The sequence below is a fragment of the Mirounga angustirostris genome, unplaced genomic scaffold, assembly GCF_029215605.1.
Source record: "Mirounga angustirostris isolate CCGP_5_RB_7025 unplaced genomic scaffold, mMirAng1.0.hap1 SCAF_9, whole genome shotgun sequence".
NCBI classification, from domain to species: domain Eukaryota; kingdom Metazoa; phylum Chordata; class Mammalia; order Carnivora; family Phocidae; genus Mirounga; species Mirounga angustirostris.
In genome coordinates, this window is record NW_026991717.1 from 31709099 (window position 1) to 31993168 (window position 284070).

Consider the following 284070-nt stretch of genomic DNA (forward strand, 5'->3'; position numbering starts at 1 on the left):
CCACTCCAGCTTAGTCCTAGAGCCATTTGCCTGCTCTGGGAGAAAAACTATATTTAAGTTATTATTAAAATTTGGGGGGAAAGGTTATAGATCCACATGCAAAATTTAAACACAGACACACTATGCCATTAGAAGCCAAAATAGTGGTTAGTCTTGAGGAGAGTAGGGACTAGGAGGGGACATAAGGGGGCCTTTGGCAAGTCGGGAATGTTCTCTTTCTTGATCTGTGTGCTGGTTACATGGGTGAAAAGTCATCATGTTGTATACTTACATTTTCTTCTTTCTGTATGTATATTTCAATAAAAAGTTAAAAAAAAAAAACCAAACAAACAATTTAAAATGTACAAAAGGGTGCCTGGGTGGCTCAGTTGGTTGAGCGACTGCCTTCTGCTCGGGCCATGATCCTGGAGTCCCGGGATTGAGTCCCGCATCGGGCTCCCTGCTTGGTGGGGAGTCTGCTTCTCCCTCTGACCCTCTCCCCTCTCATGCTCTCTCTCTCTCTCCCTCTCAGATGAATGAATAAAATCTTTGAAAAAAAAAAATGTACAAAAGACCATATAGGGAAAAGTCTCCCTCTCCCTTCTTTCCCCTCTTCAAAGACGCAGTGACCTTTCTTGTGTATCCTGCCAAACCTTTTCTATGTATAAATAAGTTTATATGTTCTTTTTTTTCCTTTGTACAAATGACATCATTATGTATACTATTTGAGTCTTGCTGTTTCCACTTTACAGTGTAACTCAAGGATCATTCCATATCCTTACATGTGGAAGAGACCATGTCTTCTTCATTGTAGTAACCCCGGTGGATATCCCAGTGCATGGCATAAAAATATACTTGTTTAATAAATAGACTGTCATCCAGAGGAGTATCTGGTTGCAATACTGAAACTGTAACTCTTGTATGGGGTGATGACCTACCTGAGATAGAAACAGATCCAAGTACCAGGGGTTACTTGTTTTATTCATAGCAAATTATGCTCAGAGACTGAGATAATCTTTGCCAATAATTTAACACAGGTTCACTGCAGGAATTATAACTTATAATAATATTTTACAAGCTAGTAGCATACAGGATAATGTCTCTTAATAAGTCAATAAAGAAATAACATACTCTAAACCAATGATAGATTAATTACACTATTGTTTCAGGCAAAGGGACAATGAAAGAAATAAAGTCCAAATTTAGATGATGTGTACATTTCTACCAGTTGGTTCTTGGTAGAGTTAGCCCTTCCAAATAAAAGCGAGCTATCAGCTGCCAGGTTTGGTCCCTCTCTGCTTGGGGCATGTGGCTAGCAGGCTACAGCACTAGTGTTGGCAGGCAGAGTGGGCTGCTCCGAAGGTTCTCACTCCAGGAATATTTACAAGTCTTGTGCCACTGTCTATAAGGAGTAGCCTGGCCACAGCTGGAACAGATATCCCTTCTCTTCCTCAGACTGCTGTACAGCTTAACACCACTGCTAACCATGAGTAGCCTGGCCACAGTAGGAACAAAGTGTCTCAAGATCTTTGGAGAGCCATTTAGGTCAGTGAATAGCCTTGCCCAAACTGAACACTCTAGAGTTACTGGTCAAACCTCCTGGTTTTTAAAGTTTAAAAGTCCATCACATGATGGACACCACTGCTGTTACTATGGTGTCAGTGACGTAATGGTCCTCTCCATTCAGGGTGCAAGAGTTCGATAAGAAAGTCCTAATACCCAACTTCAAAACAATTTCATCAAAACAAATTCAAACCACAAATAACTTTGTCCAAAACAAGCTTTCAAAACATAGATTTGAAATCGTGACAAGTCAGTGCACAATACAATACTTTTCTAACCAAGGGCAACCTGAAGTTCCTATTGCTATGATGCAGAAATGAGGTGAAGTCAGAGGTTGCTTCTGAAGTCCTAGAAGGAGCATCAGAAGCCAGAGCACCTTCCTCAGTTGTCTGCAGATCTTTCCTTTGGGTTTCTCCCCTAGCTCTCCAGGGCTTCAGCCCTTGGGACTACCTGTTGCTTGTTAGCTGGATCCCTTTTGGAATATTTCTTTTTGGTCTGAAATGATGCAACAACAACATAGCAGACCAGCCCTGGCCTTCCCTGTGCCTCTCAAACTGACTCCAAGACTGTATCCTGTAACACCCCCAAGCTCTTTGCTGCGATTGCCAGAGTGAAAATCCAAGGTTTGCAAAGGTTGCATGATTCCTGAATGAGGTTTGAAATCGGTTGCTGTTCTTGTGAGGTACTAAAATCAGCTGTACTGGCGAGGGATTACAGGATACGGCCAGCAAAGAGAACGAGAGCGCGCGCGCCTCGATGAGCAGGGTCTGTTCCCTCACCAGACATCCTGGACCTCGCAGGCAACATTTCCAGGGTCTTCCAGTCACATGTGACATGGAGCTAGACGAGGATTGTGGGCCCGTCACACGTCGGGGGTAGCAGCAAATAACCCCGGCGAGGTGCCCGTCAGCAGTTCGTTTGCAGACGAACGTATTCTCTTCCGCCTCCACGGAGCTGAACCGTAAAACCCACGCCCCTTTCTCGCTCGTTCTGCGTCCCCGCAGCCCGGAGACGCCGAAGCCCCTCCCCGCGCGGGTCCCTCCGGTCTCCCCTCCCCCGCCCCCTGCTTCCCCCGCCCGGGCTCCTCTCTGTCTCCCCCTCCCGGGCAGCGTCCGCGCGCGGCCGGCCCTCTCCGCCGCCTGTTTGTGAATGAGGCGCTCGGTTTCTCAATGGAGCCGCGGGGGGCTCGGGCGGACGCGGTGCGGCCGCAGCGCTGGCCCTGAGCCCGGAGGGGGGCGCCTCTTCCTCGCTCCCTCTCCCCTTCCCTCCCTCTCGCCGCCGCGGCTTTTGAGGAACGGGGCTGAGAGGCCGCTGCGCAGGTCGCCGGGGCCCGCATCCCCGAGGACGACTCCTCACGCTCTGGAGGAGCAGGAGCGCGGCGGGGGAAGGCAGGACGCCGAGGAGGCCGGCGGCCTTCGGGAAATTTCCGCCGCGACCCCCCGCTCCGGGCGTAGAAAGTTCTTGAGTTCCTATTTCCTTTTTAAATCCCGCTCGACTGTTAGCTCCTCGTCGGCACTTTAGTTTAGTTTTGTTTTTTTTCCGGGAGAGGAGGGGGAGTGCGGGGAAAGGAGCGAAGAAAATAAAGAAGGATTTCCGCTCCGAAGAGAGCGACAGTTGTGAGAGCTTTTCCTTCAGGAGACAGAAGCGGCGTTCGCGGCCGCCGCGGCCGCCCGGCCCCGCCGGCCCCACCATGCGCGAGCCGGCCTCGCGCTGCTGAGGCGCGGAGACGCGGAAGCGGCGGCCGGCGGCACCCGGCTCCCCGCGCTCCCAGGCGCGTTCGGTCGGCCGGGCGGGCGGTGGCGGTGGCGGCGGGATGGAGCCCGCGACCGCGCCCCAGCCCGACATGGCGCCGGAGCTGACCCCGGAGGAGGAGCAGGTAAGCGGGGCCCTGGCCGCGGCGGTGGGTGTGTCCGGACCCCCGAGGCCTAGGCCGGCCTCTGCTCACCGAGGCGGCGCGCTCCACGGCCCCCGGTGCCCCTTCCCCTGGCGACCGCGCCCCGGGCCGTGCGCCCCCGAGCCGGGGGACGCCGCTGGACGCGGCTCGCGGCCTCTTCTGCTCTTGAGGCTTGCGGGCCTCACATCGCCCCCTCCCCCCATTCCGGTGGTAATTAAAGTTCCTCGGACTGGGGAGCCTCCCTGTCCCTCTGACCACCTCCAACCCGCGATATTTGCTGAACACCTACTTGTCCTCTGGCCCCTCCACCCCTATAAACGTTCAGCTTCTTTACTTGAGGGTTTGTGGTTTTTTTAAGGACAGGCAAAGCCCCAGTTTGGGGGGAGGGCCCCAGCGGGTACCATCCCCCCTCCCGAGGAGAGTGGTGATAGGCACTGGGTACATAGATGCCCTAGATTCGGCTGTGGCAGGCCTGCTTAGGCAGATTCTGGAAGATCCAGGCCCTTTCATGTTCCCGAAGTCCCTGGCCTGGACCGCCCTATTCAGCTCTCTCAGACTGGGCGCATCCCTTCACCCCCACTTCCCTGCCTCCCATCTCATCTCGCTGTCTCCATCTTTCTGGAGCCTACATTGAGCTCCATTGTCCCTTAAAGCTTATGACCTTCAGTTCCCAGAAGGAAGTGGTTTGCGGTGTCATTCTGGGGGTTTGGGTAAGGGAAAAGCCCAGGGGCGTTGTAACTTTCCCTCCCCCACATTCCTTCTGGGGAGACACGGACCGCTCCTTCAGGGGAGGATCGGAAAGTCTGCAGGCTGAGATTGGGAACCCTACAGCCTTTTCACTGTCTCTTCCTTGGCACTGCCCATACCCGGCCTTAGCTATGCTCAAATATAGCCATAGTCTGATTTCATATTAAAACAACAACAACAACAACAAAAACCCTGAAATAAAAAAGATGAACCATACTGGTAACTCATTTCAAGCTCTTCAGCCCTTATTCCTAAGGACCACTTTTGGTAGCACAGTCTCTAGGGTGGAGACAGTCCGATTTTACAAACTAATTTTTAAAAAGCTCTTGACTTTTCTCCTCATTTGTGGAGATGACATTTTTCACATTTGGCCTCAGACCACTGTCTTGCCTTTCACGCCTTGAGATAAAATCAGCATGGGAGAAAAAAAAAGAATTCTGCTCTGTACAAGCAGTGGTAACATCCTGGTAATTGCAGTTGAGTGTTAATAAAATGCTTGTCAGGGCCTAGTGCAGGCAGGTGGCCAAGGAGCCCCTCTCGTTTCAGAATTAGGAAAATACTTCAGTACTATGGTGTGATGTTTTAGATTGATTTTAAAGAGGCAAAACTCGTTCAGTTCTTTTCCTTGGATTAGTTAGATTTAGAGTTTCTATGTTTCTAATACTTCAAGGCATTAGTATTCCACTATGCCTTGGGTGCACATTAAAAAAAATTAAAACTAAGGAAAGTAAATATTTAAGTATTGAAGTATTGATAAAGTCGGTGCTTTACTCTGCATAGAATATATACGTATACCAGTGTGTTTAGTAAAAATCTTTTACAGTGAATAACGTGATGGGCATTAACAAGAACTGGATGGGAACAGTAAAATACATATTAAGATCAACAAGGAATGTGGGGTTTTTAAAATCATACCTTTTCCTACAAAATGTCAAAATTTCTACAGGCATTTCAAAATGTTGAAACAAAAGTAGCATAATTCCAATAGTAATGCCTGATAAAGTGTCATATTTTAGTTTAATATCACATAAGAGCACTCTTCACTGTTAAGATTTATTTAAAATGTTTACCTTAAGCAGCAGCAAATTCGTGTTAGTCTTATCTAAGTAGTCATCATGGGAAATGACACATTCATTCCATAATGCTGCCCCATTGCTCAAACCAGTTTTAGAACTCATTTGGAGTTGATTTCAAAGCTTATGGCAGAATCTTTGAAATATCTTCAGTGTTGGAAACATTTTGCACTTTTGAGATCAATTTGATTTTCAGAAATAGCAAAAAGTCTTTTGGAACCCTGTATCATAAGTAAAGTAGCAGATCACACTGGGTTAACACAGGTTCAGGCAAAAGTAAAATGCATTTATGCTTTTTGGTCCTTTTGAGGGTAAGTAACTAACTACCTTAAAGATGTTTCTGGAGCAGATCTCTCCTGAATATAGGTATCCTTCTCTACAGTCATGTGAATCAGAAACCCAGACGTTTTCTTGGACAGTTTGCTCTCCCTCAGCCCCTGTACACAACACATCATCAGACTTTCCTGAATATCTCTTGAATTTATCTACTTCTTCCACTACCACCATCACCCTACTCCCCAAGCTATTGTCAAATCCTGACAGAACTTTTGTTTTCTACGTGAGCTATTTGCATTCCTTTGCTCTTATTCCAGAAGGCAAAGGCAAATTGCAAATCGAATTGCATCTTCCCTTTAGCCTCTCTGCCCCTAAAATAAGCATTTATAAAACCCTTCAGTGGCTTTTCACTTCTCTTGGAATGTTACAGCTCTTGAACATGCTCTACAATGCCTCAGGCCCTGTGTGGTCTAGAGCCCTAGCTAATTCTCACAACTCATTTTTCCTCCCAACACCCTGGCCCTTTGGTCCCTTATTCTTGCTGTTTTCTCCTGCTACCGGCTGTTTTCTCCTGCTACCGGCTCTTTGCACAAACTGCTTTCCCCTGTCTGGAAACACCCTCCACTATTAACTCCCTCTTCAGCCTTCAGCTCTTAGCTTTTGCTTCCTCAGGAAGGCCTTCCTTGATCTCCCCAATTAGTTTAGATCTGTGTTACTGGCTCTTAGAGTACCATGTACTGTCCTTTATATCACTTATCACAAGTTTACACTATTTGTGGGATTGCATGACTGGAATCTTCATGAGGATCGGAACTGTGTCTGCTTTTGCTCACTATCATATGTACATTGCCTAGCATAATGACTGGCAGTTAGTGTATGGACATTCTGGAAATACTTGTGGAACGAAGAGTGGTTCTGTACGTGAATTGTACACAGGCAGCAGCATCTCCTTTCAGAGGGGCTTATAAAAATAAGGGCATTGTTTATTTTGATATGCTAAGGATATTGTTCATTTTGATATATATGTCTAAAGGTCATCATTATTGCTTCATAGTCTCCTTTCCTATCTAGGCATGTGTTGAACTGATATTATACCAAATCCTCATTTTTAAAGATTTTATTTATTTGAGAGAGAGAGAGTGAGTGAGAGAAGAGAGAGCACAAGCTGGGGGAGGGAGGATCAGAGGGAGAAGGAGAAAGAGACTCCCCACTGAGCAGGGAGCCCGATGCAATGCAGTGCAATGCGGGGCTTCATCTCTGGACCCTGGGATCATGACCTGAGCTGAAGGCAGATGCTTAACTGACTGAGCCACCCAGGCGCCCCCCACATCCTTATTTGTAACTTTGATGTTCCTTGCCTTTATTTTCTCAGTTCTCAGTAATTACAGAGCCTACAATTGAGTTACAAGAAAAAGTGTGGTTTGCCTTTAAGGGGCTTACATGAATAACAACAGGATAATAACAGTAACTGTTTCCTGAGCTCCTGCTTCGAGTCCGGCTCTGTGCTGGGCATTTCACATACAATTAATCCTCACAAGATTGGAATTATTATCTCATTTTGCAAATAAAAAAACTCAGACTAAGAGAAGGAAGTTGCCCAAGGTCAGTCACATAGCTAGCAAGTGATGGAACCATGATTTCCACTCAGATCTGGGTTATTCTGCCTCCACTGCAAAGGTTCCCTCTATTATACTACGTAACCTTTCATGAAGCAGTTAGTCAACTTACTAAAATGTCTACATGGACATATACTAGCCAGTTTTGTTGGTTTTGGAATGGATATGTGTATATTTGGTTTTGATGATGCTTGTTAATATATGGTTTGAAAAATGCACAGAAGAGGGGTGCCTGGGTGGCTCAGTCAGTTAAGCATCTGTCTTCAATTCTGGTCATGATCTCGGTTGCCTGGGATAGAGCCTGGTGTCTGGCTCCCTGCTCAGCGGGAAGTCTGCTTCTCCCTCTCCCTCTGCCCCTGCTTGTGCTCTCCGTCTCTTGCTCACTCTCAAATAAATAAATAAATTTTTTTTTAAATGCACAGAAGAAAAATTTTGGAAATCTTTATTCAGACCTATGTATTGTCAACAGAGACATATCATCCAGTCTATGCAAGAAATTGTGATGAAAGTACTCCAGGGAAAAAATGTTTCTTTTTTTTTTTTTTAAGATTTTTATTTATTTCAGACAGAGTGAGAGAGCGCATGAGCAGTGGGAGCAGCAGAGGGAGAGGGAGAAGCAGGCTCCCTGCTTAGCAGGGAGCCTCATGCAGGGCTCTATCCCAGGACCCTGGGATCATGATCTGAGCTGAAGGCAGATGCTTAACTGACTGAGCCACCCAGGTGCCCCCCCCAAAATGTGTTCCTTAAGATAGAGTTGACAGCTCTCCATTTTGAGGTGGTCACAATAAAAATTTAATTTTTTGATATCTTCTTTATCTTTTGTACAAGAGAAATAACTATTCATGGGGCCAAATATGAAGAATATTATCTCTCTAAACTTTAAAAAGCCAAGTGTTTTGTGTCAGGAATGCATTTTTTGTGTTTATGTGTAAATATAAAAGCCTTTCTTAATGGGCTGGCAGAATTGTAAATCTGGCTGTATGAGGGTAATTTCTGCATATCAGTACTCATCTTCATTCTTAATTTTTTTTTTTTTTCTTTTCCATGGACCAATCTAAGTTATTTTTTTAAGCCATCTCCTGCCATAAGCAAAGGGATGGAAGATCAGTATACTGGTCGTCATTTGATCAAGTAAGGAAGGTGAGCTTAAGGTCCCATAGACTTTTCTTTTTTAAAAAAAAATTTATTTATTTATTTGACAGAGAGGGAACACAAGCAGTGGGAGTGGGAGACGGAAAAGCAGGCTCCCCGCTGAGCAGGGAGCCTGATGCGGGGCTTGGATCTCAGGACCCTGGGATCATGACCTGGACCTAAGGCACATGTTTAACGACTGAGCCACCCAGGCGCCCCGGTCCCACGGTCCCATAGACTTTTTTGGTCCGTGTACAGAGTCATGGTCCAAACCAGTGCTGTGGTCCCCACTGGGTGGTGGTCTAGGTTCTCTTTATTCATCTTCATAGCCGGTTGGAAGTGGATTCACGTGAGAGTTATGGAATAGAGCATGAGTACCATCTCCCCAGGGAAAGGGCTGGGCCCTGGTGCAGAGATGAGGGTGGGCGATTGTGCTCTCTGATGCGATTTGAGGAAGACATTCAGTATGCTCACTCCCACGCCGGGGAGCTCTACGAAGCACCTGCGAAGTAGATGAGGGCCTTGCACATGCGAGCTGAGCCCTCCTCACCGTGGGCGCCACTCGACATGGCTGTGCCCCAGACAGACCTAGCAGCGTGGACAGTGGGACACAGCTGCCGCCGCTGCCGCTATTTTCGACCTCCATTCTTATTATGTTACTGTCTTAATTTTACTTTCTCAGAGCATATACTTACATTTGTAAGTGGACCTGAAGTTGATAATTTTATTGAATTTTCTATGTAATTGTAATTAACTTGACCATCACGGATTATTAAGGATTTCCTCGTCTGTTCTAGGTCTAAAACCTTCAGAAAGTTAAGTGGGGCTCCCTGGGTTACATCTGTTTGGGCATAAGTTGTGAGGAGAACTCCCTCTTCATAATAAGCCATAAAATAAAGATTCAACTAGGATTCTAAGGATATTCGAATTCTGCAATAACTTTTTTTTTTTAAAGATTTTATTTATTTATTTGACAGAGAGAGACACAGTGAGACAGGGAACACAAGCAGGGGGAGTGGGAGAGGGAGAAGCAGGCCCCCCGCAGAGCAGGGAGCTGGATGCGGGGCTCCATCCCAGGACCCCGGGATCATGACCTGAGCCGAAGGCAGACGCTTAACGACTGAGCCACCCAGGCGCCCCTGCAATAGCTTTTTAGGGTCTTTTGATTTTGCATGGATTTCCCAGTAGTGATTGCTAGAATAATTAGTTTTCTAAAATACTTACGCATTTATACATATTTTCATTTTAGACCAAAGATGGTTTTAATAACTTGTATAGTGCTTCTCTCACATTAAAAATAATTCATGAATTTCTTTAAAGTTGCTGTAACAAATAATATTTATTTTCAAAACCTCTAAAGAAAATTCCTAATTTATTTTTTATTTTTATTTTTTTAAAGATTTTATTTATTTGACGGAGAGAGACACAGCGAGAGAGGGAACACAAGCAGGCAGAGTGGGAGAAGGAGAAGCAGGCTTTCCACGGAGCAGGGAGCCCGATGCGGGGCTTGATCCCAGGACCCTGGGATCATGACCTGAGCTGAAGACAGACGCTTAACGACTGAGCCACCCAGGCGCCCCAAGAAAATTCCTATTTTAGAGTTAATGTTGTTTAGAGCATTATTGTAAGGATAATAAGCTGGTGCACATAGAACACTTAAGGTAGTAAGCACTCTGTAAAGTTAGCCATTATCATGGTATTCTCCGTTTTTGAATAGTGAAAGATTTTAGAGCCAAGTTAGGTTAAACTAATCCCAAGGGGGAAAATATTTGTATTCACCCTGGGGACCATCACTTAGCATAGACTCATATGAATGTCAGAAAATAGTTATCTTGTGGGGCCCTGGATGGCTCAGTCTGTTGGGTGGCCCACTCTTGATTTCAGCTCAGGTCTTGATCTCAGCTCAGGGTCCTGAGGCCCAGCATGGAGCCTACTTAAAAAAAATAAGTGAATAGGGCTGCCTGGGTGGCTCAGTCGGTTAAGTGTCTGCCTTCAGCTCAGGTCACGATCCCGGGGTCCTGGGATCAAGTCCCACATTGGGCTCCCTGCTCTGAGGGGAGTCTGCTTCTCCCTCTCCCTCTGCCTGCCGCTCCTCCTGCTTGTGCTCTCTCTCTGTCAAATAAAATCTTAAAAAAAAAAAAGTTATCTTGCAACTTTATAATGTAGTTTCAAAAACCTAGTCTAATTCTGTGCTGTGGTTTGTGTTCTTATAACAGGGATCATCTAAAGTTAAAATTTTAACTGCCTTGCAGTGGACCTCAGAGATTTTTGGCATTTTTCCCAAGGGCAAGGGTTTTGTGCTGGTTCTTGTGGCCAAGAACTTCCCTTTTCCCACAGCCTCACATGTCCTGTGCTAAATGTCATCTGTCCCCCCAGAAGTAACCATACGTCAAGGACCAGATGATTCATAACGTTAAGTAGAGGCCTTCCAGAAACGGAAAGAAGATGAGGGAAAGGTGAAGAATTCTCATTATTTTTGTTATTGCCAGTAACTACTGATGTTGTAATTAACAATCAGGTAAAATCTCATCTGGATGTTAGAATTTTACTCTGTTAAAATTTCTGAGCATATCAAGGGTCTTTGACTTCACTTTTGTGAATGTTAAGCAACCTGGAGGTTTTCTCAAAGGAACGTGACCTTTAGTACTTATTAATGAATTGAAATGTAAGACAGACCATGCTTTGGAAAGGAGCTGAACTGTTTCACAGAGGTAATAGTTAAAACTCCTCGGGGGCGCCTGGGTGGCTCAGTTGGTTAAGTGACTGCCTTCGGCTCAGGTCATGATCCTGGAGTCCTGGGATCAAGTCCCACATCGGGCTCCCTGCTCGGCGGGGAGTCTTCTTCTCCCTCTGACCTTCCCCCCTCTCATGTGCTCTCTCTCATTCTCTCTCTCTCAAATAAATAAATAAAATCTTTAAAAAAAAAACAAAACTCCTCGTAGGTCAGTACATTTGAGTCTCATTCTCTGACTTATATACCTTTATTGTATTGGAAAAGACATAGTAATGTTGGGATACTCCAATTTTGTCTTCTAAATATTAAGCCTCATTTTATTTTATTTTAAATTTATTTTTATTTTTTTAAGTAAACTCTACTCCCAACGTGGGGCTTGAACTCACAACTTGGAGATCAAGAGTCACATGCTCTACTGACTGAGCCAGCCAGGTTCCTCATTTAAGCCTCATAGCAGAATGGCTTGTCCACAGCAGTGTCAAGATTAGACGCCATTACCCTAACTCTGATTATTTGTTCAGATACTAAAATCTGCAGTGCAATTTCAGCCATTTCATACTTGTCCTTCCATCCTGCCTTGATGTCTTACATAACTGGGGGTATTTTCTTTTTCCAAATCAGTCATTATCACATTTGCCCCCTATGCATACTTCTGTATAAGAGCTCCTTGGTTGCTCTTTCTGGCCACTGGAATAGTCACTGTTTTGTTTTGTTTTTTAAGATTTTATTTGCGAGGGGGGGTTATGAGTCCACACGACTGAGAAGGGGGAAGGGCAAAGGGAGAAAATCTCAAGCGACTCTACACTGAGTGGGAGGGCTTCATGCAGGGCTCCACATGGGGCTTGATCCCACGACCCTGAGATCATGACTCTGAAATCATGACCTGAGTGGAAACTAAGAGCTGGATGCTTAACGACCTGCGCCACCCAGGCGCCCCTGGCATAGTCACTGTTTTCTATTCCTCTTTTTCCGGAGTAGGGGCAGATGTTCCTTAAACCGGTCATTTAGCCTGCACTCTTCAGAGCTGGAGAGCTGGTACCTTCTGGAATGAGTACTTTCATATCTGACTTTGAAAAGATCTCCTGAGTACCTAACTGAGATGGCATGGAATAGGCAGTGGAATAGGGGTGAGAGTCTGAGAAGCTCTAGAGCCCATGGGAAGAGTTTTTGTTAAAGATTGGTTATCTCTTAGATCCACATTATAAAATAGACCAAAACAGTAGATTAGAAGTGACTTTTTTTTTAGTTTCTCCTTCTAAGAAAAGCATTCCATTTTTCTCTAGGAAAGACAGTTTCTGTTTTATGTATTGGTTTCCTCTGAAATACCAAACCCATTCAAAACACACATGCATAGTTCTTGCCTTTTTATCCAGCATGGGTGCCACAGATCTGACTAGGCTTATGGAATTATTATGAAACCAGAATTTATTCTCAGAATTGGTAGGCAGATTTTAAAGAGAGCCATCTATGACTTTAGTACTGAGGTTTCTAGGGACATTAATCTATGAATTACTTGTTCATTCCTTGAACAACTGGCTAGTCTCTACCTTTGCATTTGCTTTCATATACGTCATTATTACATGATATACATCATTATTAAAATAATCCTTTAAAAATAGTCTTTTTAGATTCTCTGCAATGACCATTTGTTTCTTTTTTTTTTTTTTTTAAGATTTTATTTATTTATTTGACAGAGAAAGACACAGCGAGAGAGGGAGCACAAGCAGGGGGAGTGGGAGAGGGAGAAGCAGACTCCCTGCTGAGCAGGCAGCCCGATGCGGGACTCGATCCAGGGACTCCAGGATCATGACCTGAGCCGAAGGCAGTCGCTTAACCAACTGAGCCACCCAGGCGCCCCCATTTGTTTCTTTTATAATTAAAATCAGTAACATCTTGTAAAAGGTGCTGCAGGCTCTATACAAGTTTGGGGTTATGTTATTAAGTGCTGAGATCCCAGTATCTAAAATTAATGCAAATCTGACCTTTTTTTTTTTAAAGATTTTTTAATTTATGTATTTGACAGAGAGAGAGACAGCGAGAGAGGGAACACAAGCAGGGGGAGTGGGAGAGGGAGAAGCAGGCTTCCTGCCGAACAGGGAGCCCGATGCGGGGCTTGATCCCAGGACCCTGGGAACACAACCTGAGCCGAAGGCAGACGCTTAACGACTGAGCCACCCAGGCGCCCCTGACCTTTTTCTAAACAGAACTATTTGCAAGTAAAACCTGGGCCTTTGGGGAGGTGATGCCTATGAGTCTTAAGTAAACATCAGGAATCCCCAGCTTCCTTTGTGGCTCAGGAGTTTTATTTTATATAAGTAAAATCCCTTAGAGTTACAAAATGCTCAATAAATAGTTGTGATAATGGTATTCTTGTTCCCTGTGCTACAGGAAACAAACATTTTTTTTTCAGCTAAGAATAGGAAGAAAAATTAAGAATCTGACTTTGTAGCAATGAGCTGGATGATTCCAAGATTGTCTGACTTCTGACAGTTACCATGCATGAGTAATGTATCTACAAGATGGTAGCAGGGCTGCCTGTAACTCATTTTATGCTGTTAACTCTTTCTGTACCATCCATTGGTTCACTGATTAATTTCTTCTTTCTAGGTTATAGATTACCTTTAGGTGCATTGGTCATCGTTGTCTTTTTTTTTTTTTTCCCAGATAAAACTTTAAAAGGTCGTCTGATCTAAAAATGACTCATACGTGGAGTACAAAGAATAACATCTTATCTTCCATATCTTTCTTAAACAGCCTTACAGCCTTTGTGAAAACGTCCTCATTCCATTGTTTATCTCAGTGGTTCTCAACCACCATGATTTCAAACACCCCCGACCCCCAAACAAATGTCTATGTCTAGAGATACATTTGATTGTCACATTTGGAGGGTACTACTGGCATCTAGGGGGTAGAGGCCAGGAATGCTGCTAAACATCCTATAATGTATACTACAGCCCACCACAACCAAGAATTACTGACCCAAACTGGCAATAGTGCCAAGGTTAAGAAATCCTAGTTTATATCTGAAGGACTTTGTAGTTCTTAGGAACAGAGATACAAGTGCCTACTTTTTAGTTAAAGATAGGTTTTTGGCTAACACATTTAGTATTTATTCAGATATGTATCCCCAGATAATGATTTCGGGCATTAACTTTACCTACTGAAAAAATGAAAAACTCTAGTCTATTATTTTATAGCATAACTATCCCACAGGATAAAATGAGCCATTTGCATGGGTTTTCAGAGATGGGGGGGCGGTTTATAGGACTAGCCGAACACTACTGAGCCCTGTCATGTAATGATTATAATGGGAAGTGTCATTTTTGCTTTCCCCTCTTAATGTTTCTGAGTTTCTGTTTCCCAGGTGAGTGAAGTGATTATTATGTATTGGTCTCCTCCTTTTCATGTTAATGTTCACTGAGAGGAAGATTATAAACAAAATACAATTTGTTCAACAATCATTTATTGTCCATTGTGTACCAAGTTCTTGAACACGGTTGAGGGGCTCTCTGTCTTTGAGGAATTGCCCTCTAGTTCTCTCTAAGCAGTTCTTGAATTGTGGGGTACCCACCAAGGAAGAGAACCTCTTTCTTATACATAGTGAGGGCGGGGTCTCAGTCTTCTCTGCATCCTTAGTGTACATTGTGAGAGTTCAAAATACATTTACCGAAGAATGAGTGAAACTATATTGAAATTCTTCACACAACCTATGAAGCTGGTATTGTTTTGCTCAGGATAATTGTCTTTGTGATAATAGAGATGATGTTCAAAAGCTTTCAGTAATTTACCAAGAAGGCAGCACTGGGACTCAAACTCTGACTAAATGCAGTGCTCTTTCTAGTAAACTTCATCTGTTTTACCTACGTGTTTCTGTGTTTGACATACCTATATACATATACACCAAAAATAGCTTTCTTGGCTTTTGGGGATTGAACCTTCTTGGTTTCTGCCATTTACAAGTTTTCCTACAGAGATGGGGCTACATTGTTACTGGCTGCTTATTGTACATTTATTTTTTTTAGATTTTATTTCTTTATTAGAGAGAGGTCACAAGTAGGCAGAGAGGCAGGGAGAGGGAGAAGCAGGCTCCCTGCTGAGCAGAGAGCCCAATGCTGGGCTCAATCCCAGGACCCTGAGATCACGACCTGAGCCGAAGGCAGACACCCAACCGACTGAGCCACCCAGGCACCCCTTATTGTACATTTATTTATGAAAGAAATTTTATGCTTTAATGGGGTTAGTGAACTTGGGGGTTCATGTAGGCCTCTGGCTGTACCTCTCACAATGTCATAAGTCTCCTCTTTGCCTTTATAAATCCAGTTTTTTTCTATATGTAAAGTTTAATCTTATATAAACATCAGCATAATGGGGAAGCATATATAGTATACTTGCTTACTAATAACTAGGATGAAACTACAGCTTTTTAGATTGTTTTCCCATGATACCTACACATTGCCCATTTTTTTGGGCTGTACTTAAGTTCCTACTAGAGTTTATTTCTCAATTCTTGCCAAGTGTAAAAAGTAGAGGAAAATTTTTCCAGAAAAAAAAAAAGGATTTGTTTCTCCTTGTTTTTACTCACTTTTTTTCTTTAAGATTTTATTTATTTATTTGAGAGAGAGAGAATGAGAGAGAGCACATGAGAGGGGGGAGGGTCAGAGGGAGAAGCAGACTCCCCGCCAAGCAGGGAGCCCGATGCGGGACTCGATCCTAGGACTCCAGGATCATGACCTGAGCCGAAGGCAGTCGCTTAACCAACTGAGCCACCCAGGCGCCCTTTACTCACTTTTTTTAAAAAAAGATTTTATTTATTTATTTGAGAGAGAGAGAGAGAGAACACAAGTGGGGTGAGGGGCAGAAGGAGAAGCCGACTCTGCTGAGCAGGTAGCCCAATGTGGGGCTCAATCCCAGAACTCCGGGATCATGACCTGAGCTGAAGCCAGACGCTTAATCGACTGAGCCAGACAGGTGCTCCTTGTTTTTACTTTCTGTACTCACAGATTTCTCCTTCTTAAATTCATAAAGGAAAAAGAAAGTTACTGAGAGGAAGTCCTGAAACCTTGAACATAATACATGAGCACAAGAAAACAGTTTTATTTGGGAAAAGTTGTTTCACTGAGAGTTTAGCTCTTCCATGCCAGGAAAACCCCAAAAGTGAAGAGAAAATGGTATTTCTGATGAGGTCAAGGACTTAAAAGTGATATAGCTAGCAAGATTAAAATATCCAGGATTTCCAGCATACTTTTGTTTTCAAAAACATAACCATCCATCTTTTTTTTCTTCAGCTACCCAAAGCATCATTTTCTTTTTTCCAAATTAAAAATTTTTTTTTAAATTTTTATTTATTTTTAAGATTTTATTTATTTATTTGAGAGAGAGCACAAGCAGGGGGAAGGGCAGGCAGAGGGAGAGGAGAAGCAGGCTCCCCACTGAGCAAGGAGCCTGATACGGGGTTCAATCCCAGGACCCTGGGATCATGACCTGAGCCGAAGGCAGACGCTTAATGACCGAGCCACCCAGGCTTCCCCCCAAAGCATCATTTTCTTTCTTGGTTGATGTCAAACTAAGGAAATGCCAGCTTTGGAGGTGATTTTTTAGAAAATTAGAAGCAACTGGAAATTTGTGTTTTGAATGAAAATGCTTGGAACGCTGGTCAGAACCTCTAATTGTTGTGGTGCTGTCCTTACAGTGCTTCAAATACTGGTAAAAGTGCACATCAAAACTTGTGATAATAACAGTGGCTAAGCATTACCTACTAGGATGGCTATAATTTTTTTTTTTTTTAAAGAAAATAACAAGAATTGGCACTCTTGGTGGGAATATAGAATGGTGCAGCACTGTGGAAAACAGTTTGGTGGTTTCTCAAAAGATTAAACATAACAACTACCATATGACCCAGCAATTTTACTGCTAGCTGTATGTCCATGTCATAGCAACATTATTCACAAAAACCCAAAGGTAGAAGCAACTTGAGACTCCATCGACAGATGGATAAACAAAATGGGGTGTGTACATACAATGGAATATTATTTAGCCTTAAAAAGGAATGAAATTTTGATATATGCTACGATGTAGATGAACCTCAGAAACACTATGCTTATTGGGGCACCTGGCTGGCTCAGCTGGTGGAGCATGTTGACTCTTGTCTCTGGGTTGTGAGTTCAAGCCCCACATTGGGTGTAGAGAATACTTAAGAATAAAATCTTGGGGATGCCTGGGTGGCTCAGACAGTTAAGTGTCTGCCTTGGGCTCAGGTCATGATCCCAGGTTCCTGGGATCAAGTCCCACATCCGGCTCCTTGCTTGGCAGGGAGCCTGCTTCTCCCTCTGCCTGCCATTCCCTCTGCTTGTGCTTGCTTTCTTTCTCTCTCTCTCTCTCTGGCAAATAAATAAAATATATTTTTTAAGATTTTATTTGTCAGAGCACAAGCAGGGGGAGCTGCAGGCAGAGGGAGAAGCAGGCTCCCTGCTGAGCAAGGAGCCCGATGAGGGACAATAAATAAAATCTTTAAAAAAAATAAAATAAAATCTTAAAAAGAAACAAACCCAAACCCACTATGCTTATTGAAATAACCTGGACACAGAAAGTATAATTCTATTTACATGAGGAAGCTAGAATTGGTAAATTTATAGAGAGAAAATAGAGCAGTAGGGGCTGGGGGGAGATGGGAAAGAGGATTATTGTTTAATGGGTACAGAGTTTTGGGGTTGATGAAAAAGTTTGGGCATATATAGTGGTGATGGTTACCCAACATTGTGACTGTATTTAATGCCATTGATTTGTATACTTATGAATAGCAAAAATAATAAATGTTACGTATATATTTTACCCAGTGAAATAATGGCTAAGCACTAGTCTAAGTATTTTACAGGTGTTAATTCATTTAATGAATAACATGAGGCATAGGAAGGAGAATAGGTGTTCATTCTGCTCCTGGTTTGACTGCTGATTTTGAATCTAGAATCACTTATGTAAGTGCCATTTCTTGGTTACAGAATGTATCTATGTTAATAATTTGTTAGGATGTAAATTGTAATGTTTTAAACTCCTGAATATTTCACCTGTGAGATCCAGTTGAGGTCTCCTGTGTAGCAGAAGAAGGAGTTTTCTTTGTAGGACAAAGCACTGAATATTATGATGCAAACGGACCTGATTTTATAGCATCTTCCTTTCCCCTGCCCCACTCCTAATATAGTTCTGGGAATGACATGGTTCTCAAAGAGTGGTCTCCAGACTAGCAACATGAGCATACCCTGGGAGCTTGTTAAAAATGCAGATATTCAAGTCTCACCCCATACCTACTGAATCAGTAAGGTACAACAATCTGCATTTTAACAGGCCTCACTCAAGTTTGAGAACTAGTGATCTAGAGAATAAGTAGAGTGCTGTTGCATTAGTGGGGGAACCATCTAAAAGTTTAGATACCTAGGCTCACTTCAGGAAGAGAAGACCTGGATTTACAAATTGAGTCTAGAACTGTAGGTATAGAACTAGTTTGAACTGGATGAAAGCTCCAAGAATTATCTGATTCTAAATTAGAACTGTACTGTTCCATGGTAAAGGAACAGTAAGACAAAGCTCTCAAAAGACTAGCATTTACCGTGGTTTCTCTCATCCATAGAAAGAGCAGAGCCTCTGTCTACTTGAGAAATAGAAATGGAACCACAATGTCTGCATGGTTAAAACAACAGGGCATTGAGACACCTGATGTCCATTGCAGATGGCATTCCCTAGAGAGATGCTTGGCTTCCAAGGGAGTACTGAATGAAAGGAGACACAGGCTGTTCTGATTCAGCCAGGAAAACCTGCCAACTTTGACAAGGCTATTCCACAGGGAAGCTCGTGTTACTGCAATGTCAGTTGCCCTGATAATCTGGACGTAGGAGTTACCAGATTTTATTTTCTGGGTCCTGCCAGGGAGCTGAGCCCAGTTCTAATTGGAATTGAAAATGGGGCGCTGCAGTGAGGACAACCAGATTGCAGTTAGCTTTTCCAGGCTTCCTTCTTTGTAGGTTTGCAAGTGGCCCCTTAGGTACAGTAAACTGTTCTACTTGTACTATTTTATGAGCATGCATAGGTTTGCCCCTGAGTTGATCTGACAGCTTCCTTAGGTTGGGAAGTATTGATCCAGTAAGTTTGAAATGGCTGAGGTCTGTGATGGCTGATGTTGCCTACTATAGTCTTCCCGCCAGCTGTACCCTTCAGGGGTAATGGAGCTGCAGGGTACAGAGACATGTAGGAAGAGCCCCAGTTTCTTGAGTATGTGATGAAGACTTAGCTTTCAGTTACCTAAGGCACAAGCTGTGGGGCTTATCTCAGGAAAAAAAGAGGGGCTAGTTAAATTTGGTGTAGATTAGCAGTAGCAGGTCTAATCTACAGGCCAGGGCCAGATTAGCAACAGGTCTGACATGCCAGGTCCTAGAGTTTTAAGCTAGAAGTCATCAGGTCACTCCTGTCAGATCCATGTGACATTGGCAAAATTGAATTTGAGGTGCATGTGGGGAGAGGTTAGAGGGGAAGGGGGAGAGAAAGATGGAGAAAAAGGAGATGAAGATGAAGGGAGAAATGTTTTAGTTATTGAGAAACAGAAGCAGTTGAAGGGTTATTTCAGTTGTGTGAAGTGGAGGAAATAGAGAACCAGCAAGGAAGAAACTAGTTGCTATGTTTTCTTTTTTCCCTAGTTACTATGTTTTCAAAGCTTCTCAACATTCTGATCTTTTCCTGAATTGATTGTAATTTGCCAGTGACCTTCTTAAAATTTAGCACTTTAGGATTGAAGACGGTCTTACAAGTAAAGTCTGATAGACCTCCTTGTTTTGGGCTTACTTGTTTTGGACACTGTGCTTCTGTAATGTGTTCCAAATTTGCAATAATTTTTGGCAGTCTTAGCAAACTGTTGACTCATAGGTTCAAGTCAACTGAGATCCCTAAGTCTTTTTTTTTTTTTTAAGATTTTATTTATTTATTTCACAGAGAGAGACACAGTGAGAGAGGGAACACAAGCAAGGGGGAGTGAGAGGGAGAAACAGGCTTCCCGCTGAGCAGGGAGCCCAATGTGGGGCTCAATCCCAAGACCCCCCAGGACCCTGGGATCATGACCTGAGCCGAAGGCAGACGCTTAATGACTGAGCCATCCAGGCGCCCCCTCTAAGTCTTTTCTTACGTGTTTCTGTTAAATTTCTTCTGGTGCTTCTAAAATTGATTTTCTTGCACTTATCCTATATAAATTTCATTTTGTTAGATTGAATGTTCACTGAACATTTTGTGAACATTTTTGTTAAGCGTTATGTGCCAAGAACTTTACAAATACTACTGTTTCTCCCATCTTCAACAATTCTGTGAGGTATAAGTCCACTTTTATAGAATAGAAATTAAGGCTTAAAGAAGTTAAGTAATTTGCTTGCATTCAAAACAATGAATTGATAGAATCTGGTATTCATACCCATCTGACTGACTCCAAAGTCTCTTGCTTTTGAATATCATCCTCAGCCATTGTTCGATCCTGTTTTGATCTTTGAGATCTGTGTTCTATTTTAAATATATTTGTTCTCTTAGCTAAAGGCCCTCTCATATGGTCAGCATGACCCACTGCTGTTACCTAAGTCATTTATAACAGTGGGACCAGGCCAGAGATGGATGCAGAGCAAATCAAGGAAAAGAGCATGGCTTTAGAGTCAGATTTGGTTTTGGAATCTTGGTTGTATCATCCCAAGTGCTGTGTGACATGGCAAGGTCCTTAACTTGTCTAGGCCTCTGTTTCCTTATATGTAAAATGCCTTAATACCTACAAATGGGCCTGTTGGAAAGGGTGAATAAAACATGGACGCATAGTGCTTTCGCATTTTCCCAGCTGCTACCCGCTCCAGTTGGTTAAGGAAGGGGCAAACTAAACAACCAGAAGAGGGGCGCCTGGTGGCTCAGTCTGCCTTCAGCTCAGGTTGTGATCTTGGGCTCCCTGCTCAGCAGGGAACCTGCTCCCACTCCCCCATCCCCCCTCACGTGCCCGTGTACCTGCTCTCTCTCAAATAAATAAATAAAATAAAAAACAACCAGAAGAAGCCTGAGAAGTCCTTCTAGGGAAAAAAAAAAATCTAAAAAATCTAAAGGACATGGACATCCTAGCATACAGTAGGCTTTCAATAAACATTAGTCTACTTATCTCCCTCCTTTCAGGGAATTACTTTAAAATCTTTTTATTGGGTGCCTGGGTGGCTCAGACGGTTAAGCGTCTGCCTTCGGCTCAGGTCATGATCCCAGGATCCTGGGATTGAGTCCCGCATCGGGCTCCCTGCTCCTTGGGAGCCTGCTTCTCCCTCTGCTTCTCTCTCTCTGTCTCTCTGTCTCTCTGTCTCTCATGAATAAATAAATAAAATCTTTAAAAAAATAAAAAAATAAAATCTTTTTATTTTGGGGATGCCTGGGTGGCTCAGTTGGTCAAGCGTCCAACTCTTGATTTGGGCTCAGGTCATGATCTCAGGGTCATTGGATCAAGCCCTGAGTTGGGCTCCAGGCTGGGGGTGGAGCCTGCTTAAGACTGTTTCTCTCCAGGGCGCCTGGGTGGCTCAGTCGTTAAGTGGCTACCTTCCGCTCAGGTCATGATCCCAGGGTCCTGGGATCGAGCCCTGCATCGGGCTCCCTGCTCATCGGGAAGCCTGCTTCTCCCTCTCCCACTCCCCCTTCTTGTGTTCCCTCTCTCACTGTCTCTCTCTCTGTCAAATACATAAATAAAATCTTTAAAAAAAAAAAAAAAGATTGTTTTTCTCCTTCTCCCTATGCCTCTCCCCCGCAGGATCTCTCTCTCCCTCTCCCTTTCTCTCTCAAAAAGAAAAAAAAAAAAAAAGAAAAAAATATATATATATAATCTTTTTTGTATCCTTTAAAAATCCATCCTCCCACTGCAATCCTATTGATCTTGGGATTTTTCTCTTTTCCTCTATTATCAATTTTGAGCTCTCATAATCAGCTTGGCAAGTGTTCAGGCAAACATGTTCTTCCTACTCCCTGTGAACAGCACTCTGAGAGCCCATAATCTTTTATACATTTACTCACCCGAATGGTGCCAAGCACTGTGCTTGGTGTTGAGCATGCAATTGTGAGCCTGGAAGATGTGGCCCCTGCACTTCTCTAAACTTATAGTCTAATGGGAGCTTAGATAGTAGCATAAGCTTTTATAATACTGTGTGCCTGGCTGGAAGGCAGTAAGGATTTAGGGGCGCCTGGGTGGCTCAGTTGGTTAAGCGTCATGATCCCAGGGTACTGGGATTGAGTCCCACATCGGGCTCCCTGCTCAGCGGGGAGCTTGCTTCTCCCTCTGCCTGCCGCTCTCCCTGCTTGTGCTCTCTCTGACAAATAAATAAAATCTTAAAAAAAAAAAAGACGTAGGATTTAGAACTGACACCTAAAGAGTGATAAGGAGTAAACCAGGTTTGGGTGTAGGGGAAGAAGAATGTTCTAGTATGATCTGGAAAGTCAACTCCAATTTATTGACAGACACTCACATGTCTCCTTTTTTTTCTAAGGTCTCAGCTATCCATTGGAAAAAGAGATAAATGTTGTTAGCAAAGGCCTCCCTAACCCAGCAGGTCCTCCATGTCCTTTAGATTTTTTAGATTTTTTTCCCCCTAGAACGACTTTTCAGGCTTTTTCTGATTGTTTATTTTAAAGATTTTATTTATTTATTTGAGAGAGAGCAGGCGCATGGGCACATGGGAGGGGCGAGGAGTGGGAGAAGCAGGCTCCCCACTGAGCAGGGAGCCTGAGATCACGACCTGAGCTGAAGGCAGACTGAGCCACCAGGCGCCCCTCTTCTGGTTATTTAGTTCACCCCTTCATTTACCAACTGGAGTGGGTAGCAGCTGGGAAAATGCCTTCAGATTTTTCTTTATGGAGAGTGACCAACTATCCCTCCCATCCCCCCCCACTCCCCACCCCATTCCCCTTGACTCCATCTGGGAACCTGGATGATTGTGCTCTTGCTGATGGTGAGGAGCTTTCTGTTTATTCTCCAGATTTCTGTTTTCTTCTTTTTCTCCTCTGTATTATAGTCTTCTACCCCCATCTCTCTCTCTTTTTTTTAAGATTATTTATTTATTTGACAGAGAAAGACGCAGCGAGAGAGGGAACACAAGGAGGGAGAGTAGGGGAGGGAGAAGTAGGCTTCCCACCGAGCAGGGAACCCAATGTGGGACTCGATCCTAGGACCCTGGGATCATGACCTGAGCTGAAGGCAGCCGCTTAACAACTGAGCCACCCAGGCACCCCTACCCCCATCCCTTGACATGAATTTTCTCTTACGACAATTTAGAAATGTTTACTTCCTTGCTTTCTTGTTGAATCATTTCCTCCATGGTCTCTGAGTGTTCTTCATCCTCTTTGATAAATTTTATCTGGAGAGTCAGGTTTTTAAGCCGGAGAGGAGAGATGCCAGCTTGTGTTTACTAAACAGGTTTTTCACAAATGCCTCCAGCAAGAAAGTGAATGTGGCACAATTTCTGCAGTGCCTTGGCGCATCCCCTGTTTAGGGCTAGGAGTTCCTTTTTTTTTTTTAATTATTTTTTTGACAGAGATAGAGACAGCGAGAGCAGGAACACAACCAGGGGGAGTGGGAGTGGGAGTGGGAGACGCAGGCTTCTCGCCAATCAGGGAGCCCGATGTGGGGCTTGATCCCAGGATGTTGGGATCATGACCTGAGCCAAAGACAGATGCTTAACCGCTGAGCCACCCAGGCGCCCCTAGGGCTAGGAGTTCCTAAAAGCAGCTATAATCGTTTGTCCCTTTGTAGAGCTCCCTAACTCATTCATTCCCTTTTGCCCTGATATGAAGACTGTCAACAATCATTTGGTGGCATAGTTTAAAATACTTTATAAAGCATTATGTTCAAATATTCCTATTATATATATTTTAGTTGAAAGCTATATAAAATTAATACATTTTATTTTTTTGAGTAAATGTAGCCACATGATTTAAACTTAAAAAGGTACAGGGGCACCTGGGTGGCTCAGTCGGTTAAGCGTCTGCCTTCGGCTCAGGTCATGATCCCAGGGTCCTGGGATCGAGCCCCGCATCGGGCTCCCTGCTCAGTGGGGAGCCTGCTTCTCCTTCTCCTCCCCGCTCAGTGTTCTCACTCGCTATCTCTGTCTCTGGCTCTCAAATAAATAAAATCTTTTAAAAAAAAAAAAGGTACAGAAGAGAAAATGGTAAATATTCCCTTCTCTTGCCATGTCTGTGAGCCACCTAGCTCTTCTCTGAGAGGTAGACTGCCCCAAGAGAGGCCACTTTGGCAAGAACATTATTTTGGGTTAAAAGTAATCAAAACCCAGCGGATGCAGGAGAAGTTATCTTCCTGGTCCTCAGCTGCCTAAATTTACATTGGAAAAGAGAGCCTATACAAGGAAGAGAGCTATTAACACAGGCTCCCCTTTACCTAAGAAACTTATCTGCATAATAGGGCAACCTTTGTTTTTCAGAATATCTCTTTTCACCTTCCTGCTGTTGGCTTTCTTCCCCTTTGTATCCTCAGACCTACCCCTCTCCTTAGCTCCTGTAAACTTCATGTTGTGTCATTGCCTTTGGAATTTCTTGTCTGTGTGGATTCCCCATATATACTCCGTTAAATTTTATTTTCTCCTATTAATCTGTCTGATGTCAATTTGATACTAAGTCCATCTAGAAGGACCTTGAAGGGCAGAGTAAGGTCTTTTTTTCCCCTGACAGAGACGACCAGTGTTACCAGTTCTTATATATTCTTCCAGAGTAATTTTGTGTTTAGGCAAACACATGACATATATATTATCTGACAAGATGAATGGTAAGTGTCTTGTATTTCTCAAGGCCACTTAGGGAGTGGAAAGACTATAGGATTTGAAAAGACTTAAATTCAAACCTAAAAACCTTAGCTCTGTCATTTATTAATTGAGTGACTTTGGGCAACTTGCTTATTAATAAGCTCTGTGTGCTTTCTTCATGTGGTTAATAATACTTAGCTTGCCAAGGCTGTTGAGTATGTTGTGGTACATATCCTTCTTTGGTGCATGTTAAATGCTTCACACCTGGGTGGTACCTTTGTTATTTCTTGCTGCACCATACTCATTGGCCTATGTGAATTGGGAGAAGCAAGAAGTGAATGGATTTAAATTGCTTTCTTTACTGTAATATGTGATAAATGCTCTCTTACATATGGATGGGAATCATGAGCCAGCAGAGACCGAAATAGCATTTTGAAAGGAATAGGCCGCCAAGAGGGTGGCGCGCCGTGATCATATAGTGGTTAGTACTATGCGTTGTGAAAGGAATAAGAACGTCTTTTGCTCCTCAACTGAAGACTGGCTATTCCTGATCTGGGGCCTTCACATTTGACTGTTGGAGTGCTTGATAAACCCTAGCTCTTCACTCCACTGGGTAGGAAGTTTTTAACACTGGGGAGATTTTCACGTTTAATAGCTCAATTAACTCTGGCCCTTCTGTATTGCCTGAAGCTTTGGACTCTTGTGGGAAGCTTAGAACTTGGTCAGCCCTACTTTGAGTTTCCTGCTGTCCAGTTCCTGGTGTGATGTTAATCCTTTTTTTTTTTTTTTGAAGATTTTATTTATTTATTTGACAGAGAGAGGGAACACAAGCAGGGGGATTGGGAGAGGGAGAAGCAGGCTTCCGCAGAGCAGGGAGCCCAATGTGGGACTGGATCCCAGGACCCCAGGATCACGACCTGAGGCGAAGGCAGATGCTTAACAACTGAGCCACCCAGGCGCCCCTGATGTTAACCCTTTTAATAGCAGTTAGCTCTTTTTTCTTTTTGGTTCTTACACAGTGCTCGATGTAATAGATGGAAGAGTCTGGGGTTTAGTACCATTCCCATTTTATTTCATCAGGAGGTTGGTGTTAGGTCTTTCTCCATGCTTATCTTGCTTTAGCATTTTTTAAAGTAAACTGTAATTTCATTTTATTTATTTGTTTGTTTTTAAGTAATCTCTCCATCCAGCGTGGAGCTTAAACTCGACCCTAAGATCCAGAGTCACATGCTCTACCTACTGAGCCAGCCAGGCATCCCTGGCCTTAGTATTTTTGATGGGATTTGTAGGGCTTTATGTTTGAAGTTCACTTGGTCTCTTCATGTGTAAAAGAGATTTTATATCTCGCAATACATGGATACCAGAGGGGTACCTGGGTGGCTCAGAAGGTTAAGCATCTGCCTTAGGCTCAGGTCATGACCCAGGGTCCTGAGATTAAGCCCCTGCTCAGCAGGGAGTCTGCTTCTCCCTCTCCCTCTGTCTGCCCTTCTGCCTACTTGTGATCTCTCTCTCTCTCTTAAATAAATAACATCTTAAAAAAAAGAAACACATGGATACCAGAATAAAGAGACTTGATAATGTGGGGTTATTTTTTAAAGTAAGAGAATTTTTGAATACCCACCGTGTAGTGTTCTATGCTAGATATTTTAAGCCGCTGGTTGTGAGTTCCCAAAGCCACTGGTTCTGAGTTATCCAGATTGCTGGGAGTAGTCTTACTAATGATTTATCTTTCATAAATAGATACATTTACTGTATCTTCTGAAGGGACTTGGTATTTGAAATATTGGTAAAGAGAACCTAATTGGGGAACCACTGGAAGATAGAAATGTTTACCCATTATAATATATGGGCCTAGGAATTGTATGTCATGTCTTATTTATTAGGAAGTGTGAGATACAGAATTTATTACAGCTAGGGCCTGCACAAAGAAGAAAAAATTTTGGGAACATTAAAATATCCTGTAGTTTCTCTAACTTTTTGAAGGATAGCATTAAAAAAAGAAAGAGGAGGGGCACGTGGGTCGCTCAGTTGTTAAGCATCTGCCTTCAGCTCAGGTCATGATCCCAACGTCCTGGGATCAAGCCCCGCATCAAGCTCCCTGCTCAGCAGGAAACCTGCTTCTCCCTCTCCCATTCCCCCTGCTTGTGTTCCCTCTCTCACTGTCTCTCTGTCAAATAAATAAAATCTTAAAAAAAAAAAAAAAAAAAAAGGAAAGAAAGAAAGAGGGGCTCCTGGGTGGCTCAGTCAGTTGAGCATCCAACTGTTGATTTTGACTCAGGTCATGATCTTGGGGTTGTGGGATCAAGCCCTGCAGTGGGCTCCTCACCCAGCAGGGAGTCTGCTTGGGATTCTCTCCCTCTGCCTCTCCCCCTGCTCGCTTGCATGCTTTCTCTCTCTCTCTCTCTCACACACACACAAACACACACAAATAAAATATTTTTTAAAAAAATGGGGGCACCTGGGTGGCTCAGGCGTTAAGCATCTGCCTTCGGCTCGGGTCATGATCCCAGGGTCCTGGGATTGAGCCCCACATCTGGCTCCCTGCTCGGCGGGAAGCCTGCATCTCCCTCTCCCACTCCCCCTGCTTGTGTTCCCTCTCTCGCTGTGTCTCTCTCTGTCAAATAAATAAAATCTCTAAAAAAATAAAATAAAAAAGAAAATGAAGATGAAAATAATTTTTAAAAAAGTTTTATCCATAGGAGGCATCTGGCTCAGTTGGTTAAGTGTCAGACTCTTGATTTCTGCTTGGGTTATGTTTTCCACGTTGTGAGTTTGAGCCCTGAGTCGGGCTCCATGCTGGGTGTGGAGCCTGCTTAAGATTCTTTCTCTCCCTCTCCCCCTCCCCACCTAAAAAAAACTTCTGTCCATGTTAAAAAAAAACAAAAAGTTTGGTCCTTGGAAATAGAGCAGTTAAATAGAGACAATGAAGGAAAAGTGAGTGAAAGAGGACTTCAGCTACCTCCATTCTGACCTCAAACTTTTTAATTGGCTAAATTCTTTCCAGCTTATCTCTTAACTCAGGCAAAAGACCCTGGAGGTAAAGCATCCTGTATTAGGAACCGAAAGGACTCCCTTAAGGAATAAGGACTCCCCTGAGCAGCAAGACAATGTGACTGACTTCAAGACAATTTTCAACTTGACGTTTACTTCCTACCTGTGTGTACCCACCCACCTTTGTCCCACACTTTGCTGATGTAAACCTGAAGTATTTTCGACACTTGGGAGACAGTCTTTGAGACTCTAGTCCACGGTCTTCCCGGGGTCAGCCTCGCTGCAATAACCTCCTTTTTTGTTTCATTACCACTTGTCTCTGTGCCTCTGGATTCTGTCAGTGGCTAGTGGCGGAACCTGGCCTGTTTAGGTCCCCTGGAGCAAGGTGTTCTTGCGCCCCTGCCCTCCCTTACATGAGTAGAATAGATTAAACTTGAGCACACTATAAATACTTTTTAAAAAAAAGTGATGTGAAGCAGGTCTGATTGAAAGCACTACCTGCCTTCCTGTATATATTTTTTGGCAGCTCCACGAAAGATCCAGGAACTGACCCTAGCTGGAGGTAGACTAGAAATGCACATGATAAACCACTGAAAGGTTAACAGTTTTTTAGTTGTTAATTGATCTATGGTATATTCATTTTTTTAATGAAAAAATTGTTTTTTCTTTTTAAGAAATAAATGAAAATTAGCCACCTGTCAGAGTGGCTAATATGAAAAACACAAGAAACAACAAGTGTTGGTGAGGATGTGGAGAACTAGCAACCCTCCTGCACTGTTGGTGGGAATGCAAACTGGTGCAGCCACTGTGGAAAATACTATTGGAGGCTCCTTAAAAAACTAAAAATAGAGCTACCCAGGCGCCTGGGTGGTTCAGTCTGTTAAGCGTCTGCCTTTGGCTCAGGTCATGATCCCAGAGTCCTGGGATCTAGCCCAGAGTTGAGCTGCCTGCTCAGCAGGGAGCCTGCTTCTCCATCTTCTTCTGTTCTCTGCCCCCCTGCTGTGCTTGCTTGCTTGCTCACTCAAATGAAGAAAATCTTTTCTTTTTTTTTTTTAAGATTTTATTTATTTATTTGACAGAGAGAGAAAGCCAGAGAGGGAACACAAGCAGGGGGAGTGGGAAAGGGAGAAGCAGGCACCCCACCGAGCAGGAAGCCTGAATGGGGCTGGATCCCAGGACCCTGGGATCATGACCTGAGCTGAAGGCAGATGCTTAACAACTGAGCCACCCAGGCGCCCCAAGAAAATCTTTAAAAAAAAATAAAATAGAACTACCCTGTGATCCAGTAATTCCACTACTGGGTATTTACCCAGAGAATATAAAAACACTAATTCAAAGGCATACATGCCACCCCTATGTTTATTGCAGCATTATTTACAATAGCCAGTATATGGAATCAGCCCAAAGTGTCCATCAGTTGATGAATGGATAAAGATGTGTGTGTGTAGACACACATACACACACACACACAGGAATATTATTCAGCCATAAAAAAAAGTGAAATCTTGGCATTTGCAACAACATGAATGGATCTAGAGAGTATTGTGCTAAGTGAAATAAGCCAGTCAGAGAAAGACAAATACCATATGATTTCACTCATATTTGGAATTTAAGAAAGAAATGAACAAAGGAAAAAAAAAAAGAGAGAGACAAGCCAAAAAAGCAGACTCAGAACTGTAGAGAACAAATAGATGGTTACCAGGGGGGTGGTGGCTGAGGGGATGGGTGAAATAGGTGATGGGGATTAAGAGTACACTTATCATCATGAGCACTAACTAAGATATGGAATTGTTAAATCACTATATGATACACCTGAAACTAATATAACTGTTAACTGGAATTAAATTTTTTTAAAAAGGAAAATAAATGAAAAAGTTATTGCCATTAAAATGAGGACCATTTACAGTTAGAAATGGCTGTACAGATTTGGTTTTAATTTCCAGCTTTTTTTAATTAGAAATTTGGAGGTCCAAATGTCCATGGAGGTTTTGATTTTTTTTTCATTTTTAGAAAGTTTTTAGTGGTAGTAGTAATTATAGTATAATTTAAGTATATATATATATATTTTTTTTAATTTTATTTATTTATTTGACAGAAAGATCACAAGTAGGCAGGCAGGCAGAGGGAGAGGGAGAAGCAGGCTCCCTGCTGAGCAGGGAGCCTGATGTGGGGCTCGATCCCAGGAACGCTGGGATCATGACCTGAGCCAAAGGCAGACGCTTAACTGACTGAGCCACCCAGGCGCCCCTAATTTAAGTATATTGATAGTAATTTAAGTAAGCAAATGGAACTAACTTGGATTTAATTTGAAATTCATGTATATTTTTCCATTTTATTTCTTCTAGAAGAAAATTAAAAAATGTGGAAGCAAAAGGTTTTGATTCAGTGTTTTACAGATTAATACCATATTTGGGGTGTCTTAGTGTTTTTAACAGAAAAATATAACGTGTTTTGGCTGGATAGTGGCCTATTATATGGACATTTTCTTATTTATTGTTGGACATTTAGGTTATTTCTAACATTTTGTCATTAGAAACAATGCTACAGAGGCCCCTGGGTTGCTCAGTCCATTGGGTGGCCGACTTTTTTTTTTTTAAGATTTTTATTTATTTATTTGACAAAGAGACACAGTGAGAGAGGGGAACACAAGCAGGGGGAGCGGGAGAGGGAGAAGGAGGCTTCCCGCTGAGCAGAGAGCCCAATGCGGGGCTCGATCCCAGGACCCTGGGATCATGACCTGAGCTGAAGGCAGCCGCTTAACAACTGAGCCACCCAGCACCCCTAGGGGGCCGATTCTTGATTTCTGTTCAGATCAGGCTCCGTGCTCATCAGGGTCTGCTTGAGGATTCTCTCTCTCTCCTTCCCCTCCACTCATGCTCTTTTGCTCTCTTATAAATAAATCTTAAAAAAAAAACTCTACAGTGAATATCCACATATCCAGTATTCACTGCAATATTGTTTCTAATGGCAAAATACTAGAAACAACATGAGCCCATATGTGTATATATATACGTATATATATATATATATATATATATATATATGTGTGTTTGTGTGCTTTGTACCTTCATGCTTATATTTCTGTACACTATATTCCTGGGAGGGGTGGTGTGGGTCATGGGGTTTGTACTTTTAAAACTGTGCTTGGTCAGTGCCAAATTGATAGAAAGAAGTAGCATGAATTATATATAGTTGCCACATTGTATGCACCTATTTCCCATATTATTGCCTATCCTGTATGGTTTCAGTCTTTTTAATTTTGTTAATTGGTAGACAAATGGCATCTTTTTAACATTTATCTTTTTAAATCTATACATTTTATTTAGCTTTTGACTTGGTTATGCAGGGACATGACTTAAAATTGAAAAGACATGAAAGTTTATATTTTCCTAGCCTGTTTCCCAATTCAGTTCCTCTCTCCAGTAGTGATCAATATTCTCTGGTTTTTGTGTATCCTTCTATAAGTATTTTATGCATATAAATGAACAAATTCATATAATGTACTTTTTAAAAATATGCTTTTTCAATTAATTGGCATATCACTTTATCATACATATACAAAGGAATGGATACAAAAATCCTGTATACATAGGATTATGTCTGGATTTTATTCTGTTTTTTGAAGTTCCTCTATTTATGCACCAGGTTTCTTTTTGTCTTAGTTGCAGTATATGACCTTCAGTACAATGTTGCATAGGAGGGGTAGTAAACGGCCTCCTGGCCTTTCAGTCTTTAACAGAAAAAAAAAAAAAAAAAAAAACTTGTAATGTTTCATTATTTAATGTGATTATTGCTTAGGTTTCTGTTAAATAACCCTTACCAAATTAAGGTAATTCCCTCTATTCCTAGTTTGCTACATTAAAAAAAAAAATCAGAAATAGGTGTTGAATTTTATCCCATCATTTTCATCATCTGTTGAGAAGGTTATATACTCTTTCTCCCTTAGTATCTGTTAATATAAAAATTGCTTTGATCTCTTGATGTTAAATTGCCTTTTCATTCCTGGGATAAGCCCTCTTTGGTTATGATGTGTATTTCCTCTGTTATACTGCAATTTATGTAACATGAGAGCTATTTGTCCCATGAAGGTTTAAGAGAACATTATATAAAACTAATCTGAGTCTGTTGGTATTTTTTTTTTAAATAAGGGATATTTGACAAATCTTGTTTTTTAATTTACATTTCTTTGATACTCAGTGGTCACTGGTATTTTTATTTTTTATTTTTTAAAATTTTTATTTAAATTCAATTAACATAATATATTGGTTTCAGAAGTAATCACTGGCATTTTTAAAAGTAAATCTTAAAAGTTTCTTGGCTCTTCCTCTTTCTTCTGTCTAAATGTTAATGTTCTTCAGAGTTCTATTGTTCATTCACTTGTCATATATATTTGTTAGGAGATATTATTAGAGATTTTTATTTGTGCCAGGCATAGTGCTAGGAACTAGTGAATAAAATACAGTGATCCCTGCCTTCACAGAACTTGCCTTCCTGCTGCTAAATTTTCCTTTTCCAGTTTGGCTTCCCTACTGTTAACAATAATTTTGGGGGCGGACAGGAGGACCAAAGTGATCATCTCAGCCCTTTGCTTAAAGATCTCTATTGACTCCTTCATGTCTATAGGATCATGCCTGGAATCTAGAGCACAGTATACAAGGGCCTTCCAATTGTGGCTTAATCTCCAAGTCAGATCATTCCCTCCATTCTCTGATACAAACTGGACACACCAGCTATACTGTGTCCCCAATAATTCCTGTTCTTTCCCTACTCTGTCTCTACACATTTTGTTTTCTCCATCTAGAATGCTTGTGTCTGCCTGGCAATTTCCTACGCACCCTTCAAGGCACTCCTCTAAAAAGGTTAAAAAAAAAATTGTCCTAGAGATAGTTTGACTTCCATAGCACTCTGTGTAGATATGTCCTAGAATGTATAAAATTATATGATAATGACTATATTTCTGTCTCCATATTTAAATGACTGTAAAGTGCTCAGAGTAGAGTCTTTATCTCTCTAAATTGTGTCTCCTGTACAGCTACTATACTGCTTAGCACAGAGTAGGCCCTCAGCAAATACTTATGAATGTTTGCCTGACTACATGACCACCTGCCTGAAAGAACTCTACTGTTTGGTCACCTTGAAGGGAAGACTACTGCTGCTAGTTATGGCAGGTTCCCAGAGAGGCCAGGATTCCCTCAACTAGAACAATATACACTTGAATAGTCCCTCTTTCTTCTTCACACCCCACAAGAGTTGTGGGGGGGAGGTTGTGGGATGTATATTTAGATAATTATATATTTATTGGTATTTTTCCGTTGACTTTAATTTTTAAATTATTAAAAATATGAAAACAACTATATAGGATGATTGGATCCTGGATAACATTTTCTTTTTTGCAGGGGGCGCCTGGGTGGCTCAGTCGTTGGGCGTCTGCCTTCGGCTCAGGTCATGGTCCCAGGGTCCTGGGATCGAGCCCCACATCGGGCTCCCTGCTCCGCGGGAGGCCTGCTTCTCCCTCTCCTACTCCCCCTGCTTGTGTTCCCTCTCTCACTGTGTCTCTCTCTGTCAAATAAATAAATAAAATCTTTAAAAAAAAAAAAAATTTCTTTTTTGCAGATTTCCTTTATTACTTTGTTTTAAAATATGATAAAATCAGAAATTTTTCTTAAAACTTTTTCCTTCCCAGATGCAATAAAATCCTAGTTAAGAAAGCATTGGCTCCGGGTGCCTGGGTGGCTCAGTCGGTTAAGCATTGGACTCTTGGTTTTGGCTCAGGTCATGATCTCATGGGTTGTGAGATTTAGCACCCTGTGTTGGTGTGGGCTCCGAGCTCAGCAGGGAGTCCGCTTGAAGATTCTCTCCTTCTGCCCCTCCCCCAACTTGGGCATGTTCTCTCTAAAATAAATAAATAATTTTTAAAAGAAAGCATTGGCTCAGAGTACACTTATCTTGATGAGCACTGAGTAATATATAGAAGTGTTGAATCACTCTACCTTACACTTGAAACTAACATAACACTATGTTAACTATACTGGAATTAAAATTTAGAAAAAAAGAAAGCATTGGCTCTTTTATTTTTTTTATTTATTTTTTTAAAGATTTTATTTATTTATTTGAGACAGAATGAGAGAGAGAGAGCACATGAGAGGGGGGAGGGTCAGAGGCAGAAGCAGGCTCCCTGCCGAGCAGGGAGCCCGATGCGGGACTGATCCAGGGACTCCAGGATCATGACCTGAGCCGAAGGCAGTCGCTTAACCAACGGAGCCACCCAGGCGCCCACATTGGCTCTTTTAAAATTACATTTTCTTGGGGCGCCTGGATGGCTCCGTTGGTTAAGCGTTTGCCTTCAGTTTGGGTCATGATCTCTGGGTCCTTGGATCCAACCCCACATCGGGCTTCCTGCTCATTGGGGAGTCTGCTTCTCTTTCTCTCTGTCCCTCCCCACTGCTTGTTTCTCTCTCAAATGAATAAATAAAATCTTAAAAAAGAAAATGTAATTTTCTCCCCCACACAAATGGGGAGGAGAGGGAGAAGCGGGTTCCCTACTCGACAGCCCCATATGGGGCTGGATCCCAGGACCCTGAGATCACTACCCAAGCCGAAAGCAGACCCCCCTTTTTTTAAAGATTTTATTTATGTATTTATTTATTTATTGAAAGAGAGAGAGTGATAGCAAGAGAGAGAGCACGAGCAGGGGAAGAGGGAGAAGCAGGCTCCCCGCCGAGCAAGGAGTCCGATGCAACCCCAGGATCATGACCTGAGCCAAAGGCAGACGCTTAACCAGCTAAGCCACCCAGGCACCCCCGAAGGCAGACACTTAACCAACTGGGCCAACTAGGTGCCCCAAAATTACATTTTAAAGAAAGGCAAATTTTTCCGGATAAAGTGAAGATATTTGAGATAAACAAGTAAATATTAATTCAAAGGAACTAGGTTTATTTCCGTATTTGGCACAATAACAAAGGGCTAATGGAAAGATGATAGTTTTCAGTTTAGAAATGGAACAAATATCACCTCGCTGCATGGTAGCAAGCTAGTGTGCCTTAGCTTAGATTCTGTTTCCTTGCAGATTGATATGAATTGAAGAGTTTAGGCTTAACAGTACAACAGTTCGTGGGGCACCTGGATGGCTCAGTCAGTTAAGCATGTGCCCTTTAGCTGGGGTCATGATCCAGAGTCCTGGAATTGAGCTCCACATCAGGCTCCCTGCTCAGTGGGGAGCCTGCTTCTCCCTCTACCTCCGCCTGCCACTCCCCCTGCTTGTGCTCTCTCTGTCAAATAAATAAATAAAATCTTTAAAGAAAAAACACAACTGTTCGCAATGAAGGAAAGATAGGAAAACAGGCATAAGAGAAAGATAGTTTACTAATGCGTCTGTCACTGAAACTGATGAGGAAAAAGCATATTTGATAAAATACAGGGGTAACATCAAAAACATGTTAGAGGTAACAGGCAGTCGCAGACTTCTATTGAATCACTTTCCTTATTTAGATATTCAGTGCAGAGTAACTGCATTTTTTTGCATGGTGTGTGTCCTGCACAAAGTTGTTCCTTTATTTTAATGAGAAATATTCTCTAGTCAGTTTAATGCTCAGGATGGCAGTGTTAATCCCCAGAGCTGCCAGTGTAGTCTGAAACTAGGGACAAAAGGATTTAGAGATGGGAGGGGGGGGTGGTATAAATACTTCCCAACCCAGCTTCTTCTGTAATGTACAGAGCCCTGAATGAGAAGTTGCTCCTTTAGAGACTTTGTCTTGCAGTTGAACACATATTGGAGGTTTCTAATTTAAATTTATGCTTTTGGGTAAAGTGGATTACAGAGATTGAATTGCTAAAGGCTAAAGAGAAACAGATCACTTGATTCTGAGGAACTCTATTGAAATAAGTTTTAATGTGAAATGACTGGAGTAAAGAAAAAGAATGAACATCCATTCAGAGACTCCCTCCTACTTGCCAGATACTGTGGTGCTTTTCTATCAGTTGTCTCATTCATGCCTTATCTTTAAAGAGGGCATTAAGGCTGAGAGAGGTTAAATGACTTGCCCAAATATCACACAGCAGAGAGTGAGAGGATGGGTTCTTTCTGACTCCCAAACCCACTAGACTAGTAGATTTGTTCTTTGGTGGTTCAGTGGCTGATATCCCAGGAGGCAGAAGTTTTCTGTTTCTTTCAAATGAGGTTTGTTATAGGCCTGGCTCTTCATTCTCTCCCATTTGTGTTGGAACACGGGATTTAAGATACTGTGGAACTGAGCATGCCAGCACCTTTTTTCTTGATCTTTTGGTTGGCTAGCCCTTTGCCTAGAGCTCATCTCAAAATCATAGCTGCTCTTGGGAATTTGAGGTAACATGAAGACTTTTGATTTTATTCTCTCCAGTAACATATTTAACACCAGTGGATAGTGTCTAGGGTGTAATCCACTTAATTGACAGATATCTCAGCCATCTTATAGCAGGTTCCTTAGTATCTTTATCCTCATGGCTGTAGTCCAGAAACTTGTTTTTATCTATTTAAACATAATTGTGGGAATAGTATATAATTACAGTAAGCTTTTGACAGTGCTGAAACCAATCTTACCTAAAAAGTGGGTTGAGGAAGGTTATAAGTGGTAATGTTAGTTTTTCTGTACTTCAGTTCAAACCTTTTTCCCAAAGGAAAACCAAAGCTGTTTGAACTGTGACCCATGCCTTAGTTGCCAGGTGTTAACAACTTACAGTTAACTCATAAACCTAGATAGATTCAAACCATTGACCTTGAGTTGAAGTATTTTATAAGCTGTGACTCATCTTTTGGCTCATTCTTCTGTTCACCAGGAAATAACACAATATTAATTTCAGGAATTTTGATTATCCCTTATGAAGAGTGTGTTGCTCATTAAAATTGCTGGGACTTGTTTCTCTAGTACCAATAGGACCACAAATTGGTCTATACTTAGTGGTTGTGCTGAATTCATGTGTAAACAGAGGAAGATAACTTATTAACTTTCTAGAGAAAAACTGTTGAAGCTGAGGCCATCTTTTCTGACTTCTTTAAGAGGTTTGTCTCTTCCACAAGAGGGATAGGGATGCAGGATGGTGAATCTGAGGCTGAACATAACAGATGGTGTGTGTGTATGTGTATTTGTATCTGTAAATATCACATCACTGTTTACAGTACACTGGACTCTGTTCATGCAAGGCCTAGTCAGGCCAAATCAGGAGGAATTGTTCCCGTGCTTAAAGCCAAGAATAACATCCTGACCAGCAGGGGACAGAGGTCAGCTCAAGGCAGTAGCTCTTGGGAGCTACAGGACATTAAGAACTTTGAAGGAACTGAGTTTAATAAGAAGGAAGACAATATGTACGAACTTAGAAGGAAGTGTGTGAAACCTGCATGTCTCTTATTAAGACGTGGCTTATTTATGAAAAATGAAAAACCATCTTAGTAATTGGATGTGTTAGGAGTTCATATCACCCTCTAGCTATATATTTCCCCCTCCTACCTGCATATTGATTTGTCTGTTTATTATTACTCTGGTGTTTCATTCTATAGGCAGCTTCAGCCAAGCCCAGGAGAGGGCTGGATTTAAAGATGATATGTTAATTAAAAAACAACCCTTTACAAAATCTCCTGGGGACCTTCCGGGCTGGCTGAGATTTTGTTTCTGGGATCTTTCTGTGCCCACTTCTCTTCTTTTCCCTTCCGTCTTTCCTCATTCTGATGCTGGCCACTCACCCCACAGAGGCAACTCAAACTGTTTTCTGGTGGAGCATTCTAAGTTTGTCCTGTTGTCTTCTCCGGGACTCATTTCTCTGGTCCCACTTAAACTGGTTCTGGGCCAAAGTGATCATCTGAAAGCTTTTCTTCATGGCCTTTATTTCTTGGCTCTTTTTATGTACTTTTCCTGATTAGTTTTGCTGGTTCTCTCCTTTTCCAGTGGTGTAAGTTATATTGCCTCCGTTGAAAGGTTCTAAAGCTCAGGTGCAGCCTTTGTCCTCTTAGATTTTACTCTGATTTATAAAGTGTCTTTTTACTTTCCTAGAAATTGGGCAATGAATCAGGTGCTCTCTTATGAGGTATTGCTGACTTTCCTGGGACTCTAATTTGCTAGTTGTTTAAATACTATGTAGCGGGGCACCTGAGTGGCTCAGTCGTTAAAGCGTCTGCCTTTGGCTTAGGTCATGATCCCAGAGTCCTGGGATCGAGCCCCGAGCGCGACCCCCGCCCCCCGCTCCCGCCCCCGCCTCCGCATCGGGCTTCCTGCTCAGCGGGAAGCCTGCTTCTCCCTCTCACACTCCCCCTGCTGTGTTCCCTCTCTCCCTGTCTCTCTCTGTCAAATAAACAAATAAAATCTTTTTAAAAATTAAAAAAAAAATACTATGTAGCAATTCAAATTGTATTTGCAAGGTAGGACTTACTGCCAAGATTCTGAAGTAGGTCAATTGCTTGTTACCCTTTCTCCCATTGTCTTTCTTTTTTCTTTCTTTCTTAAGATTTTTATTCATTTGAGAGAGAGAGAGAGAGAGAGCATGAGTGGTGGGGGAGTGGCAAAGGGAGAGGGAGAAGCACACTCCCCCTGAGCAGGGAGCGTGACTTGGGGCTCGATCCCAGGACCCTGAGATCATGACCTGAGCTGAAGGCAGATGCTTAACCAAGTAAGCCACCCCGGTGCCCCTCCCCTTGTTTTTCAACTGAAAAATTAGAGATGAAGAGAATATTACCTTGTCCATGGCCACATAGTAGGTTAGTATTACACCTTTTAAAGCAAACTTTATTTTGCATTCCTTGTATTTCTTAGCACAGATATTAATAAGTAGTTAATAAATATGTAATAGTTTAATAAATACATCTTAATTGGGGCGCCTGGGTGGCTCAGCCAGTTAAGTGGCTGCCTTCGGCCCAGGTCATGATCCCAGAGTCCTGGGATCAAGCCCCGCATTGGGCTCCTTGCTCTGCAGGAGGCTGCTGCTCCCTCTCTCTCTGCTTGCCGCACCCCCTGCTTGTTGTCTCTCTCTCTCTGTCAAATAAGTAAATAAAATCCTAAAAAAAAAAAATCAATACATCATAATGGGGCACCTGGGTGGCTCACCCAGTTAAACATCTGCCTTAGGCTCAGGTCATGATCCTGGGGTCCTGGAATCAAGCCCCTGCATCACATTGGGCTCCCTGCTTAGCAGGGAGCCTGCCACTCCCCCTGCTTGTGCTCGCGCTCTCTCTCTGTCAAATAAAAAAATAAAATCTTTAAATAAATAAATGCATCTTAACTGTGGGTTGATTGGATGATCAATTAAATTTCAGAATTCTCATCGATTTGGTCACATTTTGGACCAACATGTGAGAAAAGTTTCTGGGTGGAAGGGACCAGATAGCCATGCAGAAAGTGTTTAGCAATTGAGAACACGCATGCAAAAAATCCCAATGTAGGGTGCTTGGCTGGCTCAGTTGGTGGAGCTTGTGATTCTTGGTCTTGGGGTTGTGAGTTCGAGCCCCACATTGGGTGTAGAGATTACTTAAAAAAATAAAGTCTTAAAAATCCTGATGTAAATCCTATTAAAAAACTCAAGAAACAGAAGAGTAGTTTGGCTAGAGCAGAAACTGGGTTATAAATGTAGGGAGAAATAGGTTGAGAGAGGATAGAAGGACATGGGGTAGCACAATTCCAGAAACAGGCATCTTGCCAGCTTGGGATCAGACAGTGAAAATGAAAATTTCCTACTCCTCTTCCCCCAGTATGAGGCTTTCCACCCCTCTCCCAGCAACCCCTATCCAGAGGGGCTGTTAATGACTCTGGGCACTAGTGTCTGGTTTTTGGGATGCCATGTGAAGCATGAAGAGGTCCTGTGGGGTCAGTCAGGCAAAGAACAGTTGGCCTTTTGATTTGTTAAATTCTTCTTAATAGCTTTGCAGCTCTCAAATAGTGTTGCTAATTCCAAAGCTGAAACCATTTTCTGATGGTTTTGCTGTATATCCAGTTGGCTTTTTGGGACCAAAACAGCAGCTGAGACTGCTGTACCATGATGCACATTATGCAATAACCCTTCAAGGGGCTCATCCCCCTTCTTTTATCTTAAAAAAATAACAAAAACCCCAGACTGCTGTTTTTTTGCTTTGGGGCCAGTAATTTGCATCCCATTTGGGTGCCTTGGTCTCCCCCCTCAGTTTTTCTTCATGCATCCCTGTGCTAAGCCCTGCTCTCTGAACCTAGCTCTGGCTTCTGGCCTCATTGCGTAGTATGAATTTTAACTATTTCTGCTTTCAGACCTGTTTTCCAGCTTTTGTCTTTCCCTGCTCCCTGTAGGAAACTTTGGGTTCAGACTTGCTTGAGGAGAGGATGATCTTGCTTGTTTGTTGTTTCCATAAATATGTTCTCTACTAACTAAATTTTCTTTATTTTCTTTGTCAAACAGGCCACCAAGCAGTTTCTTGAAGAGATTAACAAGTGGACAGTTCAGTACAATGTTTCCCCCCTCTCTTGGAATGTGGCTGTCAAGTTCCTCATGGCCCGGAAGTTTGATGTGCTCCGTGCCATAGAGTTGTTCCACTCCTACAGAGTATGTAGCTTGGGGGGGCGGCGGGGCAGATCTGTGGCAGTTGGGCTCTCTATGTTGCTGTTTTCTGTGCCACACACTACACGAAGTGGTTCTCTGAGTGTTCTCCCCACTCTCATTTAAAAAAAGCAGGTCAGTATCTAGGAGCCCTACCTTGAAGTCAGAAAATCCTTCTGAAGACATGTAGAATCTCTCTAAATTAAAAAAGGAGGACAAGGCATGCCAGGATTAGTGCAAGACTAAAAAGCTCACTTATGCCTATCTTGTGGGTCATCTCCTACAATATTCATTCATTTTTTCAACAGATGTTTATTGCATATGTACTGTGTTCCAGGTGCAGAGATTACTATTTAGAAAGAGAAAGTAGACACACAATTATAGAAAGTTATGATAGGGCACTACTTGGTTCTGCGGAAGCACATTTATTTAGAAGGGTCAAGGAAGCCTTCTTGAAGGAAATGATTTCTAAATTAAGATCTGAAGAATGGAGTAGGAATTGGACAGATAGGGGAGTATGGCAGAGAGAATAGCAAGTTCAGATTCCTAGTGACAATAGAGAAATTGAGCTGAGCAGAAATGCTCATTGGGAGTGGCGGCATGTCAAGAGAGTGAGCAGCAAAAGTAAACAAGGCCAGATCATAGAGTATTTTTTTCTTAAGGGCAGAGAAACTCACTGAAGGTAAAAACAGCAGAATAACTTCCTGAGATTTGCATTCTGGAACGATTATCTCACTGTGCTTTAGAGAATGGATCAGGGGCGCCTGGGTGGCTCAGTTGGTTAGGTGACTGCCTTTGGCTCAGGTCATGATCCTGGAGTCCCAGGATCGAGTCCCTCATCGGGCTGCCTGCTCAGCGGGGAGTCTGCTTCTCCCTCTGACCCTCCCCCCTCTCATGTGCTCTCTCTCTCTCATTCTCTCTCTCAAATAAATAAATAAATAAAATCTTAAAAAAAAAAGAGAGAGAATGGATCAGAAGGGCTCTACTGGAGACAGACCAATTAGAAGGCCATTGTACTTATAGAGAGAGAGAAGATTGTGGTGTCATTAAGTGTAGTGTCAGGGGAGATAGAGAAAAAATGGGCAGATTCTAGAAGTGAAATTGGTAAAACAGTGTTGCTTAAACTGGTGTGTAAGGAAAGAAGAGTCAAGCGTTACAGGTCTGACTTGGGTGGCAGGGTAAATGGTAGTAGCATTCACTAATTTTAGGAAATAGGTCATGAGTTCAGTTTGGTCGTGTTAAGTCTGAAGTGTCATTGGGATATCCAAATAAATATGTTCTCTAAGAAATTGGAATGGGGTTCAGGAAAGAAATCTGGACCAGAAATAGAGATTTCAAGTGACCAAAGTAGAGCTGAATATTGGAGCCATGAGAAAGAGTGAGGTCATTCCAGGAGAATATGAGAAGATATGTAGGGCTGAATATCACCTCAGACTTTTTGCTATCTTTGGTTCAGTAATGTCTTAAGAGTTGAATTTGAATGCTTTAGGTAGGGCATGCACTCTCCTGTAATCCTAGCACAAATACTGTCTTCACTTGCTGCCTTGCCTCTGAAGGCATTTGAATTTGATTTTAAGGATGAATTGGGCGAGAATATAAACAAAGACCTAGTGTGTTTCATTCACCAATGTGTTCCTAGCACTTAGCTCAGTGCCTGGCATATAATAATTGCTCTACAAATATTTGCAGAATAAATGAATGAGCCAGTGAATTAATTGAGTGAGCAAATGATTGCAAGTAAACAAACAAAAAAAACCCCCACAAGGGCCACCTAGGTGGCTCAGTGGGTTAAGTGTCCAACTCAGGTCCTGATCTCAGGGTCGTGAGATCTAGCCCCGTGTCACTCTCCCTCTCACTTTGCCCCTCCTCTCCTCACTCTCTCTCTCAAAAAAAACACCAAAAAAAGGAGACTTAGAAGCAGTAGTTGAAGAAATAAGAAAACTGAGAGAGTATTCTCTATCTCTGATAGAGAATGTCTCAGGGGAAAGGGAAGGTGAGTGGTCAACCTTGTCCTATAAAGGGAGAGATGAAAATGCCCACTGGGTTCACTGACAGGTGAGCTACAGGCAGTAGTTAGATTGGGGGGAATGAGGATGCAGTAGACTGAGTATGAGGGAACTGAGGATGAGCTTAGAGAATCTTGCTGTGGAGATAAGAAAAATGAGGTCATGGTAGGTCTTGTTGGAGAACATATCGAGGGGATGGATGGCTCCTTTTTAAGATGCGGGAGGCCTCAGCCTCGGATGTGTGAGGATGTCTGCTTCCAGACATTTTTTTGTTGCATATTTAATACCTTGTTGCAGTATCACTGCTGATGTATGCTTAAGAACTTTGACCCTGCACTCTAACAATACGTATTAGTTGATCTTCAGGGTTAGGGTTCTCACTGATTTAAAAGGAAAGTATCATACCTAAGAGGCTGATAAGGTAGCATTGGGCAAAAATTCAGATAACACTCAGTTGGCCTGTAGGATGTTACAAAGGAATTCGTGATTCAATTCATTGACTTCTGAAGTCCCTTATCTCTGAGATTTGATGGTTACATAAAACTGTCCTGGCTATACAGTATTTCCATATTAATTTATCTTGCTGTGCTTTATTCTTAGGAAACACGAAGGAAGGAAGGCATTGTGAAGCTGAAACCTCATGAGGAACCTCTCCGTTCTGAGATCCTTAGTGGGAAATTCACCATCTTAGTGAGTCTTTATGAACCCTTCTTGTAGTGTCTCGTTACTTCCTTTTGTAGCTGTTGTCCTCTTTGGATTTTGTTCCCAGATACCTTATCCTGAACCTAGAGAGTCTCAACATTGCGGAGCAGACGTGAAGCAGCTGTGTAGTTTACACAAAATAATTCTAGTAACAAGTGAAATTATTAAGAATCAGTTATACCATAGGTCAAGCAGAGTTCTTCATTGGTCTATTAAGGTTAGTCAAGGTCTTTGGGTGGGTATACAATGGCTCAGAGGCCCATTCTTATTGGATTCAAGCTCTCTCCACCTAGAGATCACAGCCTTTTGAATAAGTGTACGATGGTACTTTTAAGGCAGAGCATGGAAACCATGGTTGTATTCTGTGGTTTTCCCCTGATGTGTGTTTCTTTTGCCATCCTATCTGGGAAATTAGCTAGGCAGCCAGTGTAGACCATCCTTTAATCTCTCTGCCATTGACAAGTTAAGGGAATGTAGTTTTTCCCTACCACACAAATATGATCCAGGGGCTGCTAAGAATCAGGCATGGGATGAAATAAACATTCTTCTCTTCCTGGAGTAACTGATGCAAGTCAGAAAAGTATTGCCAGCATCTCTTCTCTTGATATGAAATTTTTGTCTAGGATATAGAAGCCTAAGTGATTGTTGTGATTTTCTATTTAGTTTCTAAATCTTTCTTGTTTTATTTGCTTCTAGAATGTTCGGGACCCAACAGGAGCCTCCATTGCCCTCTTCACTGCCAGATTGCATCACCCCCACAAGTCAGTCCAACATGTGGTACTTCAGGCTCTGTTTTACTTGCTAGACAGAGCTGTGGATAGGTGAGCATAAAGATATCTTTTAGTTGGTCTACATCCAGATGGGGAAGTGATAGTCCTTGACTAAGTTGATTAACTCAGCAGTGCCTTCACCATGCTCCTAGAATGTGCCCTGGGAAGTGCTGTGAATAGAAAACATTCCATGTCTTTAAGGGCTTGGCAGGTTTCCAGGTACTATCAAGATAGAGGGTATTCTTTGTATCTTTACCTGCTTGGCTCTATTTTAGGATCACAGAAGCTGAGAAAGCCAATTAACTAATTATCCTCATTGTATTGAGAATCACTTATTGAGAGAATATGAAGGGGAAATGACTTGTGCTGACCTTTTGCTCATTTGCCCTGAATATTGATTTTCAAAGCACTCTGGGGCCTCACTTTCTTTGTAAAATAGGAATAATGCCATTTAGCTCAGGATTTTGAGAATCAACATTCAGGAGAGAAGAGTCCAAAAGTACAAAGTTAGGCAAAATCATCTTTATAAACAGGTGCATGAGCAAAAAGAATCCGCTTAGGTCATTTCTCCTTCTTTTTCCAAGGTAAATGGTATTATGACTATTTTAGGCAAAGAAACTGAAGCCCCAAGAAGTTACGTGACTCTTTTACAGTTATCACATACCAGTCCAGTTAGGCCTAGGATCCTAGTTTCTTTGCTCTTGGCCAGAGCTATTTGTACCCTATTATGTTGTCCTCTTGCCGTACTTCCTTAACCCTGGTGAATTTTTCCCTCATGAAAATTTACAGTTTAATATTGTGCTGGATGTCATTGGCTAATCCTCTGGCTTAGAAGTGATGTATCGAAGGCTAAAACCTAAGATAGTGAATGACATCTATGCACAACTTCAGTCATACCGTGGACTTAGAGGATGTGGATAGCCAAATGATTGTCTGAAGTGGGTCTCTCTGTCTAATTCACTTGTTACTGCCTTGTTAATGTTATTTCCATAGTATTTATCTTCTGCTTTTGATGCTCAATAGGGAGATATATCCACGCCACACATAGCATTATTCTGAAAAACAGAAGTTTACTAAGGTAAGGAGAGAGGACCAGTGGTCTCAGGGCCCCTGTACTGCCCAATCAGAAGTGTGAAATTTCTCAGTTCTTCTTTCCTGTGATTGGTCTTCAGGCATTATTTCCAGAATATAGGTTCCTTTGAAATGCTTTAGCTCAGGAGAAATAAATGAAAGACTCCTTTGTCAGAAAATTCACTGGCCTTCTGTTGTGGGCAGCTTACAGTCAGAGCATTCCTATAGGCATGGCAGTGGCCAAAGCTTTCTTGTATTGATTGGATCCCACAGAAGACCACACAGGTAAACATACTTAAAACTGTGTTCATGATGTCCACCCTTTTCTTAAAAACGTTTAGTGACTCCTCATTATTCAGAAGGTGCATATAAAATAAATAAATGTGAAACCTTTTCTCCAAGCAAAATATCCTCACTAGTGAGTAGAAATTCTTGTTTTCCTATGTTAACTTTCACTGAGAGCAGGAGTAGGGTGGGGAGGAGGAGAGGGAGAAGGAGAAGCAAATTCCCCGCTGAGCAGGGAGCCCGACACAGGGCTCCATCTCAGGACCCTGAGATCATGACCTGAGCCAAAGGCAGATGCTTAACTGACTGAACCACCTAGGTGCCCCAGCAGCAGTTATTGATAATACCAATTATTTTGTATTGAACTTTACACAGCCTTATGATGTAATTTATCTTATACTGTTGTTTTCTATATTTACCACTAGATTGTAAGCCCTGTGAGGGCGGGGAACCTTCTTTTTCACATTATATAATAGAAAATCCTCAGATCTCTACGGGTGGCATGGAAATGGTATCATAAACTTCCACACATCATCTGTTTTCAGACTGATCTATAACCAATCTTATTTCACTGATAGCCTCTCACCCATCCCCTATCCTCAATTATTTTGAAACAAATGTCAGGGACTGTGTTTTAAACATCTTGGTGTTCTCAGGTAGCATCCAGCTCAGGAATCAAACTCAGTAGGAAAACATTTATTCTTAGTAAGGAATTAGCTATCATTGTAAACCTCGTATTCTGTACACAGAAAAACAAAGATCCTACCACATTTATATTTATTTCATGTGCCTTTATAGGAAGAATAATTTTTAGGACTATAGAACCTGCATCATTATGAACCATAGCTTCTTTTTATTAAATTCTGTTTCCCCTGGCACTGACTTCTCTTTGTTTCAGTCCTCTGCAACAGGCTGGTGCTGTGAGGGGAAAACCTTTATAGTTCTTTGAATTTGGCCGTTGATGAGCTTGTGGAGAAATGGGAAGTCTCTAGACCTGGATAGTCTACTTAGTAATTGTGCTACTCTTGTAACGCCATCTTTGATCTTGGTGAATCATAGTCTCTCTGGAATCATGAAAAAAGGAGTCAAGATTTAGTATTAACTGTAACCTGTCGAGACCATTCAAAACTCAGAAACTGGTAAAACTTGGGTGTACTTGGGTGTACCTCAGAATTAGAGATTTTTGAACTGAGATTTTTGAAATGCTACTTCATGGGTGGGTACTTCCACCATGCCAAAAATTTAGGATACAAAATAACATTGAGATCTCTGATTTCAGGATTCTTTTGTGCCCCCAAATTTTCTTAATTTTAAGTAGGGAGGAAAGCTATTGCTATGCTATCATCTATGAGTAATCAAACAAAAAATTTATTCCTAATGATCTTTTAGGCATGCCAATTGAAATAGGTAAGGATCTGGCTTGGTGGAAGAATACAACTTTGAGAAGTCTTTAGGCAGTAAGGAGATTGAACTGAAGAATACTTTTCATATCTTCACATATTTTTTGTTTTTTGTTGTTGTTGTTTTTAGAGAGAGCCCAAGTGCATGCAGCCGGAGAGGGGCAGAGGGAGAGGGAGAGAGAATCTTAAGCAGGCTCCATACCCAGCAGGGAGCTCAACACAAGGCTCGATCTCATGACCCTGAGCCACCTAGGTGCCCCTCCTCACGTGTTCTTACTCAGTGTGGTAATAAGCTCGCTCTTTTCAAGATGCTTTCCTAAGACTATGTATGGGTTTGTTCTCTTCCTCCAAGTCCTAAGAGTTACATTTACCATCACTGAGCTTAGAGTTTTGTTTCACAGTTTCCCACAGGTCTGAAGTATTTTCTTAGCAGTAGGCTTCCAGTTCCACTGAATTCTAATTCAGTGACCATTTATCATGTACCTATTTGCAAGGACTGTGCTAGGGACTGTTGGGAGTAATGAGGTGAACAAAACATATTTTTGCTCCCAGGAGAGAATCAGATGGCTATACAAAGTTAAAGTGCTTTGGGGCACCTGGGTGGCTCAATTGGTTAAACATCTGACTTGGCTCAATCAGGATCCTGGGATCAAGCCCCCAGACGTCGAGCCCCCAGACGCTCAGTGTGGAGTCTGCTTCTCCTTCTCCCTCTGCCCCTCCCTCTGCTTGTGCTTTCTCTGTCTCTTTCTCAGATAAATAAATAAAATCTGTAAAACAACAACAACAGGGGCGCCTGGGTGGCTCAGTCATTAAGCGTCTGCCTTCGGCTCAGGTCATGATCCCAGGGTCCTGGGATCGAGTCCCACATTGGGCTCCCTGCTCTGTGGGAAGCCTGCTTCTCCCTCTCCCACTCCCCCTGCTTGTATTCCCTCTCTTGCTGTCTCTCTCGCTGTCAAATAAATAAGTAAAATCTTAAATAAATAAATAAATAAAACAAAAAACAAAACGAACTTGAAATGCTTTAAGAACCACAAGAAAATCCTACAGGAAGATTTATGGGGCTACAAGGGGGTGGAGGACAGTAGTGCATTTTGATCACAGTTATTAGGGAGGTCTTCACGGAAGAGGAAACTTTTGAGTTGAACATGGAATGTTATGAAATTTGGATAGGCAGATTCAGAAACCTGGGAGGAAACAGTTCAAATTTTGATAACCTAGATGTTCTGGGACATTCTCAACCTAGGAGTTTGGTACTTGATAAATATACATCAGTAAGCATAATTCCAGTTCCAACATGTGGGGGTTTTCTGCCATCCAAGCAGTTCTCTGACACCAACTCAGTGTTTTACAATTCAACTCAATTCTGACAGTCTGCCTGATAGATCAGATCCCACAGTTTAAAGGTTTTCAATCCTATAAGACTAATCCCCCAACCCCAACTCCCACACACAGATGCCAGTGGCAAGTTCAGGTTGTCACCTAAGCTTTTTATCAACAGGCTATATAGATTGAAGTTTCCAACAACCCCCTTCTTAGGTTCAGTGAATTTACTAGAGTGGCTCACAGAACTCAGAGAAACATTTTACTTACTAGGTTACCAATTTATTATAAAAGGACATAACTCAAAATAGCTAGATGGAAGGGATGCATAGGGAAAGGTATGGTGAAAGGGGCTTAGAGCTTCCATGCCCTCTCTGAGAGGGCCACTCTTTTCAGTACCTCCATCTGGAAGCTCCAAACCCTAAACCTTTTCGGTTTTTATGGAGGCTTCATTACATGAGCATGACTGATTAAATCATTGGCCATTTGAGATTGAACTCAATCTCTCATCCCCTTCTCTTCCCTGGAGGTGGGGGAGGCGGGGTGTGGGATGAAAGTACCAACCCTCTGTAATCACAAGATTGGTTCCCCTGGCAACCACCCCCATCCTTATGTGACCCAGGGGCTTTCCAGTTGTCTCATTAACATCACAAAAGATACCTTTAACTCTTCACTTACGAAATTCCAAGAGTTTTAAAGGAGCTCTGTGCCAGCAACCAAATATATATTTTTTATTATAAAATCATAATATCATAAGAAGTATAGCAGATACCAAAGATAAATCATCTTTTTGTAAGACCAGTTATATTTTGGTCCCACATGTGTCCCATAACTCAGTTTTTTGCCCTAGGCTTTCAACCCTCATCTATCTTATTACTTATAAATGTTTTTGCTCAATGGTTGGTTTACAGCTTTGAAACTCAGAGGAATGGACTGGTGTTTATCTATGACATGTGTGGTTCTAATTATACCAACTTTGAGCTGGATCTTGGCAAGAAAGTCCTAAACCTGCTGAAGGTAAGGCTATGAGAGGACCCCTCAATTCTTCACTGGTTGGGATACTTTTTTTTGTTCTTTGGGAGACTTAGGAATGATGTAAACTTCAGACATTATGTTCAGTGTAAAGGTCACCTGTAAATGATGACCAATATGTGCTTCCTCAGAATACAAAATGGTCTTAAAAGTGAAGTGGGAGGAATTAAAAAAGAAAATGCACAGGAACATTCTGAGTCATAAAGGAGCATTGCCCCTTTCCTGGAGTTGTGTAGAATAAGAATGAAGGCCTAGGTATGTCTAGTGTTTGAAAAATGTCACATAGCCAATGATTTTCAGACTTTTTGTCTCCATCTAGTCAGAAATAGGTTTTACATGTTGACTTCATACACAAAAGTATATGTACACTAACCTATACACATACGTGTGGAGTTCTATATATAGATAAGTTCTTACTCTCTTATCCCAAACTCGTAAGTCCAGAGGTATTTTGTAATCTTTCGAACTTTAAAAGATAATATGGTATATGTGCCACTTTATAATCAAACACATTAATATTTTTGCAGTGAAATGTATTATTCATAATGAGTGGAGAACAATAAAGGCTATAATAGCCTGTGGCATTTCAGGTCAGATTTTGTTGCTCCATGAATTCTTGCACCAGACTTCAAAAGAAAATTGAGGTTTTCAGAGCTGTTTAGATTTCAGAGTCCCAGGATGAGGAAGGTGTGTAGATCTTTGTGTACATATTTATACACAGAACAAAAAAGTTTCACAAAACAAACTTTACCCCTTACTATGTGCAGTCACTTTAATTATTCTATTTCATATTTTTAAAAAGTTAGTCGTGAGTTACTAAATTAATTTGAGGACCCATTGATTGACAACTTGCAGTTTGAAAATCATTGATCTAGGAGCCTATGCAGCCTTTGTTCTAGGATCTAACTTGGGATTACTGTGGAACTAGATTTTTTAGAAGTGCTGTTACAGGTTTATAACAGAGTATATAGAGTATTATTATTGCATGTTGTTTTCTGGTACTTCCATTGGTCACTCATCATCATATTACTAAAATCCCTATTATGGCATTTAGCTGTGATTCAGTTCTTTTTATTGATGAGGATGATATATGATTTTTTTTTCTTTACAAATATGGAGTAATACTATATCCAATGGTTATAACTTGCCATTTTTTACTTAACAGTTGTGTCTTCGTCATCCTTCTATGTCAGTACATATAGCTATTACTCATTTCTTTTCTCTCTCACTTTTTTTTTTTTTTAAGTAAGCTCTGCACCCCACGTGGAGCTTGAATTCACAACCCTGAGATCAAGGGCTGCGTGTTCTAGCAGCTAAGCGGGTCAGACACCCCTTTCCTCACTTTTTTTAATGGCAGTAGAGTATTCTTTTTATGGATATATCAAGCAGAAAAAATGAAGTTCATGCCATTTTTTGTGTGTTACTATAAAGGCTTCAGTAAGTATTGTTTTACATACATTTTTGTCTGTTTGACCAATCATTTCCTCAGGATAAATTGCTAGAAGCAGATTTGTAGGGTCAAAGAGTTCACACATTTAAATTTTGATTAATACTGCCAAATAGCCCTCTAAAAACTTAGCTCAGATTTACACTCCCATCAACATCCTTTTTCACCAGTTTTATCAACATTGATTTGTTATTTGGATTTTTTTTTTTTTTAATATTTTATTTATTTATTTGACAGAGAGAGAGACAGCGAAGAGAGGGAACACAAGCAGGGGGAGTGGGAGAGGGAGAAGCAGACTCCCGCAGAGCAGGGAGCCCGATGCGAGGCTCGATCCCAGGACCCTGGGACCATGACCTGAGCCGAAGGCAGACGCTTAACAACTGAGCCACCCAGGCGCCCCTGTTATTTGGATTTTAATCATATTCACGTTTTTGTGGTGTTTCTCTTATTACTGATGAGCTTCAGTGTATTTTCATGTTTATTGCCAAGAGCTATTTAAATATTTTTTCTTTTCATATACTTTACTCAATTTTTTAAAAATATTTATTTATTTTAGAGAGAGAAGAGGGTGCACAAGAGCGAGCACACACAAGTTGGGGGAAGGGCAGAGGTAGAGGGAGAGACAGAATCTCAGACTCCCCGCTAAGCGCAGAGCCTGGGGCACCACCCTGAGATCATGACCTGAACCAAAACCAAGAGTCAGTTGCTCAACCTACTGAGCCACCCAGGCCCCCCTCATATACTCTACCCAATTTTTTACAAAAGTGTTTATCTCTTATTAGTTTATAAGAGTTGTTACTAAAAATATTATTAAGTAAAAAAAATATATTACTAAGTATGTGTTACCAGCATTTTTTATAGTTTCTTACTCAATTTTATGGTGTCTTTTCTCATACTGCCATGTTTTCTTTATTTTTTCATTGTAATCTTCGTATACTCTATATACTTTATTTAATAATATATATCATATATGATACATAATATTATAGATAAAATAATTTGCTTTCAAATAGCTATCCAGGCAACATTTACTAACTAAAACATTTTTTTTTCTACTCATTTGAGATAATACCTTTATATTACACTAAATTCCCATGGTAGGCATGTCTATTCTGACACTCTTTTCTATTGATCTAGCCATCTAGACCAATATATGCACTGTTTTATTTATTATAGTCTTAAATAAAGTTTAATATCTCATAGGTCAAGCTTCCTGTCACACTCTTATTTCTAAAAGGTGTTTTGACTATATTTTTTGCATTTTTATTCTTTTTACATGTACTTTTGTTTGCTTTTATTTAAATTTGTTTTTAAGATTTTATTTATTTGAGAGAGAGCAAGCAAGAGAGAGAGAGCACAAGGTGGGGTGAGAGGCAAAGGGAGAGAGAGAAGCAGACTCCCCACTGAACAGAGAGCCCTTTGCGGGGCTGGATCCCAAGACCCTGGGATCATAACCTGAGTTGAAGGCAGACGCTTAGCCCACTGAGCTACCCGGGCTCCCCTTATTTTATTTTTAAGTAATCTCTACACCCAACATGGGGTTAGAACTCACAACCCTGAGATCAAGAGTCACATACTCATGGGTGCCTGGCTGGCTCAGTAGGTGGGGAATGTGATTCCGTATCTTAGGGTTGTGAGTTTGAGTCCCATGTAGAGTGTAGTGATTACTTAAAAAAAAAAAAAAAAAACCTGCATGCTCTACTGACTGAGCCAGCCAGACACCCCCTCGTTCTTTTTTTTATTATAAAAGCAATTAAAAAGCAATTCAAGGAAATGTCTCTTACCCCCTCCCTCAGACACCCCAGTGCCATTGCACAGAGGGTACCCACTTTTTCCAAATTTTAGATCTAAATTTGATGAGAAAAAAAATTCTTTTTAAAGATTTACTTATTTGAGAGAGAGGGAGAATGAGCTGGGGAGGGGCTGAGTGGCTCGATCCCAGGATCTTGGGATCATGACCTGAGCTGAAGGCCGATGCTTAACGACTGAACCACCCAGGCGCCTCTGAGAAAATTTTTTTAAAAAATCATCATCTTTTGATGAGATGAACTTTAGAGTCATTCAGTCAAGTTTGGGGAAATGAAAGACTCTGGATTTCATTTGGCTATAATGAATTAAATTAATTTAGGGAGAATTGACATCTTTATAATTTTTTATCTCCCATCCAAGAATAGCTATACTTTTTGGGGTGCGAGGGTGGCACAGTCAGTTAAGCGTCAGACTCTTGGTTTCAGCTCACGTCTTGAGATGGGGCCCACTTAGGGCTCTGTGCTCAATGCAGAGCCTGCTTGAGATTGTCTCTCTGGGTCCCTCTGCCCCTCGAGCTTATGTTCTCTCTCTAGTAATTAATTTTAAAAAAGAATGCTATACTTTTTAAAAAGTCTTTTGTTATGTCTTTTTTTTTTTAAGATTTTAAAAATTTATTTGGGGGGGGGGGTGGGAAGGGGCAGAGGGAGAGGGAGAGAGAGAATCCCTGGCAGACTTCGTGCTGAGCTTAGAGCCTATGGCCCTAAGATCATGACCTGAGCTAAAACCAAGAGTCTGACCCTCAACCTACTAAAGCCACCCAGGTGCTCCTTGTTAGGTCTTTCAACAAAGTTTTAAAATTACTTTATCTATGTTACATGTGTCTTATGTAGTTTATTCCTAGGCTAAAAAAATATATTCATGTATTTAAAAACACAGCAGACACCAAGGATAAATTATCTTTTTTGTAAGACCAGTAACTTACAGGGAGAAAAAGAGAGGGATAGAAATAGCCTATGTGTGCCTAAGAATTATTATAAATCAGATGTTTTTACCATTATAATTTTATGCTGATTATTATTTATAGGGTGGCTAATTTTTTTCATAATTTATCTTTTACTTAAAATACTGTTATAATCAGAAAAAAATTTTCATTGTAGAAAATTTTGGACAACTCAGACATTAAGATTTATATTATGCAGAAATAAACACTGTTGACATTTTGGTGTATGGCACTTTCTTCTAGATGTTTTTCAATATGATCTTAATTATGTTCATACAATTTCAATATACAATAAGCTCCAAAAAGTTTATTTTATGAATATTTGTAATTGCTGAATAATAGTCTATCCTGTATTTACTATAATTTATTTAACCATTTCTATGTTGTTGGATATTTTTTCCCATTTTTTATAATAAAATTCTTTCAACAAACACTTTTATATTCATATCTTCTTTTTTTTAAGATTTTATTTACTTATTTGAGAGAGAGAGAGATAGCGAGAGAGAGAGCACGAGCAGCGGAGAGAGAGAGAAGCAGGCTCCCCCTGAGCAGGGAGCCCGACATGGGGCTTGATCCCAGGACTCTGGGATCATGACCTGAGCAGAAGGCGACGCTTAATCAACTGAGCCACCCAGGTGCCCCAGGATATAAACATTTTAAATAAGGTTGTAAAAAATAAAAGTAATACAAAGAATTATAGAAAATACAATAGAAGAATAAAATTAAAACAACTCATAATCTGGGGCGCGTGGGTGACTCAGTTCGTTGAGCGTCTGCCTTCGGCTCAGGTCATGATCCCAGGGTCCTGGGTTTGAGCTCCACATCAGGCTCCCTGCTCAGTGGGGAGCCTGCTTCTCCCTCTCCCGCTCCCCTGCTTGTGTTCTGTCAAATAAATAAATAAAATCTTTAAAAAACAAAAACCAAAACCACTCATCTTTTCAGAGATAAACTATTGAACTTTTGATATAATTCTTATAATCTTTTTTCTCTGTGAAAGTATAAATGTGTGTGTCATTTTTTTTTTTTTAAAGATTTTATTTATTTATTTGAGACAGAGAGAATGAGAGAGAGAGAGCACATGAGAGGGGGGAGGGTCAGAGGCAGAAGCAGGCTCCCTGCCGAGCAGGGAGACCGATGCGGGACTCGATCCAGGGACTCCAGGATCATGACCTGAGCCGAAGGCAGTCGCTTAACCAACTGAGCCACCCAGGCGCCCAATGTGTGTGTCATTTTTAAAACAAAATTAAGGTTATAGTTTTGATCCTGTTTAGTTTAATTAAGATTATATTGTGAGCATTTTCCATAGTGGCAAAAAAATCTTTGAAATCTTCATTTTAAAGGTTATATAATCTTATTATAGGATAATACCATTTTTGTTAACCCCTACCCATTTTCAGACATATATATTCTTTCCAGTTTTAAAGTACTATTTTTAACTATCAAAAATAAAGATGCAATAAACATTTCTGTTCATAAATCTTTGTGTTTCTGGTTATTTCCTTAGGATAGTCTCAGAAATGGACCAGAGGATATGCACATTTTTTTTTAAAGATTTCATTCATTTATTTGACAGAGACAGCGAGAGAGGGAACACAAGCAGGGGGAGTGAGAGAGGGAGAAGCAGGCTTCCCGCTGAGCAGGGAGCCCGATGCGGGGCTCGATCCTAGGACCCTGGGATCATGACCTGAGCCGAAGGCAGCCACTTAACGATTGAGCCACCCAGGTGCCCCAAATATGCACGTTTTTAAGGATATATAATGCTAGGTGCCTTCTAGAAGATGTAACTACTATCCCATCAACAGTATATGTGGATGCTATACAGTCATTTAAATGGAACAGGCCTGAGTATGTAGTTCTTTGCTCTGAAGAAGTAGATATAATGGCTTCTGCTTTTTAGTTATCATTTTGTGGAAATATAGGTATTTTTCCAGACTGCTTTTTGACTTGGCAGGGGCCTTGGCTATTTAGATCCTGAAATAAATTGTTGCCGTTTGAAGAGTTTATTTATTTATTTATTTTAGAGAGAGAGAGAGTGCATGTGAGCACATGCATGCAAGCGGGGGGTTGGGCAGAGAGAGGTAGAGAGAGGAACTCAAGCCGACTCTGCATGACTCTGCATGGAGCACAGAGTCCAATGCGGGGCTGCATCTCACGACTCTGAGATCATGACCTGAGCTGAAATGAAGAGATGCTTAACCAACTGAGCCATCCAGTTTCCCTTAAATTGTTGTATCTCAGACTTTAGTGAGGAGGAATATGGAGCATTTTGTTTTAGATACTGTATATTCTCTATTGGGAATGTTTGTGGACCCCCAAAATCAGTGGAAGAGTAGCCAGAGAGTGACATGTCAAATTGAGAATCAGTCTTTTGAAAAAGAATAGGGAGAAAGTGGTAGAAGATACTTAACTACAATTTCCTCTTTTTTGTTGTCTTTTTTGTTTTTTTGATTCCTTCGGAATAATTTCTTCCCAGTTACTTGGTATCCCTGCCTGTGAGAAGGGCTGGGATATTAAACTAAATGAAACCTAGAGCTGTGAATTAGGAATGACTAATTTTTTATTTTTGTGCTTTGTGCAGATCAGGGTGTCTCCTTCCCTTTAGATTTCATTTGCCCTTGTGCCCACTAGATTATATTTATTGACTGAATAAATGAATACATAACTAGATGAAGAGATGGGTAAAAAAGAATTATAAACACACAGATGTCAGAATAAAAGGTTATGAGAGATGTTTCTTTCATGTTCTGTTTATTCATGATCTAATTTTTCCTAAAGTTTCTAAAAGATTTTATTTTATTGTTTTAAAGATTTATTTATTTATTTGAGAGAGAGAGAGAGTGCATAGGGTAGCACCTGGGAGAGGGAGAGAGGGTCTTAAGCAGACTCTGCTCTGAGAGCAGAGCCTGACACCAGGCTGGATCTCACAACCCTGAGATCCCAACATGAGCCAAAACCAAGAGTTGGACACTTCACCAACTGCACCACAGAGGTGCCCCAAGATTTTATTTTACTTTTAAGTAATCTCTACACCCAACATGGAGCTTGAACTCACCAACTCCAGATCAAGAGTTTGCAATGCTCCATGGACTGACAAGCCAGGCGCCCCTTTTTTAAAGTTTTAATAAGCAGAACTTAAAAGACGCACACATATATACTGACAAGAGTCAGTATCAATTTTTGATCCATAAAGCTTATGTTCACAAGAACATAACATTGGAACTTTTAAAAGTGCCTGGGTGGGCTCAGTTGGTTAAGCATCTACCTTTTGCTCAGGTCATGATCCCAGTGTCCTGGGTTCCAGCCCCGTGTCAGGCTCTGCTCATCGGGGAGTCTGCTTCTCCCTCTGATTCCTTCTCCCTCAGCCTGCTGCTCCCCCTGCTTGTGTTCTTTCTCTTTCTCTCTGTCAAATTTTTTTTAAAAAGTAAATCACCTTTTAATTTTTTTATTGAGCTTTTAATTTTAATTCCAATATAGTTAACATACAGTTTTATGTTAGTTTCAGGTGTATAATTTTAAAATTTTTAACCACTTCTGTAATTACTGAAATGAAACCTGAATTAGGCTTTAGACTCCCCCTGCTGGGTAAGGATGGGGAAAAGAGCAGAAAACCTACACTCTGGGTTTGAACAGTCACAGATTCCAGTGCCTTAATTGATATCTTTAAATTTTCATGTGTGTTCTCCACAGGGAGCATTTCCTGCTCGTTTGAAAAAAGTACTGATTGTGGGAGCACCAATATGGTTCCGAGTGCCCTATTCCATCATCAGCCTCCTCCTGAAGGACAAAGTCCGGGAGAGGGTAAGGCATGCTTTATTTTATTTGTAGGTGGAGGTGGTTATTTGAAGAAGGTGGTGAACTTCCCATTTCTACTGTTGAAACCTGCCAATTAATTTTTTACCTTCAATAAAATTCTTCCGGCCTGTCTCTTAAAGTGCTTTCTGCTTCTGTTAGTGTATCCACTTATATTCTCTGCTTTATTCTTTACTCAGGTCAGTACAGGCTTCCTCTCTCACTGTACTACAAGTTCTTTGAAGTTAGGAGCTAGACATAGTTTGTCTGGCACTCTCCCTCCATAGCACCTTACATAGAGATAGCACTGAAGGAGTGTGTCCCGTGGATAACTTAGGGATAGCTACTCCTTCCAAAAATTAGCCTAGTGCTCTTCATGCATATTTAACGATTTCTAATAGACTTAGTTGAACTGGTGTTTGAATTTGTTCAAGTATAAATATTAATCTGTCCTTTGACCACCAGCATGGTGGAGGAGAATTTCTCACTATATTTCTTTATATGTCTACTTCCATTACTGGCATTTTCTCTTAAAACACCCTGCTGCTTCCTAACTTCAAAAGTGTTGTCTAAAATTATCGTAATTCTGTTATTACCCCTGAGTATTCTAGGACTGAAAGATTATGGTTTTATTCATTCTTTCATTTCTCACCCTTGAAAGAAAGGGCACATGAAACATTGACACAATCTAATTATAGTTGTTGTGAAATATTATTAGAGATTTTTGTAGTATAGAATTACGAGGTTATATCAACAACAATGCAGATCTCTATAGCTGGGGAGACTTGTGTTGGAGAGGGGAAACTGAAGACGTTTGGCTCTGTGGAAGTACTTAGGGATCTATTGAAGGAGAGTAGGAGAAATCTTTTCCAAGGTACTCTTTGATAGAGGACTCCTTAGGCAAATTCTTGCACTTGTTATATAGAAGTATTAATGTGTGTATAAACTCAAAATATATGCGCACCTTTACAGTCCAGGCTCTGGGCCCTGGGAATTAAAAATGGAGTGAGATTTTCCTTACCCTTACGGAGCTCATGTTCCTGATAGGGAACACAGAGGTAGACATGTACAGAGAACTGTGGCCCTACAGGAGCACAAAGGAGAATATTGTATCGAGCAGTCAGGGAGGGCTTCACAGAAGAGGTGAGCTTTATAAGCTTGTCCATGAAGAGGCCGAGGAGGAAAAGAGGGCATTCCAAGAAGGGACAACAGCAAGAGTGACAAACATTCCCATTTCACACAGATTTCATGAAAAACTAACTAGGCCAATTTTGTCCAGTAAGGCTGTGTCTAAGCAGAGAGCAGAATTAGGATTACTTTTTTGGCAGTTTTCCTGGGCTACCCTGTATTGGGTGACTGGTCTAGTGTTATTTTCCTAGAAAGCTACCTTTGAGAACATCCATACTGAGCTGTGAGTAAAGCACCAGGCTTAGAGTTGGTTACCTTAGTATGGAGTTGACCAAAAAAAATCACTGCCTGTGCATTCTTAATAATCAAAATGGCAAATACCTGCATGAGATGTCACTGGGAAGCGTTGTTAATAGTATAAAGGCTTTGTTAAATGTACCTTCCTTTTGAGGTATATAACGAGGCTCCCGGGGCACTAACTGGCTCGGTCAGTAGAGTGCATGACTCTTGATCTCAGGGTCGTGAGTTTGAGCCCCATGTTGGGTGTAGAGATTACTTAAAAATAAAATCTTTAAAAAGGTAGGGACAAATTCTAGGAGTGAATTTGATATACATTCTAGGAAGTCAGACCTTTGGGGAAATTATAGGACTTTAATCCCAGGCAGATGAAATGCAGTCTACTCCTTTTACAAGTATACCAAGTATTTCAAGCAAATCTCATCCCATTCTTCAAACCTAATATAAACACATTTGTTCTTTATCTTCACTGTCTTTTTTTCCTGTCCATACTCACATGGTTCTTTCTGGCTTTCCAGATTCAGATATTAAAGACATCTGAGGTCACCCAGCACCTGCCCAGGGAGTGCCTTCCAGAAAACCTGGGTGGGTACGTCAAAATTGACCTCGCGACTTGGAATTTCCAGTTTCTTCCCCAGATGAATGGCCACCCAGACCCCTTCGATGAGATCATCCTGTTCTCCCTCCCTCCTGCCTTAGACTGGGACTCAGTACATGTTCCAGGCCCCCACGCCATGACCATCCAAGAATTGATGGACTATGTTAGCACCAGGCAAAAGCGGGGGATATATGAGGAGTATGAAGACATCCGCCGTGAGAACCCTGTTGGCACTTTCCACTGTTCTATGTAAGTAGGAAAAGTTTGGGCCGACAGTGGGTTACCAACATGCTTCTGGTGCATGCTGGCAACAGCTCCATCCACATCTCATTTCCTTTAACAGAGGCTCTTCCTTGTGTTAAGGAGCATCAGTCTCACTCAGATGATGGTTCTCTCATCCAGAAAGAGGCACCTCCTGCTTTGGTGCCTATTGCCAATATCCTATATTCTGAATTTCTGAAGGTCCTTTAGTACCAACAGGGGAACCATGTAATAATGGATGCATAAAAGATTTTCCTGAATGCAAATGTTTTGGGGAAGAAAATAGGTTCAAAATATAGGTTCAAAAAAGTGGGTTCAAAAATGTAGGCTCTCTATTCCTGTCTTCAGTGTGATCTCTGGACCTTACATTTGGGCAGTTTCTCCCTAGAGCATTTATAGTATAACATTACTTTCTTAGGAGGGGTGCTGGTGCATTTAAAATAATCCACAGTCAGTAAGAGAAAAGAGTTAACTCTTAGGAATTTGGCCTTGTAGGATTTTCTTTCTATCCAAATCTTACTACAGAACTACCTGGCTAGTTTATAACTGGTTCATAATTACTTTGTAACTATTGTTGGCCATAGGGCATAGATCATTTTTCTTACTGCTCTCGTTTTACCCTGTTTTCATTGGCTGCAGTAGAAATTTCTGTCTCTCTGTTGAAAACTAGAGTAACTGTCCCAGGCTCAAGTTCCAGCATAGCCCAAAATCCCTTCTGTGATTTATGCAGGTTATTTCCCTTGCCTGCACCCCAGTTTTCCTATGTGTAATACATGATGTTAGACTCTGATATCCACCTGCTTGTGTAGCTTAAATGTTTTAGGTATCCATGATTCCGTGAATACGTCTTGCCCCTTGTAATTCCTGTCCAGCTTAGTCAGTGTACTGTAAAGAAGATGCAGAGAGAGACTTAGCAAAAGGAAAGAGGGAAAAGAATGAGTTAGGAAACCAGTAAGAGAGAAGAAACACTTGAGAAGAAAGTCAATAGGCAGAGCAAGAATGCAAAGCAAAGAGGGGAAAAAAAAAAAAGCAAGCATATATCAAAGTGGAGAGAGTGTCCTTTTCTCCCACACAGCTGTTTCTTTCTTAGCAGTTCACAACCTCTATATGCATCCAGTCTTTCTCCCAACCAGTTTTTCCCCCGAACTTTTTTTTTTTTTAAGATTTTATTTATTTTTTGAGAGAGAAAGAGACAGCAAGAGAGGGTTCGAACACAAGCAGGGGGAGTGGGAGAGGGAGAAGCAGGCTTCCCGAGGAGCAGGGAGCCTGATGCGGGGCTCGATCCCAGAACTCCGAGATCATGACCTGAGCCAAAGGCAGACGCTTAATGACTAAGCCACCCAGACGCCCCTCCCCCTGTACTTTTGAATCAAGGAAGTATTATGGAACAGAGAGGAGTACTGGGCTGCTCTAAGAGGATGCATACTTGACTTGGGGATTCCTAACTTTGTTCTGACTAGATTCTGATTAGATTAGACCACTAATCTGGTCTCTGTTATTGTAGTTTTTCATTTCAAGAATGTTCTTATATAAATGGAATCATACCATAAGTAACCTTTTGGGATTGGCTTTTTTCCCTCAGTATAATTCCTTGGAGATTCACCCAAGTTGTTGTTACATGTATCGATAGTTCATTCCTTTTTATTGCTAAGTACTATTCCATGGTATGAATGGTTTAACTGTTCACCTAGGTTATTTAGAGTTTCTGGCATTTAAAGTAAAGCTGCTATGAATGTTTGTGTCTAGGTTTTGTATGAACACAAGTTTGCATTGCTCTCGGATAAATGTCCAAGAGTGTGATGGCTAGGTCATATGGTAATTAGATACTTAGTTTGATGAGACACTGCCCAGCTTTTTCCAGAGCGGCTGTACCATTTGACGTACCCTAGCAATGTCTGAATGATCCAGTTTCTTGGCATCCTCACCAGCAGTTGCTGTTGCCAACACCATTTTCTGTTTTAGTTGTCCTAATAGGTGTGCAATGAGGTCCCATTGTCAGTGTAATTTACATTTCTCTAGTAGTTAATGATATTGAACATCTTTTCATGTGCTTATTTACCATCTATATATCCTCTTTGTAAAATGTCATACCTTTTTCCCATTTTCCATTTGGACTTTTTTTTTAAACTATTGAGATTTGAGGTTTTTTTAAATATATTCTAGATGTATGTTCTTAGTTGGATACATGGCTTGCGGATATTTTCTTCTAGTCTGTAGCTTATCTTTTCATCCTCTTAACATGGTCCCTGGTGAAGCACAAGTTTTTATTCTGATAAAGTTCTTTAATCAAGTTTCCCTTGTATGGATCACACTCTTGATGTCAAATCTAAGAACATGTAACCCTAGATTCCAAAGATTTTCTCCTTTTTTTCTAAACATTTGATAGTGTTATGTTTCACATTTATTTAAGTCTGTGATCCATTTGAATTAATTTTTGTTTAAGAGGTAAGGTTTAGGTTGATGTTGAGTGTGTGTATGTGCACACACATTTGCGTGTGTCTGTGGATATCCAATTGCTCCATTTGCTGAAAAGTCCTTCCTCCATTGAATTGTTCTTGGGATTTTGTAAAATATCAGCTGGACTTATTTGTGTGGGAAGAGGGAATTTTTTAAAATATGGAAAAGTACAGAATATAACGTGATAAACAACTATGTTCCTGTCACCAGAATTAATACTGACAATTTTTAATATTTTGTCATATTTGCTCCATCTTTTTTTGTTATTAAAAGAAAGAATTCAGGGACGCCTGGGTGGCTCAGTCGGTTAAGCGGCTGCCTTCGGCCGGGGTCATGGTCCCAGGGCCCTGGGATCGAGTCCTGCATCGGGCTCCTCGCTCAGCAGGGAGCCTGCTTCTCCCTCTCTCTCCCTCTTCTTGTGCTGTTTCTGTCAAATAAATAAAATCTTTAAAAAAATAAAAAATAAAAGAAGGAATTCATTGTAAATCCCTTCTAATTCTCACCCTCAGTTCTCCCCTCTTCCCCAGAAGCAGCAACTAGTATGAATACGGTACATTTCCTTCCAGACTATTTTGCTTATTCCATTACATATTTGTTGGTAACTATGAACAATAGAATATTATTTTATATTAGAGTAATATTTATATTTTAGTAATTTTTTTTGCTTCTTGATCAATATATGTACAGCTTTTTTTTTAAAACAAAATAGTACCGAAGAATAGGAATGCTAAAATTAATGGCAATCCCTGGGCGCCTGGGTGGCTCAGTCGTTTAGCGTCTGCCTTTGGCTCGGGTCATGATCCCAGGGTTCTGGGATCGAGCCCGCATCGGGCTCCCTGCTCGGCGGGAAGCCTGCTTCTCTCTCTCCCACTCCCCCTGCTTGTGTTTCCTCTCTCACTATATCTCTCTCTGTCAAATAAATAAATAAAATCTTAAAAAAAAAAATTAATAGCAATCCCCTGCCTTACCCTTGGTTCCTCTAGGTATCCATTTTCAACTCTTTTTTTTTTTTTTTAAGATTTTATTTATTTACTTGACAGACACAGCGAGCGAGGGAACACAAGCAGGGGGAGTGGGAGAGGGAGAAGCAGGCTTCCCGCTGAGCAGGGAGCCCGATGCGGGGCTCGATCCCGGGACCCTGGGATCATGACCCGAGCTGAAGGCAGACGGCTTAAAGACTGAGCCACCCAGGCACCCCCATTTTCAACTCTTAATAGCTGTTTCTTCTGGTATTTCTTCTATGATTCTAAATAAAATACTTAAAATACTCTTCATTGATTTTTATGGTAGGTAAGCATTTGGTTCTTAACACCCTGTCTCCAGTTCACTTTTCACTGTTTTTCCAATATAATTATGTCATATTTTTTTTTATTAAATCAATAGTCATTGTTTAAATTATTATGGCTTTGTAAATTTTTCTAACGCAGAGATGGGCTTCTATGAAATCAAATATATTAAGTTTTATCAATTCAATTTCTTGTTTCTTCTGGAGTTAATTACCTAATTTAAAAAAAATTTTTTTAAAGATTTTACTTATTTATTTAAGAGAGAAAGGAAGTACAGAGGGAGAGGAGAAGCACTCCCCGCCAAGCAGGGAGCCCGATGCGGGGCTCGATCCCAAGACCCTGAGATCATGATCTGAGCTGAAGGCAGACACTTAACTGATTGAGTCACTCAGGCGCCCCAGTTACCTAATTTTTTCATCTGTTTTTACTTTTCCATGTTCCTATCTTTATTTTTTTCCCTATGCTTAATCAAATTTATTTTACACTATTATTAGTATTTTCCAAGTGGTCAAATATATCAGATAATGAATTGATTGTTTTGGTTTTTTTTCCCTTGGAGACTTCACTTCCAGAAGTTTTTGGGGTTTTGCTCCAGTCTAAACTGAGGTTGGTGTTGTCTGGACTTTTTCCTGATTTCCGCCCCCACTTTCCTTTATTGGCTCTTGTTTCCTGGTTCCCCCATCTTCTTTCTTTACTTAGTTTTGTTAGAGCATAGAATTCTAGGTTGGAAATAATTGTACCACAGAACTTTTAAAACAATCCCTTTTTAATTAGTAGCAATGCAACTAAACAGTCTGATGTTATTCTTATTCCTTCTCAAGACATTTTGGACATTTTTAGATAATCTCTGTCTTTCCATTTAAAAATTTCACAGTGATATTTCTTGCTTGGTGTGGGTCCTTTTTTTCATTCATTTTATTGGGTTCTTGATAGGTTCTTGCACTCTGAAGGCTTGTGTTTTTAGTTCTAGGACTTTTTTTTTTTTACATTAGTTGTTTTTCATTCTCTCTTTCCTTGTATTATGTCAGTGCTCTCTTTCTGGACTATTTCTCTCAGTCTGGTTGGATCTCCTAGATCAGAGATTGACAAACTTTCTCTTGAAGGGCAAAATAGTAAATATTTTAGGCTTGTGGGCCTTTACAATCTCTATTGCAAGTGTAATCAACTCTGCCATTATAGTGTGAAAAAAGTCATAGACAGTACTAAACTGACAGGCTTGGTTGTGTTCCAATAAAATTCTTATTTACGAAAACAGGTTGCTGACTCCTGCTCTGGAATGATTGTCTTGTTTTCTTAAATTTTTCTTATATTTTTCATCACTTTGACTTTTTGTTTTATTCTGGAAAATTTCTTCAACTTTCTTTTTCATCTCTTCTATTAAAGTTTTTACTTTGGATATCCTATTTATTTTCCAAGAGCTTTTCTTCTCTGTTCCTTTCTCATAGCATCCTATTTTTGTTTCATAGATATAGTACCTTTTTCTGTCTGAGGGTATTAATTATAGCCTTTTAGAACTTATTTTTTCTTACTGACACTCTTTTGTGCTTTTTCCCTGCCATGTGTTTGATTGGTTTCTTTTTTGTGTTGGAGCCTTCTGTAATTATCTGGAGATCTTTGGCTGTTAGTTTACACTGTTGAGGGGGAGGTCCTTAAAAGCTGCTTGGAAATGCTGTTTGTGTGAGTGATCTTCAAATTTAAATAATCAGCTAGCTTGTTGTTGGTGTACTCTAGGTGACAGAATTCTTTAATGTAGGGCTATTCACTTCCTCCATAGAGGAATTCTCCACTCTTTTGCTTGGGAGGGTCCAAGCTTGATGTAAGTATAGGATAGGAGAGAATAGGGAGAAGAGGGCTGGGAATTCTCACTGTCTGTCATTCAGATTTTCACTTATTCCTCTGTTTTTAACCCTGTGACTCGCCTTGCTTTCCAGGGTGTGGGATTGGTGAGAGTGAGTCATTGTGTCTCTCTGTAGATACCTCTGTGGGTCCTAGTTTTCTGCATTTGGCCAAGTCAGCCAAAATTCTTCCATCTGTTTTCTCTCTGCCAAAATGGATTTCACTCTTTATCTGCTGAAGTCTCTGCCATCACTTTTGGGGTTTGTACTGATTAGTGCCTTTATACTGAGGCTACAAGACAGAGTGGAGTCAGGGCACCTGGGTAGCTCAGTCGTTAAGTGTCTGCCTTCGGCTCAGGTCATGATCCCAGTGTCCTGGGATCGAGCCCCGCATCGGTCTCCCTACTCCGCGGGAAACCTGCTTTCCCTCTCCTACTCCCCCTGCTTGTGTTCCCTCTCTCGCTGTGTCTCTCTGTCAAATAAATAAAATCTTAAAAAAAAAAAAAAAAGATAGAGTGGAGTCAAACATATGTTGTCAACCTACCATGTTCAACTGGAACTTAGGTTTCTTAGCAGCCAGATTTTTTTGGTGCAATATCCCTATTTCCCTCTCATTTTCTCTTTTGAATGGAAATAATCTTTATTTTCACAGGAATACATACATATTAAAGATGTTAAATGATATGGAATATGGATAGACTAGACCATTGCTCCATGTCTCCAACACCAACAGTAACGGATACCCACCTTTGCACCGCTGGACTTTGTGTTTACACATACATGCTGCTTCCACCTTTTCTTTGTCTTTGTTTTAGTTTGTCTGTTTCATTTTCTTCAGGTCTCCAGGAAACCTAGAGAAGAACCGCTATGGGGATGTACCCTGCCTGGACCAAACTAGAGTGAAGTTGACCAAACGAAGTGGCCACACTCAGGTACACAGATAAATGCTATATTTTCAGGAGCACTTAGGGAAATTTTCCAAAGTGAAGCTTACTAGTATCATAGTAGAAAGAACATGGACTCTAAGCCAGAGAGATCAGATTGGCGTTTTAACTTTGCTATATACAAGTTAGTCTGTTACCATAAGCAAGTCCCTATAAGCCCATCTCACAGTACGAAGTGGAGATTAAATGGAAAAATTTATGTAAATGCTGATAGTGCAAGGTCTGGTATATCATAGATGCTTGATAAATGTCAATTATTTCTCCATTTACTCCTTAGTTGTAAAATTATAGTCCTATTGTCTATCATATTAATGAGTGTATATGTAGCAATACAAGGCAACTCTAATTATAAGTGACCTATGATTTTTTTCATCTAGAAGATCTTAAAATACCTTTGGACAACTAGTGTACACATAAATATCTAGGGATAGAGTTAAAATGTTCAAATGATTATATTATTTAATGTATTAATTTGATCATATCTTCATGTTAAAAAATCACACGTATATACACTATAGTGAAACTCTTCACATGCACCTTTAACATCAGTGTCTTTGCCCTCATTTGAGCCACTTCCTGAGTCAATCTAACAGTTTTCCAGAGCACACAATTTTTACTTCTTTTTTTTTTTTTCAATTTTTACTTCTTTTTAAGTATATGGTATTGTGACTGAAAAGCTTATCCTAAACCAGAAAGACCTATTAGCATAACATTAACACAGCTTATTCTTTCCTTTCATCCTGTATCTCATGCATTTTCTGTAGCATAATCATTCACTTATTCTTTTTTAAAGTCCTCTTTATCATCCAACACTTAGAATTTTGAGGTCAACAACTAAGTATGTGTTACATTTCTTCTTTTTCCTTTGGATATACCAGTTTTGTCTGGTGCCCTCCATATGCATCAAAAAAATAGCATTGGGGCACATGGGTGGCTCAGTCGGTTGAGCATCTGCCTTCAGCTCAGGTCATGATCCCAGGGTCCTGGGATCAAGCCCCGCATTGGGTTCCCTGCTCAGTGGGAAGTCTGCTTTTCTCTCTCTCCCTCTGCCCCGCCCCCTGCTTGTGCTCTCTCACTTTCTTTGTCAAATAAATAAAATCTTAAAAAAAAAACAGTATTGATTGAGGCTGTTGTTCAAAGTAAAGAAATTTAAATAGTGCCCCTTTAACATGACACACATTATAGGGACTTGTTACATCCCCTCTCTTTTTTCTGGGGGATAATTTTTTTTTTTAATTAATTTATTTATTTGACAGAGAGAGACACAGCGAGTGAGGGAACACAAGCAAGGGGAGTAGGAGAGGGAGAAGCAGGCTTCCTGCAGAGCAGGGAGCCGGATGTGGGACTCGATCCCAGGACCCTGGGATCATGACCTGAGCCGAAGGCAGCCGCTTAAGGACTGAGCCACGTAGGCGTCCCTCTGGGGGATAATTTTTGAGAAAATTGTTGCCTTGTATTTGGGTATATAGGATACGTGGATCGGGACCCTAGGATCATGGTTTTAATCTCTTTTGACCCTACCATTTCAAGTATATAAACTGAATTCAATCGATCCTCGGCCTTTTGGCTAAGATCATGTGTAAACTGCATTTATAGCCCTGTCCAGGACCCTTACAAAAGGGTCTTCCTGGGGCAGCTGGGTGGCTCAGTTGTTAAGCTTCTGCCTTCGGCTCAGGTCATGATCCAGGACTGCCTGCTCAGCGGGGAGCCTGCTTCTGCCTCTCCCACTCCTGCTTGTGTTCCCTCTCTCGCTGTCTCTCTCTCTCTGTCAAATAAATAAATAAAATCTTTAAAAAAAAAAAAGGGTCTTCCTGCAGGACCATTAACTCAGAGTCTGGCTGACTTAAGGTAAGTTGATCACTCTTACTGAGATCATCAAGTATATGCTCTCAAGGAGTGGTGTATAATGGTTAAGTTGGGGCTCAGGAGTCAGCTGTATTTATCTGTCTTCTTGACTGCTGTGTCTCCAGTACCTAGAACAGTACATATCACACCTTCAGTAAATTATTTGTGAAGGAATGAGTGAATCCCAGTGTACCAGCAGACTATTCTAGTCATCCTATAATTAAAGATCATCACTTGAATTAAATTCCTTTCATTACTGCAAACACTGGCAGAAGCTTTATTTCCACAATAAATGGTGGATTCAGGTTTATTAGTGAATTGTTCACCAGATTTGCTCCTGGAATTATAAAGCTATTAGTCACAGTTTCTGTTGAACTTGGCCCATAACATAGTGTACTTGGTTTGATTCTGCTATTTCAGTTTGCCCCCAAATCTATACTTTATCTCTGAGGTCATTTTCAGTTTTAATTTCTGATGATTCTTCTGAAATTGCTGATTTTAATTCCCAGTGCTCTCAGAGACAAGGATACCGAAAGCTGGTATCCTTATTTATAAAGAAATAGTATGTCTTCATTAAAGAAGTGTATTTCTTTTCAAAGCATGAAGGTAGTTCCAAGAGTAACAGCTTGTACATTACTTACAGAATAGTGTTGACTGGCATGTACCAGGGAAATCCTTTATATTTTTCTATGCCTTCTTGCCTGGGTCCTGCAGGTTTGAGTCACTCTGACCTCCCTAGAGTGGAGTCAAGTATGAGTTTTCTCTAGTCTGACATGGAAACTTTTTGTCTTTTGTCCTCCTATTCCCCTCCACACCCTCTGCTATTCATAGTACCTGCTAGGTACTCTCAACTAGTTATACTACGACTTGACGCTGTAGCTGCATCTGTGTTTCTCTTTTACCAGCTTGGATTATCAGCAAGGATGTTGGCAGAGATCTTGTGAGAAGGTATAATAAAAGTAATAAAAATTAAAATCCTATGTAATTTCCCTGATAGCTAATGATGTTGAAATAAGACTGAGGACACGAGGAGATAAGAGAAGGACCCCAGAAGAGAATGAGTCAAGAGCTGTTCATTGAGACCTTTCTGAATTTGTCTGGCTGTTGCTTTGTGTTAATTCAGGTAGTAAAGGAGCCTGGGTGTTTGGCCCATACTGTTGATGGTGCTAGATATGAGGTATAGCTTTCTTCCCTCTCCAGTCACACTTTGCCTTTTGTGTGTGGAAGCATGGACAGGATGTTCCTGCTCAGGGTGCTTGGCTTGCCTCCCATTTGGTTTTGAACCAGTGCTGCAAGTCTTAATGGGCTCCTTTTTTGGTAAATAACAGCTTTATTGAGATGTAATTCACATATCATACAATTTATCCATTTAAAGTGTATAGGGGTGCCTTGGGTGGCTTAGTTGGTTGAGTGTCTGACTCTTGATTTCAGCTCAGGTCATGATCTCAGCGTCCTTGGATTGAGCCCCATATCTGGGTTTGCACTTGGTGGGGGGGAGGAGGTGGTTCTGCTTGAGATTCTGTCTCTCCTCTCCCTCTGCCTTTCCCCCCATTCACACGCACATTTTCTCTCTCTCTCTCTCTAATAAATAAATAAAATCTTAAAAAAATAAAGCATATAATTCAGTGGTCTGGTTTTTGTCCTTTTTTTAAAAGATTGATTGATTTTGAGAGAGAGCACAGGCGCTTGCAAGTGGGAGGAGGGGCAGAGGGAGAGACTCTCCCACAGATTCCTTCCCGAGCATGGAGCCCAAAATGGGGTTCATCTCTTGACCTATGAGATCATGACCTGAGCTGAAAGCAAGAGTTGGACGCTTAGCTGACTGAGCCACCCAGGTGCCCCTAATTCAGTGTTTTTTAATATATTCACAGAGTTGGGCAACCACCACTACAATGAACTTTAGAACATTTTTATCACCTGAAAAGAAACTCCATAGACTTGGCAGTCACACCCCATTTTCTCCCAGTCTGTGTACTTTCTGTCTCTATGGATTTGCCTATTTTGGACATTTCATATAAATGGAATCATACAATATATAGCTTTTGTGTCTGGCTTCTTACATTAGCATGTTTGCAAGGTTCATCCATGTTGTAGCATGTGTCAGTACTTCACTCCATTTTATTGCTAAATAATATTCCATTGTATGGATATGCCACCTTTATTTACCCATTCATCAGGTGAATACCATTTGAGTTGTATCCATTTTTGGCTATTATAAAAAATGCTGTTATGAATATTTGTGTGTAAGTTTTTCTATGGACATATGTTTTCATTTCCCTCCGGAGTGGAATTGCTGGGTCATATGGTAACTTTGTGTTTAACCTTTTGAAGAACTGCCAGACTGTTTTCCAACATGAGTGCACCATTTTACATTCCCACTAGGGGTATATGAGGGTTCCAGTTTTTTCACATCTTTGCCAACATTTGTTATTATCCATCTTGTACCTGTAGCTATCCTAATGGGTATGAAGTTGTATCTCATCATGGTTTTGACTTTTCACTTTTTTTTTTTAAGTAGGCTCCATGACCAGAGCAGAGCTCAACATGGGGCTCGAACTCACGACAGTGAGAGCAAGACCTGAGCCAAGAACAAGAGTCGGATGCTCGACCCAGGCGCCCCTCATTATGGTTTTAATTTGCATTCCCTGGTGGCTAATGACGTTGAGCATGTTTTCATGAGTTTATTGGCCATTTGTATATCTTCTTTGGAGAAATATCTATTCTGATCCTTTGCCCATTTTATTTTTTGGGTTTTTTTTTTTGTTGTTTTTTTTTTAAGTAGGCTCCATGCCCAGCATGGAGCTCAATGTATGGCTTGAACTCATGACCCTGAGATCATGACCTGAGCTGAGATCAAGAGTCAGACGAGTAAATGACAGAGCCACCCAGGGGACCCCCTTTGCCCATTTTGAAATTGGGTTGTCTTTTTACTGTTGAATTGTGAGAGTTCTTTATATATTCTAGATACAAGTCCCTTATCAAATATGTGCATTCTGTAGATGGTTTTACTTTCTTGATGGTGTCCTTTGAAGCACAGAAGTTTTTAATTTTAATGTAGTTCAACGAACCTGTTTTTTCTTTTACTGCTTGTACTTTTGGTGTCATATCTAAAAAGGCTTTACCTAACCCAAGGTCACAAAGATTTAATCCTACATTTTCTTCTAGGAGTTTTATAATTTTAATTCTTAACATTAGGTCTGTGATCCATTTTGAGTCAGTTTTTGTGTTTAGTATGAAGAACATGCCGGCTTGATTTTTTTTTTCCTGCATGTGGATATCCAGTTGTTCCAGTAACATTTGTAGAAACAAAGTTTTGAACTGATGCTTTTGCTCCTCACTGTCTGTCTGACAGGAAAAGAATATCTACACCTTGGGTTTTATTTACCTAGTACATAATTTTCCCACCCAAATGGTGTATTCCACACAGCTGCAATGATATTTCCTTTTTATCATTAGACAGATTACATCAATGCCAGTTTCATGGATGGCTACAAGCAGAAGAATGCTTACATTGGTACACAAGGTAAGTTAGGGTGCTCCTTACAAGTTGGTTTTATGTCATCTACCTATGATCTCTTGCACCAAATGATTGCATAGTTTTTGAAGGTAACTTGAGGTGATGTTGTGGCCACTAAATCCTGGTGTTTCATAAAGCTTGGGTGTTATTGAGAAGGCAAAGGAGAGGTATAGAGTTTCTGTACCAGATATGCGTGGAAACTTGCTGTGTAGAGATAAACTGGAGATTTGAACATACAACACTACTACAAGTTTTTGGACTATGCATTGCCAACCCAGGGGAATGGGACATCAGAACTCATTGGCCAGTGAGATGCTCTTTATGTCCAGTAGGAGGCCAGAAGTGGCAGTGGAGCTTCTCAGAGATTGAGTCCAGTCTATGAAAGGGTGTTGCTGTCCTAAGAGACTTTTGCTGGTTCCTATACCATCAGAGAGTACCCAGCAGTCTTCTGATATGGATAGTCTATACTAGGTCTGACAGTGAAGATTTCAGATAAGAGTTTCTACGAATGCTCCTGTGGGCTCCAGTAGTCCTCCTAATCTGGCCTCGGCCATCTCAAGGAGAATACCAAGTTGCCTTCAAAAAGGGTGGGGAGAGATCAGAACACAGGAGGACATAAGAGGCCACCTTATGGGCTTTAGGCCCTTTGACCATTGCAGAGCATGGCCAGCAAGAGATCTGGCAAATACCTCTTTAGCAAGTGATCAAACTTAGTATCACCAATAATAGACAGATATCATGCCTCTGTTGTGATATAGTGAGAACTATATAACATAACCTTTATTGTTTGTTGCCAGTTTTTAAGTCTGAATCTAATCATGAAAAGTAAACCAGACAAATCCAGATGGTGGGACATACTATTAGAAAACTGGCTTAGACTCTTCAAAGTTAATGCCAAGAAAAACAAAAGCAGGGAACTATTGTAGATTAAAGGAGACTAAAGAGACATGGTAACCAAAGGCATGTGCCCATTATTGGAACTTCAGTTTAGAGAAGAAAACTGTTAATGACAAACTTGGGATAATTGGGGACTGTATATTAGATAATATTATTGTATCAGTGTTTAATTGTTTCAGTGTGATAATGGTATCGTTCTATAGGATAAAGTCCTTGTTCTTCTAAATATGTGCCCAAGTATTTAGGAATAGGTGTCATAATTTCTTTCTTTTTTTTTTTTAAGATTTTATTTATTTATTTATTTGACAGAGATCACAAGTAGGCATAGAGGTGGGCTAGGCAGAGAGGGGCGGGGGGAAGTAGGCTCCCCGCTGAGCTGAGAGCCCGATGTGGGGCTCCATCCCAGGACCCTGAGATCATCACCTGAGCTGAAGGCAGACACTTAACCAACTGAGCCACCCAGGAGCCCCGAAATGTCATAATTTCTGGAACTAACTTTTAAATAGTTACAAAATAAAAAGTGTGTGTATTTATAGATAGAAATAAATGTTGAAATAATAGCTAAAAATGATAGCTTTCGAGCTAAAGAATTTATGAGTATGTAGTAGTAGTCTTTCAACTTTTCGTTGGTTTCAAATTTTTCAAAATAAAGTGAGGGAGAAAAAAATGGATTCTTGATATATTGTTAATTGGTCTGATGGTCACAGGTTTATATTTTTCTCCTAGGAGGGACCACTCCCTCCTAGAAGAGTCCTTTTAAGACCCTAAGAAGAAATGAGAATTATCAGGAAAAATTTTTGGCATATACAATATGACATGATCTGCCTGAGAGTAGGGGCTTTGTTGGGAAGGATGGCGTTGGCAGATTGGGCTTATGGAGGGTAAGGATTGACTCGAGGGTACCCCAGAATGCTTCCTTCTCCAGGTTTAGAAGGCAAAGCTACTACTCAGAGTTGCGGGAATTTGATTCTTTAGGGTGGCTTTGAAGGCCCTATCCAGAAGAAACTCCCCTAAGAGAATGAGAGAGATATTTTGAGTCAAGCACAGATCACCTTTAGACAGCATCAGTACTCTCTTAGGACTGGAAGATGGGGGTCCTGTGATGTGGAGAAGGCTGATTTGATTTGCCTGGCTAACTTTCTTGGCTATATTCAGTATTTTGATTCTTACTAATAATACTATTTCTACTAATATCTGTTATCTATTGAGAATATCTATTATATATCAGGTATATAATCTTCATCTAATTATTACAGAAACTCTGCAAGGAAGGTTTATTAACCCATGAACAAACTGAAGCCCAAAGAGGTTAGGCGATGTTGGATCACACAGTAAGTGGCAGAGCCAGGATTTGAAAGTATGTCTGTTTGATTCAAAAGTCCTCACAAGCCAAGTCAGAGGATTGTTTCACCCATGTCAGCATAAACCACTGACTTGAGTTCTTCAGAAAAGTTCACTGTTAAAGAGTAATCTGGGAGGTGCAGCTTTCCCTTCTAAATCTCTCTTATGCCTTGGAAGATATTATGACCCCTCTTTGCGAAGCCTGAGTCTAAGTGGTACCTGGGTGGTCAGGTGCTCTGATTGGGAAAACCATTTTTGCCAGTGATTTGAGTGTGGAAAATAAAGCATATGATTGCTGCTGTGGTACAGGGTCGTAGGATGTGGACAAGGCTGGAGTCAGAGATGGGGAACGGGAGTTCTTACTATCTTCTTCACATACATACTATGGTAATGTAAGTGCATTGTAGGAGATTTAGAAGATGGAAATGAAATTCACTCCTAACCCTAAGACCCGGAGATAATGTTAACATTCTGTAGCATTTCCTTCCAAACTGTTTTCTGTGCAAACAAATAGATACAGACATATAAAATATCTAACAAGATGGGTTCTTTCTATATGTTACTCCTTTGTTCATTTGATGATATCTTGTGAATACCTTTCCAGAGCAAAAATAACAGATCTTACAACATCACCTTTATGGACTACTTAAATCGGGGATATGCCATAATTTAACAACTCTCTCGATAGACATTTAGCTTGCTTCCAAGACCTCACATGCTTTTGGCAGTGTCCACTTCTGCCAAGAGGGAATTCTAGTATCATAAAACATTAATGCTGCTAAAAGGCTTTAGCAAAAACGGTAGTAAAACCAGCAGACTTCCAGGACAAAATCAACCCTTGATACTGCCCTTCTTCCCTAAAAGCAGAGGAAAAAGGGCTGGGAAAATACATGGAATTATCCCAAGTTGTTACTTCCTTGCTTAAAAGGGAGTTGGTGGCCCACAGGTGTCTTCAGAGTTTCCCCTGAGTGCCCAGCCCTGTGAAGGTTCTAACTCTAAAAGGAGAACTTGACAGTGTGGCTCTTACCCTCAGCACCATGTTTGTTGAGACATGATTCATTCTCACAAAGTAAAATGACTGATGTAAGACCACATACATTAAATGGTTAAGCTGTTTTGATCCAGCTATGCCATCAAGAGCTGTCTATATTGTGATGAAGCAAGTTTTTATTTTTTAATTTAATTTAATTTAATTTAATTTAATTTAATTTAATTTATTTTTTTAGAGACCGAGAAAGTGCGAGCAGTGGAGGGGCAGAAGGAGAGGGAAAGAGAGACTCTTAAGCGGCTCCACACTCAGTGTGGAGCCCAATGAGTGTGGAGCCCAACAGGGCTTGATCTCACAACCCTGAGATCATGACCTGAGCCAAAATCAAGAGTCGATGCTTAACCATCTGAGCCACCCAGGTGCCCCTGTGATGAAGCAAGTTTCTAGAAAGATTCAGCTGGTAGAGGTGTCCAGAATAGACTGGAAGGGAAGGAGTCCTATTCAGAAAAATAAACCAGAATGGTATTACAGTAACTCAGACAAAAGATGATGTGGTCCTTGTGGCAGTGAAGTTGGGTCGGGAGGGCATGATAAAAACCAAAAACAATCCAAAGGCAAAAAAATTTCTAGGACTTGATGATTGCTTCTGGAAGATAAAGGAAATGGATAAGTCAGAGTTGACTCCAACTTTTTAAGAATGCCAATACTTTTTTGAGCAGAGATGGGAAAGTAGAGAGAGAAGGCTAATTTTGAAGGAAGAGATTAAATGGCAAGGATGTTGGGTCTGAGGAGACCCATGATGGGACATGGAATGAGAGTGGTTTAGTAGGCTACTGATGATTATAAGGCTTTAGGGAGATGAAAACAGCTAGAGACGTGTACACAGTTGACACTGTCTGGATGTGCCAGCTCAAGCCCTGATGGTAAGGCTCTTGAGAAGGTACGTAACAGTATTTCTCAAACTGGTAACTTACCTACAACTTCACCTGGGATCTTCTTAAAATGCAGATTGCACATTTCTAATACTCTCTCATACAATGCTAGAGCTGGTGGTTCAAGGACCACCCTGAATAGCAGGGATGCAGTGAGAAGAGCAGGGAACCAGCATCTATGCTTTGGAGTTATTGGCTAGGGACAAAACCGGAAATGCCTGAGGAGGAAAGAAGGGCTTCCCAGGGTAATGTTCCTTGTCTTATCCTTCCATTCCAGGCCCTTTGGAGAATACTTACCGTGATTTCTGGCTCATGGTATGGGAGCAAAAAGTCCTGGTGATTGTCATGACTACCCGGTGAGTTCTTCCCCTTTCCTCCCTCTGCACTCTGCCCCCACCCTGTTCCCAAGCATGGGGGGATTCAAGATGGGAGTTTAGCTCATAGAACAATGAGGATTAGGAAAGCCATGGCAAAGAGTTTGAGATGTTTTAGGTTTTTCTTAGTTGACCCAGAATTAACGTAGCCAGGATATGGTGGAGATTGATAGATCTAACTTGTCAAAGATTTAATCCTTGGCTCTGGTGACCCTGTGCCAGTTACAGGCTACTCTGAGGTCCTGGCCTTATCCACTAAAGGAAGTGTGGGAAACGTGGTGCAATTCACTTTTAATCTGCTCCCTACTTCCAAAGGGCAGCTGTCTTCTTGGCTTCTAAATTACCAGCTCCCCTTCCTTACCACTTTTGACAGTTTTTCTGCTCATTCATATTTCCACCTATAAGAGAACTACAAAAAGAGAGATGAAACATAGTTGGTCAGGCAGGAAGCTCTGGATGAAAGAAGTCCTTTTGAAATTTTGGTCTACATATCTGCCAAAACTTGAGGAATTACAAATTCATTAGTATCATCATTATCATTATGATAATTAGAACCTATTTCAGATGAGGAGAAAAACGTGTGGCTTTCCCACTCCTCTCAGCCGAGGGCCCTTACTGGGGAAGAGAATGAACAGTGGCTGAGATATAGGGCAGAGAGTTCAGTCTGGCCCACCAGAGTTTCTCTGCTGTCTTTTTTTGCCCACCCAGTGTTTATCCTGGATATGTGAGGAGTAGCAAGAGGTATCAGGATAGGTGCCAAATGGTGTAACAGGCACCCAATAAATGTCTGCTAAATGAGTACATGAAGAAACTTTAGCTGTTGTTACATCTGTTTAGAATGAAGGTTTCCCACCTTTTCTGCCAAGAAACAAAGGTATAAGTTAGAAGCAATGCAAGAGATGACATTGCTGCTAGGGGTACAGCAGGTCATAGTTTACTACTATGGAGAGGAAGGATGGAAGGCTTACCTTGCTCTCTGCTGTCTTCAGATTTGAGGAAGGTGGCAGGAGAAAGTGTGGCCAGTACTGGCCATTAGAAAGAGACTCTCGGATCAGATTTGGCTTCCTCACGGTGACCAATCTAGGCGTGGAGAACATGAACCATTATAAGAAAACAACGCTAGAAATTCACAACATAGAGGTAAATCCCGATTTTATTTTCTCACTGTTTTTATCCTGGGGGAGAACTTTTACTGTAAAGAAAATCTCCAAATGGAATAGGCAGGAATCCAGGCAGCTTATAAGTTACTTTCATTTTTCTGGGAACAGGATGTGGATATTCATCTCAGAGCCAATATAGCCATATTGTCTCAATGCAACAGTGGTATTACTTAGGAATAAAACTTACAAGAAATCTGGGTCCTGTGTAGGGAATTCTATGTTCTCCAGACATTTAACCTGTCCTTTGGGTTTGTAGAGAAGCAACTGTGGAGAAAGTTGAGGGTGGTAGGCAGGAACCTTGGTGAGGATACCAGGGGATTGAGAATCTAGAAAAGCCAAATGTAGTCAGGGGCAAGTAGAAATGACCTCATTAACTTTTGCTTCTTTTCTCATCCAAGGAGCGGCAGAAACGCCAGGTGACCCACTTTCAGTTCCTGAGCTGGCCAGATTATGGTGTCCCTTCCTCGGCAGCTTCTCTCATCGACTTCTTGAGAGTGGTCAGGAACCAGCAGAGGCTGGCTGTCAGCAGTATGGGAGCGCGCTCCAAAGGGCAGTGCCCTGAGCCACCCATTGTCGTCCACTGCAGTGCGGGCATTGGCAGGACAGGTAATGCACCTGATGGTGCGGCAGCCCTCAGAGCATCCAGAGGCAATAAGGATGGGGGAGAAATAACAAAGCTCTTAGTTGACAGTTTGGGAGAGTTTGATTCATTGGTAGCAAATTGCCATGAAAAATTCCTCTTTAATGTCCTTTTGGTATCCCTAGTGCCAGCTGCGCTGGCCAAAATATACACTTCAGGGGCCAGGGCCCTTGGGGGTTGATGCTTTATACATCCCATCAGCATGATTATCTTCTGACCCCATCACTGTCACCTGGATGTCCCAGAGAGCTCAGCTGGGCTGTTGCTTCCTTCTCATCCTCCTCCCTAAGGAGATCCCCACCCTGAGCTGTGCTCTCATTCTGGAGCTAGTTAGCAGCTTTTACCTTAAGGGATGTGCATCGCAGGGACTGCTGGTCTTTTTAGTTCAGAGTTCCCTTTGGGAGAAAATCAGGAAGAATAAGTTTCTGTTAGGTCTCTGTGGAAGAATTGTGGAGTCTCTGAAAATTAGGGCCCAGGTGTGGGAATGCTGTCATTCTGTCTTGTCTAAGACAGGCAGTTCTTCTATGTCACCTTCCCACCTTCTCTTCCTGTTACCTCCAGTACTGTCTTAGGAGACAAGAGGCCTTCTCATTTCTCTGGACTCCCAACACTCCAAAGTGACCTCCTCCTTGAATCCTTTCAGGCCTAAGGCCACCTGGCCATCTACCATAAGGCACCTTGCCTTTGAATTCATTCATCCAACCTGCCTGGGTCATTTGGTAGAGGGAGGGACAGAGGAGAGATAGACCAGGTATGACTACTTCTTTCCTTCCTTCAGGTACCTTCTGCTCACTGGACATCTGCCTGGCACAGCTGGAGGAGCTTGGCACCCTTAATGTGTTCCAGACGGTGTCCCGCATGAGGACCCAGAGGGCCTTCAGCATCCAGACCCCTGAGCAGTACTATTTTTGCTACAAGGCAATCCTGGAGTTCGCAGAGAGGGAGGGCATGGTGCCCTCCAGTCACAATCTCCTGGCCATGGAGGGTCAGTAACTGTCCCACGATCCTCCCACATGCTGGCAGCCTTCCTTAAACTACCCTGGACACCGCTGAGCCTATAGGTTGCCATCAGTTATGCTGAAGCAATGGACCAACCTCTTCCTCATGTCTCCTGGCGCACTCGTGCACGCAAGGCAGCCTTTCCCTTTGGCTAGATAGATGTGGTGAAATTGCCACTAGAAAGGGCCAGCAGCAATGTGTTCTTAATTCCTAGCACCTGCTATCGAACTGTGCCTTATTAAAACCAAATTGTGGCTATCGGTTTTTGCCAGGGGCCCCGAGGTAAGTGGGGAAGGAAACTCCCTCCCCCCTTTCCCAATACCATTCTCCTTCTCGAGGTCTCTTTTCCATTCCTTCCCTTTGCTAGGATTTGATGGGGAGGTTTGGTGAGCATCCACCTTCCTTCCCAGAGAGCTTGACCAAGTTACATACTCTAGAGAACGTCCCGAGTGCCAAGCACGTTTATACCTAGGGCGTGTATTCCAGTCTTTTCTGTCATTCTGTGTGTGTGTGTGTGTGCATGCGCGCATGTGCGCGCACACTTACATGTATGGGTCCATATGTACGTGTGTATATAATATATATTGTATGTGATAATATGGTCGTATTCTATAAATACATATACACAGAGATACTCCTTTGTAGACTTTCCTGGGGCTCCGTGTTGCAGTTCAGGACTCTGCTTCTTGGACCCAACTGTTTATCCTGGACTAGCTGGGGCTGGGGATCACTTCCCTTGTTATCAGACTGCAGAGTGGTGGAAGAGGACACACACACACATCCGCTCCTCATGCTCCTGCCACAGGCCCTCATTCTTACATAAGGACTTACCTCTTTCCAGAATACTGGAGCCAAGAATTCTGATTTGTGGTGACACTGGTTTAACTTAGCATGAATTGCCCTTATCTAATGATTTTACTCTGTTTACTTTGCCAATTTGGGGAATAGACCTCCACTGTGATTCCAGACCCTCTTTCCTCTCTCTGTCCCTTGGGGCTTGGGGTCTGGGAGTAAAGATGAGCAGTCAGAGCCAAGAACAATTGGTACGAAGTCTTAGAAGAAAAGAGAGGGAGCCCAGGTGTGAGAGAGAAAGGAAACTACTATGAGAATCCCTCTTTGGGAGAATGAACTGGGGCCCCTTTTTCTTTCGCTAGAAAGTTCCTTTCCTTATGCAACTTGGCCCTGTCCACTTAAATGTCCATCTCTTCCTTCCTAGCAGCCTGCCAGACCCTGGAGCTCAGGCTGGGTGGGCTCTGTGTCAATAAAAAGCTTAACCCCTGGCTGGGTAGGGCAGTTGCCTGCAATCACTGTTTGCCCCCTATTCACCCATCCTGTCCCTGTCTGCTCCCAGCCTGCCCAGCCTGATGTGCCAGGGATGGAATCAAAGAGTCCCCAGCACTCCACATTCGCAAGAAAATCCTAGGAACCCATAAACCTCCCATCCCAGATGAGGTTGGCAGCTGATCAGACCTCGATACTTTTATACTGTAATAAGCTCTTTGAATGTATATATTCTTATTTTTACAATCTTTTCATTTTGTATTTAACATCAATGGACTGAGTCAGATTCAGAAAATAATTGTAAATGTTCATATTCAATATCTTATAGCGATACAGTTTTGTATTTACGTATAAATATACCGACATGATCAAACCTTTTTAGCTTCATCAATTTAGTAGCAGTCTGGGCTGGGAAGGTGAGAAAGGGGTCCAAGAGCTGGTCTGGGAGGGATGGGGAGGCAGGGTGGGACCCAAGGCCTGGGTATCTGAGACTTTCAGTTCTCAGAGCCATCTACTTTATCCATAGGCCATAGCCCTAGCTGTGGGCAGGCAAAGGGAACCACCAGTCGAGTGCTTGCTGGGTGCCAATCTCTGTGCTGGGTTGCTTTCCTCCCCCATTACCTCATTCAAACCTAACAATAATCCAGTGAGGTTATTATGCTCACTCCCTTCTATTTCTATATAGATGAGGAAGGTAAGGTCCAGGAGATTATAGTGATTTGCTCTAGAACTGGAGCTCAGGTTGGTTTGCTCACAAAGCCATTGGCCTCTTCACTGTGTTGCTCTCTTTCAAAGATCAAGGTAGTGTTTTGTCCTTGGAAACCAGAGGGAATATTTTTTAGCTCTCCTTTCAGAGTATGAACAGTTTCTAGATTCCAGGTAGTTGATCCTGAGCCCATGCTGCATGTAGGGTGACAGAGTTGGTGACCGGGGCTCCCAGGTAGGACTTCCTGGTGTAGGGTCCTGAGGTCTGCAGAGTACCAAAGGGATCATTCTCCCAGGAAACACCATACATAGGGGTACACTGGTTTTTGTGGGAAGATCTCGAGTCATTCATTTGCATCTCTCTCTTAGAATGGAACCAGAAGCTTTGTCCATGTAGCACCATGCCCCGTGCCATGTAGCTACTCCCTGTTGACCAGTGACAGCCTGCCCAGTTGGGGCAGTTCTGGCCTGGAGAGTGTGCAAATATTGGGGTGTTTTTTAATAAAAGTAATAGCTAACATCTACTGGGTCCTTAATTCTGTTCCACAAACTGTTCAAAGTGCTTTCTAGATATTATTCACCACCCTCAAAACAATCTTTTGAGGTAGGTATTGATTAAAAAAAACCTGAGGCACAGGAAAATTTAATTAGCCAATCAAGAACCCAGATCATCTGACTTGAAAGCACCTGTTGTTAACTTTTTTTTTTAAGATTTATTTATTTATTTATTTATTTGAGAGAGAGAGAGAGAGAGAGAGAGAGAGAGAGAGAGAGCACATGAGAGGGGGGAGGGTCGGAGGGAGAAGCAGACTCCCTGCCGAACAGGGAGACCGATGCGGGACTCGATCCCGGGACTCCAGGATCATGACCTGAGCCGAAGGCAGGCGCTTAACCAACTGAGCCACCCAGGCGCCCCCACCTGTTGTTAACTCTTATACTAGACTTCCTCTAAGAATCCATCTCCTGATCTGCCAACAGATGTTTTGAGTTTCTTACTTCAATCAAGAGCTGAAGTGTAGAACAGAAGTTTAAGCCAACCCTTTCCCTGGATGAGTCTGTGTTCTGTTGGGGGCAAGCGAGCATAAGAGGTGAACAGGGAAATCAGAGGGGTTTGGTGAAATGTGGAGGAAACAGGATTAATGATAAGAGATCTGGAGGAGGTAGCCTTGAACTATCTTTTGTTTGAAGAGGCTGTAACCAAAGTGCTCTGCAAATTCAGAAGTTATACATGAGTTGCACATCTGAGGATTGGTGAGGTTATGACTTGTAAGAGCTCAAAAGCGCAGATTCCTGGGTCCTGCCTGGTAGGTGGTTAAGTGAGTGACAGGATGAGGCAGGTCAGAAGCACTGTCTTAATCTGTGTCCCTGACTCTGAGGAAGGTTAGCAAATTGATGTTTACTAAATCTGAGAGCAAGGGATCAATAGCTTTCCCCTACTGCCATAGTTTACTTGTAGCTTTTACATTGTGAAGAGAGTGACTTCCCAAAATGTGAGCCTACCTGTGCTAGCTGTTTGTTTTGTTTTGTTTTTTTAAAGATTTAATTTATTTCACAGAGAGAGACAGCGAGAGAGGGAACACAAGCAGGGGGAGTGGGAGAGGGAGAAGCAGGCACCCCGCTGAGCAGGGAGCCCAATGTGGGGCTCGATCCCAGGACCCTGGGATCATGACCTGAGCCGAAGGCAGACGCTTAATGACTGAGCCACTCAGGCGCCCCTGTGCTAGGTGTTTAAAGAGGGAAAGAAAGGGGAAGACCGAGAAGGAGCCTAGATCTGTTCAGGAAGTCAAGGCTCTCACACAGGAGGTTGGTGAATGAAGCAAGAGAATCCACTATCAAATGTTGGACTGTACAGTTGAGAACATAAGATAAAGTGTTCGGGGTGGAGGGAGAGCATTGTGGGCCAACTCAGGCTTCTTCCTATTTGAGTGCTATTTTTTCACCTAACTTACTGCCTCTAGCATTGGTCCTTTATCCTGACTGTCCCTGTCAGCTGGAATGGGACTCCTGAGGTAAAGTGTGCCCTGACACCCTCAGCTTAGGAGGCCTACCATTGCCAATCTCCATGTCACCACATGCAGGTAAATGACAGATTGGGACCAGTTCTTGGGAGACTGGACTATTTAGTATTGTAGATTGAGGGAGATGAGACTCCTCTTAAAAGCTTCCCAACTCTAGGGACAAGCAGACACGCATATGGAAACTCACAAATCAGAGACCTGGGGGGAAGTGGGCCAGGAAGAAAGCCTTCCTAGAGTGACTGAGCTCTTTGGTAGTTTTGAGGTCTCACCACTCAACTCAAGCCAACTCCTAGCTTCCTTTTGTGAAAGAAGGGGCTACATTAGATGATACGACCACAGGCCTTCCAACTCGTAAGGGGCTAGTTCTTTGATGGACAGTGTGAATTCTTGTAGAGGAACCATCAGGCCCTTCTCTGGTTGGGTCAGCTCCCACTCCCAATCCCTAGTTTTAAGCTTGTTTTCAAAGTCTCTTCTTTCAAGCTGCTGCCACTTCCCTATATTGTCTTAGGTCCCTTCCCACTTGGCCCACAACTTGGAGAGCAGGTCAAGTTTCCCCTGTAATCCCCAGGCCAAGGCCTAGGCTTTAAAGCTTCTGTGCTGCTCCATGTGGAGCTGACAGGGTGAGTCAGAGTCAAGGAATGAACCAACCAAGGTCCCAGAGTTCCCTGCTGAGGTTCTTAGATTTCTCTCAGGGCTTGGTCACTACCCACAGACCACCATTCTCTTACCAAGAGCAAGAGCTAAAGCTCCCACTAGGGGGGGAACCATATTTTCTCTTGGGGGGTATCTGCCCTATAGTTACCATCACAACAGTTGTGAATATTAAGTGTTGTGGATTGCTACTCTTAACTGACCACAGAGAAGACTGGGTCTTCACTACAAAAGAAGGATAGCACTCTCAGAAACCTGTTGAGGTGTTTAATCTCCCTCCACCATTTACCATCACTTTTATAAAAATCTATTTAAGCTAAATCTGGCGTGCTGCAGTCTTTTTTTTCTTTTCTTTTTTTTTTTGAGCATAGCAGACACATGATGTTGCATTAGTTTCAGGTGTACAACAGTGATTCAACTTCTCTGTAAGTTATGCTGGCATTCTGCAGTCTTAAATACCCATATTTTTTCCAGCTAAGGCCAAGATGGACATAGCTAGCCACACCAGAATCCTAGCTAGGAGTGTTGGATGGAGATTGGGAGCAGCGATCCCTTTTCAACTGTTCAGGGTTATATGTTCCTGATGGTTGTTAGGACTCAGATGGAGATGAAAGTAGGAAAGCAAGACAGTGAGATGTAAATAGAAGGGAGTCAAAAAAGGCACATTGCCCCTCCCAACTCCAGGCTCACTTCCTTCTACCACCACCCCTACCCCCCCATCAGAACCTGGCTACTTCTCTATGCTAATGTAGTTGTCTAAAGCCTCAAAACTGGCCAGATGCTCAGCTGAGCCTAGGTCAGCCATTTCATCCTATGGGGTCTCCTTTGCTTCCTTGACCTTGAATGAATACCTTATTCTATGGCCAGCAGCCAGTGGATATATGGAGTCTGATGTTCAGGACAGATATTAGGCTGGAGATGTCAACTTAGTTTAGATAAAAACTGGAGGCCTTGGAAGTGGGTGAGAACAGAAGGAGGAGAGCAAGAAGAGAGGAGAGATTTGGAGTTACCAATGTTAGGAAGAGGATAAAAAGCCTGTGAACAATTCTGATTAATAGACTGAAGTAACAGAGGACGTGGCCAGGCTGTATTCTCCCAGCCTGGTCAGTGGAAGGGAGCAGTTAGGATGAATGAACAGGATTCGGAAATGTAGGTTCACTGGTGGTCTCAGGGCAGGGGCTGACAGGGAGGTGGTGTGAATGGCAGGTGAAAGAGTAGACACTGCAGTGCTTGGGCTGTCTCCAAGCACAGCAAGGCCCACATTTATCTCTTCCACATTAGGGCTCTGAGTAAGATTGCAAATAGGACAAAGTAACCTGCTGCCTTGAAAAAAAAGTCACCAAATAACTGACATACAGAAGAAAACATTTTGAAAATGTAAAGCCAGGTAAACTGGGGAACATATTGTTATACTTATTTTTTATTAATGCTCAGTGAAGGGAAGACATTTCATGGCAGTGAGTAGCAATCTTAAAACCCACTAAAAAATTCCAAGCCTCCAAACTACCCAGAAATTAGGAATATGGAATATGTACAACCTAAGCCAGTTGGTTGCCAGAGAAATGGTTTCTTCATATAGTGGGATTGTTGGGTCTTTTAGGCCAGTCCTGGGCTCTTCTCTCAGACTGCAACACCAGGGACTGCATGTGAAAGGCCAGGCAGAGAGGGAATGGTGAGGAGTTAAGGGAGAAAAAAGTCCGTGAAGCCCTGAATAAATGCTAGGCATACTTTTTTTTTTTTTAAGTAATCTCTATGCCCAGTGTAGGGCTCGATCTCACAACCCCAAGAACAAGAGTCATATGCTCCACAGACTGAGCTAGCCAAGCGCCCCAGGCATACTTTATTTTTAATTTCACAACAGTCCACTGAAGTGGGTATTCTTTTTTTCTTTTTTCTTTTTTTAATTTTATTTATTTATTAGAGAGAATGAGAGATAGCACGAGAGGGAAGAGGGTCAGAGGGAGAAGCAGACTCCCTGCTCAGCAGGGAGCCCGATGTGGGACTCGATCCCGGGACTCCAGGATCATGACCTGAGCTGAAGGCAGTTGCTTAACCAACTGAGCCACCCAGGCGCCCGTCTTTTTTTTTTTTTTTTTAAAGATTTTATTTATTTATTTGACAGAGAGAGAGAGACAGCTAGAGAGGGAACACAAGCAGGGGGAGTGGGAGAGGGAGAAGCAGGCTTCCCGCTGAGCAGGGAGCCCGATGCGGGTCTCGATCCCAGGACCCCTGGATCATGACCTGAGCTAAAGGCAGACCCTTAACGACTGAGCCACCTAGGTGCCTCTGAAGTGGGTATTCTTATTCTTAGTTTATAGATAAATTGAGAAGATAAATAACTTGCAGAAGACCTCCAGCTAGGAGGTGACTAAATTGGGATTCTGACCAATAGTTTGAGCTTTGCCCCCCTGAACCTATAGGGCGGTTTGGATTGGGAGTGAACAAGCCTCAGATGCCCCTCACTTGCATATTCCTAAACTGGCAATGGTCTTCTATAGCTGGCAGAGGTTCTGTCAGCAGGGTACTGGCACTGACACCTTTTTGGCAGTCACTAAAGTGTAGGCCCTAAATGTCTCAGTCACCACCTACCATACACACCCTAAAGAACTAAATGAGTCCTTTTTGTGAATGACGGTGTGTGCATGCATGCACATGCATGATGCTTGTGAGACAGGGTGTCAGTGGGTGTGACAGTTTTGAGTGGTGTTGTGAGGTAAGGATGTATGTATGTATGTGGTTGGGAGAAATATCTTGCTTCTTTGAAGATCATTTTTTTGGAAAGGGCCAGAAACCATTTAGAACTATCTGGGGACAAACTGCTCTTGGAATTAGGGAGGTAAGAGGGATGGGGCAGGAGGGAGGCCGTTTTTCTCCACAAGTCCCAACAGGATCATGGGCCCTAGTGTGTATAGAGACAGCACAGGGGGGAGTGGACAAAGCTCAGGCTTTGGGTCCAGACAGACTTGACTTGGGCAAGTTATTCTACTGCTCAGGTTACTCAACTATAATTAGGATAATAATCCCTAACTCATTCAGAAGAGGCCTCCTGGGAATCAGAACCTGGCTTCCCATTGTGACTTCTCAAAGGAAGGCCCTCATCAGTATCCATTCACTGTTTTGTCCTGATAGAGTAGGGGAGGGGTAGGGTGGATGTTACCCATACAGCTGGAGGGTCAGTGTCACCAAAATAAATACTCACTTTCCCAAAGAGTCCGGGACTGGTTCTCCTATGTAGGCATCAATGTACTGAGTCAGAAACAATAATCCCTGGACCCCTTCCAAGGGGCTCCCATGCCTGATTGCTATGGGCACTGGGTGCTCAGAGTGAATTAGAGTGGCTATCCTCAAGGAGTGTCAGCAAAATCTGGTTCTCTGAATGGGAGTAACTACTCTGGTTGCAAATGTTCCATAACTTCATCCACAGTATACCACTTGCTGTTTAGGACAGTCAAATGCTTGGGCCTTTGGCCTCCACAGAAGCTCAGAACTTTACTAGGTATATTAAAGTACATTTAATCATCACATTTGATCTTCAAAACAGGGCAAGGATTGCTGTTACACTCTTGTATAGGACAGGATGCTGATCCATAGACAATAAGAAGAGACTAAGTGAGAACATAGGATTCAACTTTCAGACTAATGTGTTCTGGTCTACTACTATGCCTCATCTCATACTCACACAGTATCTTATGCCTTCATCTAGGGCAGAACCTCTTGGAAATAGAGTAGAAATCTGAGATGGGGCTCCAGACATCAGAGGATCTCTGTTCTGAATTAGAAAAACTCGGTTCTCACCCTAGGGACCCCCCAGTCTGAGAATGAACCTCAACCTCCATGGCCCTGCTAGGTGGTGGGCCTCCCACTGAATACACAGTCCCCACCTCCTGGCCTTTCCCACTCCACACCCTCTCCTTCAATGATTCCATCAACCAAGCTACCTCCCAAATTCTAGTCCCCACTTCACATGGGATGCCCACTGCCCTTCCCAAATAAGTATTTCTTCCCATCTGTCCTCTCTCCTTAATGGCAAGCTTCCCTCCCCATTAGAAAACCTCCTTTCCTATGGATCCTGAGTGAGGGAAGGGTCCTTAGAGCCTGTCTTTCTATTCCAATTTCCACCCCTGTTTCACAGGAGGGAAACAGGCCCAGGGGAAGAAGTACTTGCCTAAAAATATATCACCAGTCACTGGCCAGGTTAAGTCTAGAACCCAGATTACCCAGCCTTTAGCCTCAAACTCCACTACCTCTTCATATACCAGGCCACAGACTTCTTTCCCTCCATCACCCAAACTGAATTAATCACCCAGGCCCCTTGAGTCTTTCTCAAACACATCTCTCCTTTTTAATTTTTTTTTAAGATTTTATTTATTTATTTATTTTTTTAAAGATTTTATTTATTTATTCATGAGAGACAGAGAGAGAGAGAGAGAGGCAGAGGGAGAAGCAGGCTCCCAAGGAGCAGAGAGCCCGATGCGGGACTCGATCCCAGGACCCTGAGATCATGACCTGAGCCGAAGGCAGACGCTTAACCATCTGAGCCACCCAGGCGCCCAAGATTTTATTTATTTGACAGAGCGAGAGAGCACAAGCAGGGGGAACAGTAGAGGGAGAGGGAGAAGCAGGCTCACCACCAAGCAGGGAGCCCAATGCGGGGCTTGATCCCAGGATCCTGGGATCATCACCTGAGCCAAAGGCAGACGCTTAACCATCTGAGCCACCCAGGCGCCCCTCTCCTTTTTAGTTCTTTTTGTTTCCCATTGCCATTGCTCTGGTCAAGTCCTCATTACATCTCACCTGAATTGTTGGGACAGCCTAACTAGCATCAGGTCCCACTCTGCCCACAGGACTCTTCACATTCTGCACACCCCACATCCACCACATGAACTTCCTTTCCTGGATGCCTCAATCAACAGGTCTTTCTTGCTCACTCCGTGTGTTCTGGCCCTAGGCTCAGTTCTGTTGAACACAGAGAGGTAGGGTAGCCTCTTTCAACTTCTGGTTGGAAGTTAGGACAAACAGCAAATGATTCAGGGAAGGATCTGAGTCAGAGTTTTTGACTTGAGGGCTACTGAAGACTTTCTGGATTGGGTGGCTGGGAGAGAGAAAATAAAATTTCCCTTGGCTCCACCATGTACCCCTCCCACTAGAAGATGTATCTCTGTTGTCTCCAAACCCAGTATTACAATAGCCTTTGTGCCTCACCTTGCTGCCTATAGGCACCCCTCACTTAACCACTCTCAGAACCAACCCAGCTACTGGGATATTGAGCATCTTAAACCATAGTTCTGAGCCTGTAGCCTGTGACTATGCTGCTAGCACATTATGTTGTGTGAGTCTAAGAATTTTAACCAGGTATCAAAGTCTTCTGCTATTTGGTTCCACCTTTCCAACCCTGATTTCCAACCCTTCTAGCCACACTAGAAGGTCCTTAACAATGTTTTCCATTTACCCCTTTGTGCCCTTTGTTAAAAATGACTTGCCCCCTTCATTTCTGCCTGATGAAAGCATTAAGACCCTACTTGAGTGCCAGCCATCTCCTCCATGAAGACTTTCCCAGTTTTCCTCAGCTAGGAAGAATCTCCCTGCTCTGAGCTCCTAGGTCTATTTATATACACATTTCTGCCTTGCCTTACTTAGCTCTTGCTGTAGCATCAACTCGGGTAGGTCTGGAGCCCTCGAAGGGTATAGAGAGAGCATCTCATCCAGCCTCTGTAATCGCACTCAGAAGCAGGTGCAGGATGAATGTCTGCCTCACCCACGGTAGGTGCTTAGATAGCGCCTGTTGCCTGAACACAGGACTCGCCGCTTACACCACTCATGTTTAGGTAGCCACCTAACAGAATGGGCTGGACACGGTTAGGTTACACAGCCTGGGGAATTGGGCCATTCCAGCCAGTCGTTAGGATGTCCCTACCAGCCTCCGCTACCCAGCTCCAAATGGGGTGTGAGTGCGAAGGAAGTGGGGCCGGGTAGCCCCGCTGGCTCCTCCTCCGAGTCCACCCTGCGGATCTCTGAGTCTCAGGTATCCTTCCAGTCCAAGGGTCTCAAGAAACTCGAAGGGGCGGTACCGGAGAGATAGGGGCCTTTACCACGGATGCGCTTCCCACTCGCGGCTAGTTTAATTTATTTATTTTATGTTTTTTGGAGGGAGGGAGCATTCAATGAAGGGGAAGAGGTGGAGCGAGGGAAGGAGGCGGGCCCAGGCTGACTGACGCTAGCGCCGGGGAGCCAATGGCCGGTGGGGGGCGTTCCTCCCCATTCAGGACTCCTCGCCTGGCTCGGAAGGTATGTTAAACAGCTGCTTTTAATTTGGTCTCCCCAATCTCGGGCGTTTGGGGGGCTAGCTCGCTGGCCAGTGGCTCAGGCCGGTCCGCCACGGTGCGGGCGCCGCGGGCCCCAGGACGGAGCTAGGGGAGTCTCGGAGTCCGGCGGCCGAGGGAGGCACGGGGCAGGCCAGGAAGGAGAGCTCTTGGCGCCGCCCGCTCGCCAGTGTGTGTGTTTTCCAAGCCGGGCCGGATTCGTGGGGAGGGGGTCGGCCCGGCCCGGGGTCGTCAGTGCGCCGGCCGTGCTGCCTAGTTTATTTCACCGAGCAATCGGTTTCGGTAGGTTTCGGCGGCGGACTGGGTAAGGGGAGGGCGGGGGGAGATTCCCTCCCCCCTCGCTCCTGGAATGCCTTTTAAAAAATTATTGTAAAGAAGAAAATAGGGGATATTCCGTACGCCGACTGGAACCGAGCCTGGGCTGCGGCGCGCGGGCTCGGCAGGGGGCGGCGGCCTGAGCCCGGCAGGCCAGGCCCACTGAGCCCGCGGCTCCGGGAGTTGGTTGAGAGCTGGAGTTAGCGAGCGACCCGGAGCCGGCGGCTTTCCCCGCTAACCATGCTGTGCGAGGGCGGCAGCCACCCGGAGGGTTTTGTTTCGGCCCGCAAACTTGACGGAGGGGGCGGTGGGCGCGATCCGGTGAGGCGCGGGCGCCGTGGGCCGCGGTTGTTACGGACTCTGGGGGCGGGGGCAACGCCGGACTTGCGGGAGGGGCGGCCGGGGGCGGGGGAGGCCACCGGAAAGAGCCCCCAGCGCCTGGCCACTAGCTCCGCGCGCCGGTCTGTGTTCTCCGAAGTCCCGGGCCGTGGCAGTAGAGCCAGCATTCGGCGCCGGAACCCGCCAGGCCGCGAGCCCGCGCGGAACTCGGCCCGGGGTTGTGGAAAACCTCCAGGAACTCGGTGGCGGCTTCGACCCGCGGCCCCAGCTGATCCCCTTGCAAACATGGAGCTGCCTCCTTCCCCGCCCACCCCAAGCCGGCCGCAGCGGCGGCGGCGGCTCCCTTCTCCTCCCCCGGCCGTGCGGCTCGCCCGCTGATGGGGCGGGGGCGCGGGCGTGTGAGCGCGCCCACGAGGGGGTGGCCTGAAAGGGGCAGTGAAGGTCGGAAACTGGGAAAACAGTCTCCACGCTAGGAATCGGGAAAAGGAAATGCATCAGCGGGCGGGGAGGGGCGCGGGGGGCGCGCCTGTCAGCCGGGATGGCGGCCGCGGGCTGGAAGGCGGGGCGCCGGCGCTAACCGCCGGGGTCGGGTGGGGCGATGCCGGGAGAGGAGGCGCCGGGGCCCCGGCCCACGGAGCGCCGAGTTGCCCCTGCCTCCACTCCTTGGCCTAGCCTGTTTACTATCTACTCCAGCAGCCGCCGCTTGTGCAACCCGCCCGGAGGGGAGCTGAGGGGCGGGGCCTTTCCCTCTCTCTTCCACCCACCTCGGGCTCCTCCACAGGGCCCGCCTTCTCTTGTCTTCCACTGGCTGGGCGAGACTCCCTTTTTTCCTTCTCGGTTCTCGACTGGATGACATTCTCTCGAGCTCCGCCTATCGGAGGCCGGGCTGGAGTTTAAGTTGCTAGGATTTTTTTCCGTGAAGGGCGGAGGGAGGATTCCTACGACTTACGTGCGGCGCAAGGTCCCGCCCCCACTCCTGATTGGTGAGATAGTAGTCTCCGCCCCCTCCGCCGGAGCGAGCTAGGATGGGGGGGGAAGTTCACCCCCTGTTCTCCGCCCCTTCCCCTAGCCTGTGTGCGCGCTCTGCACATGTGTGAGTCCCGCCTTGCTCCTTCGAACTGTCCTCCCGCCCGGAAGTCCCGGGTTTGGAGTCCTTGGCGCGGGGAGTGCGGGGGGAGGGGGCGAAGAGAGCTGAGAAGGCACACAATGATTCCTCTAAGGCTGGAGATTCTGGTAGCTTTGCGATGAAGTTAGGGGTTAACGGCATGAGTGGATTTCGGGGCCCTCGGCTCCAGGGGTTCTGCAGGGGTGGGGAGGAGGGGTGGGATCTGCAGAGCCTTCCGGGCCAACTACTAAAGTTCTGACCCTGCGGCCTGGCTATTCTCGCGCCTCTTGACTTCCCGGAGATCACCCTGAATTTAAGCTTGAGAACGCCGCGGACGCCGGCAGCTTGGCCTTAGGTGGCTTTAACTAAAACTCTGAGCAACCTAAGATTGGGCTGGGTGCCTTAGGCAAGGTACAGGGTGGTTCATCCCCTATTGACAGAGAAGTCGGGGGCGGCCCAACCCTGCTTGGATTCGAAGTGGTTTTTGAGGTCCAGGTGGAGCGTCGTGTGGCACCCAGTCCAGGGAGACGGGGACGGCCCAGAGTGAAAGGTACCGTCGATAAGTTCTGCAAAAGTGCCGCTTCTTCCTAACCTCGAAGAGATTTGACTCGAGCGTCGCTTTCGTTGGTGTGACCTTTTTTTTAGAGCTCCGTCTTTGGGCAGGGCTTGGCTCTCATCTTAAGTTACTCATGGAGTTCACGGTTCACTGCCTTGTCCTTACGGCTCGAAGCCATCCTTGGAGTCAGGCCCACCTGTTGCCAGCGCTGGTTTCCTTGCCGTCTCCCCTGGATTGCAGAGGGAGGAGAAGATAGGATCTGGGAGCGGGTTCCCTGGGGCCTGCCACTTGGGGACTGACACGGCTCTCGGGGGAGTAGGCTTTTGCTGGAGAGCGGGAAAACTCTAGTCCCGCCCCCTCCTTTCCTGGCGCTCCTTGAGCGCCCCCCAAAGCAGGGCCAGCGTCCGTTCTCCGCCCCATTTGGTGAATAAATAAAAGCAACCTAGGCATTGCAAGCACTTTGTCTCTGTGTGTTTGAAGCACTATAACCTACACAGAGAAGGCCTAGGGACTGCCATTAACACTTGTTGGCCAAAGGAGTAGGTGAACAGCCATTCTTATCTTTTGTCACCAACTGTGGAATTTTTATTCTTTGTATGAAGTGTGGGGTGAAGGTTCATTTATGCTATGGCCTTTTTGGTCTCCTTATTCAGTTCGAGTCCGAATATGCCTCCAGATATACCCTGGAGATCGCAAACGCTTTACACCTCACGCTCCGCCTTCCGGAGGCTTGCCAGGGCGGTGGCTGTTAGGGCCCTGCCTTCATTTTGGTTATCTCCGCCCTCTTAGGACTGCATACTCAAGTTTAGGGATTGTCGGTGTTAGAAGTGTGCAGCCAAACCTAGCTGCGGGCTGGCAACCACTAGGACGATTTTTCGGCTTGGGTCTCCAGCTCTTAATTCTGACGTACTGAAAGGAGCTGTACGGATCCGGTTGCTCCGGATATTTGTGTTTACAAGGAGGCAGCGTGCGGAAATGTAAATTGTAGAGAGAACTGGATAGGATGAGGTTCTTTTTCTTTCTTTCTTTCTTTTATTTTTTCTTGTAAGGGGCCCTCCACGGTGGTGTGTTGCTGCCTCTCCCTTTCAAATCCCAAGGCTTCGGATCTCAGCTGCTGAGCTCCGCGCCCCCTCCTGTTTCGGGCCCTGGAACTCTCTGCACTTCAGTCTCTAGTGTAAACATTCCACAAAAGGACTGCTAAGGTTCAGCCTCCTCGCGCGGGGCGGAGTCAGCTCCTTTCTAGACGGGCGTCCTGGCCAATGGAGGCTGCTACCGGCGCCGAGATATCCAATCGGGTGGTTGGGGGCGGGGCCTGCCTCACTTACGGACATTTTACCCCACATCGGTTACTTACCTTCCTGGGGCAGCGAGAGAGCCCGGGGTAGCCTTCCAATGCGATGACCGGCGAGGGCGGGAGCCGACTTGTTGGGCCTGTGGCTGAGACTGCACGGGGCGGGATATGTGGAGTCCTCCAATGAGACGTGAAGAGCTCCCCTGCTTCCTCCAATAGTGTTGAGGCGTGGGGGTGGGATTCAGCAATTCGCCTCCAATAGGCGGGGTTGAGTTAGGGAAGCTCCCCGCCAATAGGGGCGTGGAGAAGGTGAGCGGCTCCCCCTCCCATCCCAGCCGAGGGGGAAGGGGCGGGCAGCCGGCAGGCAGGGCACAGCGATTGGTTAAACCTTTGACGGGCGGATAATGCGGCCTGTGGTGGAGCGAAGTTGAGTCTTCCCTCTGCGGGGCGGGCCGGGGGAGTGGGCGGGATTTCCCGGGTAACAGAGAAGCGGCCGCGGCGGTAGAGGCGGCGGAGACGGTTTCTCCATCTTTCCCCCCCTCCCCTTCCCCCCTCGGAGTTTCCCTCCCTCCCTCCCTCCCTCCTTCCCAGTCTGGGCACTGGGGCCTGTGACCGTTTCGTTAGCGGAGAGGAGGCTGCCAGTCCGCTTCGGCGGGCCTGTGCCTTCGCCGTTCTCGGGGCCTCCCTGCTGAGCCCGAGGCTCACGCCGAGAGGGACACGCAGTGAGGAGCGGCCGAAGCAGCTTTGCGGTGAGAGCACGCCGGGCCAGGGTCGGGGCGGGGAGCCTGGTGGCGGGTAACGCTGGACTCGAGGGTGTGTATTTTTAGGGGGGCTGACCTCCTCGGCTTCCCGTAGAGCAGGCGGGCGGGAGGTGTGTGGATGTGTGAGGGGGGTGGGGGGCGGAGCGGGGTAGCTCTTCGTGCGGGAGGGGGAGGAGAGCGTAGTCCCGGTGCGCGCGGAGGGGGCGGGCTCTCGCGCCGCCGCTCAGGGGCGGGGCCGGCGCGCGCGTGCGATTGTGGAGAAAGGGGCGGGGCCGGTCCTGGCTAAGTGCTGTTTGCGGTCGACCACCCCTCCTATCTTCCCGAGGTGGGCGGGGCCTCAGCTGGGCAGCCGCGCACTGGCATGCTGGGGTTGGGGGACGGGCAAGGGGTCTCCCGCGTGTGGTTTCGGGGCGCGGCAGGGAGGGGGCGTGAAGTCTGCTTTCCTCCGCCTTCTCGGGATCCGGTTGGCCGGAGGGGCCGTACGGAGCGGCGATGCCACTCCCCCAGGCCGTCCTCCCCCCTCCCCCCGGTTTCCGCCTCCTTGGCAAGTGAGGCGGGGTTCGGGAAAGCCCGCTGTCCGGTCTGGCTTGGAGTCGCGGCGCCCAGATCTGCCCCGCCCTACGTCTCCGTGGGGTGGGAGGGGCTCCCGCCGACTCTGAGCTGCGGAGGTGTCAGGACTTACTCTTGTGGCTCGGCCATGCCTTTTGCCTGGGGCAAGAGGGCTGTGTGCCAGAGCTGTTGTCTGTCTTAGCTGCACGCAGCGTAGATGGCACCGTTCAGCCTTGGAGAGTGGGAGCATGGTCACCGCCGCTTGTAATTTTTGGAGCGAGGTGCTCAAGGTCCTTTCGTTGGGAGTCTTGCAGTGGAGTGGCTGCTCGTGCTGTGACCATGCTTCCGCAGCGGTGATTGTGGGGGGAGGGGCGGAGAGTCATCAGAGACTAGAAATGTGGCCGGGGACAACCTTTCTTGGAGTTCCCTTAGGTTCAGTTACTGTGGCTGTACGGGGCGGGGTTTCCTTTGAGCCAATAGGGTGGTGGGTAGTTAGACTTGGCCACTGTTAGGTGCCTTAGGACTTCAAACCCAGTTAGCCAGAAAAAGTCTTTAAGCTGAGATTTAGAAAAGGAAGGGTTGGATTTACATTTTACTATTTAAAACTATATGTTTATAAAAGATGGTGATTTAAAAAAAAACTCAGACTGAATAAAATACTCTGATTTCTTCCGCTCTCGCTTTTTTGAATGCTTTCATTGTACATACAGGTGGTTCTGCTATGTAAGCTTAATTTCACAAAGAAATAAGTTGCAATTTAGGTAATTAGAGGTGTTCTTGAAGAGTCTTCTCTTCTGGTTTTATGTAATTCTGTTAGAACATCTAGACCATTTCTATTTATATTCTATAAAACATAGTGTTCTTGCCCTGTTTTGTTACAGAGAGGGTGAAGTCGAGGACTAATGTAGTTTTGTGTATGTGACTTTCGTAGCATTGCCCTCTGACCTTTATTGGGGAGTTGCCTTAGGACATTTCATGTTTAATGAACTATTTAATTTTTTTAAGTTTTTTTTTTTTTAAAGATTTTATTTATTTATTTGACAGAGAGATAGAGAGACAGCACAAGTAGGCAGAGTGGCAGGCAGAGGGAGAAGGAGAAGCAGGTTTCCTGCCGAGCAGGGAGCCCGATGTGGGGCTCGATCCCAGGACCCTGGGATCGTGACCTGAGCTGAAGGCAGCCGCTTAGCTGACTGAGCCACCCAGGCGCCCCTAAGTTTTTTTTTTTTAATTTAAGTAATCTCTATACCCAACATGGGGTTCAAGCTTAAGAGATCAAGAGTCACATGGTCTTCTGGCTGAGCCAGCCAGGCGCCCCATAATGAATTATTTTAAATGAGGTTTTTGCTCTGACTTGATACGTTCTCTTTTCTTAAGAGAAATTACATGTTTTTGATATTTTTTCATGAGAATATAAACACGGAGGAATGTATTGGAGGAATGTATTTATAGACTAATATCTGAGCAAGCCATCTGGCTGATACCTGAAGTTAAATTCTAGATTTGTGCTTTGTTCAGGTGGGACTGAGAGCTTGATGTCCTGCCCTATATTCATGTGAAGAGAGTAAGTCCCATCTCAGTTAAGGAAGTAGCAATGGCAAAGGTAGCTTTTTCATTTGAGTGCTAGTGACTGTGTTAGAATTGGTGTGGATACAGAAAGCCTGGGTGTTTTTTCTGATGTTATAAACTGCCAAAGATAGTGGAGATAGTGGAGAGGAAGGTTTGGTCAACACAAAGTTGTTCCTACCATTTGCAGTGCTGTCTGCTGGGAAACACGGAAGACCTAAATCATGCACTTAATATGTTGTCTCTTAGGGCACCAGGGTCAGAAGTCCCATATATGCTTTAAGGATTCAAGTAAGAACCTGGATGTACTATATTAGGAAAGTTTTTATAAATGCTTCTTACCTTTCCAAATAGCAGTATGGTATATACTATAGTTTTGTCAGAGTTAAGACCCTAGATAGATTGGCATTTTGTAATTAAGAAGGTTTTACCCTAAGAGTAAGGGTTTTTTTTGTTTTTTGTGTTTTTTTGAGGAAAGAGGTATGTAGTAATTTGATAAGATTCTTGGCAAAGCATAGTCCTGTTTACATCTTATGTACAGACAAGATAACTGGAGATCTTTTCAAGGCAGATGTTAATGGCTGCAAATTTTAGTCAGAATTAAAAGATTATGTCCATGTCATTCAGTAATCTAGTGAAGTGCTTTAAAAGGCTTTCTCGGGACGCCTGGGTGGCTCAGCTGGTTGGGCGTCCGTCTTTGGCTCAGGTCATGATCCCAGCGTCCTGGGATCAAGTCCCGCATTGGGCTCCTTGCTGGACAGGGAACCTGCTTCTCCCTCTGCCTGCTGCTCGCTCTCTCTCTCTCTTGCTCACTCTCTCTGACAAAATCTTAAAAAAATAAAATAAAAGGCTTTCTCCTTCTTCTAATACTACTAAGAGTTGTTAAGCTTTACTTTCTGTAGATTTTTCTAGAAATGATAAATGATAGTTAACATGCTTTTTATTTTTTAAAAAAAGATTTATTTGAGAGAGCGTGTGCATGCAAGGTGGGGTGGGGGGACGCACAGTGGGGGGAGGCGCAGAGGGAGAGAAAGAAAGAATCCTCAAGCAGACTCCCTGCTGAGCACGGAACCCAATGTGGGGGCTCCATCCCAGGACCCTGAGATCATGACCTGAGTCGCAGTCAAGAGCCAGCCGCTTAACCAGCTGAGCCACCCAGGCACCCCATTAACATGCTTTTTAAAACTATACCCTCTGTCTACATGAAAAATAAGAACTTTCATTTTTTTCTAAAGATTTATTTTTTAAAAAATTAAAAAAATAAAGATTTATTTATCCTAGAAAGAGAGAGAAAGCGGGGGAAATCGGAGGGGTAGACGAACCATGAGAGACGATGGACTCTGAAAAACAAACTGAGGGTTCTAGAGGGGAGGGGGGTGGGAGGATGGGTTAGCCTGGTGGTGGGTATTGAGGAGGGCACATTCTGCATGGAGCACTGGGTGTTATGCACAAACAATGAATCATGGAACACTTCATCTAAAACTAATGATGTAATGTATGGGGATTAACATAAGAATAAAAAAAAAGAATTGAAAAAAAAAAGAGCACACGCACACATATGAGCTGGAGGGGCAGAGGGTGAGGGAGAGAGAATCTCAAGCAGACTGTGTGCCAGCTCAGGTTGAGATTACGACCTGAGCCAAAACCAAGAGTGGAAGGCTTAACCGACTGCACCACCCACATACCCCAGTAAGAACTTTCATTTATTGAGCCCTTATTATGTCCCAGGCACTGAGTTAGGCACTGTACATTTATTAATCCACGTAATCTTCATGATAACCCTGTCTAGTGGGTACTATGAAGTCCTTGTTTTAAAATCTTTTTTTTTTTTTATTTTTTTATTTATTCATCTGAGAGAGAATGAGATAGAGAGAGGATGAGAGGGGGGAGGGTCAGAGGGAGAAGCAGACTCCCTGCCGAGCAGGGAGCCCGATGCGGGACTCGATCCCGGGACTCCAGGATCATGACCTGAGCCGAAGGCAGTCGCTTAACCAACTGAGCCACCCAGGCGCCCTGAAGTCCTTGTTTTAAAGATGAGGAAACAGTGACAGAGATTAGAACTGTGGTAAGTGGCATGACAGATGTGAACCCTGGTGTTCTGGTTCCAGAGTCCCTGCTTTTAACTCTACACTTCATTTATGTCTGGTCTAAGGATAGTGAACAGAGAAGGAGCAGTGTGCTATTAAAAACAATTGAGGTAAAACATATATAACAAAATTTACCATTTTAACTATTTTTAAGTGTACAATTCAGTGGCATTAAGTACAGTCACTTTGTTGTGCAACTGTTTCAACCATCCATCTCCAGAACTTTTTTTTTTAAGATTTTATTTATTTATTTGAGAGAGAGAATGAGATAGAGAGAGCATGAGAGTGGGGAGGGTCAGAGGGAGAAGCAGACTCCCCGCTGAGCAGGGAGCCCCATGCAGGACTCGATCCCGGCACTCCGGGATCATGACCTGAGCCGAAGGCAGTCGCTCAACCAGCTGAGCCACCCAGGCGCCCCTTTCTCCCGAACTTTTTCATCTTCCCCCAACTGAAACTGTACACATTAAACAACAGCTCCTTTATCTGTCTATCTCTCTGTCTCTCTCTCTGTCTTTAAACATTTTTGGGGGGCTCCTGCGTGGCTCAGTCGTTAAGCGTCTGCCTTCAGCTCAGGTCATGATCTCAGGGTCCTGGGATTGAACCCCACATTGGGATTCCTGTTCAGCAGGAAGCCTGCTTCTCCCTCTCCCACTCCCCCTGCTTGTGTTCTGCTCTCGCTCTCTCTCTCTGTCAAATAAATAAATAAAATCTTAAGAAAAAAATTTTTTATTTTAGAGCATGAGTGTGTGCACAGGGGTGGGGGCAGAGGGAGAGGGAGGCAAAGGGAGAGAGAGAAGCAGACTCCCCGCTGAGTGCAGAGACCCTCGTGGGGCTCGATCTCAGAACCTTGAGATCATGACCTGAGCCAAAATCAAGAGTCGGCCGCTTAATCAACTGAACCACCGAGACTCTCCAACAAACAGCCCCTTTAAATCTCTCCTCAGCCCCTAGCAACAACCATTCTACTTTATGTCTGTGTGAGTTTGACTACTCTAGGTATCTTATATAAGTGGAATCATACAGTATTTGCCCTTTTGTGTCTGGCTTATTTCACTTAGGGTTCTCAGGGTTCATCCATGTCGTAGCACATATCAGAATTATCTTCCTTTTTTTTTTTTTAAAGATTTTATTTATTTATTTGAGAGAGAGAATGAGAGAGAAAGCACATGAGAGGGGGGAGGGTCAGAGGGAGAAGCAGACTCCCTGTCAAGCAGGGAGCCCGATGTGGGACTCGATCCAGGGACTCCGGGATCATGACCTGAGCCGAAGGCAGTTGCTTAACCAACTGAGCCACCCAGACGCCCCAGAATTACCTTCCTTTTTAATGGTAATTAATATTGCATTATATGTATATATCACCTTTTGTTGATTCATGTATCAGTAGACATTTGGGTTGTTTCCACCTCTTGGCTATTGTGAATAACGCCATAAAGAACATGGATATATAAATATCTCTTCAAGTACCTGCTTTGAATCCTTTTGGGTATATACCCAGAGGTGGAATCGCTGGATCAAATAGTAAATCTGTGTTTAATTTTTTGAGGACCTAGCAGTGTGCTTTTGAAAGCAGCTTTGAGGGAAAAAATTGGGACTCAGATTCTAAAGGGGAATTGAGTCAACACCCATTTCTTGACCACCTTCTTAAGTAGCCCTGGGCTGACACAGGAAGAGTCTTTGTCCCGGAAAAGTTTACATTCTTACAAGGAAAGGCAAATATTCACATGATGATTTTACTACACATGAGTGGAGATTGAGTGCTGTAAGAGTGAATTACAGAGAGCTGAAAGGAATTCAGAGGAGGGAGAGCCTACCTTGGGTGGAGGAGGAGAGGACACTGAATGAGCAACAGGAGGGTGAAGCCTGAAATCATAGATCCAGTTGAAGCAGATTGTTAAATGAATGACCTTAGACATCTGAAAGTACCCCCAGAGAGTGCTTTGGGGTGTTAGAAGGAATGGCATTATGTTGAAATTCGCACATGAATTGTAGTCTCTTCCAGAGTTTGTGAATCCTGTTCTCTTCAGTTTACAGACCTGATTGCTTCTACTGCTTTGGAAGGTGTTTAAGAATCATAGTGAAGAAATAATGGACTTGGCACGTATGTCACTGTTACCCTGTCAAGCTCAAGATATATTAATATGGCCAACTATTGTTTACTAATACTTCCTTTCCTTCACATGTCTTCCTATTTCTACTTCAGTAAGTGAGTAGAAGAAGTAATATCTTGGGACTTTTATCTTTTTCTGGTTACAGCTTAAGTAAATAATTCCGGATACTCTTTTGTTAAGGTTAAGGTTATCCAGCAGCATACCCAGCAGGGTAGTCTGTATTTTGCCATTATTGCATTATATTCTTTACAAATATTTCAAAGAATTTTGGTTTTGTGCCACTTTTTTTTTTTTAAAGTAGGCTTCCTCCAACGTGGGGCCTGAACTCATGACCCAGAGATCAAGACCTGAGCTGAGATCAAGAGTTGGATGTTTAACCGACTGAACCATCCAGGCACCCCCTGCCACTTTTTTTTTTTTTTTTTAAGATTTTATTTATTTGAGAGAGAGAGGGCAAGGGGCGGGGAGGGGAGGAGCAGAGGGAGAGGGACAAGCAGACTCTGCTTAGCACAGAGCCCAGTGTGGGGCTTGATCCCATGACCCTGAGATCATGACCTGAGCCAGAATCAAGAGTCGGATGTGTAACCAACTGAGCCACCCAGGTGCCCCTAAATATAAATTCTAATTGTATTTAGACAATTATCTGTCTTAATTGTCTTTTAACAACATATTAAAAATACCGAAAAACCTTGGCTTCCTTTAATTATGTAACTTTCTTTTTGGGTCTCTTTCTTCAAAAGACATGCCTAGTGAGATTTGTTCTCATATATAATCAAACGTATAGAGGTTTTTGTCCCTGTGCGTTTGTGGGGCAACTGGTTTTCTTCAGCAAGAGCTGCACCAATGACTTAGTCCATCTAGACTGGGACTTAACTTTTGTGATAGCCTCAGTGCCTAGGATAATATTGGCACATAATAGGTGATAAAAAGTATACAAACTGAACTCAAATTGCAATTTAAAGTTTGTTAACTAGAGGCTACATCTGTTTGGTTGCAATTAGCTTCAAAGTTAGGCATTTATTAGTAGCAGTTTCGAAGGCATACATCTCTTTTTTGACCTTCCCTTCTCTTGCTTTTTTTTTTTTTTTTTAAAGATTTATTTATTTATTTATTTGAGAGAGAGAGAGAGAATGAGAGAGAGCACATGAGAGGGGGGAGGGCCAGAGGGAGAAGCAGACTCCCTGCCAAGCAGGGAGCCCGATGCGGGACTGATCCAGGAACTCCAGGATCATGACCTGAGCCGAAGGCAGTCGCTTAACCAACTGAGCCACCCAGGCGCCCCCTTCTCTTGCTTTTGTACTACTTACCATCTTTCTGTCTTGTGTGTCTGCATTTTATTTGTACTTAGAGAATCATGGCTGCGGGTGCTTCCTCAGTCCTGCTGATATGATATCTTTGCTGATTTCTGGGTTAATGAAGGATATACAGGTCTATAGTCCCTAATCTGCAGCTCTAAAACACAAGAATTTTTGTTTGTTTGTTTTTTGGTAAGTTTGGTTCCACAACTAATTAAGGGCCACCAGCCTGGTCTAGGCTGTCTCACTTGATGCAGAAATGTGAATGTGCTTAATTAAGGAGAGTTACCTTGTATACTCTATCACCTTTCTAAAATCCAAACTGCTGATAACTTCCAAATTTCTCTAACCGGGGGCCTCTCCCCTGTACTATAGACAAACATAACCCGTGGCCCACTTCATATTTTCTCTTGGATATTTATTAGGCATTTGACTTCTTTTTTTCTTTTTTTTTTTTTAAAGATTTTATTTATTTATTTGAGAGAGAGAGTGAGAGAGAGAGAGCACAAGAGGGAGGAGCGGGAGAGGGAGAAGCAGACTCCCCGCCGAGCAGGGAGCCCGATGCGGGACTGATCCAGGAACTCCAGGATCATGACCTGAGCCGAAGGCAGTCGCTTAACCAACTGAGCCACCCAGGCGCCCTTTTTCTGTCTTTTTTATATTTGATCTTCAGCAAATCCTATTTGCTCTATATTCAAAATATTACCCGGAATTTGATCACTTAATACCACCACCACCACCCTACTCCCAACTATAGCAGTGATCACAAGTACATCTCTAGCTTGGATTATCAGTTACCTTAACTGTTCCCTCTGCTTTGTTATTCAGCATCTCTTTAGGCTGTTCTTAGCACAGCAGCCAGGTGAGTCTTAAAACTTAACTCAGATCATGTCACTTTTCTGCTTAAAACCCACCAGTGGCTTCCCATTTCAGTCTGATTATTAAGCTTGGGTCCTTATTATGACCTCTGAGAAGAAACACAATATGCTCTCTACCTACTAACCCCAACCCCATTACTTCTCTGATTTCATTTTCTACCAGTCTGTCTTTCCTCCATTCTGTTCCAGTTATACAGCCTTTTTGCTGTTCTTGGAAAATATTAAGCACATATATGCATCAGGGTCTTTGCATTTCCTGTTCCTTCTGCTTGTAATGCTTCCTCACTGATTTCCACATGGTTAGCTCTCTACTATTTTACCCAAAAGTTACCTTATCAGTGAGGTATTCTTTGGTCACTTGTATCTAAAATTTCAAAAACCCTTCTTTTTCTTCTTAGCACTTGTCACTGTCTAGTGTTCTGAACACTTTGTGTACTGTCTTTTTCTCCCTCTTCATGTAAACTTCATGAAGGAGGAAATTTTTGTTTGGTTTGCTGCTATATCCCCAGCTCCTAGAAGAATGCCTGGCACATAGTATGTGCTCAATATATATTAGAGGGTGCGTGCATGAGTGAGTGAATGATTTGAATTCTACCATAGACAAGACTGTATGCTGTGCACAGTGGTGGATACAAAGCTGGTTAAAGGTGTACATGCCCAGGCCTGTGTGGGGGCAGACATATAGCTAATAGGATAAAGACAGGATGAGGTTAAGTGACACATCTACCTATCCCGTTAACTGTCTCAAGTCCTATTCTTTTTTGAGAGAGAGGAAGAGAGTGCGAGGCAGGGAGGGACAGAGAGAGAGGGCAAGAGAGAGAATTGTAAGCAGGCTCCACACTGAGCACGGAGCCCAAAGGGGGGCTTAATCTCACGGCCCTGCGATCATGACCTGAGCCAAAATTAAGAGTTGGAGGCTTAACTGACTGAGCCACCTAGGCACCCCTCAAGTCCTATTTACAATGCTTTCTTGATAGCTGTAGCTAGCTTATCTTCTGTTATTTATGCTCAGTCTGTTTTATACCATTCTCAGTTAATTTAGAGAAACCTTGTTACGGGGCGCCTGGGTGGCTCAGTCGGTTGGGCATCTGCCTTCAGCTCAGGTGATAATCCTGGGGCCCTGTGTCGGGCTTCCTGCTCAGTGGGGAGTCTGCTTCTCCCTCTGCCTCTCCACCTCCCCCCTGCTCGTGCTCTTTCTCGCTCACTCTCTCTTAAATAAATAAATAAAATCTTAAAAAAAAGAAACCTTGTCACATAAACTAAATGTTCATATCCTTTAGAATAGGACTACAGAATGATTTCCTTCTTTCCTATTCTCATACTATTAATACTTAAATTTTTTTTAACTTTTCACTTTGAAATAATTTTAGACTTCAAAAGAAGTCGCAAAAATACTGTAAAGAATTGTTGTATAACCTTCACCTAGATTTCCCAAATGTGTTTTACAAAACTGTAGTACAGTGATCTAGATCAAAAAGTTAACATTGATACAATTTTTAATACCTTTTGAATTGAACTAAAGTTTCCTGTTCATTTTCTGCCACAGAATCAGTATCATTAGGACCCAATTTTAGTTTTTGAGTTTCTTTTTGAGCAGTACTAACTACCTGTAAAGATTTATATTTCATGACTTTATTCTTTATTGTAGGTCTTTAAAAGAACAAAGAGGGCCACCTGGGTGGCTCAGTCTTTTAAGTAGCTCCCCCCCTCCCCGCACTCTCTTGCTCTCTCCCCCACCCCAAAAAAAAGGAACAAAGAGAGAATTTACTTATTTTCTTTTTAATGAGATAAACTCATTTTAGCTATTACCATTTATACATCTGAACTATATTCTGGGATCTTAGTGATCTTAGTTTTCCTATAGCTTGAAACATTTTGGTATTTCATCATCCTAGGAATTATTTCATCATTGCTCATCAGTTATTCCCTATTATGCTAAAAAAAAACTAAAATAATAAGGGAAGAATGATGGCATTGCCTAGAAGGATAATGCAGTGGTAAAATAAATCATCATTGTTACACTTCAGTTTTTTTACTGCTTTGCCCGAAGCATTACAGCATCTTCCAAGACAGTGTACAAGTTGGGAGATACCATCTTAAACAATCAATAAGACATTAGCATCTGGGGAATCTGAGTGAAAGTTATATGACCATTTTTTATACTATTTTTACAACCTTTTTAAGCTTTCAGGAAACATATTTGGTAATCCTTGATTTTTTTTTTTTGCTTCCTGTAATGGCAAAAGGAAGAAAACGAACAGAGGAAGACCCCTCACAGCAGAGGAGCTAGCAGACAAATGCAGTCCAGCAGACAGAAGCAGGCTAGACGGGGGTGATGATGGTAAAATTGACTGTGAGCCAGTTCACAGGCTGTGTAGTCTTTAGATGACAATATGATGAATTTTCTCAGAATGAAGAACTTAACACGTGCACCATGTATTTTTGGGGGGCGGGTAAGAAATAATGATATCCTCATCCAGGTAGTCATTCAGCAGGAAGGACTTCAGAATGAAGTATTTCACCATGAATTAAAACCATTTCAATTTGCTAAAAGGGTATACGATTGTATCCTTTCATCTTCTAGGATGTTTATGCACCAAAACTGACTTGTGAGTGGACATTTGCTAAAGGCAGGTGTACAGAGGTGATTGGAAGGAAACAGGACATAGAAATGAAAAAACAACATTGGATCGATTGTTCTAATTGGTGTTTATTAGCCTAAAACTGAGAGTGCTTGCAGTTATGGAGCAAAGAAGATGATTGTCCTTGCCAATAAAATTAAGAATTAAGTTCTCAAAGTACTGTGTGTGGTGATGCAAAAAAAGGAAAAAAAATCCCAAAGTGATGATAAGCTAGAACTTTACTAGAGATGTATCTGAAATCAAAATTTACCAAATGCTATGTTTCAACTTCATGTTGTGATAGTTGGTGACTACTCAGTTGCATTTTAAAGGATATTGCCTATTTTGGGTATTTATATCTTCAAAAGCAGGAAAATAGGAAATAAAAATTAGGATTTGCTATTCAAATTCTTTTTTAGAAAATTTATTTTTATTTTGGAGAGGGAGAGAGAGAATCTCACGCAGACTCCCTGCTGAGTGTGGAGCCCAACCCGGGACTTGATCCCACAACCCTTCAGAACCCCAGTTGAAATCAAGAGTCAGATACTTAACTGACTGAGCCACCCAGGCGCCCTTTTTTTTCCTTAAGATTTATTTATTTAACTTAGAGTGTGTGTGCACAGGTGCTTGTGGGAGTGGGGGAAGGGATTAGGCAGAAGGGGCAGAGGGAGAGATACCTAAGCAGACTCCACGGGTGGGGAGCCCAAAGCGAGGCTTGATCCCACCACCAGGTGATCACGACCTGAGTGAAAATCCAACGCCCAACCAACTGAGCCACCTGGGTGCCCCTAGGCGCTCCTTCTATTTAAGTTCTTAAAGTTTCTGATAAAGTTGTTTTTCACCCAAATGGTAAATGATAAGTTTTTCTGATACACCAAGAGTTCAAGGTAAATCACATGAGAGATATTTTGAACCAAGATGACTGTTCTGAGCTACCTTGCTAAAAATTGTTGTCATACCACAGTATGACATAATCCCACCAAAGCTCACAAAAGGTATGTACCAGATGGGGTTAGCATTATATTAGATCCAGGTTTCTCAACCTGGCACTATTATATTTTGGCCAAGTAATTCTTTGTTGTGGGGGGTTATCCTGTGCATTTTAGGATGTTTGGGAATTCATGAGATGCCAGTTGCACTCCTGTCCCCTAACTGTGGCAACCAGAAAATGGCTTCTGACATTGACAAATGTGCCCGGGAGGGTGGCAAACTATTCTGGTTGAGGCCCTCCTCATTAGAAGACTGACTATAAAACTGATTCAGGGAGGCTTGGGTATTAGATCTTGTGTTTTAAGAAGAATGGGTTGTTAATTTTGTTGAGCTATTAGTCTCTGTAAAATGGAAAATCTAAATAGATTGCCTTTTTCATTTATTCTGGGATACTTTTCCTTTTCTAGCAGATCTAAATCCAGAAGTGGATTTTTTTTTTTAAGATTCATTTTTATTTATTTGAGAGAGAGTGTATGCACACAGGGGGAGGGGCAGAGGGAGAGGGAGAGAGAGTCTTAAGCAGACTCTGTGCTGAGCTTGGAACCCACGCAGGGCTTAATCTCATAACCCTGAGATCAGGACCTGAGCTAAAACCAAGAATTGGATGCTTAACTGACTGTGCCATCCAGGTGCCCCTCCAAAAGTGGATTTTTGGACAGGTTTTGAGGTTGACTATGGTGGGCAATTGCACTGGATTGAAGTACCTAATTACATTTCACTATATGCTTTGATAAAAATCTATTTGCTTTTAAGAGAAACTTTCCATTTTTCCACAATATTTATTGATGTAAACTGACCAGGGCACATTTTAATATGATTTTATGTGATGCTGACTGCCTATAAGAGAATAATTTCAGAGGATTTTTTTAATTACATAAATAAAGGAATTTAAAAATGTGGCTAATTCAGGGTAACAGTACAAAATTAAGAGGCACTATAAAGGGTCAACCATAAATTAAGTGCATATCCAAAAGAAAGTTGTATACTTAAAAGCCTCCAGATAGAGCAGTTTAGTTTGTTCCATGCACTCTCTTACTTTGAGCTTATCTTGACTTAAATTAATTCTGTTACCTGTATTTAAGCCAATTTATGAATTTGTTTGTTATTTATTATTGATTTTTATAAATAAATAAAGCAGGGCTCGATCTCACAACCCTGAGATCAGGACCTGAACTGAGATCAAGAGTTGGATGCTTAACTGCTGAGCCACCCAGGTGCCCCTGATTTGTAAAATATGATCTAAATGAAAAGATAGATTTTTTAAAGTTGGATTTTCCATTTGGATTTTAATAAGCATGAAGAACTGTCTGAATTTCTAAGAGGCCAACTTTTCACTCTAATGAAAGACATTTTGGGTTGTAGAACTAGAAAATTGGCTTTTATATTTATCGTTCTGAAAGGGTTAGCTTTTACTTCAGCCCTTCTAAAATTTGTCTGAAATGTGACACAGTGACTTGTCAGTTGTTCTACCCTATTCCAGAAGACTGCCCTGCAATATCAGAATTATCCTGCTCTGCTTGCTTTATTTGGGAATTATGATTTCTTCGCATGATGATTTGGAGCTATCCCCACTTTTTATTATAACACATGGCCAGGTGACTTTTTAATGTTCTGCTGCCATTGTTTGTTCACATTAGTCCTTCTTCACTAGTTTCTGTCCTTCAAAGTGCTTTTTTCCTTGTTGAAATTCTATCTTCATAGACTAGAGTTCTGGTAACAGGGTAAGCTCCAAATCTGAAACAGTTGGAGACCATAGTAGCAGATGAAAATCATGTCAGCTGAAGCAGGGCTTGAAAGTAGCTCTGTGTCTGACTCTTGTGGCTCCATTATTTGGCATTCGAATACTTCATAGTCTGGAATTTCACTGTGCCTCTCTGCAAGCAGGATACTATGGTCTGTCCAGTATTTCTACTCCAGATTGGTCATGCATTCCAAGGAGAAAGAGTCTAGCTCCTTGCCATGTGACCTTGAACAGGTCACTTAATTTCTTTTGAGTATCACTTTCCCTCTAAATAGTGTTCTGGGTGTGCCCATCTGACAAGACTCTTGGGAGGAGCACATTGACTTATAGCAGTCATGTTTGGAAGATTCGTTGTGGGGCAGGAAATCTGTCCTATTCAGTGCTGGTCCCCCACATAAAGCACAGGGTCTGGCATGTGTAGATTCTTGGGAATTATTTGTGGAGTAAATGAATTGGCAAAGACTGTAAATGGCTCGTTATCACCTGTAAGTCCAAAGTTACTGTAATATTTCAATCTCATCCTGTGTACCCCCTATGCCCTCATTCCTAATTTTCAAGATAAAACCAAACATTTACCTTCTCTGTAGAGTTTTTTCCAGTACACACATTTCTACTCCTTACCAAATTTTAGTACTTATTATAGTATTGTACCACTCATGAACTGATTTGTTTTGTTAGCCTTTCCTCCCAACATTTTATTAAGAACAATTTCAAATACACAGCAAAGTTGATAGAATTTTATAGTTGAATACCCATATACACACTAGATTTTATATTACCATTTTTATAGTACTTGCTTTGTCATATATGCATTCCTCCATCTATTAATCCAAACTATTTTCTCGATGTGTTTCAAAGTAAATTTCAAACATTAGTACACTTTCACCTAAGTACTTGAGCATGCTATCCTTATCTAGAGTTCAGTATTTGTTTATAGCTTTTTCCTTCTGATGCAAAATTTACAATGAGATGCACAAACCTTAAGAATACATTGTGTGTGGGTGTTAAAATCACACTGTATATATTCTGTAGCTTGTTCTTTTAATAGTATGTTTTGGAGGACTTTCTTTATATAGGAACCCCAATCTTTCTAATTGCTACGTAGTTTTCCCAATATGGATGTATCAAGTTCAGTTATTGATAGACATTTGGATTTTTCTTACTTTGCTGCAGTAAATATACTTGGCAGATGTATAGGATAGACACCTGCAAGTGAATTGCTAGGTAGAAGGGTATGACCATTTTAAATTTAAAAATTTAATGAATACCACAAGTTGCCAACCACATAGTCCATGCCAATTAAAACTTCTGCCAGTAGTATTTCCCTATACCCTCACCCACACTCGATATCATCATTTTCTTTTAATTTTTGCCTGTTGCTTTGGGGGTAAGTATCATTTTACTTTATATTTCTTTGATTACTAGTGAGGCTGTATATGGCCTTCCCAAGTAGTTTTTAAGCTTTTATAGGACACCTACCACCTTCTTATCTGCTCCCTGAATATTTGCTAATTGAAAGAGTGAATGCTGCCAAAGCCTTCCCACTTTGTTGGGTTGAGGGTGAAAGGATGAATGAGCTAAGTGTGGGAGAGGTTAAAGAAAGCTGAAGTTGCTCAGTGCATGTGTGTCTTAAATAAGTAAAGGGACTCTTCTCCCTTTATTTCTTATTCTGTGAGAGGTAGGAGATACTGAGGTGGTTAGGAATTTAGGCTCTGGAGGTAGATTTGGTGGATTGATATTCCAGCTTTGCCTATTAGCTGTGCAGCCTTGGGCAGTTTACTTAATCCTTATATTTCAGTTTCCTCATTTATAAAATAAAGAGTAACAGCACCTTCTAGGGTTGTTGTGGGGATTATAATAATATTTATAAATTGTGTAGAATGGTGCTTGGGATTCATTATATACTAAATATTATATTAACTCTTTATTTTTTCCCTCTGCATGGTCAGTATTTGAGTGTGTGACGTGGTAGGACTGTGGGGAATGCAGATAAAGTTGTAAAGGTAGGGACCTTGAAGAAGCTTTGGATGTTGGAAAAGCCCTGAAAAGACCAGACTGGATTCCTAGCCAGAATATTACTAGACTTTTTATGTCCTGCAGGAAAGAAAGTGCCCCTCTACAGAGGAATATTATTAATAAGGGATTCTGGAATCTTCTTAGTGTTAAGGAATGTTAGAATCAGAAATAACCTAGAAATGATCTTTTCCAACCATGTCATTTTAGTCTTTTTTTTTTTTTTTTTAAGATTTTATTTATTTGACAGAGACAAGCGAGAGAGGGAACACAAACAGGGGGAGTGGAAGAGGGAGAAGCAGGCTTCCCTCTGAGCAGGGAGCCTGATGCGGGGCTCCATCCCAGGACCCTGGGATCATGACCTGAGCTGAAGGCAGACACTTAACGACTGAGCCACCCAGGCGCCCCCAATCATGTCATTTTATAGTTGGAAAAACAAACTCACACGGAATGAGGAAGTTGTTGAAATGTACATAGCTCCTTAAGTTGGCAAGTCTAGAACCATCGTCCTCTTACTCCAGGCCTACTGCTCTTTCATGATAGCATTTAATTGTTGAAACAATTGATATTTTAAAAATTAGACCACAATTGGGGCGCCTGGGTGGCTCAGTCGTTGGGCGTCTGCCTTCGGCTCAGGTCATGATTCCAGGTCCTGGGATCGAGCCCCGCATCGGGCTCCCTGCTCAGCGGGAAGCCTGCTTCTCCCTCTCCCACTCCCCCTGCTTGTATTCCCTCTCTCGCTGTGTCTCTCTCTGTCAAATAAATAAATAAAATCTTAAAAAAAAAAAAAATTAGACCACAATTATAGTACTAGGTTTTGAGAGGAGTTAGAAGCACTTGAATGTTTTTGTAGCATGTGAATGTGTCATTGATGTTAGGAATGATGGCATTTGAGAAGAAAACTCGAGAGTAAAGAAGGGAAAGGTGTATTTTCATGTTTTTAAATTGGAGGTTATTTTTCAACTCTGTAGTCCCAGGTTAATTCAGACTATGTTATTATTTAAACTTATGTCTTTTGAGTTATGATACACTGTCCACTGTGGGGCCTGTGTGTGCAAGCATGCACTTAAACTAGCCAGTGATCATCTTCAGGATGAAGTAAATAGTTGGTTTTGGGAGTTGAGCTTATAGTAAATTTGGGTGACTGGTCCTAAGTTGTACACATCACATTGGAGTGTGAACTGGTTTGCATATCGATGCTTTTGGTTTCTGCAGGTTTTGTGGTGCATCCCTGAGCATGAGTGCAGAATGAAGCGACGTTTGGATGACCAGGAGTCACCGGTGTATGCGGCCCAGCAGCGTCGGATCCCTGGTAGCACAGAGGCTTTTCCTCACCAGCACCGGGTGCTTGCCCCTGCCCCTCCTGTGTATGAAACAGTGTCCGAGACCATGCAGTCAGCCACGGGAATTCAGTACTCCGTGACACCCAGCTATCAGGTAAGCTGGAACCCAGCAAGGGACTCAGTGTAAGGGAGGGGCATTGGTGATTATGTCCAATGAAAAAAAAATTGTATTAAGCATCCAGTTAGATACAAAATTATATTTATGGGGTATCTGTAAGTAAGATATAACAAATAACAGAAACAATGTATATTTGGGTACTCACCACACAGGTTTTTAATTTTTTATTATTTTTAAATTATTCTATTTTTTAAATGTTTTTAAGTAATCTCTACACCCAGTGTGGGACTCAGACTCACAACCCCGAGATCAAGAGTTGCACGTTCCACTGCCTGAGCCACCAAGGAGCCCCTTAAAGATTTTATTTTTAAGTAATCTTCACACCCAACTTGGGGCTTAAACTTATAAGCTTGAGATAAGAGTAACATGCTCTACCCACTGAGCCATCAGGCACCCTTATATTTTTTTCTTTAACTCACTTTTTTTCACTCGGTGCGGTTCCCGAGACTTACCCTATTTTTGTGTGTAAATAATTGAGTCATTTTCACTCTTTTATGAATTATATGAATATATCCCATCTACTTATCCATTTTTCTTTTGCTGTACTCTCTCTCAGGCTGTTACCAGATTTTTACTGGTAAAGGTGCTGTGTGACTTTCTCCTGGTGCAGTGGGGCTCACAGTGGCAATCCATGACAAGATAAGCTTGCACCAGAATTTAAATCAATGTGCTACTTTTTTTTAATCAAAAAAAAAAAAGTGTTGCCATGGGGAAACAAAGGCAGCTGAATTAAATAGTGTGCTGATTAGTGAAGCAGTTGGTTTACATTGTGGTGCAAACTCCTTATCTTCTTGCAGCCCGCTCAGCAGGTTTGAGGGCACATGAAGAAGAGTTTTTCGGGTATCTAGGAGAGGGATTGCTGGGTCATAGGGTGTGCGCGACTTCTCCTTTAGCAGGTAACGTCAAATTGTTTTTCAGAATTGTACCAATTTATATTTCCACCAGCATTGTATATTCCTATCATTCCATGCCCTGACCAGTGCTGATCTTTCATCTCTTATCTCTTTACTCTGTTTTGTAGAAATGGAAGAAATTTGTTTTTTGCCTTTTTTAATTATGAAAGTAAATATCACCATGGTTTGGTTTTTTTTTGAAAAATGATCCAAGATGACTTCTTTCTCTGACCCTTCAGACTTTAAGCTATTCGTGATTTCTTGGGTATCTATAGTCACCTGCCTACCTATCTAGATACACTTCTCTTTTTATGTAATTTGAATGATACAGTATACACTGTTCTGCTATTTGCTCTTTTTACTTAATATATACTGGACAACTTTCCACTTAAATACGTATGTATAGATCTAAGTAGTTTTTAAGCAATCACTGCATTTATAATACTCCATTCTAGGTCAGTCTGAATCATAATTTATGTAACTGGTCTGGAGAGGCCTTCTTCAACCTAACATGTTAGTGACTTTTAAAAAGTTATGACTGCTACTGGGAACATAAATTAGTGTAACCTTTCTTGAAAGCAATTTGACAGTTGTGGCAGATTCTTTACTTTTTGACCTAGCAATTCCATAACTCCATAAATTTCTCAGAATTTATTATAAGAAAACAAGGAAGAGGGGAATCCAGGTGAAGTAGGAGATGGTGATTCCTTAGGTGTCATTCTTTCTCAGGAGTCCCCCTTGCAGTAGTACCATGCCCTCCTATGGGACTGAGGGCCACAGTCAGAGGACTGTTGCAAATCGAATCTTTAAGTTAGATCTTAGAAGAAAGAAAGGCTGCTTGTTTTTCTTGGGTGATTACTTTTATCTGAACAGATTGATGACTGTTTCCCATACTTGGGATAGTTGCATCTATTCGTATATTAGAAACTATAATGTGCTCATATAAAACTAGTCATCTCAAGTATTTATAAGCTCCAATTAAGCCTTTTAAAAAACTGTTCAAAACATGTATGTTGGAATATAGAAGCTCAGAATAATAACCCTTCTTGCTAGAGATAGTAGAGCTTTCAGAATTGTCCAAATAGTTTCTTTTTACTCCTAATGTGTAACTATTGTTTGTGGGGATTTGTAAGTAGTTGTCTATTTCCCACCCTCCCCTCTGTCCAGGGGAATCTTTTAAATTTGTGGGGACTTCAAAAAAAAAAATTAATCCTCTCTTACATTGTAGTATACAATTTCCATTGTTTAGATTAAGTCTCATGTTGTTTAGTCTTCTTATTTTGGAGACGTGCAAATCAAGGATATTGTCCTTCCTTAGTTGTCTTCTGTGGTGATTAACAGTTCTGAAACAGGAAAATAAAAAAAGTTTTGGAAATTTTGTGTAGCATTTTTCGCAATAGAAATGGAAGGAAAGGAGCTTGTGCTTTATTTCACTCTAAGCTTGTAAGAGGATGAGAGAAAGAATAGAAAATAATTGTTTGAGGCCAAACCACTAACAATTTGGAAGAAAGTTTTGTTCAGCAAATAAGGATAGGCAAAATAAGTAGGGATAGAAGTAGAAAATAAGGATAAGCAAAATAAAGCAAAATAAAAGTCTTCTCTAATTCCATCACCACAAGATAAAATGCTAACATTTTGCTATATATTTGTCACCTAAGGTTTAAAATCTTTTTATTGATTTATAGATACTGTTTTCTAAAAAAATATTTAGAAGTTTAAAACCATATGCAGCACATGAATACATTCAACTCAGAGATTATGAACATTTTATAATGTGAAAATATATGTATTTATATCAGTGCTATTCAAAGTGTGGTCCACAGATGGCTGATGTACATACTTTCTTATTAGTCTGTAATGACATGTATATAGAAATTGAGAGTATTTAGGAACTTACAGCAATTTGGACATAGTAATTTTGTAATATATCTGTAAAATGTGGGAATGGAAATTATGGGCTTACCTATTTTTCATTTCACTTCTCTAGTAATTCATTTTTATTGTATTTTATAAAAGTAGTGGCCCATGATGGATTGGAATTGAAGAAAAAAACAAACAAAACGGGTCCTTTGCCATAGATAGTTTGAGAAGTATTGAGCCATATAATTTTTAATAGTGGCAGAGAATTCTGTTGTAATATGGGTGATTTCATTTCACCAGTTCCCTTTTGTGGGAAATTTGGGTTTCTAATTACTGATAGTCCCCGACTTAGGGTAGTTTGACTTCCAATTTTTTTCTTTTCTTTTTAAGATTTTATTTATTTATTTGACAGAGAGAGAGATAGCGAGAGAGGGAACCCAAGCAGGGGGAGTGGGAGAGGGAGAAGCAGGCTTCCCGCTGAGCAGGGAGCCCGATGCGGGGCTCGATCCCAGGACCCTGGGATCAGGACCTGAGCCGAAGGCAGACGCCCCTCCAATTTTTCAACTTTATGATAATGTGGAAGTGATTTATAGTAGAACCCATACTTGGAATTTTGACTCTGGGTCTTTTCTCAGGCTAGCACTATGAAGTACTGTACTCTCATCTGATGCTGGGCAGTGGCAGCCTCCGCTCCTGGTCAGCCACGCGATCACGAGGGTCAACAACTGATACCCTCAGGCCATTCCAGTTTTTCTCTCTTAGCATAGTAGTCAACGTATTACCTGAGATATTCAACACTTGCTTATAAAATGGGCTTTGTGTGAGATGATTTTGCCCAACTGTGGCTACTGTAAGTGTTCTAAGCACATTTAAGGTAGGCTAGGCTGAGCTGTGATGTTCGATAGGGTAGCTGTATGAAATGCATTTTCGACTTAGGATATTTTTAGCCTAAAATGGATTTATCGGGACGTAACCCCATTGTAAGTCAAGGAAGAGCTGTAATTCTGTGTGTGTGTGCAAAGGTACGCATGCATGTCTTCTAGATGCATCTGGGGAAGAATGTAGAAGCCTTGACGTTTCTTGTCTGCCTTTTGTCGCCCCAGGTTTCAGCAGTGCCCCCGAGCTCTGGCGGTCACGGGCCCAGCATCACAGCGGTTCACAGTGGCCACCATCACCCGGCCGCTGTGCAGCCCCATGGAGGCCAGGGGGTCCAGAGTCACGCTCATCCCGCCCCGCCAGTCACACCAGTGCAGGGACAGCAGCAATTTCAGAGGCTTAAGGTGATATTCAGCTCCTCTTCTTCCATTAAAAAGTTCTCTCTCTCAGCAGGAAGCATTGGCTTCGGTCTATTAGTAGTGGCATTATAACTTTTAACATGCCAGACTAGGGGTTGAATCACAAGGAGTTTTACTTTGTTTTTGTTTTGAAACCTACTTAGATTTCCCATTTTACCCTCAGTGCCTGATCCAGAGAATTACATTCAAGAAATGTTTTTGGAATGTATGAATGCATGGTACTCAGACGTGTCAGGATAGAGGGACTGTTTTCGTACGCAATAAACAAGGTCCATTTTTTTGGATACCTCCTTTTGAACTCTTAGTTCTTAGTACGGCAGAAGGTTTTATTGAGCGTACACATGGTTGGCTATGGTCCTGTACAGTTACTGGGTCCAGTATTACCTTACGATTTAATCTTTTTATCCCTGCTTATAAATAGCTGAATGGGCTGGCATCTTCCAGTCCATCCTTAGTAAAACACATGCTCCTTTTTTGGGAACATTTATAAAGATTGGGGAAGACTATAATTGTGAATGAAGTGTCAGTGTTTTCATCTGTTCTGCTGAGTATGTGCTGTAGGTTTTCAGTGCTTTTGAAATTCATGAGGCATCTGTGGAGAAGTGAGGCTTGTGTTCCCAGCTAAGCCTCTCTCTGCTTACTGGAATGTTACTTTTCAAAATAAGTGATTGTTGGAGTAAGTGTTCCAGATTTCAGTTTTTCTAATTTTACATTTATATAAAATTTCAAATCAAGTTGCAAGAAATACAAATTAAAGAACTATAAAGAAATGGGATGTTGGGTCTTCATTTGGTCCTATCAGCCTAATTAAATAGTTTCCACATAGGAATGAAGAGGATACTCTTGAAGGACACTTCCATGCGTAGCAAACATTTCGGCCCTCTCTTTTCCTTGATACTTAATCTAGTTCTCCCTGATCCCTGCCCACATTGGTTTGAGTTCTCAGGGACTTGTTTAATTTTGGCCTAAGGAAACTAAGTGCTACATAAATATAAAGCATACCAAAACTGAACTATATAGAGGGATTTTGTAAAATTTATTTTGTCTAAAGTAATTAAGAGTTGACTATACTTAAAAAAAAAAAAAAGAGTTGACTATACTTAGGCATAGTCTTTAAAGAGAATACAAATTATTTGGGCCTGAAACTTCACTCTGGGCTCTATCTTTGGGAAAATTTGTGTAAGCTATATTGATGTTTTTCTTAAAACATTTTGCCTGTCTGCTTGTAGAGTGATGGCTGTGTACCAAACTGTATTATTGCCATGAACTTAGCATTTCACAAAGTCCTGAAAATATTTTTTAAAGTTGGTTTGGTATGATTTAATTCCATATTAATACGGTATTCAGCAATTAGTTAATACCTTAATGATGCCAAAGAGCTTCTAAACTTGCTGTTAAACTAACAAAACTGTATATTTCTATAGTCTTTTTCAGCCAGTCCTGTCAAAGCACAGCACTATTTTACTCGTCTCCCTCACTTGGGTATAAGTATACAGATGTGCTTTGTCTGTTTTACAGAAACTGTCAAGGAAGCAAGAAAGGGTTTTGGAGTTGGGGTTATAGAGTGAGTCATGGGCGGAGTCAGTTGTCTGTTCCTTCTCTTCTCACCCTTGTATATGATTCCTGGATACAATAATGTGTTGAATTCCCGTTCTGATGAGGAGGGGTAAAATGCTTTTTTGTGCCTCCATTGTAGCTTCATTCAATGTATTCCCACATTGCCTGCCATTTTTGGATCAGTCTTAAAATGCTTTACAAGCATTTGAATCAACTTCAATAAACCATTTATATTCTATAATGAGGAGTGTTCAGTGAAAATACTTAGGTTATTTCAAGCATCAGCATTGTCTATACCTTCTTTTTTGTCTTTGGCAGATTGATGACAAGAAAGATTTGAATAATTTCAGGCATGTTTGATGTGATTTAGCTACTTGTTGAATGCTAGCAGCATAGATATTTGGCACATCTTTAGCAAGTTCTCTTTACAGTTGTTTGTGTTTGTTTCCCCTACAAGATTGGGAACTTTAAGAGGTTAGGGACCTCAGTAATAAATGCCTGTTGAAGTGAGCCAAGAAAATACATCAGCAGACTCGGGGCCTCCCCAAGTGCTTCCCTAGGACTGTAGCTTCAGAAGGACCAGCTCCAAGTTGTTTTCTTCTAAGTTGTGGTTCCTAGAGCCGCATACACTCTTTTATAAAGAGTTGAACTATACTTTAGATAATGAGAGAATTTCCTCACTGTGTTTACATACAGATAGTATATTTGTTTGTTTATTGGGGTGGAGGGGCAGAGGGAGAGAGAAAATCTTAAGCAGGCTCCTAGCCCAGCACGGAATCCGACATGGGGCTCGATCTCACAATCCTGAGATCATGGCCTGAGACGAAATCAAGAGTCGGACTAAGCCACCCAGGCCCCCAGATATTTCATTTATAATGTGGTTGTCATTCTGGGTATTTTTTAAGCATAGTGTTGGTTTATAACTAATTTAAATAGTAGTTCACTGTGACCAGTACCTTTTTTTTCTCTAGACAAAACACATCACATAATTTCTTTGATTCAGGCATCTGCACTTTTTCTCTCTGTAGTAATTATTATTATACCATAGCATGCTTACTTTTTTATTCACAATTTTGTGTTTATTTTTGACAGTTCCTCCTTTGTCATGTGTTTGTGAATGCTATTCTTTTTTTTTTTTTTAAGATTTTATTTATTTATTTTGACAGAGAGAGAGAGGGAACACAAGCAGGGGGGTTGGGGGAGGGAGAAGCAGGCTTCCCACTGAACAGAGAGCCCGATGTGGGGCTCCATCCCAGGACCCTGGGATCATGACCTGAGCTGAAGGCAGGCACTTAATGACTAAGCCACCCAGGTGCCCCATGAATGCTATTCTTAAATATCTTCCAAAGTCTTTGTTTCTTCTGCAAACTTAGTGAGTTTTATGTTCCATCAGCTTGGTCATTAATGAAACATTTCAGTATGGAAAGTTCTGAATATGAAGGGGGAGGGGCAAAGGGAGAGGGAGAGAGAGAATCTTAAGAAGGCTCCTCTCCCAGCCCAGGGCCCAATGCAGGGCTTGATCTCACCACCCTGAGATCATGACTTGAGCCAAGATCAAGAGTTGGACGCTTAACCTACTGAGCCACCTAGGTACCCCAAACTGTTTTTTTTTTGGTCTTTGTTTTGTTTTTAAAGATTTTATTTTTTTGAGAGAGAGTGGGAGCACGAGTGAGGGGAGGGGCAGGGGGACAAGCAGACTCCCCGCTGAGTGTCAAGCCAGACTAGAGGCTCGATCCCAGGACCTTGAGATCATGACCTAAGCCAGAGTCAGATGCTTAACCGACTGAACCACCTATGCACCCCACCCCTAAACTGCTTCTTAGTAAGATTTACAAGGCCTTTTGGGATCTAGATCCTGCTTGCTCTCCTGTCTCTTCTCTTGTCATTCTTCCTACCACGTTCCTCCTTTTCACCACAGATCCTTCAGCCAAACTAAACTGTTTTCAGTTTTCCCAGTGTACCAGATGGTGTCCTGTCTGGGATTTTGCTCATGATGCTTCCTCTGACTTTCTTTGTAGGTCTGTCTTCGTTTGTGCTAACTTGTACTCATCCTTAGGACTCAGTTTAGATTTAGACGTCACTTCTTGGGGAAGCCCTCCTTCATGTGCCCATGGGTTTTTTTTAGTGCAGAAGTGCCCTTCCCATGTGCTCTCTGGGCATTCAGTGATCCCGCATTTACCCCACTGTATTAGAATTCCCAGCTAGATGTGAATGAACTTCTGTAGAGCAGGGGCTGTGGCTTGTTTGTCATTGACTCCTTAGTACCTCATGTTGGGCCTGGTGTAGTATGTTGTAGCTTAGTAGATATTTGTGAAACGAATAAATGAATGAATAAGTGAAATATTAATGTGATAATTTTTTCACTAATGATTCTCCCCAAAATTTTCCAAGGCAAGGCTACAAATTTTATGAGTTGATTTTTATTTTAAGCTTGAGTCTTATTATTGGCATCCATACTAATTTTTTAATACTCTCATTTATATTTACTATATTTTTTATTTCATTTAGTACGTTAATTTTATTTAGGTATAAATCATTTGTTTTTTAATAATTCTTGGCTTACTTTCTTTTTATAACCTTGAGATTTATCCCTACCTCAGGTGGAAGATGCGCTGTCCTATCTTGACCAGGTGAAGCTGCAATTTGGTAGTCAGCCTCAGGTCTACAATGATTTCCTTGACATCATGAAGGAATTTAAATCTCAGAGGTAAAAGATCTATGTGGTTGTATTCAAGCTTTGTGCTTGAAATGTTGATTTTGGAGGGAGGATATGGCTCATTCTCATGCGCTGAAAGATAAAGGGTGCCGTCTTTTGGGGGGTTTAATTTTTAGGGTCTTGCTTTTATTTTATGTATTGCTTTATTGATGACAGTTACGGGTCCTAGACCTTTATATTCTCGCTATTGGTTAATTTTTCTTAACTAAAATTTTTCTTAGTACTTCACCTCAATCAGGGAAGTAGACTGGTAATGATGAGGCTACCGGCTCTTTGAGTTGATTTAAGATACACTAATATTCTGGCATGGTTCACTGTTAGAATAATTCGTGAAAAATGTAGACACATAATGATTTATACTGGTGTGTCAGAGGGTGGATCTTGCATGGGAATTGCTCCTTTAGATTAACTCTTGAGTATCTGCTTGTTAGGACTGTTATCATGAATGTAGATTCTGTTCAAAATTGTGACCAAACCTCTTTGAATATGGGGCTAAAATTGCTTTGCAATGTCAGAGTTCTTTATGTTTTGTTGATTTTGTAATAATGCAGGTTGATTTTTACTTGTTTTCCTGTTCAGAGAACCTAGTGGAATGTGTATTTTTTTCTTAATAGGGTGTTGTCAAGCTTGCCACTTTAATTTTTGTGTGTGTGTGTGTGTGTGTGTATGTGTTTTGTTTTTTGTTTTAATCAGCATTGACACTCCAGGAGTGATTAGTCGTGTGTCCCAGCTGTTCAAAGGCCACCCTGACCTGATTATGGGCTTCAATACCTTCTTGCCCCCTGGCTACAAGATTGAGGTGCAAACCAATGACATGGTGAACGTGACAACTCCTGGCCAGGTTCATCAGATCCCCACCCATGGCATCCAGCCCCAGCCTCAGCCACCACCCCAACATCCTTCCCAGCCTTCAGCCCAGTCAGCCCCAGCTCCTGCCCAGCCAGCTCCTCAGCCCCCACCTGCCAAAGTCAGCAAGGTGAGCACTTGGAATACTTTGCATCATGTAAAATGCATCCCTAGAGAGCACCCTCCTTTGACATTTCCCCTTTATATAAGACTTAGAGACATCAGTTGTAGTGATTTCATCAGAGAAGATGCCATAGTCACATCCCTATAAGATGGTGTACATTTACCTTCCACATATTTATCTGTTTGAATCAACACATCAGTAACCTATAAGGACTTTTGTCTCCACCTCCTGCCTAGTGAACCCATGAGCACCCCAACAGATGGCCACTTTACTTGTGTACTAGTACTTTGACAGCACAGGTGGAAATGGTCTTCTGATGATCAGATTATGCTACTGCCCACAGGGCCATCATTTTATAAAAGTCACTTCCATTTACCAGATTAGTTCATATCAAGCCAAGCAGAAGACCCTATTGATGGTGGTGATGATGGTGGTGGAATGTTCTTATTCTAGAACTGCACTATCTGATACTGTCGCCACTAGCCACATATGGCTGTGTTTAAATTTAAACTAATTAAAATAAATTCAGTTTTTCAGTTGTAATGGCTACATTTCAAGTGCTCAGTAGCCCCGGGTGGCTTAGTGGATGTATTCTATAGGACCGTGCAGTGTGAAAGAACATTGCCATCACCTCAGTTCTATTGGACAGAGGTAGTTTAGAAGATTTTTATGTGGATTTCGGCAACAAGTGTCTTTTGACATTACAGATCTATGGAGAGTGAGGGTTGGTTGTTTTTTTTTCCCCCCTCTTCTGTTTGCACCTGTTGATTGAGCTTAAAAATTGCATTAGAAAAATTCTTCCCTGTAATTGGAGATGCAGCCACTTTTCAGGTTGTATTTAGAAAATTTGAGACTAAAATATCTGTATTAGAATGTGTGAGCCCTTTGCACCCCCTACCCCTGCCCAGTATGATTTGAGTTGGGCTAAAATGGCCTGGCCAGAGTGAATTAAGGATGTTTGTTGATCAGACATCTTGTTTCTCTTTAGCTTGACCTTTTTTCCTATGTCAGACCATCTCTGTTCTTGAAGAGAATAATGACTTTTTTCTTTTTAGCCTTCCCAACTACAAGCACATACTCCAGCCAGTCAGCAGACTCCCCCTCTCCCACCGTATGCATCCCCGCGCTCTCCACCTGTTCAGCCTCATACACCAGTGACAATCTCGTTGGGAACGGCCCCATCCTTGCAGAACAATCAGCCTGTGGAGTTTAATCATGCCATCAACTATGTTAATAAAATCAAGAACAGGTTCCAGGGCCAACCAGACATCTACAAAGCGTTCCTGGAGATTTTGCACACATATCAGGTAAGAGAGTTGCCCTTTCAGTCTGTCTTAACCAGGTCACACGCTGAGGGCATCTGGTCGGAGAAGAACTTGAATAACCATTATTATGTTCTCTAATTGTTACTGGAAGTCAACAGGTTAAAAACTGTGATGTGTGTTTATAAAGCTAGTTTGATTTGCCTGACTTTAATTGCTTTATAACAATTAGACAGGATTTTTAAGTTACTGCCCTGTGAAGCAGATGCTTATTTTCTGGGGGGCTTAGAGGATGGTTTGTGTAGTGTAGTTCATCTACAGTTGAAGGAGGAGACATTTCTCTAATGTCTTGTGTTTTAGTGTTTTTGGTAATGGTCCCCTGGGCATTCACATATACTGTCCTACTTTTATTTATTCTTTTATTTTTTAAAGGCTGTTTATTTATTTAACCTCTGTACCCAGCGTGGGGCTCGAACTCATGACCCCGAGATCAAGAGTTGCATGCTCTTCCAACTGAGTCAGCCAGGCACCCGTGTCCTAGTTTTAAAAAAATTGTCAGCCACCATCTTCCACTCATTTCTCACCTTAAAAGCTTGCAGTTAAAACAAGTGCTAAGAACAGAGACTTTTCTTCTTAGGTACAGCCCGAGTAGATAACATCCCAGAAAGTGTGCAAAAGGGAGTCATTCAGAACAGTGGCCCTCTAATATGATACCTTCCCATTTGCAATTTCCTGTCAGAAAGAGCAACGAAATGCCAAGGAAGCTGGAGGAAACTACACTCCAGCATTGACTGAGCAGGAGGTCTATGCCCAGGTGGCTCGTCTTTTTAAAAATCAGGAAGACCTGTTGTCAGAGTTTGGACAGTTCCTACCAGATGCCAACAGCTCTGTGGTAAGTTTTACTTAGAAAGAACTACACTATTTAGAATTATTATCTTAAATAAGTTAGGAAGCTGAAAACAGAAGCTGACTTTTTTAAAATGATATAATTTCTTTCATGTGTCTTACTTAGCTTTTAAGCAAAACAACGGCTGAGAAGGTTGATTCCGTGAGAAATGACCATGGAGGCACTGTGAAGAAGCCGCAGCTGAACAACAAGCCACAGAGGCCCAACCAGAATGGCTGCCAGATCCGTCGGCACTCAGGATCGGGAACCACCCCTCCGGTAAAGGTGAGAGTGGGCGGCGGCTGCAGGTTGTTCACGGGTTCTTATCCAAGCGTGTTGAAAGTTGGATCATGGGTACTCAGAGTGAATTGGTGTATGTCACAGAAACTCAATGCAAAGCTTCTTATCTGGCTTTGCAAAAGAATGTTAGAATATCACTGATTACACAAATTACTGAACTTTTTGAGTTTTTATTGTTTTCTCTATATTTTCTCTCTTCTCTGCTATTAGCCATCATGTCTTTTTTTGTTTGATGCTAAAGGTTTCTGAGACTAATTTTTCCCTTCCTCTGACTTGGTGCCTTCAACCTGCCTTGTGATAATAAGAAGGAAGATTATTAAGCTAATTGTTTCAGAAATAAGTCAAGTGGTCTCTAAAGTCCTCCTGTGAGTAAAGTGTGTATACTTTGTGAGATCTCTTTGGTGTAGAGGCCCATCCTGCCCAGGTTTCTTTGTTGGGTTGTAAGATCTTATCTGTATCATTTTAATCTCCAAGGCAGGACCTTTGGGCTGTAGCAGGAGGGGATCTTAAATTTCTGTTAGTGACGTATCACATAATGCTTCTCGTTATAGTAAACATTGGTAGTCTGCCTGTGGAAAGCTAGGCTTGTGCTCTTCCACTTTGATGTGGTGCAGCTGTGTTAGGGACAGAGCTAGGTGTATGTACTGAATGTTGCTTCAGTGAATTCTAAAGCAGTATGTAATGTGGAAGAGATGGACGTGTCTGCAGAATCTAATGAATGAATAATAAAAGTTAGTGGAATTTCTAACAGTAGGAGGTGAACAAGCAGAGGACTACAAAGACTGACATGTTAGGTGTTGCTCACACTTTTGAAATCAGGCTATTTTTTTAGTGTTTGTAATGGCTTTTCCTTTTGAAAGCAGATTGAACGTAGAAATAGTTTATATTTCGTCACTTTAGTAAAGAGTATTATATGGGTAGCAAAAATGAGGTTGGCAGTTAAGCTCCACTCTTGCATTGGTCCCCGCCCACACTTGATTACCCTCAGGTGGAAACACTAGAAAGGGGGGGATTAGAATTCCCTACCTACTTTTCTCCTTAGGCAGCCTGAGCAGCAGAGGCTTTGGCTCTTGAGAGAGTGTACTCTGAGGTGGTCAAGGTAAATGTGCTGCTTCTCCCAAAGTTTGTGCATTTCTTTGCAGGTAGTTGAGAGATGGCTTTTTAAAAGTGAATTCTTGCTTGACAGTTATGTCATGGCCTGCTCACTCCCTTTGAAAACGTAATCTTAAATTGGTCCAAGTAGATCTTGCTGACGAGAGTCATTCCTTCTCTTAGGAAAACAAACTGTGCCTTTTTTCATGAATTTTTAAATTGGATTATGGTTACAGGTTAAAGATTGATTTCTATCCACTTCTGCCAATGTGCTCCACCTCTTTGCCTCCACCTCTAAGAAGCTGAGATAGTGGCACTAGGTTCCAAATAGTTACTTTTGGCTAATGGAAAAAGTAAGGATGTTCTGTTATCACAGTAATGAGGTGACCATTTGTAGAGAGAATATTTGGGTAATAGAATGATCTGTGAACCTCAGGGTGAGATGGAGAAGATGGGTAGAAATCTTTTAGGGGGTAAAGTGAGTGAGTGATTTGAATTCTCTCATTTGTTGCAAATTATTGACAGCAGTGGTCAGTGATGGACCCATTGAACACAGATGAAAATAAAACTCCAAGAACACTACTTGGCTCTTATATGTTTGTATTTTTCCTTTTTTGCAGAAGAAACCTAAACTGCTCAGCTTAAAGGATTCTTCCATGGCAGATGCCAGCAAGCATGGTGTAGGAACAGAATCATTATTTTTTGATAAGGTGAGTAATGATTGAATTAGATTTAATATAGGCTATTAATGCCAAAAGAAAATCACCCTATCCCCAAGAAGATTTTGTTAAAGAGACTTGAAGCTGATAGGACTTTCTGCCTGTTAACATAGTTTCTAAGTTGTAGGTCCTTTCAGGCTACCGGAACCATTAGCACAGGTAGGGAAATATAGCATTGTCTGTTTTGGTTTTGTGAAGTAGTTTACAGCGTTTCCCATGGTGGAAGACTGCTTTTAAAAAATGCGTGATGTTACTCTTGAAAGATGTTTGGAGGTACCCACTGTATATCCAGGTCTGTACCAGTTGTTGAGAATTTCAGATGACTTGTGATCTTCTAATTGCTTGTGGTACTTATATGTGGTATCGCATACAGGGTTTGTGAGATTTCTGATATAACTGTATGTTTTCAAAGTTCCCTAGGTGATCCTGATAAGTAGCCAGCGTTGTGATTACTGGTATAAACAGTGTTGTGTGGTGTATTGGTTTAATTCTCCCCCTATGTCTGACATCCTCCTTGGAGTCAACTTGATGACTACCAGCCTGCTTTCATCAGGGTAATTGGTAACTGTCAGACTTCTCACTGACAGGAACCAGCCTGGAATGACCTGGTGCAGATTTACCCTGTCTTGCAACTTTGGGTTTTTTGCAAAAGGGCAGGTGTTTTAGCATCTCCATGATTGGTGCCTCCTGATCTCTCTCTAGCCTGCTGCGCCTGTGTGAGCTATCCTGCCTAACAGTTGAGTCTTTGGCTCTGATTTGAACCATTCCTGAGGGCTTCCTGGGCATTTAGTGCTTTTAACGGCAATGTGGAAGCCCAGCTCACAACCAACAAATGACAATGAAAGAGTGGAGGGGTGGGGTGTGAATAAGTTAATTTTTTAAAGAGTGATGGTATTTTTTTGTTTGTCTTTGGAGTACTTATTTCTTAGAGACACGTACTGATATATAGTTGACCCTTGAACAATGCGAGTTGAAAATCTGAATATAACTTGTGACTCCCCAAAAACTTACTGTAGACCAGAAGCTTTACCGATAATACTTAACAGTTGAGTAACACATATTTTGTATGTTATATATACAGTATACTGTATAATAAGCTAGAGAAAAGAAAATTTTTAAAATCATAAGGAAGAGAAAATACATTTACAGTGCTGTATGTATCAAAATTCACGTGTAAGTGGGACACAGTTCAAACCTATTTTGTTCAAAGGTCAGCTGTAGAGATGAAATGTCTGAAATTTGCTTTAAAATTCAGTGGTGGAGGAAATGGTTATAGATGAAGTAAAATTTACTATATATTGATCATTGAGGCTGGGCAAATACATGGGGTTCATTAGACTATTCAGTCTACTTTTGTGCATGTTTAAAGGCTGATAAAAAATTAAGTCAGTCAATATTATGTATACAAAAAGGACAGTTCTCTTTCATCTTTGGCTTTGTGAAAAGGCATATTCCATGTAATGTCTACTGACTGATAGTTATAAAAGTATACAGGAGCCTGGAGAAGGGGTTGTTGCTAAACTGCTTGGTTTGGTGAGGATCTGTCTACAGTCCTCACTAAAGGACCACAATACTAAATATTTACTTTCATTTTTTTTTTTTACTTTTTAAACTTTTTTTTTTACAGTTTTTTTTAAGATTTTATTATTCGTCAGGTAGAGAGAGTGAGCACAAGGAGGGAGAGCTGCAGGCAGAGGCCGAGGGAGAAGCAGGCTCCCTGCTGAGCAAGGAGCCTGATGTGGGACTCGATCACAGGACCCTGGGATCATGACCTGAGCTGAAGGCAGACACTTAACGACTGAGCCACCCACTGAGCCACCCAGGCGCCCCTAAATATTTACTTTTGAAATTGAAACTCCACATTGGTCATCTAGTCAGGCTAGTTTTACCTTGTGTATGACATTGAACATTTTTAGGTTTTTGGATGTTAAAGTGCTCAGTATTATAAGTGGAGGAAGGAAAAGGATCAGTTCAGAGGACAGAAGTGTCTTATTTAAAAAATTATTCAAGATTACCAGAGTTTAAAAACAGTGTTGACAAAGATTATTGCTGTAACCATCTGTTAGGAGAAGCAACAAAAACTAGGGTAACTCTGATATGGTTGGAAAATCAAGCATATAAGAACGTAAATGTAATACTCTAGGATCTCATTTATATATTTTTTTTATCGTGGAACATTTTAAACATGTGAAATGAAGGAGCCGAGTGGAATGACTCCTCATGTACCCATCATCCAGCCTCCACAGTTCCCTCCTGCTAGCCAGTGTACTTGTTTCATATGTACTCTCACCCACCCTAGCTTACTTGGAGACAAATCCTAGATAGTATGTTATTTCATCCATAAGTATTTAGTAAGTTTCCTTTTAAAGTGATACTTTTCTCAAACATAATCATTATCACATCTAAAAAAACTAATATCAGCTCCTTTAGTATCATCAAATAACTATTTAAATTTCCCAATCTTTTAAAAGCAATCTGGGATCTCTTGATTTCCCATCTAACTGTTTCTCTTCTGGTTGTCTCCATAAGGTCCGAAAGGCTCTGCGGAGTGCAGAGGCCTATGAGAATTTCCTGCGCTGTCTTGTTATCTTTAACCAGGAGGTGATCTCTCGGGCTGAGCTTGTACAGCTAGTCTCTCCTTTCCTGGGGTAAGTGGAGTGAAGGGCTCAGCCTTGACAGGTGCTATGGAGGTGAGGGTATGTGATGGGCAAACATGATTTGATCATGGTGGGTCAGTTAGTTGACTCATAAAATGTCAGTGTCACAGGAGTCCTCCAGGAATTCTTCTAGTTTAACTCTACAGATGGAAAAATAGGCAGAGAGGGCATCAGCCAAGACTAGTGGTTTCTCGATGCACTGAGCAGTGTTGGATGTTTATAGAGACCAATCTCTTCTGGGGTTCTAGAATCTTGACTGTATTTGACAACCTAAGAATGATCTGAGCATTAAAGCGGTCTTCTTGATTAGAAGAACAGCTGGTTATTGCTTAGTTTCGGTGCAACTCTTCCATCAGTACCCTAACTGGTCTTGGAGCGCTCTACAAGAAAAGGGGAAGCCAGATGCTCAGAAGCAGGACTTCTTAGGCAGGAAATAATAATTGTCATTGGAATTTGTCCCTGGTAGCAGAGTTCTGACCCAACACCAAATAGTAGTAGCCATACCTCAGGATAACTGCATCGTGCTTCTAATTGCTCACCAGTTTTTGGTTTGATTCTTTAGGAAATTCCCTGAATTGTTTAATTGGTTTAAAAACTTTCTGGGCTATAAGGAGTCTGTACATCTGGAAACCTTTCCAAAGGAACGAGCCACAGAGGGCATTGCCATGGAGATAGATTATGCCTCTTGTAAACGGTTGGGCTCTAGCTATCGAGCCCTACCAAAGAGTTACCAGCAGCCCAAGTGTACAGGACGGACTCCTCTCTGTAAAGAGGTAAGGCCTTCCCTAGAAAGGATCAGCCCTCAATCTTCTCCTTTCTCCAGAAGGGAGTGACACCAGCGATTGAGAATTTATGTGAATGAGGAAGTCAAGTCCCTTCTTTGTCTTTTCTCAGAAGAAAATGTTTTATACTACTATCCAGAACCTTTCCCATCTTTGCAAACTTGCTAAAGGTGAAAGCTGTAATGTTAGTCATTTCTCCCATCCCCTAGAGTTATGTCTGTCTTTTTACTGAGAATGCTTAATTACCAGAAAGCTTTGTTTTGTTACACTTTAGCTTCAGTTTCTCTTCTTTTACCCAAAGGTTTTAAATGATACTTGGGTTTCCTTCCCTTCCTGGTCTGAGGACTCCACCTTTGTTAGTTCCAAGAAAACCCAGTATGAAGAACACATCTATCGTTGTGAAGATGAACGCTTTGAGGTACAAGCTCCTGTATCATTTGGAGGTTGTGGAAATGGGAGGCACTACATGCTAAGACATCTTAAATATCTGTCTGTGAGGCTTGGCTTTTTAAGACCAAAGAGCCAAAGTCTCATGTTCTTCACTAGTAAATGCTTATTGTCCTATTTACAATGCTTTCCGAGTTCATCAAATATATCAGTAATATTTTAGGGCAAGGGTGACCTATCTAGGCCACCTTAACCCTTTTGAAGTTATCCATTGATGGCTGAATAATAATCCCTTGAATTTTTAACAACATTTTAAAGTTTATTGTGTTTTACAGGGTATACAAAACATATATATATCTTATATCTTAAGGCTGACTGGGCTCTCTCAAAGAGGTTTAATTATTTAAAGTGTGTATTGTCATTCTTAGCAGGTATCTTGACATGGTTAGCAAACCAGCTCTCCTGTGAGAACTGGAATTCTTCTCTCCTATATCTGTTATTTATTTGGCTCCTTGTGAAAGAAAGCGAAATTAGGGCTTTATTTTAAAGTAGTTGGGAAGGGAAGAGCTGGAGTAAATAAGTGAGCTGGGAGAGCCTCTGTACCAGGAGTAGGAGCACTGATAGTGGGCTCAGAATCCCCAGTGTGTTAGAACATCTAGCTCACTGATATCATCAACAAAAAGGGAATGTTCAATGTGTCTGAAGAGGTAAAATGATGTGTATCCTATTTAATGTATTTATTGTATAAAAGTGACCGGCCCTGCTTATTCATATAGATGGGAGAGATCTTGCTCTTTTTTAAATCCATGCTGATTTAGCTCTGCCAGCCATTCCCCCTTCACACTTGATTCAGCTGTTTCTGACATGTCTTGAATGAAGAGCCACATGTTGTGGCAGTCACTGGCAGGTGACTGGCCCCAGTGTTCATGAGGAGTTTCAACCAGTTGCACAAAATGAAGTCATGACAGATGCTAACTTCCATGGAAAGTTTTATCAGGCTGAAGAAAGCATTTCCTTGTTACCTATGTTTAGTAAGGTTAGATGAGTTAGAAAGCAGAGATTGGCATCTTTTTCTGACAGGATGTTCCTATTCTCAATTGGTATGCCTATAAAAGGCAACATCCGCATTTCTCATCTGTGATTACAGGCATGAGGATGAAGGTGTGTGTGCATGTGCTTAGGATTGAGTGGGATGGGCTAGTTTGAAGGAGCATTCCTTTATACCTCAGGATAGGTTAGTGATCCTGCAGTGTGGACAACCCCCAAATTTCAGTGGCTTGAAAAAACAGATTTATTTCTTGATCATGCTATATGTGCATTGATGTTTAGTGGGGGATCCTGCTCATCAGAATTACTTTAGGACACTTTTTTTTTTTTTTTAAGATTTATTTGCTTGAGAGAGTACGCGTGCACACACATGTGCCGAAGCAGGGGAGGGGCAGAGAGAGCCGGTGGGGGGCGGATCTCAAGCAGACTCCACGCTGAGCACTGAGCCCCCATGAGGGGCTCAGTCTCAGGACCCTGAGATCCTGACCCGAGCCGAAACCATGAGTTGAAAGCTCAGCCGACTGTGCCACACTGGGAACACTTCCATAGACATTTGGTCACGGGACCCTGAGACTTCTTGTTTACTTCGTTTTCTGTTTCTCATATGGAGAATCTTGTGTGAAGCCTAGGACAAGAGTTACTCAAAGGTTGCTAGTTATATCCTTAACCAGATCTGGGTAGGCCCTTGCCAGAAAGAAAGTGCCAGGAGTTCTGTTAGAATTTAAATGATTACTCACAGACACGACATTGAAGTCCTTAAGGAATGATAGTCGCTGCTCTTACTATTACTGGATGTAGAACAAGGCTATTAAACATTTAAATATTTCAAGTTACCCTGAAAAACCTTACACATAAGACTGATTTATCATCATTTATCATCTTTTGGGGATTGTTGTGTGTTTTGTTTCATTTTGTTTTGTTTCATTTTATCATTTGTAACAGGTTTTAGCAATCCAGGAAAGTTCAGGGAAAAGTGTCAGTAAGGTTGCCTCCTGTGAGGTCCCTGTGGTCTGGGGTCAGTAGTTCTAAGCAAAGCACACTGGTGTTGTTAGAAGTAACAACTACCACTTACCTATCTTTTATTGGATGTTATGTGCCGGGCCTTGCACTAAACCCTTTATTTGGATTATATCGTCTAATCTAGAAAACAGCCTATGAGAGTAGGTGATGTTATCCCTATTTTATTGATAAGGAAATAGAATTTTGTATGGCTACTATGGCAGAGCTAGGATTCAAATCCAAGGAATTTGGCTCCCTACTTCATACTTTTGACCACTCTTCTATTCTGGTTTGGGTTCTAAGCACACTTTGTCTTTTGAATTAGCTTGATGTAGTTTTAGAGACCAATCTGGCAACGATCCGGGTTCTGGAAGCAATACAGAAGAAGCTTTCTCGCTTGTCTGCTGAGGAACAAGCCAAATTTCGCTTGGACAACACCCTTGGGGGCACGTCGGAAGTTATTCATCGAAAAGCACTCCAGAGGATATATGCTGATAAAGCAGCTGACATCATTGATGGTCTGAGGAAGAACCCTTCCATTGCCGTCCCAATTGTCCTTAAAAGGTAACTGACTGAATGTGCCCTTCGTGCTTTAGTGTGCTTCATGACAGATTCAGTGTCCCATTAACTAAGTCCCTCATTTTCAACGTGGTTACTATCCCACGAGACCTCCATTTTGCCCCAACACTGGTTGTTGGAAATTAGGTGCAGCATGGGATAATGGAGCTTCTTGATGGGGTTCTGTGTAATCAGCAGTAGAGAACAAACCTTGAAAGTCCACAGTGGAATGCTCTGTGTGTTTAAGGGAATATTTTAAAATATAGAAGAGAACAAAGTAGAACACAACCACCCACATTCCTGCCACTCAATACTAACCATTGTTAACATCTTTGTTTTTTAATAAGGAAAACACTCTTTTTTGTCTTTGTAAAATTGATGTTTATTTTAAAAGGCTAGCTTGCCATTTTTACCAAGAACGTCTTTCTTTTTCCTCCTGACAAGCCTTCAGCCTGAGGTGTAGAGGGGCTGTTGTACCCACCCAAGACCAGGCATCAAGGAGACCAGAGCTACAGCTGAGCCCCAGGCTCCTTCAAGTCCATGGCACTTTGCTGTGAATCCCAGCTAACAGCTGGGTCCTCTCTCAGTATCCTCTGCAGTGGTGGTGTGAAGGAACTCTTGTCTGCTGCACAGCTCACGGATGCCCGGCTTTTCTTGTTCCTCCCTAGTCATTCGCTCAAGAGCTGGCACAGGCTGTCCCTCTTCTTGCCATGCTGGCAGCATTTAACTTTTGGCTTTGAGATGTAGGATACTCTTCAGTTCTAGTGCTTGATTTTACTCTCCTCGATCGGCTGTGCCACCAGAAATTCCCAAACTGTGTGTGCAAAGGAGCATTACTGTGCGAGTTCTCTGCTCTCAGACTTCTGCATTTACATTAGCGTAGTGAATGTTCTTAGAAGTCCTGTAGCAAAGAGATGTGCTTTTTTTAGCTGGTCAAGGAAGTGAGCCCCCTTTTCAGGGGTATTCTGTGGAATGCTGTTGAGAAATAACTATTCTAGGTAAGATTTCTGACTTTGGGACAAATTACCTCCCCAAAATAAGTCCTGGATGAGTAATTTCCTCATGTAACAAGAGTTCAAGCCTGGATTGAATAACAGTATAACAATTTGAATAACAGTATCCCAAGTTGCCAATAATTTTGACCTATTGTATCTTTTGACATGTGAAATAAAGTAAGTCTGACATATTTCTCACTTCTAAACCCTGAGAGAGGGGCGCCTGGGTGGCTCAGTTGGTTAAGCATCTGCCTTCGGCTCAGGTCATGATCCCAAGACATGGGTCCTGGGTTCGAGCCCCACGTTGTGCTCCCTGTTCAGTGGAGAGTCTGCTTCTCCCTCTGCCTCTGCCCCTCCCCGTCTCCCTGCTGGTGCTTTGTCTCTCACTCACTCTCTCTCGGATAGATAGATAGATAGATAGATCTATCTTATTATTACTGGATGTGGAATTAGGCTATTAAACATTCAAATATTTCTTTCTTTCTATCTATCTATCTATCTATCTATCTATCTATCTATCTATCTATCTATCATCTTTTAAAAAATAAAATAAAAAACCCTTAGAGAGTAGGTGCTGTTATCCCTATTTTCCCGATAAGGAAACTGTCTCATATGGCAGAGCCAGGATTCAAACCCAAGGAGTTTAACTCCCTCCCTTAAAATTCCCACATCTGAATTCCCATGTCTTGTTGTTTCTACTCCCCCCCCCCCCCCCCCAGGTTGAAGATGAAAGAGGAAGAATGGCGAGAAGCTCAGAGAGGCTTTAACAAGGTGTGGAGAGAGCAAAATGAAAAATACTACCTGAAGTCTCTGGACCACCAGGGCATCAACTTTAAACAGAATGACACCAAGGTCCTGAGGTCAAAGAGCTTACTCAACGAGATTGAGAGTATCTATGATGAGGTGAGCTGGAGGTTTTTATATTTGTGAGAGGACCACAGGCTTTATGTTCAGCGCTGCTTTAATTCCTGGAAATCATCTTTGGTATATGAAAGCAAGACCTTCTGAGACATGTTGATTCTTGCTTCAAAACTGCCATAGACTTCTATTCCTGATTCTGCCATTTTAAATCTAAGCCTCACCTTTATTCCTGAGCTGCTTTACTGGTTTCCCAGTTTACCATCCTGGCTTTGTCTGTGCCTGCTGCCTCCCTCTTCCACTTGTCTTTCCGTCTGTTTCCCTCAAAACGGTACCTTGTCTTCATTCACGTAGCCCCTCTCAACTTCCCACAACTGAAACACTTATCATTAATCCCCAGACACTTTCTAATCCATGTTTATTCAGCATACTTACCAGGAGTGTATATAGTACTGGAAGGCAGGATACAGTGATGATTAAGAAATTGATCCTGTTCTCTTGGGGCTCACAGTCATGGGGAGTGGATAGAGACATAAATACAGTATGATTGAGAATTCCTAAAAGTTATATGATCTTGAATTTTTAAAAGCGTTTTTATCATGAAAATGTCAAACATAGACGGAAGGGGTGAGAGTGGTAAAATGAGCTCTTACATAAACTTAAATAAGCATCCCTGTTTTGCCAGTTTTATTAGATCTGTCACCTTCCACACACACCCCCCCCTCAGATTGGAGACCTCAAGTCCTAGACCTCATGTGGTATCCTCCATATCCATAAATACTAATACAGAATTTTGAAAGATGGTCCCAGTTTTGTCCCATTGTCCCCAGTAGGTCTTCACAGTCTAGAAGATACCAGTATGTTGGTGTCAGACCATACCTCCTGCATTATCTATTTCTGTTTCTGCAAGTTGTGGGTTGGAAGACAGTATTGCTAGCGCGGTCTCGTAGGTCTTTTTGTTGTTGCTGGACACATGTCACATAATACTTTGCGTCTCTCTCCTGTTAGAGGCAAGAGCAGGCTACAGAAGACAATGCCGGTGTACCTGTTGGCCCACACCTCTCACTTGCCTACGAAGACAAACAGATCCTGGAAGATGCCGCTGCTTTGATTATCCACCACGTGAAAAGGCAGACTGGCATTCAGAAGGAGGACAAGTATAAAATCAAGCAAATCATGCATCATTTCATTCCAGATCTGCTCTTTGCTCAGAGAGGTGATCTCTCAGATGTGGAGGAAGAGGAAGAAGAAGAGATGGATGTAGATGAAGCCACAGGGGCAGCTAAGAAGCACAATGGTGTTGGGGGCAGTCCCCCTAAGTCCAAGCTACTGTTTAGTAACACAGCAGCTCAGAAGTTAAGAGGGATGGATGAAGTATACAACCTCTTCTATGTTAATAACAACTGGTATATCTTTATGCGACTGCACCAGATTCTCTGCTTGCGGCTGCTGCGGATTTGTTCCCAAGCTGAACGGCAAATTGAAGAAGAAAACCGAGAGAGAGAGTGGGAACGGGAAGTCCTGGGCATAAAACGAGACAAGAGCGACAGCCCTGCCATCCAGCTACGTCTCAAAGAACCTAGTGAGTGCTTAGACTGTTGGTGTCTGGACGATGTGAGGGGTTGGGGGGCCTCAGAGCCGAGTTAGACTCAAGACTGCTTTCTTTTATGCATAGAGCACAGGCAGGCAGGCCTTAGAGCCTGACCAGGGTTCAGATCCTAGCTCTGGAATTGACTGGTTGTGTGACCTTACTTCAGCTCCCAAACCTGTGTACCTATGAAATGGAGGTGCTCCTTAATTCTTTGTGGGGTTGTTGGGACGATTGGGGAAAGTATGCAAAGCACCCTGTGCGGTGCTAGGATCATGGACATTCAGTGGCTGCTGCTGTGGACACCTGGGTAGTGGCTATCAGTTGCCATCAGTTTCCCAAATGGCAGATCTCTGAGGTATTACAGAGCATGTTAAAGGACAGGGTGGGACTAAAATGTCACAGTCCATTCTGCTCCATGACGGAACACAAATTCCTAGTTGTTCATGCCTAAGACAGATGCGAATTTTCTCAGATATGTTTGGGCAGGACTTCTTAGCCAGTGAGGTTCATGGTTCATTCCTTAATAAATAGAAATAGTTTATGGAAAGGAGATTGGAAGTCGAGAGATGGTGTGAGACAGCAGACCTCAGAACAGAAATGAAGATAGAGAACACAGGAAAACGAAAATAAATGTGGGCTGAGGAAGCCACCATGTGCTTTAAGTAATTCTCTGTTACCGGCTTCTAGAGAACTATTCCGTTCATAAGTTAGGTTTTTGAGCTGTGAACAAAAACTTTTTCATGGAGCCTTTCTTCTGTGCCCTTGAAGAAATAGCCGATCTGTGGAGTGAATTATCTTTAAAAAAAAATTTCTAAACTGTTGCTGATGTAAGAAGCCCATGTGTGACCCTAACTCTCTATCTGTTGAAGAGCTAATGACACTGGATATTAATGTTAAAAGCCTTTATCTCGATAATCCTAGCTTGAGAGGGACAACTTTTGGATCTCAGAGCGGTGATTCCATCTGCTTGGGTAGAAATGAGAGAGCAAATGGTCTAATCCTGGCTTGATCACTGACTTAACCTGGTTTGAGGCTTACGTTGTTGGGTCTTGAGCGGTAACGCCAAGTCTCGCACTGATCATAACTCGTGGGCACAAGTCTGACTTGGGCTCCTAGCATTATTCTGGCATGAGACCATCTGCCTAGCAGTAACACAGCCCATGCCTGTGCTGTGGGTCTGAACAAGGAGATATTCTGTGGTGAAAGTTAAGCCAGTTTCTTTTAAACTGTATTCTCTGTTTTGCATGTCTTTGATGAGCCCATCACACTTCAGATAAACGGAGATGGACTTAGCTTTTGCTCCTCAGTCTGTTTTCTCTTGTATAGACTTTACAAACGGTAACCAGATGTCAGGGACAAAAGAGTTCTTGTAATTTTTTGTTTTTTTTCAGTTTAGTGAACTTTTTATCAAGGTGCAACATACGTATAGAAAAATATACAAATCCAAATTGTGTAGCTCAGTGAATTTTTATGAAGTGAGCACACCTGTGTAACCAGCACCTGGATCAAGGAACAGTATAACCTCTAGTTCCATCCACGTCGGTATTATGCTAAGTGAAATAAGTCAATCAAAGAAAGACAGTTACCATATGATCTCACTGATATGTGGAATTCGAGAAACAAGGCAGAGGATCATAGGGAAAGGGAGGGAAAAATGAAACAAGATGAAACCAGAGAGGGAGACAAACCATAAGAGACTCTTAATCTCAGGAAACAAACAGGGTTGCTGGAATGGAGACGGGTGGGAGGGATGAGGTGGCTGGGTAATGGACATTGGGGAGGGTATGTGCTATGGTGAGCGCTGTGAATTGTGTAAGACTGATGAATCACAGACCTGTACCCCTGAAACAAATATGTTAATTTAAAAAAGAAAAGAAACAGTATAACCAATACCCCAGTGACCCCCTCATGCCACCGTCTTGATTGCCAGCACTGGATATCAGTAAATAGGTCTTACGTAAGTTAAAGGCAGAGTCCTTTCATGCTTCCTTTTGCACTCTGCTAGTTGCCAAATGAATGTCTCTGTAACAACTGAAAAGATTCTAGCTGCTGGTTGAAGTGATTCATGTGCAGGAAGTACAGATCATTTAATGCAATTTGTGAAGTACAACGTTGGGAATCCATTTTTAAACAGAAGGACTTTGACAAATGCAGATTACTTCATTATTCATAGGGGATTTAATTTGCACTCCTATTTTTCTGTTCCTGAGAGGTTTCCCAGGGCTCGAGTGTGGTGCTGTCTGCCTTTTCTCATCTGCACTTTATGCTTCATTGAAATAGCTTTATGAGCAAGTGACCCATGTGAGGAATGCTCTCTGCAGGCTGGGAGGGCAGGTTCCTCTCAGCAGGAGAACCAACAACTTTTTGAAGAAACTTCTTCCCTGGGATATTCTGCTCTCCTGTCAGGCAGCTCTAGTGTAATGGAAGTGTCTTTCTGGCATGGACAGAGTGTTAGAGCCCCCGTTAAAGTTGCAGGGTCACTGTCCCCTGATAGCACTGGCCATTGTAGCCACCTGTCAGATGTCATCTCTGGCTACGGCTGATTGAGTGCATATGTTTGAATACCTAGGGTTCTTTCATCAGAGGCTCTTTAGGCCAACTGTGGGGTTTCGCCCTGCCCTCTCTCCTGACCTTTTCGTAGCAAGGTAAGGCCTCACCTCTTCCATCTCTCCCACAGTGGATGTTGATGTAGAAGATTATTACCCAGCTTTCCTGGATATGGTGCGGAGCCTGCTGGATGGCAACATAGACTCGTCGCAGTACGAAGATTCACTAAGAGAGATGTTCACCATTCACGCCTACATTGCCTTCACCATGGACAAACTAATCCAGAGCATTGTCAGACAGGTGAGGGCACAGTGGAGGCTAGGTTTGGTGAGGGAAGAAGTCCTTACCTAAAGATGGATGAGGCAAAGAGAAAAGGCAAGATTTCTGTTGGAGAAAAAAAGGCAGTTTGCTCATAGAACGATGTTTATGGACGTATGGCTGTCTAGAGGAAAGGGGGGAGGTTAACATGATGTCGGATCTTTCATGTTAACAAAGTGGGAGTACTTCAGCCGCTAAATGGACTCCTTTGCTCTGCTCGGTATGCCCTCACAGTTGAGTGAGCCTACTGCCGACCCAATGTCTTGCCCCTTTCTCATTGCCTACCTATAGAGCGAGCATTGGTACTGGCCCCGCTCTTATCTAATGGCCCAGTGGGGAGCTTTCAGTGGGTAACGCTTCCACTTCTGTGTTGGTGATTCTGTGTATTGTCCTCATTTAATATTTGAAGTTCCTTTTGCGGGAATGGTTTCATACAACATCTTCTATAATACTATGTCTACCTCCCTATCTGAGGTTCTGCTTGACTTAGATTTGTAGTTGGTTTTGTGATTTGTTCCTGTGGCACCTCAGGAGTTTGTAGTATGTTCTTTACAGCAATGATAATTTATAGCAAAAAGGTTTCTGCTTTTGCCTTGAGTTCTGAATTTCTGAAGGGATCAGAATGTCTTGTTGGTCGTCACTTTCTTTAAAGTGAAAACTTGGGGCCCCTGGGTGGCTCAGTTGGTTAGGTGACTGCCTTCAGCTCAGGTCATGATCCTGGAGTCCCGGGATCGAGTCCCGCATCGGGCTCCCTGCTCGGCAGGGAGTCTGCTTCTCCCTCTGATCCTCCTCCCTCTCATGCTCTCTCTCTCTCTCATGCTCTCTCTCTCTCTCAAATAAATAAAAACCTTTAAAAAAATCATAAAGTGAAAACTTGACAAAGAAAATTCTAGAGTCTTCACTGCCACTATGGGGAATAAAAGCTTGTTGCTCAGTGTTTTCTTGGGGTAAAATATGGAATTCTTTGCAAAGTACCCAGGCTTTTGCCTTGATTTCGGAAGGATGCATGGCTCTGCGCCCTTTTACAGGATCTCCTCAGAGTCAGGGAAGAACACTTCACATAACTGAATCTTGGCATCTTCATGAAGGTTGTCAGGTATTCAGTTTTTTCCTGGAAATCGAAGAAGTTGAGAGGCCTTCCTAATTGAAATCGTTACATGGGTACCAACATAAACATATGTGAAATTAAATACATGTGAACTAGAAGCTCCAGTTACCATTTGCTCCTGCCTCTAAGTGTGCTGCTGCGACGGCTAGAAGTAAAGTCTTAACACGCCAGCCCAGCGCCCTTAAACACCCAGTGGGATTAACCTGTATAAACCCGAGGTTGGTTTTCGAAGCTATGTGTAGTTGTCCACTTATTAGAAGCACCTGGTTATGACTGAGTCAGTAATACGTAATGTCTAATCTTCTTAAGAAACAGGTTTTGTCCAGAAACCCAAATGCAGTGGGTTTTTTTTTTTAAGATTTCGTTTGAGAGACACACACACACACACGAGAGACAGAGGGAGAGAATCTCAAGCAGACTCCATACTGAGCACAGAGCGCAGAGCCTGACGTGGGGCTCAGTCCCTCAACTGTGCAATCACAATCTGAGCCAAAATCAAGAGTCAGATGCTTAACTGACTGAGCCACCCAGGCGCCCCCAAATCCAGTGTTTTTAAAACCTATGTTCATGCTTCTCATCTTACTCCTCAATTGGAGGCATATCTTCTCTCATTCTCATCCTGTTTGATATTCTCCCAGAGTTCATTGCTGACTGGAGGTAGAACATATATTTCAAGGTCAAGCCATACATTTACCTTTTTCAGAGTACAGTTGATGCTTGAACAACAGGGCTTTGAACTGTGCTGGTCCACTTACACATGGATTCTTTACAATAAATACAGCATAGCACTGTAAATGCATTTTCTCTTCCTTATGATTTTCTTAATATTTTCTAGGTTTATTGTAAAAATATGGTATATAATACATATAACATACAAAATATTTGTTCATTGACTGTTTATGTTATCAGTAAGGCTTATCGGTCACTAGTAGACTATGAATAGTTAGGTTTTGGGGGAGTCAAAAGTTACATGCACATTTTCGGCTTTGTGGAGGGTTATTGCCCCTACCCCTCACATTGTTCAAGGATCAGATGTAATTTAATAGGGATTTGTCTTAAGAACACAATAGGCGGTCTCACAGATATCTAGTACAGAACTCAGAAAATGGCCAATGTAGGGATTGGACTGGGAAGTTTTGTTTTTTTTTTTTTCCTCTCTCCTGCATGCCTTCTTTCTGGAAATCTGCTTCATTCTCATGCTCCTCTCTGCAGATGGACATTTGGCCACGTACTCAAGCCTTCTCCAGCCCCCTGGGACTTTGGCTTGCCATGGCAGTGCCTCTGGCCCCAGCATTGCTTGACCTTTCCATCTAGATGCTCGTCTGTCTACCAAACACATTCATTATGTCATTTTAAATTAGCAGGAGAGAGAATCTGAGCAGCCTAGCTTGGGAGTGTGAGCTGTCCAGTTGTCCCTGATTTTTTTTTTTTTTTAAGATTTTATTTATTTATTTGACAGAGAGATAGAGAGCACAAGTAGGCAGGGAGGCAGGCAGAGGGAGAGGAAGAAGCAGGCTCCCCGCTGAGCAGGGAGCCTGACGTGGGGCTCAGTCCCAGGACCCTGGGATCATGACCTGAGCCGAAGACAGCCGCTTAACCAACTGAGCCACCTAGGCGCCTCAAGTTGTCCCTGATTTTATAGGGCTGCCCTTTTCAAAGACTCTAGGAGGGACCAGATATCCAAGAAGAGGGTGTGGATGGGGAGTCAGTGACATGGTCTGTTTCATCAAGACTGTTTTAACCAGAAGTGTCCACGTGATAGAGACCATGCTTTAGGTACACTTTTTTTACACTGCCTTTTTTTCCCCCTCTCTTGAACACTGTATCTTAAGCTTCTCCCTATGTTACCAGGTTATCGTAGGCATTATTTTAATGGCCACGTTAGAACCCATTGTCTGGACTAATTATAATTTAGCCATCTCCATTTGCTGGCCTTTCTACCACTGTCAGATCAGTCACCCTTCTGACCTTGCACTGTGTCCATTTATCTACAAATACACATACTTGTCATTTAAGACTTTTTTAAGTTAAAAATAAGTAGTTGTCATAGTTACTAGCACTTCAAAAAGGATGTATCTTCCTAAAAATAGAATGGCTTAGTGGTTTTTGAGAATTTTAAAGTAAAATAGACAAATTGATACTGCAGTTAACATTTTGCTTTTTTCTTGTGTATGTTTTTCACATTCTCTGGCATTTTTTATGAGTAAAGTTTCATTTGAGGGAATTTTTATTCCTCCATAGAAATATAGTCATAACTATGAGAATGGAAACTCTAAAAGGTTCAACTTCCCAGTCATCAGATAGTTTAAGAACAGAGTCTTGGGACACCTGGGTGACTCCATTGGTTAACCATCTACCTTCGGCTCAGGTCGTGATCCCAAGGTCCTAGGATCGAGTCCCACATCAGGCTCCTTGTTCAGCAGGGAGCCTGCTTCTCCTTCTGCCTACCACTCCCCCTGCTTGTGCTCTCTCTCTCTGACAAATAAAATCTCAAAAAAAGAACATAGTCTCAATAATTACCAACAGTCAATAGTGATTGACCTGTGTTGAAATTGAGTCAATTAACATTTACAATTTAAGTACTATATTTTTTATCTGATGTAGAAAAATAAGTAATGTATTAGAAAGAATATCCGCCTAGGCATCAGGAAGCTTGAATATTAGTCCTAACTCTATTCCTTCAGCTGGGAACTCCTGGGTAAGTGATTCAGCAACCAATTCTTGAACACCTAGTAAGTTTCAGACTTTGTACTCAGGCTGGGAATATAGACAGGGATCTAGCTTTCATGGTTCTCCACAGCCCCTGTCCTCACCTTGGCACACAGTGAGTGTTCTTATCTAAAATGGAAATTTGTCTCCTGTGTAACAGCACCCCCTCTTCAGCCTCCTGCCTGGGGTAGTTGTGTAGATCAAATGAGAAAAGGAGTGTGAAAGCAAGTTATAAATGGTAAAGAAGCACCATAAAAACAGGAAGCCATGAGAAATTTCTTTCATGTAAAATTTTTTTACAGTTCCTTAGAACTTTAAGCAGCACATTAACATGAGCTGCCTATGCTTTTGTTTGTTTGTTTAAGATTTTATTTATTTGACAGAGCACAAGCAAGGGGAGCTGCAGAGGGAGAGGGAAAAGCAGGCTCCCCACTGAGCAGGGAGCCCCATGTGGGGCTTGATCCTAGGATCCTGAGATCATCACCTGAGCCTGAGACAGACACTTAACTGACTGAGCCACCCAGGCGCCCTAGTTTTGCTTTTAAATAAATAGGAAAGATGGGGCGCCTGGGTGGCTCAGTTGGTTAAATGACTGCCTTCGGCTCAGGTCATGATCCTGGAGTCCCGGGATGAAGCCCCGCATTGGGCTCCCTGCTCAGCAGGGAGTCTGCTTCTCCCTCTGACCCTTCCCCCTCTCATGCTCTCTCTATCTCATTCTCTCTCTCAAATAAATAAATAAAATCTTTAAAAAAAAAATTATAATAGGAAAGCTTTAGTCATGGACAAGTGATACTGTTGAAGATTTAGGCTTAGTTATTCTCCAAGAATATGAAATACTGGTTTTGTGTGATTAATTTTCTAAAGTAACCAACCAAAAAAACTTTTTGAGCTGAGTCACTGGAACTATCAAAGGAAGGTTGACTATATGAAAGGGAGAGATATTTTCTTGGTTCACTGATGACTTGCCTTTGCTTAATTCCAGCTGCAGCACATCGTGAGTGATGAAATCTGTGTGCAGGTGACTGACCTTTACCTGGCAGAAAACAATAATGGAGCCACAGGAGGCCAGTTGAACACGCAGACTTCCAGGAGTCTCCTGGAGTCAACATATCAACGGAAGGCTGAGCAACTCATGTCAGATGAGAATTGCTTTAAGGTGAGAGTTTCTCATGTAGTCAAGGACCATGCTGGTGTGACAGTATAAGTTGTTGGAACTATGTCCATCAGAAATCAAAGCCAGGGCGCCTGGGTGGCTCAGTCGGTTAAGCGACTGCCTTCGGCTCAGGTCATGATCCTGGAGTCCCAGGATCGAGTCCCGCATCGGCCTCCCTGCTCGGCAGGGAGTCTGCTTCTCCCTCTGGCCCTCCCCCCTCTCATGTGCTCTCTCTCTCATTCTCTCTCTCAAATAAATAAATAAAATCTTAAAAAAAAAAAAAAAAAAAAAAGAAATCAAAGCCATACCAGGATACTTTGATCCAGTGATTCCACTCCTGGAACTCTTTAGAGTTCCTATGAGCTCACTGGAGGGAATAAAAAACATGGAAATGTGGAAGTAAAAGATCGTCTCCCATGGACAGTCTGTTACTTTCTTGCCTTTCAAAAAAGTTAGTTGTCAAATATGATTTTTACAATTTTGTATTCTGCCTTTTTCTCTCTGGATGTTTTTTCATAGTATAATGCTTTATAAATATTATAATGCTTTGTTTAAAAATGTTAATGCAGAGGGGCACCTGGCTGGCGTATTTGGAAGAGCATAAAACTCTTGATCTTGGGGTCATGAGTTCAAGCCCCATCACTAAAATAAATAAATAAATAAATATGCTAATACACATAATCCATGATTGTTGTAGAAAAGCTAAAAATTGTCACCTGTAGTGCTTCCCAGAAATAATTACTGATGACATTTCTAGACTTCTCTGTGCTTTTATAGGATTTGAAAGAGGGTATACTGGGGAAAATGGTCTGTAACTTATTTTGCTCAATTAGCAATACCTGGGTCTTCATCTTTTCATGACTGTTTGATATTTTATAGAGAATTATGACTGTCTTGTCATTTAGGTGTTTTCCATTTTCCACCATTACTCCACTGTTGTTGCTAGTTAATAAAACAAGTAGTTGGGAACAACCTAGATGTCCAATCCACTGTGGGAATGGTTAATAGCAGCCTATTGTGTGAATTCCAGGTGGCATATTTTGGAGCCTGTAATAGTGAATCATAAATTACAAAAATACTGAATCAAATAAAAGGATACAAAGCTGTGTGTACTATGATTGCAGCTATGTAACCAACAAAACGTGTATGTATTTACATAAGAAGGGCAGGTTCCTGTGGCCCAGAATAAGGTTTGTAGTTGGCCAAGCAGAGAGAGCTAACATATCCTTGTTAGATATGTTCCATGTACTTGAATGATCTGACCCCAGATCGTCCACTTAGTTGTCTGCTTCTACTTTCAGTTATTTCTTTAGTTTCTTTTCTTTTTTTTTTTTTTAAAGATTTTATTTATTTATTTGACAGAGACAGAGCGAGAGAGGGAACACAAGCAGGGGGAGTGGGAGAGAGAGAAGCAGGCTTCCCACGGAGCAGGGAGCCTGATGTGGGGCTCGATCCCAGGACCCTGGGATCATGACCTGAGCCGAAGGCAGACGCTTAACGACTGAGCCACTCAGCTGCCCCTATTTCTTTAGTTTCTAATCCATCACCTGTACTCTTTGCAGGACAGAAGACATTTCCTAAGCTTTTCGGGGTTGTTGATTTTTTTCTTCAGGGTTTTAAACCTATAAATGTTTATTAGAAGTTTACTGTGTGTTTTGTTTTTTTTTTTTTTAAAGATTTTATTTATTTATTTGAGAGAGAATGAGAGAGACAGAGAGCACATGAGAGGGGGGAGGGTCAGAGGGAGAAGCAGGCTCCCCGCCGAGCAGGGAGCCCGATGCGGGACTCGATCCCGGGACTCCAGGATCACGACCTGAGCCGAAGGCAATTGCTTAACCAACTGAGCCACCCAGGCGCCCCTACTGTGTGTTTTTCATAGTGAGTGGAATTACCGTCCTCACCCACAATGACTTAACAATGGATTACATTGTGTAGTGAGGGCCTATGAAGGAATGGGTAGACTTACCCTATGGATAAGAATAGTTTTCAGAGTGGCAGACGGAATAGCAGAAACAAAGGCTTAGTAACCAAAAAAAATTATGTCAGTGATCCTTTAAAATGTTCATTTGGAGAACAAAATTTGATACTATTAACATTAAGCATAAGCAGCCCTTCAGATCCCCTGCCCACCCCTGAGCCCCAGCCTCCTCTCCATTTTGTTTCTGTGTACATCGTACACTGCTTTTTAAAAACTCAGCCACGTTTAGCTCTCTGTGTATCCATTCAGACCCTCTTCTGTGCCTTTACGTACATACATGTGTGTATATGGAAATAAATGACATTAGGCTGCACATTCTGCATCATGGTTTTTTTCATTTAGTATGGCTTAGAATTTCTCTGTTTTGATTTATATAGATCCAGCTCATTTTTTCACCTGCTTTGTCATGCTTAAGAGTAAAAATGGGGCGCCTGGGTGGCTCAGTTGGTTGAGCGACTGCCTTCGGCTCAGGTCATGATCCTGGAGTCCCTGGATCGAGTCCCACATCGGGCTCCCTGCTCGGCAGGGAGTCTGCTTCTCCCTCTGCCCCTCTCCCCTCTCATGTGCTCTCTCTCATTCTCTCTGAAATAAATAAATAAAACCTTTAAAAAAAAAAAAAAGAGTAAAAATGTACCATAGTTTAAAAATGTACCATAGTTTTAAAAAAAAATCATTCCTGGAAAAAAAAAAAAGTCTTGAAAAAAAGGGGGGCGGCCCCTGGGTGGCTCAGTCGTTCAGGCATTAAGCACCTGCCTTCGGCTCAGGTCATGATCCCAGGGTCCTGGGATCCAAGCCCCGCATCAGGCTCGCTGCTCGGCGGGAAGCCTCCTTCTCCTTCTCCCACTCTCCCTCCCTTGTGTTCCCTCTCTGTGTCAAAAAAAAAAAAAAAAAAAGCTTTAAAAATTTTTCAGAAAATCATTCCTGGGACACCCGGGTGGCTCAGGACACTCTAAGCATCCGACTCTTCATTTCTGCTCCGGTCATGATCTTGGGGTCGTGAGATTGAGTCCCACGTCCGGCTCACACTCAGTGCGGAGTCTGCTTGAGATTCTCGCCCTCTGCCCCTCCCCGCCGCTCGCCCTTTTTCTGTCTCTCTCAAATAAATAGAATCTTAAAAAAAATCATTCCCTTCGTGGTGAACATTTAAACAATTTCCATTTTTTACTTTCTCAAATAGTGCTACATCCTAGTGCTTGTATCCTAGTGCACATATGTTAGAATTTGAAGTGGAGACCAAGAAATGAAATCACTGGGTCAAAGAGTGTGTGTGTTTTACATTTTAAATAAATAAATACATATATATACGTATATATATTCTTTTAATTTTTGTTTTAAGTAGGCTCCACACCCAACATGTGAACTCAGGACCCTGAGATCACAAGCCGCACGCTCCACCAACTGAGCTGGCCAAGTGTCCCTGAATGTTGCATTTTAATGGAGAATGCCATCTCACTCTCTACAGCCACAGGCTGTATATACTAGAGTACTCTTTTTCTTTTCTTTTTTCTTTTAAGATTTTATTTTTTTATTTTTTTGAGAGAGCACGTGAGCGGGGGCAAGGGCAGGGGGAGAGAGGGATTCTTCAGCAGGCTCCATGCTCAGCCTGAGCCCAGTGCAGGGCTTAATCTCACGACCCTGAGATCATGACCCTGAGTAAAATCCAGAATCCGATACTCAACTGACTGAGCCACCAGGCTCCCCTAGGGTGCACTTCTATAGGAGCATTTATTTCCCCATCCTTAGTTAACACTGGGTATTATCAAACTTCTTTATTTTGGCCGTTTGGGTGGCTAGAAAATTACATTATTCTGATTCATATTTCCCCATTCTCTATCATTGCCCATTTCTGTTTCCTTTTCTGTGTATTGCTTATTCATATCTTTCACCCTGTGTTTGGGAGGAATGTATAGTTCTTTTTATGTACTTTTAAAAATAGGGTTTTCTCTGGTGTAGTTTCTCTGAAATTGATTGGACTTCCCCTGTATCCTTCAGTGGCCACCTGAGTGTCACTTCAGTGACATGAAATCATTCTCAGCTCACCGAGGAGCAATTGTTTATTCCCATAGTATACCGCCCATGTCTCTAGAATGTACCTTGGTAGTTACCTTAGTTGTAATGTAAATATAGCTGTTTATATTTCTGTTTCCTTTACTGAATTGGGCTCCTCCGAGCTAGAAACTGTGTTGTCTTCTAAAGGTACCTGATAAATAATAGACATTCAGTGACCATATGTTGAATGAATGAAGTATAGGATATTGGTGAAGGAGATATGTAGAAAGAGGGTCCAAATAGTAGAGGATCCTCAGCCATACTAAGTAAAAGCTTGAACTTTCCGAATGTGGTTGGTAAGTGGTGAAGCATTTTTAAGGACTATCCCACTGGATTTGAGCTTTCAGGAAGATCAGTTTGGTAGCACTGAGTAAGGAGGAGTGGAGGAACCAGAGGTGTGTTTACAACTGGAGGCAGTTACCATTTGGGTGATGGATGTGGGCAGTCAAATAATGAGACTAGTCAAGACTTGGGGAGTGGTTGCAGAGATGCGATAACCAGGGTAAACGCATGGTTAAGGGCCTAACAAGACAGGTGACAGGTGAGATTAAGTTCAGTTTTAAGTAGAAAGGAGACGGTCTTCTCAGTATCACCTTAAAGACTGATTTCCTTAAGCAGTAGGATAAATCTTGACACTCTAGGTCACCCTGGTCGGGTGGGGAGGAGCAAACTCCTAGGGACAGTTTTTTAAAATCTATTTTGGAAGTAACTGTGTTTGTATTTATGTTGTATGTATTATGTTCTTGTCATGTTTTAAATTTTACTAGCAGGTAGGAATTTTTAAAGCTTCTCTGAAAGAACACTTGGAATCAGAACTGGCTTCTGGTCCTGTTTACTTACTGACTCAGTAGACTTGAGAAGTGAGAACTCTGATTTTTAGGTTTTTCCCTGTGTAAAATGAAGAAGGTTGAAATAGATGATTCTCAAGCTTCCTTGTAAAATGATCTTCTCCATGTGATTTGGACAGTGATCTTATCTGCAGTAAGCCATTAGGATAAGGACATTGAAAATCTTGGGATTCTGACAGGGGAGGTCCCATGTGCCACCACCATTTGATAGTTTTTTATGCAAAGCATGACTTGTTTTTTGCCTCTAATCAGTGTATTGCTTTTAAATAGGAATTTTTTAAAAAATCATAACAAATGTTAGAAATCAGAATTTTGAGAACTTCAAATATGATTGATACCATTACAGCAGATCACTTTGTTAATACGTGGATGCTTTGTGTTCTTTACACCACAGTGTGTATGATGGCTTGGGTAGTCTTTTTATTTTATTTTAAGATTTTATTTTTAAGTAATCTCTACACCTAATATGGGGCTCAAACTTGCAATCCAGAGATCGACTATCACATGCTCTATGACTGAGCCAGCCAGGTGCCCCCTTGGGTGGTCATCCTTCTGGCGGTAGAATTGATTGCTGCTCTCTGTTGGGTTTGATGTTTTCTGCTTCACCTTAGTATAAGAAGTTCTTTTTCCTTTTCCTTCTTTATTTCCTTTTCTTCTCTTTTTTCTTTCATGCTTAACGTTTTTGTATTAAGTTCCAAAAATGGGATTATTGGGTAAAATGGCATTGACATTTTATGGTTCTGGCTTTATGCTATATTTCTTTCCAATGAACAAAATAAGTTTAAAACACTCTTACATTGATTATTGCTTCAGCTAATACAAGAGGTATGAAACATGAAATGGTACTTTTTGCTCTAACCTTTCATTGTGCTGGTAGCAAGATTGGACTTTTGCCTTTTTTATCACCTGTCTCCTAAACTTTGGAGTACCTGCCTCATCTCTTCAATTAGAGTGAAGTTTTATAACTTTATTGCCTCCCTACCTCCCAACCCTTGAGTAGCTAGGTTATAGGTTTGGAGGAGATGGTCTTTTGTTTACATCCTGGTTTCTTATTTGCAGCTTATGTTTATTCAGAGCCAGGGCCAGGTTCAGCTGACCATTGAGCTCCTGGACACGGAAGAGGAGAACTCCGATGACCCTGTAGAAGCAGAGGTATGGACAAGTATATTGCAGAAACTGTGTGCTTAGAGAGCGGTCCTATCCTGAGAATCTGCCTCGTGATAGTCTTCTAGAAGGCCAAGACAGCCTCAGCCATGTTAAGGGTCAGAACCTGATGCTTAAAGTATAGGCCATTCCAGCCATGTGTTCAGCGGAAGGGAAGGGCTGTCTAGTGGTAGATATTTAGGGTTGATGGCAATCTCATTTAGCCGTCAGTAAAGCCATCTCTCAGGACATTTTATGGTTGGCAACTTTCCTGTTTTTCTTCTAAAGTATAAGAAACAACACATGAGGTACCATCTGCCCGGTATCATCTTGATTTTGTGTCATGTTTACTTTTTATTGGGATAGATGAAGCCAGGAGTTGTCAACCCCACAGAGTGGATAGAGTGAGTTGGTTATCATAGCTAGGCGTAGCAGGTAATGTTAATGAGAGACACAAGCCATGTGTATGATGTTGAGGGGCTATGGAAGGGAGATTGTTGTTCTGTGGGAATATTGGCTCCTCGTTGCCAAATCTTGGGGAAAAAATTTTCTGAGATTCCAGAAATCCAGATTTTAATGTGAAAGATACTGATTTTCAGACATTTGCCACTGTATGTTTTCTTCTTTAACAACACCCTCTGTGGGGAAATAAAACTTGTCAGTGAGCCAGTCTCTACCCATTTATGACTTCTGATAACCTTTAAAGTATCTCAGACAAACTTAGGGTTTTGTCACCTAAGAGGAATTTATAGCTGTGTGTCAATACCAAGTAACAGCGTGTCATTATGGAAAGATATTTTTGATGTTAAAATTTAAGGGTTTCTGAAGTTTAGTCCTTGAATTTGCTAGACTACCTGAGAAGGATGGAGTCCAGTTTTTGTACTCTCTCTCCACCCCCGTTTTGTATTTATAATCCTAGCGTTGGTCAGACTATGTGGAACGATACATGAATTCTGATACTACCTCTCCTGAGCTTCGTGAGCACCTGGCACGGAAACCAGTATTTCTCCCAAGGTGAGTGATCTGAGTCACGTATTGGCAGTATATGCTTGCACAGGGTTGAGGAACAGAAAGTTAAATGACTTTCAGATCCTTGGTTTTCGCTTACTCAGTTCGTTGTTCTGTCTGCTGAACAGCAAGGACACTGAGGACACTAATTCAAGGTTTCTATGGCTGTTCTACCATGAGCTTACCTGGAACATGTGCCCCAAAGCATCAGAGAAGTGAGAGCTTTAGAGAATCAACGGTAACTTTCCTGTGTTGGAGAGGAGTGTGTGGCGGAGTCTCCAAACCTTGATGATTCATGAGGAAGACTCACAGGACTCAGCATGTAGTCATACTCACAGTGATGATTTACAGTGAAAGAATACAGAGCTAAATCAATATGGGGAGAAGGCATCTGTGACGAAGTCAGAGGAAACCAGGTGCAAGCTTCCAAGAGTCCTCTTCTATTGCAGCCACATGGGACGCTCTTAATTCCTCCAAGCAACAAATGATGACAGTATGTTTGAAACACTGTCTACCAGGGAAGCTCTTTAGGAGACTCAGTGCCAGGGTTTTTTATTGGGTGATAGTCATGTAGGCACTGTCTGCCTAGCATGTAACAAAATTCCAGACTCCCAGAAAGAAAGCAGGTTTTCAGATGAAACCACATATTTGTGTGAACAGTTTAGGTACAGTGAGCCACTTTTATTGCTTAGGGAATGGTGGAAACCCTCCCCAAATCCAAGATTCCAGAACCCAGCCAAGTGACAACCTTGAAAGCAGACCTTTCAAAAGATAGCAGTCTTACCAAAAATAATAAGATACCTAGGAATAAATGTAACCAAAGAGGTGAAAGACCTATACTCTGAAAACTGTAAAACATTGATGATGGAAATTGAAGAAGACAACGAAGTAGGAACACATTCCATGCTCATGGATTGTAAGAAGAAATATAATGTCTACACTACCTGATGCAATCTACACATTTAATGCAATCCCTATCAAAATACCACCAGCATTTTTCACAGACCTAGAACAAATAATCCTAAAATTAGTATGGAACCACAAAAGACCCTGATAGCCAAACAACCTTGAAAAAGAAAAGAAAAGCTGGAGGTATCACAACTCCAGACTCCAGTTATATTACAAAGCTGTAGTAATCAAAACAGTATGGTACTGGCACAAAAACAGACACGTAGATCAATAGAACAGAATAGAAAACCCAGCAATAAACCCATGATTTTATGGTCAAATAATTAAGCAGGAAAGAATATCCAATGGGAAAAAGACAGTCTCTTCAATAAATGGTGTTGGGAAAACTGGTCAGCTACATGCAAAAGAATGAAACTGGACCGCTTTTACACTACATACAAAAGTAAATTCAAAATGGATTTTAAAAGACCTACATGTGAGACCTGAAACCATAAAAATCCTAGAAGAGAACTCAAGCAGTAATTTCTGTGAGTCTGCTGTAGCAACATTTTTCTAGATAAGTTTCCTGAGGCAAGGGAAACAAAAACTCTTGGGACTACATCAAAATAAAAAGCTCTGCACAGCAAAGGAAATAATCAAAACTAAAAGGCAACCTACAGAATGGGAGAAGATATTTGCAAATGACATATCTGATAAAGGGTTAGTATCCAAAATATATAAAGTACTTAACACAACTCAACACCCCCCAAAAACAAATAATCCAATTAAAAACAGGCAGGGGGCGCCTGGGTGACTCAGTCAGTAAAGTGTCTGGCTCTACACTCAGCAGGGAGTCTGCTTGAGATTTTCTCTCTCCTTCTGCCCTCATGCGCACGCCCCCCCCCCCCCGCATGGGTGCACTCGCTTGCTTGCTCATTCGCTCTTCCTCTCTCTCTCAAATAAATCTTTAAAAAGAAAAAAAAAAAAACGGGCAGAAGACATGAACACACATTGCTCCAAAGAAGATTTATAGGTTGCTGACAGGTAATATGAAAAGATGCTTAACATCACTGATCATCAGGGAAATGCAAATCAAAACTACAATGAAACATTGCCTTACACCTGTCAGAATGGCTAACATCAAAAAACACAAGAAACAATGCTGGCAAGGATGTGGGAAAAAAGGCACCCTCTTGCACTGTTGGTGGGAATGCAAACTGGTGCAGCTACTGTGGAAAACAGTATGGAGGTTCCTCAAAAAATTAAAAATAGAACTGCCCTGTGATCCAGGAATTGCTCTACTGGGTATTTACCCAAAAAATACAAAAACACTAGGTCAAAGGGATACATGCACCCTTATGTTTAGAGCAGCATTATCTACAATAGCCAAGATATGGAAGCAGCCTAAGTGTCCATCGATAGATAAATGGATAAAGAAGATGTGGTATATATATACAATGGAATATTATTCAGCCATAAGAAGGAATGAAATCTTGCCATTTGCAACAACATGGGTGGAGCTAGAGGGTATTATAGAGTATAAGCTAAGTGAAATAAGTCAGAGAAAGACAAATACCATATGAATTCACTCATATGTGGAATTTAAGAAATAAACCAGCCACAGGGGAGAAAGAAGAGAGAGACAAACCAAGAAACAGACTCATTTAACTAGAGAGCAAACTGATGGTCCACCAGAGGAGGTGGGTGGGGGAGTGGGTGACATAGGTGATGGGGATTAAGGAGGACCCTTGTCGAGATGAGCACTGGCTGATGTATGGAAGTGTTGAATCACTATATTGTACATCTGCAGCTAATACAACACTGTGTGTTAACTGTATTAGAATTACATTTCTAAAAAATAATAAAGTAGAGCTCTCTTTTGAAGATAATAGGAAAAACTCACAAAAGATAGTCTTAGGTCTGCTATATTCACTTCACAGAATTTTGAAAATTTCCTCCCTATTTATGGGCAGTGTGTTGTTGGTCCTCTATCTGAGGATGAAAATGGAGTTTCAAAAGTAGAAAAGAGGTTTTGCTGTAGTAGAGTCGCTTTCTTCCTTCCCAGAAGCTCATACGTGAAATCCCACGTCTTACATTTCCAGAAAGGTATTATCCCAATAAAGATGGTCCCCCACTTAGGATAGTTTGACTATTGATTTTTGGACTTTACAGTGATACAAAAGTGAGACACACTCACTAGAAACCATTTTGAATTTGGAATTGGGTCTTTTCCCAGGCTAGTGATCTGTGGTATGACCCTCTTGCGATGCTGGGCAGGGGCCCCAACTCCTGGTCAGCCTTACGAGCACAAGGGTCAAGAACTGACACACTTAGCACCGTTCTGTACCCATACGGCCACTTCGTTTTCATTTTCCAGACAGTAGTCAATAAATTACATGACATATGCAACACTTTATTACAAAATAGACTTTGTGTTAGATGATCTTGCCCGGTTGTAGGCTAAAGTGTGTTCTGAGCACTTTAAAGTGGGCTAGACTAAGCTGTGATGTTCATTCAGTAGGTTAGGTTTATAAAATGCACTTTTGACTTACAATATTTTTAACTTCTTATCAGGATGTAACCCCTAAGTCAAGGAAGATCTGTGTTGTTGTTACTATTAGACTGAGTTCTAGTCAGAACATGAAAAGGGGGTGTGTGAGCAGAAGGGTCCTGCCAGCCTCCTCATTCCTTGGTTCATTTGGCAGACTTCGAGCAGCTGCTCTGTGCCAGGCCTCTCTTCAACAAAACAGACTTCATCTCCAGGTTTATGAACTAGTACAGTAAACGTATCCTGTATTTCTCCCCAGGTTGGCCAAGTTTTTGAAAGATTTATAACCTGTGTTGTAGAGGGTGTGGGCTAGGAAAGCACTTTCATATTCTGTGGGGAAAATATAAATTGATACAATCATTCTGGGGCCAGGGCAATTAAAATATATGGGAACTTTACCCTACAGCTTTGGTTTCTAATAATTTGCCTTACAGCTATTATACCTGAGATTCTCAGTCTTTTTGGCCTTGAGATCCCTTATATTCTTAGAGACTGAGTATTTCAAAAAGCTTTTGTTTATGTGGATTATATCAGGTAGCATTTTTTTAAAGATTATTTGGGGGGGCATGAGTAGGGGAGGGGCAGAGGGAGAGGAAGAGAATCTCAAGCAGACTCCCCGCTGAGCGCAGAGCCCCGGGCCTGGCCTCCCGGGCTCAATCTCATGACCCTGAGATCATGACCCTGAGATCATGACCTGAGCCAAAACCAAGAGTCCGACACTCAGCCAGCTGAGCTATCCAGGCGCCCCTTCATTGTTTTTGTTTTTGTTTTTTTAAAATTTTATTTATTTATTTGACAGAGACACAGAGAGGGAACACAAGCAGGGGGGAGTGGGAGAGGGAGAAGCAGGCTTCCTGCTGAGCAGGGAGCCCGATGTGGGACTCGATCCCAGGACCCTGGGATCATGACCTGAGCCAAAGGCAGACACTTAACAACTGAGCCACCCAGGTGCCCCATTGTTCATTTTTTGAGAAAATAGCTGCCAGCACATACTCCAGGATGGCTAGTCCATTGTTCTTTCAGGTAAAAAAAAGTGATCCATTTGCCACTCAGGCAGTGCTCGAGTGCTTCCCTTTAAGAATCCCATAGTGTTTTGGCACACGAGGGTGCTGTATGTGTAGTTCACATTTTCCCACATAGCATTTTAAAAGGATGTGAACTAAGGGGCTGGGATTTGAAAAATATGTTACTGCTTCATCAAGGATGTGTGGTTTTTGGGGTTTTTTTTTTTTAAAGATTTTATTTATTTATTTGACAGAGATAGAGAACAAGTAGGCAGAGAGGCAGGGAGAGGGAGAAGCAGGCTCCCTGCCGAGCAGTGAGCCTGATGCGGGGCTGGATCCCAGAACTCTGGGATCATGACCTGAGCCAAAGGCAGCTGCTTAACCGACTGAGCCACCCAGGCGCCCCTCAAGGATGTGTGTTTTTGTTGTTGTTGTTTTCAAGTTTTATTTTTTTAGGGATGCTTGGGTGGCTCAGTCAGTTAAGCATCTGCCTTCAGCCCAGGTTCCTGGGATCGAGTCCCGCATCGGGCTCCCTGCTCAGCGGGGGACCTGCTTCTCCCTCTGCCTGCCACTCCCCCTGCTTGTGTTCTCTCTCTCTGGCAAATAAATAAAATCTTAAAAAAAAAAAAAAAAAGATTTTTTAGAGAGCATGGGGAGGGGGTGGAAGGAGAGGGAGAGAGAAACTTAGACTCTACGTTGATCACGGAGCCCATCATAGGGCTCAGTCTCACAACTCTGAGATCATGACTTGAGCTGAAACCAAGAGTTGGACACTTAACCGACTGCACCACCCAGGCGTCCCCATCATGGACATTCTTAAGTGAAACCAGCTTACCTCTTTTTTTTTTTTTTTAAGATTTTATTTATTTATTTGAGAGAGAGAGCATGAGCAGGGGGAGGGGCAGAGGGAGAAGCAGACTCCCCACTGAGCTTGAACGCAGGACCCCGGGATCATGACATGAGCCAAAGGCAGACACTTAACTGACTGAGGTACACAGGCGTCCCCCAGCTTTCCTCTTTTAATTGCCAGAGCATGGCCAGAGAAGAATATAAAGGTTTCTAAGGACAGTTTGGTGCCACCAGCATTTTTATTCACCATTACTTTTGCACTGCCAGTGTAAATGTTAACATAGGAAAATAAGTTTTCTATATATGTTTCAGTATTACTGTGTTTGAGTATTATTATGAAAATAGTTTTGGGGCGCCTGGGTGGCACAGTTGCCTCACACATAGGCACTGCCCTCGGCTCAGGTCATGATCCTGGAGTCCCGGGATCGAGTCCCACATCGGGCTCCCTGCTCAGCAGGGAGTCTGCTTCTCCCTCTGACCCTCCTCCCTCTCGTGCTCTGTCTCTCATTCTCTCTCTCACAAATAAATAAATAAAATCTTTAAAAAAAAAAAATAGTTTTGATCTCACAGATCTCCTGAAGAGAGTCTTGGGGGCCCCCAAGGGTCCTTGGACCAAAGAACTGCTGTCCTACAGAAATACATGTATACAAAGATATTCACTGAAGCAATCTTTTTTCATAGCAAAGTATTAGAAACAATATAATTGTCTGGCTGACAAGCTTTCTTCTAATTGCTTTTGGAGAGAATTCAGCTCTAAATACCTGCCAGGGCATCCATTGATGTGAATTGTCTTCTTAACTGTGTAGGTAGAATACAGAGGAGTTATGTACCATCTTTGCGGGGGGATTGAAAAAATAGGCAAGGGCGCCTGGGTGGCTCAGTTGGTTAAGCGACTGCCTTTGGCTCAGGTTATGATCCTGGAGTCCTTGGATCCAGTCCCGCATCGGGCTCCCTGCTTGGCAGGGAGTCTGCTTCTCCCTCTGACCCTCCCCCCTCTCATGTGCTCTTTCTCATTCTCTCTCTCACAAATAAATAAATAAAATCTTCAAAAAAAAAGAAAAAATAGGCAAATAATCATCTTTGCTCCGTGGTTCAGGTGAGGAGCCCTGATTGATTCCTATTAAGGAATGGTTCAATTAAGGCATGTTACTCTGCAGCAATTCAAGAGAATGTGACAAGTCTTTGGTGAAATGAAAGAAACCTTCACATTAAGTGAAAAGTGGAGAATAATAAAATCTTTATAGTATGATCCTGTTTTGTCTTTAAAAGCATCCCAAAGCAGAACTATAGTGAGTGATTACGTATGTGAATTCAGAGAGGCTTAGAAGGTTTAAAATCAAAACTATCAGTGGCTACCTCTGCCAAGGCACATGGGATTCGGAGAATCTGGGGTAAGAGATGGTTAATTTCTACTTTATATTCTATGTATTTCTGCATTTGAAACTTTTTTTTTTTTTAACAAACCATTGGAGATATATGTAACTGAAATTGTGATAACTGCTATAAAGGCATACGAGAAGGAGAACCCCTTTGAGGGGACTCATAGGAATCCGCATCTGGAGGAGCTCTGATCCTGCAGGGCTTCTCTGCTTTGTAGGAATCTGAGGCGGATCCGGAAATGTCAGCGTGGTCGAGAACAGCAGGAAAAGGAAGGGAAGGAAGGAAACAGCAAGAAGACCATGGAGAATGTGGATAGCCTGGATAAACTGGAGTGTAGATTCAAGTTGAATTCCTACAAGATGGTGTATGTGATCAAGTCAGAGGACTACATGTATCGGAGAACTGCCTTGCTCCGGGCTCATCAGGTAAGAACCGGTCACTGGAATTTCTCCATACCTCTCCCTCCCCTGCCAGGCCCAGGCCTACTGCAGAGGTTCCTGACTGTTTCTCTCCCTTTATGAGAACCACCTCTTGGATTTGAGAATTGTTGAGTAAACAGGTGTATTCTTTTAAAGACGTCAGAACAAAGGTCCACAGACTGTGTGCCTTAAACAACAGAAATTTATTGTCCTACAATTCTGGAGGCTAAAAGTCAAAAATTGAATTGTGGCAGAGTTGGTTTGAACCAGGGCTGTGAGGGAGAATCTTTTCCATGCCTCTCCTCGCACCTGGTGTTTTGCTGGCTGTCTTTGGCCTTCCTTGGCATGCAGGTCTCCGCCTTCATCTTCTTCACGTTGCGTTTTCCCTGTGTGCCTGTGTCCAGTGTCCCCCTTTTAAAGGGGGCCGGTCATACCGGACTCTAGGTCCACCGTGCTACAGTCTGACTGCATCTTAACTGATTACATCTGCCACAACTTTATTTCTAAGTTAGGTCACATTCTGAGGTACTGGGGGGAGGACTTCAGCACAATGATTTCCAGGGGACACAGTTCAATCCACAAAAGCCAGTGACACCTCAGCGAAGCTCCTCCCAGCTTTTGCATTTCAAGTGGTATTGCTTATGAATTCTCTTTGTTCTCACATGCTGTCTCAACTGTGAAAGCTTCCTGGGGCAGTTTTATAGCAGGATTGTACCAGGCCTTGGGGACAACCAGGAAGGAGAGAAACTAGGTGAAGTGATTGTGGGGAGCTGGCATTCAGGCTCTGTTTGTGTGGTGGGGGAGATCTTCCTTAGGAGGTGACGCTTGAGGTTGGAACAGTGACCATGATCCATCCTGGTGAGGAGTTGAGGGTTGGTGCTTTCTAGATGAAGGAAATCAGCAAATGCAATGCCGGAAGGGAGGAAAGGACTCGGCATGTTTGAGAAACTAGAAGCATCAGTGTGGCTTGAGCCAGAGGGAGAGTGGCGTACTTGAAGGGTGGGCAGAGACATCATCACTAGTCTCATAGACCGTGGTTTGGATTTTGTTTGCAGTACATGGGGACATTGTTGACAGGATGGCTTGGACTGCTGTCCATCCCAGTGGGGACGATTTGGGGCATGAAGTTGGAAAGGCAGAGAATGCTCAAAAGATGCTCTTGTCCAAGTGAGATGTGACTGTGGCCCAGGCTACCAGGGTGGCGGTGAAATTGTAAGAATTAGATCAAAGGTACAATTTGGAGATAACAATTGTCAGGATGTGGAAATGATCGGATGTGAGTAGGTAAGAGAAAGTAGAACATCAAGGATGATGCCTGGTCTTTTTGTTTTGTTTTTGTTGGCTTCTGCTTGAATAAATGGGCAGTTTAGAGGTATAATCTGTTGATAGGAAGGGGGTGGGGGCACATCAAGCCTGTGTTTTGAACTGGTGTAGTTTGAAAGGACTAGAGATCATTCAAATAGGAGATGATGGGTGGGTGGTTTAATAGACTTCTCTCATGATGATGTGTGTTGTATGTCTGATGCATATTATTTGAGGAGCTGGGTAACACCTAATTCATCTTTGCATCTCCTGCTCTGCCTCACACATAGGCACTGATAAACATTTACTGGATGGGTAGGTGGGAGCATAAACCTCCCCTGAAGTTCAGCCATGTCCCACGCCCTGCTATGCAGGGTCGGGTAATACCCTGAAGGGAAGGTGGGTTTTAAGCCCTTTGCCTTGCTCTGTCTTACTAGGAGTGGATTTCCATGCTGACAGAATGACCTAATAGCTGCAACTCATTGTGTCTCATTCGGGTACATTAGAAGCAGCTGGGCTGCTAGTTTAAAAATGCAGATTGATGAAAACGAGGAAATCTGTATTTTTATCAGTTTCCCTAGTTGATACTAATGAATGCTAAAAATGAGAACTACTAGGCTCGTTCTGCTCAGACCCCATGTTGGCATTTCTTAAGGGGCTTTACGGGTTCCAACTCTACACGCTCTGTGTTCTTAGTCTCTTTCAATTTTCTTCTTTAAACAGAGACTCCTAACTAACCAGTAGTATCAAAGGCTTGACCCCACATCTTTTCCTCTGCTACTTTAGGAGAAAATTAGGCTTTGTATTTGAAGAGGTGTTTTTTGGCTTGTTTTGTTTTGTTCATGGTTGGTTTTTTTTTTTCTTGTTCTGTTTTGCAGTCCCATGAACGTGTAAGCAAGCGGCTACATCAGAGGTTCCAGGCCTGGGTAGATAAATGGACCAAGGAGCATGTGCCCCGTGAAATGGCAGCAGAGACCAGCAAGTGGCTCATGGGTGAGGGGCTGGAGGGCCTGGTGCCCTGTACCACCACCTGTGACACAGAGACCCTGCACTTTGTGAGCATTAACAAGTACCGTGTCAAATATGGCACAGTGTTCAAAGCCCCGTAACTGCAAAGCGAGAGCAGATAACTTGAGGGGGGTGTGTGTGGGGAGCGCGTGCACTCACGCACACTGAAGAAACAAGGAAGATGCCTTTCAAGCCTCACTGGGCCTCTCTGGGACATGGCCACCTGATCAGTGTGTGGCTGGTGCAACCTGGCACCAAGTGGGCTACATATAGGGAACGTGGATACCTTACAAAGCCAGAGCTGGAACTTTTCCTAAGGGGTCTGGGGTATTAGCCTGCCCCAGAGGGGAAGGAAATCCATGCAAGCACAGAGACATGCAGCTTGCTTGCACACACCAGCAGAGCCAAGACTGGAGTTTCCTGGGGCCTGACCTTCGATGAAGGAGCCAGATGCTGTTCACACCTTGACTGGATGGGCGTGCACTGACAGACTGGGGAAGGACTCACCGCTCAGATGGATTGTAACTCTGATGGTCACTGCTCCTCTCCTCTCCCCCCAAAAGGAAAAAAAAACTGGATTTGATTTTTTTTTTTTTTTTTTTTTCCCCTCCTGGTCACTCGAGCACATCTAGATCACCCATTAGATTTTATCTGGGACCTGCAGTTTGGCTTTGGGATTGATCATCTTGTGGGTTTTTCCTGATGAATCCCTCGCGGCCCACCCTTTACACTCTCCTCTGGTTCTCAGCCTCAGCAAGTTCAAATCCGTCGTCCTTTTTAGCTCCCGTGGAACTGTTTTGTACCTGCTTCTTTACTAGTCTACCCTAGTGCCATCCACCAGCTTTACTCTCTGACACACACACACACACGCACACAATTTTAACTTGGTTTTTCTTTTTCTTTTTTTTTGTAAATAATGTACATACTGTCGATTTTTTATTAAAAGAAATATGCTTTGATGTGCTAGCATAACTGCTCTAGCTTCTTGTGTACCATAGTTCTATGTGGCTTCAGATTTAGTACCTATGAAGAGATGTCCAAGACATTTATTACACTTTTTACCAAAGGGAGTTACCGTTGTAGTACTTTTGTGTAAAACTTGTCTTCCCCCTTGCCCCAACTTTTTTCTTTTTCTCCTTTCTTTTTTTCTTTCTCTTTTTCTTCCTTCCTTCTGTCTTTCCTTCTTTCTTCCTTTCTTTCTCTCTCTTTTTTTGTAAATAAATAAAGCTTGGTTCTTACTTAAGGAATGAACTCTCAACCCAAGTCCCTTGTCCTCACCAGAGAACTATTGGGGAGCAGGGATTTGGGCCACAGTTCCTTACCCTCGGCACAAACAAGAATTTGCTTTAAATAGTTAGCAGTTCATTGCACTTGTCCAAATCAAAATACTCCAAATTTTTAAAAAAGAATACTTGATTCTTTCAGTACATGTTTTTCCCCTTATTTCAACTGTTTGGAAATATTTTCTCTTTGGGTAGTTGTCTGGCTCTTTGGTTTGCATTTCTCTGTGTTGTTTTTCTTATCCTTAATTGGAAATGGGGGTGAACAACTTAAGTACCAAACCAGTATTTGAAAGAAATGTGTACAAGGTGTGTAGTATAAATGGGGTTGGGAGAGAGAAGATTTGCTACATTATTAGCAACTGCAAATGGAATATATATTTTTTTAATTACGTAAATTTAGACCGGCAGACTAGACATTTAAACTGAGTGATTAGGAGTTTTGTATGTCTTCACCCTGGAGTTTCTGAACAAAGACCAACAACCCCTCCCAGTACTCTGGTAGATTTATTCTCCATCAACCATTGCCCTAGTCTCCGTTGTAAAGTAACCAACAGTGTTTGTGTGGTTTTGTTCGCTTAAAAACCCCCAACACTGCCACCAAAGACTACAAATTTGGGGGCTTCTGAACTTTAAAAACACATGGTATAGACTTCTCCAATTTTAGACCTTTTTGTTGCAGGGGGAAAGGAGACTCTGAGCCCCAAAGTATAGGGGGTGGTAAAAGGGCCTTGTGGGAGGAGATTGTAGGGTGGAAGGTAGGGCAGTGCCTGACTTGGAGGTACAGTGATACATATTGATTGAGGGGAAAGATCTTCGGGTTTTCCCAGTAATAGCTCACCTATCCCCCTCTGCTCACTCAAGAAAGGTCATGTTGATTTGGAATTATGGGAGAAATTGATGGGGTCTGGCCAGGGGCAGCCGCAGCTGTTGGCTGTCCTTGCACGGTTACGTCCAGACCTACCTGCCTGCAGGTCAGGATCTGGTTTCAGGGCCAAGTTCAGGAGAAAATGCAACCCATCAGGGCAACCAAAAGAAGAGGGAGCTTCACCTACTGCCAGGGTTTTCACAAGCACCATCTTGATGCCTCTTGCCATCTGAAAACTGAACTCCCAACTCTAAACTCAACCTGTGTTATAGCAGCGAGTTATCTTTAGTTTAAATCACGTTTGGTATTCTGTACTTAGTCACCTTTCCCTGTGATTTGCACTTGAAATGTGAACTTGGTCAGTATTTCCGTTAAAATACCAGGGCTAATGTGTATATACTTTTCTTAGTAATGATTTTATAGACAAGCACTGCTTGGCAATCCTAGAAGGGGGAAGAAGAAACTGCCAATGGACAGGGTAAGGATGAAATTGGAGGTGTTTTCTGGCATTGTGGCTTTTCTGAACTCTCCAGTCCTGTGTGGTGAAATGTTATTCAAGTGGGATCTTGAATGCTATGACTGTGATTGCCATCACATCAAAATATTCTCAGGGTTTCTGGTGATGACAGCTATATACACAAAATATGTAGGAGGAAGCTCCGGTTATTGGGGTGCAAAGCCCTCCCTATTTAACACATGTCTGCCGATCAGCTTCAAAGCACAGGTCCTGGCTCCTAGCTCTTCCCACGTTAAGCAGGTTTTCGAGATAGCTAGCACCAGAGGTCTGGCTGGATCTGGAGAACTAGCCGGTTCCCGCACGTGGCTTCTGAGCCCTGGTGACCTGCGTCTGCAACAGCTGGGGCTCCCGCCCGTCCTGCCTAAAGTCCCCGGTCTCTGTCAGGACTTTCGGAGAATCTAAGCGTCAAACTTGCCGTTCTACTTAGGGATTTGCCCGGTGGCCCGCCGGTTCGGAAGAGCTAGAGGAGAGCCTCGGAAGCCGCATTCTTGGCTCTCAGCTGCCCGCTCAAAGTTCAGCGCGGCGGGGCTTCCGAGAGCCGCCAGTGTTCCAAGAAAAGCCGCCCGGGGCTGAAAGGCGCCCTTCGGACGCCGGAACCTTTGGTTCCCGGCCGTGGGCCGCGCCGGCAGCGGCAGGGGCCTTCCGGGGAGAAGAGCGGGCGCGCGGCGATGGCGGCGGCGCCGGCCCTGAAGCACTGGCGCACTACGCTGGAGCGGGTGGAGAAATTCGTGTCGCCGCTCTACTTTACGGACTGTAACCTCCGCGGCAGGTGGGGGCCCCCTCGCCCAGGGCGCCGGCCCGCCGCGTCCGCGAGCCCCAGCCTTCCCTTCCGGGGGGAAACCCAAGCCGCGGCGACCCGGGCCGAGGGACGAAGTGCCCGCCGCGGACAGGGCACAGGGCAGGGGCCCGGGAGGAGGGGTGGGGAGAGGCTGTGCTGGGGGGCAGCCTTCTCGGCGGTGGATCGAGGGAACGCGCATCCCCATTGCCGACTGGCCCGCGGGCGGAACGGGGGCGGCCTCGAGCGCGCGCCTACCGGCTTCTTCCGCCCAGGCTCTTCGGGGACAGCTGCCCGGTGGCCGCGCTCTCCAGCTTCCAGACGCCCGAGAGGCTTCCCTACCAGGAGGCGGTGCAGCAGGAGTTCCGCCCCGCGCAGATCGGCGACAGCTTCGGCCCCACGTGGGTAACGCCCGGAGGGAAGGCGGGGCCCGCGGGCAGCCCTCTCCCTCGCTCACTGGCTCGAAGGGCCACACCTCCACGGTCGCCCACGGTCCTAGACAGCCACTCGGGACAGAGCAGCACCCTCTGCTGGAAGCAGCTCCCTGGTCCCTCAGTTTTCATGGAAGAGTTTTCATCCCCCCGCCCCTGCCTTCTCCCAGCACCTAGACACCCCTCAGGAAGACACTCTAGGACGGATCACAGACCCCTGACTTGTCTGCCTTTTCCCCTCACCTTGCTGCACACCTTGTTGCTCCTTTCTTGTGGAACCAAGATGAATACCTTGTGATGCTGTGGATGCTTGGAGAAAGTCTCAAGTCCCCACTGACCCTTAATCCAAGGAAGTCTGGCAAAAGGAAAAGGGCTTCGACCCCTAGGCCCATCCCATTGGCTGTCTTGCAGGTGGTGGACCTGCTGGTTTCGGGTAGAGCTGACCATCCCGGAGGCATGGGTGGGTCAGGAAGTTCACCTTCGCTGGGAAAGTGATGGAGAAGGCCTGGTGTGGCGAGATGGAGAACCGGTCCAGGTGAGTAGCTCTAGGGATAGGTTTGGCCCCCTTTCAACCCAGGTCTGTGAAGAAGGCACAGCTTAGTGGCCCTGCCTGCAGGGTATCAGAATTTCAGGACTGGGGAAGTTGCCAGTTGGGCCCTCCTGTGATAGGTCCCTATCATATTGGAAAGTTGGATGGCTTATGGGTCTTAACATAATCATAGTGCTAAACCAACCCTGCCACTGACTGGCCACTTTCCCATTCTGTCCTGAAAATAGTTGCTAACCGAGTACAATAATAATAGATGCAGCATATCCATTTATTAACCCTCTACTAGGTGCCAGGTGCCAGACTAGTGGCTTTGCAGACTTTTTAGTTGGTTTTTGTTGTTGTTGTTGTTTTGTTTTTTAGAGGGGGGAGGGGTAGAGGGAGAGAGAACCTTAAGCAGGCTCCACACCCAGCACAGAGCCCAACGCAGGGCTCGATCTCACAACCCTGAGATCATGACCTGAGCTGAAATCAAGAGTCAGACGCTTAACTGACTGAACCACCCAGGCGCCCCTATTTTTAGTTTTTAATAAACCAGTCTTTATTATATATAGCATATACTTATGGGGGGAAACTTTCAAACAGTTCTGGATGGTATAAAGTAAAAATTCAAGTCCTCTTCCCCTGAAGTAATGGATCTCCCTATCACAGCATCCCCAGTTCCCCAGATATAACAATTAAGTGTCTTGTTTATGAATCCACCAATATTAGGTTTAATCTTTATAATCATAGGTGGGGGGTCTTTAGGCCCATTTACAGATAAAGAAACTAAAATATACAGAGGTCAGTTCATTTGCTCAGCTTCCATTCCAGTTAGACTAACTTCCCTCTCAGGGTAGGACTGTTGTTCTTTTGGTATGGAAAGATGGTAAACCCCTCCTTCCCCCTCTCTCCTGTTATTGGCTCAGCAGATGTCTCCTGAGTGCCCTCTCTGGGCCAGGCCCTATGGTAAGCACTTGGGATATAGCAAGGAATGAGGCAACCCTGCATCTGACTTCATAGAGTTCCCCTTCAGATACTTACTCAGTGGTACAGGGGCCACCAGAAGCCAAACCCATGCTTCGTGGTACCTGCCGAGACCCTTCCCATAAGATCAGGGGCTTTTGTGAAAGCTGGCAAACAGGTGCCATTTGGGATCATGGCACTCGGGCTGCTGTGGGGGTTGGGCACGGGCTACCAGGGGTCCCTGATTTGCCAATCTTGGCCTTGAGTAGGAGAGAGGAGCCAGGCTGGGGACTAGGCGGAGAGACCTGGCCTCTCTCGGCTTATATATTTCACCTGAACTGTCCAAAAGCCTCAGGCCCTATCTCTTTCATTCCACTCCCCACCAGGGTTTGACCACAGAGGGGGAGAAAACCAGCTACATCCTGACTGACAGGCTGGAGGAAGGAGACCCCCGGAGGTGAGGGAGTCCCCGTGCCCTGGTTGACCATGCTGGGGGGCAGGGGCCCCAGTGGGTAAGGAGGAACTGAGGCCCAGAGTGACCCAAAACGCCCACCTCCAGCACAGGCATCCTCAAATCTCACAGTTTGTTTTTAAAGAGTAGGGTGGTTGTTTTTTTTTCCCTGACTAGAAAGATACTGTCTGCCTTCTTGTGGTAAATACAAGAAAGCACAAAGAAGTAAATGACTCCCATTAACCCACCACCTAGAGGTGAGCATTAACATTTCAGCACTCACCGTAGTTCTTACCAGTTAAGGTTGTATTTCTTTGATAATTTGCATCCTGATTTTTTCGTCCCATATTATAACATGGGCATTTTATGACACCATTCAGAACTCAGACATAGTATTACTGTATTTCTAATATTTATTGAACACTGTAGCTGGTGCTTCCAGATACTAGCGCTGTGGTAGTGAGTAATGTGGTCCTTGACAGCAAGGGGGACTCACAGAACTTACATAATTACAAAACCAATGAGGACTCTGAAAGCAGACACCAGGAGCTCAGTATGGGCGGCTGTCCCTGACTTAGGAGAGGGCTGGCAGGAGGGTCAGGGAAGGCTTCTCCCAGGAAGTCCCGTTTGCTCTCCGAAGACTGAGGAGAACAACAACACAGGCTACTGTGCGGCTCCAGAGAATGGCCCGCCCCGTGCTGGCTGCTGGATCTTTGCGCTCTCGAAAGACTGGACCTGGGGGATCCAAACGTGTTTTTTGTATGTGAAGAGGGTTCTGAGACCAAGGCAGTGCTTCGTAAAGACAGTTGTGGAAATGGAAATAAAAGGCTGGGCAGCAGCATAATTCACACAGTTCCCAACTTGGCTACTTATTGCCCCTGCCCAAGGCAGAACGCTCATCAGCAGAACAGGACCCTCTTGCACACACCCTGACATACTGTGGGATCTTCTGGGGTGTGGACCCTGCAGGCGAACTGGGACGGGTCAGTGGATGCCTCCTTGGTCCTCCCTCCCCAAGCCCTCCCTGCCAATCTCTTGGCCTGAGGCTGCCTCCCCACATTTGTAGCCTGACCGTCTATGTGGAAGTAGCCTGCAATGGGCTCCTGGGGGCCGGGAAGGGAACCATGATCGCAGCCCCTGACCCAGAGAAGATGTTCCAAGTGAGCCGGGCTGAGCTGGCTGTGTTCTGCCGGGATGTCCACAGACTCCTGGTGGATCTGGAGCTGCTGCTGGGCATAGCCAAGGTAATCGACACCCCTTCCCCACCCGCTCACTCTAGAGCCCTTCCCAGCGCCCACCCCCCCCACCCCCACCCCCCATCCCCAGGGGAGGGGTTGTATCTTGGGTTGGAGAGTTGGGAGTCTGGGAATCCAGAAGAGGGAGAGTATTTCTGCCTGCTTGAGTATTGAAAGGACTTCCCTCTGTAAAGGGGAGGAGGAAGACAGTACTAAGCAGGGGGAACCAGAAGGAGCAAAGGGTCGGAGGTAGGGAAGAGCTCTGCTGAGGACCATTGAGATGTCAGCTGGGGCCGAGTTCTGGAGACTCCCCTTGCTCCAGATGGAGATTAAGGGGCAGAACCCTGCTGCAGGGCCTTGGGGAAGACAACCAGCGCAGCTTCCAGGCCCTGTACACAGCCAACCAGATGGTGAACGTGTGTGACCCTGCCCAGCCCGAGACCTTCCCAGTGGCCCAGGCCCTGGCCTCCAGGTTCTTTGGCCAACGTGGAGGAGAAAGTCAACATACCATCCATGCCATGGGGCACTGCCACATTGATACAGGTAGGGCGGTGGCTGGCCGGGTTGGCTGAGCAAGCAGGAGTGCCCTTGAAGCCCTGGCTATTGCCCTGGAAGCACTGCGTTGTCCCCAGCAAGCTCTTGCCCCTCCGGGACCTCAGTTTTCCCCATTTATAAAATGGGCTTCACTAGGTGTGGCTTCATTTATTCTTTCAACAAAATCTGAGGTCCCACGTGGCCCTTGCTAGATACTGGGAGGTAGGACTATAGAGACTGATGGCTGTAAAATAGGTAGACAGGGTTGGGGCCATGATGGAGGCACTTAACCCTAATGGGTCAGGAGGACTCAGAGAGGCTTCATGGAGGAGGTGACCTTTGAACCGAGTGAGAATGAGTAAGAGTTTGACAGGGGTGTCCCAGTCCTCAGAGAGGAGTAATGTAGAAGTAATGGAGATGGGGCTCATGTGCAGGGGCAGGTTTCCTGGGCATGGGGGTGGGAGGGTCATGAGTTCAGCTTTGAACTTGATGAGTTTGCAGCATCTGTGAGGCTTATGGGAAATCTGCATTTTTTTTTTTTAAGATTTCTTATTTTATTTGAGAGAGAGAGAGCACGAGCGGGAGAAGGGGCAGAGGGAGAGGGAGAAGCAGACTCCCCACTGAGCAGGGAGCCCCACAAGGGCTCGATCCCAGGACCCTGGGATCCTGACCCAAGTTAAAGGCAGGCACTTCACCGACTGAGCCACCCAGGCGCCCCGGGAAATCTGCATTTTTAACAAGCTCCCCAAGGTACTGATTCTGATGCAGCTAACATCTCTGAACCACAGAACAAGGCATTCTGTGCTGTGCCATGGTTTGCAGTGGAGTGTGGGAGTTCTGGGCTGGTGAGGAAGGAACCGGGGCCTAGCGGCCAGGAGGGGCTGTAGGGCCTCACACAGGATGGCCGGCCCAGGCAGATCCATCTCGAGATGCCATGCCCCCCTTCTGCAGTATCCACCCATGTGATAGCTCCTGCCACCTTTTATAGGATCCTTTCAGGGGTGGGGGGCCTCTCAGGGGTGGGGGGGCCTCAGTCTCAGAGTGAGGCTATTCAGGGGCATGGGGCCTCCATTTCCCGACTTGTAAAACTGACAGCCTCCTTTCCCCAGCCCCTACTCCCACCTTGCAAGAGTGTCTTGAAGTGAAAGCTCAGGAGGGACGCCAAAGGGCCTTGCAGGGAAAGGGGCCTGGGAGGAGGACAGCCCTCTGGAGGCCCGGGCTGGGCGGGCAGGGCGCTGGGAGGGGCAGGGGTGAGGCTGGAGATCTGTGGGGAGCTGGGGACCTTGCTGTTCTCCCTCCATCTCCGACCCCCTCCCGTCCAGCCTGGCTTTGGCCCTTCAAGGAGACTGTGCGAAAATGTGCCCGGAGCTGGGCATCAGCCGTGCAGCTCATGGAGCAGAATCCGGACTTCATCTTTGCCTGCTCCCAGGTCAGAGAGACAGCCATTGTGGGGCAGTCCGAGGCTGAGGTCCTGGGGGCTTCTCACGCCTGAGGAGGAGGGCTCTTCCCCACCCTCAGCCGCCCACTGGCCCCACATGCTCAGGCCTGGGTGCGGTCCTTGTCACTCCTGCCCCAGCATGGGCCCCATCTGCCCCACAGGCACAGCAGCTCGAGTGGGTAAAGAGCCACTACCCTGGCCTACATGCCCGGCTCCAGGAGTTCGCCTGCCGAGGGCAGTTTGTGCCTGTGGGGGGCACCTGGGTGGAGATGGTAAGTGCCATCTGCAACCCCTCAGCCTCAGGCCACGCTGTTCTGGCCTCCCCTCCTTGGCTTTGCTGGTAGGTGACTTTCTGCAGGCCCTTCATTCCCCTTCTGTGGGGGGTGGGGGGGCCTGGAATGCCAAGGCCCGGGACCCCCAAGGGGAGGAGGGGCTCAAGCACGGTGGCAGGGTGCCCGACCCCCGCCCTGGGAAACCTCCCCTCCAGCAGGTAGAGCCCTGGGCCCGAAGCGAAGAGATGGAGAGCCCTGGGCACTGGCTGCGAGCCTCTGTCAGGGCCCTGGCTCCTCCTGCGTGGGCTGGGGGTGGCCCGAGCTCCTGCCTGGTCCCCATCGGCGCTGATGCCGCCTGCCTCCGTCTTCACGCACTGGCAGGACGGGAACCTTCCCAGCGGAGAGGCCATGGTGAGGCAGTTCCTGCAGGGCCAGAGCTTCTTCCTGCAGGAGTTTGGGAAAATGTGCTCCGAGGTAGGCTGCAAGCTGCTGGGGGCAGGTGGGCTGGAGCTTGACCTTGAGCCGGGAGAGGCTGAGAGGCTGGGGCTGCTTCACCAAGAGCCCCAGCTCCTGCGTCCCAGAGCCCCTTTTTCCCCGCAGTTCTGGCTCCCAGACACGTTTGGCTACTCAGCACAGCTCCCCCAGATCATGCGCAGCTGCGGCATCAGGCACTTCCTGACCCAAAAACTGAGCTGGAACTTGGTGAACTCCTTCCCGGTGAGCAGACCTCAGGGGGCCAGGGTCCCCGCCTGGCCCATTCATCTCCTGCCCAGCTTACTAAGGGGTCCTGGACCGGCCACCCAACCCCCACCCAGAGAGGCTGTGCCCCCCCTCGCCCACCAGGGTTACACAACAGGCCTCAGCCCTGACTGGTGCCTCTCCTGTCTCCCTACCCATAGCACCATACTTTTTTCTGGGAGGGGCTGGATGGCTCCCGTGTGCTGGCCCACTTCCCACCTGGCGACTCATATGGGATGCAGGGCAGTGTGGAGGAGGTGAGGGGGCACCGGTGGCTGAGGTGGGGCGGGGGGGGAGCACGCTGGAGAGGGCTTGGTGTCCTGTCCTAGGCTGACCCGGGTTGCCCTGCCCCGCCTGTCCAGGTGCTGAAGACCGTGGTCAAAAACCGGGATAAGGGGCGGAGCAACCACAGTGCCTTCCTCTTCGGCTTTGGGGACGGGGGCGGGGGCCCCACCCAGACCATGGTGGACCGCCTGAAGCGGCTGCACGATACGGACGGGCTGCCCAGGTCCGCCCTGGCCCTCCAGCAGCCCTCGGACCTCACTGTGCCCTGGCCTGCAGCCCTGCTCTCCGCTCAAACATTCGGTCCAGCTCTCCCGCCAGACCTTGCCCCACTCCAGTCCGGCACCATCGGCTCTTCCCAGCTTCCACCCTGGGGGTGGGGCGGGGGGGAAAGCTGCCTGTGGGAAGGGGCTTAAATCTACTGGAGACAGAACTCTCCCAGTGTGTCCGGAACTGGCTTTGCGTGGACAGGGAGCATTCTGGAGGGGGGGCGGGGTGCTCCTTTCTGTCGGGGCTGGATCTCTCGTCCACTCTGGCATGGAGGAAGGGTGGGCCACACGGTACCCCCAAGGCTGGGCGACCCAGGCTGTGGTCTCCCTCAGGGTGCAGCTGTCTTCTCCGGGGCGACTCTTCTCCGCACTGGAGAGTGGCTCAGAGCAGCTGTGCACGTGGGTTGGGGAGCTCTTCCTGGAGCTACACAACGGCACCTACACCACGCATGCCCAGGTCAGGAGCTGCTCCCTGAGCCCAGCAGGGAGCGTGTGCCCTGGCTCTGCAGGGGCCAGAGTTCAGTCCAGACCTGGGGGGGAGAGGCTTGTGTTCCGGGGCGGCACCAGGAGGAGAGAAGTACCAGAGCCAGGTGGCCTGGGGGCCTGGAGGAGGCAGGGCTGAGTGTCCCCTAAGAAGGCGGGCCACGGGCTGACGGGGGAGCAGGTCAGCCACCAGAGGCTTTATCTGGGAGGCCCTGGGGAGCCTCAGGGGTTCTGAGCATGGTAGGGCTTTGGAAGGTGGCCTGGGACTGATCCCACCAACCCCCCAACCCTGCTCAGATCAAGAAGGGGAACCGGGAGTGTGAGCGGATCCTGCACGACGTGGAGCTGCTCAGCAGCCTGGCCGTGGCCCGCAGCGCCCAGTTCCTGTACCCGGCAGCCCAGCTGCAGCACCTCTGGAGGTCAGGCCGGCTTCTGCCCGCACCCCCCCACCCCAAACCCGCCCCGAGCTCACCTCGGACAGCTTCCCCATCCCCACCCTTGGCTCCCGCAGGCTCCTGCTCCTGAACCAGTTCCATGACGTGGTGACCGGAAGCTGCATCCAGCTGGTAGCAGAGGAGGCCATGTGCCACTTCGAAGGTGAGGTTGATGACCTGTGTGCCGCTGTCGCCGACGCCTGGGGCGGAGCCCAGAGTGTGTCCTGTGGGATACTCGGGGCCCAGCCCAAACCCACCGCCCACCCATGAGCAGCCGGTCTCCCCGCAGATATCCGTTTGCACGGCAACACGCTGCTCAGTGCCGCAGCTGCAGCCCTGTGCGCCGGGGAGCCGGGGCCCGAGGGCCTCCTCATCGTCAACACACTGCCTTGGAAGCGCACTGAAGTGTTGGCCCTGCCCAGGCCTGGTGGGGCCCATAGCCTAGGTAGGAGCTGGGGGGAAAGGCTGCTGCTGCAGTAGGAGGGACCGAGGCCAGACCCGGGGTGGGGACACTGCCTCGGGGCTCACTGCCCTGGGACGCCCCAGGCTGGAGGGGAGGAGGAGGAGGATCCACCCACCCCTCAAGCAAGGCTCTTGGAGGGTCAGGGAGGCTGCACTGATGCCCAGGCTTCATCCCCAGCCCTGGTGACAGTACCCAGCATGGGCTATGCTCCTGCTGCTGCCCCCACCTCACTGCAGCCCCTGCAGACCCAGCAACCTGTGTTCGTGGTGCAGGAGGTGAGTGTGGGCACGTGCTGCTGGGTGGGGCCCCTCCTGGGCCATCCCTGACAACGTGGGGATTCTGAGCTCCCGAGCTGGAGCAAGTGGTGAGGTGGGGCTGGGCTGGGGGTGCTGTTGGTGGTGGGAAGTCCCCACAGACTCAGCTTCAAGGACCCCTCCCGTCAAGACCGATGGTTCTGTGACTCTGGACAACGGCATCATCCGGGTGAGGCTGGACCCAACCGGCTGCCTGACGTCCCTGGTGCTGGTTGCCTCTGGCAGGTGCCAACTCCTCATTGCCCTCTTCCAGTACCTGGCAGGTGGATCCCAGACCCCCTTCCCTCTGTCCCCTGGCCCCAGTACTGCCCATGGCAGCCCACCTGTGGCTCTGGACCCACACAGGGCAGGGCAGGCTGGGCTAGGAAGGAGTCCCCTTGTCCCCTGGGCCTACTCTCCCTGCCCCCACCCCAACTCAGGGTCATAAAGTTCTAAAGCACCAATCTCTGCATCCTTCCAGGGAGGCCATTGCTGAGGGCACCGTGGGGAACCAGTTTGTGCTGTTCGATGATGTCCCTCTGTACTGGGACGCATGGGACGTCATGGACTACCATTTAGAGACACGGTTTGGTGTGGGCAGGACCGGGGTAGTGGTGGGCCCCCTCCATCAGCTTGCCCTGGCTCAGCTCCACCACCCGATCCCACAGGAAGCCAGTGCTGGGCCAGGCAGGGACCTTGGCAGTGGGCACTGAGGGTGGCCTGCGGGGCAGCGCCTGGTTCCTGCTGCAGATCAGTCCCAACAGTCGGCTCAGCCAGGAGGTCGTGCTGGACGTTGGCTGCCCCTATGTCCGCTTCCACACCGAGGTAGCAGAAAGCAGGGTGGTGGGCATCTATCCCCGGGTGTGGCTGGGGAGGAGGGAGCGGCCCAGGCCTGTGTGTGTCTGTCCTTCCACCTCAGGTGCACTGGCATGAGGCCCACAAGTTCCTGAAGGTGGAGTTCCCCGCCCGCGTGCGGAGCCCCCAGGCCACCTATGAGGTCCAGTTCGGGCATCTGCAGCGGCCCACACACCACAACACCTCTTGGGACTGGGCTCGATTTGAGGTCTGACATGGGGTGGGGTGGGGTTTGGATCCTGCCTGGCTGGGAAGAGACTGGTGTGGGGTGGGGTCAGGAGGAGGATGCTGATCAGTATTTGCTGGCTCCTGTGTGCTAGGCCTTGTGCTAAATGCTGTCTTTGGGTTTTGACACTCATGCCCATTTGGTGGGGGTGAATTCTATTATCCCCATTTCACAGATGAGGAACTGAGGCCTAGACGGGTTGGATGGTGTGCCCAGCGCCTCCTGTGGTGAGAGCTGGAGCTCCATCTGCAGTCCCAGAGCTGGCCCTCACTGTGGCGACGGGAGCTTGGGAGCCCAGGGAGGGGGCGGGGCCACCAAGCGGCTCTGGGATCTGCCCCCCAGGTGTGGGCCCACCGCTGGATGGACCTGTCAGAGCACGGCTTTGGGCTGGCTCTGCTCAACGACTGCAAGTACGGCGCGTCGGTCCGAGGCAACGTCCTCAGCCTCTCGCTGTGAGTGGAGGGCCCGCCAGGCCCCGGGGGAGGGGGGGCTGGCATGGGGGCGCAGGTACTCCGGGGCCGGAGCCTCCGCAGTTCCAGCCCGGCCCATCCCCACCCTCCCCACCCCAGCTTGCGGGCACCAAAGGCCCCCGACGCCACTGCCGACATGGGACGCCACGAGTTCACCTACGCGCTGATGCCGCACAAAGGTGGGTGCTGCGGCCCAGACCGCCTCTCTGCCCTGCTCTGAGCCTCAGTTTCTCCCAGCGGCCCGTGGGCAAAACGCCAGCACGCCCACGGCCCCCCCCCACCCCGCATTTCCAGGCTCCTTCCAGGACGCTGGCGTTATCCGCGCTGCCTACAGCCTCAACTTCCCCCTGTTGGCACTGCCTGCCCCGGGCCCGGCGCCCGCCGCCTCCTGGAGCGCCTTCTCCGTGTCCTCGCCCGCGGTCGTGCTGGAGACTGTCAAGCAGGCACGGGGCGGGGCGGCAGGGGCGGGGCGGCAGGGCGGGGGCGGGGCGGCAGGGGCGGGGTCCCATCTGGGTCCGCCCAGCCCCGCCCACCCCCCACCCCCACCCCGCCTCTCTCCGCAGGCGGAGACTAGCCCGCAGGGCCGCACGCTGGTCCTCAGGCTGTACGAGGCCCACGGCAGCCACGTCGACTGCTGGCTGCACACGTCGCTGCCGGTTCAGGAGGCCGTCCTGTGAGTGGGGGCGCGGGGTAGGGGTGGGCGTCCTGCCCTCGCGGGGCCCTCATGACCCCCACTCCTGTTCTCCAGCTGTGACCTCCTGGAGCAGCGCGACCCTGCCGGCCACCTGCCCCTTCGGGACTCCCGCCTGAAGCTCACTTTTTCTCCCTTCCAAGTGCGGTCCTTGTTGCTGCTGCTGCAGCCCCCTCCAAACTGAGCCCCTGACGGTGGGGTTTTACGTGTGGAAGGCTTTGGGGGCTCCTCACTTCTGCCTCCCCAGCCTGAAGCAAGGATCAGTCATCTCTTGAACAATAAACCCTTGACTCAGGAACCCTGCTAGCAGTAGTCCCTGCTCACTCCCCTCGGGGCCTGTCCTCAGGGAGGAAGGCTTTTCCCCAGGCGTTTGGGGGCAGGGGCAAGATCCGAACTGACCGGTGTGTGCAGGGTCTGGGTTGCAGCACCTCCCCGCCACCCCCCCCCCCCCCGCCCCCGCCCCGAGATGTGGGATATCAGTGACCACAAGCTGGCAAAGAGACCGGGAGGGGAGGAAGCCAAGAGGGTGGATTCCGGCTGGCTGCCCACTAGGAGAGGAGCACTGGCCAGCGGCAGTGCTGGGAATTCTGGACTGGAGGAGCTGTGGGCGGCCCCCACCCCCCTCCCCCCCTCCCCCGCTGCCCGGGCGGGGGTCTCTACACCACCTCTGAGAGGCTGTACTTGCAGAGGCAGGCCATCCTCTGAGAGCCAGGGCCTGGAGGACTGCGATGGGGCTCAGTCAGCCTTGCCCAGGTGGCTCTCCAGTCTCCAAGGTCAGGCAGCAGGTTTTCCCAGGTTGGCCTTCCCAGACCTTCTGCAGCCAGCCCAAGAAGTGCCAAGAAATTCAAGTGTATTAGTTTATTAAAAATGACAGCATTTTTCATGTGGGCTTAAAAAGGGGGAAGGTGGGGTACAATTAAAAACATCAGAGGTGTGCAGGGAACAGCCACAGGGCCAGGGGCACCTGGCCCCCAGCAGCTCCAGCCTGCTTCTGGTGAGCCGCCCAGGCCCCGATGGGCTCAGCAGAGAAAGCCGGTGGACGCGAGCAAGGACGCCCTCAGGCTAGGAGGCTGCCGTCCCCTCATTCTCCAAGGATGGGGTGTCAGCTTTGATCCTTCGGGGTCTGCGGTGGCCTGGGAGGAGGGCAGGTGAGGCGGCAGCTCAGACCCCAGGCTGAGGGCTGCCCCAGCGGCCTGCCCAACCCCTCCGTCCACAGTCCTCCCGCCTGCGCTGCCATCCCTTCCCCCTGCAGAGCCTTCTCTCCCCAGAGCAGCATGCTGAGCAAGGCGCACCTGAGCTTCTCAGGAACTCGGGGGGCCTCTGGGTCCTGCTGGAGGCTGGTGCCCTCAGGCTGCTCTACTCTACTTTGCTCAGGAGGACCTCTGTGTGCCCCACGTGTCCTGGGAGGGGCCGTGCTTGGAAGGAGAGGGTCCTGAGGAGATACAGGTCCCCAAGGGGCTCCGTGAGCAGTTCAGAGGTTGGTGAGGACCCACCGTTGCCCCCCATTGTCGAGGGAGGGCACCTGGGAGGTGCGGCTGGCTGGCGGGGCAGGGGAGAATGCAGGGAGGAGCCATACCTCCGTTCTGTGCTCAGGCCCCTGCTGTGCTCCCTTGGATTTCTTCTTGTGGGACTTGCCTCCTGCAGGACACTGACACTGGGGCGGGAGAGTCCTATGCCCTCAGCCCCCTTTCTGCAGACTCCTGCTCTGGGGTGACTCCCAGGGTTGGAGTGGGGACTGGGATGGAGAAGGGTGATGTAACTCTTGCAAGCAACTAGTCCTTCCTGCTCTCCCAGCTTATTACATTAAGAGTAGCTTACCTTTGGGTGCCAGGGGTCCAGGATCCCCCTAAAATAGAATGAGGAGAATTCAGGAATCAACCTGGCTGGGGCAGGGGGAGTCTTCCTTGGAGAGGCAGAGCTCACAGCTATCCTTCCAAATCAGTGGAGCTACTCCCCTAAGAAGCCCCTCTGACTGCCCCGTCCTCCGCAGGTGGGAGCCCACATCAAGGAGGCCACCCGCCTTGGGCCACTCTACTGGCTGGGACCCTGGGGCTGAGGAGAGGAGGGGTAAAGCATGGGGAACAGTGTGACCCCTGGGGGCAACGGCAGGCCCTGGACATCTGCTCCTGGGAGACCCCAGCTCCTGCCCTGCTGTGACCCCAGGTCTGTCCACCCCACTAGCTTCCTCGGGATCTCCATTTGCCTATGTGAGATTAGGGCCCAAACCTGGAACCAGATGGTCCGGCCACGCCGGTCCCGCAGGGAGCTCATGCCGGGCATGCCATAACACTGAAGCCATGCTCGAAAGGCGGCAAAGTCGTCCTCCCCGCTCTCTGGCCCGTAACCTTTGCCCCCTGTGGGACAGAGGAACCAGGCCGAAGTCAGGGCAGACTCAGGCCGGGAGTAGGGGGAGCCTGGTCGGCCTGGCCCAGACCTCAGCTACTAGCTGGCGGACTGAGTCAGGGGGCCGAGGCTCTCCATCCTCCAGCTGTGTGCCCTCAGGCTGGTGGCTTCCCCACTCTGGGCCATAGCTTTCCCACCCTGGGGTGGGGTGAATAATCCTTGTCCGGCCTGCCTTCTGGGCTGCTCAGAGGACATACATACCTAACAAGTGAGGAGGCATGTTGCTTGTAGCAACAACTAGATCTACAGACATCCATACCCAGGTAGGGCAGGAACTCCCCTGGGGTTACACAGTTTACTGAAGCAGAAATAGAGCCATCTTTGGCTCCCAGGCCTCACCCAGCTGGACCACTTCCTTGGGCACGGAGTGACACAGTTCCAGCAGGTCTGGGTTCTGCAGCTTAGCCCTGATCTTCTGGCTCAGAGTCAGCTCCGGGCTCTGGAGAAGGGGCAGAGGCAGGAACTGGCTGTCAGCATGAGGCAGGGCCACTCAGAAGGCAGCTGAGCAATGGGGAGCAGAACCCCAGGAGCTTGGCAGGACTCAGAGACCATCCATCTGCCCCTGACCCCTGACACTGCAGAGAAAGGGAAATGGGCCCAAAGCTGGAGACCTAACCCAGCCTATACACTTGCTGGCCTGCTCTGATGGGTCTGTCCGCTTTCCTCCCCGCACCCTCACCGGCCTGCGCTGCTGCAGCGCCTCCAGAACCTCGCGGGCCTTCTCGAAGGGGGGTATCCTCAGCCTGCAGTGGGGTGGAGAGAGGGAGCCATGCTAAGCAGTGGAGAATGTGGGTGCACCCAGCCCTCCCTAGTCCTCATGGCCATCCTGCTGACCGGTACAGGATCTCTGCCCGAAGATAGTTGCCAATGCCATTGAAGAACCTCTGGTCCAAGAGGGCCTCGCAGATGGGCTGGTCAAAGACCTTGTCCGCTAGGTTTCGTAACACGTTCTCCCTGGAGGAACACAGCCAGCCCAGGCACATGAGACCCCATCTCTGCCCCCATCCCTGAGGCCTTGCCACAGGATAGAGAGGGGCTAAGGGTACCTGGGTGCAAGGGGAAGGAACATGGGAGTCCCAGTTACCGCTTTCCCAGCCTCAGTGCTATTTTGGCAGCGGGAACCTCCATTTTCCTTTTTTAAAGATTTTGTTTATTCATTTGAGAGAGAGGCAGAGAGGCAGAGGAAGAAGCAGACTCCCTGCTGAGCTGGTGCCCTCCATTTTCCTATTTATTGGAAATAATTTCCTATTTATTGGAAACACCAGTATGAGATTTGAATTCATTATGAAAAGTGAAAAAAAAAAAATCAAAAGCAATGTGTCTGGGGCGCCTGCGTGGCTCGGTTAAGCGTCTTCCTTCGGCTCGGGTCATGATCGTGGGGTCCTGGGATCCAGCCCCGCGTGGTCGGGCTCCCTGCTCAGCGGGGAGCCTGCTTCTCCCTCTCCCGCTGCACCTCCCACTGCTTGTGCTCACTCTCAAATAAATAAAGTCTTTTTTTAAATAAAGATTTGATTTATTTGACAGAAAGAGACACAGCGAGAGAGGGGACACAAGCAGGGGGAGTGGGAGAGGGAGATGCAGGCTTCCTGCCGAGCAGGGCTCGATCCCAGGACCCTGCGGGGCACCTGGGTGGCTCAGTCATTAAGCATCTGCCTTTGGCTCAGGTCACGGTCCCGGGGTCCTGGGATCGAGCCCCGCATCGGGCTCCCTGCTCGGCAGGAAGCCTGCATCTCCCTCTCCCACTCCCCCTGCTTGTGTCCCCTCTCTCGCTGTGTCTCTGTCAAATAAATCAAATCTTAACAACAACAACAAAAAAGAAACGTGTTCCAGGAAACACATGAGTCTGTAGATGTTGTGTGTCTATCACCAAAGAGCCTCAGGTTCAAGGGTCTTGGGTGGAGAACAAGGTGACCCCAGGAGCTCAGGTGCGCCTGCAGTCTGGAGCTCCCGGTCTTCAAGGAAGCTGGTGCTGGCTCTGTGTAGCAGGTGTGTGGTGACAAGTCCTGGCTAGCGAGTGTCCCAGCAGCCCCCACCCCACCTCCAGGGGTCCCCGATCCCTCCTCACCCCCACAAAGAGGAAATGCACCTTGTTTCTTTGTGGGAAAGGTTCCTGGCGAGACTGACTCAAGTAACGGGCACGAGGAACATATGAAGTAGGCGCCAGAAGACAGAGTTTGGGGTAAAGGGAAGTGTGGAGCATTAGCCTAGGTGGTCAGAGCACTAAGGGGAGCAGACCCCTGCAAGCTCCCCAGCTGTGAGACCAAGAAAACAGCCGAAATTCGCAGGTGAGAGAAACTTGAGAGCCAGGTGGCAGAGTGAACTTGTGCCATGACTTCCCAGGAAAGTTGGATGGGAGGACTCCAGGACGGTGACAGACGCTTCCCTGGGGTGCACTCAGGGTCGAGCCTGGGAAGGCCAGGAGTCAAGTGCTCAAGACGCCCTGACCCACCCAGGACAACCAAGTCTCAGGCCCAACGGAAAGCACGCCAGCCCCAAGGAAGGGAGGACTGGCTAAGTCCACTGCAGGCCTTGAGTCTGTGATTCTGTCCCTTACAGTGCTTTTCCTCTAGGGCTTTGCAAAGACTGGCTCCTTTTCATCGGGCAGGCCTTGGCTCAAATGTCACCTAGAGTGGTCTTTTCCTAATCCTCCCCCCACCCCACCCCCGCCCAAGAGTCATTCTCCACTTCTTGGATTTTTCTTCAGGCATGTGTCTATTTAACTTCATCCTCTTTGTTCCTTGTTCCCCCTGCCTTATCTGAACTGTAGCTCTGTGGGAGAGGGACCACATCCATCTTGCTCACTGCGGTACCCCCGACACCTGGCGGAGGGCTTGGCACGAAATAGAAACCCATTCATGTTTCACCTTTAGAGGAAGGGAAGTGGCTGGCAGCGTGCCATCCTCTGTGACACGCATCACATCCCAGGTGGGGTGGTGACCCCTCTGGCAGAGACCATGGGACGGTCACAGACCAGTGGGCAGGCAGAATGTGGGAGACCGCAAGCCCGATTCAGAAACCGTGTCATGAGGCAGTCCCCCGGCAGTTCCTTCCTGCTCAGCCGCCTTTCTTACCAGGTTGTTAAAGCCCCTTCACCTTTCTCCTTAGCCTCCGAGAAGCAGAGTGGGATGCTGAGCCCCAGCTCTGACACGAACTGGCCATGTGTCCTCAGGGCAGGCCTGCCCATCCTCCTCTTGCCCCCCCCAACATCAGTTGCGGGGTTCCACATCCATTAGCTCAGAGAGCTGTCCCCGGGAAAGGACACTGTCCTGGTCGACACAAAGGGACTGAGGACCAGAGGGGACTAGATTTGTCCCTCACTGGCCAGCGAGGCACTCACAGAGCAAGGCCCAGAGCCCAAGACTCTGTTCCTCACGCCTGGTGCTGGGCCTACCTGAACTGCTCATACTCCAGCAAGACACAAGGCCCACGGCCGGGCTGCCACTCGCCCCCGAGGTCCCAGTGGCCAAAGCGGCGGATGTCCACGAAGCAGAGGGCAAGTGGGGGGCCGGGGGGAGCTGTGTAAAAGCGCAGGTGGGCGTGGGCTGGCAGCGCATCCCGGGACGCCAGCTGGAAGGAGCCAGACATGCCGAATCGGAAGACCAGGGCCAGTGGCCCCCGTGGGGGCTCGGCCCCAGGCAGGGGGCTCAGGGTCAGGCGCAGCTCCTTGCCACGGGCCGAGGATGAGATGCAGTACGCACTGCTCTCAAAGGGCACCTCAGGGTTGCGGCTGACGGGTGACTTCTCCACACACCCGCCAAACACCAACCCCCTGCACGCCTCGTTCACGAAGCGGCTGGCCAGATGCAGCTCGGGGCCCTCAGGCATTCTGTGCGCAGGTGGCCGGGCCCTGTGGGGGGAGGATGACAGCAGGTGGGGCTAAGTGGCACCTTGTGAGGTAGAAATTATCCCCCCATTTTATCAAGGAGAACCCTGAGGGCCACAGGGGGCCACTACCAGCTGGGATCGGCGGACAAGTCAACTGGCCTAGTCACAGGACCTGGTCCCCACCTGAAAGTGCTGAGAAAGCCCAGGCACTATGGAGCTCAGGCTGGGGAAGCGAGACTCTGCCTTATTTAACACCTTCCATGGGGCTTTCATGAGCCCCCACTGCTTTTAGAATCAAGTCCAGATCCTTCCTGGGCCCACACAGTCCTCTCATTCCTCCCACACTCCCCCTCACTCACTGGCTCCAAGCACCGTCCTCCCAGCCCCACGTCTTTGCCCCTGCTGTCCCTTCAGTCTGGGACACTTTAGAGAGGCCCTCCCCGACCACCCTCTCGAGGCAGCATCCCCCCGCCAACGAGTCTTCTTTTCATGGCACCCCCAGAATCGGAAATGATCTTGTTTGTTGTCTGCCTCTACCTCCACTCCCAGCCCAGAGTACAAGCTCTGCTTGCTCACGACTCCGCTTCGTGGGACCCGGCCTGCACCTGCTCCACAACAACTGAGGGAGGGAACCCGATCCCGCCAGGGGGACGAGAACTGGGAGAACGCTGCTGGAGACTCCGCCCGCGGCGGGGACCGGCCTGCCACGACGCACTGCTCGGGACCAGAGCGAGGACGAGGAGGAGCGAAGGCAGGTGCGCTGGAACCAGGTGCCCACGGCTCTGAGGGAGGAGGACAGGGGTCACAGGAAGGGCTCCGGAGCTCCGGGTCAAGGTCCGGGGGGGGGGGGCACAGGAAACGCCCACATCAGCGTCGGGGCTGAGGGAAGCGAACTCCATCCCGCCCGCCGCCCCCCACGCCTGGCTGCGGGAGGGGAGTTTCCACCCTCCTTTTTCCGGGACCTGCCCAGATCGAGGCCAGGTTTTGTGTGGGGCAGAGAGGGGCATTTAGCCAGGGAGGGCAGACTGCCTTACCCCTGTCCCCCTCCTCAGCGCCGTCCGGGGTCTGGCACCCGAAAGGCTTCGTTTTTCGGGAAAAGGTGAACGTCCAGATTCCTAACTTCCGCAGGGCGGGCACCCTAGTGCTCACCTCCCCTTCACCACCCCGCCCCGCTGCCCGTCCTCGGCTAACCCCAGCTCCCCAAGGTCCCCGAACCCCATCCCCTCCTCAGCTCTGCAGCACCGCCGCCCCCGGGTAACCTGCTCCCCGCGCGGCTCCCCGCCAGCCTGCAGCCACTGAGGGCTTAACGCGGGGGGGGGGGGGGGGGGGGGGGGGGGAGTCGGGCCGCGCCCAAGAGCACGCTGGGAGCTGAGGTCGCCGCTCCGGCGCCTGCTGGGAAGTGTAGTTTCTCGGGCAGGTGGCAGAGGCTGGCCGGGATGGGCTGGGGGGCCCGAGTGTGGGAAAGGCTTTGGGGCTGTCACCTGGCCGGGAGGTGGCGGAGGAACCTGGCTTCCCGCTGCTCCGCGCCGGCGGGGATCGGGTCAGGTCTGAGGTCCCGGATTGCAGCTGTTTCCGTGGCTGGGGGCAAGTCACCCGGCTAGTCCCGACAGGGTCGGCCCTCCCAGCAGGAAACAGCAAGCAGCAAGGTCCCGAGGCCGAGGCGCCTGCAGCTGTGCGCAGGGCGCGCAGGTGCTTGATAAACGCAGGCCCTGGGGACCCGATGGTGGCCCCTAAGAATCCAGGCACAGTCAGACGTAACACATAAACAGAAGCACCATCACCACCTGCCGGGTGGCAAGTGCAGCCAAGCAACAAAAAAAACGGGCGGAGAAGCAGAACCCACTTCAGATGGTCAGGTCTGGTCTAAAGAGGCCTCTGTAAGGAGCTTGCATTCCATCTTAAGTGTGGTCGGCACAGGTGCCTGGTCCATAGCCGGGATCTGCCCCTTCATATTACTTCTGCTTCCTCCTCATTTGGGCGGAAGGATTCTGAAATGAACTATGCGAACTGCGACATTGCATCCCTAATACTTCAACATACATCTCTAAAAAGCAATATCCTACAAAGCCACATTTATCATACGTAATAAAATCAATACCATCTAATACCTAGTCCACATTCAAATTTCCCTAATTGTCCCCAAAATGTCTTTTATAGCTGGTCTGTTCAAAGCAGAGTCCAATCAAGGGTTATAGGTCTCTTTAATCATTTTTTATTTAGATGGAACCACCCTCTCCATCTCCCACTCACCCCACCTTTTTTTTTTTTTCTTGGTTTTCATGATACTGACCTTTCTGGAGTCCAAGCCAGTTGTTTTTTGAGCTGCCCCATCACATTCTGGATTTGTCTGAATGTTTCCTTAGATACATCTCTCTCTTTCCTGGGTGCTCTGTACTCCAAGTTGCATCACATTAGGAGACACCTAACATCTGGTTGTCCAACATCAGTGAGGCTGAAATTGATCATGGGTGAGGTTGTGACAGCCAGTCACTGCTTTGTAAAGATACCTTTCACACCTTGTGACCACTAAGTAATCGATGGAGTGATTTCTTTGTAGGTTGGTCTCTTTTTGTTTTGTTTAAAGTATAATTTATATATGGTAATATACACCATTTGTAGAGTCTGAGTTTTGTTTTGTTTTTTTAGAGTGTGAGTTTTGACAAATATATACACTCATATTGACTATGGCCACAATCAAAGAATACGTTCCCGCCCACCCCTGCAATTTGCCTACCCCCCTGTAGTCAACACATCCCCCCTCCCCTGCTGGCAAGCACTGATCTGCTTCCTGTCCCTATCCTTCTGGTCTTCTCCATAATATCTCATGAATGGAACCTTCAGTATTGAAGCCTTGTGAGTCTGGCTTCTTAGCATAATGCGTTGAGATCCATCCATGTTGTTATGCTTATTAGAGGTTTTCTTTTGATTGCTGAGTAGTATTCCACTGTGTAGCGAGCCACTGTGTTTATCCAGTTACCAGCTGGGAGGCGCTGGACTGTTTGTGTGAGGGGATTCTTTAGCAAGTATCATTTCACATCATGTAAACTTTTCACCTAATGGCTCTATCATCCTCGATGATCCTTGCCTCAATCAAGTATTTAACTGGGAATTACAAAGTGGTGGTGTTCTCTCATTCCATGAGAGAAAGGCCATTAGTTGTCCTGAAATGTTAAAAAGATAGGATAAATTCTGAATTCTTTCCCTCTAATGATCAATTTTCAGACTAAGAATTTGGTGCAGTAACTTCCAATGGTGACAAATTAGGGGTCACTTGGGGCCATTTAGTTGTCCTGAAATGTTAAAAAGATAGGATAAATTCTGAATTCCTTCCCTCTAATGATCAATTTTCAGACTAAGAATTTGGTGCAGTAACTTCCAATGATGACAAATTAGGGGTCACTTGGGGTTTTTTGGGGGGGAGGGACTTTGTCTTTTATAGACTCTTTTCTATTACCAATTCATGGATTTTTTTTTTACATTCAACACCAGGAAACCCATTGCCACCCCTCTCTGACCCCCCACTGCTGAAGGAGTACCTATCAGGCACTGGGACTACACACACAGGAACACAATTCCCATCCTTAAGAGATTCAGAAGGGTAAAAGGCAAATGAGTAAACACAAAATGCCAATGCCATATTACAACCTGTGGGAGTCTGTGACAGCACAGAAGAGGGAATGCAACCTGGGAAATCAAGCTCATGTGAAACGTTTGAAGAGACTTAGAATTTTCTGTGATCTTTTGTCTGCCACTTTATTTTTGTTTATTCCACTTCTCTTTTGTTTTCTTCTTGCCCTCCTGTGGGCTACCTGAATTTTTAGAACTCCAGTTTGACTTATCAGTTTTGGTTTTGAGTGTAGTACATTGCACAGCCTTTGAGGTAGTTGTTCTAGATACTCTACACACGTACTCGTCACAGTCCGCTGGTGTTGACATTCTAAGTGTAGAAACCTTGCCCCCTTTACTCTTTCCTATTTATAATAACCTTACATATTTCCTCTACATACTTTAAGAACCACATCCAACAATGTTTTATGTTTTGCTCCAACTGTTGAACATAATTTAAAATGCTCAAGGAAAGTCTAACTGTATCCAAAACTTCACTCCTTCCATTGTTCTTCCTCCCTGACGTTCCAAGATTCCTTATCATTTCCTTTCTGTTCAGAGGTCCTCCTTTCGCCTTTTTTAGGTTAGGTCAGCTGGTGACAAACTATATTAGTTATCCTTCATCTGAGAATATCTTGAGTTCCCCCTTTACTCTTGAGGTAATTTTCGCTGAATACAGAATTCTCAGTTGACGTTTTTCTTTCAGACCTGAAAAATGTGCTTCTTCCTTTGGGCCTCTATGGTTTCTGACAAGAAATCCACTCATTTGCTTTCCCCCCATAAGGTAAAGTGTCATTTCGCTCTTGCTGCTTTCAAGATTTTTTTCTTTTCTTTAGTTTTCAGAAGTTTGTTGCATGATGTACCTTGGCATGGATTTCTTTGGGTTTAACCCAAATGGGATTCATTCAGCTTCTTGACTCTGCAGGCTTAGGTCTTTGGCCATACGGGGGAAATTTGTAGCCATGATTTCTTTGCATGTTTTTTCTGTTCCACCCTCTTTCTCCTCAACTTCCTGGACTCTGATGACATGAATATTAGATCTTATGTTACAGTCCTGCAGGTTCCGAGGCTCTGTTTGTTTTCTGTTTATTTTCCAAACTATTTTCTGTTGGTCAGATTGGGTAATTTCTATGATTATCTTCAAATTTATGGATTCTTTCTTCTGTTGTTCAGTCCAGTTCATTTTTACTTTATTACAGATTTCAGTTCTAAAACTTCTATCTCGGGGCACCTGGGTGGCTCAGTCATTAAGCGTTTGCCTTTGGCTCAGGTCATGATCCCAGGGTCCTGGGATTGAGCCCCACATCGGGCTCCCTGCTCCGCGGAAAGCCTGCTTCTCCCTCTCCCACTCCCCTTGCTTGTGTTCCCTGTGTCTGTCAAAAAATAAATAAAATCTTTAAAAAATAGAAAAAAAATAAAACTTCTATCTCATTCTTTGTATCTTCTATTTCTTTGTTAAGACTTGAGGCATTTTTGGGGCGCCTGGGTGGCTCAGTTGGTTAAGCGACTGCCTTCGGCTCAGGTCATGATCCTTCAGTCCCGGGATCGAGTCCCGCATCGGGCTCCCTGCTCGGCGAGGAGCCTGCTTCTCCCTCTGACCCTCCCCCCTCTCATGCTCTGTCTCTCATTCTCTCTCTCTCAAATAAATATATAAAATCTTTAAAAAATTTTTTTTAAAAAGTAGCCATCATAAAAATGCCTCAAGTCTTTTTTTTTTTTTTTTTGACTCCAGGATCATGACCTGAGCCGAAGGCAGTCGCTTAACCAACTGAGCCACCCAGGCGCCCTATGATGGCTACTTTAAAATCCTTGCCATACAAGTCAGAGTTATCTTAGTGTTGGCATCTGTTGTGTTTTCTCATTCAAGTTGAGATTTTCTTAACTCTCGGTTTGTTAGTTTGAATCCTGGACATTTGGGGTTTTGAGACACTGGATCTTATTTAAATCTTCTTGGAGCACTTGGGGGGCTCAATTGGTTAAACACCCGAGTCTCCATTTCGACCCAGGTCATGATCTCAGGGTCGTGAGATCGAGCCCCATGTCAGACTCTGTGCTGAGCGTGGAGCCTGCTTAAGATTCTGTCCCTCCCTTTCCCCCTCCCCTACTCACACACTCTCTTAAAAATATATATATATATCTACATATATATACACATACACACATATATATATTTATGTATGTGCCGGGGGTGGGGTGGGGTGGAAGAGGGGCTGCAGTTTCTTTGTGGTGTGACCGGAGGAGAGCAGTTATCATCAGTAAGTCTCCTGTCTTGCCGGATGGCCCCTTTCCTGATCCCCTGGCTCAAGAGAGCATGCTTTGGTCGAGCTTCCAGTCTGTGTGCTGGTGTTTCTCAGGTTGCCAGTCTCCAGCACCCAGCCCAGGACACAGGGAGCAAAAAGGAAACCTAAGGACTGCTCTGCTGGGTTCTTCAGTTCCTCAGGATCTCAGCGAATCTGCCTTCTCTTCACCTTTCAGAGTCTCCTGTTTGTTTTATATGTAATGTCCAAGGTTTTCAGCTGTACTTGGTGAGAGGAATGGGGGAAGCGCATCTGTTCCATTTTTCCAGAAGCAGAGGTCAGGACGAGTCAGTCCTTAACTTTTTGATGCTTAAAACTGTCGCATCTTTGGCCAGTGGGACAAGCTGGCTCCTCCTGACAGCACTCGTTATTGTCTGGTAGCTTCCCTGCACCCCAAGATGTTCTAGGCCACTTGTCTTAGTCAGTTCAGGGTGCTGTCCCAAAATACCAGAGACTGGGTGGCTTCGACGACATTTATTTCTCAGAGTTCCAGAGGCTGGGAAGTCCAAGATCAAGGAGCTGGCAGATTTGGTTCTTAGTGAGGCCCTTCTCCTGCTTTGCTGTTCTCATGTGGCCTTTTCTCAGTACATGTTCTGGACAGAGTCTGTCTTTCTCTTCTTATAAGGACCTAACCCCTTCATGAAGGTCCCACTCTCATGACCTCATCTAAACGTAATTAGTATCCAAAGCCCCATCTCCTAAGACCATCTCATTGAGGGGTCAGGGCTTCCGCACAGGAATTTGGGAGTGGACACAAACATTCAGTCCCTAACCCCGCTCCTCTTGCCAATGAGCAGTTCAGGCAGGGACCCTCCTCTCTCTATCAAACGAAGACGGCAGGAAGACCAGGGCTCTCTCCTTTCTCTACTCGGGGCATCTGGCACTGGGGCCGCGTGCTTACTGCCCGCCTGCAGACAAGGCCAGCACAGGACTGCGAGTTAGAACCCCAATTCTCCTCTCCCCACACAAGCTGTGTCACTGTGGTCCTCGTTCTGCCTCAACCAGTAGTTGAAAAGGGAGAATGAGTAATGGGTCAGGGAAGTCTGTATGTCACTTGGTTACTCTCACAAAAACCTTTCATCTGAACCCAAAAAGAAACCTGTGCACACACTCCTTCACACTTCTGTTTATTCTTCCTGCTCATGAAAACCGTTGACAAGTGACTTTCACGGGGGAGGGAAGGCAATGCTGGAAAAGTCCTCAGAATCCTGATGCTGAATTCTCAAGTGGGAACCTAGCAAGCCAGAGATCTGGGAGGCCAGGCCTCCAGGGTTCTGGAGCTGGGGCTACCCACGAAGAGGAGTTCGGAGGGCAGCGACTCAACATGGGCCCCAAACACCCTTCTCCTCAGCCCAGGGAGCTCATCAGGGCCTGAGCCTGCTTCAGTTCTGCAAAGGGAAGAGGTGAGCAGGTGGGTGGCAGTCAGGTGGGATCTGGGAGGGCCCCTCCCCCCTCCAGGTACAGCAGAGTCTCACCTGCCAGGAGGACCTGGAACTTGTCTGCTGAGAGAGACATAGCCACAGGCCGGGCTGGGGCACCCGAGGCAGCTGCCACCTCCAGCCTCAGGTGCACCATCGGCTCTTCCACGGACCGAAGCAGGCTGGAGCTCAGGGTGTAGTCCACCCGCCAGCCCACACCTGCCAGCCTATTCACTGTGAAATGGGGGGGCTCTCAGGATCATAGGCTGGCAAGCCACACTGCCCTCAGCCCTCACCTGGCTCCACTCTCAACAAGGCTGTGGGACCTTTGAGAACCTCTCATCCCTCTGACCCAGGGAAGGTGTTCAATAATCAGTAGCGAGATTATCCACAGCAGATCTCAGAGGAAAGAAATCTGGGCTGGAGTCAGGAGTCCTGGCTCCGTGACTGCTTGACATGTGACCAGGGTTAAGTCTTCTTTCTGAGAACAAGCACCTCCCATGAAGCATGTACCTTCTAGAATGGAGCCCAAACCCCACCCCGGCCCCCTCCCACACTCACCACGCAGGCTGCAGGCCCGCAGGTGCTCCTGTAGGGGGCTTTGCTTCTCCTCATAACAGCGACACAGGCTGGCCGCGTGCTCTGGGGACAGAATGGAGGCCCCCTGATGTAGCAGGTGGGGGCTCAGACTGCTCACAGGGCAGGTCTCAGGCTCTTGGCCCAGAGGGCAGGGCACATCTCAAAGCCACTTGGCGTGGCCTGCTGCCCAGCAGCCCCTGGCACACATGCCTGCCTGCATACCCGTACCTTTGGGGAGCCCCAGCTGCTGCAATTCACTGGCCAAGGACTCGCCATCCACACTATGCTTGGCCGCACTGGAGAGGATGAAACTCAGCACTGCCACCGTGGCCTTGACATCGCCCGACTCTGGGGGTGGAGGGGGAGCCCGTGGGTGGGGGAGGGGGTGTCACTGTGGCCTCAGCCACCTTCTTGTTGCCCCACTATCTTCAGCTCACAGCACAGCAGTGAGCACTGCTACTGCCCCCCACCCCCGGAACTGGCAGAGGGCGGGACTGGCGACCCCGTTCTTCCCCCTCTGCTGAGGCAAGTGCGGCAGGACAGGCTGCTGGGAGGAGGGGCCTCTGTGCTAAGCCCCAGGCCAAGTACCTGCAGGGGCCCAAAGGTCTGCGGACTCAGTGGGGTACTCACCAAACCTGGCATCAGCGGTGAGCTTCAGGATCTTCTCGTACTATGGGGAGAGGAGGCCCTCAGGGGGTGCCAGGCCCCTGCTCACCAGCCACTTGCACCCCAGCCTGCATCCTGATCGCCCACCTCCCTGGGTCTGGTGCACTTTCAGGGCAGTAGGGATCACAGGGTCATGGGGCAGTGGGGTGCTGGGCCCCGCACTCACATCAATCCCCTGTCCCAGAAGTTCCTTCAGCACTTGGCTACACAGCAGCCTCAGCTTCACGGAGGACTGGAGGGGAAGGCCTTGCATGAGCCCAACTGGCCCACCCCACCCCTCCATGCGGGGGGGCTGGCCACAGGACTAGAATCACACAGCAGGCCAGGACAAGCTGAGGGCACTGAGGCCCCAACCTCAGAGTGACCTCACCACCCTCCATCCCCAAAGCCCTCATCCCCAATCCCTGCCTCCTCCCACCCTAGAAGACCCGTGCACTCAACAATCTTGGCCAGCGTGCTGATCTCCGCCAGGACCCAGTCAGGACAGTCCAGATCACCACAGAACCGGAACCTCTGCACAGGAGTGAGGCAGCCGGTCAGGATGGAGGGCTGAGGTGTGGCCAGGTGTCTCCCCCATTATTGCTCTTCGGGGATCCCTGCTCCCTGTCCAACATGGATGCCCTCTGGCCACTTGTTCTCTCCTATCACCAGGCTGTTTAGAGAACCCTCTCACGGACCCACCTGCCACCGAACCTTGCCTGCTGCCTATCCTAGGCATTCATGTGTTTGGCAAACATTGACTGTGGCAAACTTCTCTGTGGCAGACCCCAATCTAAGTGTTGGGGGTACAGCACAGAACAGAACAATGTCCTTGTCATGACGTCAGTGACCTCTCACTTCCTCCTCCTCCTCCTCCCTAGCTCCAGCCACACTGGCCTCCTGCTACTCCTGTTACACCAGGCACTCTCCCACCTTGTCCTTGCTGCCCCTCTGCACACCCTGTTCTCACGCCTCATTCTGGCCTCTGCCCAAATGGGTCTTCTCTGATCATGCTTCCTTCCTCCCTCCCTCTTTCCTTCCTTCTTCCCTCCCTCAATCCCCCCTTTTTTTTTTTTAAAGATTTTATTTATTTATTTGAGACAGAGAGAATGAGAGACAGAGAGCATGAGAGGGAGGAGGGTCAGAGGGAGAAGCAGACTCCTTGCCGAGCAGGGAGCCCGATGCGGGACTCGATCCCGGGACTCCAGGATCATGACCTGAGCCGAAGGCAGTCGCTTAACCAACTGAGCCACCCAGGCGCCCCCCCCCCTTTTTTTTTTAAGATTTACTTATTTGAGAGAGAGCACGAGAAAACGAGAAGGAGGGGCAGAGGGAGAGAGAATCTCAAGCAGACTCTGCACCGCGCGCAGAGCCTGACCCAGGGCTCCGTCCCAGGACCTTGAAGATCACGACCTCAGCTGAAACCAAGAGTCAGACACTTAACCAACTGAGCCACCAGGTGCCCCTGACCATACTTTCTAAAACAGCCCCTTGCACAAGGAAATTTCAGAGGCCAGTGGGTATGTTCATTATCTTGATCGTGGGAACATATACATTTCAGAACTTACTGAACTGTACATTTATATGTTATTGTTGATTTTATCTCAGTAAAACTGTTAAAAAATAAAATAGCTCTTCTCCATCATGCTCTAGCCCCTATCCTTCTTTCTTGATCTCCACAGCAGACATCACATTTATTATTTATTCAAGGTCTGTCTCCTGTTGGAATGCAAACCCACCCTGTCGGCCACATCTTGTCAATATCCTCCATTCCCTGGATCAATTGTCCTTTGTCCTGTATGCCTGAGAAAGCTCTAGGGCACAGCAATATACATGTCCAGCTTTCCACACCTCTTACATGTGGGCTGCTTACAGATGCTGGGAACAAAACCCCGCAAACTAGGACACCTCACACCCACGTTCTCCTGATTCTGCTGGGCCCTCGGTGCAGCCTGGCAACACCATGTCCTCTACATGGCCCTACCAGTCATCTTCTCAGCCACTTCAGACCTGCTTCACAATCCTTCAACCACCAACCCTCTTGCTCTTTTTCACCTGACCCCACGGCACTGGTGCTTCTATGTGGGCCTCCCATGAAGTCCTCTAGCTGTGGTCACAAATGACTGTCACTAAATCTGGCCTTCCTCTTACCCAACTCCTGCACAGGAGTGAGAAAGCCGGTCAGGATGGAGGGCAGCATCCCACATGAACCCGTCCTCCCTGGTGAAGCAGCATATTCTCCTGGATTTCTCCCTGTCCTGACCTCAGTCTCATTTGCTGGATCACCCTCCTTCCCCCAATCCCCAAAAGGTGATCTCTGCACACTGCCTGCATCATTACTCTGGGGCAGGGGCCTGGGACAACTGGTGAGGAGATCGGGTTTTAAGGACAGTCTTGCACTTCTGTCTCTATTTCAGGAGTTTTTAACCTTTTTCTGCCATAGCCTCATCTGGCATCTGGTGAAGCCTATAGGCCTTTCTCAAAACCATGTTTTTAAATGCATAAAATACATAGGATTGCAAAGGAAACTAAGTTATCAAAATAGTCAAACAAATTGGTGATGTAATGTTGCAAGTCTAATACCCATCATAACTTAAAAATGATCTGCATAAATATGTGAACAATGTCACCAGCTGTAGTATGATACGAAAATATCTCTAATTTCTTTTGGTGACGAAGTCAGAGGTGCTGTTGATACTGGGGTTGGTTGCCAACATTCACAATTGAAGGAAATGCTAAATTTCAGTTTGAAGTTAGTGAAAATTAAGATGTGAGATTTTTCCTAAGTTCACGGGCCCCTGACTTCAACCCACAGAAGTCTTTTACCATCTCTGTATTCTTTACATTTTTTACAAGAATGTGTTCCTTGTGTAATTTCTTAAAATGCTGGCATTTCTCTAGGTTCTGCCCTAGGTCCTCTCTTCCCAACTCACATCACTGAGATGTTACATGTTTTTAGACTTACAATGACCACCTCTGTGCTGATGACTCCCCAATTTATAAATGCATTGTAGCTTCTCTTCTGAGCCTCAGACCCTTAAATCTAGACCGTCTTCTAGCCAGCTGCACCTGGTGGCTCGCAGAAACCTCACACAGCGCCACCTATCAAAGTTAACGTTTGCTCTTTGCCCGGAAACCTGCTCCACGTCCTGTGTTTCCCACCCCACTGAGCACCACCACCTGGGAGCCAAGCCGACACCCCGCTCTCCCTTTTCCCTCATGCATTTCCCCACTTCTAGCTCCACTCTCTCCGCCCTAACTCAGGTCACCACCATCCCCTGGGGGTCTGCTGCCCCAGCTTGGGCTCTCCGCTCCCCTCCTGCTCCCTCCGCAAGTCAGCCGAAAGGATTTTCCTAGCTTCCTAGTGCCCTCTTCTTAAAGTCTAAACTCCTTAACGTGCTCTCAAGACACAGCAGGATTTGGTCTTTGTTACCTGTTGAGCCTCGTATCTCACTAACCTTCAGCTGATACCCTTCCAGCTAGGTGAAGTGCATCCACTCCTAGCGAGCCATGCTCTCTCTCACCTGAAGCCTTTGAACATGCTGTTCTGTCTGAAGACAGAGCCCCCCTCCCCAAGCCTCCTCACCCCTGGGACACCAACTGCACTGCAGCCAGCCAGTTTTCTTCCCTGCCCCCAGCCCTCCGGTGGCTGTCACCCTCAGGAAGCCTTCCTAACGCTACTCACAAGGCACAGTTAGGTCCCTTCCCCTCAAGTCTTAACTATGACTGCCAAGTCAAGCCTCTTGCAGTTTAAGCCCCAATGCCTGGCACACCGCATGGTGTAGAGTAGGCACGCAAAGCCTGCTGAAGGAATGAATGGACGGAGGAGTTGAGAAGCCCCAGCCCCACGTCTACTCCTTTCTGGCTCTGGGAAGGGTGAAAGGACTTCCGAATAGGGCGGAGACTGAGGCTCATTCTACGCAAGTTCTTCTCCAGGTCGCACAGGAGGGCCGGGCAGAGGGCACCTCTGGGAGGTCGTCCGGGGGCCGAGGAAGGCCTGGAAGCGCTCCCGCCCCGGGCAAGCTCCACTTCCTGCCCTGGGGGATGCGGGCCCTTCCTTCCCGCCGAGGAAGCACCGCGACTCCAAGCCCGCGGCCCGCCCGCCCTGCCAGCCGGACGCTCGGCCCTCACGACCGCACCCAGGTGTCTGCCGAGGGGCCGGGGCTGCCTCCACCTCCCCGCCCCGGCGCCCACCCGCCCGCGGCCGCATAGGCGAGGGCCGGGGGCCTCTCTGCCCGCCCCGGCGCCCCGGCTCCGGTCACCCCGGCTCCCGTCACCCCGCGGCCCTCACCATCGCGCCTGGAAGCCGGCCCTCCTCCTCCGGGTGCGCCCGGTCAGCTGACGCGGCGGTCACGTGGTGTGGGCGGTGCCTCCACGGGCGGGGCGGGGCGGGGCGGGGCCCGGGCGAGCGCCGATGGCCGCTCTGGGAGCTCCCGGGGGAGAGTGATGAGCTCGCAGTCGGCCTCCCCAGAACCCCTTCCCGGAAGTGACCGGCGCCACCCCCGCCTCACGACGCGGTTTAGCCAGAAAGAGGGCGTGGGAGCCATAGAATGTGTTCGACTTAAGGAAGCAGGAAACCGGAGCCCTTTCTGGATCTTGGAATGATGCCCTTGCGAAGGAGGGTTCAGGTCGTTCCCTGTTGCCCGCCAGTTAGCCGTGCCCTTATAGATAGCTATGGGCTGTGCTGTGGCTAAAGGCATTTAAAAATTTTACTGAAATATGATACACGTAGAGAAAAATGTACATGTTGTAAGTATAAAGCTTAAATGAATTTTCATAAACTGTACAGCCTACGTCCCCAGCACCCATATAAGGAAACATGACCAGTGACCCGCAGAGCTCCTTCGAGTGCCTGAGTATTTCATTTCATTTTGATGAATTCCTCTTAGTTGCCTTATTACAATTGGCTGTAACAATTGACATGCTCGGAACTCTCCCTGTGGCTTCACCAACATTAGATGTTTATTTTAGTTTTTCTCAATCGAATGGGAGAAAAATAGGTTGTTTTAAGTCGCATTAGTCTGCTTACTGGTGAGTTTGAGCAAAGGATGGACTAGGAAAACTAAGTTTTCAGTATTCTCTTAAAGAGGTAAAAACAAAACAAAACAAAAAACAGCAACAGCACCAAAAATATCCTAGAGAATAGACTGATAACCAGAGAAGAAATTGAACAATTTGAGATCTCTTTTCGATTACATATCCCACCCCCCATAAACCAGGCCCAGCTGGTTTTATTGTTGCAGCCTTTCAAGCTTTCAAAGGACAGAACCCATCGCAATTAAACTGCTCCATAAATAGAAAAAGAAAGATTCCCAATTCATGCTAAAATCGATCTCATTTATAAAGACCTTTTTAAAAATCATAAACATCAGCATGTTGAAGTCAACAGTGTGTTAACATACTACACTATGTCAAAGAAAAACTTCATCTTAAGAATTACAAGACTGGTTCAACTTCTGTTTCATCATGTTAATAGGTTAAAGAAGAAAACATTGTTGATAGACTTGGAAAACCATTTTTTATTCAAAAGGAGAAAAAAGAAAAATTGGGAATAGGTGGAAACTGCCTTAAATTGATAGAGTATCTGAAAAAGGAAAGAGCAAACATGAGACTTAACATCAGACAAAGTATTTAAATCTGGAAACAAGGCCAAAAGGTGGGTGGTGTGTCCTTTTAATGTCATACTGGAGCATTGTCTCGCAGATTTGTTTCATAAATAGAGATTATTTGACTATTTAGAGCAGTGGTTCCCAGACTTTACAGTGCATCTGTGTCACCCACAATGTGTGGGGAGACAGAGGTGCTTCCCACCCTCAAAGTCTCTAATTAAATAGATCTGGGATAGGAAAGGAAAATGTGCAATTCCCTTAAGTTCCCAGGTGATGCTGATGCTTCCGCTTTGAGGACTACACTTTGAAAACAATTAATGTAGGAAAATGTACCTGATAAGTTATATGTTAGCTTATAGATTTCTGTCTAGTAGAAAAGATAACCCCAAAGATTACAGTTTTATCGCCCTGTAAGACATCAACAGGCTTTCTCTCTAATTCAACACACACTAGAAATGCTTCTTCTCAAAATGTTACTTGAACTTGCTTTGCCATCTTACTGATTCCCTCATTGATTAAATATTTGACACGCATTCTTTCATTTTTTGTATGACAGTCATGTTTTTTACTTTTGGCAAATTAAACTTTGATACAGTACATTAGCCCTGAGCAGGAGCTACTCAGATACTTCAATCCTAGATGACTCCCATTAAAGTCAGTAGCAGTCATATGCCAACATTACTATGATCCAACATTATTCTAGATGCTTAGGCCAGTGGTTCTCAGCTGGGGGTGATTTTGCCTCTCAGGGGTATTTGGTAATGTCTGGAGATATTTTTAGTTGTTACAACTAGGGAGTGCTGCTGGCATCCAGAAGACAGAGGCCAGAGATGCTGCTAAACATCCTACAAGGCACAGGACAGTCCCCCATAACAAAGAATTATCTAGCCAAAAATGCCAATCGTGCTGGTGTTGAGAAACTCTAATTCTAGATAAATAAAACATGGGAAAACCATAAGCATAAATGTTGGAAAAGAAAAAACTCATATTTGCAGATGACAGTCTATCTTGAAAATTCAAGAGAAGCACCTGAAGAAAAACTAGAAGTCATGGAATGCCAGCGGGTGGTGAAGGGTGGGGGGTTGGGGGGGTGGTAGAGTATTGTGTGAGGCTCTCCTGGCCTACCTGGGGCAGAGGAGTCAGAACCCCACAGGTGGAGAGCTGGAGGCAAGCAGGGGAGCCCAGGCCACATCTCCTGTCAGCCTGAGAGAAAGCCAGAGGTCCCAACTGGAAGGTCTTGAAAGCCCTGGCCTGGCCTGGGGGCAAGGCTGGGGGAGGGGCAGGGTGAGCCCAAGCCACTGAGCCCATAAGGGGAGGACCCCAACCAGAACCCAGGAACACTGGGACTTGCTGTAGACCCTATTCATTTGCTTCACAGACGGCAGTGGAGAACCAGTCCAGCCTCTGGCCAGGATGTGTTTTTGGCTTCTAACACCAAGGTCCACCTTACCTTTCCCTCTCATCTGCAGCTGGCTGCCACAGTTGAACAGCCCCACATCAAAGGTGAGTGTCTCCCTTAGGAGGTCCGAGGGACTGGGGACACAGGCACCAGGGTCAGCTCCTTGGGCTGGACCAGGTGGCCAGTCACAGACAAGCCCCAGTGGACCTTCACCATCAGCTGGGCCCTCCTGGACCACATAGCTGTGACTGGGGCAAGGGCGCTCTAGGGCCCTGGGGGATCCTAGAGGGATTTCAGGAATGAGCTCTTCCTAAGACTGACCCTCCTTGCAGCACCTGCAGCAGCCTGATCACCCCCAGACACACTGCAAGCCCGTGTGAAAACACTGAGCTTTGTACCCACCCCACCTCTTACACTTGGGTCCCTGCCCAGGGGGCTGCTAAAAGGGGAAATGGTTCCACCTGTTGGGGAAAGGTCTTAGGAAGTCACCTTTTTCAGGATTGGCCCTTCCTCCCTTCCTTCCTTCCTTCCTTCCTTCCTTCCTTCCTTCCTTCCTTCCTTCCTTCCTTCCTTCGTCCTTCCTTCACTCACTCACCACATACCCACTGTCCACTTCTCTAAGACAGGCTCTGGGATGATAGATCAAGCAGAGTGTCTGTCCTGAGGAGTTCCCCTCTCTGAGACCATGATGTCCTCCGGTGGGCACCCAGGGCTGGGGGAAAGGGGAGGCCTCACTCACAGGAGGTGATGGTGGGTGTGAATGTGGAGGGGGCAGTGGGAGCAAACTTAGGGTGAGGGTGTCCAGGCAGAGGGCTTGTGCATGGAGGGCTTCCTGATTCTGCCAACTATAGTCAGCCCTGGCTAGATCACAAGGAAAGTCTTCATGTTTCTTAAAAATGATATTTAATACATTAAAATTATATAACTAGGGGTGCCTGGCTGGCTCAGTCAGTAGAGCATGTGACTCTTGATCCCAGATTTGTGAGTTCAAGCCCCACATTGGGTGTAGAGATTATTTAAAAATAAAATCTTAAAAAAAATACAGTTATATAACTAAAAATGATTATCATAATAAAAATCACAAAATACAACTAAAAGTCAACCTACAGTATGGGAGAAGATATTTGCAAATGACATAACTAGTAAAGGGTTAGTATCCAAAATATGTAAAGAACTCATACAACTCAACACCAAAAAACAAATAATCCAATTAAAAATGGGCAGAAGACATAAACAGACATTTCTCCAATGAAGATATACAGATGGCCAACAGATGCATGAAGAGATGTTCATCATCACTCATCATCAGGGAAATGAAAATAAAATACACAGTGGGATATCACCTTACATCTGTCAGAATGGCTAAAATCAAAAACACCAGAAACAACAAGTGTTGGTGAGGATGTATAAAAAGGATCCCTCTTACACTGTTGGTGGGAATGCAAGCTGGTGCAGCCACTCTGGAAAATAGTATGGAGGTTCCTCTAAAAGTTAAAAATAGAACTATCCTATGATCTAGCAATTGCACTACTGGGTATTTACCCAAAGAATACAAAAACACTAATTCAAAGGGATACATGCACTCCTATGTTTATAGCAGCATTATTTATAATAGCCAAATTATCGAAACAGCCCAAATGTCCATTGATTAATGAATGGATAAAGAAGATTAGGAGGGGTAAATGGCCAAATAGACACATGAAAAAGTGCTCAACATCACTCGGCATCAGGGAAATACAAATCAAAACCTCAATGAGATACCACTTCACACCAGTCAGAATGGCTAAAATTAACAAGTCGGAAACGACAGATGTTGGTGGGGATGCAGAGAAAGGGGAACCCTCCTACACTGTTGGTGGGAATGCAAGCTGGTGCAGCCACTCTGGAAAACATTATGGAGGTTCCTCAAAAAGTTGAAAATAGAGCTACCCTATGACCCAGCAATTGCACTACTGGGTATTTACCCCAAAGATACAAATGTAGTGATCCGAAGGGGCATGTGCCCTCCAATATTTATAGCAGCAATGTCCACAATAGCCACAACTATGGAAAGAGCCTATATGTCCATCAGCAGATGAATGGATAAAGAAGATGTGGTATATATATACAATGGAATATTATGCAGCCATCAAAAAGAATGAGATCTTGCCATTTGCAACGATGTGGATAGAACTGGAGGGTGTTATGCTGAGCGAAATAAGTCAATCAGAGAAAGACAAGTATTGCATGATCTCACTGATATGAGGAATTTGAGAAACAAGATAGAGGATCATAGGGAAAGGGAGGGAAAAATGAAACAAGACGAAACCAGAGAGGGAGACAAACCATAAGAGACTCTTAATCTCAGGAAACAAACTGAGGGTTGCTGGAATGGAGGGGGTGGGAGGGATGAGGGGGCTGGGTGATGGACGTTGGGGAGAGTATGTACTATGTGAGCACTGTGAATTGTGTAAGACTGATGAATCACAGACCTGTACCCCTGAGACAAATAATACATTATATATTAATAAAAAAATTTTTAAAAAGGGGGGGAGGTAAGGAGGGGTGCCTGGCTGGTTCAGTCAGTGAAGCATGTGACTCTTGATCTTGGGTTGTGAGTTCAAGACTCACTTTGGACGTAGAGATTACTTAAAAATAAAATATTGGGAAAAAAAAAGATGTGATATATATACACACATACACATACAATGGAATATTACTTAGCCATAAAAAAGAACGAATCTTGCCATTTGCCATGACATGGATAGAGCTAGAGAGTATAATGCTAAGTGAAATAAGTCAGTCAGAGGAAGACAAATACCATATGATTTCACTCATATGTGGAATTTAAGAAATAAAACAAGTGAGCAAAGGGAAAAAAAGAGACAAACCAAGAAACAGACTCTTAACTATAGAGAACAAGCTGATGGTTACCAGAGGGGAAGTTGGGGGGGTGGTGGTAAAAAAGGTAATGGGGATTAAGGAGTGCACTTGTGATGAGCAGTGGGTAATTAAAATAAAAACCTAAAAAATTTTCATTTTGAAATAAACAAAAAGGCATGAAAAAAATCACAAAATATAGAAAAGTTAAAGAAACAAACAAAAAATTAGTAAACTCCATCTCTCCCTAAATAACTGCTCTAGGGCGCCTGGGTGGCTCAGTTGGTTAAGCGACTGCCTTCGGCTCAGGTCATGATCCTGGAGTCCCGGGATCGAGTCCCGCATCGGGCTCCCTGCTCGGCAGGGAGTCTGCTTCTCCCTCTGACCCTCCTCCCTCTCATGCTCTCTGTCTCTCATTCTCTCTCTCAAATAAATAAATAAAATCTTTAAAAAAAAAAATAACTGCTCTAACAGCCCTTTCTGATTTTTTTTCCATGCATATGCAAATGTGACATAATAACAAATATATATTTGGTCTCTGCTCTCAGTTCCTGACAGAGAGCAACTAAATCCCTTGGAGTTTCCTAGGTAATAGGAGCCTCTTTTGTTTTAATGAGGTGGCTCTTGGTGGGTTCCTGGATAGTTTTGCGATGGGGGCTGGTCGCCAGGAATACCAAGCCATGACTAGAAGCTTGGAGAGGGGCTAGAGATTGAGTTAATGATTGATCATGCTTTCATGATGAAGCTTCCATAAAAATCTCTGAGCCACAGAGAGCTTCCAGATGCTGGGGGGTAGCATATCTCAACTCAGTGGAGACAGAAGCTCCTCCTCTCAGGACCCTTCCGCATCTCGTCCTATGTATCTCTTCATTGGGCTGTTCATTTATACCCTTTATAATATAGTAAACCAGTGACTATGTTTCCCCTAATTCCTGTCATCTGTTGTAGCAAATTAACTTGAAGGGGTTGTGAAAACCTTGATTTGTAGCTAACCAGACAGGAGTGCAGGTAACTGGGGAACCCCCTACTTCAATTGCTGTCTGAAGTGGGGGCAGTCTTGTGGGACTGACTGGGACTAAGTGTTAAGAACCCTTAACCTATGGGTTCTGATGCTAACTCTGAGTAGACAGTGTCAGAATTTAATTGAATTATAGGACACTCAGATTTTTATGGGTCTGCTTGTGTTGACTAGTTTTTATCTTAATTTTTGGATATACTTTCTTCATCACATGTCTAGTAAATATTTTTTGATATGTTGAACATTGTAAATATACATTGTAGAAATTTGGATTATGTTATCTTACTCTAAATAGTGTTGAATTTTGTTCCAGAAGGCAATTAAATTACTGATAGATTAACTTGATCATGTATATCAAGGCTTGGTTTAGGTTTTGTTAGGGTGTGTCTTTTTCCATTTTGCCCTTATTCCTAGGGAATCTTCCTTACTCCAAAAGCATAGCCTTCTAGACCCTCATGTGAATGTCTGCGATGTTCACCAAGATCTCTCCACTCTGGCTGGGTCAGAATTCCAATGTCTCTCAAGTATCCTGTGACCCCTGAAATATCTGTTTCACTCTCAGCTCCCTGGGAGCTGTTTTCTGCTAGGCTTTGCAGAGTCTCAGTTCACATATTCACAGTTTAGAATTTGACCAAGGGGCTGAGGAGAATCTCTGTAAGATTTCTGGGGCTCCTTCTTTGTAACTCCTTTCTGGTACTCTACCATACACATTTTAGCAGCCCTGAACTCCAATCTATATTTCTTCTACCAAGCAGGACTAATGCTGTCTATTGAACTCCACTTCCTTGTGCCATCATTTAGGGCTTGGAAACGTCTTCCAGGCAGAAAGATGTGGAACCCACTTCACATTATTACCTTCTCTCAGAGATTGTAACCTTGCACTGTCTATTGCCCAATGCCTGAAGAAAATTTCTTTATACATTTTCTTTAGCTTTTTAGTCTTATGATGGGAGGCTATAATCAATACTCCATCATGGTCACAATCCCGAGAAGTGCTATTATTCATTCCGTTCTAAAAATTGTTGACCAACAATTCTAAGAAAAATGGGAAAGACATATAAAAGTTCAAAGGAAAAAAATGCAGATTCTCCTGACACATGCAAACAGATGCTCAATCTCACTGATAAGAAAGATACAGATTAAGACTAAATGTAGAGGGGCGCCTGGGTGGCTCAGTTGGTTAAGCGACTGCCTTCGGCTCAGGTCATGATCCTGGAGTCCCTGGATCGGGTCCCGCATCGGGCTCCCTGCTCGGTGGGGAGTCTGCTTCTCCCTCTGACCCTCCCACCTCTCAGGTGCTCTTTCCCATTCTCTCTCTCTCAAATAAATAAATAAAATCTTTTTTTTTTTTTAAAGACTAAATGTAGAAACTTCTACTTATGGCCATTATGGAGTAATAATGAGTAGATTTACCTCCCCATTTGAACAACTAGAAAAACTGGACAAAATACAACAGCCCTCAGACATTAGACAATAGGTAGAGCAGAATTATGATTTCTAAAAGAAGGTGAACCTTACATCTTCCTCATTTTACTGCTGGAAGCAAATAACAGCCTGCAACCCAGGGAGGGGGAATCCACATAAAGCCCAGCTCTCTTGCTGAGTTGAGATGGGAGACTGGAGTTTAGGAAGATCAAGGCAGATAGAGTCTATGAGCAGAATACCAGAGAGGAGGGTGCTTCAGAGAGAGAGCATGAGTGAGCACATTCTGGAGAAATACAGAAGATGCCTGAAGTATTTGGCTCGGTACTGACATATACACACGTGAGAGAAAACAAGTGTGGGGGGTGAAAACTGGAAAGTGGAAGACCAAACAATTCCCAGAGCTTATAAGAGACTAGAAATAATTGCTATTTTCACTAGCCAGAATAGGAACACCTCCTAATACACTGGACATTGAACAGAATCCTTAAAAAAGTTTTGTCTTAACAGGGGTGCTCAAATAGCACTGGGATAAAGGCTGCTCTGAGATTGTCCTAACAAAGCTTGAAAGCAAGCCTTGAATAGATCTAATTTTTTTTTAAGTAACTTAAATGATGTGGGAAGAAAGTCCAAAACTATTTGAAAGAAAATGACTCAATTCAACATCTACATCAAAATCACAGCGTCTATCACCTAGTTAAAAATTACCAGGAATGCAAAGAAGGAAGAAAATAGGAGCTATAACAAGGGGAAAAATCAATCCATGGAAATAGACCCTGAAATGATAGAGATTATGTAATTAGCAGACAGAGACATTTAAAAACAGTGGTTATAAATATGTTCCATGTGTTCAAGAAGGTAGAGAAAAATCTGAACATGATGAGAAGAGATAAATGAAAGATATTAAAAAAGGAATTTCTAGAGACAAAAAAGGTTAACAAATGCACGGGATTAACAGATTAGTCATTGCAGAAAAAAGATCAGTGAACCTGAAGGCAGTGAACTTAAATAGAAGCTATCCAAAATGAAAGCTAGAAAAAGAGACTGAAAATGATAAAGAGAACATCAGTGGTTTGGGAGACAATATCAAGAGGTCTAACATACATGTAATTGGAATCCAAGAAAGAAAGAGGAAGCAGACAGAAGAATATTTGAAGAAATGGCCAAAATTTTCTGAAGTTGATGAAAACTGTAATCCCACAGATCCAAGATCCTCAGTAAACCCCAAGGAGAAGGAAACCACACCAAGGCATATCATAGTAAAATTGCTTAGAAAAGAGTGATAAATCTCTTTAAAGAAGGTAGAGAGTAAAGGCTTATTATGCAGAGAGGAATGAAAATGACATCAAACTTCCTGTCAGAAATTACGTAAATTAAAAGATAATTGAGGGATGCCTAGGTAGCTCAGTTGTTAAGCATCTGACTTCTGCTCAGAGTCCTGGGATTGAGCCCCAAATCAGGCTTGGCGCTCAGTAGAGAGTCTGCTTGTCCGTCCCTCTCCCTATGTCCCTCCCCCCACTCGTGCTTGCTCTCTCTCTCTCTCAAATAAATAAATAAAATCCTTTAAAAAAAGATAGTTGAATGCTATCTTTAATATGCTGCAAGAAAAAAAAAAGCCATCCCCCTAGAATTCTATATTCAGAAAAAAAACACTTTTATTTATTTATCTTTTTTTTAAAGATTTTATTTATTTTTTGACAGAGAGAGACAGTGAGAGAGGGAACACAAGCAAGGGGAGTGGAAGAGGGAGAAGCAGGCTTCCCACGGAGCAAGGAGCCTGATGTGGGGCTTGATCCCAGGACCCTGGGATCATGACCTGAGCCGAAGGCAGATGCTTAACGACTGAGCCACCCAGGCGCCCCAGAAAAAAAAAAACTTTTAAAAATGAAGGCAAAATTTGTTAAATTCTCAGCACCCAAAAGAATTAAGAGAAAAATGGACTGGCATTATATAAAACAAGCAATCTTTTTTAAAAATTCTGTTATATCTCAATACAACAATGTAGTAATAGAAGTATCATAGAACATAAAAATAAAAATGAAGGCAAAATCAAAGAGTTTCACACAAACAAAAGTGGAGATAATCACCAACAGACCTGCATACAAAAAATGTTAAAAGAAAATCATTGTCAGAAGAAAAATGATACCAGATGGAAATGGAATGAAGAACATTGAAATTATAAATATGTGGAAGAATATAAAAGATGATATTTTCTCATTTTTGGTCTCTAAAAAAACATTGACAGTTTAGAGCAAAAGTTACAACAATATGTTATGGGTTTTACATTTACATAACAAATGTAGAAGTAAAACAATTACAAGGATAGCATGAAGGACAGGATGGGGGGGTTGGGGAATGGAAGTATAATGCTGTAAGGTGGTGAACCCTGCTGAGGGTGGTCCCACCTGGAATATTGTATTGCTCCTGGCAGTGGGGAGGGGGCAAGTTCCCAGATTTCAACTTGACCTTTCCTACTATAATGATTCCTATCCACAGGTCAGAGAATAAATGTGAGCACTCTGTTAGTTCTACCCATACTTATCTCAATTGTTTAGAAAGAAGAGAAGTGACAATAAGGTGGGGCTATGGTCTCATTGGATTCACCATGAGATTGACCTCATCCAGGGCTCCATTCATTACCAGCCCTCCACAAGTCCACTCTTAATGGATGGCATTGTGAGTCTCATGGTGCTAGTGCCAACTTCAGTCTTGTATTAACAACCCTCAAAAGATCTAGGTACTCCCTTTTCACCAGATATAGTTACTTTGGTAAATGACCATGGATCCCATTGGGAAAGGATTGAGGTAATATTTAGTGAATATACATGTGGTAATTTGCAGGATCTTTTCTCAAGAATACCCAGCCTCCCCTATGTTCAGTGGGCTATTGGCCTCAATTGTCTCAGTCTGGAAACTGGGCAAGGGATTGCAGTTTTTTGTTGTTGTCTTCTGCTTGCCAGCTCTTGGTTTGGTTTGGTTTATTAAGTCAAGCAATATTCTAGCCAACTGCCCATATAACCTGACTCAGGAATATCATCAGTAACACCACCACAGATTCCTGAAGATCAAGGGCACTGTGGTTCTCACACCAGCCTTGCTGTCAATCAAGTTAATTACATCCACCTTTTTGTTAATGGTTACGTCCCATTACCTGGCCTCTGCTGTTCTGGCATCCCACCAATCCCAATGACACTTAAAAAGACTGGTTTCATGGCAGCATCTTCTACTGTCAAGCCTGACCTACAAAGACTCCGATTTATTGAGTCTCAAAGACTTAGGTACCCCCCTCACTGGTGCCCTCCTTATTAATTAGAGAAGCGTATTCCTTTGAGCCTTCTAAAGGAACATAGTCAAATGGTGGATTGTCTGCTTGCATATATTAAAACCATTCTAACATTCCTACCTCCCTGAACCTTCTGACTCCTTCCTTTGGGATACTTTGGGAAAGCTGTTATAAAGTCTCCACCTAATTTACTGCAGTAGCCATCATGTCTATGCTTCAAGGAATCATTCCAGCAGTGTATTAGAGCTCCAGGTGTCCCAGCCAGGACATTAAATCCTTAGACACAGGAGAATGCTCCCAGGTCAATAAATTCTCATGTATATACCTGTTATTCTACCCTTGATCCAGCACCCTCATCTTCTCTTACACCCGCCCCCCTCATATTCTTCCAGTACATATTAGACAGCTCATGCAACTCTTTTGGTAAGTAAGTTGTTTCACCCAGAGCAGGACTTTACTTGTGATCTTGAGTCATGATGAGGACTGACCCTAGGTATTGGTCTGGTAGCAATATGGGGAGGCAATGAGGAGGACACACTTCATCATTCTGTAAAGCATTCAACTCAGGGAAGGTTTTTGCCTGGTCTCCAGGCAGAGGGAGGCTGCTCTCTTCTAGCAAGAAGCAAGGCAGCTTCTAGTCCAGAGCATTCAGAGTAAACTGGAAGTTCAAGATTCTCAGGTGTACCCACTCAAATCTCCCCATACCTATAACTTTTCTATCGGGGGCCTGAATTTAGTTTCTGTTGCAGTTCTGCCATACTTATAATTCATTTCCATGTCTAATTTCCTGCCCATTCTACTCTCCAGGGGCAGGAGAAGAGAGTTTCTTTAAATCCTGTCTTTGGCTTTGAATAGCCTCTCACTAGCAAAAGAGAGAATATTTCAAGCATCAAAAAGAACTGCAATGAATTGAAACACATAAAATACATCAAGAATCTATGACTGCTCTAAGTTGATAGCTGACTAAGTCAAGTCTGCCATTCTATTTATTTAGAAAAAAATAAGTTGGTTGACTTTGGAGTATTCTAGTGAACCAACTTTTATTGTAAAAACTGGTAAGTAAAATGGAAAGAATCAAGTATTTTTTTTTCTGCTTCTCTTATATAAATTATACTTTAGGCTTACCAAATATGAGAACTGAAGAGGGAAAATTCTTTCTTTTTTATTGTGATGAAATACACATATGATTTACCATCTTAACCATTTTTATGTGTATGGTATTAATACATTCACACCGTTGTTCAGCCATCACCACTGTCTCCACAACTTTCCGTCTTGTAATACTGAAAGTCTGTATCCAGTAAACAATAACTCCCTGTTCTCCCCTCTCCCCAGCCCTTGGCAGTCCCCGTTCTGCTTTCCATCTTTATAATTTTGACGACATTCAGTCCATCATATGAGTGGAATCATACAGTGTTTATCTTTTGTGACTGGCTTAATGTTACTTAGCCTCATGCCCTTAAGGTTCACACGTGTTATAGCATATTGTGGAATTCCATTCCTTTTTAAGGCTGTGTAATATTCCATTGTATGTATATGCTACATTTTCTTATCCATTCATCTGTCCATGGACACTTGAATTACTTCCACATTTTAGCTACTGGGAATAATGCTGCTACAAACATGGAGTACAACTGTCTATTCAAGATCCTGCTTTGAATTCTTTTGAATATATACCTTGAAGTGGAATTGCTGGATCATATGATAATTCTATTTTTAATTTTTTGAGACTCCTCATACTGTTTTCCACACCAGTGGTACCACTTTACATTCCCACCAACAGTTCACAATGGCTCCAATTCCTTCACATCTTTGCCAACACTTGTTTTCTGTTTGTTTGTTTTTCTATAGTAGCCATCCTAATAAGTATACCTTATATACCTCATTGTAGTTTAGATTTGCATTTTCCCTAATGGTTAGTGATGTTGAGCATCTTTTCATGTGTTTATTGGCCATTTTATATGTTCTTTGGAGAAATGTCTATTCAAGTCCTTTGCCCACTTCTGAATCAGGTTGTTTTGTTGTTGAGTTTTAGGAGTTCCCTGTTCTAGATATTAATCCCTTGTCAGATGTATGATTGCAAATCTTTTCTCTCATTCTGTGGGTTGAATTTTTACTCTGTGGATAGTGTCTTTTGAAGCATAAAATCTCTTAATTTTCATGAATCCAATTTGTCTATTTTTTTTTCTTTTGGTTACTTGTACTTTAGTGTCATAGCCCAGAAATTTTTAAAAAATCTAATGTCATGAAACTTTTGTCCTGTGTTTTCTTCTGAAAGTTTTATTTTATTTTTTAAAGATTTTATTTATTCATTTGAGACACAGAGATACAGAGAGAGAGAGAGAGCATGAGCAGTGGGAGAGGCAGAGGGAGAGGGAGAAGCAGACTCCCGACTGAGCCAGGAGCCCGATGTGGGGCTCGATCCCAGGACCCCGGGATCATGACCTGAGCCGAAGGCAGATGCTTAACCATCTGAGCCACCCAGGCGCCCCTCTTCTGAAAGTTTTATTATCTTAGGTCCTACATTTAGGTTCTTGATCCATTTTGAGGTAATTTTTGTAGATGTGTTAGATCTTATTCAACTTCATTCTTTGGTATGTGGATACCCAATTTTCCCAACACCATTTGTGGAAAAAACTATCCTTTCCCCATTGAATGGTCCTGGCACCCTTGTCAAAAATCATTTGACCATATATGTGAGGGTGTATTTCTGGGATCTCTATTCTATTCCATTGGTTTATATGTCTGTCTTTATGCCAGTACCACAGTGTTTTGATTATTATAGCTTTATAGTAGGTTTTGAAATCAAGAAGTATGAGTTCTTTAATGTTGTTGTTCTTTTTGAAAATTGTTTTGGCTACCAATCTCACTTCCTTGAGATTCCAGATGAATTTTATATATTTTATATATTTTGGATATTAACTCTTTGTCACATATATGATTTGCAAATATTCTCCCATTTAGTAGGTTGCTTTTTCATTTTGCTGATGGTTTCCTTTGCCATGCAGGTGCTTTTTAGATATAGTCACACTTGTTTATTTTTGCTTTGTTGCCTTTGCTTTTGGTGTCAAGAGTTTTTCTATTTCTGCAAAAAATATCAATGGTATTTTGATAGGGATTGCATTGAATCTGTAGATTGTTTTGGGTGGTATTGACATTTTAACAGTATTAAGTCCTCTAACCCATGATCATGAGATGTGTTGTCATTTATCCATGTCTTCTTTGTTCTTTCCGCAATGTTTTGTAGTTTTCATTGTACAAGTCTTTCACCTCCTTTGTTAAATCAATTCCTAATTATTTTATTCTTTTTGGTGCTATTTTAAATGAAATTACTTTTGCAAATTCATTTTTAGATTGTTCATTGTGTATAGACATATAGCTGACTTTTTTGTGCTGATTTTGTATCTTGCTATTTTGCTAAATACATTTATTCTAACAGGTCTTTTTGTATGTGGAATCTTCAGGGTTTTTCAATCTTCCTTTCCAGTTTGGATGTCTTTTATTTCTTTTTCTTGTCTGATTGCTGTGGCTAGGACTTTCCAGTATTATGTTGAATACAAGTGAAAGAGGGAATACTTGTCTTGTTCCTGATCTTAGAGGAAAAGCTGTTAGTCTCTCACCATTGAGTATTATGTTTGCTGTGGGTTTTTAATATATGGCTTTTATTATGTAGAGGGAATTTCCTTTAATTCCTGTTTTGTTGAGTGTTTTTTATAATGAAAAGGTGTTGAATTTTCTCAAATGCTTTTTCTGCATCAATTGAAATAATCATGTGTTTTTCCCCCTTTCATTTTGTTGATGTGGCCTGTTGATCAATTTTCATGTATTTAACCATCCTTGCATTCCAGGAATAAATCCCACTTGGTCTTGGGGGTATATCCTTTTAATATGCTTCTGAATTCTGCTTGTTAGTATTTTGCTGAGTATTTTTGCATCAGTGTTTGTAAGGGATGTTGGTCTGTAGTTTTCTTGCAGTGTCTTTGTCTGGCTTTAGTGTCAGGGTTATGCTGGCCTCATAGAACGAGTTAGGAAGTGTCTCTCCTTTTCAAATTTTTGGGAAGTGTTTGAGAAGGATTGATATTAGTTCTTATTTAAGGTTTAGGTTGAATTCACCAGTGAAGCCATCAGGTCTGGGACTTTTCTTTGATGGGAGATTTTTGACTCCTGATTCAATATCCTTACTATTTATAGGTCTATTCAGATTTTCTGTTTCTTCATTAATTAGTTTTGGTAGGTTTTGTGTTTCTAGGAATTCTTCCATTTCATCAAGGTTTATCCAATTTGTTAGCATACAATTGTTCACCATACTCTTACAAACCTCTTTATTTCTGTAGAATCAGTAGTAATGTCCCCGTTTACATTTCTTTTTTTTAAAGATTTTTATTTATTTATTTGAGAGAGAGAGAGAGAGCACAAGTGGGGGAGGAACAAGGGGAGAGGGAGAAGCAGGCTCCCCCTGAGCGGGGAGCCCAACAAGGGGCTGGATCCCAGGACCCTGAGATCATGACCTGAGCCAAAGGCAGATGCTTAACCGACTGAGATGCCCAGGCATCCCCGCCATTTACATTTCTGATTTTAGTAATTTGAGTCTTATTTCTTTTTTTTAGTCCATCTAGTTAAAGTTTGTCAACTTTTTTAAAAAGATCTATTTATTTATTTGAGAGAGAGAGAGAGAGCACATGCCCATGCATGTGAGTGGGGGGAGGATCAGAGGGAGAAGGAGAGAAGCAGACTCCCTGTTGAGCATGGAGCCCAATGCAGGGCTCTATCTCACAACCCTGAAATCACAACCTGAACCAAAATCAAGAGTTGAACACTTAACCGACTGTGCAACCCAGCGTCCCTCAACTTTCTTGATTTTTATGAAGAACCACCTTTTGGTTTCATTAATTTTTTTGTTTTCTATTGTCCACTTCATTTTTCTTAGCTCTAATCTTTATTCTTTCTCCCTTGTACTAGTTTTGGGCTTAGTTCATTTGTTTGTTATTAGGTTGTTGATTTGAGATCTTTCTTGTTGTTTAATGTAAGTATTTATAGCTACAGATTCCCCCTTAGCTCCACTTTTGCTTCATCTGATAAGTTTGGGTATTCAGTTTCATTCACTTCTAATTATCTTCTAATTTCCATTATGATTTCTTCTTTGATCTATTGGTTGTTTAAAAGTGTCTTGTTGGGGCAGCTGGGTGGCTTAGTCGTTAAGCGTCTGTCTTCACCTCAGGTCATGGTCCCGGGGTCCTGGGATCCAGCCCCGCATTGGGCTCCCCGCTCCATGGGAAGCCTGCTCTTCCCTCTCCCACTCCCCCTGCTTGTGTTCCCTCTCTCACTGTGTCTCTCTCTGTCAAATAAATAAATAAAATCTTTTTTTAAAAAAGTGTCTTGTTTAGTGGCGCCTGCGTGGCTCAGTCAGTTGGACATCTGCCTTTGGCTCAGGTCATGATCCTAGGGTCCTGGGATCGAGCCTCGCATTGGGCTCCCTGCTCAGTGGGGAGCCTGCTTCTCCCACTCCTGCTCCCCTTGCTCTTGTGCTCTCTCTTTCTCTGTCAAATAAATGGATAAAATCTTTTTTAAAAATAAAAATAAGGGGGCGCCTGGGTGGCTCAGTCATTAAGCATCTGCCTTCGGCTCAGGTCATGATCCCAGGGTCCTGGGATAGAGCCCCACATCGGGCTCCCTGCTCGGCGGGAAGCCTGCTTCTCCCTCTCCCACTTCCCCTGCTTGTGTCCCCTCTCTCGCTGTGTCTCTCTCTGTCCTATAAATAAATAAATAAAATCTTTAAAAAATAATAAAAATAAAAAATAAGTGTTTTGTTTAATTTCTGCAATTTTATGAATTTTCCAGTTTTCCTTTTGTTATTGATTTCTAACTTCATCCCGTTGAGAAGTTAGAGAAGATACTTCAGGTCAGAGAAGATACTTCATTTGATACCTACCTTTCAAAATCTATTAAGACTTAGTCTGTAGCCTAACATATGATCTATCCCGGAAAATGTGCCATGTGCATTTGAGAAGAATGTGTATTCTGTTGTTGGATAGAGTGTTCTGTATCTCAGTTAGGTCTAGTTAGTATATTATGTTGTTTAAGTCCTCTATTTCCTAACTTATGTAGTTGTTCTATCCATTATTGTTAGTGTAGTACTGAAGCTTCCAATTGTTATTGTAGAACTATTTTTCTCTTCAATTCTGTCAGTTTTTGATGATCTGCCATTAGGTGCATAAATGTTTATAATTGTTCTATCTTCTTGCTGTATTGAACCTTTTTTTAAATAAAGACTTTATGTATTTATTCGAGAGAGAGAGGGAGAGAGAGCACAAGCAGGGGGAGGGGAAGAGGCAGAAGGAGAAGCAGACTCCCCCGCTGAGCAGGGAGTCTGACACAGGGCTAGATCCCAAGACCCTGAGATCATGACCTGAGCCAAAGGCAGACGCTTAACCAACTGAGCCACCCAGGCGCCCCAGTATTGAAACCTTTATTAATACATAATGTCCTTCTTTGTTTCTTGTAAATTTTTTAAATATAAAATCTATTTGTCTGATATTAGTATAGCTACCCCTTTTCTCTTTTGGTTACTATTTGCTTGGAATATCTTTTCCTATCCCTTTACTTTCAACTTGTTTGTGTCTTTCGGTTTCAAGGGAGTCTCTTGTAGACAGCATATAGTTAGATCATGTGTTTTTATCCATTCTGACAATATCTGTCTTTTAATTGAAGAATCTAATCCGTTTACATCTGAAGTAATTACTGATAAGTAAGGACTTACGTCTGTCATTGTGCTATTTGTTTTCTGTATGTTTTATAGCTTTTTTGTCCCCCATTTCCTGCATTCATGTCTTCTTTTGTATTAAGTTGATTTTCTTTTTATAGTGAAATGTTTAAATTCCTTTCTCATTTCCTTTTGTGTATATTGTATAGCTATTTTCTTTGTGGTTACTGTGGGAATTATATTTGACATCTTAAAGTCAGGAGTCTCTAATTTGAATTTATACCAGCCTAACTTTAATAACACACAAAAACTGTTTGGGTGTCTGGTTAGCTCAGTTGGTAAAGCATGCAACTCTCAGTCATGAGGTCATGAGTTCAAGCCCATGTTGGACATGGAGCCTACTTACAAACAAACAAGCAAACAAAAAACCTCTGTTCCTTTACAGCCTCATCCTCACCCTTTTTGGTTGTTGATGCCACAAAATTACATCTTTATACATTATGTGTCCAAAAATATAAATTAATAATTCTTTTAAATGCATTAGTCTCATAAATTATGTAGAAAAAAGACTTGGAATTACCCACCAAAGTTATAGTATACTAGCTCTTACACTAATAATTGTGTTTTTTCATAAATGTAATGGTCTCTTAAAGTGGGTAGAAAGCAAAAAGTACAGTTGCAAATCAAGACTCTTAAAATATCCTTTTATACAATAAAAGGGTAGACTGAGTAATATTCAGTATATTATATTGAGACTGAGTAATATTCAGTATATTATATTAAGTCCTCTATTGCCTAACTTATGTAGTTGTTCTATCCGTTATTGTTAGTGCAGTATTGAAGCTTCCAATTGTTATTGTAGAACTATTTTTCTCTTCAGTTCTGTCAGTTTTTGATGATCTGCCATTAGGTCATAGGTCATATAAATATATATATCATTATATATATTTATACAATAAAAGGATATTTTAAGAATCTTGATTTGCATTTTCATCTGGGGAAAAAAGAGACAAAAATTAGGAACTTTGAATGATGGACTTACTGGACATTTGATAATTTTAAGGAATTGTTAATATTACCTTTTAAGTCTAATAGTCATATGCTTTTGTTTAAGAAGAATCATTATTGGGGCACCTGGGTGTCTCAGTCGGTTAAGCATCTGCCTTCGGCTCAGGTCATGATCCCAGGGTCCTGGGATCGAGGCCCGCATCGGGCTCCCTGCTCCGCGGGAAGCCTGCTTCTCCCTCTCCCACTCCCCCTGCTTGTGTTCCCTCTCTCGCTGTGTCTCTCTCTGTCAAATAAATAAATAAAATCTTTTTTAAAAAATTACAGTCGACATACAATGTTACATTAGATTCAGGTGTATGACATAGTGATTCACAACCATATGTTATGCTATGCCCACGGCAAATTTAGCTACCATCTGTCACCATACACTATCCCTCATAGTATCCCTGACTATATTCGTTATGCCATACCTTTCATCCCCATGACTTATATATTCCACCACTGGAAGCCTGTATCTCCCACTCTCCTGCACCCATTTTGCCCATCCCCCCCAACCCATCTGGCAACTACCAGTTTGTTCTCTGTATTTATGGGTCTGTTCCTGCTTTCTTTGTTTGTTTTTTATTTTATTTTATTTTATTTTATTTTATTTTTTCCAAATGAGAGAAAATATCTTATTTGTCCAGTTTTAGTTATTATCCAGCTAAATGGTGTCACTGTCATTTTTTTTTATTCTTATGTTAATCCCCATACATTACATCATTAGTTTTAGATGACGTGTTTCCTGCTTTCTTTGTTTGTTTTTTAGATTTCACACATAAGTGAAGTCATAGGGTCTGGTTTTGTCTTTATCTGACTTTTTTTGCTTAGTATAATGCCCTCTAGGTTCATCAATGTTGTCACAAATGGCATGATCTCATTCTTTTCATGGCTGAGTAATATTCCATTGTATATATACACCACATCTTTATCCATTCACTTATCAATGGACACTTAGGTTGCTTCCATATCTTGGCTATTGTAATTAGTGCTGCAATAAACATGGGGGTGCATATATCTTCTCAAATTAGTGTTTTCATTTTCTTTTTTTAAAGATTTATTTATTTGAGAGTGAAAGAGAGAGCACACAAGCAGGAGGGAGGGGTAGAGGGAGAGGAAGAAGCAAATCCCCTGCTGAGCAGGGAGCCCCATGCAGGGCTTGATCCCAGAACCCTGGGATCATGACCTGGGCTGAAGGCAGACGCTTAATCGACTGAGCCACCCAGGTGCCCATGTTTTCATTTTCTTTGGGTAAATACCCAGTAGTGGAATTATGGGATCATATAATATTTCTATTTTTAAATTTTTGAGGAACCTCCATACTGTTTTCCACAGTAACTGCATTCCCACCAACAGTGCATGATGGTTCCTTTTTCTCCACATCCTCACCAACACTTGTTATTTCTGGGGGTTTTTTTGGTACTAGCCATTCTAACTGGTGTGAAGTGACATCTCATGTGCCTGTTGCTATCTGTATGTCTTCTTTGGAAAAATGTCTATTCAGATCCTCTGCCTGTTTTTTAAATTGAACTGTTTTTTGTTTGTTTGCTTTGTTTTGATTTGTAGAAGTTCTTTATATATTTTAGATACATCATTTACAAATATATTTTCCCATTCAGTAGGTTGCCTTTTTCGTTTTGTTAATGATTTTTTTCGCTGTGCAAGCTTTTGGTTTTAGTCCCAATAATTTTTGCTTTTGTTTCCCTTGCCTGGGGAAACATATCTAGAAAAATGTTGCTAAGACCAATGTCAAATAGATTACTGCTAATGTTTTTTTCTAAGAGTTTTATTGTTTTAGGTCTCACATTTAGGTATTTATTTTATTTTTTTTGTGGGGTGCAAGAAAGTGGTCCAGCTTCACTCTTTTGCATATAGCTGTCCAGTTTTCCCAGCACCTCTTATTGTCTTTTCTCCATTGTATATTCTTGCCTTCTTTGTCATAGATTAATTGACCATATAATTGTGGGTTTATTTCTGGGCTCTCCATCCTGTTCCATTGATCTGTATGTCTATTCTTGTGCCAGTATCATGCTGTTTTGATTATTATAGCTTTGTAGTATATCTTACAATGTGGAATTGTGATACTTCCCACTTTGTTCTTTCTCAAGATTGCTTTGGCTATTCAGGGTCTTTTGTGGTTCCATACAAATTTTGTTAGTATTACTTGTTCTAGGTCTGTGGAAAATGCTATTGGTATTTTGATAGGGATTGCATTGAATCTATAGATTGCTTTGGGTAGTAAGGACATTTTAATGATATTATTCCAATCAGGAGCATGGTGTATCTTCCTATTTGTGTCATCTTCAATTTCTTTCATCAGTGTCTTATGGTTTTCAGATACAGGTCTTTCACCTCCTTGGTTAAGTTTATTCCCAGGTATTTTATTCTTTTTGGTGCAATCATAAATGGAATTATTTTCTTAATTTCTCTTTCTGCTACTTCATTATTAGTGTATAGAAATGCACAGATGTCTGTATATTAATTTTGTATCCTGCAACTTTACAGAATTCATTTATTCTAATAGTTTTTTGGTGGTGTCTTTATGGTTTCCTGTGTATAGCATTATGTCATCTGCAGGCAGGTTTAGTGATCTCTGGGTGACACCCACGTGGCAAAAGGCCTTGATTCACAAAAGTCCAACAGCTCCTGGGCCCTGTTGGGGCATGAGAGAGATTTTGTAGCACAGAGAAGATGGTCTTTGAACTCATGACATGGAAGGAAATGGAGACTCAAATGTAGTCCTACTTTAGGCTCCTCCACCAACAGAAGAGCCAACAGGCCCCATGAGGTGCCCCAGGGCCCAGCCAAAGATGGCATTCATTCATACCTCTGAGGGGCCCCTGCCCCCAAGGTTCCACCCCAGCACCTCAAAGACCAGCCTGATATATGCATATACCCTGGGTCAGCCCTCACTTTCCATGTACCCACAACTTCTGACTAAAGGGCCAGGATAGGCCAGGGTGTCAGAGGGGCCCCTGGAGGATGCTCCCCCAACTATTAGGATGTCTAAAACATCCCCATTAGAGATTGTCTTAGGGAGGGAAGATTATGCCAGCCTTGTTCTCTTGAGCCACCTCCATTACCATGGGAGTCCTCATAGGTGACCTGGGAGCAAACGAGTGGGATAGAGAGGGACAGAGCCTGAGTGGGAGCTGACCCCTCCCCTCTTTGGGCTTTGGTTTCCTAGCCCTCCACAGACCAGGCTGTGTCAAGTCTCATGTGAGGCCTTGCATGAAGATATCATTCAGATGCATCCCATGAACACTATAGGTTTGGGGGGGGGGTGGCACACACCCCAGGAGGGGGGCAAAGGGAAGAGAACCCATGCACCTGGCCTGGCCTCTCGGGAGGTGACATGATAGTACCTGCAACACGTAAGGAGGAAGGGCCCACCTGGAGAGGTGAGTCAGCCAGATGGCCATCAGGCAGGACGGCCACCACAGGGTCAACAGGATGGTGGAGGGGTCTGGCCTGGGGCTGGGAATACCAGCTCCCCCACACAGACGAGGAGTCTTTCCTAAGTGGGTCTTCCCTGTGGGCAGGATGGGGCTGCAGGCTCACTTACCATGGCCCACCGCCAGAAGCATGCAGACCATTCTCGCAGCAACCCTGGCACCGTGTAACCCCATTCTGCAGATGGGTAAGAGGCTCAGTCACTCCGCCTGCCACCTCCTCAGAACTCTGTTCCTGCCAACAACCTAATGTTCATCAAGTACCTGTGAAACAGGTGCTAGTGTCCCCACAGAATGGCTGAAGGACGGGAGGCATTAGAGGTAAGTGACCTGCCCAAGGTCACAAAGTGACAGGGGTGGGCTCAAACCCCAACTGTCTGAATGCCTCCAGAGCCTGCATTCTTAACCACCACGTCCCCATGGCAGGGACTTTACTAGGATCTGAACCTGGAAGGTAGGAACTCTGCCTCTTCCTTCTGCCCACCCAGAGGACGAAGCATGCAGGCCAGGTACTGGGAGTTGGAAGTGTGGGAAACAAGCTGGCCAAGGCTCTCTTGGACCAGTGGTTGCCCAGGCCCAGAAGGTCACAGGGAATGCTGAGGCCCAGCACCACCCTCCCCCCACTTCTGACACTCACTGGGAACCTCCAAGAGGTCAGGGAGGGAGAGGCAGGCAGGGATGGACACCTCACCTCCAATGAACCTTAAATGGGGGAGGCAGGAACAGAGCTCTTGCTTGACCTTCCTCCTCACTGTCCTGCCCCTGTAAGGTGCCCTGCACTGGAGAAGGGGCAGCTGCCCATCAAGCCATTGCTCAGATGGAGAAAGGTCTATGGGAGCCACTGGGACTAGGTCCCAGAAGGAGAACATGACCTCTGGGTACCTCAAGCCTGGCCCCAGGCCTACTGAGGTGGTCATGTCTCTGGCAAGGGCCTGGTAGACAAAGGACATGATGTCTGAGTGGCTCTATACATTTCCTGTTGAGGATAGTCAAGGAAATAGGCAGGACAGTTGCATTCAGCTGAGAGCCTGGCAGGCAGAGGAGAGGCTAGAAGCAGACAAAGGTCAGGTGGGGCCACGCCTGGTCCCCCAGAGGGACAGCAGGCTGCGGAAGGGCAGTGGGTGTCACTCACCAGCCACAGCAAGGGAGCTTGGGCCCATGGCTGGTTGGCCAGGGCCGTCAGCACCTGGGGACCATTCACCAGGCCTGGCTCTGCCCTTGGGTTTCTGCCTGGAACCGCAGGTGCACTGACACTGGCCTGAGGTAGGGAGGGCGGTAGGAGAGGCTCTTGTGGCCCATTGGCAGGAACCTACATGTGATAAGGTATCATGCCCCAAAGAGACCACAGGGGCAAAGAACTTAAGCAGATGTCCTGGGACATCTTGTCACTTACGTCAGATCTCCCCCCACCCCCCCTCAGCTCAGAGCCTGCTGGAGCCTCAATGAATAGATCCGCTGCTGTGGGGAGGGGCCTAGCTCAGCCTAGGACATCCAGCAAAGCTGTGTCCAATATGCCAAGATGATTCATTTGGGACAGAAGGACCCACAGGTCTGGCCCAGGGGCCAGGAGCTACAGGCTGAGTGTCCCTCCAGGGGCTGGAAGGTGGCAGGGCAATGGCCTGAGGCTCCAGGGGGAAACTGCAATGACCAAAACCTGTCTTGGTGTGGCAGCCAGGGGGATGGCTATGCCCTGGGATCCTCCAGGGCTGAGAGTGGAGAATGCCCCGGGGCTGGGGGCCTGAGGACCTCTAGTGAGACAGACTCAAGGTCCTGGACACCTGGATCAAGAAGCACCTGGGAGTGGGGCACCTGGGTGGCTCAGTCATTAAGCGTCTGCCTTCAGCTCGGGTCATGATCCCAGGTCCTGGGATGGAGCCCCGCATTGGCCTCCCTTCTCAGCGGGAAGCCTGCTTCTCCCTCTCCCACTATCCCCCTGCTTGTGTTCCGTCTCTCACTGTATCTCTCTGTCAAATAAATAAAATCTTAAAAGGCAAAAAAGAAGCACCTGGGAGCACTCTACCCAAGGCCCAGTGATGAGCCTGGGGGATGCCTTTTGTAGTCTAAGCCACTCATGCTACAGCCCAGATGACATCTGTCCCCAGTGGGAGAAGAGGTGGCAGGGAAGGCAGGGCTGGGAACCCCCAGCCCCCTATTCCTTCCCACCCCTTCCAGATGTAAATGAAGGTGAAATCTTAGTGGACAGGCTGCCCAGGTTATTGCTACCTGGTGAGGGAGGGGACAGAAAGCTGTATCTGGGTGAAGAAGAGCCAGTGTCCCACTCTGCCCCTCCCTCCAGGGTGACCTTGGACAAGCACTCTTTTTTTTTGGAGCCAGGGGACTCACAGGGGAAGGGCCAGGTTCCGAGGTCCCGCCCCTGGAGCCCAGAGCTTCCCCTGGGGAGGACAGCCTATGGAGGCTTGGTGTTGAGATGCCCTGGCCTCCCTATCTGCTCCCATCCCCTATGCCTCTAGGAACATCCTCTCAACTCAAAGGCTGTGGAAGGTGGAGGGGCTGCACCTGCTTTCAGGGCTCAGCAGGTTCAGCCTTCCTCATGAGCTGGGCGTGGATCCCAGGATCACCAAGGTGATGGGCAGCTTCTCTGGCTCCAGGTGCTCCAGATAGACACTGCAGGGCACAAAACTAGAAGGGCATTAGGCCCTTGAACAGAGACCCCCGGCCACCTTGTGCCAAGACCCAGGCCCTGCTGTGGTGACCCTGACCTGGTCAGGACCCTGTGGTGACTTGGGACAACCCCAGCTAGGCCAGTCTTCCCTTCTGTCCCACAGTGATGTCAGTATTGCCTTGGAAGCCAAATCAAGCAAGGACAACCATAGCTCCCAGCAGGCCCGAGACCAAAGGAAGCAGGGCACTGGGCTGTCCAAGCAGAGGAGGGCCTGGCCCTGTAGGAATTGCAGCTATCTGCGCCCTCCTCTGGACCCTTATAGGCCATCCCCTATGTCCAACCCTAACAAGAACCCCCACCAAAAGCCCTGAAGTGAGGGGGTGTACGGATGGGGGATAACTCTTCGGGAAAAGGTTCTTGTGGGCAGGAAAGGTTTGAGCTGGGCCTCAGGGCAGGCAGAGGGGTAGGTAACAGGTCTACCAGGGAATCCAGGAGGTATAAAGTGTGGTGGGCATGTTCTAGCAGATAGCATCTGACTCACCACTGGGGCTGAGCGGGGCCAGGTCCGGGAGCTGGTGGGCAGACTCTGCCCCTAGACCCCCACCCAGCTCTGCACCTAGCGCGAGCTCTGGCTTCAGGGAGCTGGTTGGAGAGGAGGCAGCTGGTGGGCATCAGTGGCATCAGGTCTCCCCCTAGTCTGAAAGGGGCTTGAGAGGCAGACAGGGCAGGGCCTAGAGCCTGGAGCCCCAGCCACCCCATGGAGCCAAGAAGACTTACTAGAAACAGACTCTGGCTTTTAGGAAGCTGGCGTGAGGACAGCACATGCCTGAGGAGAAGGCTAAGAGGGAGGCCCCTAAGCTTGGCACCCACTAGACATGACCACCCAGAGAAGGCCTGGTTCCATGGGGGAGCCATTCCACCTCTCCACCTCAGCTGACCCTCTTTGATGAGGAAAGCAGGGATAACCACATTTCACACGGACCCCAGGGCAAAACAAAGCTGTCAGTCCCACAGGGAAGTGGATGATACGTTCTAGGGAGGGAAAAGACCGGGGGCAGTGTTGTGTGTGCTAGGGGACATGGAGAAAACTGCCTTGAGGGCCAAGGAGAAAGGAAGGTTAGCAGAGAGGCGCTCCCAGACATTCTGCTTCAGGTCCTCTTCCCCTCACCCCCAAACCAGGCTTCTCCCTTCCTGACCAACAGCTCAGATGGTACTATCCTCCTACCGTCAGTGTGACTTCCAGCTGAGCTGGCGGATGCCGGCGGAGTCTGGCTTCATCAGGAGTGGTGCACAGGTGACGTGCATGACGACAAGCCCGGGCCTGCGCGTGTAACTACCTGGCCACGGCAGTCTGTCCTGGGACCTGCCAGATGCGGCCTCCAACTCAAAGGTATCCAAATTCTAGGCCACAACTGGAGCCAGACCCCTCTCAGGGGCAAGGGACACAGTGGGAGGGGACACAGGCCGCCCAGACATCACTGGGACTTTGGGTCTGCTGACCAGCTGGAAAAACAAACAGAAGGGCTCTGCTTGAGGGGAGGGCTGGGCCTGGATGACTCGGATCTGCCTCTAGGGGCGGCAGACAGTCCCGTCCTCTGGGGCAGGCTTCTGAGCTGGGAGCCCACCCACCCACAGGTTGGCAAAGAAGGACCTATAGTCTCCCCACAGAACCCAAAGCCCCTTCTGCCCAGTGGGCACCATAAAAAGGGGGTGCAAACACTGGGCACTCCTCCCAGTTGGCTGTGGCTCCCTGGGGTGGTCTCTCCATGACCCCTGGGTGAGTTGGGATGGGGACCCAGCAGCCAAGGTAAGAGAGCTGGGTCCCTGAGGTGGGATATCTGAGGTGGGATAGGAACATGGCAGGAATTGTGAGTACTGGTTGCTCAGGGCTGAGCCCCTCTGACCAGGTGGCCTCGGAGACGCTCCCACTGCCCAGCTCAGCCCAGAGAGCCAGGGCCTGGTGCCAAGTAGCTTTTCTGCTTGACAGGAACGTCCCGGGAGTCATTAAACCTCTGCTCAGAGGCTCAAATGTCCAGGCTGTGGAAGGACCAGCGGTCAGAAAGGGGGCTGTGCGTCTGGGCTGGTCTGAAGCCTTCGTGTCGGTCCCTCAGCAGTCAGGGGCCCTGATGGACACAGAGCCCCTGATGGGTGAGGAGGAAGGCGGCCTGGGCTTTGTCAGGTCCATGGCACCGGGCTCTAGAGGGGTCTGTGGCGGGGAGCCCAGCATGAGAGGAAGTGTTGCAGAAGCCTCAGCACCTCCTCTGCAGGGGTGGGCCCAGCTGCAGGTTTAGGACCCACACGGCAGGGGTCTGGGCACCCCAAGGGAATGGGGCTACCTGCTGCCTGGTGTATGGGGCATGGCATCGGCTGAGCTGGGAGAGGCCTCCTCACCAGTCCTGGAAGACCAGGCGCTTGGGATCAGAGGCGCCAACGAGACCAGAAGGGTCTAAGCTAACTCCAGATGGAACAGCACTCACGGGTCCAGAAGGCAGCTCCAAGCTGGCAACTGGAAAGGACTGGGCTACAAGAAGCCGGGGGCCTGGGACACCCACTGGGCTGCAAGGCAGAGTTAGGGAGGCACCAGGCAGATGTGGTGAGGACCAGCCCTCTAGTGGCTGGGGACCCTTGCCGTTGTTGACGTGGTGACGCCAGGGTGGTAGCGGACAGCGCTGGGGAGAGCTGGTGTGTCCTCAGCGCCAGCAGGTGGCAAGCTAAGGGGTGGCAGTGAAGGCTGGACAGGGCGACGCTGGCTCTCCCACACCAGCGAGGTGTTAAGCCTCACAGAAAGGCAGGCAGGGCCCAGGTCTGTTGGGGGGACCCAGGCCTCTTTGAGTAGGGGCTTTCTCCAGAGATCTCTTGCCCACTCACGCCGTACGGGAGCCCAGGCATAAGGACGCTTTGGGAGGAAGGGCGGAGGCTGACAGAAGCCCCTAGCGTCTGTGCCCAGGGGCCCCAGGCCAGGGCTCCCATTCTGCTGACAGGGTGCTCGGGTCTGAGAGGTTTATAGGGTTTGAGAAGCAGCCGCCCAGCTTGGAGTCCCAGGCTCTGAACTGTATGTAGGAGAGGAGCCTGCTGTCCCCATCACCACCATCTGAGAAGTGGTCTGTAGATGATTTTATCTGGCGGCTAGCGGAGAAAGAAGCAAGGGACCCCCTGCGAGGGCTAGTAATCGTAGTAGGGGCCTCTTGAGGTTCTTTCAAGGGACTCAGGGGCTCTGCACCCTCTTCCTAGGAGCCCAGGCTCTCACGGCCCCAAGAAGACACAGAGGCCCGGGAGTTGGGCCGCTCCAAGACCGGGGCAGAGGTGCTGGAGGCTGGGGGTGGGGTGGGAGCGCTGGATGGGGTGGGTAGCTCTACTGATGTAGCAGCCTCTGAGGACGGAGCCGCTAGGACACCCAGGCTCAGGAGCCCCACAGAAGCAACAATGTATCTAGAATCCACCTGCCTGCCAGCCTCAGTCCAGTCCAGAGGCTTCTGTCCAGCTAGAGGCGGGACAGGAGGGGGTCTGCAACACCTACCCCTGCCCTGCAGCTTGGAGGGGCTGCCCTAGGCTGGGCTGGGAGAGGTACCAGCAAAGGGGTCTGGAGAGCACACAGGGCAAGAGCCAGCAGCAGGGCTCCGTGCCCCCCGACTGGGGTGTCCCTGTGGCCTTTCTCAGCTGGGGCTGGGGCGGAAGGAGCAGCAGGCTGGGCTGGGGGGTGGCTCAGGGGCTGGAGACACTACCCCCACCTCTAGCAGGAGGACCGTGGGGTCCGAAGAGGCACGTTCAGGCAGGTGGGTTGGGCCCTGCTCCATTTCCTCTGGGGGGTTTTGGGAGACCCAGCCCATTCACCCCAACCCCCTTAGTGAGAACTAGGCAGGGCAGGAAGCACCTGGAGGTTACCAAGGGGGTCTTCATAATCCCCTCATCAGGCAGAGCCCTGTGCTCTTCCTCCCCTGGGACAAAGCTGCCCCGTCACTTACCTTGCAGGCCTGAGGCTTAACTCCTGGGGGCAAAGCTACTGGGTCAGAGAGCCAAGCAGGGCAGCCGGGGAGCAGGGCCTCATTCGGGCCACGGGCTCACCTGAGTGCCATCCTCCTTTTATCAACTTAGGCCAGAGACTCTCATGTCGCCTAGTGAGGCCATCTGAGGCAGAGAGAAGCCTGGCAAGCAGGTCTGGTCTCAGCCGTTGTGGTAAGCAGAGGCAGGTACAGAAGGTTCCTGGCCTCCTGGCTGGCCCACAACCCCCAGGACTGGATCCGCGTCTTGACACAGCCCCTAACTTGATGTAACCGGCAGCAAGTGCCGGGACCCATTTCCTCATCTGTAACCAGAAGGGAGTTGTCTGTGTTACTCAAGAGGATCCCTGAACACCGGACCCAGAATCACCGTGGGAGCTGGATTCAAACCCAGCTTTCTGGGCTCCGCCAAGGGCCATTCTTGGTGGGGCCTGGGCAAACATTTTCCAGATGATTCTGTGTGAAAAGTTACCTGAGCTCAGCCCAGCCCAGAAGCCTTGGACAGTTACAGGGGACTGTGGGGCCCGAAGAGCCACATTCAGCCAAGGCAGAGTGCGCCTGCTCTGGCTTCCCTGAGAGGCGGGGGCTGCCGACACCCTCAGCTCTCAACACCCTGACTGAAGCACGGAACAGGCCTTGTGAAAACCCCTGTGAGGGGCAATAGAACAGCCTCCCTCAGACGGGAGTCCTGGGCAGTTCCATCCCCGCCCCACCCGACGAGGGCTCCCAGGCCAGAGTTGTCCCCTGGGCGCAGCCACCTCCCCCAGCAAGATCCAGGTCCAGGCCAGTGAAACCCAGCCTCTGCACCATGGAGGCCCTCTAGGGCCACAGCGGACAGACAGATGCCCCTGGGTGCTGGGCAGCTCTGCCTATGCCGAGGCCTCGGAGCCCACCCGGGACTTCTGGTGAGAAGTGGCAATGAAGTGTAGGAAGATGGCAGGGAGGATAGAAGGAAAGGAAGAGAAAAAAAGAAGAAACAGAGCCAAATCCCGAAGGTTCTGGCAGTGAGGTGGATGAAGTCGACGGGGTGGCAGAGGGCCTGGGGGTTCGGCGACTCCACCCATGTTGCCCCCCACTCAGGAGTTAGCCTCAAGTGAAGCAGACTGGCCGCGCTTCAGCTCTCTGGGAAACGTGCACCGGGCGCCTGGGTGGCTCAGTTGGTTAAGCGACTGCCTTCGGCTCAGGTCATGATCCTCGAGTCCCAGGATCGAGTCCCGCATCGGGCTCCCTGCTCAGCAGGGAGTCTGCTTCTCCCTCTGACCCTCCCCCCTCTCATGTGCTCTCTGTCTCTCTCATTCTGTCTCAAATAAATAAATAAATAAAATCTTAAAAAAAAAAAAACAACACGTGCACCACAGCCCCTATCCTCCAGGCTGGTGGGCTAGAAGCTTGCTGCACTCCCACCCGTTTCCCGGCACTCCAGCCACACCGGTTTCCCTTCTCCAGCTATTCCTCTTGGCCTCCTCACACGCTGTTCACCGGACTGCACTTCACCCTTGCCTTTACCTTCTTCCTCCCTGCCTCCAAGGGCCACTTCCGGCAGCATCTCTTCTGGGATCCAAGGACGCCTCCTTGTCCCCAAGCTAGGACTGGCCCCTTCCAAGCTTCCAAAGCACGCTTCCCCAGGTTCTGTCACTGTGGTGACCACATGTCGGAGTTGCCGGGGAACTCCTCAGGCCTGGACAGGCAGCAGCAGAAGCAATGGCGGCTGCCGTTCCACATCTGGCCTAGTGCAAAGCCAGGCTCCAGCTGTTGGCAGGCCCAGGAGGGATACTGTAGCTGGACTCAGGGAAGGCTCATGAAGACTAGGGTTGACACCGGCAGGTCTGACCAGTCCTAGTGGACTGACCCTCTGTCTGGATGGGAGTGGGAAACCAGGAAGCCACCTCAGCAGTCCTGAGAACAAACCTCTTGCAGGAAGAGCCCAGCAGAGGCAGGGTCTCTGGAGGGTGTGCTGTGTCTCCCCATACCAGTTTAGGGGTGAGGAGCTGTCCCTCCGTGGGATGGAGTCACCAGCATGGGAACAGGGTGACAGCACTGTTCTAGGTACACGTTGGTGGGCATGTCCTTGGTGCTGGGAGACGGGCATGTGCTAGGGCTGGTGACCAGCATTTCTCACTGGGGCAGTGCACTACAGACCCAACAACCACCAGGACCCACAAAGGTCTCGGGAGGGAAAGGACTTTCCTTGAGCAGGGCAGTGGCTGCCCAGTGGATGGGTGACCAGGACCCACGTGGCCAGAGCTAGCTAGCATAATGGTGCCAGAGAGCCTCGGCACCTTCTGGGCTAGGAGCAGGGAGAACTGCTAAGGACTACGTGATGGCCTATTAAACCTGTGGTGCCCCCCCCCCCCGCCAAAACACAGCCAGGCTTCAAGTCCAAAAACAACCCAAATGCTTTAATGTTTAATGGCCTGCCTCCAGGGCCCACAGCCTTCTTACAAACCTTAGCTAGGTCAAGGGCCCAGCTCACCAGCCTCTGGCTCAGTTTAGCACTCTGCAAGGAGGTAACTCATAGCAGGCCTGACTGACGGGGGCTCTGGCGTAGGGAGTGCCAGGGTCCCTAGTCCACATCTTCAGAGACCTCCCAGGAATGAGCTGTCATTCAGCCTGTCTTGTCTAGTCCCTGAGTCCCTGCAGCTGCTCGGCTTCTAGCAAACATACAACTTTCTCGGGAAGATACACCGGGTGCAGGCGGCAGCTCAGGGAAGTCACTGGTGTCAATTCAGGACAGGCCTGGGGCCTCCCAGAGGTGAGAGCAGCAGGCCCAGAACAAGGATGCCAGCCCCAGGCTGTATCCAGGCAACCCCCGTAGTGAAGAAGGGAAGGGGCAGGCTCCCCCAGGGAGCTCCAGGCTGGGGGTCAGGGAGGCTTTCCTGGGAAATGACTCTAGAAAAGTGTAACTCATACACACTGTACACCGTACCACCCTAAAATAACCAAATCCTATGACACACGAAGACTTTCTAGAAGGTTCTGCTTGCCTTAGCCTCCTATTCCAGGCTCTGGCTGGGATCTAGGCCCCTGTCCTGGGGAGGAAGCAGACAGCAAACCTTACTGGGTGTGCGTCAGGCATCACCCCCCCAACAACCCTGTGAGGTAGGCTGTGTTGTCCTATCTTACAAACAGGGAACTGAGGGCGCAAGGGAGGAAGTGACTTGCCTGGTTACACAGCAAGAACACAGGAGCTAGAATTCAAGCCCAAGTCTGTTGAGCTCCAAAGCCCACACGTTTTCTCTAAGGAAGAAACAGGAAGTAGTCCCCTCTAATAATAAAGGTCCGCAAGTTAAAAGTTCGGAGGCTCTCAGCCCGGGGGGGGGGGGGGGGGGGGGGCCGCAAGAGCAGAAGCTCCAAGGGCATGTCCACTCCTGGCCCTGGGCAGCTGGCCTTACAAAAGGTAAGGGTTCAGACGGTGACCCCCCAACAGCCACCAGTGCTACAGCGATGGCTCTGGCCACCCAGCACCTGTGGGTGAGGCACAGGCCGCTCCGGCCCTCAGGCCTTGTGGCCCCAAGTAGGCAGTGCCAGGCCATTGAGCCAGGCAGTTTCCAGCAGGTTGCGGAAGCGGGCCCTGAGCGTGGGGCCAGGGGGGCTGGTGCTGGCGGCAGGGGCAGGGGAGGTACCGTGGGACCCTTCCCCAGCGGCTGCCTCTTTCTCCGGGCCAGGGGTTGGTGGCTTCCTCCCTGGCTTCCTGGCCTTGGGGACAGGTGACTTCCAAGCCAGGGCTAGGCTCTCCGGCTCATCTCTGGCCATGGTGGGTTCTGAGGAGGGCACAGATCCAGCCTCAGTGTCAAAGTCACCTGGAAAATGAACACACAGTCAGGCCGCAGACCCCAGCACCCTCAGGCCCCATCTCCTGGCCTCCAAAGCCACCTAGACCAGTGGTTCCACTCTGCCTCAGGACTGGAAGGCCCCGGCAGGGTCACGGCCATTATGACCTTTCCCCATGTGTGCTGGAGGCCAGACCATCAAGCCGAAGAGTATGCCTCTCCCCAGCTGACGCCAGAGCCCTATTAGATGACGGTACCGCTCAGGCGAAGTGTCTCGTGCAAGCACAAAAGGAAAGGGGCCAACAGGCCAGGAACCACTGGCTGTACAGGCAGGGAAACTGAGGCATGGGGAGAGAGAGCCCTGCTACACATAAGTGTAGCATCCTTCTACCAGACCACCCCCAGAGCCCAGGAGTGGAGGAAGCAACAGAGGGGGCAGGAGGGGGCTTCTGACCAAGAGCACGCCTACTGGCAAGGGAGACTGTCAGGGAGAACACGGACACCCATGGAAGGGTGGACCCCCCTCCCCGGGTCTGGGGAGGACTCACAGCTCAGGGAGTGGGGACTGGGGTGCCAAATCCAGCCAGCAGCAGGAAGAAGCTGGGTCCCAATCAGTTCTTCACTAGGCCCCAGACTCTTGCAGGCTCAGTCAGGGCAGGAGGGGACTGTGGAGCGCCCGGGCCCCAGCGCCCAGCCGGCAGCCCGGGAAATACGGCCCTGTCCTCTCTGGGCCCAAGTGCCCAACTGTCCAGGGAGAAGACGGGGCTGGAGCCTCTGAGCCACGCACGATACACCCCCCCCCCCCCCCCCAGCTCAACAACACTCCCACTGTGTTTTCTTTGCACCCATTAGGGCAAACGCTCCAACCTCTTAAGTGCTCGGGGGTCAGCACTGCTTATCACCCAGACCCCAAGCTCCACATCTGTGCCTCACTGCCTCGGGCGCCGTCCCCACCCTGACATGGAGCCAGGACGAGGTAAGAGCCCACGGCAAGGCCGCCAGGATGACGAGAAACCGTTCCTGTGGAGACACAGCCCAGACAGAAGCCTGGTGGCAGGATGGCAGAGCAGCAAGGGAAGACTACAGAGCGGGTCACAGGCCTCAATGTGCCAGGTGTCCTGATGCAGGAGAGGCCACGATGGGCACCACCTGGCACCATCACCAAAGTCCCGGCTGAAGAAATGAGTACACACAGCATGTGACCCCGCAACAGCTGCCCAGAGCAGGGCCAAGTGACCTGAACCAATGCACATGATGCTCCAGGACATAAAAAGAGCAAGCTGGAAAACAATATGCACGAGACATCATTTAGTAGGGGAAAAGCAAACCACAAAACATCGCTCCGACTTATGGGTGCACTTCCGTGAATATAAATACTGGGAGGACTGAAACACTGCACATTCAAAAGGCAACCGTGTTTGGGGGGAGAAGGGGATCCCTGCCCGCTTTTGGGAATCAGGTGCCATTGACTGAGGTGGAGAAGGCTGTTGGGGGAGGGCAGAGGGCTCAGGGGAAAGCTCAGGAGTGTGGGTCTGGGAGGAGTTAAGGGTCGGAGAGATACCAGGTGCAAAAGGCCAGCATGCATTCAGTAATTTGGGGCTCAAGCTCAGAAGAAGGGACGCTGGGTGGGACCCAGGGGGAAGAGACCTCAGATAGAGAACAGGGCCTCGTCAGAGCCCCAGAATCCAGAGAAGTCTGCACCGTGGCCGGAGAAGGCACAGCGGAGGAGGGAGGCCGGCAAGAGGCGGCATCGGGAAAGGTCAAGAAAAGTTTCCAGAGGGACAGAGCAGCGGGCCCGCTCAGATGCTTGCAGCAGACGCTGTGAAGGCCCCCAGTGGTGCCGGGGTGAGGAGGAATGCGGGGGGGTCCACAGGGCCTCCCCGGGATGGCCAGCGCCCTCCCCAGCACGAGTTCTTGGGCCTCCCCGCGCTTTCCGAGGCCCAGGCGTCCGTCAGCCCTGGCTGCGACCACTCACACAGCCCACACACCTGTCACTCGTTCACACGGCTCCGGTGGCCACTGGGGCTGCCCCATGCTCACCCAGCTGGCGGCGGACGCAGTCACGCCACTGCAGGCCCAGCAGGTCGGGGTAGATGTCGGGCAGCTGGCGCAGCGCCAGCAGCTTGAGCATGCGCGATGTGCAGCCGTGCAGGGCCCGCTCGCGCAGCGCCCGCTCCTCGGACAGCGTGGTGGGCCGCAGCTCCACGCGGTGCTCCTGCAGCACGTGGTCCACGGAGGCGGGAGGCAGCCGTGGGAAGAGCCGCTCCTTCACCAGGTGGATGGGCACGAAGATGGCCCCGGCCCGCACCACGTGGGGGAAGGGGCACTGCTGTGTGCACACGAAGCTCTGCAGCTGCGACAGCAGCTTGCCCAGCAGCCCCTGCACAGCCTGGCAGTCCTGCCACGCCGCCCGGCCCCAAGGCCCCGCCGTCTCGAGCCACTCGCGCAGCTTCTCGGGCGGGGAGTGCGCCACTGAGCCCGAGATGGCATCGCACAGGGACGCATGCAGTCCTGTGAAGTGTTGCTCTGGAGAGTCCGCCGCCGCAGGGGTAGAAGCCGAAGCCGGAGCCGGAGCCGGAGCCTGGGCCGGGGCAGGTGATGGGGCCGGGGCCGGGGTGGGGGAGGCCATGGCTACGGCTGGAGGACTGGGCAGCGCCAGGTTGAAGCAGGCCACGGGCAAGGGCTGTGTGAGAATCTGGAGACCAAGGGGCACGGATGTGGGGGTGGGTACAGGCTGGGCAGACGCAGGGGCAGGGGTGGGCGCCGATGGGGCTGCGGCTGCAGCCAAGGGTGCTGGCCGGAGGATCTTGAATTTTCGGAACATGAAGGCTACGGAGCTGTGGAAGTTGGTCCGCGGGGCGGCCTCGGTGGTCGCCGGCACCCCGGGCAGCCCCGGTGCCTCCGAGACTGCCTTTTCCAGGTCTGGCAGATCCGAGACTGTGTTCCCCACAGCTGGCGCATCCAGGGCTGCCGTGGGCTCGGCACGCACCGCAGGACTAGGAACCCCGACGGGAGCCTCTGCCACAGGCTTCTTCACACTTAAGTCCAGGGCTACCTCTTCTCTAAGTGAGCAGTGAGCCTTTGAAGGGGCGTCCCGGGCAGGCAGGGCCCCCCCCCAGTCTTTGGCAGGGCTCTCACTGGGGGCTGGGGCTGGCTCAGGCCCAGCTGTGTCCTCGGGTGCCGGCACGTCCAGATAGTCACGGTAGGGGGCCAGGCTGAAGACATTGTCGATAATCGGCATGGGTGGAGAGCTGGGCGGCAGCATGCCCTCGTTCGGCGCCAGAGACTGGCGCTCCCGGGCGCAGGGCGGGAGCGCCGGAGGGGTGCGCGGACCCGGGCTATCTCCAATGACAATGGGTGCTCCGGGATGCTCACCGAGCTGGGGCTGGAGCTGCTCTTTCCTGCAGCTGGGCAGCCACATCTTCTCTGCTTCCTGGACTGGCTTCTCTGCAGGCCTCCCGGGCTCTGGGCAGGGCTGGCTGGCGGGTAGGGGCTGGCACGCTCGCTGGAAGGCACTGGGCTGCGGCACAGCCTGTACATTGTTTTGGGAAGGTGGCGTCCCTCCAAGCCCCGGGGATGCTCCACAGAGAGCGAGGTCATCCCGGGTGTAAGGAAAGCCCAGTGTCTGGGGGGCAGCAAAGTCCAGTGGGCACCGGGGAGCAAGAGGTGGCTCCAGCTTGAGGCCTGGTGAGGGTGCTGGAAGTGGGGCAGAGGGGTAGGAGAAAGTGTCCAGGCCCACTGTGGGCATATAGGGTGCCTGGGTGGCCTGCTGCCTCAGGTAGGGGCTGCTCAGCCCACCAGCTGGGTACCCAGCCCCCTTGTGGGCTCCCAGAGGCTGTAGTGGGAGCACTGAGCTATAGCTGCCCTGCTTCTCTGGGTGGCGACAGGCTGCTGGGCAAGGCAGGGCCTGTGGAGGGTGAGGGAGCGGGTAGTGGGTAGGCCCTGGATCCTGGCAGGCTGGCCCCAGGGGTTGGGCCAGCTGGGTCCAAGGACTGGGGGGTCCGTCGGACAATGCCTGCTTGGGGTCCCCAGAGTAAGGACCTGCATACTTGGAGGCCAGGAAGCCTGTGCTGTGGATGGTCCGATACTTCTCCAGAAATGCCTGGCACGGGGAGAAGCTTACTGAGTTTTTGCCAGCTGGCACCCCACGCAAGAAGGTGCCATCTAGGGACGGGCCCTTGCCAGGAGTTGGGGTCAGAGAACAAGATGGGTCAGCCGGAGGTAAGAGGGGTCCAGTCACCATCGTCCAATCAACGTCCAGTGGCCTCTTCGCTGCCCCATCCCCCAGGCAAGTGGAGAGCCCGTAACACAGAGGGTTCCGGTAGACAGGTTTGGGTGCCGCCAACGGTGGGCCTGGGTAGGAATGAGACTGGGGACCGAAGGGCAGGAGCTCAACAGGACCAGGGTCCTGCACCTTCTCAGAGCTTTCTGCTGGTGGGCGGTAGAGCAGGCAGCTGGTCAACAGGCTGTCCGTCCGAAGAGGAGGTCCTGCCACGCTGGTAGGGTACAAGGGTGGATATGGGGTCCAAGATGCCAGCCTCTCAGACCCTGCCTTGGGAGCACTCCCCATAGGGCAGGAGAAGTAGGCACCCTTGTAGCTGCAGGGGTCCTGGTTACCAGCAGAGGGGGGCAGGCTGTGCCCGGGCCCGGAGTCTGCCTCCAGGCGGGGCAGCTTGCCATACATCACAGGCCCCAGGGTCCCCAGTGGCCGCTTCTCCGCCATCACTGTGAAGGCTTCAAGCCCTCAGGGGCCCCAGCTACTCAACTGCTGACCTGGGAGAGAGAGGGAAAAAGGTAGGGGCTGTCAGAACAGGCTACAGGCAAGCAGTTGAGGGCTGCTCTTCTCACTGGCTCACCGCCACACCGAAGAACTTGGCACCTAGCAGATGCTTGATAAAGACCATGAATGACTGAATGCATGAGTCACACAACACAGAGGCTGCCAACGTATACCCCCCACCCCCCTTCCAGGAGCCCCTTCTGTTCAGCTTCTCTCCACATGAGTCCCAAGACCCCTTTCCTGGGGTTTCAGACTTTGCAGGGCACAGTCTGCAGATCCATTCGCTTGGCTACCCCCGTTGGCCATATACAGATGAGGAGACCCATTCATCCCAAAGTCCCTGATAAAGATGGAACAAGAGACAGGCTTCCTACCTCCCACTACAGCTCTTATTCCAGATGCCATAGGGATCTCAAGATGACCACTGCAGCCAAGATGTGGAATTGGACATTGTCTATGAATTCAGATTTCCTGAGACACTCTTTAGGGCGCACTCTCTGACTGGCCAATCTCATCAAAAATGGCAAAGCCAAGCCTGGAACCCAGGTCCCTAGGCCCAGAGCAACACAGGTACTGGGCTTGGTTCCATAGGGTAGGGCTGTTCCCCCAGGAGAAGTGGTGGGCAGCATAGCTCCGCAGGGGCCCGGCCCTCAGCAGGAGAACCGAGGTTGTCCAGTAGATGGCGCTGTGGCACCAGCAGGAAGGTCCCCAAGTGTCCCGGAGGAGAGCCTGTGTGCATCCCAGGCCCTCAGCTGCAGTTGGCTATTCCAAGGCATACGAGGGCAGCACGGCCCCAGGGACAAGCAGGTGGGGAGATGGGAGGATGTGAATGTCCAGGGAGGGAGTCCCCAGGGGCCACAGATTGCTAGCTGGCTTCTACCCCCACTGCACTGACAGAAACACTGAATGCTACAGCAAGACTAAGGTCCTGAAGCAAGGGAAAGCAAGGATTGGGACCCAGGCCCAGAGAAGTCAAGCATGGGTTTCCTCAAGGCAGCAGGTACCCAATGACCCATTAAGGGTCATCTGAGGCCAGTCTTCTTGAGCCACATCACCCTTCCTCCACCTCCCCTAGCACCCTGTTGCCCGAAACCCTCAGGTGGCTTAGAAAGGATGAATCAGCTCCCTCTTGCTATGATTAGGCCACGGATCAGGTGCAAGCTATGACCAAGCCCCCTCTCCCAGCCCTCTCCTCCCTTCTGGCTGGTGGCCAGTGACAACCACAGGCTCAGAAGGAGACCATCACATCTTGGGGACAAGAAAAGCCAAGGGTAGTATGAGGGCCAATGCCCACTCCCATCCCAGCCTAACTGCACCACGGAAGCCAGGCGGCACTCTGAAAAAGTTGGCTCATCTCCTGGCCAGAATCCAACACCTCAGGACAGCCTAGAGAAGGGAATGTCCCCTAGAAGACCAGAATGGGCATCAGGGTAACAGTATTGATAGCAATGCTCTATGACAGAGATCTGCATCCCAGACCGAAAGCCCCATCCTGTGGCACAGCAACCTTGCAAGGAGTTGTACGGTTTTGGGGGTGCTAAGCCTCCCCCCTCACACCACCACGGGGAGCTCTGGTTTAATTAAGTGCTGGCTCTGGTCTCACCTCCCCCACATGCCCCTTGGAGCCTGCTCCACACCCACCCCAGCCCCAGGAGTCTTTCTCCCCTGGGCTCTGCCCATTGCGAACCCTTTGCCCTGGAGACTTCCTGAGACAGCCTCCCCCTCCACCCTGGGACCCAGCCAACAGAAGTGAAGCCACCCGGGACCCTCAGGGGTCCTTGAGGGAGAGATGGGGCTCTAGGGAGTCAGCACAGGACTATGAAAGGTATGGGGCTGCCCTTACCTCCAGCCAGTAGAAAGAACCCAGTGTACACTCCCTTGAGGGAGGCCCCTCCCCACTCAAGCCAGTAGCCAAAATGTAGGTGCCTCCTTCACACACACACACACACACACACACACACACACACGGAGGAGACAATCAACTGCTTGGAGAAGGACGGGACCCCAGGGAGCCAGGTCACATCACCCTTTGGGCCACCAAGCCGTTTGCTGGCTGAGGGTGGAGCTGGACTGGGAGGACCAACCTCGGCCAGGGCCCAGGGCAGGGTCCAGAAAAAGAGCCCACCGCCACTGTGCCATCCCTGCCCTAAGCATCAGGGGAAACAAACAGCTCTTCCATCTCTTAGCTGCTCTCCGGAAGGCCAGGGACGTTGGGAATTGGGAAAGACCAGGAAGAAGAGAGCGATCCTGCCGGGCTGGGGCCTGGCATCTGGCCTCCCCTAGAGGGCTGAATCAGGACCCCTCCGGCGTCCTCACACCTCCCCCAGCTGAGGCTCTGGGCCCTACAGAACCTGGCGCAGCCTAGGCTCCGCTGGAGGGGGAAGGGTCGCAGGATCCGCCTCCGCCACCTTTTTCCTCTACCTGCCCCGCCCATAACCGTGGTGCCTCGGGCCCTCCGCCAACCTGGCTTTGGGGCTGCCGCCGCGCCTGACCCCGCGGGCTTCCGGGTGTCCCCATGCTCTGTCCGTTGGCGCTGGGACGCACGTGCACCCCAGCAGGCTGATACATAGGCCGCAGCCACGCATGCAAACCCGTGCCTGCAAGGACGTGCATGGCCCACATCTGCACACACGCCCCTCCAGAACTGCGTACGCCCCTCCAGAACTGCGTTCTCCCCTCGCTCGGGCCCCGCACACGTGCGCACACAGGAAGGCCCGCGCACCCAGCCCCGAGGGCCGACACCCAAAGACTGGATGGGGGACAGGAGCTGGGGGCGGCCTGGCCGCAGTGTCCGGGCAGCCACCGCCTCGGGGCGATCCCGCCAGCCTGGGCTGCGGCCAGAGGGTGAGTCAAGCCGTAGCGAGGAAACCGCAGGGCCGTACCGTCCCGGTAGGGCGCGTCCAGGGCCCCGCGGCGCCTCAGCGCCCGCGGCCCTCCACCCCAGGCCCAGCCCCCCGCCGCCCCCACATCTCCGCCCCGGCAGTCCACGTGAGCGGGGCCCCCTGGGAGGCCCGAGGGTTCAGCCGGAGCTCCTCGTCGCCAGCCCCTCGCCGGATCCGGCGCCAGAGCCTCGCCAGCGCTGCGGGGCGCTCCCGGGCCCCGGGGGCCTCGAAGTCCGGGGAAAGTCGGAGCAGCCGCGCGCCCCCTACCCCGCAGCCCGCCCGCCCGGGGCCCAACGCAGCCCGGGGCCCGCCGCAGCCCGGAGCGGCAGCACCTCGGCCCAGGCCCGGCGCGCTCCATGCCCCGGCCGGCCGGTAGGGGCGCCCTGGGGCAGCGCCACCCGCCCCTTCTCCACGCGCCGCCCGCAAACTCGGCCCAACTTTCCGCGCCCGAGCCGGCGAGCTCCTACCTGCAAGGCGCCGGGCTTCCCGCTGCTGCTGCCGGGGGCCGCGGCCGCATCCTCCAGCCCCGCGGAGGCCGCGGGTCCTTGTCCGGCCGGGCCCTGCGCGGGAAGTGGCGGTGAGCACCGAGCGCGGAGACAACCTCCTCGCGGCCGTTCGCGCCGCCGCTGGGCGCCGTCTGCGGTCCCGGGCGGGGCGGGCTGGGGGCGGAGCGGGGGCGGGGCGGCCCGCGCGGTGGAGGCTGAGCCGGGCCGCGCCTCTGGGAGCCCGCGATCCCCTGGGCCCGGGGCTGCGGAGGGCCTGCGGCGGCCTGCTCTACGAGGACCCGGTCGCGCGTGCTGTGCACGGTCTGTACCCATCGCACTCCCCGAGCCTCTGCTCAGCGCGCCCAGCACACGCCTTCATTCAGTCACTCCGTTAGATCATTCATTCGTTGCCACTTTCTAGCTACGTGGCCTCGTGCATGCCTCTTGACCTTGTTGGGCTTCAGTTTCCTTATTTTAGTAAAAGTGGAATTCTCTCCTAGTGGTGGTGGTGTAAAGGCTTAGAAGAGGTTGTATTAAGATGTCTGGCACACAGTAGGTGTTCTGGCTGCCTTGAGCAGTACTAGTTGCATTAGGGAGCTGAAGAAGGGCTCCTGAGTCTGTCCCCGCATCTCAGTGCAGCAAATTCCGGACAAATGTATCTCAATCCCTGTTAGGGCACCACGTGTAGGTGAGGAAGGGGTGATTTCTCCATCACTGTAGTGGGCCAGGAATGAGGGTGCTTGCGGTTGCTAAGTGGCCTCAGTGGGTACCTCAACCTCTTTGGCAGACCTCCCTCACTAAGACAGGCCTGAACATGTGAAGCTTGGGAGGTGGGATGGGATGGAGCGTTCCCAGCCAGGAATGGTATGTTGCAGAGAGAGGGGCTGGAGGGGTGGATGGGCTGTCTCCATTTGCCCTGACTCCCTGGGCCATCTAATTTGGGATGTGAAGCCCCTCGATGCTGCTATCTTCTCTAAAGAAACCTGGTCCCTCACAGTTCCTGGGCTGCCCAAGGCCTAGGGGCAGGTGTGTGCAGTGGAGGAGGGGGGAGGCAGGTGGCCATGCCAAAGGTCAGAGCAAGTTCATGGGGCAAAACCACCCAGGTCACTGGCTCAGATCCCAAAGGTCAGGGCTGCCTGAGTCGGAGGGCAGAGGAGGCCTGAGGCCATAGGTTCCCGAGTCAGGAAGCAGCTGGAGCTGAGGAGGGGCTGGACACTGCAGGTAAGAAAAGGAAGAGGAAGTGAAGGTCACCTGGGGGGAGGGGAGCGAGTATCAGTTGAGAGCTGGAGGGTCTTGAGAGTCTGGAGAGATCTGAGGAGCAGAGACTCAGAGAGGGTTGGGGCTTTCCCAGGGTTACACAGCAGGCTGGAATAAAAACTCAGATCTCCTGGCTCCCACACCTTCACATCAGGAAAGTACACCTGTGGGTGACAACTGGGGGTCATGGCCAAGCCTCAGTTCACAGGCTATTCGTCCCTACTCTTGCTCCTCACCACTCTGCCCTCCCTCCCCCTCACCGTTCTTTAGCACAACACCCATTCTCCCACCTTTGCACTGCTGGGGGGCAGGGGTGGTGGGAGGAGGGCAGTATTCTCAATTCTTAGGGCCTAGGACTCTCAGGTTGTGTGCTCAGATCACCTGGTGTTCTCTCCAATCTCTCTGAGCCTGAGTCGGACCCACCCAGGCCCGGATGAGCCTGGGGAGACCCTAGGGGCCAGTTAAGATTCTGTGGCCCCACTCTGAGTCTTGCCTTAATTCAGGGACACTTCACAAAGATAGCAGCCACCTTAATCATGCCCATTCCTTTTCCACGTACCTTGCACTACCAAAGAAAGGGGAACTTGGGATACACTTTGTAACTTTCTGAGCTTCAGTTTCCTCCTCTGCAGAATGAGAACGGTGAGAGCTGCCTCACAGACGGAGGTGAGTGTTGCACAAAACCGGGTGGGAAATTGCTTGTAAATGATAAAAAGCTCTGTAGGGTGTCAGCTGTGAGCCCCTGAAGGCCCAGACTTCTTCTTCTCTGTCCTTTTCTTCTCTACCCTGAGGGTCATGTATGTGCAGAGCCTGTGAAGAAAAGTGGCTCTGAGGCATCTGGTCTGTCGGATGAAGGAGGCTGATGGATCCAAGGTGACTGCCTTGGGAGCCCCCGAGGGTTTATTAGGAGGTGATCTTGGAGAGGAGAAATGGTATCATGGCTGGATGGGATAGTGTTAACAAAAGCAGAGAAGGGAGCAGTCTGTCCTTCTGTGGGCTTCCTGGGTGGGGTTAACGAAGAAAAGTAGCATAGAAAAGCCTGGAAGGGAGGTTTCACACTCCCCTCCCCACCCTGCCACACCGAGCCTGCGCTCCTCTACCCCAGACACTGATTACCCCCCCTGGCTCTCTGGGAAGGCGAGGTAAAAGGTCAGCCCCCCCCCCAACCTCAGCTGGACCTATAGTTATTAATAATGTCATTCCCTCTCAGGCCACACTTGATATTTACAAATCTCTTTCCTGCCTCCCAGGAGTTTCTTCTCAGCCCAGAGGAGGGAGATGTGGTGCTGGCGGCCACAGTGTAGGCAGAGAACCAGAGAAGCGTGGCACCTTTCCTTGAGACACACAGCAAGGCTCTCTCCCATCCTTCCAGACCCAGCTATACACATTGCATCCTCCAGGGAGGCCCTCTGACAGCTGTCGCAACACTCTGCCATGTCTGCTCCCTGCTCCCTTCCCTACTCCCACTCAGCAGAGGAATAGTTCAGTGGGGAGGAAGGGGGGGCCAGGCCAGGAGCTCCTACTTGGAGCATGGCCCTGGGCCAGTCACTTAATAGACATCTCACTTAATTCTTACAACAACCATATGAGGCCAGGGTTTGAGAAACAGGCAAACTGAGGTTTGACTTACTGAGCTGTGTTGACCTTAACGCAGCCCCTTAACCTCTGAGTTTGCTCATCAGACAAATGGGCCTAATGAGAACATACCACAGGTCTCATGCAGATCCAGTGAGTTCACAGCTTGCTTTATAGTAAGACCTTAACTGGTGGTAGCTCTAGAGGAAGGGGGTGGTGGGGAGAAGTGGCTCGCCCACACAGCCAAGAAATGGAGGAGCTGGGACTCCCCCCAAAGAACTGTGTGACCCCAAAGTATTCGGAGAGAAGGCTCTGGTAGAGTTGGTGGTCAGGAACTCTCTACCACTCAAGCACACAAAGCCTGAGGGCTGGGCTGAACCAGGGGCCATCAGCCTGGACTCACAGTAGCTTAGAGAGCCTGGGTTGGACGGGACCTGGCATGAGGGGCAGGGCTATGGGATCTCATCAGGGTGAAGTCTGCCACCTCCCAAAGATGTGCAGGCAAACCAGAGCTTCCTTCTGTGGGGAGGGCCAGGCAGGCAGTGACCTGCTGTTCTGCCAGGCGAGCAGGGAGTGGGAAGCCCCCAGACTCTGGAGGAGCCCCGCTCTATCTCCAGAGGAAATCAGAGTCTCTCAGAGGGGGATCCTCAAGATCAAGAAAGGGAGATGGGCTTTCACTGGGCTCCTCTGGAGGACGGTGCCTGCCAGCCTACTGGCTAAAAAGAAAAAGCCCACACACAATAATTTGGGGACCGTAGTGCAGGGGAATGGGGAGCACTCTGATTAATTAACAGCCAGAGTGGATTAACCATCCTTCCCATCCTTCCTTCTAGTGCTGTTTCCCAGTGCAGTGAAAGAGACAGATGTGGAATGGACCATGGCATTTTGGGGTGACGTGTGCTTGTGTAGGGATGGGCTGCCCAAGAGAGGCCTGAGGAATAGGGTACTGAGCCTTGAGTCAGGGTAGTGTCCCCCATTCTGGCTATGCCAGAGCCCAGCCACTGGCTCCGTCTGGCTCCGTGCTGGAAACAGTGGGAAACATTACCTTCCTGCCTCCAGAGAGGTCTTTCTAATGCCCACATCTGACCCTGTAATCCCTCCCCTCCCCAGCTGGGAGCCTCCCATGGCTCCCCAGTACCCTCAAGATCCAATTTCCCAGTCAGGCTTCTGCCTGCCTCCTGACCGGCCCTCTCCAACCGCCTGCCACTCTAGCCCCCAGCACCAGCCCGAGGTCCTTGCTGGGGCATTACCTCTGTGCTTTGGAGTATGCTCTCCTTGGCTGAGAGCCCTGGCCTCTGCTGCTCGTCCAGCTCTTTCTTTGCTAACCTGTCTTCAAGTTAGACCCACTCCTCCAGGAAGCCTTCCAAAGCTCTAGGCTGGATTTGGTCACCTCTTATGGAGCCTCATAGCATTCTAAACTCCCCTTCCTGTTAGCCCGTCAGCCTGGCCGCAGCTCCCTGTGCTAACGTGGCCAGGTTACCAGCCTGGCTCCCCTGCTAGACTGGGGACGGACCTCTTCCAGGGCAGGGCCTGGGTCTGCCCAGCGCAGGATGGAGTCGGGCCATGGTTAGGGAGTGAAGGATTAATGGCAAAGGAGGACTCTGCTCATCTGAGAGGGAAGAAGGGCACAGAAAGCTGCCTGGGCCCAGAGATGAGTGTCTGAAGGGAGCCTCTACTGCCAAAAGCTCCCCTAAAGCCCCTGCACTCCCCCCTCTGAGCCTCTCAGGACCCATGACACCAAACCTCGGACCAGCAGCAGCCTGCTGCCAGCGCCCATTTCAACATGGAAACACTGAGGCCGGGAGAGGGGCAGCTACGTGCCCAGGGTCTGGGGCAGGCGAACCTTGAACCCATGTCTCCCGAAGGCCTGTCCAGTCTGCACACCAGCTGCCTTCTTGTTTTGACTCTGCTTCTCCCTCTCCCTCTCTGTCCCCAGACCCAGGATGGAAAAACACCTGGCTGAGCTCCACCTGAGCTTCCAGCTTCGGGCAGCCCCCTCCTTGGAGGCCTCTAGCCTGGGCTTGGGGCTGTGAGGAGAAGAGGAGGGGGAGCTCAGGGAAAAGAGGAGAGGCTGATGCACTTCCCCTTCGGTGCTGCAGCAGACTGCTCCCCCTAGCCCGAGCCTGGACCTCTGCCAGCCTCCCTAATCACCTCCTTTCCTTTCCCCATCCAGGGCCTCTCTCTGGGGATCCCTTCCCCCCACCTCTGTGCCCTGGACAGAGCAGCACAGCTGTTTCCAGGATGGTGGTTTGGGCCTAGGTGGGCTGTACCCACAGCCCTGACTCCTGCCCAGTGCCCACCTAGCTTCGGCCTCCATCAGGAGTTACCCCCCTGCAGCTCCCCAGTTCAAAGGTCTTGGGGGGCCGCCAACACAGCTCCTCCTGGCCCTGCCCAGGCCCCCTCCCCCAGTGCCAGAGCACATCCTCTCCTACCGTGGGCAGGCGGGGCGGACTGTCCATCGAAACCTTCCTAAGGCCGCTGGGGCAGTGGGGTCTGGGCCAGGTGGTTGGTGCTGCCCCCTCATTACTGGCCGGCTGGGGTTTCTGTCACTTAGGGCCGGTTACCAGGCAACCGCGTCGGGAGGGCTGGCACGGCTCTCTGCTGCTGAAGGGGAGGCGTGCGGCCTGGCCGGCTGAGGCCAGGGTCATGGTCGGGAGGCCTCATGCTCCCGGGAGGGGTTGGGGGATGGCGCCTCAGCTCTGCAAACTCAGAACTCCTTGTCGTTACCGCAGCTTAGACTCACAGCCCAGCCCCAGGAAAGGGGCCTCCGGCCACCCTCCGTGGCCCTCCACGGCCCTCCACGGCCCTCCACACCAACACCCATACTCAGAGCCCTCAGGTTTCTGGGAGGTTGGGGGAAGCTGAGTGGGAGCAGAGAGGTGCACGCTTCCCTCTTTAGGGACTGGAGGTGTGGCCTGTTGACCTTACTGACCACCACCCTGTGGCCTGATGTGGGGGATGTGAGGAGTCAGATTTCCCAGGGTACAGGGCCTAAATCCCTGGGTCTACACTGGGTCTAAATCCTGCCCTGCCTCTCAGTGGTTGTGTGGCCCTGAGCATATTAACTGCTTGTCTGAGCCTCGGTTGCCTCATCTGTAGAATGGGATGCTAGCCCGTCTCATAAGGCAGCGTGCAGTATATAAGATGCTCAGAGCAGTGCCTGGCACATAGCCTCCTCTTCATAGCTGTTCATTCCCTTCCTCCAAGCCCCAAGCTTCCCACGTTACAAGGGGGCAAACATTACAGATGCTGATGGCCCGCATGCTGGCCACCCAGTATTGCCAGGTGACCCAGGAACGTGCCATCTTCACGTCCAAGAAGAGCCTCGCGCCCCATCCTGCCCCTCACTCTTTGTGTTTTCAACTTAATACTCCTATAGCCCTTTGCTAGGTAGCAGGCACTGGTCTAAGTGCTTTATAAATATTAGTGCATTTCACTTATTTAATCCATTTAATGGATTAAGAGACTTAATCCATTTATTAATCCATTTAATGGATTAAATGAGGTGATGCTGAGGTCCACCTGGGGAGCTGTGGTGGGACAGGGGCCCGGGCACGCCCCCTCGCTGTCCTGGGGTGACTTCGCTGTGCCGCTGGGTTGGATGCCAGGTCCGCCTCCTGCCGCAAAGCCAGGCTGGGCTGGTGTAGCTGTGAGCAGGTCAGACTTTCAGGAAGAGCAGTGATGGCTAATTAAAACTTTGACTCAGGGAGGACCCCTTGGGGCAGGGATTGCCTCAGCTCCCTTGGGAAGGCCCCCTAATTGGATCCGCAGGGCCCTAGTAATGATGCAAGCTCACCAGGTAGAGGGTAACAGGCAGGGAGGAAGGGAGGGAGGGGGAAGAAGGAAACAGGTTGGCAAAAAAATAATGACAACTCCCCCCCCCTTTGTGAGGGGGATGACTTGGGAGTTGCCAGGCTGTCACTTAGTTGCTCTGTGACTTCGGATAAATGATGTGACCTCTCTGAGCCTCTGTTTCGTCACTGGAAAGTGAAGACAAGAAAAGCTCCTGGAGGGTTGCCGTAAGAAGGAAGGGACAGAAAGTTCCAGGCACAATGTGTGGCCCAGAAATAGGCACTTATAAAATTGGAGCAAGTGTTACCATGTTAGTAAGCTGGTATTACTACCTTTCATATCCATCATCTCTCTCAGTTTGGGGAGGATTAGCCTCCCAGCTCTCTCTCCTGATTACGTGAGTGTGGGTCCTGGGCCCGGTGAGGGGTGTGGGGGAGCAGGAGGAGCAGGGGCTGGGGGGCAGTGTGGGTCAAGCCGGAGGTCATGGAGCAGTTTGGGATGCAGAGGGATTCAGAGCCGGCAGAGTGGAGGAGACCTAACTAGGTAGCAAGGAGCAAAGAGGGGATGCTAGGTGGGGTGAACAGCCCTAAGAAAGGCATGGAGACCAGAGAGAATGCAGAATGCGGTGGTCAGGAGCCATGGGGAGCTCTGGCTAGAGTTGGGGTCTGCTGAGACTCACAGGCCAATGTGAGTAACAGCCACACGCTGCCCTGCTGAGGCCGGGGTCTGGCCCTAAGTGACCAGAGTGCACCCTAGCTTCAGGGTGCTGAGAATGACTGCACTGTGCAGGGGGCCCTGAAGCAGGGAACCTGTGGGAGGGAGGAGGGTACTACTTGTTTGCCTTTCTGGTTGCAGCAGAATGGCCTGACTCCCCTGCCCTCTCTCTGGGGGGTCAATCTCATCCCTGATCTGTGAGGTTTCTGTGGTCACCGGGCACAAGTCTATCTCCCCAGGCTCTCTGGCCCCTTAGGAGGCCATACAGGCCTGTTCTCAGGACAGGGCCCAGGCCAAGGTCCAGAAAGAGTCAGGGCCAGCATGGGGTGAGAACCCAGACCCCTCCAGGATGACCCAGTGATGTCACCTCTGTTCTCACAAGCAGCCTCCAACGGCACCCAACCTGGTGTCTGCCTGGGCCGTGACAGGCCTGGAGGCCCCAGGACGGGGTGGTGGGCCTCCCTTCTCCTTGAGGTCTCCCCAGAGCAGAGCACTCTGCCCCTGCAAAGTGCTCCATGAAGAGCCCTTCGAACAAATAGGGCCTCAGAACACGAGTCCTGTGGAGGGAAAGCCAGGGCCAAGGTATGGAGGGGGCCGGGCTGCATTTCAAAGCAGCTGGTCAGCACCAGTAAGTCAACAGTTCCTGAGCAAACACAGCCTGCTCCGGACCTGGGCCTCTCTGCTTGCCCTCTCTGGCAGCCCCCTCCCCTCGTGCAGGCCCCACCTCCTGTCAGCCAGGCCATCTGTAGCTCACTCGGGCTCCCATTAGCTCGGGAATTAGCACCTCATCAGGCCCGTCTGCCTTTGAACAGCTCCCCTGGGAAGGGGTTTCAGGAGGTCTCCGTGACCTCAGGGGCCCAGGACTAGGGCAAGTCCAGGCAGGCTTAGGGGCCAGACTGCAAGGCCCCTGTGGGTCTCCCTGCACCTACAGATGCCCCCTGGCACTCACTGGCATGGGTTTCCCCCGCACAGGGCAGTGGACCCAACTGAAGAATCCCTCAGGGATTAGAGTAGGGTGGCTGGGAGGCAGCGGAGCCCCAGGTGGGACAGGGCTTCTCCTAGCAATCCCTGGGGCCATGTGTCCACACCCACACCCACCTCCTCTCCAGCTCGGCTTATGCAGGGACCCCTGGCTGGCTAAGATAATCAGGGACACGGGCCGGCAGCAGGGAAAGGTAGGAGGACAGCCAAGTCCCCAAGTTCCCCTAGGGAAGGAGGCAAAACCAATTGGGGTCGATCAGGGAGCTGAGGGGGGTGGGGGGTGGGGTGGCCTGTGGCTGGTGGGGTCAGGGAAGGCCTCCTGCAAGAGACAAAAGGAGGTGGTAAGTCCTGAGGTGCTGTCAGAGTGTGTGGGGTCACAGCACGGTAGAGTGGCTCCAGGCCAGGCGCAGGTGGAGATGTGCCCTGATTGAGCTCAGTTTCCCCATCTCTGACCCAGGGACAATAGGAGTAGCAGACGGGGCGCCTGGGTGGCTCAGATGGTTGAGCGTCTGCCTTCGGCTCAGGTCAAGATCCCGGCGTCCTGGGATTGAGTCCTGCATCGGGCTCCCTGCTCCTTGGGAGCCTGCTTCTCCCTCTGCCTCTCTCTCTCTGTCTCTCATGAATAAATAAATAAAATCTTAAAAAAAAAAAATAAGAGTAACAGCCCCCAGGGGCCAGGGAGGATTATAAGAGGCTGGGTGTGGGGTGAGCAATAGCGCTATGGGGCCAGGAGGCAGTGGCACCCAAGCCACCGTGCAGGGGGTGAGCGGCAAGGGAAGCCACATCTCGTCTCCCTCCCCCAGACTCAGAGCAGCCCTGGCCCGGGGAGTGGGCATTCTGTTGCTCAGGCTTGGGGGAAGGAGTGCATGTCAGGCCTGAGTAACCAGTGCGAAAGGCGTGGGGGACCCGCCAGGCAGTAAGTCAGCCCCACCCCAAGCTGAGGCCACCTGGGGCCGCTGGCCGGCTGTGGTCAGTCGTGAGCCTCTCGCCTGGCGGCTGGAGAGGCAGATACCCTGCAAAGGCTCGCTGCTGGCGGGCAGGGGGCAGGGAAGTCCTTCCAATAAAACCTCCTGCTCTCAAGCCTCTGGCTCCCAGCCCCAGGTGCCCCAGCCCCACCCCGCCCATCTTCACCCCCATTCGGTTCCCAGTCCCAGCTCTGTCCCCATCCCTATCTCAAGTCTGAGACAACAGCCAGTAAACACACCAGGACAGCCCTAATAGGGATAAAAGGCCTTGAGATGGGGCACGTGCATGTGTCTGTGTCTAGGGGGCAGCCGGAGGGGCACTGCTGTGCCAGGCAGGGCCCTCCTTACCCACAACCACCTTTGGAGCGGCCCCGTCCAGGAGTCACGGGGGCTTCCTTCCACCTTCCTGCGACCTGACCTGCCCACAAGCCACAGCCCAGCGGAGGCTGTGGTCAGCCTGAGCCCTGCCTGTGACCATGGTCCCTGTTTGTACCCAGAAGTGGCAACATGAAGCCCTCGAGGGCAAAGGGTTCAGAAAGCCATTTGGGGGAACTGGGGAGACTGTGCCCACTGCTCTGCTGGGCTTTGGGGACTGTGGGAGGTGGGAGGGAACGCTGGTGAACCCGAGAAATGGGTCTGGGCTTGGACAGGAGAGGCTGGCCCGGCCCTGGGTACGCACCCCACCACAGCTTTTCCCACAGAAAGGCCCTTCTCAGCAGCTGCCCAGAACTGGGCCGCTTCCGGCAGCCCCTCCTGCAGCCCCTCAGGTGGCCAGCACCCCTGTGGACTTTGAGGGGCTCCCTGATGGACTGACCCCATGCTCCAGGTTCAGTGGGGTAGAGTGCCACCCACCCCCCAGGAGCCAAGCCCTGGGGAGCCAGGACTGTCACTGTGACCTGATCCGCTTCCCCCAGGATGCCAGGCTCCCCATCCCATGACGAGTCAAGACAGGCAGAATGAGGGCCCTCCCAGGTCTCAGTAATGTGCTCCTGGGGCCAGGGGACTGGAGGGAAGGGGGCCCACACTGCGTGCTGGAGTGGTGGAGGAAGATGGGGGCCTTTCCTTGGCTCAGATCCCGCCTCTGCTACTTCCTGGCTGTGTTGCCTTAGGCGAGTCACTTCACCTTCCAGAAGCACAGTTCATACAGGTATAAATTTGGATAACTGTCACCCACGTCATGGGACAATCTGGCAGACTAAGTGAGGCTTGAACATGGGGACCCCAGCGTGAGCTGGGACACAGTAATGCTCAGTGCTTCCTGGAGGAGGTGAACCCAAGGGGTCGGGGGTCCGAAGCCGGGCTGTGCAGCTGGTGGCGCTCATGCCTGTGGAGGCCTGTCTGGCCTGGGACGAGCGAGAGCACCCCTTCCAGTACAGGCCTGCCCGGGGTGTGCACTGCTCCCCAGCCCTTGCTCAGCCTTCCCTCCTCTACCTGCCTCATTTCCTGTCCTCCCCCGACCCCGCCTGTGGACTCTGTCCAGGGCCGCTGACTCTTCTTGTAAGGAGGAGAATACCAATGCAGAGACTTACAGCTCATGGAGCTGAGTGGACTGTCTTGCACAGTCCTCTCCTGCGCTCCGGCTTCATAGGCCTGCTGTGCAGAGGAGGAAGCTGAGGTGAAGGGACTTGCCCAGGGTCTCCCCACCAGGAAGCTGCAGATCCAGGAGTCAGGCGAGCCTAGGGTTCCTCACTCCCAACACTGGGCTCCTGGCACCTCCCTCTGAATGGAGGCCTCCTGGCCAGGCGGGACTCCCAGGAGCTGAGAGGACCGAGGACAAGGTTGTCACGTACACGCAGGAGCACCCCTGTGCACAGACAGACCTCCAGACCCAGTTTGTCATGCATTCTTGCCCTCATCCGCTCATCTGCTTTCTCAGGGTGACTGGGAGGCTGAGGTGTGCGTGACCTCTGGGTGTGCCCACAGGGACCGCTAGTCACCTAAGGCAGGAGGGCCCTAAAAGGCCCTGGCTCAAAATAAGGAGGTGCTGGGAGGGTGGGTATTGGGGTGGGGATGTTCAATCACCCCTTCCCCACTCTCCAGCTTTGCTCCCCCCACCGCATTCCTGGCACCCACTGCCTTGGGCTTTGCACCAAGTTCCTCCACCAGACCAGCAAAGGCAAGTTTGCCTCCTGGCTGTACCCCGGCCTAACTCTGTGACCTCAGGCACATAGCTGGACATGGTCAGCCCACTTCCTTTTTCTTTTTTTAAAGATTTTATTTATTTATTTGAGAGAGATAGAGGGAGAGAGAGCATGAGCACGGTGAAGGGCAGAGGGAGAAGCAGACTCCCCGCTGAGCAGGGAGCCCAGTGCGGGGCTTGATCCCGGGACTCCGGGACCATGACCTGAGCAGAAGGCAGATGCTTAATTGACTGAGCCACCCAGGCGCCCTGGTCAGCCCACTTTCTTGTCTCTAAAATGGGGCTTATGCCTTTTTTTCTATTTCTTTTTTTTTTTATTTCAAAGATTTTGTTTATTTATTTGTCAGAGAGAGAGAGCACAGTCAGGGGAAGCGGCAGGCAGAGGGAGAAGCAGGCTCCCCGCTGAGCAAGGAGCGTGATGCAGGACTCGATTCCAGGACCCTGGGATCATGACCTGGGCTAAAGGCAGATGCTTAACAGACTGAGCCATCCAGGTGTCCCTGTTTATGCCTTTTTATGTTCTTACTGTGGAAGGGAGGAAGGTAGAAGATCTTGAATGAAAAGCGCCATTCGAGACACTCACTTGCTTATCCACTCCCACCTGCCAGGGACGGAGGTGGTCCCCGTCCAGACAACAGACCTGGACAGTGTCTAGGGATGGGGGAAGGCCCAGGTCACCCAGCTGGAGTTCCTCCTTCCTGCTCAGCTCAGTGGAGAAGACATGGGCAACCCACCCCACCCTCAAGGTAGTCCCATCACTTTATGCCAGGGGACCTCTGCAGGGCGGTTCCCACTGGACACCCACCAGCCTCTCATCCCTCTAGCCTCTATCTGCTTCCATGAGGCCCTGAGAGCACCCCATCCCCTCCCTCCCTATTTCCCATCTTTGTGTGAGCTCCAGCTGCCTTCTCTTTCACAAGCCCCTCTTTGCCCACTGTGGCTCTTCTGTGGGTCTGTGGCCCGCAGGAGCACCCAGTTTCCCTCATCCCCTCATTCAGTTCAAGGTCGAAGCCCAGGCTGCCCCAGCCCCACCCCTGCTGAGCTGGAGTACAATCCAGACAGGGGCTGAGTATCAGCTACCCCTTGCCTCTCAATTTCCTCATTGGTAATTTGGAAATAAAAATACCCAAAGATATGGGGGCTCCGGGGTGGTTCAGTTGGTTGAGTGTCTGGCTCTTGATCTCAGCTCAGGTCTTGATCTCAGGGTTGTGAGTTCAGGCCCTGCATTGGGCTCTATGCTGGGCGTGGACTTACTACGTAAAAAACAAGAGAGATACGTTGCGACACTAAATTAGAAAACCAACGTATCTGGTGTATGGGTTAATATAAACGATAGGAACAAATGCATAAATAAATGAACAAACTCTTGAGTCAGCTCTAACTTCTTAAAACAATACCAAAACCCTAGTTAGCAAACTCAGATGCTCTGTTGCTCATAGCATATTGTTAGCGACTCCCATCATAGGCCCCATCTCTGTGTCTTTGAGTTCCCATGGCCAGGATACGCTTGCAGAGGCAGGCTGCCCAGAGGAGGTTGCCTAGGGAGGCCTCAGGAAAAGGTGGGAGGCTAAGTCAGGAGTCAGGATAAGGAAGGCCCAGAAAGTCCCACTGGGGCTTTCTCCTACTTTGGAGGGTCTAGAGCAGAAGCCCAGGACCCACACTGTGTGCGGGACCCAGGAGACTGCTGCCTGAGGGGCCTTAATTCTTTGGCTTTCAACGGGGGCTCCCCACAGGGCCGCTGCCAGCCACACGCCCTGGGCAGAGGAACCACTCTGGGCAGACAGAGCCCTGCACCAGGACACTTGACTTGGGAGCAGAGCATGTACTGGATTTTAGGGGCTAGATGCCATTTCGGCTGGACACCCTTGTGCATTGCCCAACCTGCCAGTGGCAGGGACCTGGCGACAGCCCCCTCCCCATAACTCTGAGGATAGCAGAGCAGCTTACATTTCTCCAGGCAGACTTCCCACCCAGCAGCTCCCCATGTGCCCGTGGTCTCCAGCTCCCCAAGCTGGACCCCTCTCTCCAGCCCCTCAGCCCCTCAGCACTGACTGGCACGAAGCAGAGTTGTTGTTAGACTTTGACCAAGGGTCAGGAGGATGAGGAAGATCAACATCCCAACTCGGAACGAGCAAGGCAGACAGGCAGTGGCCATCTTGTTTTCAAACCCCTCAGCTATTTCCTGTCTGGCCACACCCCACTCAGGTCACAGCTTGCTGGCATCTTCTTTTTGGAACCCCCTCCCCCCTTCTGAAAAGCTTGTCCTCCTGTCCTCGTTCATAGCAGTTCAGCCCTCCACCCCCACACGTATGTGCAAACCAGATACGGCCCCAGGCTTCTGAGCCCGGCCAGGCATTTTGCTAAGCTGGGGGCATCTAGCCGCCCTGGCCACAGCACCCTTCTATTGTGCTTTACCTTCTCACAGCTTGGCCCATTCTTAGGGCACTCTTGCCACCCATATAGAGAAACGGACAAAGACTGATAGATTCTTTTCTTTCCCCTCGAGTCTGATCCCTTTCCCATCTCATCATTTTTCATCTGTTGAAGCCAATCTCAGACGCTTTTTAGACCACGAGCACGGGTCGCGGGTTTATCATAAACGGGTTAGCAGAGGAACCAGTCGAGGAGAACAAAACACAGTGGAGTCCTCCAGCGCCTGGGAGACGCCGTGTGGCGAAGTGGCCTGGAGCACAAACACTAAAGCTAGGCTGCCTGGTTTCGGTCCCACTTCTGCACCTTTCTAGCTGTGTGACCTGCCTCAACTTCTCTGTGCCTCAGTTTCTTCACCCATGAACGATGGAGGGTAGTAGGACTCCCCTCACAGGGTTGTTGTTGAATTAGTTAAATTTAAACTTAATGAATTAAGTGAATTAAGCTTTGTAAGCTACTAGCACAGGGCCTGAAAAGCAGGATACGAGTGTCCGCTATTATTATTATGAGCAAGTTTATATAGGAGAAGAAACAGGAAAGTTAGATAAGGTTGTTTAATTATGGACAGGTCTGGGTAGCTTTACAGGGCTGTAAAGCTGTCACATGCGTATCAGCTGCATGGGTTAAACCTGGGTCACACCAGGCAGGACCGTCCCTCCAAATTGCTAGGTGTGGGCTGCTAATCAGAAACACCAGCTGCAGTTTTGGTGGTGGTGTTTTTTTGGTGGGTTTTTTTTTTTTTTTTTTTTTGAGTCTGAGATATCTTTTGTCCCCAAACTGCAGCCTGTACCCCTGAAACCCCTCAATGATTATCGGAGACATCTTTGAATTGAGCAGAGCCTGGGGGGAACAGGAGGTGGCAGAGAGAATGAGCGAGCCGAGGAGCCTCTCCCAGCACAGCCAGGTGGTGCTGGCACGGCTGGTGGTGGGCTCTGTTGCCACGAGGAGACAGCCAGGAGCTGCTGGGCAGTGAGGCTGGGACTGGGCAGCTGAACGACTTGTCTGTGGTCCTGGCCATGGGAACGGCTCTCGAGGGCCGGCCATGGTTCCTGGCCACTGGCCACACTGTCTTCTGAACCCTTGGCCTGCGTGAAGCTCCTTCCCTAAGTTCCCAGAGCCCTGGCAGGCCCGAACCCTCTGCCCAGCCTTGTGCTGGCCTGAGTGTCCTGTGGAGGAGGGAAGGCAGGACTGCAGGAGGACCCAGCCAGGCTGAGCTGAGAGCCAAGAGGGGCTTGGCAGCTTCCCCGAGGGCTGGCACAGTGCCTAATCCTTCTCCACCCCCCACTGCCAAAGCAGCTCGGGACCTGCCACAGAGCATTCAGTTAATAAAGCCTTGTGAGGTTGCCTGGTAAAAGTAAACCCAAAGACACAAGGTTACCTGACATTTAGTAGTTCTTTCCAATAGAAATATAATACCAACCACATATGTCTTTTAAAGTTTTTCTAGTAGACAGGAAAAAAGTAAAAAGAAACAGGTGAAACTAAGTTTAGTAATATATTTTATTGAACCCAATTTATCCAAAATATGATTTCACATGTAATCAATATATGGAGTTATTGATGATATACTTTATATTCTTTTTTTTTTTCAAAGTTTTATTTATTTACATAATCTCTACACCCAACATGGGGCTTGAACTCATGACCCTGAGATTAAGAGTCCCATCCTCTTCCCACTGACGCAGCCGGGTACCCCTATATTTTACATTCTTTTATTTCATGCTGTCTTTGAAATCCTGTGTGTATTTTACACTTCTTGCATTTATCAATGTGGACTGTAGGGGAGGAAAAAAATTTCTCCTCTACCCTCAGAGGTGCAGCTGCTGGGGCCTACAGATTAAATTGGCAAAAGGGAAATTAACTGGACAAAAAAGGGTATTTCCTCTGCATACAGGAGCCAACTAAGGAAGCAGCAGTCTCCTTGAACAATTACAGTTAGAGGTTTACATACCTTAGTAGGGAAAAGAGAGTGGGAGAAATAAGTTCAATGGGAAAAACAAATAAATTTCTTTTTTTTTTTAAGATTTTTATTTTATTTATTTGAGAGAGAGAGACACAGCGAGAGAGGGAACACAAGCAGGGGGAGTGGGAGAGGGAGAAGCAGGCTTCATAGAGCAGGGAGCCCCACACAGGGCTCCACATGGGGCTGGACCCCAGGACCCTGGGATCATGACCTGAGCCAAAGGCAGACGCTTAACGACTGAGCCACCCAGGCCCCCCCCCCCCTTCTTTTAAAGAACAAATAGATTTCTTTAGGAAACACAAATAAGTTTTTAGGAGAACATAAGAAAGATAAGAAAGTCTGTGATAAAATTTGTCTATACAGGTATGAATGGTCTCTTATCTTCCAGGCCACAAAACTCTCTTGAAGAGGGGATTTATGTAGCCTCACTTCCCAGAAGTTGATATTTTTAGTCAGATAAGGGAAGCTCTGAGGAGGCTTTTTTTCTGCATTGGTTGAATCTCAAATGTCTTAAAATAATCATGCCAGCTCTGGGGGGTCTGAGAGTGGGTCCTCACCCCATATTTCAAGTGCTCAGTAGCTACATGTGGCTAGGGGTTTTCTTACTGGACAGCGCAGCTGCAGAACCACCAAATCGTGGAGCCCCAGGACTGGGCAGCCTCTGGAGATCCCAGCAAGCATCCTTTCTACTGCCTCCCTGACCAGCTCTGGCCCACCTTCTGCTTGAGCGTCTCCCAAGCGCGAGGTGCCCCTGTCTCCTTAGGCAGCCTGTTCCTCTCAGGCTTCAAGGGGGAAGCTGTTGATGTTGCGCGGAAAACTCCCTCCTGGTTGTGCAACCCAGTATCTTTTCCAAAGCGCTGGCGCGAGCCCGCTGGCAGGGTGGCATTGCTGCAACTATGTTTTTCATTTTACCCAGAGAGTCTGTGTCCGCAGCAAGTGGAGAGGGAGGGGGATACTACAAAGTCATCCGTCCTCTGCGTGGCTGAGTGGTGTCTTAGGCCTTCGGGGGGCCGCGACTGCGTTCTGGGCCACGTGATTTTGCGAGCACCCACCACCCGGCTAAAGTGGAAAGCGCGCCCAGAGTCACGGCCCATCCCAGGGGCCGCCCCTCGCCCCGGGTTCAGGACGCATCCCCCCAGCTGGGAGACACACTGTCCTAACTCAGCCCCCTGGTTTCAGATGGGGAAACTGAGGCGCAGTTTCTGCGCGGCCGAGGGACAGCCCTCACCCTCGAGCCGAGCCAGACTTCCACGAAGTCTCAGGGGCCTCCGGAGAAAGCGCGGAGGCCTCCCTGCCCTGCGGTCCCGGGCAGGCGGGCGCCTCGCCACCCTCTGCTCCTCGGACACCGGCGGCGGGCGGGCGGGCGAGGGCCGCGGGGACCTGGCCGCCGGGGCGGGAAGCTCCCGGGAACCGTGATGTAACTCGGCGCCTGGCTTGCAGGAGAAGCCCCCAGGCGCCGCGGCCGCCTGTTTACCCGGGCGGGGACTGGCCGGGGGCGGAGTCATAGCCGGCGGCCCCGCCCCGTAGCCCCGCCCCCGAGCCCGCCCCCCTCACTCTGGGAGCGCTGCCAAGTCCTGGGGCATCCGAAAGTCCGGAGCCTCGGAACCAGTTCCAGGAGGTCGCTCGGCGCCGGCGGGGATTGGTCCTCTTTCCGCCTTAGACGTCCTAAGACGCAGAGCAGTGGCGGCGGTGACTCCGAAAGGGCCTGAGCCCCCAAAGCAACTCAAAATAACATTCAAACTAAAGAACTGGAACTTAGTAGGCCCACGCAGCCTCAAGACAAGGACCCTCCATCTGAACACACTAGGGTCTCCACTGCGGTGGTGGCAAGTCCTCTTCTCTCTTTAGGTCTCAGTTTTCCCACCTGTACAATACAGCGCATTGCTGTGACAGTCTCTGATTCTAGGTATTGTGGGGAGCGCTTCTTTGGGCCCTCCAAGAGTCTGCCTAGGGGGAAAAAAGACTCCAGCATTTCCCAGGGGCCTTTTCTAATTTTGCTGGCGTGGATAGGGAGTTTGCTCTTGCCTGGGAAAAGTTGTTAACACCCTGGAGGGTTGAAGGGCAGAACCCTTGGGGCTGGGACTCAAGGTGGCCTCCCAATTCTCTTGCTGCAGCGCCCCACCCCCAACCCCCAGCCCCCAGCCCTATGCCCGGGTCTGGCTCGCTGGGGCCAGTGGAGGAGAGCAGGCGGCCACCCCAGCTGAGTTCTCAGGCCAGACACAGCCCTCCCCCTGCCCCCCAGGGAAGAGGCAGAAGTCAATAACAAGGTGTGGCTGGATGACAATGGATCTGGATGGAGCCCAAGTTGGGACAATGTGGATGCCAACAAGAACCCCAGCGGCTGTGGCCTGTGTCTGCTGCCAGGATTTTCCCACCCAGACTCCCAGTTCCCTGGTGAGGCAGGTGAGCTGAGTCCAGGTGAGCGATCTGAGTGAGGCTCAGAGAGAGCAAGGTAGCCCCAGGTCACCCGGTGTGTTGGTGACAGAGCTGCAAATAGGATCCAGACCTTTGCTTCCCAGTCCTTCATGCTCCCACTCGTGAGAGGGCAAAAGCCCTGTGATAGGAGCAGTGCAGGACAGCTTCCCGGACTGGAGGTCAAGGGAAGGCAGGAAGGTCAGGACTAGGAGAGGGTGTGGGGCTGGAAGGGCTCCCTGAGCTGGGAGGTAAGAAGAGAAGAGAGGATCCTCTGGAGAGGGAGCAGCCCAGGGGAGCTGTAAGAAGCAAGTATTGCCGGGGGGTCTGACCAGAGAAGATGGTCTGGGGGTCGGTCAGTGACTAGCAATTAGTCCAAGCCCACAAGGCTCAAGGGAAGTTCTTGAGTAGGGGGGCAGCAGACCCCGCCCAGAGTGGGAGACTATTGGTGTTGGGTGTCAGCTCTCTGGTCCTGTCTCCACTTCAGGCTCTCCCATTTCCCAGCCCCTTTGCATATTCTCTTCCCTCTGTAGGCCTCAGTTTCCTCATCTGTAAAATGGGCGTCAGCTCTCTGTTCTGCTCATGGCTGAGAAGGTGCTTTGTGACAGGACTTTACATACTTATGGGTGTGAGAAACTCATATACAAATATGACAAAAAGAATGGGGTCAGGGGACATCTCTTCAAGGGGCTTCTCCCTTCTCTGGATTCCCTGGCCCCAGAGGGAGAGTCTCCATATACTTGCTTTCCCCAATCCTGCCAGCATGTCTGGGAGGCCCCTGGGCTTAGCAAATATTTGTGCCTCTGATGTAGTCAGTGGCTGCTGGAACATTCTGTCCTGCTGCTCATTTGTCCAGGCTTTTGCCTCAGGCTGTGAAGATCCTGGAAGAGGATAAAACTTCAGGGTTGGGACTTCTGGGTCCTTCCCCCAGCTCCCCTCCTTCTGAGCATCCTCATCCCAGTTTACTCCTGAAACTCAGAACCCTGTGCTAGACACTGTGCAGGGACAGGCGCCCTGTGGCTCTAATGAGCCTCTCCCAACAGCTAGGACTTTGGGTCCAAACGTGAGCTCAGCAGCTATCCTGTTGTGTGGTCGTGGGTGAGTCCCATTACTTCTCTGGGAGCTTGTTTCCTCCTCCCTGTGGCAGTGGTGAAGTGGTTTGGGTCAGTCCTGGCACTGAGTAAGCCATCTTCTCCCTTAGCCTTCCTTCCATGGCTCTGCACTGTCCCCATAGAAGTTTGGGCCTGCAGGTTTAGTCAGAAAAAAGAACAAGAACAAGAAGTTTCCAGCGTTATTTAATGCTCTGTGCAATGGCGTGCTAGTAAATGTTTAACAACCAGCTCTAAAAAAAAAAGTCCTGTTTGGCAGCATTTGCCTGATTTCTGTATTGTTAATATTATCACCATGGCTCTTTTCAAGCCTCTAACATGATGTCACTGATCATGGAGTTGGGAGCCAGTGAGCGCTGGCCCAGCACAACACTGCATACAGGATTGGCTCCATAATTTGCCAGGCCAAGTACAAAACGAAATTACAGGGTCCCTTGTTCAAAAAGCAGAAGGAAAGCTTTTTCCTGCTTTCTGCGATTTCTCTCTCAACTATTACAGTGTTCTTTTTACTTACTGCCCGGTGCACTCCTTCCAGTGCTGGGATACCCACAGGGCAGACCTGCCAGTAGGGGGTGGAGGAGGGCACGCTCACCTGGAGCCCACCAGCGACCAGGTTGCGCCTCCTGCCAGCCACCACATGCCCCAGGAAGTCAGGCATCTTCCGTTCCCACAGGCCTGGGGTCCCCACCCAGGTCCCAATCTCCAGGACAGGATATGCTTAGGCAGCCGGGTGCGAGTGGGAGAGAGGCTCGCCCTGTCCATGTCGCTACGCGGACACACCATATTGCTGCATCTGTGGAAGGACGGCCAGCGGTGGCCGGGTGGGAAGGAACAGGGGCCCCAGTGGGCCCGTGCACCCCAGGGTGAGTGAGCCACAGCCAACTACTCAGTCCAGCGAGGCAGGGAGGTGGCAGGAGGTGGGGCCTGCTGTGAGCAGGAGACTCTAAGCTCCGGGCACGGGCTCCATCACCACCACTGGACTTCGTTTACACAAATTCAAAGATAAAATGGTGAAGAATTCTGAAATGCCATGGACCCCAGTGCATTAAACTAAGGGCCCTCGGCATGGACGCTGAGTGTATGTGTCAGCCAAGCGAGGGAAGGATGCCCCCACAGGATCCCCAGGGAACTGCAGTGTTATTTAATGCTCGGTGCATTGGGAGATACATGGGGAGATCCTGGGGGGAGGAGAGGCCAAAGAGCTTCCCAAACCCTCCCTCCTCAGCGAGAAAGCTCCCTCACTTGGGAAAGCACTCACAGGGCATTGGAGGTGGACAAGAACTTGTTAAACAAACAAAGATACAGTTTTGTTATGGAACGTTGGTCACCAACTCTCGGCCTCATCTGTTCCATTTGCCTCTTTTTGAAAATACTTTCTAAAAATGTGCCTTTTGCTTCTAAACAAATGAGAGATAACATTTTCAAACACCCTATTCACTGCCCATCTGGACAACATGTAGTTGGTTGCATTCATTGGTCTATAGAGCATCCACAACTATAAAACTTTTCTCCATACTGATATTTGTCCTGAGGATTGAAGCCAAATATTGACCCAGTTTTAGCAAATTTAGAGCAGCAGTTTCTTGGCTTAAAAAGTATTTCAACGTATCAATAATGGTCGTTTGTTCCCTTGAGGGGAATGACCGCGGTGTCCCAGGCGTCTACTTCCTGATAGAGAGGATTCGGAAGAGGCACTCTTCATACCACACCAGCCCCAGACCAAGGTGGTTTCAGTTCAGTTTCTCAGGCGTGGCCAGATGCTCCAAGCCAGCTGCTGGAGGGGGCGTCTCTCCAGGGAGGAGGGCCCCACAGTGTGGGCAAACCTGACAACACAAGTTCAGCCTGTGGGCTGTGTGCCCCTGAGCTCTGTCTGGATGATGACCCACAATGGAGGTCCAAGCTCAGCTCTCTAGCTATCAGGCTGTGCTGCATTGAAGAGGGGGAAAAGGGCCTGACTGTTCCAGCTGAGCACTCACACACACACAACTATCCAGACAGGAAGCCGCCCAGGACCTTTAGCCTGAAGTGTATGCAGGGACACTGGCCACACACCAGTTTATAGCATCTTGAGAAAACCTGTCTGATTAAGGGAAAATGGGCACCCCTTTAGCATGTTCTTCAATTGGCTTCCCCATAGAAGTTCAAACTATGGAGTGTTTTGAGTCTATCCCAGGCCCCTCTTACTCCTTGGTGATCTTGGGCAAATCCCAGAGCACTATCCAAGCCTTAGTTTCCCCATCTGTAAAATGGGGAAGTGATGCCTATCTTCAAGGTTGTGGTCAGGATTAAACAAGATGCATGTGTGTATGTTCACGTTTATATGCCAGACACACAGCTGTTGCTACAATAACAGATGGTAATAGGGGTGGCTATTATGATTATTAGCAATCAAATAGTAGAGACAGGGTCTGAGTCACCTGTGGGTCCCTGGGGTACAGAAGGCGATACTGGGGAATGCGAATTCTGTTACTGAGCCTTGGCTGGGGCTGGGCTGGGCGAGGGCTTGTGGAGGTGTGGTCATAGGCAGCAGAAGGCGGAGGTGTGAGTGAGCTGTGCTGGGCTCCTGATCGCTTTTCTCCCCAAGAAACGGTCAGAATTGGACTAGGGGGACACGAAGGTCATCCTCAGTCAGCTCCCTCATTTTACAGACGGAGAAACTGTGCGTCGGCCTGCAGTGGACACATTGCACTCGTTCTGCTGGCTTCAGAGTAACTTCGGAATCCAAACAGAACAGCATCTGCAGGTGCAGACCTCAGGTGCTTGCTCCGACCCACTCAGCAATCTGCTTTATTCCTCTTGTCTGGCTCTCCACCAGCACCGGGCCACTCTCCACTTTTAGAATTTTAGAATAAAATCTTTTTTTTTTTTAAAGAGTTTTTATAATCCAGTAGCCAGCACCACCCCCCTCCTCCCAGGCCAGGGTGGGGGTGGGGTTGAAAAGTCCAACTCTCTAATCATGTATTTGGTAGTGATCCTCCCCCATCCTGGTGATCAGCCCCCATCCTGAACTATCTGGGGACCCCCCACCCTAAGTCACCTCGTTAGTATAAATTCAGGGATAGTCCAAGAGCTTGTTTTGTTTTTTTTTTTTAAGAGATTTTATTTATTTATTTGACAGAGAGAGAGAGACAGCGAGAGAGGGAACACAAGCAGGGGGAGTGGGAGAGGGAGAAGCGGGCTTCCCTCTGAGCAGGGAGCCCGATGTCGATGCTGATGTGGAGCTTGATCCCAGAACCCTGGGATCATGACCTGAGCCAGAGGCAGAGCCACCCAGGCGCCCCCCAAGAGCTTGTTACGAATAACAAAATACACTCCTATCAGGAAATTCCAAGGGTTTTAGGAACTCTATGCCAGGAATATATATAGTGTAGATATATATTACATATATTATATCACAGAGAAATGTATTATATATAATTACATATATAATATTTTTAAAAATCTTACCACAGTTCCCCTAAGGGAGTTGCCATTCATTTCTTCACTATGATTGGCAATATGCAAATTAGCTAAACTTGAGGTGTTGCTCTTGATAGGACTGGCACATATGCAGGTTCCACGACACCCTCAAATCTGGCTATAGGTCTGATAAATATGCCAATTAGGCAATCATTATATGTTGATGCTAAGATGTGGTCAAACCATCACTGGGACTCATAATTTATGCACTGATACACTACATTTTGAATATATTCTATATAGTTTACATCCTCTCTTCAGATCTTCAAGACTGAAGACCAGATAGATGAGAGATTGAGGCATTGAGACTCAGAGAGGACAAGCAAGTGGTCCAAAAGTCCATAGCAAGGCCATGGGCCATGGCAGAGATGGGTGGCACACCCAAGTCTTAGGGCTTCAGCCCAGAGTCCCTCCCCCTGCAGCCACTGGCTTCTTCCTGTAGTATGACACTGTCTCTGTGAACCATGTAGACAGATCACACTCAAGGGGAGTTTATAGGCCAGCGGCAGCAGAGTCAGAAGCAGGACTCCCAGCACCTGTGGCCCAGGCCCAGCTCCGTAGCCTTGAGCTCTGGGTATGACTAAGTTCAAATCCCAGCTCCACAGCTTATGCTTGGTGCCTTGTGCAAGTGAACCTCTTTATGTCTTAATTTTTGTTTTTATTAAGTGGAGCTAACAAAGGGGTATTTGGAGAATTAAATTAGATAACACATACAAAGGTTTAGGACAGGGCCTGGCATAAAGTACATGATCAACGAATGTGACCTAGTACTATTTTTATTATAATCCTGTTCAGGAGGACAAACTTTTCTTCTACCTACTTAGATTCAGTGCTTGAGGACCTGTGGATTAAACGGACAGGTTACAAGATTAACAGGAGAAAAGATAAAGTTTATTCATGTACTAATGCAAGGAGCTCATGGAAAATGTGGCTCAAAGAAGCAGTTAGAATTTGGGGCTCATATATCACCTTATTTTGTTTTCCAGCTTTTTGAGATATAATTGACATATAACATTGTTTAAGTGGTACAATGTGTTGATTTAATACAATTATGTGTTGCAAAATGATGACCAGTTTAGTTAACACCTCCAATCACGCCGTATAATTACCATTTCTCTTTTGTGGTGGTAAGAGTTAAGATTTACTCTCTTAGCAAATTCCAAGTATAAAATACAGTATTATTAACTATAATTACCATGCTGTACATTAGATCCCCAGAACGTATTCATCTTATAACTCAAAGTTTGTACCCTTTGACCAACATCTGCCCATTTCCCCCATCCTCCCAGCCCCTGGCAACCACCACCCCATTCTCTGTTTCTATGAGTTCCACTTTTTTAGATTCCTGGTACAATGATATCATACAGTATCTGTCTTTCTCTGCCTGACATTTTACTTAGCTTAATATCCTCAACATCCATCCATGTTGTCGCAAATGGCAGGATTTTCTTCTTTCTCGTGGTTGAATAATATCCCATTGTGTATGTACCACATCTTTATCTATTCATCCATCGATGGACACTTAGGTTGTTTCCATGTCTTGGCTATTCTGAATTATGCTGCAGTAACACAGGAGTACATGCTTCTCTTGGAGATCCTGTTTTCATTTTCTTTGCATCTATGCCTAGAAGTGGGGTTGCTGAATCATATGGTAGTTCGTTTTGTTTTTTTTTTTTTAAGTAGGCTCCACACCCAATGTGGAGCCCAACACGGGGCTTGAACTCACGACCCTGAGATCAAGACCTGAGCTGAGATCAACAGTTGGATGCTTAACCAACTGAGCCACCCCAGTATTTCCATTTTTAATTTCTTGAGGAACCTCCATACTGTTTCTCAAGGTCGCTGCACCCATTTACATTCCCACCAACAGTGCACGAGGGTTTCTCACTCATCATTGTCTTTTTGATGACAGCCACTCTGACAGGTGTGAGGTGACATCTCATTGTGGTTCAATTTGCATTTTCCTGATGACGAGTGGATGTGGAGCATCTTTTCATGTGGGGTCTGTTGGCCATCTGTATGTCTTCACTGGAAAAATCTCTGTTTAGGTTTTTTGCCCATTTTTAGTCGGATTGTTTGTGTTTTTTTGCTATTGAGTTTCATGAGTTCTTTATGTATTTCAGATACTTGTCCCTTGTCAGATATTAGATACCATCTCGATAGGGGGAGGGGGGAGGGAGTAACGACACTTGTGGGAAAACAAATGACTTTTAGGGAAGATAAATGGGCTTCTAGAATAGATGGGAGATAGGGTCCTTTTGTGATAATGTCTGCCTAGGTGATTTCTTATCCTGGTCTCAGGTGACAGGAGTCAGTCTTCCGTGGTTGTGAAACTCCTGGGGAGGGGATTTATGATGCTTGAATTCTTTTCGGAGGCTCTGTTTTTAGGCAGATAAGAGGACGTTCAGGAAAAAAGCCCCCTCCTATATGTGTTGATTCTCAAATATCTTCAGCTCAAAATAATCCTTATGACACAGTGGCATATTTTATACCCCTCCAACCATGCACAGGAGAAGGTGGGGTAGGATGGGAGATGCAGGCCAAGGCTGGAGGGCACCTTTCAGTTTTCTAGACACCTTCCAGGCTGCCCTCTCTGGCTGAGGTTGGGCCACTGGGGACTCTGCTCCTTATCAGAGCTTGCTCATGGCTAAGCTGGAGCCATTCCATTCCCTGCCCCTCTGACCTGGTGCAATGGGGTGGCTTCAGGCTACTCTGGGGAATCTCACCCACAGCTGAAGCTGGAAGGGGGGTTGGTGCCTCTGCTGGGCCAGGAAGGGCAGTGGAGGCCATTTCTCTGTCTGGGGAGGCTGAGCGCCTTCCCTGCCCGCCTCCTGGGGTCAGGGTCCCCCACCTGGAGAAGCAGACAGGTCTCCCTCTGCAGGGCTGCTCAAGCCAATGGCGTCTCAAGTGCATTTGACTCTCATAGTAGACCATTCTTTAATACTTCCCTCCTTGACATGATTGTACTGTAAAGATGATGAAATGAAACGAATATATTTCATATGAACTAAATTTTGCATTTATCAGACAAAAATTATTACACCTCTTGGGGCATCTGGGTGGCTCAGCCAGTTAAGTGTCTGCCTTCCACTCAGGTCATGATCCCAGGGTCCTGGGATCGAGCCCTATATCAGGCTCCCTGCTCAGCTGGGAGCCTGCTTCTCCCTCTCCCTCTGCCCTTCTCCCTTGGCCCCTCTCCCCTGCTTGTTCAGTTGCAAGCGCACACGCGCTCTCTCTCTCAAATAAAATCTTAAAAAAAAAAATTATTACACATCTTACTTTGCACAATTTAACTAGTTTAAATTTTAAACAGAAATAAAACCTCCAAGCAGTCCGAGAGTGGTGGAATTGAAGGCACTCAAGTTCTGTTCCTTTGTCTGCAATCACCGGGCTACCCCTGCTTATGTAGAACCCACGGTTGACACACAGCACTCTGTCCGGCAGGGGCGGAGACAGGAACGGCCCAGAAGGGGCAGTGGGGACCTCCAGGAACTGCAAATGTGTGCTGGCAGCACGTGTGTAACAGGGAATTCTCTGAGTGAACTTTAATGTGCAACACAATATTCATGAATAAGCAGCAAAGGTGCTGATTTGAAGCTTATTTGATTTATTATAAAAATTCAGTAGTAACTGTAGCAATTGTTTAGAACTCTGACCAATAAAGGACTTCCAGAGAGGAGTGTTTGTTTTATCACTGACATGGTTTAAAACTGCTAACACAGGGTGAAAATAAAAGGCAGACAGACTTTATTTTATTATTGATTTTAAATTCTCTGCATATGATGCCCCCTCTTACTGCCCGCACTTGGGGTATACAGCGCCCACCATCCTGATTTTATACACCACTAGCATAAGCTGTCCCCACCTCGTGCGCACCCCCAGGCCCACCGGCTTTCACCTTTGAGCTACAGGCTGACTGGCCACATTGTTGGGATGTCAGGCCCTAGGGCCCAGACTGCTTCCAGCTTTCTCTGGCCTCCAAGACCTCCCCACCCTCTAAGCCACCTCACCCCAAGGCCTGGCTTAAACCCTCAGTTCACTTGAGACAAGCTCTCTTAGAGATGGGTTCACCTGGGGAAACTGAGACTTTGGGAGGAAAGGAATCTCTCCTGAGGGCGAGGCTGAGGGGAAGAGCCTGACCCAGCTCTGAGCCACCTTGGTGGCTGCTCAGACCCAGTGTGGTTTCCCTGGGACAGGAGGAAGAGGAAGTGGGACTGGCTGGGGCACCCTAGGGTGATCTGCATCTCATTTGAATGGGTCCCTGCTGCCTCACACCCAGAGCAGGCCCACCTATAGGATCCTAGGACTCAGGAGGATCCCTTCTGGCCCCCACAACCTCCCCTGTGCATTCCCTATCAGTCAGCACCTATCTGTGAGGCAGCCGGGCCCTCCCAGAGCCTGGCTGTGGAGGAGTTCTTCCTGGGAGAGGCCAGGCTGGCTGCACGGGAGGGGCAAGATCTGTCGATCAGACCCCAGACACTTCACTGGTACAGCAGGTCTGGACCTTGAGAAGGGAGGCCCCTCACTCAGCTGGATCCAAGAGGTCCTAGAGGGAGGTGAGGACCCGCCCTGAAGAGTCTGCGGGCACTGCGGTGCTCTGCTCTATGCTGGGCAGTGCGGGTTTCCCTTGCAATCCTGCCTTCACCTGGCTGTGAGAATTTGCTGAGTGACAGGAGCTGGCACAGAAACAGACCTGGGGAGGAAGCCAAGGGCAACTACTGATGCCCAGGGGGAGAGGCCTGTCCTGCGAGCAGGCTACTGAGGCAATGCCCAGGCTCCCCGGCTCCATCCCTCCAGCCCCCAGCCCTCTCTCAGACAGGTCAGCTGGGATCTGGGGAGGAGATAGCCTTCCTGGCCATCTTCCCAGGGTAGTAAAATAGAGAAACTGAAGGGACTCGGTTTGTTGGGAGATTTTTGATGACTGCTTCAATTTCCTTAGCTTTCCTTAGGTCTGTTCAGGTTTTCTATTTCTTCCTGGTTCAGTTTTGGTAGTTGATGCATCTCTAGGAATGCATCCATTTCTTCCAGGTTATGGGACTCGGTTTTAGAAAGCCTTCCCTGCTGCCATTTCTCTCCTAAGTCCCACTGACTCATGCTCTATATTTTGCATCTGAATAAACCAAAGCAGCTATGATCCCACTCCAAGGGGAGATAAGAAAGTTAACCATTCTCTAAGTTTCATCCTAGGCCCCCAAACACCTGATAACATCTAAGAGGAACTGGATCCCAAACATGTTCCAAGACAGTAGCTTTGAACAAACCTCAGTCAACACTGGCATCAATACCCCCTTACCTTCGGTGATTTATGTAAAAACACCTATTGTTCACCTGACACTCACCTTTGATCAGACCCTACCCTGGATTCCTGAAGGAACATGTACCCTTGGCCCCTTTCCAATATAAACCCCTAACACCAAGCAGCGAGGAGACTCCCTTTTCCTTTTCTGAGGCTCCCAGAACCTCCATCTGCTGTACTCTATCACTTAATGCTATTCAGTAAACTCTGCTCTCGGGCACCTGGGTGGCTCAGTTGGTTGAGCGACTGCCTTCAGCTCAGGTCATGATTCTGGAGTCCCGGGATCGAGTCCCGCATCGGGCTCTCTGCTCAGCAGGGAGTCTGCTTCTCCCTCTCCCACGCCCCCCTCTCATGCTCACTCTCTCTCTCTCTCTCAAATAAATAAATAAAATCTTAAAAATAAATAAATAAATAAATAAATAAATAAATAAATAAATAAATAAATAAATAAATAAATAAAATAAACTCTGCTCTCACTTCCTCCTGGCTTGTGTTTGATTTCTATCCTGTGTGAAGCCAAGGACGTTCTTCACCAGTCCTACTGGATCCCCTCTGGGTCCTCGGACCTGGCCTGCCACTGTCAGTAGGGTCCTGTCCCATCAGGAGGGGCCCTTCTGGAAGCCCTCACAGCCCTGCCTATGAGCTACTCTCCACTTGTACTCCTCCAGTGACAGAAAACTCATTAATCCCCCAGATCACTGGCCTCCAGTTCTGCTGAGAGAAGGTCTTTCTTCTTTTTGAGTGGGGCCCCTTCTCCCTGGGACTTACTTCATTGGCCAGCGGGCCCCAGACACTGTTGTAGGAGCAGAAAACTCCTTCTTCCTTTCTAGGTTCTTTGGCTCGTCTAATAATTAAATTGACATAAGACAGATTAACAAGAAAAAAACAAATTTCATAAATACAGGAACCCCATAAAAATAGGAGACTCCCCATGGCAGTCAGGTAATGGGGGCTTATATGCTATCCTGAGCTAAGAAGGGGGCAGGGGTCTGGGACTTCAAAGGGAGGAAGACAATTCACAGGAAGATGAGAAAAGCAAATGTTTGGTAAACAAATGTTGGCCATGCCCTGCAGATAAGTCTTTCTGATGTAAAAAGTTATCTCTAGTAACTAGAGTTCTCTACTTGGTACAGGCCCCCTATTAAATTCTTTTAGGCAGTTAAGGAGGAGGTAAAAAGCCCTTCCTGAGTCTGCTGGCCCTGAAATGTCCAGCTTCAAATACTCCACACACCGAAGCACATTCTAAGGTGGCATATTGTTCCCCTTTACTGTCGAAGCTGCAGGGTCAGTGTTGTGGGGTCTACCTCACCAGTTCTGGTTTATAGGCATGTCTCTCCAGCCTCCCCAGGTCACCACGTCAGCCTATGTCCAAAGTCTGTTCTGTTTTTTTACCCCCTCATACTCTCTGGGGCACAGTGAGCTCCCCATCGCTGGAGGGATGCAAGCCAAAGTGAGGCACAAGCCCGCCAATCAGAGGTCTCCTAAGTGTCAGGGGGGCTGCTTGGGTCCAGATTGTCCTGGGAGTTTCCCAGCCCCAAGAGAGCTGGGAGGAGAAATAGGGGAGGCAATGAGTTTGGGATCACTTCACACTCTGGCTGGCCAGTTGTGAGGCTCTGAATCCTCAGCCTTGTTGTCTTTGTTTTTACCTTTTCCCAAACAAAGTGAGGAAGCACCTCCTGGAAACAATACCCTGCAGGCCAGCTGCCAGGGTGCTGTTTGTCTAGTGAGCTCAGGCCTCCCAGACATGCAGAGAATGCAGAAGGCCCTGCCTGGAATAATCCAGGAGCACCTCGAGACACACACACACACACACACACACACACACAGAGACACACACACACACACAGCGCCCAGCTCTGGCTCAGCACCTCCCCAGACAGAGAAGGACACTCACCCCCTGTTCTAACCACAGAGGCCTATAGACCCCTGCCATCTGATCACTAGAAGGGGCCAGGGAGCAGGGGCATACTTTCCTTCAACTAGACTCAAGAAGATACTTTTTGAGACCACAAATAGTGACCCAAGCACAGAGTGGGTTTTGGGCTCTGGATGCACTTTGAAAGTAGGAGGGATATCCTAAGGGGTCAGAAATGATAAAGCTACCTGCAGAGTGAAGAACGGGCAGGGCCAAGAGAGGGGGAAGGTCGCCCCAGTGCCTGGCCAGGTACCGAGGCCTAGGTGTGCAGCTCGGGGACACACACACACTCACCGGGCCCACACAGTCAGTCAGTCAGGGACCATTACTGCCTTGTCTCTCCGGGTCACACAATAGCCCCCCTTTTTCACAGTTAAGTCCTATCAGAGACCTGGGATTTAAACCCTGGCCTTTCCCAGAGCCCTTTGGACCCTTCTGGGGTCAAGTTCAACTCAGAGTTTTGGGTTTCACATCAGCATTGGTCCCAATCACAGCCTGGCCAGCTTGGTTCCTTCCGCAGGCAGGTCACCCCGAGATCCCTTTAACATGGTTCTCAGTTTCTGGGCTGTGGTGGGGGCTCCCCTCCCATCCTTGATCCTCATATTCATCTTACAGTCCTACCTACTTCAATCCTTCTTCCTACCTGTTTCAGCTTCCCCTCCAAGAGGGGTCAGGGGCCAGGGAAGGGGGTTGCCTAGGCCAGCTCAAGGACAGACTCCGAACTAACAGCTTTTAGGGCACATTTGATGAAATTTGATTTCAGACCCCAAAGGCCAGAACACTCCCAGCAGGGGCTCAGGGGAGGCAGACGAGGAATCTAGGGTGTGAGATTTCAGGAAGCACTCACCCTCAGAGTCTTGCTAGTGCAGGCTTGGCACCGAAGAGTGACCCCTTCTTTACATTCTTTTTTCCACTGTGGCACCTTGCCGGCCTTACCCTGGTCCCAGCCTGGACTCCAGGAAGAAGGATTGAGGAACCTCATCCTCCTGAGGCAGATAGACACGGAGTAGAGCGCCTTGGAGCCAAAACCTAGGAGTTCCTGGCTGGCTCCAGAAGAAGCCACCAGGCAAACAGAGGCAAAGTGTTATGCGAATCAGCCTCTTGGAGGTTTGCATGGGGTGGGGGTTGGGAGGCCAAGTGACAGGGCTCGAGTAGCCAGGCTGCAGGAAGGGGACAGAGCAGGTGCCGCAGGAAGGGGACAGAGTGAGTGCCGCACCCACTGCACAAAGGGAAGACTGAGGCTCTGATGCGAAGGGGAGCTGCAGAGATAGGCCTCTGTGGGGAGGGGGAGAAAGGGGCAAACAGGGCAAGAAACGTCACTGCAGGCTGATTCTGCTTATTGCCACTCTAAATGCCCCCATCCTGCCCTCCTCCCTCCTCTACCCTGAGGCCCACAAAAGCTCTCTTCTGCAAGGATCTCCTGCTCTGGGCTCACCCCACCAGAGACTTAGCCTGCAGGATACGGAGGGACAGGAATGGGCGAAGACAGAAAGGGGTGAGCTGTGTTATCCTCTTCTTTCCCCTGACCCAAAGTGCCAGCTAGAGTCTGCCCTCCATCCCCCTCAGCCTCACTTCCCATGGGAAGCCTTTCTTGACTTACCTGCACTTCTTGACTTACCTCAACACTTAGTGCATCCAAGGAAGAGGGGTCTAACTGGATGTGGCCTGGGAGCTCTAGAGTTTTGCTGAGTGCTCTTAAGGTATCCTGCCTCCTCTATCAGACCATGTCACACCAATCAGACGTGATATCATGGATGTCCTCCCATCCATCACTGTCCCTCTCAGACCAGCCCTGGGAGAGCAGAGCTTTGTCTCTTGTCAGTGGATCCCCCTTAGGCTGAGCCCCTCTTCCTGCCTGTGGGCACCCACAGAAGACCTCTGGAGATACCTCCCTCACGCACATCCTTCTAGGCACAGCTGGGAAAAGAAGAGAACAGGATTTTAGAGAAGTGACCGGGAGGCCCTGAAACCACCCGTCAGACACCGATGCCAGGGGCCCAGGGAGCCTGCCCCAGCCTTGGTGTGCATGCGGTGGCGGTGAGGGGCGGTACCACGGATGCCCTCGGCAGCCGCTGGGACGTGTTTTGAGTGCAAGTCCTCCTCGCTGGGGACGTGTAGCTGAAACACTGAAGTAGAATTCAGCACTTGCAGAAACAGAGACTCTACTTACAAGCAAACACAGACTCACCGCAACCCAAGAACTGATCTATAGAGCAGGGAAAGTACGCTCTTCAGCAATCGGCGCACTTTCAGAAACTGGTCTGTTTGCAGATTGGCTGGTTTTCAGCCTTGGAGCTTCGGGATTGGCTGACTTTCAGCCTTGGAGCTTCGGGATTGGCTGACTTTCAGCCTTGGAGCTTCGGGATTGGCTGACTTTCAGCCTTGGAGCTTCGGGATTGGCTGACTTTCCGAAGCGTTACCGCTGGGGAGTAAGGCTCTCGCTCATTGGCTGGCTCTCAGAAGCGGAGACACTGGAATGAGGCTGCCCCTGGCTGGCTGGCTCTCAGGGTGCTCAAGTGAAGCGGTCTGCGATGATTTGGGTCAGGTTTTGAAAGGATCTGTAGTGATTTGTTCACAGCTTGGGACTTGGGCCCAGAAGTCTTTTCTTTTTTTGAATTTAGAAAATAGAAGCCTTTTTTTTTTTTTTTTAAAGATTTTATTTATTTATTTGAGAGAGAGAGAGCATGAGAGGGGGGAGGGTCGGGAGGGTCAGAGGGAGAAGCAGACTCCCTGCCGAGCAGGGAGCCTGATGCGGGACTCGATCCAGGGACTCCAGGATCATGACCTGAGCTGAAGGCAGTCGCCCAACCAACTGAGCCACCCAGGCGCCCTAGAAAATAGAAACCTTTTATTTTGACCTCCACACTCGCCGCCACCTCCCCACCCTCCAACGCTCCTCTTCTCCCTGCTGACCAGCCACGCACTGATCATCTGTGCTCGAACTATCCAGAAGTTAGAGTCTGCCCAGCCTAGTCATTCGTTTCTCCAGTAACTCCTTCTCAGGTGCTCTGAGATACTGGGGGACCAGAGGTCTAGAAGGCAGACCAAGGCCCTTCCCTTCTGGGGCTGGATATACCCTTTTCAGGGTAACTGAGCCCAGAGCTGGGCGCCCAGACGATGTTCGAGTATTTGTTGGTGGCCATGGCCCAGTTTACCTCCCAGCCTTCAGGATGGGCAAAGGACACCCGGTGGCTGTGGGTCTGCTCTCCACTAGTGACTGGTCACCTGGGGACCGGAGCCTGCTGGGTGAGAACACAGTGGAGGGAGGAGGAAGAGACCCTGGGGCCCAGTTGGGGAAATTCAGAGCACAGCACAGTGTTGCCCGTTGCACACCTAGATAACCTGACTTCGCTTCTGGACTTGGGCCTGGGTCCCGAAGCAAGGAGAGGGCTGCTATTAAAGACAACAAAAGACCAGCAGGTGCTTCTGTGGAGCCTCTATCCAGTGCGGGTAGCCAGTTGGGCACCAATGGCTTGTTTCCCCCCTATTGTTTATAGACTTTGCCTTATTCCAAAGAGGACTGGAACCTAAGCATCAAACGGGTTGGAACCTGTCAGTCTTTCTCACTAGCACATCCACTGCATGAATGAATAAATAAATGGGAGGATGGGTGGAGGGATGGACAGATGGATGGATGGTTGGCTGGCTGGCTGGCTGGATGGATGGTTGGATGGATGGATGGATGGATGGTTGGATGAAAGGCTATAAGGGGATTGTGTGGTGAATTTGGCAGACCTGGTAAAAGCCATATCCTTCCTTTCCTCCTGCTGTAAAATCTAGTCTCAGCACTGGCCAGTCCTCCTGCCACACACATTCAAGAGTGTGGACTGCCCAGACCTCACCATTTCCTCATGTCTGGGACCCAGTGTGAGTCCCTCATGACCCAGCAGGGCACCCAGTCCTCCTTGGGTGGTCCTCACCCCAACTCCACCCCACCCAGTCCTGGATAGTTGAGGATGTTCTGATGTTCTGGATTAGTTGACTTTAACTGCTTTGGAAAATGGTAGAGTACCTTTGGGAAAAACAAAATACATTAATTTGGGTCCTAGGTCAGAAAAACAAATTTATATTTGGCTATGGTCTGGGTTGGTTTTGGCCTTCAGCCACTGGTCAGGAGAGCAAGAGGGCAGGGAGGATTGTCTTGGCCCCAAAGCAAGAGAAATGGGTTGAAGCCCAGCTCTGGCCAGAATCATATAGGGAAGTGGGCCAGGCCTTCAACCATCTGGACTGTTTATTTCAACACGCATTTACTGAGCACCTGCTGTGCAATAAATACATACAGTGTGGGTTACATGTAAACTCTACCCCATCCTCCAGGGGTTCAAAGTCTAGTGGGGAGACAAATAAGTGAGTAAGGGCTCTCAGTGTAGGTTGATTGGGCTGTGAGGGAGGGAGTGAGCACAGGGGCTGTGCCAGCCCAGGGGAGGCACCGGACTCAGGGTGAGAGGTGACATCAGAAAGATGTCGTTGGAGCCAGGACCGCTACATAATTTGTACAGCCCAGGGCAAAATGAAAACGCAAGGCCCCTTGTTCAGATTTCAAGATGGCAAATAGCAGAGCCCTTGACCCGGCACAGGGCCCTTCTCAGGACCAGGCCCCATGTGGACTGCACAGAGCTCACACCCCTGCATCTGGCCTTGCCTAAAGGAGGACAGCCTGAGCTGAGTCTGAAGCACGAATGTGACTGTGCCAGGGGAAGCATCATGGGCAGTAGTGAGGGCCATGAAAGAGCACAGTGTGTGCGAGGACCTGGCAGCTCTGTGAAATTCCCAGATCCTTGTGTCCTCAGAGCTGGGCCTTAACACCCGCCCAGGGGCCAGTGCAGCCGGACAAGGTTTTCCCAGGCCTCAGGGGTCATGTGAGGGTGCAGCTGTCCTTTCTCGGCAGGGGGTGGGACTGGAAGTGGGGGACACAGTCATTTTAATCTGACATAATAGCTTTCTCACTCAATGGGAATTAAAATGTTCCTTCTTTCTTAAGAAATAAAAGAAGCTGCTTTTTGTAATGTATTCAGCAAATAGATACACATACATACAAAAGTAAAGTGAGAAGCCTAGGTTGGTTTCCCTAATTAAAAAAAAAAAGAGGGGTGCCTGGGTGGCTCAGTCGTTGAGCATCTGTCTTCTGCTCAGGTCATGATCCCAGGGTCCTGGGATCGAGCTCCGCGTCGGGCTCCCTGCTCAGCGGAAAGCCTGCTTCTCCCTCTCCTCCTCCCCCCTGCTTGTGTTCCCTCTCTCGCTGTGTCTCTGTCAAATAAATAATAAAATCTTTAAAAAAAAGTCTAAAAAACAAATAGTGGGTACTCTGTGAACTCCCCAAATCAAAGCTCCGGCTGGTGTCATAAAATTCCCTGGAGAAGCCACAAATGACACCCAGCCGGCCTTGGTGAGAGCCCAGGCAGGAAAGGGACAGGCAAGTCCCAGGCGCTGGGACTCTGCACTCAGGAGGCTCACTGGCCTTGGCGGGGTAAGGCTCCCGCTCAGGCCAGGAGCTGCTGTGAGGGCAGCTTGGAAACAGCACAGAGATAACAGGAGACAGAGAAAGCAAAGCCTCCCCTGATAACCCTCCAGGAAGCCAACACAGAACAAAACAGAGAGATAAGGAGTAGACCGTCTCTCTCAAGGCCAAATGGTTTTAAAAGACACTCTTTGAGGGTGGACATTGGGTTTAAAGGCTGGGCAGGCGATAAAGAGATCCCTTGGTGGGGAGCTGAAGAGATAAATGAGTCTCTGCCAGCTTGTTTGATGACCTACAACAGGACCAGGCTCCTGGCTGGATGGCAGCTAGATGCTTTCAGCCCTCAGTTGTGGAATCATCCTCCACGGTCAAGGTTGGGTCCTCCTATCTCAGGCTCCCTGGGCCACCCTTTTCGGTTTAAAGCTGTTACAGTCTTGTTTTGTTTTAAAGCAAAGATAAGTAGACTCTAAGGAATGCTCAATCCAGTGATTTGGAGCCAGGGAGGGCCTTGGAAGCAGTGTGGCATAACGTGGAGAGGGCCTGGCCTGGCTGCAGCGATGTGCCCTCACTCTCTGTGAGCCTCTGTGTTCTGAGCGCATGATGAAGACAACGAACCCACAAGAGCAGGGCTGCGGGAAGATGAAGAGATGATGCAGGGGCGTCTGGGTGGCTCACTCGGTTAAGCACTGCTTTCGGCTCAGGTCATGATCTCAGGGTCTTGGGATGGAGCCCTGCTTCTGGCTCCCTGCTCAGCAAGGAGTCTGCTTCCCCCTCTGCTCCTCACCCTGCTCATTTTCTCTCGCTCTCAAATAAATAAATAAAATATTAAAAAAAAAAGAGAGATGATGCAGACGAAGTACTTGGTATGTACTGCCCTAACCTGGCAGCAGGCCTCTGCCTGGACCCTCTGATTTGGAGGGCCTCATTCTGGTCCTTCCCTGCCTGCTCCCCACCCTGCTGGAACCAAGGGTAGAACCCAGTTGGAGCATACTCCCCTTCTTGACTACACTCTGGGTCCCCTGCCCAAGCCCACTCCCTGGACCTGAGCTGGCCTCTGCCCATCTTGTCTTCCCGAGGGCAGGAAGGCCCGCTCATCTTGGCCTGAGGGCGCCCGGTTGTGGCTGTTTGTACAGGAGGAATGGGGAGAGTATGGACAGAAGTTCTGGGGTGCCCACACACTTGAACCCAAGGCTGCTCATGATGCAGGATGGAGCCTGGATGGAATATGTTCCTGTCATTACAGTGTAAAAAAAACCACCCCCAAACCTGGTGGCATAGAAGAAGAACAGTCATTTTGCTATCATTGCTCATGGTTCTGGGGTTTGACTGAGCATAGCGAGGCTGTTCTCTTTTGGGGTCTCTCTCTCTCCTGAAGTTTATTTTTATTTATTTATTTATTATTTTAAAAAGATTTTATTTATTCATTTGAGAGAGAGAGAGCAGGAGGGGGGGAAGCGGGGAGGGAAGGCAGGGGCAGAGGGAGAGGGAGAAGCAGACTCCCTGCTGAGCAGGAAGCCAGAGATCAGGCTCAATCCGAGGACTCTGGGATCATGACCTGAGCCAAAGGCAGACACTTAACCAACTGAGCCATCCAGGCACCCAATTTTATTTATTTATTTTTAAGTAATCTCTACACCCAACATGGGGCTCAAACTCACGACCCCAAGATCAAGGGTCCCATGTTCTTCCAACTGAAACAGCCAGGTGCCCCACGTCTCTCTCTCTCTTTTTTTTAAATTGACATATAATTGGCATCCAATAACCTATTAGTTTCAGGTGTATGTCATTGTGATTCAATATTTTTTTATACATTATGAAATGATCCCCACAATAAGTGTAGTTACCATCTGTCACCATACATAGTTATTACAATATCAGTGACTATATTCCCTATGCTGTACTTTTCATCCCCGTGACTTATTTCTTTCATAATTGGAAGTGTGTCCCTCTTGATCCCCTTCACGTATTTCGTCCACCCTCCACACCCCCTCCGCTCTGGCAACCGCCAGTTTCTTTCCTGTATCTATGAGTCTGTTTCTGTTTTGGTTTGTTTGTATATTTGTTTTGTTCTTTTAGATTCCACATATAAGTGAAATCATATGGTATTTGTCTCTCTCTGACTGACTTATTTCACTGAGCATCACACCCTCTAGGTCCACTCATGTTGTCACAGATGGCAAGATCTCAGTCTTCTTTATGGCTAAGTAATATTTATAACTATTGCATCTTCTTTACCCATTTATCTATCAGTGGATACTTAGGTTGCTTCCATATCTTGGCTACAGTGAATCAAGCTGCAGTGAACATAGGGGGCCTATATCTCTTCAAATTAGTGTTTTCCTTTTCTTCAGATAAATACCCAGGAGTTGAATTACTGGATCTTATGGTAGTTCCACTTATAATTTTTTGAGGAACCTCTATAATGTTTTCCACAGTGGCTGCACCAGTTTGCATTCCCAGCAATAGTGCATAAGGGTTCCCTTTTCTCCACATCCTTGCCAACACTTGTTATTTTTCATCTTTGTGATTCTAGCCATTCTGACAGGAGTGAGGTGATATCTCATTGTGGTTTTGATTTGCATTTTTTTGATGATGAGTCATGTGGAGCATCTTTTCATGTGCTTTTTGGCCATCTGGATGTCTTCTTTGGAAAAGTGTATTGTGAATACTATAAGACATTGATGAAAGAAATTGATGACAACACAAATAAATGAGAAGATACACATGCTCATGAATTGGAAGAATTAATATTGTTAAAATGTCTACACTACCCAAAGCAATCTACAGATTCAATGCAATCTCCATCAAAACACTAGTGGCATTTCACAGAACTACAGCAAAGAATCCTAAAATTTGTATGGAACCATAAAAGACCCCAAATAGCCAAAGCAATCTTGAGAAAAAAGAACAAAGCTGGACGTATCATATGCCCTGATTTCAAACTACACTACAAAGGTATAGAAATCAAAACAGTATGGTACTGCATGAAAACAGGCCCATAGATCAATGCGATAGAATAGAAAACCCAGAAATAAACCCATGCATGGTCAATTGATCTACCATGGGGAAAAGACAGTCTCTTCAACAAATGGTGCTGGGAAAACTGGACAGCACATGCAGAAGAATGAAACAGGACCACTCTCTTACATCCCACACAAAAAGAAACTCAAAATGGATGAAAGACCTGAATGAAAGACTGGAAACCATAACACTCCAAGAAGAAACCAGAGCGGGTCAGCTCTCTGACAATATTTTTGGGACCTGTCTCCTCAGGCAAGGGTGACAAAAGCTGAAATAAGCAAATGGGATTATATCTAACTAAAAAGCTCTTGCACAGGGAAGGAAAACATTGACCAGTGAAAAGGCAACCTACTGAATGGGAGAAGATATTTGCAAATCATACATCTGATAAGGAGTTAATATCCAAAACATATCAAGAACAAACACAATGTAATACAAAAAACCCAAACAGCCTGATTTAAAAATGGGCAGAGGACTTGAACAGACATTTTGGGGTCTCATGTGGTAGCAAGGAGATGGCGGGTGGGGTGACAGTCAACCCAAAAGTTGCTCCCTCGGATGCCGGCTGTGGTCACAGCACGTCCACCTATGCCGGCGTAGGCCTGGGCTCCCTCACAGCGTGGCAGCTGGGGTCCAAAAGCATGAGTCTCGAAAAGAATCAGGCAGAAGCTGGATCGCCCTTTGTCACCCACTTGCAGAAGTCATAGAACATCAGTTGTGCTGCCCAAGTGAGAGAGGGACGGGCCTCCCAATACGACAAGCGTCAAAGTACATTGTGAGAAGAGTCTAAGGACTGGGGTAGACTGTGGCGGCCACCCTTGAATACACAACATGCCACAGAAGAGAAGGGGAGCCAGCCATGGGTAGGAACCTCTATATGGACTCTTGCCCCAGGCCTGCAAATATAAGGGCGGTGGCAGGCTGGTGACGGCCAGTCCCCTCTGATCTAGACAGCTACACCTGTGTGAAACTGTTCTGCTTGAGCCAAAAGACATCTAGCCGGGACCTCGAGCCAGTCTCTGAGCACTGACCTCGTGAATCCAAGAGCAGCAGGGGGGTTGGGGGCCTTGCTGGGGAGGAAGGTTTGAATTAGCCCTGAGGGTTCTTTCTGGCATAAGACTCACCAGGAAGCCCCAACCTTTCCCCTTCAGGGGCGGTGGGAGAATCTGCCACGCGGCCATGCAGCCTCCTATCCTGAGAGAGGGCCTGGAGCCCTGGGTTCTAGACTTGCTCAGTCTCTGCACAATCTTGGGCCACTGGCCTCGCTTCTTACTCTTCAGCTGTGAGCCAGGAGGGCAGGGCTGGAAGGTGGGCCCTAAAACCTGGGCCCTGTTACCTTCCCTAGGAGAACACATCACCCCCTCCAGAATACACCCACCTCTGCCTCCAGGAGGGCAAGCCTGTGCTGGTTTGATGGCCAGTATTTCCCCCAATCAATGCTCACAATGGGAGATGGTCGCTATTCTGGATGTCACAGCCTGGGGCAGTTTAGTAGGGTCTCAGACCCCAGGCCTCCCTTTCCCCAGCACCTGCCCCTACTGCCCTGCCTAGATTTACACAGCTCCCACGCCTCCCCGCCCCCGCCCCCACAGCATTATTCTCAGAGGGGACCCAGGGCTGGAGGAGAGGACAATCAGACGGTTGGCAGGAGGCAGTTCCAGTTTCCATGGGGACACGGAGCCGGCCTGGAAGGAGGGAAGGAACCTTCAGCATAATCCAGTGGGAGCTTTCTCTCTACAGAGAAGAGGGTCAAGGTCATCTTAATCAGAGGAAAATCAGGGCCTCAAGCAAGCTGGAGGGCACACTCCCACTCTGGGATCTTTGGCAGGAAAAAGTCCTCCCAGCAGGGAGGAGAGTTTGCCCTCAGGTCCTTAAAAGGAGAAAACTGGAGGCCGCTGTGGCTGGTGGAGAGCCACTGGCTGGGAGGGAGGACCCATCACCATCCCCAACCTCTGCCCAGAGCCGACCCACGGGGGGGGGGGTGGGGGGAATCCCTCGGGGAGGCCAAAACCTGGTTTCAGGGCGAGAGTGGGGAGAAGAAGTGGGGTAAGGAAGGAGGTTGTGTCTAGAAGGCTCAAGCTGTAAGGGAGAGCTCCCTTCTGCAGGAAGAGAGTTTCAAAGCCATGGCCTTATATCATGGCCTAGTATCCATCCAAGCCCCCAGTTTGCTTCTGCTCCCCACTGGTTCCCAGCAGTTTTGAGACTGAAAAGGTTCATTTCAGTGAAGTGTATAAGCTTCCCATTGGGGTGCCAAGGACTAGGTTCAGGAAAGACCAAGGTAACATGGTGTATGAAAAGGGACTCACCTTGCTTGGGGCACCGAATAGTAATGGTCTGGCCCAGGGTTGCCAGATTTAACAAATTAACATACAGGACTCCCAGAGAAATTTGAATTTTAGATAAACACTGAATTTTTTTTAGTGTAAGTATGTCCCATGAAATATGTATTGTTTATCCAAAATTCTATTTTAACTGGGCCATCTATATTAATCTGGCAGCCCTAGGCCTGTCCCACTAGGGTCCCCGGTAGCCACTCAGGAGGACCATCCCCCAACACCCAATCCCTAAAACATGAAGAGAGCCAGGACTCTGGCAATAGAAAGGAGTGGCCTTCCTCCCGGGGGTCCTCCCGAGTTCCTGGCAGGCCTCCCTCGCCCCAGCACCTGCCCCTACTGCCCTGCCTAGATTTTCAGATCTGACACCAGAGATCCCATGGCAGCCTAGGCCCCAGGAAGCTGTTTGGCTGTTTGTGCTGGGCACTCCACTGGGCACCCACAGCCATTCACTGAGCACGGTGGCACTAGCCTTATCTCGAGAGAGTCAGGGGAGATGGCTGTGGGACTGCGGCTTACAGAATGCATGAGAGAAAATGGAGCCAGACAGGAGGAAAACAGCACCTGCTGATACATCCTGGGAATTCGAGTCAGTCCCTTAGCGAGGCTACTGTTCTGACACTGGGTGAGGATCCACAGGAGGCTGAAAGGCAAGACCAGTCATGCAGGCTTTGGATCTTATGCCAAAGCATTTGTACTTTACCCTTGGCGGTGGAGATCCACGGAGGGGTACTTTACAATTTACATGTCAGTAAAGGTAAACAAATAAAGAATACAGTACAGAGGGCAGCACTCTCAAAGTGTGGTCCATGGACCTGCCCTGGAGGTCTCTAAGGTCCTTTCAGGAGATGCACAAGGTCAAGATTATTTTCAAACAAATACTATGATATTATTTGCCCTTTTCACTAAGTTATCATTTGACTAATCCCTCAAAAGAATGGTGGGTAGGGGCACCTGGGTGGTGGAGTTGGTTGGGCACCCAGCTTGGTTTCGGCTCAGGACATGATCTCAGAGTTGTGAGATAGAGCCCTGCATCAGGCTCCACGCTCAGTGTGGAATCTGCTTGGGACTCTCTCTCTCCTTCTCCCTCTGGCTAGCCTCCCCCCACCCCCCCCAAAAAAAAAAAAATGGTGGGTAAAACTGGACACTGAATTGAGGCAGTGGACCTAAAGGGATCAGCATAAGCGGCCCAAATAGGCCATTTCAGCATAAGGATTATTTAGACCTGAAGGCAATAAAGAATCAGCAGATACAGGAAGGATCCTTTGTCCTCCCTTTGTCTGACTAAGGCAGGGCATCAACTTTTCTTTGTGGAAGTCTTTTCCCCCACACCAGAAAGGGAAGAGCCATCCTCAACACTGGAGATGCAGCATGAACACCAAGATGAGTCTGTATAGAGAAACCTTCCTGAAATAAGCCTTATCTTTCATTAATTCCCTCATATAAGTCCTAGCCACTTTCCCACAGTCCATTGTCCCTTGAAGACCAGACCTCCTTCCTTTGTTAGAATGGAATATAAGTCCTCACGTCCAACCACTTCTTTGAGTTCACTTTTCTGTGAACTCTCATGCATGTAAATATTAATGAAAATTCCATGCCTTTCTCCTGCTAATCTGTCTTGTTGGTTTAATTCACAGGCTCCCAGACTCTCGATTTAAGAGGGTAGAGGAGGGGCGCCTGGGTGGCTCAGTCAGTTAAGCATCTGCCTTTGGCTCAGGTCATGATCCTGGGGTCCTGGGATGGAGCCCCGCATCAGGCTTCCTGCTGGGTGGGGAGTTTGTTTCTCCCTCTCCCTCTGCCCCTCCCCCCTGCTCCAGTGCACACGCTTTCTCTCTCTCTTGTGCCCCCTGCCTCAAATAAATTTAAAAAATCTTTTAAAAATTAAAAAAAAAGAGGGTAAAGGAAAATTGTATTCTCCCCAACATATCAAATTATACTTGTAGTCATCATAGATCTTCATTGACATGTATTTGCAATTAAAAAAGTGCTCATTTATGAATGTCCATGATGAAGCAGTAAAATATATAAATTTTATTAAATCTCAGTCTGTGTGTAGTGCACATTTTTGTCTTTTTAACATTCTGTGCAAAAAAAGGGAAATATACATAAAGTACTTCTGCTGCTTACCAAAGGATGTTGGTTGTCTTAAGGAAAAGCACTTTGCATGATTCTCTGAGTTGCCAGCTGAACTAGCTTTTTTCATGGAATACTATTTTTACTTGAAAGACTGACAAACAATGGAGATTCAGACTCTGATAACTGGTAGACATTTTCTCAAAAATGATGTGAAGTGAGGGTCCCACTCAACAAGAAATAACTGACAGTATTTGTTGCTTATGACAAAATTTGAGCTTCCAAGCAGAAGTTAGAATTTTGGAAAATTTGTATCAACCACTGTGAGCTTGACAGCTTCCTAGTTGTGATATTGTAATATAATAAGTAACGTGTGTTTGGTCTTCCTCCCTGTTCTGGGCACAGAGCTCCTAAAACTCTTGGAAATTCTCAAGAGACTGGTTGAGTGGAGGGTCTTTTGTTATTCATAATAAGCCCCTTTCAATGGTACCCGAGTTTATGCTAATGAGGTGACTCTTGCAGGATGGGGGATGATTGCAAGAGGAATCAGTCATGTGATTAGAGGGGTGGGACTTTTGGAACCATCCCCTTACTCCAGGGAGGGGAGCGGAGCTGGAGATTGACTTACCAATGGCCAATGATTCTATCAATCATACCTACATAATGAAGCCTCCATAATGGGGTGACACACCCCAACTCCATGGGAACAGAAGCTTCTGCACTCAGGGCCGTTCCAGATCTTGCCCTGTGTACTTCTTTATCTGGTTGTTCATCTGTATCCTTTATTTCATCCTTTATAATAAACCAGTAAAAGTAAGTAAGTATTTCCCTGAGTTTTGTGAGCCATTATAGCAAATTATCAAAACTGGAAAGGGAGTTGTGGAACCCCAGATTTACAGCTGATTGGTTGGAAGCACAGGTGACAACCTGGGACTTGTGGCTGGGATCTGAAGTGGGACTGAGCCCTTCACTGTGGGGTCTGCTCTAACTGCAAGTAGTTAGTGTCAGAATTGAACTGTAGGACACCCAGTTGGTGTCCAGAGAATCAGTTGATGTGGGAAAAACCCCACACATTTAGGGGTCAGAAGTGGTGTGAGTAGAGAGGAAACAGTAGTGTGGTTTTTTTTTCTTTTACTAATACTTAAAGACTTTTTTTCTTAAGATTTTTTTTTTTTTATTTATTTGAGAGAGAGAGAGAGCACGATCAGGGTGAGGGGCAGAGGGAGAAGCAGACTCCCCAATGAGCAGAGAGCCTGATGTGGGGCTTGATTCCAGGACTCGAGGATCATGACCCTAGCCAAAGGCAGACACCCAACCAACTGAGCCACCCAGGCGCCCCCTTAAAGACTTTTCTGATAAGATTAGTAGTAGTAGTGGGGTGTCTGGGTGGCTCAGTCATTAAGTGTCTGCCTTCAGCTCAGGCCACGATCCCAGGGTCCTGGGATCAAGCCCCACATCGGGCTCCCTGCTCAGCGGGAAGCCTGCTTCTCCCTCTCTCACTCCCCCTGCTTGTGTTTCCTCTTTCCCTGTGTCTCTCTGTCAAATAAATAAATAAAATCTTTAAAAAATAAAAATAAAAAAATTTAAAAAAAAGAATAGTAGTGGTAGTAACAAATGTGATTTTTCAATATTGTATGATGCAATGTGTTAAAATTTGGAAGATCTGCATATCTCAATGTTTTCCAAATGTCAAATGCATGTTTGTCACAAAATCATGCATACGTAGGTTCTCCTGGGTGGCTCAGTCGCTTGAGCATCTGACTCTTGGTTTTGTCTCAGGTGCTGATCTCATGGACTGTGGGATGGAGCCCCATGTTGGACTCCATGTTCAGCAGGGAGTCTGCTTGGGAATTCTCTCTCGTCCTCTCCTGTGCCCTTCCCCCTGCTCATGTGCACTCTCTCTTTCAAATAAAAAAAAAATAAATCTTTTTAAAAAATCATGCATTCATAGAAGATTTATTCAAAGTGCAAGATAGAATGATAGGTTTTAGGGCACCTGGATGGCTCAGTCAGTTACGCATCTGCCTTCGGCTCAGGTCATGATCCCAGGGTCCTGGGATTGAGCTCTGCATCACGCTGCCTGCTCTGTGGGGAGCCTGTTTCTCCCTCTCCCTCTGCTTGCTGCTCTTTCTACTTGTGCCCTTCTCTCTCTCTGTGTCAAATAAATAAATAAAATCTTAAAAAAAAAAAAGAATAGATTTTAATGTAACAGAGTACAAAAATGCCATTGCTATGGTTTCAGATTCTACATGGCAACTATCCTTTAAGAAACTGCCACTTGTCGAATTTTGATGTGCTATCAAAGAATAATATCCACAAAAGGCTATTAAATACTCCTCCCATGGGGTGCCTGGGTGGCTCAGTCCTTTAAGCGTCTGCCTTCAGCTTGGGTTAATCCCGGGGTCCTGGGTCTGAGCCCGTGTGGGGTTCCCTGCTTAGCAGGGAGCCTGCTTCTCCCTCTCCTACTCCCCCTGCTTGTGCTCTCTCTCTCTCTGTCAAATAATTAAATAAAATCTTTAAAAAAAATACTCCTCCTTTTTCTAACTGCATATCTTTGTGACACTGAATTTTCTTCATATACTTCAACTCAAACAATATATTGCAACAGAATGCAGAAGCAGATATGAGAATCAAGCTGTTTTCTATTAAGCCAGACATTGAAGAGATTTTGAAAAATGCAAAACAAAGCCATCCTTTTTACTAAAATTTTTTGTTTGGAAAAAATAGTTACTTTTCACAAAAGTTCTTTACATTAACATATAATTGGTTTATTATAGTTATTTTTAATGAATCAATACATAGTTTTTAAAATTTTTCTTAGCTTTCTTTTTTTAAAGACTTATTTATTTATTTTGGGGAGAGGAGAAGGGTAGAGGGAGAGAGAATCTTCTGTAGACTCCATGCTCAGTGTGAAGCCCCACTCGGGGCTCCAACCCACGACCCTGAGATCACGACCTGAGTGGAAACCAAGAGTTGGAGGCTTAACCGACTGCACCACCCAGGCGCTTCTAGCTTTAATTTCTAATAGGCCTCATTAACAAAAGTGCTTTGGGTCCTCAATAATTTTTAGGAGTATAAAGGAGTTCTGAAACCAAAAAGTTTGGGAACCACTGCAAAATAGGTACAAGTGAATAAGTCTTCATCTCACCCTACAGTTTGTTCCTCTCCAAAGACAATTGCTGTGACCAATGTCTTACACATCCTCTTCTACATTCTGTCTTTGTACACAGAAGGTACCCACTGTTCTGCACCTGGCTCCTTTCAGGATGAAAAGAATGGACCATAGGAACCAGTCCATATCAGCACATATACAGCTGCTGCATTCTTTTTAATGGCTGCACTGTATGCATATAATATGAATGTAATGCAATCTATTAAGCCATCCCTCTGTTGAACATTTGGGTTGTTTCTTTTTTCTTTTTTTTAAGATTTTATTTATTTATTTGAGAAAGACAGAGAGTACTCGTGTGAGCAGGGGGGAGGGGCAGAAAGAGAGGGATAAGGACAAGCAGACTCTGCACTGAGTGTGGATTCTGACTTAGGGCTCGATTGTATGACCCTGAGATCATGACCTGAGCCAAAACCAAGAGTTGGACACTTAACCGACTGAGCCACACAGGTGCCCCTCTAATTTTTAAAAACTAATATAAACAATGACACAATGAACATCCTTGGGAAGATTTAAAGCAGGTCAGTGATATGATCATATTTGCTGGTTAAAAAAAGATCATCCTGAACATGTAAACTGCTGAAATCTGAACAAATCTGGTGGATTGGTATCAATGCCAACTTCCTGGTTATGAATATTGTACTGTTGCAAGATGTTATCATTGGGGAAAACTGGGTTATGGGAACCAAGTGAAGGGGATCTCTCATTATTTCTTTCTTTTTTTTAAGATTTTATTTATTTATTTGAGAGAGTGAGCAAGTGAGAGAGAGCATGAGCAGGGTGAAGAGCAGAGGGAGAGGGAGAAGCAGACTCCCTGCTGAGCAGGGAGCCCGATGTGGGGTTTGATCCTAGGACCCCGGGATCATGACCTGAGCCGAAGGCAGATGCTTAACCGACTGAGCCACCCAGACGCCCCTCTATTATTACTTAAAACTGCATGTGAATCTACAATCATCTCAAAATAAAAAGTTTAATTTAAAAAAAAAACTGACACTATCAGGATGGCTGTTGTCAAAAAAAACAACAGAAAATTAACAAGTGTTGGTGAGGAAATAAAGAAACTGGAACTTTTGTGCATTGTTGGTGGGAATGTAAAATGGTACAGCCTCTGTGGGAAGCAGTATAGAAGTTCCTCAAAAAAATTAAAAATAGAATTACCATATGATCAAGCAATTCCACTTCTGGGTATATACCTCAAAGAATTCAAAACATGATCTCAAAGAGATACTTGAACTTACCTATCTATCTATCATCTATCTATCTATCTATCTATCTATCTATCATCTATCTATCTATTTATTTATTTATTTTTAAGTAGACTCCACACCCAATGTGGGGCTCAAACTCATGACCCTGAGATCAAGAGTCACACGCTCTATTGACTGAGCCAGCCAGGCATCCCTCAGAGATATTTGTACTCCCATGTTCATAGCGGAACTATGCACAACAGTTAAATCATGGATGCAACCCAAGTGTCCACTGATGGATGACTGGATAAGCAAAATGTGGTATATACAATGAAATGTTATTCAGCCTTAAAAATTCTGCAGTATGCAATGACCTTGAGGACATGTTAAGTGAAATAAGCCAATCACAAAAAGACAAATACTATGTGATTCCACTTATCTGAGGTTTCCAGAGTAGCCAAATTAATAGAAACAGAAGGTAGAATTGTGGTTGTCAGGAGCTGGGTGGGGAGTTGTTTAAGGGCTATAGCATTTCAGTGTTGCAAAATCAAAAAATTCTGGAGATTGGTTGCACAACAATGCAAATATACTTAATGCTACTGAACTGTACCCTTAGAAATGGTTAAGATGGTCAATTTATGTTATGTAGTTTTTACTACAATTATTTTTTTAAAAATTGGAAGGAGGGCTAGTGAAAAAAAAAATCACTCTGGCTGCAGCAAGGTTTGGAAAGGCCAGACTAGAGGCAGGGCGGTCTCCTAGCAGAATGTTCCTATTATCCAATGCTGAGGCTTGAACCAAGGCGGTGTCTGGAGCTGAAGGGGCTGTGACAGATTGAATCATTGACCCAAATCTTTGCTCCACTATAATAGAATTCTCCATCCACATCTTTGTCATAGTGGATAAATAACATTTTCCCACTTTTGACTTCGTGTTTGTCCATGTGACCTTTGGCCAATAAATAGGAAGTCTGTGAATCTGACAAGAGAAGCTTTGAAATGTGCTTGCTCCGTAGGACATGCCCTCTTGAGCTACAATCATCTACCTTGATAAGAACAGACCTCAGATAGCACTGCCCCTTCTATCTGGGCCCTGGAATGACTCTCCAGGAACAGATCATTTGCCCTGGAGGCTACAGGTCCAAGGAGAATGAAAGCCATGTCGAGCACACCTCAACTCCACCTATAGCTTGGAGCCTCAAGGGACAGCTGACCTACAGACCCCAGAGCACGACAATATGTGATTATTGTTTTAAGCTTCTGAGAATTGTTTGTTTGTTTTTAGGATAGCACAAATAATCATTTTATAATGGCATTTAGCAGGCTTTTATAACCTCAACCATCATTTGGCTAATAGCAAAGTTTTCCATCCAGCAACATGCCACCCCAAATACAGAAGACTTTCCAAAGGCAGTCAAGACGGTGCTGAGATGGCTTAAATCCATGTACATTCATGTACAGACTGCAGGTGAAAGCAGAGTAAAGAATCCCAGGACATTGTTTCATAGATGGGAGGGAGTATAGTAACCTAAGACCTTAGCTCAATCGGGATGGTAGTACAATCTCTGTAGGAAAACATGATCAACGGCTCTCAGCATAACCTTTCTGGAGTGACTTGAGTCTGGAGATTGAAATGTATATACTTCTTCTTACTGGTTGGCATTAAATATTTGGTTAAGATGATTTTTGGAATAAGCGCTACCCTTGCAGGATGGAAGGGGCCCAGAATCGTTAACTTGTCCCCCAGGTTAACTTGCCACTGAGGAGGTGGTTAGTCTCCTTGAGGAATGGTGTTAAGTGGGGGATGTGGTGGATGTTGTTCAGCAGCAGTAACTACGTCACCCTTTAGTGGGAGCTGATGCTGTTTGTTGGGTCCATGCATAGCCTCCTTCCCTCTGACTGTGGCTACTTCCCTCGTGTGTCCTTTAGGCCAGCATCAGAGTGACCAATGACTGAAGTTGGCTGATGTCAGATGGCCAAGTCCTCTTGGTAGTTTAGCATCTCTTCAAAGGTGAACAAAATTCTGAGTTTTGCAGGGCCGTTTGTTACACAGCCAACAGACTTGGCTATAGCTGTAACAAATGAATACAGAAGCATTAAAAAACTTACTGTGGAGGGATGACTGTGTGGCTCAGTCCGTTAAGCGTCTACCTTCAGCTCAGGTCATGATCTTGGGGTCCTGAGATCAAGTCCCACATTGGGCTCCTTGCTCAGCAAGGAGCTTGCTTCTCCTTCTGCCTGCCTCTCCCCATGCTTGTGCTTGCTCTCTCTCTGTCTCTGACAAATAAATAAATAAAATCTTTAAAAAAATTTCTTTTAAACTTACTGTGGAAAATCTCAGATATATACAAAAATAGAGGAAATAGTAAAATGAATCTCTGGGCACCCCTGTATCATATGGCCAATCTTGTCTCACCTATACCCTCACCCACTCTTCCTACAACCCCTGGATTACTTGAAGCACCTCAAGACATCATATCATTTCATCTGTAAATATTTCAGTATGTAGCTCCAAAAGATAAGAAATTTTAAAAATACTACATTATCATACAATAATCCATTGATAGAAACAGCTATCCAGTCAGTTTATATTTCTTCTATTATCTTAGAATTTTCTTTTCTCTCATTTTTTTAATAGTTGTTTGACTTGGGATCCAAATAATATCTACGTATAGTGCTTGGTTGACAAATCTTCAATCTATAAGTTCCCCACTATCTCTGTTTTCTCTCTTGCAACACCGTTTTGTGGAAGAGATTAGGTCATTCATCCTCATTGTTTGCCGCATTCTGGATTGGGCTGATTGCATCCCTTTGGTACAATTTCATATGTTCTTTTGCCTTCTGTGTTTTCTGTAAATTGAACAAATTTGATTCAATTTTTTTTTTTTTTTGAGACTGCTTCCTAGATGGTGATGTGTGCTTCCATCAGGAAAACCCAAATTTTGGGTTGCCCCTCTTTTTGTGACGTATGCACCATTGATGATTACTGCCTAGATTCAGGGGGGGTTGCAAAATAGTGATATTTTAAACATAAATTTGTTTTTCTTTAATTAGCAGGCATACTTCTACAAAGTGAAACTTCCTTCATTTATTAGTTACCCTGAGGGAGAGATCATGTAGAAAAGACAGGATAAATATCTGATGCTTTTCTTTCATTTATCAGTTGCCTAGCATCCTCCTAAAGTGACAAATGAGTTATTTTTTAAAATATATATGAATCAGTGGATTTAAACATGTTTGATGGGTGTCAAGCAATACATTACAGTTATTATTCTTACTGATACTCAAATAATCCTGCCTTTGGCTAGTGGAAGCATACTCAGGTTGGCTCCTGTGTTCTTTTGACATGATCTTGGCGGTGTTTCACAGCATCTTATGGTATGACAGGATGTCTAGGACTCACCCATTGCATTTCCTGTCCCAAACTTGACTTGCCCACTTTTCAGAGGCACTCGTGCATCAGCAGTACTTAGTGACTAAGTGAATGTCAGTGGTGGTGAGAGATGAGTTGACT

The 284070-nt window shown here is 46.6% G+C and overlaps 6 protein-coding genes across 25 annotated transcripts; 3 read left to right on the forward strand and 3 right to left on the reverse strand.

Annotated features, from left to right (window-relative positions):
- The first annotated feature begins 2652 nt into the window (after nt 1-2652).
- On the forward strand, nt 2653-80886 carry PTPN9 (protein tyrosine phosphatase non-receptor type 9). The gene is made up of 13 exons (XM_045899661.3): nt 2653-3418; nt 40173-40316; nt 42917-43006; nt 43715-43839; nt 48776-48881; nt 56780-56890; nt 58825-59153; nt 65582-65675; nt 70989-71055; nt 75485-75563; nt 76571-76721; nt 77140-77347; nt 78160-80886. The coding sequence occupies exons 1-13, from the start codon at nt 3356-3358 to the stop codon at nt 78372-78374; spliced, it is 1782 nt and encodes a 593-aa protein (XP_045755617.1). The 5' UTR covers nt 2653-3355; the 3' UTR covers nt 78375-80886.
- An 8346-nt stretch (nt 80887-89232) lies between these two features.
- On the forward strand, nt 89233-159677 carry SIN3A (SIN3 transcription regulator family member A). 4 transcript variants are annotated; one of them, XR_010404941.1, is made up of 21 exons: nt 89233-89320; nt 110783-111004; nt 114885-115061; nt 119234-119340; nt 120043-120325; nt 121375-121626; nt 122321-122473; nt 122594-122752; nt 124480-124569; nt 127108-127226; nt 127798-128008; nt 128319-128435; nt 130776-131014; nt 132723-132906; nt 133870-134443; nt 137130-137299; nt 142117-142290; nt 148222-148314; nt 149225-149319; nt 149442-150921; nt 156111-156249. XR_010404941.1 is itself a non-coding variant. In XM_045899663.3 (21 exons), exons 2-21 carry the CDS (start codon nt 110816-110818, stop codon nt 158810-158812), a joined length of 3825 nt encoding a protein of 1274 aa, XP_045755619.1. In that variant the 5' UTR covers nt 89298-89320; nt 110783-110815; the 3' UTR covers nt 158813-159677. The 4 variants fall into 4 exon arrangements, 3 of the variants coding, with proteins under 3 accessions (XP_045755619.1, XP_045755618.1, XP_064426199.1); XM_045899663.3 differs by lacking the exon at nt 149442-150921 and adding an exon at nt 158582-159677 and having other exon boundaries at nt 89298-89320; nt 156200-156407; XM_045899662.3 differs by lacking the exons at nt 89233-89320; nt 149442-150921 and adding exons at nt 93458-93710; nt 158582-159677 and having other exon boundaries at nt 156200-156407.
- A 2214-nt stretch (nt 159678-161891) lies between these two features.
- Nucleotides 161892-173506, forward strand: MAN2C1 (mannosidase alpha class 2C member 1). Of its 3 annotated transcripts, none has more exons than XM_045899666.3 (26): nt 161892-162145; nt 162427-162552; nt 162994-163117; nt 164461-164531; nt 165592-165769; nt 166114-166303; nt 167617-167723; nt 167894-168004; nt 168386-168478; nt 168605-168721; nt 168904-168999; nt 169105-169250; nt 169627-169750; nt 170074-170195; nt 170288-170373; nt 170500-170655; nt 170838-170948; nt 171080-171212; nt 171448-171552; nt 171635-171791; nt 171886-172029; nt 172390-172499; nt 172617-172696; nt 172812-172960; nt 173081-173190; nt 173266-173506. In XM_045899666.3, exons 1-26 carry the CDS (start codon nt 162045-162047, stop codon nt 173390-173392), a joined length of 3174 nt encoding a protein of 1057 aa, XP_045755622.1. In that variant the 5' UTR covers nt 161892-162044; the 3' UTR covers nt 173393-173506. The 3 variants fall into 3 exon arrangements, with proteins under 3 accessions (XP_045755622.1, XP_045755621.1, XP_045755620.1); XM_045899664.3 differs by having other exon boundaries at nt 161901-162145; nt 170851-170948; nt 171118-171212; XM_045899665.3 differs by lacking the exons at nt 172617-172696; nt 172812-172960; nt 173081-173190; nt 173266-173506 and adding an exon at nt 172223-172274 and having other exon boundaries at nt 161894-162145; nt 170851-170948; nt 171118-171212.
- Nucleotides 173507-173939: 433 nt separating this feature from the next.
- On the reverse strand, nt 173940-182146 carry NEIL1 (nei like DNA glycosylase 1). Of its 10 annotated transcripts, XM_045899668.3 has the most exons (11): nt 180918-182146; nt 179974-180218; nt 179003-179458; nt 176446-176565; nt 176291-176354; nt 175951-176050; nt 175435-175562; nt 175027-175054; nt 174785-174846; nt 174501-174640; nt 173943-174341 (listed from the first exon to the last, which is right to left on the reverse strand). In XM_045899668.3, exons 3-11 carry the CDS (start codon nt 179434-179436, stop codon nt 174311-174313), a joined length of 1107 nt encoding a protein of 368 aa, XP_045755624.1. In that variant the 5' UTR covers nt 179437-179458; nt 179974-180218; nt 180918-182146; the 3' UTR covers nt 173943-174310. The 10 variants fall into 10 exon arrangements, 3 of the variants coding, with proteins under 3 accessions (XP_045755625.1, XP_045755624.1, XP_045755626.1); XR_010404945.1 differs by lacking the exon at nt 175435-175562 and having other exon boundaries at nt 173940-174341; nt 174501-174943; nt 180918-181424; nt 181727-182146; XR_010404944.1 differs by lacking the exon at nt 175435-175562 and having other exon boundaries at nt 173940-174341; nt 174501-174943; nt 180918-181434; nt 181727-182146.
- A 4303-nt stretch (nt 182147-186449) lies between these two features.
- Nucleotides 186450-192393, reverse strand: COMMD4 (COMM domain containing 4). Of its 5 annotated transcripts, XM_045899672.3 has the most exons (8): nt 192273-192392; nt 188444-188515; nt 188169-188234; nt 187967-188006; nt 187565-187684; nt 187319-187399; nt 186815-186991; nt 186450-186727 (listed from the first exon to the last, which is right to left on the reverse strand). In XM_045899672.3, the coding sequence occupies exons 1-8, from the start codon at nt 192273-192275 to the stop codon at nt 186687-186689; spliced, it is 600 nt and encodes a 199-aa protein (XP_045755628.1). In that variant the 5' UTR covers nt 192276-192392; the 3' UTR covers nt 186450-186686. The 5 variants fall into 5 exon arrangements, with proteins under 5 accessions (XP_045755628.1, XP_064426201.1, XP_064426202.1 ...); XM_064570131.1 differs by lacking the exon at nt 188169-188234 and having other exon boundaries at nt 192273-192393; XM_064570132.1 differs by lacking the exon at nt 188444-188515 and having other exon boundaries at nt 192273-192324.
- A 31376-nt stretch (nt 192394-223769) lies between these two features.
- Nucleotides 223770-233482, reverse strand: CUNH15orf39 (chromosome unknown C15orf39 homolog). Of its 2 annotated transcripts, none has more exons than XM_045899675.3 (3): nt 233291-233482; nt 227202-229934; nt 223770-225191 (listed from the first exon to the last, which is right to left on the reverse strand). In XM_045899675.3, the coding sequence occupies exons 2-3, from the start codon at nt 229882-229884 to the stop codon at nt 224887-224889; spliced, it is 2988 nt and encodes a 995-aa protein (XP_045755631.1). In that variant the 5' UTR covers nt 229885-229934; nt 233291-233482; the 3' UTR covers nt 223770-224886. The 2 variants fall into 2 exon arrangements, with proteins under 2 accessions (XP_045755631.1, XP_045755634.1); XM_045899678.3 differs by having other exon boundaries at nt 225067-225191; nt 227150-229934.
- Nucleotides 233483-284070: the final 50588 nt, after the last annotated feature.

Excerpts from the sequence above, each read along its gene's own strand:
- PTPN9 (XM_045899661.3), top strand. The coding sequence starts at position 3,356 with ATGGAGCCCGCGACCGCGCCCCAGCCCGACATGGCGCCGGAGCTGACC. Across the intron at positions 75,564-76,570 it reads GTGATTGTCATGACTACCCG|ATTTGAGGAAGGTGGCAGGA; the intron begins GTGAGTTCTTCC and ends TGCTGTCTTCAG. Across the intron at positions 77,348-78,159 it reads TGCGGGCATTGGCAGGACAG|GTACCTTCTGCTCACTGGAC; the intron begins GTAATGCACCTG and ends TCCTTCCTTCAG.
- NEIL1 (XM_045899668.3), bottom strand. The coding sequence starts at position 179,436 with ATGCCTGAGGGCCCCGAGCTGCATCTGGCCAGCCGCTTCGTGAACGAG. Across the intron at positions 175,055-175,434 it reads GCCGGACCATCTGGTTCCAG|GGGGATCCTGGACCCCTGGC; the intron begins GTTTGGGCCCTA and ends ATTCTATTTTAG. Across the intron at positions 174,847-175,026 it reads TGGACCCCTGGCACCCAAAG|GAGGCAAGTCCCACAAGAAG; the intron begins GTAAGCTACTCT and ends AGTGTCCTGCAG.
- CUNH15orf39 (XM_045899675.3), bottom strand. The coding sequence starts at position 229,884 with ATGGCGGAGAAGCGGCCACTGGGGACCCTGGGGCCTGTGATGTATGGC. Across the intron at positions 225,192-227,201 it reads CTGCGTCCGCCGCCAGCTGG|GTGACTTTGACACTGAGGCT; the intron begins GTGAGCATGGGG and ends TTCATTTTCCAG.
- COMMD4 (XM_045899672.3), bottom strand. Across the intron at positions 187,685-187,966 it reads CACCGCTGATGCCAGGTTTG|AGTCGGGCGATGTCAAGGCC; the intron begins GTGAGTACCCCA and ends CTCCACCCCCAG. Across the intron at positions 186,728-186,814 it reads GTTCCAGGTCCTCCTGGCAG|AACTGAAGCAGGCTCAGGCC; the intron begins GTGAGACTCTGC and ends TTCCCTTTGCAG.
- SIN3A (XM_045899663.3), top strand. The coding sequence starts at position 110,816 with ATGAAGCGACGTTTGGATGACCAGGAGTCACCGGTGTATGCGGCCCAG. Across the intron at positions 120,326-121,374 it reads CACCTGCCAAAGTCAGCAAG|CCTTCCCAACTACAAGCACA; the intron begins GTGAGCACTTGG and ends TTTTCTTTTTAG. Across the intron at positions 121,627-122,320 it reads AGATTTTGCACACATATCAG|AAAGAGCAACGAAATGCCAA; the intron begins GTAAGAGAGTTG and ends ATTTCCTGTCAG.
- MAN2C1 (XM_045899666.3), top strand. The coding sequence starts at position 162,045 with ATGGCGGCGGCGCCGGCCCTGAAGCACTGGCGCACTACGCTGGAGCGG. Across the intron at positions 162,553-162,993 it reads GGCGACAGCTTCGGCCCCAC|GTGGTGGACCTGCTGGTTTC; the intron begins GTGGGTAACGCC and ends GCTGTCTTGCAG. Across the intron at positions 169,000-169,104 it reads TGCAGGGCAGTGTGGAGGAG|GTGCTGAAGACCGTGGTCAA; the intron begins GTGAGGGGGCAC and ends CCGCCTGTCCAG.